Consider the following 245,227-nt stretch of genomic DNA (forward strand, 5'->3'; position numbering starts at 1 on the left):
GGTGGCTGGCAGCCAGGATGCACCCAATGTCACCTCCTCAACAGTGTCACCATGTATTACTCTCCTACAATTCAGGCATTGAGTTGGTATATACTTGCTCAGGGTTCTCAGATGAATTACAAGCCTCTACTTCAGCTTTAGGGCTATAGCAGGCTCTAGGATTGAACTGTGGGAGGGTGGGGGTGGGGCCAAAGAGAAGAAACCAGAAAACTGGAGAGGGAAAGAGGGAGGAAGGGAGAGAGAGAACCAGCAGTGTAACTATGTCTTAGTTGTTACCGTTCTATTTCTGTGAAGACACTATAACCAAGGCAACTTTTATAAAAGAAAGCATTTAACTGGGGGCTTGCTTACAGTTTTAGAGGTTCAGTCCATTATCATTATGGTAGGAAGTATGCCACTGGTACAGTACCTGAGAACTACATCTTGATCCCTTTGTTAGATTATCTTAGAAGGCAACTGATGAGAGACAAGAGCCAGAAAGACAGGCTTGGTCTGCCCTTGAGTGGGGCCACATTTATTCACAGCACTTATCACATTTTTTATTCACAGCACTTATCACATTCTTTATTCACAGAGCTTCTTATCACCTACACATGTGGATGGCCAAAGAGCCTATGGAGGGAGATGGGGGGTAGCTCCTTATAGGGCTGGAGATTACTTCTATTGTCTGCAAGGGAAGCTGGGAAGTGTAGTCCTTCAGCAGGAAAGTATTACTCCTCTCTTCCAAGATGGCTGCTCAGTAGTATTTCATCCACACTCTAAAAGAACAAGGGAAGAATAGAGGGTACCCCACCCCTCACCTGTCTGATCTCATAACCATACCATGTGACAAAGAAGCCTGGGGAATGTGGTTTGTTTTTCTAAGAAAGAAAGTAGAACCCTTGTACCTAGCATCTTCAGTCTATGGACATACAGTGTCAAGTATCCAATAAGAGAAGCAGCAAAGGTTGAAGCCAAATGAAGACCCATACTATCAGATGTCTTTGTGCCTGTCAATGTCACAGGCTCCCCTCTCCCATCCTGTTTCTTTCTTCTTTCATTGTGTGAGACAAAAGGACATTTAAACTTACTAAATAGCTCACGGTAGCCTGGAACTTGCCGTGTTCCTCCTGCCTTGGCTCCCTGAACTCCGGGATTCCAGCTGGATAGAAACATAAGTTTTAGTGGATGAAATAAAATATGTTTATTCAGATTTTTCATGTTATTGAACATCTAAATGGTTTGCAGTTTGGGATATAAAAGAGATATCTCTCTCCGTGTGTGTGTGTGTGTGTGTGTGTGTGTGTGTGTGTGCGCGTGTGTGTGTGTGTTTTAAATTTTCCCTCTCAGAACAGTTATAGGAGGTGAAGTTAATGGACACCATCAGAAAAAGTGCCAAGGCTGTTGGTCAGTCTTGGGGATTGGTATCTAAAATGCCTGGCTCACTTTCTCTCCAGCTGGAGGTGTAAGACCAGCTCTAGTTGTACTCCCTTCCCTGAATGTGGACCCTTCCACAAGATAGGTAAGGCTGAGTGAGAGTCTGTCTCTAGAAACAAAATAAACAGAATTGTGCTTTGGGGCTGAGTTCAAATCAACAGCAGAATAGCAAACTAGGGGTCTGGGATCCATTCCATACACTACAAAAATAACAAACAGAAAGAATACAGTCCATGAGAATATTTTTAAAAGGCTTATAATGAACTGAAAGGTCCGGGACTCCCCAGAAAGGAGGTCCACTTAAGTTACAGGATAGCACGCACCCAAAGGACACACGAGAGACCGTCTTGCTGTAAAGCACATGAGGTGGTTTATTAAATCAGAGCTCTGGGCCAGCCCATATCCCCATATCTCACATAGGGGATAGAGGGACTGACCTCGTGGCTCAGGGGTCTAGAGCTTATATATGGGTAGGGTGGGGAAAAAGCGAACTTTCGCGCGGGTGCACAGGATTGGTTCTTTTACTTTTTTTGAACACTAGTAGGCCGTACCATGGGGGCAGGGTGTAGTTCCTCCCTTGGCCAGTCAGTTTCTGGGATGTTCTTAACAGGCCTTTGTCCTGTAACTCCCCCTCCTCTGTAACTAATTAGATGGACCCAAACCTGCTGGCAGGTACTTTTCTGCCCAAGGTCTAAGGCGAAAAATTTACACATATTTCATAAAATGGCCTTTATAATTTTTCACTCTACAGAACAACAAAGAAACTGAAACACATGAAATTTCAACTAGAAAACTATGAAAATGCTGGAAACTCAGGTTCACAAGTTGATGTTCCTGTTCATGTAAAGTTAATTCATTGATTCTTCCTCACGTTACTCTGTTTCTTTCACACTTTCTACCACAAACACACATCAACTTGTTTGTGTTTATTACTACTTTATTAGCATATTACGACCTAGTATTGCAGACCTTATTTTGCTAGACTTGCTGCACCCTCTGGCCTCTGTTCTCGGTGCAGCTGAGGTGGAAGTGGCACTGTGAATAAGGCCCTGCTGTGAAGTGTGGCCCAGCCTCCTTGGTGTTGACTGTGCTGCCCTGCCTTTCTAGGCAGAGAACTTTGGCCTGTGCCACATGGGGCAATGACTCTTCCCTGTGGACCACTCCTTCCTCATTTCTCCAGCGAAAGCTCTTGGCACCTTTCTAGGGCCAAAGTGCATTGAGAGGCATCTATTGCTAACCAGGACCCAGTGGCCTCACTGTGGATCAGGAGGGACAAGACCAACAAGGGCTCCAAGGGGCAGTGAAACTCCAAAGGCTAGGTGCCCTAGCCCTAGGACCTCCATCCCTTCAGGAATGTGTCAATCATGTGAACAGATATACTCCGATGCTTTGACCAATATGCCTCTGAGTGAGTGGAAGTGGCTGCCTTCAAGAACCTACCTACTTCCTATCTTCTCTCTGGGCTGGTTCCCAACCTTGTTCCATGCAAAAGGAGGCTCAATTATCTCTCAGGTTGCTTGCCTATCACGTCTCTCTTTCTAAAACTGCTCTCGTATTTTTCCGCACATGGGGCGGGATCACTCTACAGATTGTTCGGTTTTTCTGCTTTGCTTCTTAAAAAAAACCTCCCAAGTAGCAGGTGTGCTGGGAATGAGTATTCTATAATCCATTCAGCTTTATAGATTTACCATACCAGTAGAAATAAGTCATTATTCCTTTGCACAGGAACAATGTTCCTTTGTATCTCTCCTTTCTTGAAGGGTATTTTTAGAACATATTTCCGCCAGTGTTCTACTATTTCCCACCCTGAATATGATTCCTAGGGCCTAAGGAAACCTTGGGCTCTGAAGTCAGGCCAAGGCCACACCCACGTGAGCTTTGGAGCCCTTCTTCCCAGGATAAGGCCGGAACTTGCCACTTCCTTTAAGTCCTGTCTGGCTCCAGAGCCTTAGGCTTCGCAGCTGAGAAAAGGCCACTCTGTGTTCCACTCCCTAGGAACAGAGGTGAGGATTTTCGCAGCCTGCAGACAAGATGGAGGTGATACATAGGTGCGAACCTATAAGCAGAGGGAACGGCTGCAGAATCCTCAAATTCTGGTAGAAGCTTCCTGTGAAGTGTTGGGAGTGGAGACCATCAAACTTCGCGCTATTCAGCATCTCTGTTTCTAAACAAGGTGCAAAAATAAAACTCAAGAGTTGTGAAACTAAAAGCACTTGTAAAGTGTTTGGAATTTGGAAGAATTTTCCATAGCACATCTCTGTAGCTTGCAGCGTGGTCCGCCTTAAAGGAAGACTCTCCCTTTTAGACCACGCCTTTGCCAGGACCGCCTCTATCCAACGCCCACAGCAGGGCCCCTCAGTAACTCAGCTCCGCCCAGAGCAGTGCTTTCTGAGCCAGGACCTTTAGGTCTTGACTCCGCCCTGGAACCGCCTAGGCACGAAACACAAAAGCATGACCCCGCCCCCAGCCCTAAGCCCCGCCCCGTCCGCCTTGCCCACAGACCGTCAAGTCAGTCCACCTAAAACTCCGCCCTAGACCGTGGTCCTTCCTCAAACTGCCCTTCTAGAGGCCGGGGGCCCTAGTCCGGTCCCATACGACGCCCCCGAACCAACCAGCTTTTGACTCCACCCCTCGCAGATGAAATCTCGAGTTGATGCTATGCTTACTGCTGCGAGCTATGCCTGGGAAAAAGGGGCCTGGTCTCTGATGGGGGCGAAACACCCACGCTTGAGAAGCTAACTCACGCTTCCAAGGGAGCCCGAAAGAGAGGTACAAGAAGGGGGCGCTAAAGGATAGATGGCTCGGAGGCAGACGCTCTTGGCTAAGGGATAAGCCAGTAGCTAGCCGATCAGCGCTGGACTCTACCTTGCTTGGTATGGCATCACCTCGCCATATGTTGGTAAAGGCTCTCGTCTCAGTCCCAGAAAATGCAGTCGTGGTTCCGCCAACCTTGTCACGTTCTCTGCTGCTTCAAGGCCCCTTACTGGATAGAAATTGAAGCCCAGCTCTGCCCTCCTGTCTAGCCCCGTCTTGTCCACTGTCGCACACCCACGAATAACATAAGACCGACACAGCGCATGGGGCCATACTGGACTGGAGCAATGGGTGGTAGGAGGAACAGAGGCAAGCACTCAGCTTAACAGAAAACTCACAAATTTGTGCACAGAGCAAGGTTCAGTATTCTGGTGTTGAGTATTTTAACCAACTGTAAAAGTTGCAAACATTGAGGCAAGCTAGAAAGACTGAAAAAGGTAACGAGAAAGGGGCCCCTCCCCAGCTGAAAGTCAAGAATTCCAGTGCAACTGACATTTGCTGCGAAGACTGGCTACGTAGAGGCAATATACTTCTTTTATGCCGAAATACTTTCAAATAGCAATATTAAAATACCAATAGGCCATGCTTAAACCCCGAGTCTATATGACCTTAGAATACAGGGTTACTTCTTTCCCATTTACAAGCCTGAAAATTATTGAGAGTTTCACAAACAAAAGTTTACAGTTAAAGCTCCATGCAACCCTTGGGACCCAGGATTTTACTTTATCAACCTCAATCCTATCCAAAGCACATCAGGAGCCACTCTATGACCACATTTATATTTCTTAGCAACCCCATGAGATGTAACTTCAGATGACATCAACATTTTTGGTTTGGTTCGGTTTGGGACACAGGGTTTCTCTGTCCTGGAACTTGCTCTGTATACCAGGCTGGTCTCAAACTCCACCTACCTCTGCCTCCAGTGCTAGTTCGGGGATTAAAGGTGTGTGCCACCATTTCCAGTCATCCAGCATCTTATGTGGCTACTGTAAAGATACTTAACGGAGACTCTCTTGAGAAACCCACATTCCTGCTTGGGTGTGTACAATTGTATTCCCTATCTGCTTATTACCCACCCCTCTACCATGTGTAGACCTGTGTTAAATTCTCTTCTTAATTAATTCCAACTTTCCTTCATTCTGACGCACCCTGAAATCTCCTGGAGTGTAGTCAAGAAGTCCAGTTTCAAAAGCTCAGCATGGAGCTGTGCCCTCAGCTCACACTGCTGACAAAACCCAAATAGAAGCACTCTGTCAAAACCCTAATCAGATGAGCCTGAGTATGATACATGCCCATAATCTCAACACTGGAGAGCCTGAGGCAGAAGGATGGCTGCGTTTCTAGCCAGCCTGAACTACATGGTGAATTGCAGGCCACCTGGTGGAGTACATATAAGAAGATAAAAATGCTAGCCACACAAACCTGAAGAGTTAACTTTGATACCTGGAACCCATGTAAGAAGCTGCATTCTATGGCAGGCATCTGTAATCCTAGTACTCCTATGGGTGAGATGGTAGGCAGAAACAGGAGAATTCTCCTTCAGGAGGCCGGCTCCTTTTCAAGAGTCAGCCAGCCTATAGTACTGGTCTCAGACTCCACCTGCCTCTGCCTCCTGAGTGCTGAGAACTAAAGGCATGAGCCACCATTTCTAGGCATCCAACATCTCATATGACTACTGTAAAGATACTTAAGAGAGACTCTCTTATACATCTTATACTGGTATCAAATGTAACAGTACATTTGATAGCAGTACAAGAGCATTGATTGATACCAGATTTTGCCTCAACAGTGTTCTAGGAATAAGTTCAAGGTCAAAAACAAACAGACCATCACTCCACAAGTGTGACTAAAGGATAAACTTTACCCACGGTTGTGTTGGAGACAGGACCTGCACTTGGTTTTTATTCTCTTTTTGTTTTGTTTTGTTTTTTGTTGTTTTGTTTTTCGAGACAGGGTTTTTCTGTGTAGCCCTGGCTGTCCTGGAACTCACGCTGTAGACCAGGCTGGCCTCAAACTCAGAAATCCACCTGCCTCTGCCTCCCAAGTGCTGGGATTAAAGGCGTGCGCCACAACCGCCCAGCTAGAACTTTATTTTCTTAAAACCCAGACATTCAGAAGAAAGTCACTGTATCCAGTGAAATCACCATGCTCTTGCTTTTAAATTCTGAAGTAGGTAGTACATAAGAAAGATTGCGTAATTCTTTTTCCAATTTACAATCCTAATTCTCAAGTGAGTGTAATTTTTTTGTCATTGTAAAAAAATGATTTGTGAGCTTTGTCTTAATCCTTAGTAATATAATAATTATAAAAATCCGGGAGTACTGAGAATGAACTCAAATGCCTCCAGTTGTGGTGGCCTTTTTTAAAAAATATATTTATTTATTTTATGTATATGAGCACACTGTAGCTGTCTTCAGACACACCAGAAAAGGGCATCAGATCCCATTACAGATGGTTGTGAGCCACCATGTGGGTACTGGGAATTGAACTCAGGACCTTTGGAAGAGCAGTTGGTGCTCTTAACCACTGAGACATCTCTCCAGCCCGTGGCCTTTGTTTTTTATCCTCAAAAACGACTAGTAGAATAAAGGGACTATTGGCTTTGCTTCCCTTTGCGATAACTGGTTATTTCTGTTTGTTTGTTCTTGGTTTTTAAAACAGGGTCTCCAGTTGCCCAAGCTGACAACGTAAACCAGAGTTACCTTTTAGGTTTTTTCTCTGCCAAGTAAAGAACTAAAAGGCAGTGGGGAGTGGGGATGGGGATGGGAGGGGATGAGGGGCATACCTCTTTAATGCTAGTACTCGGTAGACACAGGCAGGCAGATTTCTAATAGAGGCCAACCTACTGTATAGAGTGAGTTCCACCACTACAGAGAAACCCTGTCTTTTGGGGGAGGAAAGGGAAAGAATTAAAAGGCACAAGTAGGGGGCTGGAGAGGTGGCTCAGTGGTTAAGAGCACTAACTACTCTTAAGGAGGTCCTGAGTTCAATTCCCAGCAACCTCATGGTGGCTCACAACCATTTGTAATGGGATCAGATGCCCTCCTCTGATATGTCTGAAGACAGTGACAGGGTACTCATACATTAAATAAATAAAATCTTTTTTTTAAAAAAGGCACAAGGGCCGGGCAGTGGTGGCGCACACCTTTAATCCCAGCACTTGGGAGGCAGAAGCAGGCGGATTTCACTGGTACCAAGGAAGTGGGCCAGAGAAGTCACCATGGAGATTGAGACAGAGGAGAGTGGAAAAAGAGAGAAGAGTGTATGCAGAGGGAGGGAGGGAAGAGAGACAAGAGGGAGGGGAGGAGAGTGAAGAAGGAAGAAGAGGAAGAGGAAGAAGAGGAGGAAGAGTGGAGAGACCAAATTATCTGGGTAAAGGGCAGCCCAGCGCTGGACTGGAAAGTTCAGGATAGCAGCATGGTGTGCCAGGTAGGGACTGAGGGATGCTGGGAGAACCTGGAAGCTAGATGTGCTTTGCTATGTAAAATATGCACTTCAGCCCTTGTTCTTGGGTCTAAAACCCTGTATAGGGCACATAGAAAGACCCTCTGCAGATCTAAGGGGTCTTCAGGAGCCCTTTTTTGAAGTCCCTTTGAAGGTCGGGTGGTTGGTTGTTTGAGACAGGAGCTCACTATATAGCCCAGGCTGAGTTGGAGCTCACTGTGTAGATTAAGTTAACCTCCAAACTCACCGAGATCTGCCTGCCTCTGGGTCCTGGAATGAGGTCTGGACTACTGGTACCATACCCAGTAACACAGGCAGAGAACTTCAGGCATCTTTGAGGGAGTCTTGCTCCTCTAATTTATGGTCTGTCAGTTTGAACAATGATGGGGAAGCTGACAAACCCACAACTTTTAGGCAAACATGTCCTGACCTGGCCTTGAGTTTGTCTGGACTGTTGCCCCTCCTGGTGGAGAAAAAGTCCACCAAGACCTTTCTTTTAAGCTGCTAGACTTTTGTTTCAGGTCAGGAGTGTGAAGAAGAAACCAGAAGTTTGCCATCTTGGCAGTTTTTTGTTTGTTTGTTTGTTTTGTTTTGTTTTCCCAGATAGGGTTTCTATGTGTAGTCCTGGCTGTCTTGGAACTCACTCTGTAGACCAGGCTGGCCTCAAACTCAGAAATCCTCCTGCCTCTGCCTCCCAAGTGCTGGGATTAAAGGCATGCGCCACCACTGCCTGGCAGCATTTTGTTTTTGGTGTGTGTGTGTGTGTGTGTGTGTTTGTTTTTGGGGTTTTTTTGAGACAGGGTTTTTCTCTGTAGCCTTGGTTTCCTGGAACTCTGTAGATGAGGTTGCCCCAAACTCACAAAGATCTGCCTGCCTCTTCCTCCTGAGTACTGGGATTAAAGGTGTGGGCCACTGCCACCAGGCTGAATTTTGCCATTTTTAATATTCAATAGGCTCTCTTCTCAGTCTGCCTATCAGGGAATCTGTCTAACTCCTAGTCTCACACAAAGGATGACCATGAACTTCCTGATTTATCTACCTCCACCTCAAAGTGCTGGGATTTCAGGCTGGTGGCACCATATGTCAACACATCTGAGAAAACCGAAAAAGGACCCACTCTCTCAGACAAGTAACCCATTCTCTACCTCTGGCAAAAATGTGAGTACTTTCAGCAACTATCCGTATTAGTGTCAGTATCCAGTTTGACTTGTCCTGCTAGTTTAAAGTAGTCATTAATTTTTATTTATCTTAAAAATTGAGACAGTCTGTGTAGCCTTGGCCGATCTAGAGCTCACTATGTAAACTTGGATGGTTTCAAACACATACAGCTCTTCCTGTCTCTGACACCTGAGTGCTAGGATTAAAGGACTACGCCACCATGTTGGGCAATAACGCCACCATGTTGGGCAATAATTTATCTAACCTATCTATCTATCTTATCTATTAGTGTATAGGTATTTTGTTTGCGTGCATGCATCTGTACACCAACTGTATGCAGTCCCCTGGAGACTAGAAGAGGGCATTGGAACCACTGAACTCAAGTTACAATATATTGTGAGCTGCTATGTAGGTGTGGGAACGGAACTCCGTCCTCTAGAAAGTCAGCCAGTGATCTTAAATGCTAAGCCATTTCTCCATCTTCCCCCCCCCCACGCCCTCCCACCTCTCTCTTTATTTTTTTATTTATTTTATTTTTTGGGTTTTTTTGTTTGTTTGTTTTTTGTTTTTTGAGACAGGGTTTCTCTGTGTAGCCCTGGCTATCCTGGAACTCACTCTGTAGACCAGGCTGGCTTCGAACTCAGAAATCTGCCTGCCTCTGCCTCCTAAGTGCTGGGATTAAAGGCGTGCGGCACCACTGCCCGGCCCCCCTCTCTTTTTAAATTCAAGGTTTGCATAACTCAGGCTGTCCTTGAATTCGTTCAATCCTCCCGCCTCAGCCTCCGGAGTTTAGTCCGCATGCTAGGGCTGGCTACCACAACAGTTTAGGTTGAGTCTCTCTCTCTTTTTTTTTTTTTTTTTTTTTTTTTTTTTTTTTTTTTTTTGCGTCTTCAGAGACTTGTCTTGGGAACTTTATCAACCACAACCACACACTGCCAGCCGCTGGTACGGTCTCTGTCAAGCGGAGCACGCGGCCGGTTTCCTAGCAACCGGACGCGTCCCTCCCAGCTGGCAGCTTGGGGCCTGGGCTCCCAGCGCCCAGCATGCCCTGCGGCCGGCGCGCACTACGCGTCCCACAATGCCTTACGGCCCCGCCCCACTCCCGCGGAGACCCCGCCGGGCAGCACTGCGACCCCAGCCCACCGCCTGCAGGCTGGTGGGCTGCGCAGGCCGGGCGCCATGCGAAAGGGCGAGCGCAGAGTCGCCGGAGGCTCGGGATCTGAGTCTCCGCTATTCGAGGGCCGCCGCAGCACCGAGTCCGAGGTCTACGACGATGGCACTAACACCTTCTTTTGGTAAGGGTCTCCCCGCGTCGCGGTCGGAGTTTGGGACAGACGGTTTAGGTTGGAGTCGGGGACCGTCAGGGCCCAGATCAGCCAGAGGAACGCTTCACCAGGGCTCAGCGGCCCGCAAGCCGGTGGAATCCCCCCGTGGTCGTCTGCGTATGAGATGGCGAGTGTTTTTTTCGGGTCGGGGGAGCCCCGGGATGAGCTCCGTAAGGCCTGGCCACTACATATTAGTGATTTTCAGGTTTCCTTTCTGCTAGATAGGTGATATTCCCCTGCTCCTCCCCGTAACGTTGCTCTGAACTGGCCTGATGGGTATGGCATATCTGGGTAGTAGGTTTTGCTCACTGCTACCCTTTTCAGTGACCCTGGCTTGCACAACTCAACCTCTGACAAGTTTTTGTGTCAGGCTGCCCAGTCTGCCTTTAGTGGAGTGGGTGCCTAGGAATTGCAGGTCTTTTACGTCTTTGAAGGACCATGCCACCGTCCTGGCTGACCAGGGCCATGACCTTGGACTAACTCTTCACCTTTCCTCGTTTGTGAGAAAGACAAAACTAAACGAAAGAGCACGCTTCATGAGAGGGATGGCTTTGCCTTTACTTCAGGCGGCTAAGTTTCCATCTACCTATGCCACACTGGAGTCCCATGGTGGGCCCTACAGACAAGTGGGACCCAAGTGCACAGAGACAAATGTGTTCCCAGTGGAGGGAATGTTAAGTGGAAGTAGCTCGGGGAGTACAGAGCATATCTGATCCCAGAGAAGCCTAGTCTGGAAGTGTTCAGATAATTCAGGAGAAAACGCTATCTCACAGAATCCTCCAAGGGACTCTATCATTTGCCAGCTTGTATCTCTGGCTTGCAAGTGGGAGTGGTAGCCGAGGCACTGGTGAGATACAGTTGAAAGAGCAGGAAAGTGGGTTGGGTGTGGGAGATAGCTTTGCATCTGAGCCTTATACTATTAGCACCTTCCCTGGGTTATGGACAGCTTATGCAAGGAGATCCAACCAGAACCACTTTTCACTATGATGCCTTCTAGTGACTATGAAGACATTAGAGGGAAAAGAAGCAATCCCAGCACTTGGAAGGCAGAGGTAGGTGGAGCTCTGTGAATTTGAAGCCAGCCTGGTCTATATAGTGAGTTCTAGGACAGCCAGACAGAGAGAGAGTTCTCGAAATCGAGTGTGGGGCAATTGAAGTTGTGGGTATGGTGCCAAAGCTAGTGCCAATGGACTTCTCTGACCTTTGAGGTCCTTTGGACATTGAAATGGCCTAGAAGTCAGGTTGTTGCAACCTCATAACTGATCTCAAGACTGACCCCATACCTCATTCTGCTTGACAGGACATACGTTCTCTAACCTCATAACTGACCCCACACCATCTCAATCACATCCTGGATGACAGGACAAAGGGAAATAGTGCTTATAAAATCCCTGACCCACACCTGGTTTTTGTTTTTATAAACCTTGTTATTGCCTTACTCCAGGGCCAAGAGATCTTTGTGGCAGGAGGCTGTTCCTCATTGCCTACTTACAATAAAGGACTCTAATTGGCCTTATATTGATAACAGTCCATGAATTACTCAGGTGGGTATTTAAACATCATTCTCTATCAGGTAGCTCCACCATGCCTCTTAGACAGCAGAGAGGCATCACCGTCTCCAGTACAGTTGATGGCCACTGGACAGAGAATTCTGGAGTGGGTTGTTGGCTTGCCTTTCTTGTTTTATATTTATTCATTTAGTCATTCTTCAGTATATATTTTGGGGACTTATGCTGAGTGTCATTATTATCTTAGGGAATATATCGGGAACTAAACAAGAGCTAAGATTCTGGTACATACCTGGAACTTTATTTATATAAAGTTTTATTTTGTGTGTATTGATATTCTGCCTATGTGTGTGTATAGTCCTGGCTGTCCTGGAACTCACTCTGTAGACCAGGCTGGCCTCGAACTCAGAAATCCACCTGCCTCTGCCTCCCAAGTGCTGGGATTAAAGGCGTGCGCCACCACTGCCCGGCTCCTATACAACTTTCTAACCCACTCCCACCAGCATGGAATCAGTGACAGTTTGAGAGTTGGTAGTCCACACTTGGATCATGGTGCTTCCAGTGAGCCGTTTAGGTGAGTTGGGGCAGAAATCACCAGTATGTCCTCAGTAATTCTTTATTTCTGCAGCTTCAGGTATAAATGATCAATCACTGTAGGCTAGGGCTTACCTAGATTTGTCCACATGTAGCAAGCATGATTTGATAATTCATACCTTTTTGACTCTCAGATCTGGAGGCCAAGAAAGCCAGTGTAACAGACTAAAAGCCTCTTGAAGACCTGACCTGGGACAGCCTTGTCCCTTTCTTGGCAACACCTTCATGTTTCCCTGGTTGGTTCCAGCAGGGCTGCCTTCCTACCCACTCAGCATGAGGAGCATGGTCATCTCCAGGGAGGAAAAACAACTGGGTATTTTCCACTCATAGCAAGGAACCAGTTTGTCCTCATGCCTGCCCTTGGGCAGTGACTTAAGTCCCAAAATTTACATAGGTCAACTCTCATATTGGGCTTGGTCATGGGACTCAGACCATCCCAGTGTCTGTCTATGGTAGGGAGGAATAGGAGGCACCACTGCACAAACCCAACAGACATTCTGGAAGGAAAGATGACCGCCTCTGTGTGCCCGTGTGTGCGAGTGTGCCTGAGTGCGTGTGTGTGTGCGCGTGTTGTGACTTAGACAAGGAGCAACAAGGTAGAGCTCACTCTTGAGCAATCACTGACACGCTCTGAAGTCTTCCTGCTCTGAGTCTGTTTGGCTGATTCCCTCCCTCCTGTCTCCCCTTTCCCAGATCAGGAGAGGCCGGGTTTTGGCAACTGTGGGAATAATAAGGTGAATATTGACCTCAGGGGAAAGGTGCTATTTATTGTTCAGATATTCCTAGTATATGGAGAAGAAATAAAAACAGTGCTCCCTTTCAAGATCATAGACAGGCAGGGATGCCGTCAGCTTACTGGCTACTTCAGAAACTATGAGAAGGTCCAAGTACTAGGAAAAAATAACAGTACAGAAAACCAAGGAGCTGAAGTAATTTCTAAGATCTTCGGGAAGGAACTGGGGATTATACCTTAGTGGTGTACACTTGTCTAATGTGGAAGGCCAGAGGCCCAGTTCCCCTCTCTCTGGAGGGGAAATTGGGGAAAGCCTTGCACGTTTACCGTATTAAATGTGACCATATCTACCTGTGCTGTAGGCAGTACAACCCCTCTGCTACCCATGGGAATGGTCAGTGAGCTTGGGAGTGCAGGTCAGTGCCTCTCCTGTGCTGGGTGACTAGGTAGGTATTCACTCAAGTGCTCGGTGATCCTCTCTGCTCTGACACTCCCTGTGTGTTTTGGATCCAGGCGTGCCCACACCTTAACTGTGCTGTTCATCCTCACCTGTGCACTCGGCTATGTGACCCTCCTAGAGGAAACCCCTCAGGATACAGCCTACAACACTAAGAGGTAACTGCTTATGTTTGGAGGGTGTGTTGTCCTGTGTTGCTCAACCCAGGCTCTCCCTTTTCTCTGTATGTCTAAGTGACTGGCCTCTACCTTCCCTTGAAGCTGTGTAGTATTTCTTGCCCAGGATCGTGGGACTGTGTCAGCTTTGAGTGGTAGGGATGATTTGAGTTAGTCTTCAGAGTGACTCCTAGCTGGTATGCAGAAGCCTTGTGAGAGTGCCCACATCATCAGCTCACCTTCAGTGTGGTAGACTCCAGGACATAAGGGTTCTCAGATATAAGCCACCAGCAATGAACCCTGTAATGGCACTTGAAACCTAGTGAAGTTTCAGGCGACTTTGTTTGCTTTCCCCCAGGCTCGGGGAATCCCCATGGTCTTAACACTTCTAGGCTAAAATTTTGTTTTTGAAAAATGGGAGTCTTAGTGATTTGCTATAAGAATTGAATGGGGTAACTGAGTCTGGAGTGAACATGTGGATATAGTCGTGTCCCCTCCCCAGTATCAGTGGGCCTCATGAGAGTGGCCACATCATCACACCAGCAGCTCACCCTCATTGTGGTGGACTCCAGGCCATAAGGATTCTCAGATTTTCTGGGATATAGAGCCACCAGCAATGAACCTTATAATGGCACTTATGTCCTTGAGTACAACTGAGTGCTTCTGCTAAAACGTTGCTGTCAGGCTGCTGGACCCTACAGGTCCCTTCGCTCATTTCCCAGCTGTCCCCAGCACATTGTCTGTGAAATGCTTCACTGTTCAGTGATTCCAGCTCATAGTCAGCCTCTCAGGAGTGTTTGCTGTTTGTGTTTCTGTCTCTGTCTGTCTCTGTCTGTCTGTGTCTCTGTCTCTGTCTCTGTCTCTCTCTCTCTCTCTTTTTCTCTTTCTCTGAGCTTAGGATAGCTTGCTCCCAGGCCCTCTAGCCCTTCTGTAGTCCATCATCTCTGGCCTGGCCTATGCTGGTGCTTCCTGCTCAGGTACACACCTGTCTGTTCCTCCCTCCTTTCTTGGGAAGGCTTCTACCAGACTCTAAGTCTCAGGCTAGGTCTGTAAGTTCAGCATGCTCTTAAGGAGATGATTGAATACTAAGAGAGGAACTTGTGCTTCCTGGGCCACTGGGTCAGGTCTGCTTTGTCCTTCCTGCCCTGGTGCCAACAGAGGGGTCATCTGCAGATATTGGCCCTTAGGGTATGGAGGCAGTATAGTCTCATTTGTTCCTATGTCTGCTCAGAGGGAATTTTCAAGTAGAACTAGGTCTTAGCCAGGTATGATTGCTCACACATGTAAACCTAGCACTTGGGAAACTGAGGCAGGAGGATCAGGAGTTCAAGGCCAGTCTTGGCTACATGGTGAGTTCAAGACCAGCCTGTGTTACATGAGACCCTGTTTCAGAAAAACAAAGAGCACATGGTGGTGCACATCTTTCTAGCACTGGGAAGCAGAAAGGCAGATCTCTCTGAATTTGAAGCCAGCCTCCTCTCTATAGAGAGTTCTAGGCCATTTTTTGAGACCCTGTCTCAAAAGAAAAGAAAGGAAAGGGAGGGAAAGGAAAGGAAAAGAAAACAAACAAACAAACAACAACAAAACCACAAAACTGTGTCTGCTGTCTTCCTCTGAATTCATCTGTGTGTACCTGGGAATAGAGAGTCAGTAGCATCTGTAAAGCATAGTAAGAAGCCCAAAGAGATGGAACACCTCAGGAGGTACTCTCCAGGGTCTGGATATATCATTCAGGAGCCTAGGGTTTAATCCTTAGCACCACATCCTGCACTCTATATGAGTTTCTCTATATGAGAAGTTTAGCTAAAGATGCCCAGGTCTGATTGATGTCACTGGACAAGAGTTGTTTCAAGGAAGAGTAGTCCTTCCTCTGAAGAGCAGGAACATGCAAAGGTACCCTGGAGTGGTCACCAGTCACCTGCCAGAGCAGTTACAAAGCTGTTGTCCATCCAGTCTGTTGGTCCTGTTGTCAATACTAGGTGACCCAGACCCTGGAGAGTCCAAGAGCTCAGACCCCCAAGTATAAGGAGGGTAGCACTGTGGACCTGTGTGGACACAGCCCTTCTTCATCTAGCACAGACCTCCCCCAGGGAACACTGGACATCTGTTTCTCATATTCTTTGTCTCCCTCTTTCCTCCCTAAGAACATGAAGGGAATGAACTACCTTTCTGGCCTCTAATTCTTCTGGTAGAACCTGGAATCTGCCATTTGCTTCTCCCTGGGACTATGGGAGTTTTCTTATGCACTTAAAAGCAGGCTTAGTGACAAGCATGTTACCTACTGAGCCATCTCACCAGCTTTATAGAAAATATTTTATAATTTTTGTGGTGTTTGTTCATGTGGTAGGTTTTCATCACATTTGTTTTATGTTTGCATGTATCTGTGTGTTCAAGCATGTACAAAGCACACATGCACAAGGATCAGAACAGCCTGTGGAGTTGATTTTCTCTTACTCTCACGCAAATCCTAGGGATTGAACTCAAGTTATCAGGCTTAGTGACAAGCATGCTACCTGCTGGGCCATCTCACCAGCCTTATTATAGAAAATAGTTTTTAGTTTTTGTGTTGTTGCGGATGGAACTCAGACCCTTACATATCCCGAGCAAGCACTGTACAGACAACCCCAAGACTTACTTATTTTTCATTTAAAAAATTAGTTTTATTCTATGTATGTATGTATTGGGATACATAAGAAGTGTCCTCAGAGAGCTACAAATAGTTGTGAATCACAGTATAGGTGCTGGAATTGGGATCTGGGTTTTTTCTAAAAACAGTAAATGCTCTTAACCACTGAGGAGTCTCTCCGGCTCCCCAGGATTTATTTTAACATACTTCTTAAGACTTACTTAACTTTTATGTGCATATATGTATGCCTATGAGTTACTGTACTATGTACATATAAATGCCCATGCGTATCAGAGGACATTGGATCCCCTGGATTTGGAGTTAGAGTCAGTTATGAGCCTTCTGATATGGGTGCTGGGAACTGAGCTCAGGTCCTCTACACTAGCAGCTAATGCTCTTAACCAGTGTGCCATCTCTCCTGCCCCCTTTGTAAAGTCTTTCATTTGAGCTCCCCTATCATTGCTCCTCGTCTTTGAGATGTGGGATGTGTTTCACTATATTGCCAGGCTTGTCCTGAAACTCACTATATGGACCAGGCTGGTCTGGAACTCACAAATCCACTCACCTCTGCCTCCAAATGTTGTGATTATATCATGCTTTACCATACCCAGCTGCCAGTTTGTTCTTGAACTCCAGGGCTCAAATAATCCTTTTGTCTCAGCCTTTTGAATAGCCAGGACTCTCAACAGAGACTACTACACAGCTTTTTTTTTTTCTTCTCAAATTAACCTATTGGTCTACAGTTTGATGCATTTCTAATAAAGTCCCAGCTTGGTAAGTTTGAGATGCACATACCCATGTGCCTGCTGACTCAGGAAGCCTTGAGTCTCACACCATGTGCTCTGATTGCCCAGGAGTCCTGTGCTATGTTACCTTTGGTGCCTGGCTTCTTCCCCACACCAGGGATGTATATCTTTGTAGACTGTCAGTCTGTCAGTACTATTGGTAAGCTGTCCCACACAGATGGCTCATGGTTTATCATCTGGTGTGGTAACCTGGGGCACTTTAGGCTCTCTCACCTTCTCAGTTAGTGAACTGTCCAATCCATTTACAATTTAAAAATTTTTACAAATATAAAAGCTAAGCATGGTGAGATGACATACTTGTAATCTCAGCACTGAGTTGTTTGAAGCAGGAGAATCCTAAATTTGAGGCCAGTCTGGGCTGTATAGCAAGATTCTGCCTCCTTTCTCTTTTTGTTTTGTAAAACCACATTTTTTAAAAAGGCAAACACAATGAACAGGAAGCAACACAGTAAAATCTGATGGTTCACATGCACTCACAGATACTCTGGAGGCTAGGAGGAGATCGCTTGATCTGAGAGTAGCCCAGACAGCATAATAATACCTATTCTCAAGAAAATAAGGTAAAGACTGTGTAGGAGCAAGCGAGATGGCTTAGCTGTACTTTATGTCCTTGCAGGGGAACCAAGTTCAGATCTTAGTAGCAATGACTGGTGGCCATAATGTCTGTATCTCCAGCTCCAGAGGATCTGCCACCTTGTTGCACCTACACTTAATGTGCACATTCTTGTGTGTGTGTGTGTATACACACACACACACATATACACATAAAATATAATTAAAAGTAATAAAAATAAGTCTTGGGGAAAAGAAAACCTGAGAAGATACTTTACCAAGAAAGAAAAAGGAGAGAAACAGCATATAAAATGTACACTGCTGACATCCCAGGGCTTCTCAGACTGAGAACCTCAAGATTCCCTCACACACCTCCGGCAGGACTGAACTGTAAAGGCGATAAGGATTTGAAACTACAGCAGGTCATTCATTACTGATTGAGATTGATCGACCTCTCTCTCTCTCTCAATTTTATTTTATGTACGGGTGTTTTATCTGTGTTTGTGTGTCTGGTGCTCATGACAGAACCCCTGGAGATAGAGATGAAGATAGAGATGATTGTAAGCTGTCTTGTGGGTGCTGGAAACCAGACCTAGGTACTCTGTATGAGTATCCAGTGCTCTTAACTACTGGGCCACCAAACTCCACTAAACTCACATGTGGTCCAGCATCAGGCTTCTACAGGTGGGGTCAATGGTAGAACATTTGTTTTGCACTGTCTAGTCCCAGCTTTCATTCCAAGTGACACACACACACACACACACACTAACTATCTTAGGTAATGTAATGGCTGGGACCCTAAGAAGGCATACTGACAAGAGAATCAATTTATAGATGCACTGAGCCTCCTGAAGTGCAAGGAGATGGATTCTCTAAGAACAGAGGCAGAGGCTACAAGAGCCCATGGACTGGCTGATAGCTGAGCCCATGGGTACCTGTACAGTTGCTGCTGTGGCTTTGATTATGTGACAGATGCCAGAAACCAGTCGAGTTTTTAGGTCACCAAAGGACAGAGGTTAGAACTGCCCCCCACTGTGGAACATCAGAAACAAACTCAAGATTTAGCTCAGTGCAGCACCAACAGAAATTTAGTTACAAACAGAAATGTATGTTATCTGTAACACTTCAGCCTCCCGTATCCACTAGCTTCCTCTATGAGGATTCAGCCAATTTTTGAACCCTTTTGAAAGGGGTCTGGAGAGATGGCTCGGTGTGTAAGAGCACTAACTGCTCTTCCAAAGGATCTAGCTTTGATTCCCAGCACCTATATGACAGCTCACAACTGTCTGTAACTCCAGTTCTTCCTTCTGGGCTCTGTAGACTCTGCACACATGAAGTGCAGATATTCATGCAGGCCAAACACCTATACACATGAATGAATAAATAAATACAGTTTTCTTTTCTTTTTTTAAGATTTTATTTATTTTATGTGAGTACACTGTCACTCTCTTCAGATACACCAGAAGAAGGCATCAGATCCCAATGCAGATGGCTGTGAGCCATCATGTAATTGCTGGGAATTGAACTCAGGACTTCTGGAAGAGCAGTCAGTGCTCTTAACCACTGAACCATCTCTCCAGCCCAATACAGTTCTTTAGAAAGAAAACATTGAAAATGAACTACATCTATTGAACTTGTACAGACCTTTTCCTTGTTATTGTCTATCATGTACTAAACCAGCTCTGTGTATAGCAGCCACATTCCTTATAGCTAGCATATGAATTTAGAGATGTTTTTAAGAATTGAGAGATATATGTGGCTATACGCAGATAGCACTGTATGTAAAAGATCTGAGTGTTCACACATTTCATTATCTGGAGGATCCTGAAGCCAGCACTCCACAGATACCAGAGTAATGTATAGATATAGGTTGTCGAAGTCAAGTGTTTGCCACTTTCTGAACTCAGAGCCTAAAGCCAGCCTTACTTACGGTAGTGGCAATAGGTATACCCAACAACCAATCTTGGCTTCCGGTGTTCTTCAGTGAGAGACCCAGACTCCTTAGAGTCATTCTAAGGACAGGACTAGGGAGGTGGAGGGGGTGGAAAGGCCCAAAATGGGCCTAGAAGTTCTGGTTTGTCTGAAACTCAGAAAAGGCCATTAGTATTCTCAAGTCATGTCCCAGTAATGGCCTAAGGCAGTGCTGGGCAACAAAATGAGTAAAGTGGTATTGGAGCATTACCCAGAGTATGAAATCTCATATCCACAGCAAAGTAAGTTGATTAAATCAGTAAACGGCAACAGGCATGCTTCCTGTTCAGAAGAATCTCATGAACTGCAGGCTCTGCCCAAAGAGGCTTTAAGCCCTGCACCTTTTCTGATCCTCCAAGCTCAACAAGGGGATGGAGGATTGCTCTGCAATGGAAAAGGGGCTTTGCTCAGGGTAGGCATAGTGTCTTAAGAATCAGATCAGATTAACAGTGGGAACTGTAGTTGGTGAATGAGGGGCCTTGCTCGCCAAGCCCACAGCCATAGTCTTACTATGAGGAAAGCAACAGAGAACTCTTCAAATAGGCTGACCAGTTCTGCTCACACCCACCTGGATCACCAGAAACAGGCGCTGTCACCACCTGTGAAGACCCACCATCGTGTGGCCTACACGGATATCTGGGGCAGAGGGGAATTTTTTGTTGTTGTTGTTGTTGTTGGTTTTGTTTTTGTTTTTTGAGACGGGGTTTCTCTGTATAGCCCTGGCTGTCCTGGAACTCACTCTGTAGACCAGGCTCGCCTCGAACTCAGAAATCTGCCTGCCTCTGCCTCCCAAGTGCTGGGATTAAAGGCGTGCGCTGCCACCACCCGGCAGCAGAGGGGAACTTTAGAGGGAACTGATCAATTAGGATAAAGTGTGAACTTTATTTGCTTAAAAGTTTATATTTAAGGCATTTGTTTTTCTTTCACAGTACCTCTGCTCCAATGCTATATTTTCAGGTCCTTAAGAACTTAAGTACTTCTTACAACCCATCCTTGTAAATCATCATTCACACAAGCCTTATGTCCATGGTCAAGGTCTCATACCACCCAGCCTACATAGCTATGTGGTGCTTTGCACCACAGGGACTGTACTTTAGGCACACTAATGGTCTCAGGTAAACAGAACAGTGGCATCACTTTGTCTTGATCTTTATTTCTATTCTTTTGGGAATGGGAACTATTTAACCTAATAGGATAGCAATCTACACTGGAAGGCAACTAATTTGGGCTGTGTCTTGTGTGAGGTATCGCTTCAGGGAGCCCTTTCCAGGTTCCTTTCCCGCCTCCTGTCTTGCTAGTGCTTCTTTGAAAGAGCTATGATCCCTCTCCTCAGAGCTGAGCAGTGAGTGCTCTGTTCCTCCTGGCAGCAGTGGTGTAGAGCCAGGTTGGAAACTAATCCATAAAGTCTCCTGTGCCTTGGAGGGCTGCAGATGTTCTGCTAAGATTAGGGGTGGCTCTCATCTTGGCTGCTCAGGGCAGGCAAGCAATACTCCGTTTTCTTGGCTTGTTCTGACCACTGCCATGAGATAGGATGTCAAGATGCTAAAGACACTCAGCAAGGGCAGGGCAGAGTGAGACTGGTATTGCTGTGGACACTGGCCCGAGCCGGTCCTTAGCAGGGATTGTGGCCTCACAGAAGACACTGAGCAAGTGCAGAGCAGAGTGAGACTAGTATTGCTGTGGACACTGGCCCGAGCCGGTCCTTAGCAGGGACTGTGGCCTCACAGGCACAGCCCTGGCTTTGTGTGGTCCATGCTTCTACACCCTGTGCCCTGTTTTTAATGTTTGGTCGACATGTAGGTATCATGCTTTGCATCTTGCACCTTCAAGAGCACACTGGTGTTGGAGGTGGTGACCAACAGGGCAATTCTGGGAACACCCATTAGGCCTGTACTATGAGATAGCCATTAAATCCTGATGTTTTTCAGAGGCTTTATGAGGTCTAATCCTGTGTTTGAGTGAGTCAGTGGTGACATTCTAAATGACATGGACATCTGAGAGTGGTGCTGCTTGCAGGCTGTTGAGGTGGAGTGAGCCGTTGAGGATCAGCCTCCCGCCAAGAAGCTGCCAGACGGAGTTGTGGGCTATTTCCAGCATGGCAGGGACTAGACTATCACGGGTGTCCACTGGGGTTCCTGTTGCCTCCCACCTCTGCCTGAAAGAAGCCTGCACACACTGAGTGGTTGTTTGTTCTTTATTTGCAGAGGTATTGTGGCCAGTATTTTGGTTTTCTTATGCTTTGGAGTCACACAAGCTAAAGACGGGCCATTTTCCAGACCTCATCCAGGTAACTCACCATTTCTTTCCCATGTGTGGCACGTCGTGCTTCTGTGCTGAGCAGCTGCTGTGTCTGTGCTGCTGGATGTGACTGTCCTGTCCCCTCTGCCAACTCCTCCTGTGGCTGCTACCCCACGGCATGGAGAGCTGACTGTACCTCCTCCACTCGTCTCTTCCCTGTCCTGTGGCTTTCTCACCTTCCTGCAGATCAGGGTGCCCTGGGATCATATAGGAGGGGCTGGAGACCTGGGAGTAACTCTTGAGTACAGTCTCCACTGCCCCCGCCCCAAGTTCTGACAAATCTATGATATCAGATTGCTCCCTGTGAACCTCAGCTGGAGGACACAGGCCACCCACCTGCCTGCTCAGTTGGCCAGAGCTCAGGTGAGGAGGCTCTTGAGACTACAAGTTAGTTGGTGTTACTTCTTAAGGGCCTTGGCATATACTGAAAAACATGTTTTGTTTTGTTTTTTCCTGCTTCAATAGGAGTATAAACTGTGAAATTACAGAAACTATTTTTAGGCATTTTAAAAAATAAACACTTAAATTTGTATGTGTTGTGTATATTTATTTATTTACTTATTTTTGAGGGTCTTACTGTTGCTCAGGCTATCCTCAAATTCTTAGATTCAAGGAATTCTCTTGCCTCCCTTCCTGGATACTGGGACCACAAGTAAGTGCCCAATATTGCTGGGGTTTGTTTATTTTGTTGTTGTTGTTGTTTTTGTATTGTTTTGTAAAGTAGGCAGTCTTGAGATTTTCCCTTATGTACCTGTATACTTACTTGATTGTTTAACCACCCACTGTAGGAGCAAGAGATAAGGGAGCCTTGAGCTCGTTAGCCTTCAGGAACGGGGAATGTCCACCAGGGGTGAATTAGTTCTGAGGCTGTGAACATGATTCCCCTGTGGTCCTGAAGCTCTGAGCTGGGTCCTTGAGGACCCGAGCAGGCTGTATGGCTTGTGATTGACACTAGATTCCTGAGTGGCCTCTGAGCCTCAGTGGGCCTCCACCCTCTGAACCCATTTAGCCTTGCCACACACGGATTTGAACCAGAGCCACAGGAAAGGGAAATAATTTAAAAGTGCCCAATTCATTTTACAGCAAGTGTTTAATTGTGGTGTGTGTGTGTGTGTGTGTGTGTGTGTGTGTGTGTCTGTGTGTGTGTGTGTGTGTGTGTGCGTTTGAGACAGGGGTCTTCTGTGCAGCCTTAGCTGTCCTAGAACTATCTCTGTAGACCAGACTGGCCTTGAACTCACAGAGATCCTCCTGTTCTCTCAGTGCTGGGATTAAAGGTGTGCCACTACCACCCAGCTTGTGATTTTTTTTTTTTAAGATTTTTTTTTTATTTATTTTATGTATATGGGTACACTGTAGCTGTCTTCAGACACACCAGAAGAGGGCATCGGATCCCATTACAGATGGTTGTAAGCCACCATGTGGTTTCTGGGAATTGAACTTAGGACCTCTGTAAGAGCAGTCAGTGCTCTTAACCACTGAGCCATCTCTCCAGCCCCTATGTATGATGTTTTAAGATGCCATTTTTGAAGTAAGCTTCTTCCTAATGATGATTTGTCCTACAGTGGGAAAAATCAACAGGACCTGTAGAGTTATATTTGGAGTTGACATTCTCTATTATGTAATTTAATTATTATTGCACACACACACACACACACATATATATATTTGGTTTATACTGGAAAGGAAAGGTGCATAATTTTAGGTGTTAAAGTTGTACAGTTTGCTTTGTTACAATAAAACTGCATGTGTACAGGGACAGGGGCTGGCTAATTGCTTAGGTCTTATCCTGTGTTTGGAGAAAGAGAGCTATAAGCCCATATAGTAAGGCATCTTCCTCTCAAGAGACTCTTGAAGTGTCTCCAAGACACACAGGTTCTCTAGTCCAGGGGCACAAGCCCTATATCATGGCAAACAAAAATCACCATGTCTGAAAGGTTTTAGAGCTTTAGGAGGTTCCCACAGAACTCTGATCTAAGTGACTACAGTTCCAGCTCCTGGTACTAGAATGTTGTTCCTCTCCCTCCTTTCCTCCTTTTTAAAAATAAATAAATAAATAAATAAAAATAAAATAGGGTCTCACTGTGTAGCTCTGGCTGTCTAGAACTATGTTGACCAGGCTGGTCTCTGTCTCTGCCTTTCTTTCTAGTGTAGTTGCTTTACATAAGCTCCAGGCTTCTTCACCATTCTGTGGTATTCATGTAGGAAATCTGTCCTCAGCCATCTCCCACTTCACTTTTTGTTGATATACTGAGCATGGAACCCGGGGCCTCCAGAGCAAGCTCAGTGCACTGTGAGGGACTGCTCCCACAGCATCTGCCCCAGGGAGGAGGGCTCCCTGCCCTAAAGATGCAGTCAGGCTACCTCAACCGGGGCCATTATCTGCCTGGCCTCATTAGAGCAGCAAACTGAGGCTTCAGTTGACCTGTCTGGGAAGTTGCTTTATTTGGAAACTATAATTGGCTGTGATTCCAAGTGAATAACTTGAAACAGGTTCTTTTGAAACAAGTCTCTCCGTTCACTTTTTTTGCTTTTGTTTTGTCTATTTGTGGTACTAGGAGCTGAACCCTGGGCCTCATTCGTCCTATACAAATGTGCCCCACTGAGCTACAACTCCACCCCCTTCCCAAAAGCTAGGGTTCAGCACCATCCCCAGTACTGCTAGGGTCAGGTTCATCCCCAGTACTGCTGGGGTCAGCGCCATCCCCAGTACTGCTGGGGTCAGTGTCATCTCCAGTACTGCTGGGGTCAGTGTCATCCCCAGCACTGCTAGGGTCAGCGCCATCCCCAGTACTGCTAGGGTCAGTGTCATTCCCAGTACTGCTGGGGTCAGTGTCATCCCCAGTACTGCTAGGGTCAGTGTCATCCCCAGTACTGCTGGGGTCAGTGTCATCCCCAGTACTGCTGGGGTCAGTGTCATCCCCAGTACTGCTGGGGTCAGTGTCATCCCCAGTACTGCTGGGGTCAGCGCCATCCCCAGTACTGCTGGGGTCAGCACCATCCCCAGTGCCTCTAGGGTTCAGTGCCATCCCCAGTACTGCTGAGCTGCCTTTGATCCTTTCTCACATTTAATGTTGGGGTAGACAAGGGGCACTGACATCAAAACAACCAACACAAGAAGTCGGGGTTTGGGGGTGGGGAGTGTAGAAACAGCTGGATATTCAGGATGGGTCTAAAGGAGGCAAGGCTCAGATGGGTCTGCTTCTGACTTGGGCTCTTCTTGGAAAGAAGATGGGAAACAGCAGTAGCTAAAGAGGTGGTGATGGCAGCATTAGGACTGATGGCATAAAGGTTCCTGTTGAGGAGGTGTGGCCTTAGGTATCTGTTCTTCTTACATACACACACACTTCAGGAGTGGAGGTCATCTTGCTACTCTCAGCTGGTGAAGGTTTTCACACAGGCTGTTCCCCCAGTTCAAGTGTGAAGAACATTCATAACCACCATCTGTATCTGGAGTAACATGAACAAATTCCATCAAGAGCTTCCTACATCATGTTTCCTGTCTGTTAGGGTCAGTCATTTTCAATCAAGTAGATCAAGTCACACATGGAACCTCTCTGGTTCCTCAGTACTATAGTGTGATCAGAATTGCAAGATTTTCATCCCTGAAAAAGGTGTCCCGCAGAGCAGTGCGGGTCGGCCGCACTGGTACATCTGAGAGCTGGGTGCTCAGCACTGCTTTACCAGCATCATGGGCCGTCTGTGCCTCCACATCGAGGTCAGACCTCAGGCTCGAGTAGAGGAAAGCATTTCACACTTCCTAGGGAAGCTCTCTGTAATTTCATTTAGTCCTTGCTTATAAAGATTCTATAAAGGACACCTAAGCATCCCTTTAAAAAAAATACTGTCTATGATCAGGAGCCTCTTGGGGCTGGGTGGGGCCTGGCGCCCCAGAGCAGAGCCCCTGACGTTGCTGTTATCTTGTTGTAGCTTACTGGCGGTTTTGGCTGTGTGTTAGTGTGGTCTACGAGTTGTTTCTCATCTTCATCCTTTTCCAGGTAAGCAGCTTTTCTTGGTTGATAAAACAGGAATAGATAATAGAGGAGGCTTAACTCCCCAGGCCCCAGAGTGCTGGCAAGAAGCTGGACCAGCACAGGCAGACACAAATTGTCTCACCTCCAGGCAGGGTGTCTTAGTGTGGGTGCAGGCATAGGCTGCTGCCATATTTATGTGCAAGCCGGGACAGACACAAGGAAGACAGCTCATCTGGTTACAAGACAGGTGAAGTGCAGTCCATCAGCTCTGCCCCTGGCCTGTAGCTGGGCAGCTACGGCTTTAGGAACTTTGGTCTACCTGGGACCCAAGGAGCCAGTGGGATTTGCTACTCTGCGGTGGGGTGGGATGGGAGTAGAGTCTTACATTCTGTGTTCACTAATGGTCCACTCTGCTTCAGTCACTGAATCCTGAGCTCCATGAGTGAGTGGCCAGGTTTTTTATAGTGCTAAATCCACCATCTGGGGCAGTTATGCAGGGCAGAGTCCCTGTATGTATACAAAACATCCTAGCAGACCCAGAACAGTTCTATATCTAGAAAACTCACTCATTTCTTTGATAGTCTCTCTGTTCTACTCTCTAGTTACCTGCCATCTGTCAAGACTTGTCTCAGAACACCCCTGAATGGGCCTTGTGAACCCTTGATAACCCATATCATCTCTGAGGTCCCCCCAGCTATGTCGTCAGCACAGTGCCTCTTTCTATGGCTGAGAAACATCTCAGGACCCGAGAGGCATTTGATTTCCCATTGTGCTGCTGTGAAACAAGCAGCTCCCAGCACCCCTGACAGGGCTTGTGGGACACAAAGTTCTATTTCTCACCTATAGTGGTCTCACTGGTCACATCACACAGTGCTTTTAATGTTTGAGGAGCTGCCATATTGCCATCCAGCATGGCTGTGCCATCTTGCATTCCACCAGCGCTGACCTAGAATTCCTGCTGCTTTGTACTCTGTCTTTCAGTTCTGTGGGGTGTGTGTGTGTGTGTGTGTGTGTGTGTGTGTGTGTGTGTGTGTGTGTGCGCGCGCGCGCGCGCGCGCTCAGAGGTGGAATTCCTGGTGGAGAATGGAATTATACCCTAATGGGTATAAGATGGCATCTCTTGTTTTGTGGTTTTCATAATGTGCATTTCAAACTTCCATTGTTAAATTGTTCCCAAGTATATTCTTTGTTAATAGGGTGTAGAAGTAGTTGACTTTTGTGTTGATGGGTGCCCTGTGGCCTTACTGAACTTAAGCAGCGCTAGTACTTGTGTAGGGTTGGTTGTTGTCCTGTCATCTGTACCACCCTTCCTTGCAGCCTGCTCCTTCTATTTCCTATTCTTGTCTAGCTAGCCTTCTGGAGACTGATCACAAGCATGGACCTCCTTAACTGGTTCTCAGCCTTATGGTCGTATCCAGCCTTTCTGTAAGGTGCAGTCTGAGCTCTGACTTTTCTCAGAAGCCTTCACCAAGTGGAAGTAGTTCAGGTATAGCTGGTTTATTGTTTTCGTTATTAGATTTTAGGCCATTTGATTTTGTCAAATGCACTTTCTGCATTAAGTAAGATGATTGTGTGAATTTTTCCTTTATTGGTGATGGTATTTACACCAAGTAATTTTTAAAATGTGGTTCATTTGAGATGTTCTGTTGGTTTGGTTTGGTTTTGAGACAGGGTCTTGTATAGCCAAGGCTGACCCTGAGCTTGTAGTACATTTACGTCCCCCTGCGTCTACTTCCCCAGGGGCTGCGGTCAGAGGTGTGTACTGGCATGCCTGGCAGGATTTTCTTCTTGGAAGCTACGGGCATTCCCAAGAGGAGGAGGTGGTGTCTAGCCCTGTCTGTAGTCTGGATCCAGCCTCCTAGTCTTCTGTCGAGGATCTTTGCATCCATATTCATGAGATACGTTGATTTCCTTGAACTGTTATTTTTTCTGCCTTTGACATCGGAGTTATTTGAATTTGTCTGATGTATTTCTTAGGAGTTGACTGGATTTAAGCTATAAGCTGTCTGTCAATGGGGCTTCTCCCTGGTAAGACAAACCTTGATCGTGGCGAGGCTCCTAGGGCCTCCTTCATGCGGTACCTTTTACTGTCTATTTCTGTCAGTTCTCTGGAAGGAAGCTTCTATGCACTATCCATGTCGGGGTAGGAACCAGGACTTGGGCTCCACTACCTCAGGGTTGTGTGTCTGTGTGTTATGGAATTCCTCTTGAGGAAAGCCTGTCTCTTTCCAACCATGTGTTAGGTATCTAATAATTTGTTGTGATCAGCATGACTCAAAGTTACTTTGTTCAAGTTGTACTCAAATATTGCTTTATGTTTTTGCTGAAGTTCTTTAGGCCTTGGCCACTCTCCTTTAGTTTCTGTCTCTGGAATCAGCCTTTTCCCTGGGGCCCTGTTCGGTTCTTGAAGGATGGATGCTAGTCTTAAGAGACTGCAGCCTGGGAACTGGATTTGCTGGTCAGGTGTCCAGGTACTCGGCTACAGAGTATGTAACCCATTACCGTGATCACATCGGTTCTAGTACTCTATCTTGAAAGACCTCCTGCAATGTATCGACTTCCCTTCTGCCCCTTCCCCGGTGCCCTCTATAAGAGCCCCATGGCATCATGGGGTTTCTGCATGGTAATCAGAAGCAGCATTTGTTTTGCAGGTATTCTGAAACTAGGAACAAGTAGGTACCCTTGATTCTAAACTTCTGTCAAGCCTAGAACTTACCTTTTCCGACTTCATTTGAGGCCTTGGGGCTTTAGCTGGAAGATGGTTCCAGGAACATTCCTGCCTCAGCATGTCCTCAAGTACTGTTAGTTCCCAGGACACATGCCACTAACAAGATGGCCATCTGACTTTCAGACCAGGGGCTAGACTCCCAGCCAGCTAGCCTGTTCCTTCTCTGGTCCTGTCCTGCTTACTTCTGTCCTCTCTGCTAGACCTCTTTCTCATGGTCTCTAGGCCTTTGAGGCCTCTCTTTGTCCTGGCTTGAAGTTTGCTCCAAGGGCCCCCTCCTCTTTTTTGTCCAGAAATGCTTTGTCCACCAAAGGGACAGAACTCTTACCAGCTGCTCCATCCAGAAAGATGGGCTTGTGCTTGACAGAGTCCTTGGACATGGCCCTGGACTTTATAGGAAGGGCAGCAGTGCAGAGCTGCCTCTTCTGGATAGGAATCTAGTCCAATACCCACTGGGAGAGAGTATTGTAGGGGTCTGGCATTTATGTCCTGTTGGCTCACTGGAGCTCAAGGCACCCTCAGCTCTCCAGCCCTAGCTGGTGGAAGAGCTGCTGTCCTTGTAACATACACACTACAGACCACTCCATCCAGGCTTCCTTGCTAAGCTTCACCACACTAATGGCTCTGCTTTGCAGACAGTCCAGGATGGCCGGCAGTTTCTGAAGTATGTGGATCCTAGGCTGGGAGTCCCATTGCCAGAGAGGGACTACGGGGGCAACTGCCTCATCTATGATGCTGACAACAAGACTGACCCCTTCCACAACATCTGGGTAGGGGTGTTCTCAACTGCAGGGCTTCAGCAGCCCAGGGCTGCCCTTGGTTTTATGGGATCAGGCAGGGTGCCCTGCAAGACGTCCATGCTCCTGCACAGTGGGTGTATGGCCTTGTTCATGTTAGATAAGAATCCACCAGAAGGGCATCCTGGTCTCTGTTGCCAGTGTGGTCATCTGAAGGTGTCCACATAACAACATACTTGCCAGGCTCTGACTTGGCATCAGCCTAGAGGGTTGTTTGTAAAGGGGAGGGGAATGACATTGGGCCTCTGCATAGCATGAGGTAGTATGGTCCCTGGAGACTTGCCCAAGATACCACAGGGGAGGAGACTGCCTGATGGAGGGGCTGCCTGAGATGGGGGCTGGGCCTCAGGGTCGCATCCTTGTTACCTACAGGACAAGCTGGATGGCTTTGTTCCTGCACACTTCATTGGCTGGTATCTGAAGGTAGGGTAACCTAGCTGACTGACACCCTGGTTCTGTCTAGTTCCCTTTTTCTCCATGTTCCAGGCCATTTGGGTCCACAGTTGACCTAAGTGGTAGGTAGGTGAGCCCTGGTGAGGAAGCACTGTGCCATCCTGGAGAATATGTATAATATACCAGAAACTTGCAGTTTTCTCAGGAGGACTTAAGTGCTAGTGCTGACCCTGCTCTTCAGATCTACGCCCTGTTCCTAGCACTGTGGCCAGTTAGGAAGAGGGAATGAGGGAAATGGCAAGGCAGGAAGCCTAGGCCAGCCTGGGCCCCAGGGCACCCCCACAATAGTGCTGCCTGTCCATCCCAACCTCCTGTTAGAGCTCAGTGTCAAGTCTCCGGGCCCCTCCATGTTGGCTGGAAACCTTCAAATTGGAAATACAGCTGCCCATCTGCTACATTTACTGGGGACCTGCTGGGGCTGGGGGCAGACGGCAGGGATTGTGTGTTTGAGGGGTGTTGTCTGTAGGAAAAGTGTGGCACAGCCTGATGGGAGCTGTCTGGCCCCTCACAGACCCTCATGATCCGTGACTGGTGGATGTGCATGATCATCAGTGTGATGTTCGAGTTCCTGGAGTATAGCCTGGAGCATCAGCTGCCCAACTTCAGCGAGTGCTGGTGGGACCATGTAGGTGCAGCGGGCAAGGCACAGCCTGGGTGGGCCCGGGCTGTCATCTCAGGCCCTGTGGTTAATTCCTCTCCTTTCCTGACCCAGTGGATCATGGACGTACTCATCTGCAACGGGCTGGGCATCTACTGTGGCATGAAGACCCTCGAGTGGCTGTCCTTGAAGACATATAAGTGGCAGGGCCTCTGGAACATTCCAACCTACAAGTACATCTTGGGAGTTATAGAAGGGAACCACAAAGCATTGGGCCCCCCAAGGACAAGGCCTTGCTACTTGGGAGGGTGGCAAGCAGGACATTAGAGTGGTAGAGAGTCGACTATTTTCCTCCGTCTCACTCCCTGGCTTGCTTCTCTTAAGAGACTATGGGCCTGATCTCTCCATCTCTCACACAGCCTAGGTTGTCCTTAGACTTGCTCTGTAGTCTAGGATGACTCTTGCCCCCATCTCCAAACTCCCAGGAGTCCTAATGTGTACCTCCATACCCAGTTTCTCTGCTACTTACAAGATTTAAGAAAAAGAAATTGTACCCGGAATGGTGGTGTATACTACAGAGTCCACTGCTTGGGAAGCTGAGGCAAGAGAATTCCTTGAGAACAAAAGTTCAAGTTTAGTCTAGGCAATCCAGTAAGACTTGTTTGTCTTAAATAGAAAAATAATAACACAAGTTAAAAAAAAAAAAAAAGGAAAAAGAAAAAAAAAAAAACCACAGCCAGGCAGTGGTGGCGCACGCCTTTAATCCCAGGAGGCAGAGGCAGGCAGATTTCTGAGTTCAAGACCAGCTGGTCTACAGAGTGAGTTCCAGGACATCCAGGGCTACACAGAGAAACCCTGTATGTAACTAGCCTTAGTTACATAAGATCGTATTTCAATAAATGAAAATAAAAACTAGCCAGGCATAGTAGAACACACCTCTAATCCCAGATAGGCAGCTAGATCTTTATGAATTGGAGCCCAGCCTCGTCTACCTAGCAAGTTGTCCCAACAAAAAGCAGGGTTTATCCCAGGGCCTGGGAGGCAGAGGTAGATCTCTTGAGTTCCAAGACAGCCTGGTCTATATAGCAAGTTCCAGAACACTCAGAGCTACACAATAGAGAGACCATGTATCAGAACAACAACAAAAAAAAAAAAGAAAGAAAAAAAAAAAACAACAAAAAAGCCCAACAACAACAAAAACAAAACAGAGAAAGGGTTAGAGGAGCTATTCAAGGTAGTCCCAGCATTAGAAAGAGGATTAAGACCCAGGCCCATGGCATCACCGAAGAGGAAAAACCTGGGTACAGTAAGGTACAAGGCTCCCCTCCTGTCTGGGTGATTCACCCATGTGTATATGCCCCTCTGAGTAGCTATGTGGGATTTTGAACAGGGCAGAGCCTGTGTCTGCTGAGGAAGGCAGTACACACTAACTCATAGGTTCTGGCTGTAGCTCTGTGACCTGAATAAAGCTGGTTGACTGGCCATTGCCCTCAGGCTGCTGGCTCTCTGGTTCCCAGGGGCAAGATGAAGAGGATTGCCTTTCAGTTCACGCCTTACAGCTGGGTACGTTTTGAGTGGAAGCCAGCCTCCAGCCTGCACCGCTGGCTGGCCGTGTGTGGCATCATCCTGGTGGTAAGTCCCAGCAGCCTGGTGACTGGGTATCTATGTAACACCAATGGTTAGTTCTAAAACTGATGAACTGACCTTCTCCCATCCCCTAGTTCCTGCTTGCAGAGCTGAACACCTTCTACCTGAAGTTTGTGCTATGGATGCCCCCTGAACACTACCTGGTCCTCCTGCGGCTGGTCTTCTTCGTGAACGTGGGTGGTGTGGCCATGCGTGAGATCTACGACTTCATGGATGAATTGTGAGGGCTGCCATAAGGCCTAGGGGGTGGGATGCCAGAGCCTGGGAGCCCCAAGGGCATTTGGGGTGCTGGACAAGCCAGGCAGCTGCTGCCTCTCTGCAGGAAGCCCCACAGGAAGCTAGGCCAGCAGGCCTGGCTGGTGGCAGCCATCACAGTCACAGAGCTGCTCATCGTGGTGAAGTATGACCCGCACACACTCACGCTGTCACTGCCCTTCTACATCTCCCAGTGCTGGACTCTTGGCTCCATCCTCGTGCTTACATGGACTGTCTGGCGCTTCTTCCTGCGGTGAGTGGGGGTGGGAACCCAGGCCTTCAGGCTTTACCTCGAGTGGTGTCTGTCCCCTCTGGTTGAATCCAGACAAGGCTCTATCCATTCCCTACCCTTGCCTTGCCTTGTGGCTCTTTCTGCCTTGGCCCTTGTACTCTCTGTGGCTCTGCCTGGCAGATCCAGGTTCTTGAGGTTCAAGGTGACCTGCCCTGCCTGTAGCTGACACTATAGCTTGACATCTACTTAGCTATTCCTAGAATTATAGCACATGTAGCCTCTTGCAGAACAAAGGTATCCAGGTGTCTATGGGGCCTATGCTGGGGGCTGCTAAAAGAACAGGTAGTGAGGTGGCTCTGCTGCCCCACAGAGACATCACCATGAGGTACAAGGAGACCCGGCGACAGAAGCAGCAGAGTCACCAGGCCAGAGCTGTCAACAACGGGGAAGGGCACCCAGGGCCGGATGATGACCTGCCAGGGACTGGAACTGCAGAGGAAGAGAGGTCCACCAATGATGGTGTACCTGCTGAGGAGGGGACCTCAGTTGCTTCATGAGTCTCTCCCTGGTCACTGGCCTTGTGCCATAGGGCTGTCCCATTTCTCCCATCCTCATGCTCCATGCTTCAGAGGAGGTGGGGGGGCCATCCACACTCCATAAGGGGCACCTGAGTGTACATGTTTGTGTGCAGGTAGGTGTATGCACATATTGGCTCCTGACACTTCTCTGGAGGTGTGAGCTAAATGGTCTGGAACTTGCTCTAGAGCAAAAGTCCTGCCCTATCCCTCTACCTGGTCAACCAAGGCCCTGGCCCATGGTCTCCCTTGTGCTCAGTCTCAGCACAGGCTAGGAGAGGTATCTCAGTACTCTTTCTCCATACTCTATGGGGTCTCTATGAGACCCTGTGGCCCCACCCAACTTACAGCAGCATAAGTGAAGGATATAATACCAAGATGGCTGCAAAGTGGTGGGTCTGGAGTCAGTACTGAGCCATTTCCTTTGGAGCCTTCCTTTAACCAGGACTATAAGCTGAAGGGTGTGTACATGGAGGTCACAGATTGGCCTCTTGCTGGGCATGAAGTCAGAGTCCAACTTGGAGACCTGTACCCTGGGTGCTACGGTGTTGTCACCATGGCTCCCTGAGTTTATAGTTGTCCCCTTGAGCAAATGGAACAAATAAAGTGATGATGAAGGTGCATAGCCTCTGGCTGCCCTCTGCCCCATGCTCCAGACGCCTTACAGAGGAGGGGACTGTGCGCGTGCGTGCGTGCGTGCGTGCGTGCGTGTGTGCATGCATGCGTGTGCATAGCCTCTGGCTGCCCTCTCTGCCCCGTGCCCCAGATGCCTTACAGAGGAAGGGACTGCCCCCACCCTGACCCCTGAAGGTGTGTGTGTATGTATGTGTGTAGGATACAGTTCTCATAAGGCTTTGAGGGCTTGTGGGACACAGCTCTCCTAGGGCAGGCATAGCTGTGCACAGAACAGGTCCTGGGCAGCTACCCCTATCTGCCACATTGTTTTTCACTGGGTGTGGGATTGGCGATCACTGAAGAATGACCATGGGAGCAGACTGGGAGCCTTGCTTTATAGTTATAGCCATTGGGAATGCAGTAGCAAACCACCTGTTTCCTGACAAGTTCAGGTTTCCCACAAACACAAATGTGCAAGTCATGCCTCTCAGCTTACTGAGGCAATGTGTTTCTTTGGATTTTTTAGCCAGGATTTTGCTGCATAGTCCAGACTAGCCCTGGCCTCAAGTTCTTGACAATCCTGCTTTAGCCTCCCAAATTCTGGTTTGTGCCACTATGTTTAACTAAAAAGTTCTTTTAAAATTTTTTAATTTTTTTCTTAATTATGTCTGTACATGGGTGCAGATGTCCATGGAGGCCAATAGAGGAGGCCGTCAGATCCCTTGGAGCTGGAGGTAGAGGTAGTTGTTAGTCCCCATCCACTCCCAATACCACATTGTTTTCCTCCGACTGTCTGGCTGCTATGACCACTGCTGTAGTGACCAAGGCAGCGCAGGTGTCTCTGACATGCTGATTCAGCTTGTTGTTACGTGTATATGGTAGTGCAATTGCTGGGCCATACCATAGCTCCATTTTGAAGTCTTTGAGGAACCCCATACTCCTTTCCCACATGGTACTATTTGCATATTTCTACCAACAGTACATTTGCTCGTTTCTCCGTGTCCTCAAACTTGCAGCTGTCTTCCTGCATCTGCTTCCCGAGTGGTGGAATTATAAGACTGAGCAACCATCTTTAACTCTGACCAGTATTTGTTCTTTTTGGGTTTGTTTCTTCAAGTCAGGGTTTCTTTGTGTAACTGCCCTGGCTTTCCTGGAACTCATTCTGTAGACCATGCTGGCTTCGAACTCAGAGATTGACTGCCTCTGCCTCTGCCTCTGCCTCCCAAAGCGTGCGCCGCTGCCACCACCTGATTTTTTTTTAACTACTTAAAGATTTATTTACTTGATGAGTATGAGAAGTGTTTTGCCTGGATGCATTTGTGTGCACCACGAGTGCCTGAGGCCAGATGTCTTTGGGTCTCCTGGCACTGGAAGAGGAATGGTTGAGAGCTGGCATGGGAATGCTGGGAACGCATTCTGTGGATCCCCTGCAGGAACAGCAAATGCTCCTGTCACGTAACCACCTCGACAGCCCTTGCACGTGGCATCTCATGAGGTAAGGTGACATCTTCCTGTTTTTGATTTGCATTTCCCAGGTGACCAAAGGCAATGGTCACCTTCCTGGTCACCTTTTTCCTTCCTGGCTTTGTTTTAAAGCTCTGTCTGTAAAGATGTATTGCTTATTTTCAATCAGGTTACTTAGGAATCCTGGTTAAAACAACAAAAGTCGGTTGTTGTAGAAATTTTTAAGCCCAATCTGGGGTTTCTACCCTGCCTTTGACCATTTAGTTTCTGGATAAAAGACACACAACTTTTATTATTTATAATAAGCATTAAACAGCACAAGTGCTGAGCAGATATCTACCCTCTATGTTATTAAAATCTATTTTCTATCAATAACTCCAAGTTATTATTTACTATGTTTCTTTCACCTGGGCTGCTCTTAACTCCAATTAACCAGGCTTTGAGGCCATGTTTTCTTGGCTCCTGACCTATGGCTGCTTTTTCTTCTTCCTCACCTTCTTCTCCCTCATGGTCCTCTCCTGACCCCCAAGGCCCAGAAACCCTAAAAGCTGCTTGTGTCTCTTCTGCCCAGCTACTGGCTGTCACCATCTTTATTTACCAATCAGAAATAGCTTGGGGGCAAGGTCACATAGCATCACTTGAGACTACATTGAGACTTTCTTGTCTCTGGGGCCACCAAGTCTTGGGGTCCCTCACTTAGCATTCTGTAATACCCTGCAAAAGACCAGATCTCAACTCAGTGATTTATGCCTGTGATTCCAGCACTCCAAGTGATTTAGGCAGGACTACTCTAACTTCAAGGCCACCCTCAGTTACTGTGGAATACCTGGCCTCTCAGTCAGTATTGTAAATGTTAACTGTTACAGTTGACACACATGACAATGGCACACATGTACAAATAAGTGTAATCTTAGCTGAGCATGACAGCACATGCTTCTCATCCCAACATTCAGCAGAAGGAGGGAGGCTGATCTCTTAAGGCAAACCAGGGCTATACAGAGAACCTCTCCCCTCCAACCCCAAGACAGGGTTTCTCTGTGTAGCCCTGGCTGTCCCGGAACTCACTCTGTAAACCAGGCTGGCCTCGAACTCCGAAATCTGCCTGTCTCTGCCTCCCAAGTGCTGGGATTAAAGGTGTGCGCCACCACTGCCTGGCCAAGAACCTATCTTTAAGAGAAATAATAAATGACCTTTTTCTGACTGACTTTCTGCAGAAGAGAGTCTGCCCCATGGCTATGTGCACCAATAAACACAGTCCCTTCTGCTAAGGGAAAATATATATATATATATATATATATATATATATATATATATATATATATATATATGGACTAGAGTAATGACTAAGCAGTTAGGATCTGGTTTCTATTCCCAGCACCACACGGCTGTAACAGTTCCAGAGGACTGGACAGTCGTCTGCTTTAATGAGTAGGAACATACTGCACAGACAAGTGTTTGCAGAACACCCATACACAGAAAAATACATTTGCCTTTAATCCCAGTATTTGAGAGACAAAGAACAGGCAGGACTCTGGATTCAAGGGCAGCCTGGTCTACTTGGCAGGTCTATGTTCAGCTGAGGCTACAGGGTGAGACCCTGTCTCAAAAGTAAGATAAAAGAATTAATATAAATAAATCTTAAGCTCAAAAAAAAAAAAAATAAGTATCACAGCCAGTCTCTTGTAGAATTTTGACTGACCACTCTTCTCTCATTAAGTGCTTTTAGTCATGGAAATTATTTTGGCAATTTCACTTTGGAGATTTCAACCTTTTATAGTTTGGGAGTTTTAGACTTTATAGAGATTTTGATTTTTTGTGGTCTGTTTTGTTTTCAACCTTTTTGTATTAGGAAGAACTTTACCTCTGAGTCTTACCTGAGTCCTCCTGGGATTTCAGGTATGGGAATGTATCTTTCAAAGTCATGCTTGACTGTTGCAAGCCAGTGTCCTCCTCACTCACATTCCTCAGTGTGAGCAGGAGGAAGATTTCAGCTCTGAAAGCCACTTTTCGGCCTGCCTTGGAGCAGGGTGTAGTGGTGCACAGCGGGAACCCCTCTGCACTGTCTGAAGTCCCAGTACTTCAGCAGTAGGAAGGCTGGCCAAGGCTACAGTAGCAAGACCCTGGTTTTTAAAAAGGCCATCTTTGAGACCAAATAAGGATCCACTGTCAGGCTGAGCATGTGCATGAACTGCCCCATACACAGGAAGTAGTGACAGCATTGTGGGTCCATAGCAGAGCTGCACCAGCCCACAAAGAATGACAAGGACCTTTCTTGCCAACAACATGTTTTAATAGTTACAAAGCGTCTTAAAATTCTCTACTGAAGTTAGATCACAATGCTTATTGCCAGTCAACACTAGGACGCCCAGAGCCAGAGGTCCTGCTGGCTGCCCCAGGGCTGGATTGACGCGTGTCCAGAGGTGCACACCTCAGGAAATGATCCTCAGGGACGGCCTTCCCTCCTCCAGGGCCCGAAGCTGGTCTTCCACCTCATCTGCCCAGTAAATGTCATACAGGCTGTACACAGCAAGCAGGAAAACGTGAGTTGCCCCTGTTTACTCATCCACGCCCACCTTCCTGACAACCCTCTGAGCCCCAGCAGGCCCTGTACCACCACCTTCACCAACTACATCCACTTACACAAGCTGCTGAAGGGCACAGCTGGGCTGTTTGAGGCTCTCCAGCAGTTGCAGGACACCTGAGTCCCCCATGCAGTTGTTACTGAGGTCCAGTTCCCTCAAGCTGCGGTTGGCCAGAAGGACAGTGGCAAGGCTGCTGCAGCCACTATCTGTCACATCACAGTCTCCCAGCCTGGGTAGAGAGGGCAAAGCTGTTCCCCACATCTGAGATTTGGCAGGAAGGCAGCCCGTCTATACTTCAACTGTAGCTAAGCTTCTACCACCCATACCAATCAGAGGGAACCCGAGGAAGCCAGAGGTACTAGGGAGTACAAGGTACATGTAGTGAGGTGACAACAAGAAGCTGCTATGGATTGGCTCCTTGAGGTGTACCTCAGATTTGCAGAACATCATATGTAGGTGATTGTAGCAGGCCCTAAGTCTCATGGCCCTAAGACCCACACTCCTTTCCAGAGTATCCCACAACCAAGATGCTATTTTCTGGACAAGAGAGACTACAGGGCTATTATCCCTGTAGTGGCCTGGTCCACTCTTCAACTAGTATCCAGTCCAGGATGACCAAGAGTCAAGAAGGCAAGGCTGAGATAAATGGTAAAAGACAAAACATTAAGAGCGAAATGATGCTGGGCAGTGGTGGCGCACACCTTTAATCCCAGCACTTGGGAGACAGAAGCAGGCAGATCTCTGTGAGCTCAAGGCCAGCCTGGTCTACAAAAGCTAGTCCAGGACAGCCAGGGCTCTGTTATACCAAGAAACCCTATCTTGGAAAACCAAAAAAGGAACGAAGGAAGGAAAACTACCCTGCTCCCCCCCCCCCCAAAAAAAAATAGGCAGACACATGGGGGGTGTGGGACAGCAGAGATCTCCCTGGAACCAGAAAGAAACAGGAGAAATAAGTCCTCCAGGTTCTCCATCTAGCTCACTGACCAGGATACACAAGAGCACTAGACACTCATCTAATACAGAAGCTAAACTGTGACTAAGGAAATGAAGGAACCCAGGCTGCGTAGTAAAGCCATATCCCTAGCACTCAGAAGGCAGAGGCATATATCTCTTGAGTTTGAGGCCAGCCTGTTCACAGTGAGTACCAGGGCTACATAGACCCCATTTCAAAGGGGAGGGGAACCCTAGGACATCTTTACCTGGGGCTTCTCACAGAAGGTGGCCCCATGTGGCTCCATAGGACATGGAGCTATGCCTACCTCTGCAGCACACTCACCAAAGCACACGCAGCACTGTGTCTGGCTGGCCCAGGGCCTTGCAAAGCTCCAGGACTCCCAAGTCTCCCAGCGGATTGCTGCTCATTTGCAGCTCCAGCAGAGAACGGTTCTTGGTCAACACCGAGCAGAAGTAGGGACAAGAGGCAGCTGTGAGGCTACAGGTCTTTACCCTGTGGGAACAGAAAGGCTGGAGCCAGTTCCTCCAAGTAGCCCTTCCCTTGGAGGTCCATTAAGGGATGCAGGTGGCTCACCCACGCTCTTCTCCATCCCACCCACATCTGTTTCTCTGCACCTCAATCTAGCACTGACCTCTTCCTGGCACCATCTTCCAGGGTCCACCAGCATCTCCCAAACCTCTCTTTACCCTAGCCTTTCTGTATTTTCTGTCCCAGATACTCCTTAGCCCCACCTCGGGCCCTCACCACAGTGACTCTAGCTGACAGCTAGGCTCTAAGAGGCTCTCACACAGCAGCCGGGCACCCTCATCCTTCAGCTCATTGCCAGCTAGGCTGAGTTCCTTCAAGCTCTGCTTGGTCCTGAGGACACGGCACAGGTCCTTGCAGCCCTCGGCAGTGACATCACACTCCCAGAGCCTGTGGGATAACAACATTATTCAAGAATGTCCCTCAGTCATCACCATGTCCTCTATCCCTATGAAAAGAGACTAGGAATCAACTCACCACAGAGTCCTGAGCCTACAGCTGGGAAGCAACAGTCCTGAGCACAGTGCTGCAATGCCTGCATTACCCAGCTTGTTGCTGCCCAAGTCCAGTTCTTGCAGTGAGGCTTTGGAAGCCACGACATCACACAGATCCTTGCAGTTGGCTGACGTGATACCACAATTCTCCAGCCTAGAGACATAGGACATGGTAAGAGGAGCACTGGTGCCTGACCCTACCCCTTAGCCTCTGTGACCTAGTACGTACTTGAGTGACTCCAGTTCACAGGCAGAGTCCTTCAGGCCCTGGCACAGAATATGGACACCAGCCTCATGGAAGTCATTGTTGCTCAATTGTAGCTCCTTAAAGTCTGGCTTCACCCTGAGCACTGAAGCCAGGGGCTCGCAGCTGGTAGCTGTGAGGTTACAGTATTCCAACCTGGGGGCAGGCAGGGGTCTCAGGCACATGAAAAGGATTAAGGATAGGTCTAGAAATGCATGTGGGGGAGACATAAGGAGTGCTGGTATCTCATTTCCCATTGCCTCCTTAGGCCTTATCTGGTTGGTCAGGCACAGTGAGTACCTAGAGCTGCCAGGCTCATTTGGACGCCAACATTGCTCAGGAACCCTTCAGTGAAAAGAGCCCTACCAACATTCTGAGGCTCTCCCAGACCCAGGAGATACAAACAAGTTCCTATTGGAGAAGTGTCCAGCTCATCTAGGATCCCACTCTACAGAATCTAGCCAGACCCCACCAGCATCAGCTCCTAATCTCAGGCTAGGTCAGCTACCAGCCCTTAGCAAAGGGGAGGCCCTGCAATCCTAGGAATTCCCTCCAGAGTTCTCATCTACTGTGCTAATGGGAGGCTTACTGATGGCTGGCTGGGCTGGGTCAGGGGCTGCAAAGAGCTCAGGGACCCTGGTAAGGTATACACTCACTGAAGCTTCTCAAGGCGGCACTCGGGGTCCCGAAGTCCTTCACAAAGCAGCTTCAGGCCTGCATCCCCCAGAGGGTTGTCATTGAGATGTAGCTCACGCAGGGTAGACAAAGAGCGCAGCACATTGGGCAAGACCCCACAGCCAGTGTCCGTCAAGCCGCAGTTCTGAAGGCTGAAGCACATGCCACCAGCAGCAGTCATAAACAGATCTGTCACAGCTTGCAGGGTTAAGGCACTGCTTTTCCTCTAGATGGGGCTCCAGGCCAAAGGAGGAGACCAGTGTGGTTCAGCCACATTTTTCTAGGGACTGGGACCTGGAACAAAGCCATAATGTGGCCTGTCCCAGCGCTGCACTCTTCACTGGTGTCCTGGTTAAAGATGGGGTGCCCAGCACCACAAGCTGTCCCTACCTCCCCAACCTCTCAGTGGCTTTCTACATCACAGCTGCCTATTTGTCTAAGTTCTGCCCTGGATAGTCTGGGCTGAGCCCTGGACTTACCTCAGCTTCTGAATCTTACAAGAGGAATTCTGCAGGCCCTGCAGCACCAGACCCACACCAGCGTCACCCAGCTGATTGGTGCGTAGGCTGAGCTCTGTCAGGTCAGGGTTGGCCTGGATCGCTGAGCTGATGTCTTTGCACCGCACTTCAGTGAGGCCACAGTCTTCCAGCCTGCAAACAGAACCCCTGAGTCAGCATGGTGCTGGCCTCAGACCCGACCATCAGTCTCACAAAGCAGCTGGTATGACCCATCTAGAGCCAAGAAATTCAAATACGGATTCTAACTACAATGCTTAAACTTCAAACAGCCTCCAAGTCAGCCTGGGCTACACAGTGGAAGAAAGCTGTCTCAAAAGAAACCAAGAGCTAGAACTCCCTGCCTAGCTTGTACAAAGCTCCAGCACTGAGAGGTGGGGTGGGGAGGGAAGGAATGGATGTTGATAGTAAGTAAGCAGAGGAACTCCTCAGACCTGGTCAGAGCTGCAGCAGCATGAGTACATGAGGAACCATAGCAACGGATGCTATGTCATGGCCACATGGGGCCACTGTACATCCAGAACACCATGTGACAGACCACACCCATAGTATGTCCATACTCCAAAAAGCACATGACCACCATGAAAAGCCCTCAGACTAATCAAAGGAACACGTGCAGGGTATCTAGACTCAAAACTCAAGTCACAAGAAGAGGGACTCTGCAGAAGGGTCTAATGAGATGATCAGTAAAGCCATGTGGAATCCTACGTGATCAGAATGGGGAAAGTCACAGGGCAAATCTGGGAATCTATATCTGCCTAGAAGTGCCAGACTGCATGAGGATATGGGATATGACCGTGGGAAGCTGATGGAGGGCTGAGGATGCCTGAATAACCTTCTGACCCTGCTACAAACCTAAAACTATCTCAGGAACGATGAAGAGGAAGCAGGCATCTATGTCTGTCCTGTGAATCTGCGTCACTAAGCACTGTAACAGCCTAGTGAGGCAGGCAAGTAGCAACTCTTTTTCTCAGCCAGAATGAAAAGCTGAGTAATAAGGGTTGGAACTGCTGGATGCAAGGCGCCACCACCTGCAGCTGCAGACACCTCCACATCAAGCCTGCCCACCCTACCTGAGCCTGTAGAGGTTCACATCTGCTTCTCATACCTGGTGATACATGCTAGCCAAGCTCTCCGTTCTACTACCTACCTACCTACCTACCTACCTACATGAGCTACACAACTAGTAGTCAGTTGTTGCTATTTTTAAACTTGTGTATCTCAGACTAACTTTAAACTACTATGTACCAGAAAATGACCTTGGGCTTCTGATCCTCCTGCATCCACCTTCCCAATACTGGGATTATAAGATTGAACCACCATGCCCGGTTTATATTGTGATGGAAATCAATTGCCCAATTCCAGGCCAGTAAGAGCTATAGAGTAAGACCCTATCTAAAAACAAACATACAAAAATGTTGAAAACTCAAGAGTAACGTGAAGATTATGCAAAACATCTTCATGTCTATGAATAGAGTGCTTTTGGAACACAACAAGTTCCTGACAGGTGGTCCCAAGATGCAAGAACCACCCACCTCCGAGACAACAAAGTACTGCCCTCCCAGCCAGACTCAGCTGTCCCCACAAGGTCCCCAAGGCTACTTCTACCTGACCACTTGGTATTGCTGGATCAGAGGAAGGAGCTCTGTCCACCGGGCATCACTCAGCTGCTCACACTGGATGTCAAGACTCATGGTGGGTGCACAATGTAATCTAGGCATAAAAAAGAAGGAAGAGGTCTTGAGAAAATTTCATACCTTGACAGGCTAGAATTTGTAAGAAGATGAGTCCAAACGCCAAGAGAGTTTTTTTTTTTTTTTTCAATAGAGGCCCAGCCTCTCCCCAGCAAATGTGTCTACGCATTGAGTCTCCAGAAGTAAACAAGGTATCAGGGAGAGGCTAACTACATAGTACCACTAAGAGGAGCAGAACCTGAGTGCCTAGAACTATGTGACAGCCACCACCTAGCCTCTGATGGAACCCAGCCACCCAGCACCCCTTTCCTGCTGCAGACAGCACCAAGATACCAACTCTGGCCGGGAAATCTGCTTATTTGTGGGAGCCTGGCTATGGTCTGAAAACCCCAGCAAGGGAGTTTCCTGCTCATTCAGCCTACTTCTTACTCTGAGAACAAGTTGGGCTAGCACCATACTCTACTGTTGGCAAATCGTCTTACAAAGTCCAGAGAGCATGAAGCCTGGACACAAGCAGCCACCTTAAGGGTACAGCAGGAAGGCGCAGGACTCTGGGGGAAAGGCGGGTATTCAGAGGCAGCTACTATAGCATTTGCTTCCATGACTTCCTTTTGAGCCTAGGAACTCAGGTAAGGCCAGGACCAACTTCTTCACAACCCTCAGCCAGCTCAGGCCCAGCCTGCAAAGGACCCAGGTGCTCCATCACACTAGGAACGCTGGGACAAACAGGTCACAAGCTCTGACAAGAATAGGCCCAGAGCCTGAATAAACATGACAGGCACTGGCTATGGAAGGATATTTCTGAGGCCTGGGAACAGATACCCATGTCTCCACATTCCTGAGCAACTATCTGTCAGGTAAGCCAGCCTGAACACCATGTGGGTATCCTGGAGGGCTCCTTGGAAGAAGTGATTGGTGCTGTGATGCTAGCACAGTCCTTGGAGGGAGAGGAGTACTAGGTTCTGCTTAAGAGAAACAAATCACTTCAGCTGCTTTCTATAATAAGTTATGACAATGACAACAGTTCTGTGTGAAGTGTCTGGCACAGCATGGCCTTGCTAAGGGAGTTGTCCCTCCCTTCCCAGGGCTAGGAGGATACCCCCTTAATGCTAACCAGGGGGAAAGATTCACTTTACACATATTGACACAAGGGCTAGTGACAGGGACAACTGAGGCAAGGGCATACATAACTCACTGTGGTCATACAGCTAGGGCATGGAGAAACCAGTTATCCCCACCCACAATTTGCCAATGAGTAAAACCAGCACCGCCTGGATCAGATTTGTCATCCAAACCCAGTCATCACTTGGGCACTACCTCTGGGGTAGGGCGGCTGGAGTACTTCTAGTCACAGGGGCAGCCCCCAGGTCCACAAGTCCTGCTCTCTTCTGCACTACAGAGTACCGGGTCCCAGAATATCTATCTGCCTTTGGGGAAAGCACAGGACTGGACTTTATGGGAGGCAGGGTGCCAGCCAGTTCTGACTGTGATATCTGAGGTCAGGGGCAAGGGATGTGAAAGTAACCAGGCAGCTGCCTCTTCTCCCACACTCTTCCCCTTGTTTGGCCTTGGGCCCAGGCCCTCAGAATGCACAAAAGTGACCAGGCTGGAGGTCCCAACAGCCGGGCTTAGAGGCATTATTCAGACCTCTGCTTAGATGTGATAGGGGATTGCTAGCTAGCTGCTCCTAGCTGTAGTTCTGCTGGGTTAATCCTAGGATCTGAAGACACCCTCTTTGGGCCTTAAAGTGAGCGAACAGGCCGCTGGTGACGGAGCTATGAGCTCAGCCTTCAGGTACTGAGAAAAGCTCAGAGGCACAAGTGTGTCACCCTTAGAAGGAACAGGCCTCAGAAGCTCGCTGGGCCCATGATCCCGCCCCTGCCCCCGCCCTATTTTTTGATCCCTCAAACCTTCTGGTCCAGACGCTCCGCCACGTATTAAGAAGACCAGGAAGGGACCCGAAAAAAACCTTCAAAGGCAGCCGGGCGCCCCAAAACATGGGCCAAGCTCACCTGGTGCCGCTGCTAAAGGTCCCAGACGCTCCGGTTTCTTCCGCCCAGGGCGGGGCCTAGAGACTTTGGCCGGTTCTCATTCTCTGGCCCCAACTAGCCTTTCACTTTGCCTTCTGGAGACCGCCCACCAGGTCTGTCCCTCCCACATGCAGGCTGCACTTTGGGAACAGAACTTGATAAACCTGAGTCACTTCTTTGGGCCTGACTAAAAATATTAAAATGATCCACAGCTGCCGCGAAATGGGTGCAGCTGTGATGAGAGCGTCTGGTATGACCAGCAGCACACACCCATCTGTCCTACAAGCCACCAAGGTTTTCATGGATAGAACAGTGTTCAGAACATCCTTTCTGGCCCTCGGGATGTGGCTAGGGGTGGTAACATACCACCTCTGATGCATGAGGCTCTCAACACCCCCAAAATGCAACCCTTTCGTCACTATTTAAGCATTTCTGATATTTTTCTTCAGATAATGCTTCATCAGCATATATGTCTGGGCATCGTACCGAGGGAGGCCAGAAGAGGGTATCAGATGTCGGGGAATAGCCACCATTCAGATGCTGGGAACTAAACGGTGCTCTGGAAGAGCATCAGTGCTCTTAACTGCTAAGCCATCGCTCCAGCACACGTTTAAACTTTGTAACATACTCCCAAGTTACAGGATTTGCTTTTGGTTTCTGTATTTTTGAAACAAGGTCTTGATGTGTAGCCCAGAAGGGCCTTGAACTTGCAGATTTGCTTCCTGAGTGCTGGGATTCTAGCACTGTGGAAGAAGTCAGCATCGAGAGTTTATCATTCAGGAGCGCCCTGCTCTCTTGCACAGCCAGCCATACACACACTTGTCAAGGAACTGGCATTCATCCACCCAAGTATTTGTTAAATACGTGTCATGTGCCAGGTGCTGTTCTGTGTCCCTCCCAGGACTTTAAAATAACATAAGTAAGGGAGATTCTAGCAGGCCAGCATAGGAAACCAGGAATTGTGTTCCTGAAAAGACCTGGGACAGGGAGCCCTGAAGGGAGAAAAGGAGGGAAAGAGGCAGGCAAGAAGATAGGATGGAACTCAGCTTCATAAGCCCTGCCCAGTGGCTTCATCTTCATTGCTGCAGGAGCCATCCTCAGGGCACCAAGATACCAACAACTGGCCAGTGAAGTAGGGGAAAGATAAAGCCTGCCTAATTAGAAGGAAAACTTTGGCCAGGCCAGCCTTTATTTGTTGCTAATGTGAAGGAGAATTCCTGAAGAGAAGCTGTAGAATTTCATTGCTGTGGAGAAATTGAAATGGTGCAGTTCCAGAGGCTACTTTATCCTGGGCTAGTTCTAGCCCTCTACGACAGCTGTTTCTTGCCCACCTCTGTGTGGGAACTAACATCTTGTGACTGATAGAAACCTTTTAGAATTTGGGGGGTGGAGCAGGGGTCGTGATGAGGGTTCTCTGTGTAACAGCCCTGGCTGTCTGGAACATCTATCTTAGACTAGGATGGCCTACAACTCAGAAAAGCCTACCTTCCTCTTCCCTCTGAGTGCTGGTATGAAAGGCATGTGTCACCACACCCAGCTTCCTTTTGGAATCTTTTTTTTTTTTTTTTTTTTTTTTTGGTTTTTCGAGACAGGGTTTCTCTGTGTAGCCTTGGCTGTCCTGGAACTCACTCTGTAGACCAGGCTGGCCTCGAACTCAGAAATCCACCTGCCTCTGCCTCCCAAGTGCTGGGATTAAAGGCGTGCGCCACCACCGCCCAGCTTCCTTTTGGAATCTTAACCCAGCAGACCAGTAGCTTCCACTAACCAAAAGCTAATAATGTCATCAGATAGCATCTTGGATTTACAGAAAAGCTTCCTCCATTTTGTTGTACCTATTTCTCTGATGTACCCACCAATGTACTTTAACTTGCCTTGATTTATGATTTTCTTCTAAAAAACTACAAAATTTCATGAGCCTGCTTCCATGTTGGAACATAGAATCTGGAGTAACCTAAATCTGTGTTCTCAGGCTGTGTTCACTAACAGTGGCTCCAGAATAAACTGTTTCTTAGTCCTTTTAAGGTGAGAACTGTAGTTTTTGCATGGATACGCAGTACCTATAGACAAATGTCAGGGGCTACCAACTTAGGATCCTGGGTTCAGGCAACCCACAAGGCTGGCAGGTACAATGTGTTTCTAGCATCTCACCAGGACCTCAGGACAAACTAGAGACAGCAAGCACCTGTCTTAGTTTCTATAGAGACCATGCCCAAGGAAGAAGGTTGAGACGTGAGAGAAAGGGGGACCAAGGGCTTCCTGGGTGCTGAGTTTGCACTAGCTTTATTGGATGCTACATGGGAAAACTAACTTGGGTGGGTGGGTCCCTGTGTAGTCGTGAGGCAATGGATAGAAAGGGCAAAAAGTGTTCATCTTTTAGGCTCCAAAAGGATCCACCCACAGACACTTGATTTTTAATTTCTCGAACTGTAAAGACACAGCAGATATGAAACTGTCTTTTTTTTTTTTTTTTTTTTTACAACTGTTAAATTTTGAGGGGGGAGAGTGGTATTTAGGGTGGGTTTTTTTTGTTTGTTTGTTTGTTTGTTTTCTTGTTTTGTTTTTTGCTTTTTCTTTCAAGACAAGGAACTCACTGTGTAGCTCTGGCTGTCCTGTAACTCACAATGAAGACCAGACAGGCCTCAAACTTATAGAGATCCACCTGCCTCTGCCTCCTGAGTGCTGGGACTAAAGGCATGCACCACTATACATGGCTCTGTCACAATTTTTTTTTAAAGCTGTGGTCTTGTAACAGGCCATGGGCTGGCTTTAATCCTAGCACTCTACTCCAGGGGCCCCCACAGGTGGATCTCTGTGAGTTCAAGGACAGCATGGGCTACACAGTGAGAACAAAAACAAACAAAAAGATATGGCCTTGCTATGTAGTCCAGGCTCACACTGAACCCCGTACCAAAGCTGGCCTCATCCTCCACGCTGAGCTAACCTCCAACCACAGTGGCTGAACTTTTACATTACCAGCACTTCATCCAGAAGGACCAGGATGAGTTCAAAACTAGTTAGTGCTACATAGTGAGTTTCAGGCTACGCTGGGCTACAATGTGAAATTGTGTCTTTAAAAAGAAAACAAAACCGGGCAGTGGTGGCGCACGCCTTTAATCCCAGCACTTGGGAGGCAGTGGCAGGTGGATTTCTGAGTTCGAGGCCAGCCTGGTCTACAGAGTGAGTCCAGGCCAACCAGGACTACACAGAGAAACCCTGTCTCGAAAAAAAAAACAACCCCCCCCCAAAAAAGAAAGAAAACAAAATCACATACACAAAGGTCAGTCTACTGAGCAAGGTGATGTCACAAAAATACATTTATATTAAAAAGGATACAATGTAACTTTCCTTTGTGCATAATTACCTGTTTATGTGACTATGGTGGGCTGTTTTCAGACTTCACTATCCTGTAAGGAGGATCAGGTCGTTCTAAGGTCCTTCTTACACATTGCCAAAATGATATAAATTGCTGCAGAAATCTGTCTGCGATATCCAACAATGCAAAGCGACTGCCGCAAGGTGCGGTACCAGTTACATGCCCTACCACGGGAGCTGCTTCCATTTCCCCTAGAGTTTGGGAGGTCTAGGGCTAGCCTGGCTGCCCTTTCAAGCTGTGAGTACGCAATTCTCTGAAGACCTGGACGATCGAGCGATCCTCCACTTCAGATCTCGCTCTATCGAGGCCCTCCACCAGTTTCTCAAATCCCGAGGTGCTTTAGGGGTGCCAAGGGCCGCTTAGTTCAGGGGAAATTCTGACTAGGCAGGTTCTTGCTTAAGGAGCCTAAAGGAGAGACTACGCATGCGTAGACTCACGCATGCAGGACCACCACCCTCCCCCCCCCCCATAGCCCACCGCCGGAGGTACGTAGTGAGATGGCGTCATCTAAGTGCGCAGACACCGCTGCGTTCGTCCCTCCCCCAGCACTGCCCCACCCGGGAACGCCCGTCTCGCCTCCAGCTCTTCACCGCCTGAGCTGGGTACTGACATCTCAGTGACCACGAGCTGACATAGCACGTGAAACTGACCTCACGAAGACCGAGGCCGGAGACCCGGAGTGTGACGGCGACCTCCGGACTGGAGTGGAAGAAGCGCAGCGAGGCCTACGGGGCGTGTCCTCGCCGTGGGGGCGGGGTTTGTTGTGGAGGCGAGGCCTACGCCTGGTACTATGGCTGACTGAAGGGATGCTTGGTACCCGCCTGACCACCACCCGGGAGTCCAGCCGGGGTAATAGTCCCGCGGGAGGTCCACCCGGTTATATAGCGGTGGTGCTCTAGGGGTCTTGATGCCCCCATTGTTAGAAACTGATGGGTACTGTTGCTCGATTCTTGGGCCTGCTTTTGACCTACGTGATAAATGTGTTTCTGGCTCTTGATGGCCTGAAACACTCTTTGTAGCCCATGCCAGCCTCCCTGGGCTCTGGGATTTCTGTGCCTTGCTTACTTGACTTATTTCCATTTGAACAAACCCTCACTATGTGGCCACCACACCTGGTTTCTGGGTTATTTTATTATTTTTTGTTTGTGTGTGAAGTGTACTTGTTATACCTGTTGAGAGTGTAGGAGGAAGACATCCAGTGACCTGCCTTATCACATTCCACCCTGTTCCCTTCAGACAGGGTCTCTCATTGTCTTACTTTTCTACTGCTGTGCAATACCATGTCCAAGGCAACTTATAAAAGAAAGATTTTCATTTTATTTTGTGTGTTGCAGAAGGTGAGTTCCTAATCATCATCGTGAAGGGAATGACAACAGGGAGCCAGGCAGGCCTGACTCGAGTAGTCGCTGAGAGTTCATACTCTCATCTATAAGTAGGCCTGAGAGACCTAACAGCCAACCTTCAACAAGGCCATACATTCTAATCTTCCCAAAGAGTTCCACCAATTTGGGATCGAGGATTCAAACAAGAGCCTTTAGGGTTCATTCTTATCTAAACTACCATAAACCAGCAAGGCTCAACAATCTGCATTCTCTGCTCCTCATCCCTCTAATGTTAAAAGTGCAGAGGTGTTGAGTGACCAGGCAGCCCCCTCAGATCCACATTCCATCCTGTCGTACACCCCCAGCAAAAGTAAAGCTTTCTATTATAATACTAAAAGGACCTATCTACTTTGAAGGAGGTAGAAACTGATTTTAAATTTTTTTGCCTTACAAAAAAATCATTCATGATAGTCAAATTGAAAACACATAAACAAACTAGTGTCCGCCTACAATCCTGCGCTCTGGATGAAAACACTGCCATTTTGATTACTGTTACTAGCATTTCTTGTAGACCAGGATGGTCTTAAGAAATGCACTGTGCCTACAAATGTGATGTCACAGGACCTTACAGCAGGAAAAGATTCTGAGAGACGACTTTGGAAGAAGCAGGCGATAGCTCACTTGGTAAAGCCACTTGTTAAGTCCAACAGGTTAGTTCTGTTCTGGAAGCCGCCCACATAATGGGGTAAAAAAACTGACCGCTGAATTATCCTCTGACCTCCCCTCAGACTGTGGCATGCCCACATACATACACATTCATACACGAAGAAATAAATGTTAAAGAGGAATTAAAAAGAAACAAATGAAACTAAAGTCAGTATGTCCAAAGTGTCCTTTCAGAATATAATCAGTATTTTTTAAATTTAATTGAACATAATTGTTCACATTCTTTCATTCTCAATACTTGAGGCCCTATGGTTACATTGCTCATGGAACAGTTGAGGTGAGCTGTATTTCCAATGTTCAAAGTTTCATGGGATTTTTTTCTTAGTATGTGTGCATAAATGTTTGTTTTTTTAAATTTTATACCTTCTATTACATTCTCATAATTTGAGGAAGTAGACATGTGTGGACAGCTATAACTGGTAGAATACAGGGCCTGGAGAGATGCCTCAGGGGTTAAGGGCACTGGTTGCTCTTCCAAAGGACCTGAGTTTGATTCCCAGCAACCACATGGTGATTCACAACCATCTATAACGGGATCTGATGCCCTGTTCTGTCACACAAACATATATGCAAATATATATAAATAAATATTTAAAAACAAAGCATACAAACAAAAACAGGTAGACTTCAGGACTGAAACTCAAGGTGCTGCTTCTGTGCTCTTTACTGTTAATGAAGCCAGTTCACAAGCAGGGCCAGCTGCGAAGGGCTCTGGCGCCCTCTAGTGGATCCAAGCTGGCAACATTCAAGAAAGAAGAGTCCTGCTGAACAAGAAACAGAACATCCAGGAGCAGTCGGGCGGTGGTGGCGCGGGTGGCGCACGCCTTTAATCCCAGCACTTGGGAGGCAGAGGCAGGCGGATCTCTGAGTTCGAGGCCAGCCTGATCTACAGAGTGAGTTCCAGGACAGCCAAGGCTATACAGAGAAACCCTGTCTCAAAAAAAACAAGCAAACAAACAAACAAACATCCAGGAGGTTCACAGGCTGGACTCAAACTGGACAAACTCAAACTCACAGAAATTCACCTGCCTCTGACCCCTAAGTATTGGGATTAAATGTGTGTATCACCACCACCTTAAAAAAAAAAAAATGTATGTATTTCAGTTGGGAATAATACACATGCTAAATCTTAGAGAACACAAGTACCACAAGTACAACTAATAAAAGTAGGAGCTGGAGCTGGAGAGATGGTTCAGCTGCTAAGAGGACTCAACCCTCAGTTACCCACTGAGGGCAGCTCACAACCATCTGTACCTGCAGCTCAGGTGTCCCATACCCTCTTCTGATTTCCAAGGACACCTGCACACACACAAATGTAAATAAAAATAAGGGGCTAGAGAGATGGCTCAGTAGTTAGAAGTACTTACTGATTTTCTAGAGAATTCAGGTTGGTTCCCAGAACCAGACATGGAACATGGAAACATGTCTGGGAACCATGGAACATGGAAACATGTCTGGCCTCAATCAGACACCTATACCCACATGCACAGACCCACATACATAGACATACTTACAAATAATAGAAGTCTGTTAAAGTTAAGAGCCAGAGAGATGGCTCAATGGTTAAGAGTTCTTTCTGCTCTTCCAAAGGATCCGGGTTTGATGGTGGGTCACAATCATCTGTAATTCCAGTCCCATGACTCAGACCCTTTTGACCTCAGACACCAAGCATATATGAGGTGTACAGACATATATAACAAGCATGCAAAACACACACAGACAACATAATAAGTCTAAAATATTTTTTGAAAACAAAGTTAAGAGCTGGAGACATGGCTTAGTGGTTAAGAGCACTGACTGCTCTTCCAGAGGTCCTGAGTTCAATTCCCAGCAACCACATGGTGGCTCACAACCATCTGTAAGGGAATCTGATGCCCTCTTTTGGTATGTCTGAAGACAGCTACAGTGTACTCATATACATGAAATAAATAATTCTTAAAAAAAAAAAAAAAAAAAAAAAAACAAGCAGGGCAGTGGTGTCCCACGCCTTTAATCCCAGCACTTGGGAGGCAGAGGCAGGCAGATTTCTGAATTCGAGGCCAGCCTGGTCTAGAGTGAGTTCCAGGACAGCCAGGGCTACACAGAGAAACCCTGTCTCAAAAAACAAAAACAAACAAACAAAAAAAGTTAAAGTTAAATCTTTTTATAAAAGGAAAAATAAAGTATCAACCATAGTCTCATTATTCCATAGGATACCACCTTCTTCCTCCTCTGCTTCCTCTTCCTTTCTTCTTTTTCTTTATTATTTCCCTTCTTCCTCTTCTTCTTTTCTTTTCTTCCTCCCTCCTCCTCCTTTCCTTCTTTTTGAGACATACCCTGGCTACCCTACAACTCATTATGTAGACCAGGCTGACCCCCAACTGACGAGATCCACCTGCCTCTGCCTCTTGCATGCTGGGACTAAAGGTGTACACACCTGTATCCAGCTCCATGGGATAGGTTCTTATGTTTTGCTGCATTTGGCCAAACATGCTGGTGCATACCTTTAATCTTAGGTCTGGGAAACAAGAAGCAAGCAGATCTCTGTGAATTCAAGGCAATCCAAGCCAAGTACTGGTATTAAAAGTGTGTGCCACTAATGTCACCTTTTGTGGTGATAGGGACTGAACCTAGCCTCATACATGCAAGGCAAGCACTCTGCCAACTGAACCATACCCTCAGCCATTTTTGCTCATTTTAATTGTCTTGGTCAGAAGATCCCTACCATAGAGACTTACCCCATTTTCATGTAACACGTAGAAATGGGTGAGATGTTCAAGGGTATGCATGTGGGAGAGCCCACGAGTGTGGGGGTGTGGGTGTATGTGGACATGTTGCATGTGCATACGGAGGCCTGAGGTTGTCGGGAATCATCCTCCACTGCCCTTCCACCTCCTTTACTGGAGACAGGATCTCTCAGTCAAATCCAGAGATCTTGGATATAGCTAGTCCATCTTGCCTTGTGAATCCCGTCTCTGCCTTCTGAGGCAGGAACCGACAGGAATTGCCATGCCCACCTATAATTCAGGTTGAGTTTCTGGAGATCCAAACCCCAGTCCTCACACTTGAGCAGCCAAGGTTTTAACTGATGAGCCATCTCTCTGCCCCCCAAAAGAAACCTGATCCTAACTATTGTTACAAGGTGATTTGTATGCTCAGGTCTTCAACCCACATGGATTTGAGCTTGGAATGAATAGCTGAAAGTAGAAATGCAAGAATACAATTCTTCAGTGATACACCCGACTTTGCTATTGCCTTAATATAAACCAGGCATATTCTAGAAAAATGAAGTCATCTCTTTCTAACCAATATGCATACTTGGCCTTTGACCCTGATCACAGGGAGCCAATGGCCTTGCTGCTGCTGTCCAGACCACCCCCTATCACTGAGTACCCTATAGCTTATACCCTGTGCAATCCTTGATCTGTCTTTGTTTCTGCAACACTTTGGAACCTGTCTGTAGACTCTAGGACCAGACTCTTCCACAACAAAGGGGAAACAGAGAAATTAGAGACAGACAGCAGGAACAGACTGCAATAAAATGACAGACCTAAAAGTAAACATCTCAATAATTACATTAAATGAAAACAGACTCGGCATACATTAGTCAAAAGAAAGATTGGCAGGGTGTTTCCAAAACTGTATATATTGACTGAGCATGATGGCACACACCTGCACTCCTAGTGCCCAATAGGCTGAGGCAAAATGACAGCAAGGTCAAGGGCATGGGTAACAGCTGGTGGGAGGGTCAATGAGCAGGGTTCCATCCCTGGCGATGATTTGTGCAGCTCAGGAGTTGCCACCTGATGCCTTCTAAGACACGGCTGGATCTCAAGATTCTGTTGCCTAAGGAAGACCCCATGCCGTAAAATGAGGCCACCAGCATATCCTGGCCAGGGTCTGTACCTCTCCTACTTTTTTTCCAGCTTGGTCACCTTACCCTTCTAAACTAGACAGCAATGCAATGTCCTATGGTCACCCCAAGAAGGAAGAATTTAGCCAATGCCATCATTGAACATCATCTATGTTCTAGCAAAACTGTCTGAAGTTCAGATATCTTAGAAAATAGCTAAGAACTAGAGTCAGAGCCAGACAGCAAAGGGTGAAATGCTGAGCTGAGTGAAATTCCCTCAGACCACCTGTTGCTGCCAGGGCATGTATTACTTCTATGGCTCCTCAGAAAGAGAAGTACACTGTCTTGACCCTGAGGACATGGGTCTTGGTTTCCAGGTTTCTGCCATTCCTGCAAGGTTACCTTGATAAGGAAGAACCTGATGCTGAAGCTTGCGCCACCCCAGTTCAGGGATAGTACCACCTGATGGAAGGGAGAAATAGAAGTTTCAAACTGAACCCTAGCCCACTCTTCAACCAAGGGAGGCAAAGTCCAGTTTCAGGAGGACTGACCTCTCCTGAGGGCCAATATGATCTCCCTCATCCCCACACCCTGGTCCGGTCCTCCCATGATCACACTAGACCTGCCATGCAGGATTATTATTCTCCCTACATATTTCTCCACACGTCTGCTGAGGCTCCTGAGAGGTATGGTCTCTTTGGCTAGAGATCCAGAAAGCCAAAAACCAAAGGAAACACAAGACTTTTGTATCCCTGTGAGGAGCAACATGAGTAGACAGGTCCAGCCAGGAGCCCGGGTCTCTCACTAACTGGGAAGGTAAACAAGAACATGGCTAATTATCTGTCCTGGACACCGTCGTCAACACCTACTATAGTTCTACCTGAGATCCCTCCCAGGCCCACACTTCTCATTTTGTGAAAAGCTTTTTCCCCAAGTACATCCCACGTTAGGATAAGAAACTGAGGGGAGGGGCTCCTCAGAACAGGTCTGAAGTATAGTAATGACCTCTGGGAGTCAGGAGGTGGAGAAGGGCTGTGAATGGGAGGAGATTCCAGAGAGAGGGTACAAGGGAAACCTTATCTGTCGGTGACAGGATTGGGGTGGGTGGGGGTTGTCATTGCCAATTGAGCTGCTGATTCTTATGAATCACATTCAGAACTCGTGTAGGGTTAACACTGTAAGGGTTGGGGAAATCTAGCTACTTTTTTCCCCAGCCCATTCTTGGGGGTTGGGGGAAGGCAGGAGAATGCCCCTTCCTCCTAAGCCCTTTGTGTGTGTTGAGCTTTTGTTTCTCTTCAGTGCTGGCAGGGGAGGGTGGGAACTGGTGGTGACCGAGTTCCCTGTTCAAACCTTTATTGGGTACAAGATTGAATGTTTGGTTTTAGGTTTTATTTTTCTTATGAATGTCCAGATATGTGTTTCTCCCTGCCCTCCCAGACTGTGGCCAGTTGGAAGTGTCTCGTTTTTGTTCATCTTTCATTTCTGGTGCAGGGACTGAGACCCTGCCACATCTATGCTCTGCATCCACGCCTCTTTTGGACATTAAAGGTCGATTGATGCAAAAAAAAAAAAAAAAAAAAAAAAAAAAAAAAAAAAAGGATAAGAAACTGAGCTCTACCTTTTCAAGAAAAAGACATTTAGAACATTAAGTGTCAGGACTGGGGAAGATCAGGAGCAGGGACAGCAGAATCCCAAGAGGTGTCATGAACAAACCAGGTCAGCCTGGCTTTTCCTCCCAGGAACCAGGCATAGAGTAGGTAATGTCACAGATATAGCCCCACACTGACAGAGATAATTCAAGGTAGCCCCAACCCTGCATCTTCCCTGGTTATCCAAATTTTAGGAGGTTTACAAATGGAAGATGAAACAAGAACATACACATGTAAAACAGACAAATAGATTTAAAAAAAAAACCAGAAGAAGGAGAAACAGGTCCTCTGGAAGGCCAACATTAAAACTGAGCTTCAGCCAGGCATGGTAGGTGGTACATGCCTTTCATCCCAGCACTCAGGAGGAGGAGGAGGCAGATGGATTTCTGTGAGTTTAGGAACAGCCTAGTCTACATAGACATGTGGCTTCCAGGACAGCCAGAACTACACAGTGAGATGGTGTGTCAATAAATGGATGGATGGATGGATGGGTGGATGGATGGATGGATGGATGGATGGCAGTGTTTCTCCCAGCCTGATTAAGGGTAAAGAGTGTATGATGCACGAATTTAGCAGGCCAAGCATTCTTAGGAAGCACAGCAGAGGGACTCAAAGCCACGTCCTGTGTCAGGAGCCCAAAAGCCTAGAGGAAAAGATAGGGAGAGGCCAGGAGCATGAGTCCCCTCATGAATAGAGATGTCAGAAGGGATGGGCGTCCTGAGCAAAATGTAGGGGTCTAGAAGGAGGGGTGATGCTGCCAAAGGGACTTTTCTTATAGAAAATAACCACACCCCTGTGATGGTTACTACTAGGCATCAAGACCTAAAAAGGAGGTGGCAGACAAGGAGAATGATATTGGCAAACAAATAATGACACATGGTGAGAAGCACTCTCTGTGACTTATGCTCTAACAGAGAGGGCACCAGGAATAGGGACTCCTGAACCTCCACATGCAAGCAAAGACCTCTAAAGTGAAGCAAAGGTGCAAGGATAAAGGGCACGAACTGCCTGCTATAAGAAAAAAGTACTCCTGAGGGGAGACTAGAAATGGGGTGGGGGAGATGGAGGGCAGAGACTCCAGCAGTATGGAACCAGGTGTACAGCTCCTCTGTCAAAAACAGACTAGCCCTCCTCCTTGGAAGTCACTGGTTTCTTACAGGACCAAACTGATGACAACCACATGGCCCAAAAGGCTCTACCCTCTGGATCAAACCTGTGAGACTACAGTCCAAAGGCGGAAACCCTGTGCACAAAAAAAAAAAAAAATAAATCAATCAGGATGGAACCAAACTTTCATCCACTGGATGCCTGAGGTTTACCCTCAAAATGTAGAAACAGCAGTGTCCTGAGAGACTTGCTGCGTGCTTGGGGCACGATCCTAACTCAACCTAGGTTTCCTTACCAGGGGCCATCATAGTACCAGTGGGCATGGACATTTTCCCTAAGGCAGCAGCTTTACTTAGTACTATGACCTCTCCTATGGCCCACACAGGGCCCTGTGACATAGCGCACACTGTATGGCCATTGCTGTTTCTGGGGTCTGATCTCTAGTCTCCCCTTAGCAGAGCTTCCTTTACAGGAAACGGCTCATCCCCCCACTTAGTCTGGTACCTTCACTTGCGGGCCAGCTCTGTCACTGTGTAGATGGGACACAGAAGTGAGGATTAACTGTGGTCACTGAGGTGCAGTTAGGAGCTGGGGCTTCTAATGGAAAGGGTGTGGGGGTCCTAGCTCCCAGTCTTACCTGGACCTGACCCATTCATGGTTCACTTGGCAGTGCTGCAGCGTGCCATCCCCAGAGAAGCACATGGCAGGCTACTGAAACACCCAATGCACACTACTGGTCCTCAAGCCTGGACTTTGAAAGTGTCATGTTACTACTCCAGCTTAGCAGAGACAGGTCTCCAGGTGCCTGAAGCCCGTAAGAGAACAAGACCAGCAGGCAGATCCCAAGGTGGCTGCTCCCCTCTTCAACCCACTTTCCAGACCTCCTTCCAGAGGCTGCCCACAGCAGGGGGACCCTGTCCTCTGGCCAGAACTCTGGTATCATGGCAAAGTACAGAGGCTATACAATTTCCCTGGGGCCTCTGGCAGCCTCCCAGGGGACCTCAGCCCTCTTGGGTAATGTCCTCCCAGAATGATTTTGATTCCTAAAAGCAGGAGCCACTGCCTAGGCATAGTCCTCAATAAGGAAGATGCATTTTGGATACTGTTCCAGCAGCCAGTTAGTAAGTAGCACACTATCCAAGGTAAGTAGACAGCCTCTCATGGTACAAAATAGCTAGGCTGGGTGACAGCCACACTAATTAGTGACAATGATTTATAGCCATAGCGCCTTCCCTTCTCTACGTATTCTGAGCCACTAGACTGTCTGTTATAGATGGTCTCAGGGCTGTCAAAGGATCCCCTCATGTCCCTCTCAGCAGAGAACCCTCTCTGCTTGAACAAACACAGGTGATACATCCTGCTAGTTATTCTGCAGCTCTCGCCATCTATGGCCAAAATCTAAGCGACAGCCAGGAACCTATCCATGGCCTCCCCTGATCCTGAGCCCAAGGGGCAGCCATAAACCTCCATCCCTGTCCCTTACCAGATACATGGGCTCAAATGGCTGCTTACAGCTTATCCATCATAGTCTTTTCTTGAAGGCTACCCGGCCCTTTAGAAACCAGGACATAGTAGAGCAGCAAGTCCAGCTGGGACTTGTGTGGGTGCTCTTACTCCCTTCTCTGACTCCTGGGACACCTGCCACTGTTTTCAAAGTATGGCTCCTCCACTCCAGAATAAGCTCTGCTTGTAGGCTATAGACTCTCAAGATTCTACAAGTGAGGTTCCAGCCACCGCCTTTTGGCTTCTAGTTTATTATGAAAATGATGTAAAAAAAAAAAAAAAGTATACAGTGAATGAAGGGACCTGCCTCATCCACAAAGGCACTGGGCTGGACCTAGAATAGAGGTTTATAGCCAATTGTGGGCAGGAGAGCCTGAGTAATCTGTTCTTCCATGAGGACAGTGCAGAGACCAACTGTTCAGGGCTCCTGCCATCACAGCAATGAAGTGACGATAGGCAGAGACTTTCCTTGCTTCACAGTGCCAGTTGCCCAGCCCAGGGATGTGACTGTCCTAGGAACTCCCCTGCCTCCCAAGAAGGCCCAGGAAAGCCCATATCCAAGAGATGAACTAGGCTCTAAAAGTAACCCTCCTGCTGTCCTAACCACAACACAGGCCAAAGTTTGAGCAAGACCCAGCCAGGACGGGAGAACCAGAGAAACTCTTGAGTCTTGGAAGGCCCCTTCAGGGCAGCTACAAACCTGATAACAGCCTCATGGAATCACCTCTCTACCGAGGACCCACGGTTATGCTCAGGCCATTGGTCCCAACCTGAACAGGTGATATCCTCTGTGTGATGCCGACTGTATCTGTAGACCTCCTCAAGTTCCCCTGAAGCTCTGGGATATCTATATCCCAGAGGATGAGGTTGTGGTCATGACCACGAGGGGGGGGGGGGGGGCGCGCGGAGACCAGCCCTCAAGGTACATAGAAGTCATTCCTCAAGTATCTAGTACAGACCTTGGCTAGCCAAGGGCCACACTCAAACCAACCACACTGTCTATCTCTCTAACCTGAGTGAGCCAGCCATGAAGGGTGGACCAGCCAAGTGTGGTTAGTTGAGCAGGGTACAAGGTATTGTCTAAGTCCTAAGCCCATCCTCCACCCCACAGATAAGAGTTGAGGGTACTTTTCTGGCAGTATCTCTTTTTGACGAGGAGATGTAGTAGCCTCAACAAGATAGACCACCTGCCTGTCACAGGCAGGACATGAACAACAAACAACCTTTCCCAGGGCCCAGCCCAGAGTCCAACTGTGTACCCTTAAAATTTTCCAAAAGCCTCTCTGTAGGACTTGCTGCTTCAGGCTGGACAAATACTGAAGTACCATCAGGCCTCTGTTATGGAGTGAGGGATAAAGTGTGTCATGCTTCCCAGGTTAGCTCCAGTTTCCTTTCCCAGGGCAGGCATGTCTAGGCCCCAAGAGCTCTGCCCCTGTGTTTTCCACCTTACTGCTTCCAACAAGAACACTAAGCTTACAATCACCACCACCCTTACAATCACAGCCCAGAATGTACTCAGCCTGTTAAAACTCCTAGACAGGGCCAAAGACAACTCCTAGTGTAGCAGACCCTATCTCCAACCCACCTTGGGTTCATGACCAACAAGGCTCCAACAGAGTCACTGAAGCTTCAGATTATGATACCTTGGGAGCCTCAAATACACATGGACAAGGGAAGCCGAACATCTGGCTGCATTGGAAGAGAGCAGTGTACTGCTCAACCACTCAGCAGCAGGCTCTACATCATGTCTACTGGAGCCTCCTTACATTCCAAATGTCCCGAAGAGAGGGACTTCACCCAATTCCACTTGAGTCTGGAGAGGGTAAAGGGTACCCACCATGGGCCCCAGTGGCCGGGATGAGAACCAGGATAAGCGGACAGACCCTCCTGTGGCCATGACTACTGCCAGAATGAGGGTTAGGCACGGCACACCCTTTGGGAGCAGTGAGCAGCTATCTGACCTGTATGTCTCTCAAGACCATACAGGTGACTTGGATAACATCTGTATACCTCAGAGAGGTGGGAGGAACCAGTGAGAATGTTTCTACCTCTCAGGGAGTTGAGATTGCCATGTCCTAGGTACCAGTGGGACAGAGGCCTGAGGCTACACAGAAAACATTGGGGCCTTATTTCCAGAGTCCTAGGACCTCCAACACAGGTCAGACGGCTGCAGGATGTTGGGGCAGGGTAGATCCCATACTGTCATTCTTGGGGCTGTATTTCATGGATCCCAGAATGCAGGAAATGTGTTTCCTGCTGGAGATAAGGGATGCCCTCTTATTCTCAAAGCCCTCCTCCTCCCATTAGTTAAAGCACAATAGGTCACTTTTCGTATCACCTGACTATTCTTGTGTTGCCTATAACTTTCTGCAGGAAACACAAGAAGACAGTTGGGGCAAGCAGAAGGAAGGGCTGCACAGTTCAATGTCCCAGCCTCCCCTGCCTCTTCTAGAAACAGGAACAAGGCAGATGATGGATCCCAGGTTCCCAGTATCTTCTGTGAGGCCACAGGCACTACACCTCCTACTCCAGCCAGAGACAAGTCAAGACCGTCAAATAATTTACTGTGATTCAATATGTGCCCTCATAGGCGCCTGGAGGGAACTGAGAGGGGTGGAGGACTTGGGTGCCAGTGACAACAGGGACAGTTCATGACAGTCTGTTCAAATTGTCCATGCGAAGGTCTTGGTCACATCTGTCCACCATCCCTGGCCTGGCCTGGCTCCAGCATCGTTTCCTTCCTTCCCTCCTCTTTCCTTCCTTCCGTCAGCACCTCCTCCCTGCATCCGGCACCTCCACGTCCTGAGCCTGTGCCGGGGCGGGCACAAAGGACATGACTGACTGCAGGCAGGGGGATTGGCAGAATTGGGGGAGCAGGGACATCAAAGTGGATACGAAGTTCATCTGGCTAGCTGAGGTCACTGCCCCAGATGTCTCGCTGGTCCCTGCCTCACCTGGTGTCAGGACAGCACACACTTGCAGCTCATGCAGCCAGGACCACTCTCATCAGGTGGGTTCAGTTTCCGCAGTTTATGCTGCCGAATCTCACGTACTAGCGTGTAGAAGGCGTCCTCCACACCCTGGAACAAAGAGACTGGATCAGAGAGGGCGCTGAGGAGACACAGGGTGCTGTCTGGGTAATAGACTCCCTGTCTGGATAAGGAAACACCCTAACCTTCCTTAGCCACCAAAGCAACACAAATAGGGAGCTGGGCTCTGGCCATCTAAAAGGCCCAGCCGCTCTCCTTAAGTGTGTTCACTCCTGAACATCACTGAGAGTCAGAGCCACTTAACTCAGGACTCTCCCAGACCCCAGTACGTCTCAAGTTGAACAACCTAACAACACTGAAGGACTTAAAACTAGCAAGTATCCATAGGACACTGGGGACAAAAAGAACTAGGCCCCTGGGTCACCGCTCCGGCCTGGCTCAGGGCAGCTCTCTCCATGGACCCCATCCTGCCCTGGAGCTGTGTGAACCCAGAACTGCAGGGCATAAGCCCAGACCCTGGCCCTTGCCTCCCTCACAGCCCTGCGGTCTGGGAGACTTACAGCATGAGGGCCGCTGGGTCACATGGGTCCCGGAGCTGGAGCCAGAGCCAGAGCGGCTGCCCTGTGTTGAGGGAGAGGGGCGATGAGCTCTGCTCCCTGGCTGGGGGGGTGGGGGACGGTGAATCCTTGACTAGCTGTGGAGAGGGGAACAGGCAACAGGCTCACCTGCCGGGTCTTGGCTGATGTTTCAATGTAGGGGATGCCGTAGCTTCGAGCAAGGTCCTGGGCCTGCCGAGACTCAACAGTGCGAGCGGCCAGGTCACACTTGTTGCCCACCAGCACCATTGGCACATCATCTGAATCTTTCACCCGCTTGATCTGCTCCCTGGAGGGGGATGGGGTGTATATGAGCCAGCTAGCAGGCTGCAGGCATGACTGTGTCCAGGACATTCAAAAAAAGACATAAAGCCTCAGTGTGCACACAGAACCTTCCTCATGTATGCCATGGGTTCATGAGCTAGCGATAGGTGGCTCACCTGTACTGATGGATGTCTTCAAAGGACTTGGTGTTGTTGATGGCAAATACACAGAGGAAGCCTTCCCCTGTGCGCATGTACTGGTCCCGCATGGCACTATACTCTTCTTGACCTGCTGTGTCTAAGATGTCCAGTAGACACGTCTCCCCATCAATGACCACCTGTTTCCGGTAGGAGTCCTGCAAAAAGAACACAGCTTAGGGGGTCCTACCTCTCCTCAGACAGATTCCATAGAGCCAGCCTACCCTCGCACCTCTCACACCCTGATGGATCAGGTAGGAGTCAGACCCATACTACCTACAAGACCTGGCTATTTGGGTCTGTCCCGACATTTACCCATGACCACTGCCAGAGCCCACCTCTGGCAGGTAGCCAGACAGAGCTCACCTCTATAGTGGGATCATACTCGTCCACAAAGTGGTTCTGGATCAGCTGGATGGTCAGGGCACTTTTTCCCACGCCTCCAGCGCCCACCACCACAAGCTTGTATTCTGTCATCGCTTCTACAGGGGCTGCCAATCCAGGAGCTCCTGCCCCACCTGCCAATGAGAAGCACACTTAGCCAGGCCCTTGCCACTTGAAACTGCCTGACCCAAGGGCTCTCTCCAGCACTAAGCAGGCAGGCCAGCCAATGGCCCAGTCGATCACCTGTGGCACCTCCAGCTCGAAAAGGGAGGACCACCCCCACCCCCAGCACTTAAAGGCTGTGTGAGGAAGCAGGGAGAGGCCCCCAAGGCAGGGCTGACAGCTGAGAGCTTCTCCCAACCACGCACCCAAATTAGAAGTCGCTAGGTAGGCAGAAACCCTCAACTGGAGGCGCCTGAGGGCTGAGGCCACCCCCCAAAAAACAGGTCCTGCCACGGCGGCCTCAGCGTGCCCAGGCAGGCCAATGCCAACCTACAACCGGCTCTGGCCCGCCGGCATGTGGGTGCAACCTACAACTATTTACTGAGCGCCTACTGCATGCCAGGCGCGGTCCCGGCAGCGGGGGGAGGGTAGCTGGAGAAGGACCCTGCCCTCCACTAAGACAAACCTTCCACAAGGGGCCAAGGAGCTTTCACAGAGAGGAGGGGAAAAAAAAAAAAAAGCGGCTGAGGGTGTGGGAAGCAGGTGACTGCAGGAACGCGAGGGGTAGCTGGGAGCAGAAGGCCCTGGTTGGGGCCCAACGAGGGTGTCCTTGTGGCCCCGAGGCCCGAGCGTGATGGCCGCGGGGCGCAGAGTCTCCGGAGGCCCGGGCGGCGCCTCGCTGGGAGGACGGCCACAGGCAGAGCGAGCCCGGCCGCAGAGGCGGGCAGCCTGACGCTAGGCACGCTGTCGGGCCGAGAGGAGCAAGGAAGCACCGATCACCTGCGCCCCGCGCCCCACCCCGTGCCCGCACTCACCGATTGCTGGCGCGACTGCCCCCGGGGCCGGGGCCGGGGCAGGGCGGGGGCGCGGACGGGCGCCGGCTGGGCCCGCGCATGAGCTCCGTCCGCGGCGGGTGCGGCTCGGGCTGCGGGCGCCGGGAGCGGACGGCGGGGACTTGGCCGGGCCCGCGCTCGCCCCGCCCCGCTCCGCCCCACACCCGTCCGTCAACTCGAGGCGGCCGGTGATTGGTTAAACTCCTCCCCACCGCGACCTGTTGTGGTTGGCTGAGCAACCCATCCGTCTGAAGCCGCAGCTAGGCGGGGCTTCCTGGAGCAGCGGGGAGGGCAGTGTCGGAACTTGGGTGCTGCACTCAACAGTGATGTCTAGTTCCTAGGTGCAGAAGACAGAGACGGAGACGGTGCTTACGAGCCTGGGATTCCTCCAGAGAGAAACTGGTGCACGCTCGGGTTGCGACGAGGGCCTTCCACAGAGCCTCCACCCTGCAGCCTCACAAAAAGCCCAAAGGCCCACGAGCGGAAAGGGCATTCCGACCCGGTCTTGGCGTCGGGGACAGTCAGCACCACGGACGCGGAATACCAAAGGAAGACAGAGTTCGCCGGAACCCCTAGCTGCCTGTTCTCGTAGGCAGCGTCGGCCCATCACACCGCGCTTTGGAGAAGACCCCCTACCTCTCTCAAACTCGAGGTCCCAATACTGCGTCCTCTTGAAGATCGACCCCGAAAGTCAGAAAAGTTGGTATTGGGGCGAAATGAAGTGTTCCACCCACTCAAGCAAGTAGGGTACATCTGTGTCAGACGCAAATGACATGTTTTCAACAGTTTTTGACATTTCAAAGAAACGAGTAAGCACGTCCTCAGAAAACCGACAGGGCTTTACTCAGGTGGTGCAGGCCTGGGGTTGCACGCTCACCCCGGTCGCCGCCCGGGGTGTGAGCTTGGCTTGTTCTATTCATCTAGCAGGCAGATAACCGAGAGCTGGCCAGAAGCCTCTCAGGGGCGGCTCTCTGAACCACTGTGAGTGTCTTCACTTGAGTTCAGCCGTCCGGCTTGTCTCTCTTACTCTAGGGAGCTCCTCCACCGGATCTGCCGCGTGTCCCGGCAACCGTTGCTAGGGGGCGGGGCTCATCTTGCCGCAGCCCCGGATGCCCGCGGCTCACGAATATTTGGGTATTCAAATGAGCCCCGCCCCCGTTGCCATGGCGCCAGGTCCGCAACCCCACCGCGGTGATAAAAATAATAAATAAATAAAAAAAAGCCCTCACTTGAGAGAGCGACCGCCGCGGTGGAGGGGCCTAGGGCTGCGCCCCAAGTCTTGGGCACCCTGGCCCACCCCTCAGGTGAGAGCCTGGCACCGCCTTTCCATGTCCTTTGCGCTAGGGGGAACCTGGGCCGAGGAGTGCGGCCCACATCTTGTGGGACAAGGCATACAGGACAGAGTAAGCAATAAATCATGGAGTGCAGTGGAAGGGGATCACTCTTACTAGAAAAATGTATCTGGGAAAGACAGGAAGTACAGGAGTTAGGGGTCGGGCAAACCTGGATGGAGGCCACGGAGGATAACCAAAGAAGAAAGAATACTTAATGTTCTGAATAGAGTTCTCACTCTAGCCATTGTCTCTTGAATATAAGATCTGGGGCCAAACACTTCTGTATCTTTAAGGAGAAACAGTTTATGGGTTTCCTACCAGAGGTGTAGAGACACCTGAAATAACTCTAAAAGTATGGGAAGGAGTGCAGGAGAGGGGGCCACAGAAGATAATTGACAAGAGCATTCCCAGGATCGCCCTTTAGGAGTAGAAGTAGGATTTGGGTCACGTCTTCCTTTGCATTGGGTGACCTAGAGGGACCCTGGCTGGATCCTCACTGTATGAGCTTCATCCTCCATTAGAATGGTCACAGGGAGTTCAGGACCAGGCCTCCACCTAACTGCCCCCATTCTTGTACCTGCTTGCTTCTGCTGCTGTGACCTTGGCCAGCTCAGATGCCACGGAGCACAGTGACCTAACCAAGAAGCTAATCTAATTCTCGTTTACAGGTATTGCATGTAGACATATGTGGCCCCCTTGCCCGGATGTTTGACCTACAGCAGGAGCCAGCTACCTTCAGGTACTTAGAGGAATGTGTGGTTGGAGGTAATGTCTGCTATCTTGATCCTAAACCTAGACTCAAGAGATCATTAATGAAGGAAGATCCACATGGGCTGGGCAGTCAGCCCAGGGAACTGTCAGTAACCACTTGCTGCTGGTCACTACAGGCATCTTGTTCGTATCCCTAGCCTGACAGCCTCTGTGTGTGTGTGTGTGTGTGTGTGTGTGTGTGTGTGTGTGTGTGTGTGTGTGAGAGAGAGAGAGAGAGAGAGAGAGAGAGAGAGAGAGAGAGAGAGAGAGAGAGTACAAGTGCCCTTAGAGGCCAGAAAAGGGCATCTGAAGCCTTGGTTAGAGGCATTTGTGAGCCTCCTAACATGGATGCTAGGAATCATAGGTCCTCTGCAAAAGGAGCAAGTGCTCTTAACCACTGAGCTAGCTTTCCAGACCCAACTCATAGCCTTTGTGAGGCCCCAGATAGCAAAGCTTGGAGCCACACTCATTGTGTGGACACTGTGGGAAACAAATATAGAACCAGGGGCCAAGGAGATAGCTCAGACAACAAATTGATTGTTTTATAATCATGAAGACCTGAGCTTGATCCCCAAAATTATCATACAAAATGCCAGGCATGGTAGTGTAGGCTTATAATCCCAGCACTGTGGAGACAAAGCTTAGCCTACTTGGTGAGTCCCAGGCTAGTGAGAAACGTTATCTCAAAAGTAGAAGATGGCACCCAAAGTTGTTCTCTGGTCTCCACATACATACACATGCACACACACACTAATACATACACACACAAATTGTAAAATGGGTAAATACATCTTTTTTTAAAAATACAGAAGCAAAGGGACAGTATCAGCCTAAGCAAAAAAAAAAAAAAATTGAGCTGAAACTAGGGCCAGGGATCTGTGCTATCCAGTTATCTAGACCATTGACATTGCCCCCGACCCCTCAGGCCAGGCTAAATCAGGCTGGGAAATGGAAAGCTCATGGAAGATTAGAGTTGATCTAGTGGCTTTGTGGGCCATTGCTGTGAACTAGAACTTTGTAAAGGAGACTTGGCCCTCTGCTTCTCTTAACAGGTTGGACGTGGATGGACCCAGCCTGGGATGGATCCCAGGGGTCTCGACCAGGCACAGCTAGTATCCGGGTACGGGAGCTGAGCTGGCAGGGCCTAAACAATCCCCACCCACAAAACAAGAGACTGGGCAGCCATGGGGATATCCATAGGGAGCGGCGGGTGGAGGAGCACCTATCCCCTGCTCGACTGGTAAGTGATTAGGGCCTGAGGCTCCGACATGGGTCTTCATGAAGTAACATCGGGTACCCTTTCTGTTGATATCTAGCTTTCTCTCCACTAGGTACCCCCTGCCTTTCTACCCTTAGGGTCCCTGTCAGCAACCCCAAGTGACAGCAGACACAAGCATCCCCAGACATTGAGATCACAGATGGCACTGTTGGGCCAGTATTCTATTGGCTGAGGCCTGTGCTCAAGCCAACAAGAAGTCCTTTACTCAAGAGCTAATATTGCAACAGGGAGGACAAAGAGGTGGCATAGTGGGATGTTGGAAGGGCAGCTGGTGATGGTCCATGGCCCCCTACCAAGGCTAGAGTTCCTCTGTCTCCTCTGTCCCTGCCTCAGGCAGGGTCTGTCCTTGGTACACTGACTACATTGGCAGCAGGTAAAAGCTTTCCTCCAAACCCAGTGTGAGAGCCCATTGTTGTACCCCATTCCTGAGTCCTAAAGTTTTGTAGAGTCCACCTGGGTAACTCTGATGCTCTCAGTACTTACAGTTTGCAACTTACTCATGGTTGGCCACCATGAAGAAGAGAAACTTGAGGGATGGTATCACCCAGGATCTCCTCAGAGTAACTGGTTGGCCTGCTAGGCCAGAACCTGCAGGTGCTCCCCATGGTATCCACTGATGCCATAGCAGGTGCAGCCCGGGGTCCTAAGAGACCATCTACAAGAACAGACAGACCAGCAGGGCTCCCATGCCTTGACTTCCAGCATGAGTGTTTTTGTATGTCCTCTGGTCCAGGTATGCTGTGGCTGGATGCTGCTTAGAAGGCCTCTGGGGTCCAACTGCATTGTTGGGTCTGTTCTGAAGGTCTCATCTAGAGACTGGCACCCCAAGTGCAGGCCCTTCCCTGGCAGCACTGCTTCCCTGGTAGTCAAACAGTTACAGTCTCTGCTCATGTCATGCCCACCAGCCAAACTCTTATGGAAAGCCCAACCCGGATGAGTCAGGGGAGCATCTCCACCTGCTCCAGTAGGCACCTTTACAGAGTCCTCAGCCAAGAGCATGGAGAGAGAGCCTGGAGTGACACCTGATGATTTCTGCAGCAGGCCCTGGCCCAGGTAGATGACCTCCAACTGGTGAGGGTGCTGGAGATGTGTGTGGACACCCGTAAGAACAGCCTGGGGAACTTCGGTGAGAGCCGCTGGTCACACCCATGCCCCTGGGACTGTCACAGCTAGACCTTTCAATGAGCCAATTGTATTTCCTGGTTGTAAATGAAAAGCTAGCAAACACCTTGGGCAGCACGTCTCTTTCCTTAAGATAGGACCTTAGAACTAAGATCCATCCATACTCAGCTTAGAAGTTTTAGCCCGGGGGTCTATATTCTTAAATGACTTTTCAGAGGGACCACACCAAACACCAGCACCAGTATGGCAAAATAGCAAAGGTACTATGCTCCATGCAAAGCACTCCCAGAGCGCGTTTGGGAATGATCTGGAATGTATAGATACAGTGTACAAATGTTATATGGATCCCTCATGAACCCTTTCCCCAGACTCCCCTTCTACAATTACCACAGGGATCTTACCATTCTCTTTTACTCAAGCTTTGCTTGAGTGTGTGTGTGTGTGTGCGCGCGCACACACACACACACACACACACACACACCCACCCACACACCTACCTCTGAAAACCATGTTTTTTAATCTGTTTGAGATACGGTTCCTCTTGCTCATTAATGCTTTAGTGCCCACTTCCTATGGAGAACATTATCTTAAGTACTCTCAGTATAAAGATCCAAGTCTGAAAAGGATACTGATAGAGTGCTCTCATCTATCCACAGACCTTGTTCAAATTTCACCAAAACCATCCCAACAGGAAAGATTCTTGCTGTTCAGGATGCTTGTGCATTTTGTTTGCTTTTCTCTGATTACAAGTAAAGTTAAACACTCCCCATCCTGGTTAACTTGGTTTTCAATTTTGCATATAAATGTTTGACAGCTCCATGTAGGATCTCTGTGCACCTGTGAGATCAAGGAATGCCTGCTCTTCCTTGGGGCCTTATAGGCTGCCCTACACTCCTCTTTTCATCTTTCAGAGATTCTGTCTCAGAGGGTCAGGGTCCTACCCTAAGAAGCTTTGAAAATGGGAGTCTTCTGGAGCATTAGGCAGTGCAGGACATTGACAGGGCATTCCTGAGACTTGTTACCTAATTTGCTGCATACTAAAAGATCTCTCTCAGAGTGGGGGAATGCTTCAGGCCCTGGGAGTCAATGAGGGGAGATGCTCAGGGTTCACCTCACCCATGCCACCCTGGCTCCACTTCTAGCCAAGTCCTTGCTAGTGTGTGTACCTTCTGCACCATTTACCTGTGTTAGCCTATACATGGGTGAAAGGGCATGCAGTCCTACACGGTGAAGGAGAGAAGGTTCAGAATACCCTAAGAGGACCCACAGAGTCAGTCCCACTATGAGCCAGAATAGGCCATGGGCCTGTGAATAGCCCCTCAGATGTTGATGCCTTTTGGGAGTATGGGGAGCAGAAGCCACTGCAAAGACATGGGCAGGGTTGTTGGGGCCAAGCCAACCTCTTTTTTCTATGGTCCACAGGATTGCACCTCCCTAACCTGATCCAACTGAAGCTGAACCACAGCTGCCTGGGCTCCCTCAGGTGAGACCCTGGTCTAGGGCAAGCAAGGGCTGGGCCTGGAACTCAGCGATGGATGGCAGGCTGCCCCTATTCTCAAGACTCTGTTCTACCCTGTTGACCCTTGGAGGGTGAAGGCTACTGTCAAATGGTTTTAGAGACATTACTCAGATGTGGGCTTTGTGGAAGGGTGAGAGGAGAGACTCTAGGGTAAGACCCTTTATGGGTAGGTCCCAGGTATCCTGCCTTCCAATTGTCTTGGTGTCTCTGGTTCCTATTTCTAGCACCCTACAGTGAGGCAAGTACCTCTTATCACCCTCCTATGGAAGCACCTGTCACTTGTAAGTGATAGGAAAACCAAAGCTGGGGTCTTGTTCAAGGTGGTCATACTAGGTCCTGCAGCTGGTAGGCCAAGTGTGTTCCCTGACTTCCTGAAAAGTGAGGGGTTTCTGGCAGACAGCCTCAAATCAGTCTAGACTTAGAACTTCCAGAGATCCCTTACCTCATTGCAACCCAGCCATTAACTATACCCTAATGGCCTAATGATAGAGGGAAATGGCTGACATCTCTAGGAAAAAGAGAAGGTAGGCGCTGCCTCCAAGCTGACCCTCTACTTGAAGCTAGACCCAACAGAACACATATCTCCTGAACAGGGACTGAAATATTAAGAAAGTTTAGTGTTCTTAGAGTTCTCAAGAACTAGCTTAAAATATTGCATTCAAAATGCTAGGCCACCTTGTGGTTCTGTCTCACTGGACTAGAAAGAACAAAGCCAAGAGTACAGCAGACTGGCAGACTGGCAGTTTGAATAAAGGTGTTTGTGAAGATGCTGCTGGCCAGAGCCTTGAAGTGTAAGGAGGAAAATTCCAGTCAAAATTCTAGAAAGAGGCTGGGATGTAGTTCAGTTGGTAGAGTGCTTGTCATTCATACATGAGCTCCTGGATTCAATCCACAGCACACACACACACACACACACACACACACACACACACACACACACTGCTCTGGCTCTCTCCTCTTGCTCTCATTTTCTCTCAAGTTTTTTACTATCTGAACTGGACTCCAAGTGTAGCATCCAGTTGTTTCCAGTTGATCTCTTTATACTGCTGTTTAACAAATAAAGCATTAAACAGAATTCAACAAAACAATGAAGATGTATAAATGCAGGCAAAGATCTGAGAGCTGATGCCTCTGCACCATGGAGCCACATGGTGCTGGAGCCCAGCAGCCCTTTCTAGAGAAGACACAGGACTGGAGTCACATGGTATCAGAATACCAGGTGGCTCTTCCTTCAGATTAACAGAGAAGTTTTCTAGGTCTGGGTGAACAAATTATTTCAAAGAACAATAAAGGTCTATAAAAAGAAAGCACCTAAAATAAAATGAAGGATGCCAGGTATGGTAACAAACACCTTTAATCCCAGTACTCGGAAAGCTGAGACAGTGTCATTTCTGTAAGCTCAAGGCCAACACGATGTACAAAGTGAATTTCAGGCCACCCAGGGCTGCACAGTGAGACCCTGACTCTAAAAAACAAACAAGCAATAGAAACCATGACACAGAAGTAAAGGTGGTTCACAACTAAGAAATATGAAGCTGGGTGTAGTGGTGCAGGCCTGTGATCTCACACTAAGTATCAAAGTTGAAGGTTAGCTTCAGCTCCATAGATAGTGAGTTCAAGGCCAACCTGGAACACATGTGACTCTGTCTCAAAATGACAAAAAAGAAACATAACAAAATCATTCTAAAGGAAATATATTCAGATTGCAAATGCTTTGAAAACACCCTCAGCAATTTGATCACGGCAAAGAAAAACAGTGTCATTTTGGTTTCTTTCAGTTATCCAATCCTGCACCTAAGCTCATTGGTGTTTACCAACCTGGAATGACTGAAAATTAACAGATATTTATAACAGGAAACAGATTGAATAATAGCATCCCCTAAAGTGCTATTTTAACTTAGATGACTGCAAAGATGAGCATTAAATATTAAAATCTCAGGTAGTGTTATAAGGGCTAGGAAATAATTTTATGGTGGCTGTCATCTCACCTGAAGATGAGATAATTTAGCCCCTGAAAATAACTACCGACATACATGCAAATGTTCTAAATGCATGGGCTAGAACTGACACAGAAAGACTTCATGCTGTCAGAGCTTGGACAGGCATCTGGTGCTCAGTGCCACTGTGTGTGAAACCCCACTCACATTCTGATGCTTCACAGATAATTTGTTAAAATAAATTTGGATGGTCAAGCAGTGGTGGTGCACGCCTTTAATCCCAGCACTTGGGAGGCAGAAACAGGCAGGATGGTGAGTTTGAGGCCAGCCTGGTCTACAGAGATAATTTTAGGATAGCCAAGACCACACAGAGAAAACTATTGTCTCAAAAAAACAACCAAACAAAACAAAATTGCACGCCTTTTACATTCCTTCAGTGCTTGTCATTCTCTCCCTGCAAAGAGATGCCAGGACTCAATTCCTACACCATGTGCTAATTTAGGCATGGATTGTCTTCTCTTGTTAATTCCTAGGAATTATCTTTTATATTCTGGTGCAAAGTTGTCTGCAAAGCAATGTCATTCCCAATAAACTCCAGTCTGGTCTATCATTTGTGAGGACCACGTGTATATGCAAAGAACTCTGGATCATTAGCTGGTCTCCTCTTACCTCAGTACTGGGTTATCTATGTAAGTTCACAGTCTGTACTACACTCTCCTCTACTACCCTTACTCCAGACTAACCTTGATAGTCCTGAGTCATTGTGGCTCTGGTTAGTTGGGATGAGGTCATGTTGGAACAATGTAGGCCCTATCAGTGAAATGAGAAAAAGTCAACACATATACTGAAACTATCAATGGGAAGATAAAGTTGGCAGTCATGCTGTGAAACCAGGACTTCAAACATGACCTAGGAGGTGCCTTCATCTACAAAGGGGGCTATTTTCCCTGTGAAGTATAAGTAATATCCTCAGAAACCGTTCCCACACCCCTGGTAAGACCTAGGCAATATCCTCAGCACCCGTTTCCATGTGCCTGGTAAGACCCAGCCCAGTTTCTTCCACCAACTGTTACCTAAGAGATGGGAATTATAGTCCTAGTGGACCAACTAGCTCCACCACCAACCTCGTGCCCCTGGACCAGGTGATACTCAGAATCACGTTCCTAAAACCAGAGCCACATGGCCCACACATACTGACTACAGTGGCTGTGCTTGTATATACTATCTTATTTCTGTTTTCTTTTTTTTTTCTTTCTGTGTAATTATTACAAATGTGAGGAAATACTATATTACCAGGTGTAGTGGTTCACACCAGTAATCTCAATACTTAGGAGGCAGAGGAAGGGATATTGTGATGAGTTTGTTCCCAGACTGGGCTACAGAGTGACTTCTGACCCAACTTGGCAAAGAATGAGATGCTATTCCAAAAGCTGAAAGGAATGATAGGAGAGAGGACAAAGAGGGTTTTTGTTATTTTGTTTGTTTGTTTGTTTGTAGACATCATTTCTCTGTGTAGCTCACCTTTTCAGTCATCTAAGTTAAAATAGCACTTTAGGGGATGCTATTATTCATATGGAATTCAAGGCAGCCTAGGATACGTGAGACTCTTCTGCCTACTCTCTAGGGTTAAAAGAAAAAAACTGAGAAGAAACACTGTTGGTTTCCTGAGTAGGTCATGTCTTTTTGTGTATCTGAACTCCCCAAAGTTCACACGTGGAGTTAGTTCAGCATTACACTATCAGTGCCTCATAGTCTTGCCTCCTGATTGCTAGCCCTTTTGCTATTTTTTTTTTTCTTGCTTTATAGTACTTGTCAGGGCCTAGTAGCCAGAATCCCCTTAAACAGTAGCAATGAGCCAGGCGGTGGTGGCGCACGCCTTTAATCCCAGCACTTAGGAGGCAGAGGCAGGCGGATTTCTGAGTTTGAGGCCAGCCTGGTCTACAGAGTGAGTTCCAGGACAGCTAGGGCTACACAGAAAAAACCTTGTCTTGAAAAACCAAAAAAAAAAAAAAAAAAACCAGTAGCAATGATAGTAGCAGGCATCCTGAGCTTATTCCTGGTTTTGACTGGCATGTGTCCATTGTCTCCATCAAGGATGATGTAACTGACATTTCTCCCTTAGTCTTATTATTGTTGTGTTCTCCCTTAATGAATTTTAATGGTGGTAAGTCACCCTTGCACCCCAATGTCAATACTACTGGATTATATTTTCATTTTTCATTATTTATATACTTATGGGTATTTTGCCTGTATGAATGTCTATATACCAAGTGTATGCCTAGGGCATGAGGAGAGCAAAAGAGGTCTTTGAGTTCCCTGACACTGGGGCTTCAGATAGGTGTGATCTGCTATGTGGGTGTTGGCACCTCATGTCCTCTGGAAGAACAGCTAGTTCTCTTACCCTCTGAGCGTTTCTCTCTCTCTCTCTCTCTCTCTCTCTCTCTCTCTCTCTCTCTCTCTAGCCCTGCCCTCCAACTTTGGTGGTACTGCACCTGCCAGATTTAGGCATGTGATACCATAGGCTAGCCTTGAATTTTGCTTAGCCTAGGCTATATTTAGACTCAATAGGTTCCTTTGCCTCAGCCTCTTAAGTACTGATATACGCCTCAATCCCCAGTTTTATAACATACTTTTAAACATGGCTCAACCAGAAGAGTACTACTATCAAATCAGGTTTTTGTTGCTCATGGTGGTGGTGGTAGTAGTGGTAGGGGCAAGGTATGTGTATGTGCACACACATATATGCAGGTGTCACTGCCTATGCATATTCATGTGGAGGCCAGAGGTCAACATTGTCTTCCACTATCACACATTATTTTTTAAGACAGTGTCTCTCATTAAACGCAGAGCTTGATGTTTCGGTGAGGTGAGCTGGCCAGTGAGCCCCTGGGATGAGCCTACCTCCACCTCTTGCTTCCCAGTGCTTAGACTGTGTGTGTATGCCACTATATGTGTGTATGCTTAAGTGGGTGCAGGTCCTCATTCTTGCACATAAGGCACTTTACCCACTTTGCCATCATCTGTTTCTGTCAGTAACCACCTTGTCAAGGTTTAAAGCTGTTAGTGCATGCTTCATAATGGTCTTTTATCCTCTTCCATTGCTGCCATGGCCACCTTGATTCTCTTTTCAAAAGCATTGTATGTGCATTGTCTCTCTTAACTTAATCCTTCATTAGTCTTGCCAGTTAGAAAATCAAGTCTGGGCTGTTAACCTTTTCTGCTTGTTACAGCTCAGCCTTCTCCTGACCTCATCCTGCCCTCTTGGCTTTGTTATTGTTTCTTCTCCTTGAGCTGAGGGCTTGCTGCAGTTCTAATCCTCCAGCTTTTTTCTTTATTCAAACAGTCTCAAGTCCCAGCCTAAAACTCACTATATAGCTAAGACTGGCCTCAAATTATTTTTTGTTATTTTATTTATCATTATCTATTTATGGTTATGGTTCTTTTACCTGCATGTATGTCAGTGTGCCATATGCATGACTGCTACTCTCAGAGGCCAGAAGAGGGTGTCAGATCCCCTGGAAATGGAGTTTTAGATAGTTGTGAACTGTCATGTTGATGCTGGGAATTGAACTCTGATCCACTAGAGAAACAGCCAGCGCTCTTAAGCACCAATCCATCATCTATCTCTCCAGCACCTGGTCTTGAATTCTTCATCTTCCTGTCTCTGCTTCTACATCCCAATTACCGAGAATACGGGTGTGAGCCACAGTGCCTGGCTTGGTTTGTCTGGTTTTTGGCTTTTTGAAACAGGGTTTCTCTGGTTATCCTGACTGTCCTGGAATTCTTTCTCTCTGTAGATTGGCTATCCTTGAGAGACCCACCTATATCTGCCTCCAGAGCGGTAGGATTAAAGGCATGAGCCACCACACCCAGCTTGTTTTATTTAAAATAATGGGTGGTTGGGGGGGGGTTTCACTAGGTGGCCCAGGCTAGCTTTGAACTGAGGTCATGATGTTGTCCCCTTCAGCTTTCTGAACTGCATGCAATACAGGTATACCACCATACCAGGCTATTTTAACTTTTTAAAACCTAGACTTTTTTTTCATATCTGTTACAAGACTCTACAAATGCAAAAGGAAAAAGCTTTACTTTTTGCCATCAACTCTTAAAATTTTTAAGTTTTCCTATTATTACAAGGTATGGCAAAATCTAATTATTTCCTAATACTCCTCTACAACAATAAGAATCCATCTTTAGCTGGATATGTGGCCCACCCAACCCCCTCCCCCCCAAAATGGAAGTTGCCTGACTCCTTGAAGCTCAGCAGTCGTGTAACTCTTTTTCTGGGCTCCAGGTTGCAAGAAGAAGTGGGTAAGCTCTGAAAAGGGATGGGTGAAAACAACTCAGCTTCTCAGGTACAAGCAAACTGAAAGCCTTCCCTCAGGAAACCAATGTGAGCTAAGACTGGCGTGATAAAACTAAAACTCCGTCTGTGACAGAGTTTAAAAGATAGACAGTGCAGCAGTTAAGAACACTCACTGCTCTCCCAGAGGACCTGGATTTGGTTCCCAGCAGTCATGTCAGGTAGCTAACAACCACCTTTAACCAGCTCCAGGTAGTGGTCTAACCTTCTTCTGACCTGCCAGGATATCCTCATACACAAGGCACATAAGTAAAAATCAATCTTGTGTTTAAAGGCTCACAAAGGAAGGACAGAACCAGTTCCAACAAGTTGTCTTCTAGTGTCCACATGGATGCTATGGTGTCATATATACATGAGTAGAAGACACACACACAGAAGAGAGAGAGATGGGCAGGGAGGGAGGGAGGGAGGGAGGGAGGGAGGGAGACAGATAGATAGCTGGTGTGGTGGTACACCCCTGTATTAAGAGACAGAGAGGAAAGAGACAGAAACAAAGGAAGGAAGAAAGAAAGAATAAACTACTATAAAAATAAGAGTCACAGAGATGATGCAGCGAGGAGGCCTAACTCACAGAATCTGAGATCTTGACAGAAGTAAACTGTGATGATAGAACACAGAAAATGCAAAGACTACAGGAAACATGTCATAAAGTAAAGAGGCTTTGGATAGAAAAAATCAAAACATAACTGACTCCAGGATAATCAAGAAAAAAAATCAAATAGCTTTTTTTTTTTTTTCTGAGACAGGGTTTCTTTGTAGAGCCATGGCTATCCTGGAACTCACTCTGTAGACCAGGGTGGCTTTGAACTCACCTTGCTTGCCTGTGCCTCCTGAATATTGGGACTAAAGGTATATACCACCACCCCCAGCTTTAAATTGCTTTTAAGAAGGGGAAATGGGGCTTTCCTCAAAATCCCATGAAACATTCAAAGGCAGAAGAAGATGGAGCATCGCCCTCAGTGGCAGCAGGTGGACAACATTGCCAAGACAAGCTCACCCAAGTAGCCATACCAGCAGAAGCAGCAGGGGTCTGTGAGAACCAAGAAATGAAGAGTCTCTGGATAAGACTATCTGCACAGGCTCACTAGAAACAAATTCTATCCAAGGGATAATTAAATAGTCATTTGATTGCTGGTGTGGTGATACACACCTGTGCTAATAAGCTGAAACATGAAAACTGCCTCAAGTTCCTGGCCAGCCTGAGCTACAGACAGAACATTTCGAAAGGGGGGCTGGAAAGACGGCCTAGCAGTTTAAAGCACACACTGCTCTTCAGATGACCTAGATTCAGTTCCAGTGCCCACATCAAGTGGCTTGGCACCACCTACTACTCTAACCCTAAGGGATCTGATATCTTCTTTTGCCCTCTATGAGCACCCACACAAATGTGTGTATACACACACACACACACACACACACACACACACACACACACATTTTAAAAAGAAAAAAAATGGTGATTTAAGGCAACTGACTGAGTAAATGATGAGTCTTTACAACTGAAGGACAAAAACTAAGAGTAAGAGTACAGTAACAGCGGAAAGCAAACCCCAGACAGGCTCCATGGCAGACGAGTCATTACCAAAAGGACTTAGAGCCCTGAGAATCAGAGGTAGTTCATGAAGCCTGAGGTCAGGAGGCAATTTTACTACCAGGCAAAGAGCAGTTCAGTGTTACAGGAAGAGCATCACAGCAAGAGAGAGCAAGGACAGATCCTTAGACACAGAATCTGTGTACATTTCAGGGAAAAGAGGCTCCATGGGTATAGTAGGCCAGCGTGGGAGGGAGCGCCACAGGTAGCAGGTAGAGCTGGGCCAAGGCAGCAGCTTAAAGGCAGTTCCTCAGGCCAATCTGGTATGTCTCAGGCTGGCCCCTGACCCTTCTAAACAAGTTGTGGGTACTGAGCACCCAGCATGTTTGTGAAGTGTTGGCTCCAAGGACCTCTGTGCCCACAGACATAAGCTCTCCAGGACATATTTTAACTACGCCCAGGATGCTACAGCAGGGAAAGGTGGGGAGGAGAGATCTCTAGAGCCTATCAGCTGGACGCTACCACAAGCAAGTCACAGCTATCCCTGCACCCGCATGCAGCCAGAGTGGGTGGTAGCATGGCATTGGCTTCTGTTAGCCAAAGACAACCCCATGACAGCACTGGTCACTTACAGTAGTTACTTTTTATTGTTGCTGCTGTGGCTAAATACCTGGTGAGAAGCAACTTAAAGGAGAGGTTTATTTGGTTCATGATTTAGGGGCTACATCATCAAGGCAGGGGAGGCATGGCAGCAGGAGCAGCTCATATCCATGGAAGTGGAAGCTTGCTCACATCTGAGCAAATTAAAAAGCAGAAAATGGAGTTCCAGAAATCAGCTGGCGTTCTCCCTTCCCCCGTTTTATTTTCTTCAGGATCCCTGCCCATGAGGAGATGCCACCCACATTCAGGGTGGATCTTCCCTCCTCAGTTAAATCTTTCTGGAAATGCCTTCACAGACACATGCTCCCAATGTGTCTCCTAAGTGATTCTAATTCCAGTCAGGTTGACATTGAAGATTAACCATCACACCACTCTGCCTGCCTTCTGCAGAGACCTGGGCACTTCTCTGGGCCACCTGCAGGTGCTGTGGCTGGCTCGCTGTGGCCTGACTGACTTGGATGGCATTGGCTCCTTCTTGGCACTGAAGGTAAGTCTGTAGTGTAGCACTTGGGGGCAAGGAATGGAGATTAGGTCAGACCCCAGCTGAGATCCCCCATGTGGTCCTTAGGAACTTTATGTCTCCTACAACAACATCTCGGACTTGAGCCCACTGTGCCTGCTGGAGCAACTGGAGGTGCTAGACCTTGAGGGCAACAATGTGGAGGACCTGGGGCAGATGCGGTACCTGCAGCTGTGCCCACGCTTGGCCACGCTCACACTGGAGGGGAATCTGGTGTGCTTAAAGCCAGACCCTGGCCCTTCCAACAAGGTGTGTATGCAGCACACCCAGTCAGCATGTATTTGGGAGGGGCCCCACAGAATGGGGACCTCTAGGCCCACATGTACCTTCTGGCTTGTTCTCTGTGAGCTCCATCTCTTCTGTTGCTGGAGGCCTAAACAGCCTAATTCTGTTTTGAAATATCAGGTATATGCAAGCTCCTTTACAGCAGGTGAATCCACATGCACCCCACGAATGCCACACATGCTCCACGTTCACTGTCTGCCTCAATAACTGCTGCTTGTTGACCCATGATCAGCTGCACATGCTAGAGGGCTTCCTTGAACCTTGGCTGTGGGCCTCAGGGGTGAGGGTACACATTCTGAGAGGATGAAAGTCCAGTCCCAGCAGGCCTTAGGCTCTAGTAGGATAAGGCAGTATCACTATTCTATCTCCTTTGTCCTGCACCATAGCAGTCTGGAAGAGGGAGTCCCAGGAAACAGTTGACCTACGGGGCCCACTAGACTCAAGTCTACTGCCCCCTACTCTCTCCTCATAGGCACCCCAGGACTACAACTACAGAGCAGAGGTAAAGAAGCTCATCCCTCAGCTCCATATCCTAGATGAAGTACCCACCACATGTACCAACTTACCTGCTCCCCAGAAGCTGAGCCAGGACTGGCTGATGGTGAAGGAAGCCATTAAGGAAGGCAGCGTGCTTGACATTCTCCTCCCTCGGCTGGGTAGGCCAGACACTTACTACAGATGTCAATACTATGCCCCAACCCCTGACTCAAGAAGAGACTTCTACCAGCCCTCCTGGAAGACAGGCCTCCACCAGTTCACCAAGAGGACAGGATTCCTTGAACCCCAAGAAAAAAGACCTCCACTAGTTCCCTAGGCCTTTCAGAGATGGGTGATTGCACTTTATTTCCTTTCCCAGCCTTATCTCCCCAGATCCACGCACACTGGTCCCAGGTCAAGAGATTCCCATGAGCAGCAACAGTTGGCTTCCCCTGTCCTATGTTGAGGGAGAGGAGGGTCTGATGCTGTGGATCTTTCTAGAAGGAAAAAGGAACTATCAAAGGCCAGTCCTGGGTCACACAGCTTCTTGAATGACAGGGTTGTGCTCTGTGGTCTGAGTTTGAAGCATGCTGGCTAGCATGAGCCCAATCATCTCTGGTTCTAACCCTGGACAGATTACCCCCATGGAGCCACCATTCGGAAACTTGACCCAACCTTGCCTGTGCCTGAGACTCAGCCATGGGCCTTATCCCTGCTGGTCCCTGGGGGCCCCTTGCCTGAAGGTTTGCTTTCTGAGAACCCAGCCACAGAAGACCATGCCAGCAACCTCACCCATGGTAACTGAACCTATATGTCGCAGTGCTGACCCTGCAGTACCTTGACTCCAAACCATAGCCAAACCCTCTTCTTCAGGTCCTGGTCAAGTTCTCTGTGGGAACCCCACCAAAGGCCTTCGGGAACGAAGAAACCAGTATCAGGTATGCCTTTCCCACACTCCAAAGTAGGCGAGGACTATAGCCCTCCTTCCCAAAGTAGACCATCACCTATTGCCCTCACCCCACAATATACCATCACCCAGAGACCTTCTCCTGAATCAGACTATGACCCAGAGCTTGCCCCACCATATATCAGTGTCCAGGACTACTGGCATACCCATGCTCTGGCCCTCCCATTCCAGGGTCAGGGTCCCCATACCAGCCCTTTCCCTCTCTAGGAATGGGCACCCCTGGAACAGCTGCCCCCACATAGGCCAGATCTGGCCATCAGACCCTCCACCCCAAGGCCTGACCCTGCAGAAAGCTGTGACCTGTCCATGACTGGGCTTCGGGCCTGGAGGGAGCCTAGCCTGCGGTTGGTGCCCCTCTCCCTGTCAGCCCTACCACCTTTTATCCTGTCTGGTGTGGGGGGCATCTGGGATGGAAGCTTCCACGGCTGAGCAGCCACTGGTCCCCCAGGATAGCCACAGGAGCCTCAGGCCAGTGGTCCATCCCAGTGTGATGGTCATTTGGGTCTGGGTCTGAGACAGACATGGTTGCAGCTCTCCCTTTTCCCCACCTCAGTCCTCTTCTCCAAAGACAGCTGGAGTTCCAGCAGGAAAGACCTGCTCAGGTCCAAGCCCAGGACTCACAGAAGGCTTCTGTAGAACAGGAAGACCAGACTGGACCCAAAACTTCCCTAACCCCACCACGCCTGGTCTCAGGTACTACCCTGATGCCTAAGAGTAGCCTAATCCCTCACCTGGGTATGGCTATCCCCACCTCAGAGCAGCCTAATGTAGTCCAGCCCCTTCCTCTGCCAGGCTCTCAGGGGAGCTGCATAAGACAATCCTTTTCTTAGCAAAGCGGGGAGAATGGGTTTCAAAACCTAGAGGGTTCTAGCCCAAGTCTTCCTCCACACCATGACCCCTCAAGGGCACCCGAGCTAATAAACAAGAGAGGGAGGCATTCCACAAAGAAGGATACAGGGCAAGTCCAGAGGCAAGCATCTGTTGAGAGCCTCATGGTACCCAAGGGTATCCAGAAACAGACAACAATTCTCAGGAGAAACTGGTAGGAATCCAGGGGTAGGAAAGTGCCTAACAGAACCATCAGGAGACCAAGGCACAGAAAGTTAGGAACATCCAGTGGCTTCAACCCAGGCAGGACTGACCTGGGTTGGCATAGAGATACAGAATTAAGCCAGGCAGAACCCTTTCCAAGAGAACCAGAGTGACTGCAGATGAGGAGACCCCTGCCTAGCAAGCCTTAAAAAGGTACCTTGTAGACACGGACAAAAAGACGTACAAAGGTTGTCAATGACCATCTCTGAAGGACCAAACAACCACACTTTTGCCCCTCTGTAGACTGCCTGGTACTTGGGGCAGTGGTCAGGAGAAAATTAACAACGGCCACCCCATGGACAAGAACTGCACAGGTTAAAGGACTGTAGGAGAGTGACCAGCAGAAGGGTTGACTGGAACAGTGCCTGGATCTCCTGCTATAGATGTTAGACCTAAAAGGCACTGAGCGACCCTAGCCACCTACCTCACACTATTACAGAAGCTTAAGAACTAGGCCTCAGGGATGAACCATACTAGAGGAGGATGAAGTTTAGATGACCCTGAGCCAGAGCCCAGGCCTCATGGCACTTTGTTGGCCTTAGAACAGTGGTTTTCTACCTCCCTAATACTGCAACATAGGTCCTCATGTTTGGTGACCCCCAACCCAACATTATTTTCATTACAACTCCATCCATAGTGGTAATTAGCTACTGTTATGAATCATAATATAAATATGTATATGTAGGATATTTGGTATGCAACCCCTGTGGAGGTCAAACCCATAGGTTGAGAATCATTGCCCTAGAACTAGCCACCGGACTGAAGCCATATTTTCTCTGGGAAGCAGATGAAGCAGGGTAAAGGGAGGTAGCCTAGTGGGAAAGGGATGCTGCCCGCCTGTAGGTACCACAAAGGACTTTGAAACCCTCTCTACCTGTGGTTGCACTGCCCCTAGCCTGCCACCGTCTCCGGGCTGCAAGGTTATGGATGGGCATCAACTAACCATCTTGTCTGACAGGTTCTCTCTGACATGCTGTTTTCTTCCTTGCTTTCTAGAATTTTCCAGGACATCAGGCTTTCACTTGATCCCTTCTCCCCCAAAGTACCCAATGCCACCTGAGTCAGGCATCAGCTCCTTGGGGAGATCCGCAGACCTGCCCTTCAGAGGACGTAGGCTTAGAGTCCTGGGCAGCTTGGGGCCTAGCCTGGGTGAGGGGTCTGTCCTGGGTGAGAGATTGGCTGCAGTGACTGCCTTGAGAGCCCTGGAGGTATCCTCAGGCCCCAGCCATCGAGCCCAGGGGTGTCCAGACCCAAAGCCAGCACTAGGTCCAGCAGCTTGCCCTTCAGGGCTCCACTGCCTTCATCACCTGAACCCTATCCCTCCAGCCCATTCTCTCCCTTAGTGTAACCCTCCCTGGCTGACATCTCTTGGCCTAGGTGAGGCCACAGTGAAGTGGGTGGAGCTGGGGCTGGACTCTTCAAATATCCCAGGACTCTGGGTCATCTATATGGCCCAAATTCTGAGCCTGCTTATCCTAGGGTTCAAAATGGCATGACCATCCTGGGAAGATTTGCAGGTTTCCTTATGTGGGGCAGTTCCTCTTGGGACACCATATTCCCTCTGTAAAAGCCAAGCGAATAATTTTCAACTCTCAGGTATGCAGAAATGTGCTTTACTTTGTAAGTAATGGTTGGTTCAATAAATTATGAAGCTGGCACTGCCTGCCTGGGCTGGCTGACCTACAACCGCCGACACAATTCCTCAGTGATGGGAGGGTAGCAGAGGAATCGGAAGCCATATCTGCTTTCAGCTGTGTTCTGTACTGACAGGGCTACCATGGGGCAACTCAGGTCCACGGTTTTCCGGCATACCTGCAGAAAACACTGGGGCCTAAGAGCTATGTGGATTAGCAGATCAAAGAGTCTTGGGCCACAGCCTCACACTCACCTGGACCTTGCGCTCCTGCCTACCCAGTGAGTCCTCAACAAGACACATTCTTGAGGGACACTCTGGGATCACCGGCAGGAGCTCTGATGTCTCAGTCTTCACACCTTCCTGCTGTGCAAGAACTTCCCCAGGGGGAAGAAGCTTTCGGGTACTTAAGAGTGGCAAGATATCCCGGGTCTCTGTGGGGCGAAGAGGTCGTGAGGCCTTCAGTCCACTAGTGTTGGAGAGCCTTTGCTGACGAACACCTGGCCTGGAGATATAGGAAAGACCTGAGGAGTATCCTAGTCAATTCCAGGCAAAAGTGGGCATAATGCAAGATGGTATGAGCCAGGGTAGTAGTCCTGTCCAAGGTGACGCCTAGGGAAATAAGAGACTGGTTTTGGAAAACAGAATCAGGTGCTTCCGCCTACCCTGGCTTCTTGCGCTTGGCCCCATTATCCTTTTTCCGACCCTTCTGTGGTGATGGAGGTCGGCACTGCTGTTCACCGGGGTCAACATTGGGCTCAGACTCTGAGAGCGGGAAGCGGTCAATGGACCAGTCAGTGTTGTCAGTGAAGATCTTTGAGCCCAGAGTCACGCAGGGTGCAGTTTGATGTTCACTGAGGACCTACAAGGCCATCAGGCCATGTCGTTAACTCTAACCAGGTGAGGCCAACCAGCTCCCCAACTCCTTGGCTGGGGTCAGCACTGACCTGGCCCTGGGGGTTGACTAGCACCGTCACACAGCCTCGGCTAGATTGGAATTGGAAGGGGTCCTGGCCTGAGGACACTGGCAGCTGCTTCTTGGTCCGGCTGGTTCCTTCGCCCCATACCTAGGGAAAGGCCAGGTACTAAGTGAGGAACAGCGTGGACTGGGACAAGGCATTGTGGGCTAGCAGGCAGCAGGGCTCACCGTGATGTGGTGCTGCGGGGCTAGCAGAGTACCAGGTGGGAAGCGGTACATGCACACAGGGAAGTCCCTCACAAGCTGCTGCAGAACAAAGCCACCCAGGTCAATGGTCTCTGCCTGTGACTGGTTGATGATGCGGATGAACTTCTCTCGGTGGCTGACGGCAGCAATCTTCAAGCAGCAGCCAAATGGGCTGGAGCCAGAAAGGGATGCTGAGTAGGGAAGAGGGGATCCATCCACCCAGTAAGCCACCCCTCATACAGTCCTTCCCACAGTTCCTGGTGTACTCATGGCTGGGCAGCCCTCACTTCAACTGTGGTCTTGTATATGGGTGGTGAAGGTCTGTATAGGATTCCAAAACAGTCTTGCTACACGAGGGTGAGCGGCTTTTATGGAGATCTAGAAAAAGAAGTCCTTTATGAGGGTGAAGAACATGAGAGAGAGAGTCCAGTGGGATGTTCCCTGGGAGGTCAGACCAGGGGTCTGCATAATGGGAAAACAGCCACTGGGTTCAGATCCTGGGCAGAAGACATGCCTAGAACTCTGGGCAGAGATGAGAGGTTGCTAAGGAGTGAAAAGGAGATGCTCCCAACTCCACCTTCTGTGTATCCGTTGGAGCTCCTAGTGCATTCCTGTGTCTGCTCAGAAGAAGCTAAATTTGTTCCCTGGGGTGGGTGGCCAGTCATCTTCTTTGCCCCAGAATGTAGAGCCATCTGGCTGCTGGTGGTGTCAGACTCAGTACTTTCCAAGCTACTGGTGTCTACCAAAGGCAAGGCGCTCCACTCCAGGATCTTGACAGGCTTCTCTGTGTGCTTGATGGCGCCTTCCGAGTCCCAGGCATCCACTTCGGAGGCCGGGGGCTGGGGCAGCCTGGGACCATGATGTGTTCAGAGGTTGCTTTGGCTCCTAGAACCAAGGCCCATGCCCCCACCCCAGCCAGCCTCCCCAGTGCAATGGGAAGCCTGGTTTGTGTTCTAGAAACTCAGGAGTCAGACTCAGCAATGGTAAATTAATAAAGCTGATGATGACCTTGGGGCTCCTCCCCTTGTTCTGAACCTACTCAACATACTACATATCATAGCTGAGGCTTAGGAGTTCCAGGACTTAGCTGGGGGCACTTAAGGATACAGTGAGAACTAGTCCACTTCTGTCAAGCCAAGTCCTCCCTTCCCCTGACCCCTGGGGATTCCAACGCAGTTACTTTTGATCCGAATAGAAACTCATGTTGGAGAAGAGGTTGGGATATCGGTGGGCAATGCTGTTCCAATCTACATCCTCCAACCGGAAACCCTGGCAGGAAATAAGAGGTTTGTGGCTCTCCCATCTTGTAGGGCTTCAGAGGCCTTATCATACATACATGTGGAATGCCTCCTGTGGCAAGCATTGCTCACCTCCCCAGCCGTGGAAGCTTCAGCATACTCAGTGGAGTCACTGGGATCTCTTAGAACCTCTGCAGTGACCACCTGCAAGAAGGAACCCCAGACTAGCTGGCAGGGAGCTTGAGAGAGGTTATCCTTCCCTCACAGGGCCTCTCCTTTTGACCTTAACAGCACTGTGTGTGTGTACTAAATGAGGATTGCTCCTTGCGGAGGCATCTCAAGGGAGACAGGTTTCTCAGGCAGGCCGGGAGGGAGCCCCAACAAAGACACCTGCCTACAGAAGCATGCTGACTGCTCAAGGAGTGTTGGGGAGGCGTGCCTGAGAGGCATCATTAGGTCAGGAGCACAAACTCACCTCCACACTGCCAGTCTGAGACCTCAGCATGCGCCCCACCCAAGAGGAACGGGCTAGCTGTAGAAGGCATGATTTTTGAAAGGTCTGAAGCTCAGCCTCCATTTGCTGCATTGCACAGAGGTTCTGCTGCAGTTTCTCCTCTAACTGCTGTTTCTCCTGATGAAGAGTTCCTGCCAGTGAGAGAGGCCTCCAGCAGCCCCACCTTTCAGACCAACCCTAGGTGGGTAGCTACAGCCTGCCACGTCATTGCCCAGTTCCCAGACCCCACCCCCTCACCTGCTGAGCTTGTTCCTTCTGTGTTTTCAGCTCCTGGGTAAGCTTCTGGACCTGGTTCTGCAGGAATTTGTCTTGTCTTTTGGAGTTCCTGGTAGGAGGGGCAACCTTAGCAGTCTGTGTCAAGCAAGGGTTCCCGAGAGGAGGTTAGTAGTGAAGGAGGTTCACAGGCACCAAACCCTGAAGGCACATACTATAACAGGCCAGTGCAGATTAAACCCTAACAGGTCTGGGCAGGGGTCTACGTGCTAGGGAGTAGGTCTACATTTCCAGCACACTTATTCAAGGGTATGGCAGGCGTCAAGTCATACAAGGAGTAAAGTTAGAAGCAATCAGGTAGAGGAGGGCTCAGTGGTTGAGGTTGGGGTCAGACAGAAACTGGGAGCTACAGCAGGGTTGGGCTGAGGGTTTCACCACTGACCGCTCAGAGGGAATCCCTGCCACCTCCTGCAAGATGTAGCAGTATCGGGCATTCTGGCCATTCTGAACAGCCCACCGAAGTGCCTGGATCTCTAGTTCTCTCTGTTCCCATAACAGCCTCAGGGTACGTGGGTCCAGGGTTTCAGGGGCTAACCTGCAATTCCAGTCCCCTGTGGTTTCATCAGGCTGGCCCGTTGGCTGGCCCAACCCAGGAGGCTGCCCCACCCCCTGCCTCCTTACTGCTGCTTGACGGAGTAGCCCATTGGTGTGCATGTGTAGAGCTTAGTGCTCTGACAACAGGAAGGAGCCACTCTGTCCACAGGTGTGCCAACTGGAGACCCTACGTCACTGCTGTCTGGCTGTACACCTGCTGGAGCTGGGGATACCTGCTTATCTTCAGACTCCTGGGAAGACTTAGGGGCCATGCTCGATGTTGGTCAGGAGCTGGGAAAGAAGGAAACAGAATAGAGTCTGTCCTGTGTCCCAGGTATGGGAACCTCATGGGGACTCTTGTGTGCCAGAGAGGTCCAGTTAGCACTTGGCAGTTCTTTCTGAGAAGGCCTACAGGGAACTACTCAATAGGACATAGGACTGCTGCTCATATAAGTGTCCTCATCTCTGTTTCAGACTAAGACAGCAGGTCACTTCCTGGGTAGCATATCCTCAGTATATACATATATTCCTTACTGTCCCTTCTTTTCCCCCTTAACCTCAGCCTAGAGCTAAGATCAGAGGTGCTAACCTTTGGCCTGAAACTCTTATTCATGTCCCTCCCAGCTCAGGAACTCACCACCACACTCACCTGAAGCCCAAACCCACAGAAGGCCTAGGGAAGGAAGCATTCTATACTGTTGCCATGGATTTCTGTACCTGGGGGGAGGGGGGGGTATCTGTTACCAGAAGCCTCCAGGGAGTCACAGGAGGTCAGGGCCATGAGTGTACTCTATGCCAATATGGCTTGGATCTATAAGCTATATTACTACCCACCCAGCTAAGGAGGCCCAGGGAACTATACAGATCCCTGGAACCTGTCCCTAGCCAGAGGTGATAGGCTGGTACTGCCAAACAATGGTGTTCTGAGTAAATTCAGTGTGTATGTGTGTGTGTGAGAGAGGGGGGAGGGAGGAGGAAGGGGGAGAAAAAGAGAGAGAGAAAGAGAGAGAGAGAGAGAGAGAGAGAGAGAGAGAGAGAGAGAGAGATGTAGGTGTATATAAATGGTCCTAGGGAGGTGAGCTGATTAGGGGGCAATCAAGGATGGTGATAAGAGACTTGGAGTGGCTGTGCTAACTCTAGCCAACAAGTGAAGCTGTGTCTGATAGCCATCTACCTAACCCTTGGAAGCCTTATCTTCCTGTGTCTATCTCCACACCTCTGGGCTCTCCCCAAGGGTGGTTCCACTAATGAACCCTGAAGGACATTGTTTCTGCCTCAGAACGGAAGCGAGGCCCAGAAGGTTCCTTCCACAGCCTCATACTTCTATCTGCTTTCTTATGGCCACAAGGGCTTGGGAACCGCCTCCCACAGTTCTGTGATTGGGACAGAGCACATAGAGCTGGTTGGTCTGCCATGATTTAGCCCACAGAGGGCAGCAGCAGGGAAGACGTAGAAGCTGGGGCCCGCTTCAGGGAGAGGACTTCTGTGAAGGACACTGGGTCCATTGGGGGGAGGGGAGAGGATGGAGCTTTAAACAAAGACCCCAGGGTCTTTGTCCCAGTCAGCCTCAGGGACGATCCCCTCCCACACCAGGGTGCAGGGCCCACTAGACCAGTTGGCCCCTAAACTCCACATCCCTCCTGGAGCAGCCGATGGAACGAGTGGGGCAGGGGGCATTCATGGCCTTTCTTCCCGGTGTCCTCAGCCACAGATTCCTAAGGGAGCAGGGCTGAAGAGGCCTAGCCTACGGGGCTGGTGAAGGGAGGGCGACTGTTGAGCTCGGGTGCACGTCAGGGTTGCAGGATTCTAGTCAGGAGCCCTCTCTGAAATCTGCTGAGGAAGTCAGCTCAGAAGCTGAACACACCACACCCGAGCCAATCAGCCCAGAGCGAAGGCAGCAGCAGACGCGCTTCCGCATTGATCGACAGAGGTGAGCATCTCGGGCGACTCCGTCCTGCCACCTACTCAGGGCCCCGCCCACACCTGGTTGCCTCCGGGGCGGGACCGAATAACGAGCCAATGGGGCGTGGTGGGAGGAAGGCTGCCAATGGGAGTGGGTATGGGGCGGGAGACACACGCCTCCGAGCTAATGGAGTGCTGTGGGGCGGGGCTTGGAGGCCAGGAGCCAATGAGGCCGTGAGGTTGGGCGCGCCGCGGCGCTGGGACAGCAGGTTGAGGCGGCACCGAAGCGCCTAAGTCCCGGAGGCCGGCAAGTACCCAGGTGAGCTCTGCCGGGTTCTCGAGACTCCTGAGCACTGGGCGCGGCATCAGGGAGCCGTCTTCGACCGAGGAGAAGCGGATCTGGGTGAAGGGACGCGTGGTGGCTGTGCTGCACCTGCGTCTGTCCGCTGCGGAGTGGGACGTCTGGATCCCGCGCTGCCGGGGATCAGTCGTGAGGCGGGCTGTGCCTCCCCCACTCCAGTGGGGCGGGACCACCAGAACCCAGAGCACTGGCTGGACGGGAGGGACTGCGGAGGCGGACCGGGGACTGGCGTGGGGCAGAGGGAACTCCTTAGGTCTGAGATCGGTTCGGGGATGGAGGTCTGTCTGAGTTGTGACTCTCAGCTTCTCCCGGGCCCAAGACTGTTCCCTCTCTGGGGGGCGTTTCCATGACTGTGGACGGCGTTGTATTTGCATATAGTCGCTACTAGGTGCCTGGGGACGGCCGCCCGCGTGAAAAAGGTCGTGGCTTTTGAGCCAGGTGACCGGGGCACAGGAAAACCTGGACCTGGTTAATGATTCGCCCCGTTCCTGGAGTGGGGTGGGTGGGGCAAGAGGAGACTGGTGAAGGAGGGGACGCCTCAAAATGCTCTTGAGGGCCAAACTAGTTCCCTAGCCACTCCAGGAATGTGTGGCCTGCGGGTGGGGCTGGGCACAGGAGGGCAGGGCTGAAGGGGCACAGTCCTGAGCCAGTTGTTGTGGCAAGCCAAGAGAAGAGGAAGGCCAGGCTATGGTGGAGGTAGACCTGGCCTGATCTTATAGCCTGTGCCCTCCCCACAGGACAGGGATGGTCTTGGAGCTTGTGGCCATGGAGCTGAAGGTATGGGTGGATGGCATCCAGCGGGTGGTCTGTGGGGTCTCAGAACAGACCACCTGCCAAGAAGTGGTCATTGCGCTAGCCCAGGCTATAGGTGAGTTCCCTGGGGACAAAGAAACAAAACTGGTGGGGCTGTGGGCCAGCAGCATCTTCCCTTCCATGGAGGGTGGGGTTGACTCCCCTTTGATTGCTTTATTCTTCAAGCCAGTAGATAGAGGGGGGACATAGGCTGAACCTGTCTCTCCTCCACAGGCCAGACAGGTCGATTTGTCCTTGTGCAGCGTCTTAGGGAGAAGGAACGACAGCTGCTGCCACAGGAGTGTCCAGTGGGAGCCCAGGCCACCTGTGGACAGTTTGCCAATGATGTCCAGTTTGTCCTGAGGCGGACAGGGCCCAGCTTATCTGGGAGGCCCTCCTCAGACAACTATCCACCCCCAGAACGATGCCCGGTTCGTGCCAGCCTTCCCCCAAAGCCATGGGCAGTACCAGGCCATGAGCCACGCAAAGCACTGACCTTCAACCTTGGATGTCCCAAGCTGGTCTCCAGCCCATCTATCCCTGAGCCTACAGCCCTGGTAGGACCTACACCAGACTGCTTTGCAGATCTGCAAGGCCTAGAACTCAGGATACAGAGGAATACTGAGGAGTTGGGCCATGAGGCCTTTTGGGAGCAAGAACTGCAAAGAGAACAAGCCAGGGAGCGTGAGGGACAGGCACGCCTGCAAGCACTGAGTGCAGCTACTGCTGAGCATGCTGCCCAGCTGGAGGCCCTAGATGCCCAAGCCTGTGCCCTGGAGGCAGAGCTTCGACTGGCTGCTGAGGCCCCTGGTCCTCCTTCAGCTACAGCATCTGCTGCTGAGCGCCTACGCCAGGACCTAGCCATCCAGGAGCGGCATAGTCTGGAGATGCAGGGCACCTTGGCCTTGGTGAGCCAGGCTCTGGAGGCTGCTGAGCACGCTCTTCAGGTGAGCCCAGATCTAGACCCCTGTCAGCTCTACCTGCTACACAGCCAGTCTCAACTCTCCACCTGCTGCACAGGCAGTTTGGGGAACTGATAGAGAATCAGAGCATGCTATAAATGGAGAAGAAGGTCGTGGCCTTGTTCCTGAAGGTCCTCTGTATCCCCAGGCCCAGGCTCAGGAGCTGGAAGAGCTGAACAGGGAACTCCGCCAGTGCAACCTACAACAGTTCATCCAGCAGACAGGGGCTGCATTGCCACCACCTCCACAGCTGGATAGAGCCATCCCTAGCACACAGGTCAGAGTAGTTCTGGAAAGAGATGATGGTGGGGGCTACCCTAGATCGTAGCTGACCTGCTTTCCCCACAGGACCTTCTGCCTCCAACTAGAGAAGAACCCCTCCAGGGAGTCCCCCAGAGCCACATCCTAGTGTCCAGCCTGAGTCCTGAAGGTATGTTTCTCTCCCTACCCCCCCCCCCCCATCCCCTATCCATGGAAAGGGCCCAGCTCTGGTCTCAGCCCATTCAGCCTGTGTCTTTCTCACAGTTCTCCCCATGAGGCAGAGCTCCTGGAGGTAGCAGTTCCTGCCCAAATAGGGATCCTGAAGACAGATGAGCCAGCACAGCTGGGATGAGCCACCCGGATTGTAGGAGAGTGTGATCGTAGGATTCTTTCCCTAAAGCTATGATGTCCTGTGGTTTCTGCTTCCGTGGGGCAGAGTGCTGGCAACTGTTACCCTAGTCTCTCTCAAATCTCCCAAGTCCCCTAAAGAAGTAATAAATGGGCACAGTTCAGAACTTACCAGGCCCCAAAGGCTTGGAGAGAAGTGTGGACGGCGTGTTCATCGTGTGTGTGTGTGTGTCTGTGTGTGTGTGTGTGTGTGTGCCTGTTATGTACTCCAGTGTATGTGTGCTGCCTTCGTTGCCCTGACAACCTTAATAAATTACCTTTCAAAGAGCATGCTTAAGTGTGTCCTCAAGTTGTACTACTGGGGACTGTTTGCAGTTCAGAACCTGAGGTCCACATGGTGGCTACTGCTGGGTTCTTAAGAAAGCACTATAGTTCCCTGGGCCCCATGCTATGAGTGTTCCTGGGGGTATTTATTTGTAACCCCTTAGCCTGGTGAGGCCTGCCAGCTCAGCCCTGACCTGGGTTTTTTTTTTTTTACCTGGACCCTTCTTCCCTGACTTTCCTTGTTTGGCCCGTGTGCCACCAGCATCAGGAACTGAGGATGCCTGGACAAGCTAGACCTGCCAGTCAGGTTTGCTGAGAACTTGTGGGGGTGAGTCCTGGACTCCTAGGTCAAGTTTGTGACTTCTGGGTTGGCTAGGCCCAGGGAATTTTCCCTAGAAAACTTTGTTAGCCCCAAGGTAGATATGGGCATTGAATGGGTAGGGCTATCCCTCTCTTCTTAGGGTGAGTGTGAAGCCTGATTGTTAGCCTTCAGCTTTGACATTGGGGCAAGGATGCTTCCACAGCCCAGCTTACTACTACTCTGGTTCTTGAGCTGATAGTGGCCTCTTCCAAAATCTTGGTTATCCAGGCAGGCCATATGTTCCTAGCTCCTGGGGCTGGAGATTATTGTGAGGATCAGAACCACGGGTGACAAGATGGGTACACCATAGATTATGAGTGTCTTTACACCATATTAACAAGGACACTTGGGACTGGCTCAGCTTTCTCTCCAGCTGGCTCCTGAGCTAGGTTCAGTGTTTCCCATGTCTTCTGGGTCAGACGGAAAGGGGACATGAACATACTGCAAGGGAGGAGCAAGGAAACCATCCATGTAAGTTAAAGAGAGCTGCTCAGTGGTCAAGGCCACCAGCTTACTCCTGTGAGGTACAAGTAAGACCTCTTTCTTTCTTTCTTTCTTTCTTTCTTTCTTTCTTTCTTTCTTTCTTTTCCTATGTGGCCCTGGCTATTCTGTAACTCATAATATAAACCGGGCTGAATCCACCTGCCCTTGCCTCCAGTGCTGTGTTAAAGGCATGTACTGCCACTGCCCAGCAGACCACATTCTTGCCTGGAGCAGGAAACAGGGAAGGGGAGAGGCTAGGCTGCAGAGGGAGGCTCCAGATCTGGTGTCAGCAGGCCAGAATGCTCCCGTCTGCATTCCAGCCTGAGCCTGCTATAGCCTAGACCTGCCTAACCTGTGGCCCCAGACAGGTAGGGTCAAGCAAAAGGTCACAGAATAGATCCTAGAGTGCCAAAGCCACTAGGGATGTATCCTTGGTGGGAAGACTGGGGTCTGAGGAACCTGATCCTCCCCTCCTGAAGCCTACCCACACGCAGGAGAGTTGAATAGACTTCTTGGCTCTGGTTCTAAACCCATTATGGTTCATCTCCCAAAGCTAAGCACAGACTAGTGGATGCAGTACCCAGAGACTACCCTACCCAGAGCTAGGCAGGGCTAAGCTGTATCCTCCTCATTTGAATCTGTCACATGTTTCCTAGCAAACACACACCACATGTTCCCTGGTCCTGAAAAGTGCTTGTTTCTCCTGAGGCCCCTGCCTAGGCCAGATCCAGTCTGCAGTATGCTGTTCCTGATGGCACTGAAGAATCTTCCAGGCCCTCTTCTTCAGGTGGCCACTATGCTTTGAGGGGAAAGGCTGGCCGAGCTCTGCTCCTCTATGGCTGTTTTCAAGTGGATAGACTCTCATACTCCAAACAGTTGCTAGACTGCTTTGAACCACCAAGCAGACCTTTGAATTAATGAAGAGTTTACTTTGGACTTTTGTAACTTTGCTTTGGAAACAATGGTGTGATGATGTATGCTGAAGCACAGAATGGAAGAGCTGCCCACAAATGTCTGGTCCCTGACAGGGCAGGACCTGGCTGAGTGATGCCAGGACCTTACCAGCTGTCAGCGTGGAGTAGCCTTGTCTGGGCAATCCAGCCAGAGGTCAGGGCCAGGCTCTGCTAGACTCCCACCTAGTCTCAGTGGCCTTGTTCATTCCCAGCAGAGAAGTGGAAGTAACCCTAGTTCAGAGGATCTCCCCAGTAAGTAGCTCTCCAACAGTAAGAGTGAGTGTTACAGTTTCTCAACCCAGAGGCCACATAATCCTCCCCATGTGCAGAGCACTCCGGGTTTGATACCAATGCCAGTCTAGAAAGGTCTGGACTAAGCCTGCCCCTCCTTCTTCAGGGACTGGACTGGTTACAGATGTCTTGGCTCTGTAGCCTACAGCTTCCCTGGGTATCTTTCCACTTTCAGGAAGACTTGAGAGCACCTAGCAGGAGTGCCCCTGGGAAAGGCCTGTCCCAGGAGCCCACAGGGTACTGACTCCCTCACTGAAAGTGGCAAAAACAGGCAGAAGCATTCAAGCTGCCATTGTCTTCCTGGAGGTGGCCCTCAGGAGGGGGGTCCTGTAAGCTCTGGCCCTGTTGTCTGAAGTTCACACCTGTGCTTGCCCAGAGAGTCTCTTGGCTTGATGATTTCAACAGTAGCTCTTCTGGAGACTGCACAGCCTGGAACCCGAATACACATAAGAAGAAAGTTCCCTCCAAGAGGGTATCTGGCCCAAGCTCCGTCCCACAGGTGCAGGGCAGAGAAGTCCCCAGCCCAAGGTGTTTCAGCTGGGCTCCCACACGCAGGCCTGTCTGTAGGTACAGTCTTCAGGTGGCCCTCTACCCTGTCTCTCTGAACCCAGGTGCCCTTCCTCCGCCCCAGAGTGGCCATCTGCCCGCCGCCCAGACTCGGGTCACTGAAGGGCCAGAGGTTCGCGCTGCCCAGGGACAGATCAGCCGCTGTCACACGCACAGTGGGTCCGGAGCAACGCAGTGTGCGGTGGGCAGTGGCTGTCCTGAGCCTGGAGGGACTGCCCCGGCGGGTGGGCAAGTGGAGTAGTCCCCCCTCTCCGCCCCCGCCCTCATCCCTCTCTAACTTGGACAACAGAGCCACTCCTCTCTTGTCCCGCCCAATCCCCATATCCCCCTGAGAAAAGCAGCCTCGGAGGTGCTCCCCCATCCGCCAACCTTGTAACCCTTCTATTTCACCTGCGACCCCGGCACAGGGCCATAGCCAGCTCTTGGATCAACTTCAGTGGCAGCAGTGGCCACACTGACACCCAAGGCGGGCCCCAATCGGGTCCAGTTGCCCCGCCCCATATGCAAATAATCTATCTTGCAGCCAATAGCCAGTCTAGTAGGACCCACCCTGCAGGGCTGCAGCCAGTGAACACGAGGGGGAGGCATCATGCCCCGCCTGCCGCCGAACAACCCTTCGCGGGCGAGGCTGGCGCGTTCCTTTCTGCACGTCGGCTTGGGGAGGGGCCGCCACCTGCTGGGCGGGGCTTGCAGGGCGGCCTCGCTGGACAGTGTCTCCCTGTGAATGGGCCTTGGTACAATCCAAGGCATGTCCTTCCCTCGAGGGGTGGTACGGCCGGCCTCGGCTCTCTGCATCTGGGCCTGGAGTTGGCACTGCTCTCTGATAGTGGTGTGCCTCACTGGCCCAGAGCAATGAGACAGCTGGACAAGGCAGGCCCTTTGAGGCAAAGCAGCAGCTCCGCCTCCCAGACTGATGTTTAGGGCGGCCGGTTTTTCCCCTACCCAGTCAAAGGACTGCTTCTCACAACTCTCCAGGCACACGTAGTCCTGGCAGTGACCCAGGGGTGGCCTGGAAGGCCAGGGACATCATGCCCTCGGGAGGCACGTACACCCCTGCCTTTCTCCAGACCCTGTAGATCCTCAAAGATATGTGTGTTCATCTGGCTATGAGAAGGGGGTTCTGTCTCTGTCTGACTTGCCTTGAGATCCCAGGGATCTGGCCCTGGAGACACCTTTCTCTACGGTGAGATTTGCCGTTGCAGCGCCATGTAAGCGACCTAGTCTGGAGGGAAAGTTCTGCCAAGCTCTGGGCTCTCAAAAGGGCTTGTCCCTATCTTTTGAAAAGTAGGCGAAAGTGCCAGGGCCAGTTAGTGGACTTCTAGGAGGAAATCCAGAGCAATGGGATGGAGGTGCAGCCAGAAAAGACCTCCTTCCCTACACACCTCCCTCACCCAGGGTTATTCCTGTGGAAGAATCATAAGGCATTTAGCTCGGTTTTCATTTTTTTGTTCGTTCGTTTGTTTGTTTGTTTGTTTGTTTTGTTTTGTTTTGTTTTTTACAGACAGGGTTTCTCTGTATAGTCCTGGCTGTCCTGGAACTCACTCTGTAGACCAGGCTGGCCTTGAACTCAGAAGTCTGCCTGCCTCTGCCTCCCAAGTGCTGGGACTAAAGGCATGTGCCACCATTTAGCTCATAATCGCTCAATAAGATGCAGCAGCTGCTCTTTTGCTTCTGAGGCAGAGATCATCTTTTTCCCTTTCCTGTTTACCTCAACCAGTCTTCCACACCATCCTCAAGAGCTATCCTCCCAGGGAAACAACCTTTCCTTGTTCCAGGCAACCTCAAAGATCGGTCATCTTTGTCCACCACAGATACCCTGGTCCTTGGCTCAGGGGCCAGCCTCCTCAGCTCAGCCTCCTGCCCCTCAATCCTCTCCCCTGCTTTTGTCTTCCCTGCTTCTTTGGCCTCCATATATCCTGAATCTTATAAAGTCTGGGCTGGAGCCAGCCAACTGCCAGAAACCCAGCCAAGGCAGCTAAGAACTGAGACCCTACCATGGATGTATCTGACCCAGCCCAGGCCTCAAAGGCTTGGAGCCAGAGGACAAATTCATATGTAGAATGTTGAGCATTGTGGCCATCTAGGGATGTAGTAGCACAGAGAAGCCAGGAGCTGACTCAGTTTCCACAGAGGTCAGAAATTGAAGAATCAAGCTGGAAGTCCTGATGGACCCTTGTTAGAACAGCAGAGAGATTTATACCCCTGTAACCTTGATTAGAGGAAGGAACAGGCAGATATGATGCAAGTTTCAGACCAACCTTCTGGGGGGCGGGGAGAAGGCTTGGATCCTGTGGCTCCTGCTGGAACTCCTAGGAGTTATTAGGAATTCTGAGAAGATTCACAGCTTGAGGATAAGGCCTAGGTTCAGCGGAAAGCTGTCAGGGATTAGGGAGAGATGGGAGAAGCTTAGTTCCTTCTTGCATTTGCCAGGATGTTTCCCACCTGTGTCTCAGAACCCCATCTGAAATGTCGTCTATCTCACCTTGTGTGGTGGGTATATGGTACTGTACAAATGTTTGTCTAAACCCTATTGTGGACTATAATTGTGACTTTGCAAAAGAAGTATAGGTGGGGGTTGTCTTTGCAGCTGATTAAGAGAAAGATTTTTTTCCCCTCTTATTATTTTTAGACAGAATTTCATTGTACCTGGCTGGCCTGGAACTCACCATATAGGTTAGCAGTCTACAAACTCACAGAGAACTACTTGTCTTTGTCTCCCAAGTGCCAGAATTAAAAGTGTATAGCTGGGCTGGGGCTGAGGGGACCAGTTGAGCTTACACACTTCTCTTCAGAGGACCTGGATTTAATTCCCAGTACTCAGAGTGGCTCAGAATTATAACTCTAATTTTAGGGGATACAATACACTCTTCTGGCTTCTGTGGGGATCCAGCACATACAGGGTACACAGATAAACTTGAAGGCAAACACACATACACACACACACACAGAGAGAGAGAGAGAGAGAGAGAGAGAGAGAGAGAGAGAGAGAGAGAGAGAGAGAGAGGTTTTGTTCCAGCATGCAAGGCTGAGAATGGATATTTGAGGTCATTATGAATTAACTGGTAGCCTTAAATCCAATGACAGTGTCCTTATAAGTGGCTATAGAGAGAACACAGGCACAGAAAAAAAAGTCCACAAGGAAATACAATGTTGCCAAAGTCAAGGGAAGACTGGAGACTGGAGTCCCCAACTGAGAATGGTAGGGAAAATTCCTTCATACCTATGTAGAAAGCGTGACCCTGTTGGCCTGGCTTAAAAAATTTGGACATCTGGTGCCTAGAACTGCAAAAAAAAAAATGAATTGTGTTCCTTTAAGCCACCCAATTTGTAGTCAGAGAATACAACTGCCTTGCCTGCACCCCCTTAACTCCCTTGTTCTTACCCAAATCCCCTTCATCACTACACTTACTTCAGCTTCCTCTGGGAATCCCTTGACTGGTCAGCATTCTTCTTATCCCATTTTGGTTTTTGGTTTTGTTTTGTTTTTCCCATTTTAGTTTTGTGAGACAAGGTTTCTCTGTGAAACAGCTCTGGCTGTCCTGGAACTATCATTGTAGACCAGGCTGGCCTGGAAACTCACAGAGATCTGCCTGCCTCTGCCACCTGAGTACTGGGATTAAAGGTGTGTGCCACCACTGTCTGGCGCTGTTTGGCATTCTTACTGCTAGGTATCAGGTAGGGCAGAAGATAATGTCAGGGCTCAGTGTTGACCCAGCTCTGTATTGCTCGATGTTCAGATGACAGGGGAAGGAGCTAAATCCTCTGGAAGAGGCTGGAGAGAATAAAGGGAACACACAACCTAGTTACACCCTTCTATAAATGCCAAGAACACGTATGTCATTTCTATGCCTGTCTTTTCCTGCATGCAATAGGACCAGTGTGTGCCAGCATACATTAGAAATGCAGTAGGCACCTCCTGGTGCTGGCCTATGTGAGCAGGTTGTATTCCTATGTGTATACTAGCATGAATGTGTAAGAAATGGCCAGTAGGGAACACCATTAGCATGCATAAGTCATAGCATTGATGTGAGGGTGGGGTATATACAATAGAGACTGTACTGGTCATCAATGTGTATGGGGAGAGAAGTTGTTTTATATCACCAGAGGTTTTTGGGGTTGGGGTGGGGGATGCATCAGCAGGTGGGATGCAGAGATATGTGTCTATGTTCTCAAGGCATGATTTCTTTGAAGAATGCTAGGCATGATTGATCCATGCCTGTGTTACTTGCACTTTATAGGTAGAGGCAGAAGAATTGGGAATTCAAGGCTATCCTTGGCTACACAGCATGTTTAAGGCCAGCTTGGACTACAAGAGACCCTGTGTCAAAACAACAACAACGGAAAAAAAGGTACTACCAATGCTGGGTTGGCCTGGCTTAGCAACGGGCAGCTCCCTGCCAGCACCTTTCCTCCCACACTCAGATAAGCAGGGGCTGATGTGGCTGTCGAGGTCGTGGACTGCTCAAAGATGCGGAGGAAGAGTTTTTCATGTGTCACTGTGGTTGCATTCGTTTATTATAAAGTTTTTCTTTTACAGCAGCTTCCTCCCACCACAAAGGCAGCTGCAATGAAGGTAGGCAGAGGGGCTGGCTTTTGTCTAGGGGCTTCAGATTCTTTAAGGGCTGCTAGTCTTTCTCCTTCCCAGGAGATTCAGTGGGTGTTTACAGGTACTCCCTATCTGATGGTTTTCACCAGGTAGGCAGTGTTTGTGCAGATGGACCAACATGAGTGGAGATCCAAGCTGGGAGAGAAGAAGACGTATTTGTTTCAGAGTGAAGGTGTTCTCCCAGCCCCCCCCCCCTTTTTAATCATGTTGAACACAAAATGAAGCTTTCTCCCTGTATTTACCCAACCAGTATTCACAGTGGTCTCTGCAGCAAGCATGATCAATATCCATCCCTATCTTACAGCAAAGGACACTAAGACACAAAGAGGATGAGAAACTCACCTAAAGCTACACAACTGAGGGTCAGAAGTCCCGGAGTCTAGATCCTCCTCCATCTGGATACAGCTGGATGGCCCACAGAAAGGGAAGAACAGGACATGTTCCAAGGGAACTGGCTCTGACACTGTCCTTTTTTCTTTACATCTAAGCAGTAGCAATATTTTTAAAGTTTTTTAGTTATGTGTTTGTATGTGGGTATAGACACAAGAGTAGGTGCCCTCAGAGGCCAGAGGCATTGAATCTCTTGCAGCTGGGGTTAAAGAGGGTTGTGAGCCACCATGTGGATGCTGGGGATTGAACTCTGGCTCTCTGGAAGAGCAGTAACCACCTCGCTGGACCCACCACTAGGAATATTGATTATTGATATTTTTTCTTCTTCTTAAAAAAAAAAAAAAAGGTTTATTATGTATACCGAGTTCTGTCTACAGGCCGAAGAGGGCATCAGATCTCATTATAGATGGTTGTCAGCCACCATGTGGTTGCTGGAATTGAACTCAGGATCTCTGGAAGAGCAGCCAATTTTCTTAACCTCTGAACCATCTTTCCAGCTGTGATATGTCTCCTTTTTAAACTCCTTTGAATTGCCTCTTCTTAGCTACTTCTGCTTATTTGTCCCTTCCCAGCAAATTTACTGAACAGTTACTATGCTGGCCTTTCCTGTTCAGTCTCCCTAGTTTCTCTATACTTCCTGCAGACAACCTTAGCCCCTTGGCTGGGCTGATATTATCAGAGTCTCAGTAGGTTCTATCTTATCCCCAGCACCATCTTTTTTGAGTTAAGAGTCTCATGCAGTCTAGACTTTGAACTCCCCATGTATTCAAGGATAACCTTCTATATACCTATACTTCCAAATCTAGTTTATTTTGTACTAGAGATGAACCCATGGCTAGTCAAGCACCCCTCCAACCTAGCCATCCTTCCTGCTCCCAAGTCCTTTCTTTCCTTTGAGACAAAGAGGGTCTCTTTGTAGCCCTGGCTGTTCTGGAATTTACTATGTGTACCAGTCTAGCCTTGAACTCACAGAGGTCCACCTGTCTCATTCTGATATTAAAGGTTGTGCTACCATGTTTGGCACCAGATCCCTTCTTGATGTATGTGCTTGTTTCTCCTTTCCTTGTTTTCTTCAAAGAAAAACCCTCACCCTTGAGTTTCTTTACAGAATCTGGACTTTTTAGCACCAGATCCCAGGTTCCAATGCTGGTCCCCACAATTTATCTCCAAAGCAGCCTTTTGTTCTGCTGCTCTCTGGGGGATAACTCTAGCTTTCTCCCTTCTAAGTAGACTCCTATCTTCTCATCTTCATAGTCTTCCTCCCCCCCCCCCCCACATCCACTTCCTGAGTAAATCCACAGTCTATCTTCTATTCCTATCAAAGGCATCCCTTCTGAGCCACAGTGGCCCCTGGACCTCAAAATGGACAGTTGAGTCCAGTGAGGCAGTATTATTCAGTACCTCAGTGCCCTCTGAGTCCCTCCGCCTCTAGGTCAGCCTCAGTTTTGAGGTCTGAGTTTCCCTGAGCTCCGTGGTCCTCATCGACACTGGCCAGTCCTCCTCTCGTATTTCTGCCCCTAATCCTCTTGTGCGCCATACTTCCTCCCCTCTCACCAGGGCCTTATGGATGCTAGGCAAGAAAGTGTTCTACTGCCAGGCAGCACCTCAAGTTCCATTCCTTCTATTACTTATCTATGCCATACAATTAAGTTCTCCACAGTGTTCATAATTTACTGTGCCTCCCCTTGCCGGACTGAAGGGAACGAAGGAGACCGCATTTACAGGGTCCATCATGATTAACATGCATACTCCTGGAAGAGAACCAGAAGCCCCAAGGGACATCCAGAAGCTTTCCTCTAGCAATTCCTGCAGCCAGGAGGAGGCGCTCACGGGAGGGAGGGACAGTTGTGGACCAAGACGGTCGGGGGCGTGGTCCTGGTGCCGCTCCCATTCATCCGGGCGGCGGATGCGGAGTCGGACTGTACCAACTGCACTGAGGTGAGGACCACTGTCTGGTCTAGTGCACCTCTGAGAGCTCGGACAGCACATGCTCTGCAAGACACTGATCTGCTCTGGCAGTACTCGTGGGTTAGTCAGTGTTCTAAGAGGAAGGGGACGTTCTAACGTCTCGACATCCTCCGCCGCGGGTTCCTCCCCGTTTTGGCCTTAGTAGTTTCCATCAACGGGCAGGGCGGAAAGTTCCGGAAGAGTGTGGGTGCACTTCCGGGTCGAGGAGCTCGCGGCGGCGGCGGCAGTGGCGGCGGCTGACCGGCCTACTTGCCGTCGTGTTTGGACAGAGGCGGGATCGTCTAGGAGCGTCCGGGAGGCGCGAGGTTCCCGGGTAAGTGCGGTAGCCGCTGCGGCCCGGTGTCCCTGCCGCGTCCGGCCCCGCGGGCCACCTACGGTAGCCGTGCGCTTTGTCTACGGCCTTCCGGGCGGGCTAGGCCTACGTCGCGCTGGTCGTGGGTCGGTCCGGAGGACGGACGGAGCTGAGGCCTCGAGCCGAATCCCCGGACGTCCGGCTGCGACCCGGAGGCCCATGGGCGTGGTGCCGGCCACCTGTCTGGTCGTGCGGGAACCTGGACTGGTGCATAAGAAAAGTGTGACCCCTAGCTACGTTGTTTTCTGTCCTGATGGTCTTCGCCCTGGCCAGCACCATCTGAACTTGCCCAAATTGTGGTTGGTGTCGCGATTATCATATTCCTTAGTTCGAGGAGCTCTCGCAGCATTCTCGAGTAGGCGCCGCTGTTGGGGCTTTACAGTCATAGTTCAGAGAGGTGAAGTCACTTGTCAATGTTACATCGCTGCAGAGTGGCAGAGCCAGCATTGCTCTTTCAAACCTATGTCCTCTGAGTTGGATTTTTGAGTCCCGTGTTGCCCCATCGTGTCTTGAAAGTACTGTGCAACAGAAAACAGTAACGTGTCTGGTGAATGTCATTTTGGCCACTGGTTGGAAGCACGGTTGGAGTTTGAGATTGACTTTCAGCTCAGCATTCCTTCCTTCACCATAGACCACTCTGTACTTATTCCTCTGGAAGAATGCTGAGTGAAAACGGCGACGTTTGGCATCGCTCAGCACCGAAAGAAGCCGAGACTTGTGTGATGGGGTTCACAGAGTTAGTTATAGCTCCTCTTTTCTGAAAACTGGGACCATGCTCTGTGTCCGACCACAGGAGCGAGGTCCCCGACATGAATGGGCCAAAGCTCTATCTCAGTCTGCTTTATATCAGAGATGGTGTTTCAGCAGGAGTCTGTGGCCAGGACTCCTTTCCAACAAATTCACCAAATATCAGGTAGAAGAAAGATAGTTTATCAGCGCTCTGCTCCCTTTACTGTTCCCAGGCAGGAGCAACATGTGACAATTGACATTCCTTAACTTACGCCCTCAGTGTTTAGAGAACAGTAGCTCTTCTTCTGGCCTTTGACCTCTTGGAGAAGGGTTGCACCCTTCCCTGTGGCTTTGAGCACATAGCCTGTGTGTTCTTGGGGCTGATGGAGACAAGTGAGCATGTACCTGTAGGCTCTAGGAGTGGGGACCCTGATCTTGAGTCCTACTTTTCAGCTTTCTTATGCTATCTTTTTCTGTTTTGTTTTTCTCTGATTGAGGACGTTAGACTTGGTAGGAAGCATATAGTACCACAGGATAGGCTAGTAATAGTAAGTTCTTGACTGAATTTTCTGTGAAAGGTGCTTCCTCTGGAAGTAACTGGGTAAAGGTAAGCCGCACCGAGGGGTAAAGAGCAAGTATATGAATGGGTTCTTATTTGGGAAGCCAGAGTCTGAGAGCTTAGTACAGAAAGAAGGTCATGTCCATGTCTAGTGGCATTTATGACATACCCCTTGCACCCTCCCTCCCTCCTCCTCCTCCTCCTCTTCCTCCTCCCTCTTCTTTTCTCTCTCCTCTCTCTTTTTTTAATTTAATTTTATTTTTTTCGAGACAGGTTTTCTCTGTGTAGCCCTGGCTGTCCTGGAACTCACTCTGTAGACCAGGCTGGCCTTGAACTCAGAAATCCACCTGCCTCTGCCACCCAAGTGTTGAGATTACAGGCATACGGCCACCACTGCCCCTCCCCTCCCCTCCCCGTCTCCCCCTACTCCCCCTCCGTCTCTCTTGTTTTTTGAATCCTGGTTTCTCTGTATAGCCCTGGCTGTCCTGGAACTTGTTCTGTAGACCAGGCTGGCCTCAAAGTCAAAAACAGGAAGTCTTTTATACAGGTATTCCACATTGTTCTTACAGTAGCTTGCAAAGGAGGACTAGCAGGTGTCCCAGCTGACAAGTCAGGAGAGGGACAGCCTAGCATCTTCTGCTTTTCAGCCTGGACCACAGGAATGCCATAGACCCCAGGAACTTCATTTGAGGTTTATAATCTGATGGTGGCTAGCTGAGCAGTAGCCAGTGGGCCAGTACTGGCCAAGAGTGACATGCCCACTTAGTGGCAGGCAAATGGGCAACTGTCCACTGGAGTCCTTGTGATGACCGGCTCTCGGGTGAAAAGTGCTGCTCTGGGTCAACTCGGATATCTGTTTGGTTCATTTTTGTACTAGGACTCTTCAGGAATGCTTGGGTGAAACATTGCTAGTCCTCAGGCATTAAGATCCTGCTTTGCATATGATTCTAGAAACCAGTCAGTGTCTCTTATGAAGATATATTTTATGTTTTGTATTTGCACATGGCATTTTGACTAGGGTCCTGTGTGTATTGTGTCTCACAGCTCAAATTCTACATGTGTGGCAGAGCTTAGGTCACCAGGAAGGTTCCCTATTAGGAATGGCACCTTTCAGAGGGGGCTCTGTAGCCAGGGAAGGTTAGAGCTATTTGTTCTGGTCTCTTTCACAGGAGAACGCCAATGTGTAGCCATGGATGGCGACATGGATGAGCTTGTGGCTCACAGCCCTGGGCCAGATGGACCTCCACAACTTGGCTCCTCAGAACTAGCCAGTGATGCTGGTAAGCACCCCCATCCCCACCCCACTGCTGGCAGGGTGTCTGCAAAGGAATAGCACCCAATGCTTTCTCCAGGTTACTAGCTCATCTTGGGAACTGAAACGTCAGCTTTCACTTTCAACCTTAAAAAAATACTAAGTTATAGAAGTATAGTACATTCAGTCTTTTTGTTTGCTTCTTTTGTTTTGTCTTATTTTTGAGATGGTGTTTCACTGTGTGGTTCACTGTCCTTGAACTTCTTGACTCATGTGATCAGCCCAACTCAACCCCCGAAATTGCTGGTAGCTAAGACTACAGTCACACGTCATTGTGTTTGATCTTTTTGTGAGAAGGGAGTATTAGGGATGGAACCTAAAGCCTTGTGCATGCTTAGTAAGACTCTACTGTTGGGCTCTAGTTTTTTGGAACAGGGTCTTGCTGTGTAGCATAGGCTGGCTTCTTAACTGCAGTCCTCCTGACTAAACCTCCAGGCTGAAGGGATTACATGGTTTTCATTTCTTTGTTTTTGTTTTCACTGGGTTCCATGTATCCTAGGATGGCCCTTTAACTTGCTGTGCAGCTGAGAATGATCTTGAGCATCTGATCCTTTTGCCTTTACCTCTCAAAGTGCTGGGATTACAGATGTGCACCACTCTACCTAGTTCTGTGTGGTGCTGTGACGTGGACCTGGGCTTGAGCATGCTAGGCATGCATGCTCTAGTAGCTGAGCTGTGTTTCAAGCCACTTGGTCTTATTTTTAATGCTAGCACATAAATATAGAGTAAGATGACTCATTTTCCCCATTTTATGTCTCTAGCCACCCCAACCCCTCTACTCCCACTCCCACCCCCCACTGTAGTAGCCTGGTAGTACACCTGCATATTACTAGAGCAGTCTTGTCTCTCTGCTTTGACACTGCCCTTTGCGGTCTGTGTTTTTCACCTTGTGATCTAGAAGAAAGCAGCAATGGACACAGTGGAGACTCTGAAGATGGTTCAGGCAGTGAGCAGGATGAGGACACAGATGGGGAGGAAACAGAGGGTCTGTCTGAAGAGGAAGACCCAGAAGATAGATCTGGTAAGAGCTGAAGACTGAACCTAGGGCTTTGAACTAAGCAAGTGCCCTATCGTGGAGCTAAATCCCCAACCCCTGGTGATTTAGTCATTGGCTCCATCTTCTCTGAAAGCCTGTGGTAGCTCTTGACACCTGACTTCTAGGATGATCTGTTTTTTTCCTGGGGGCTCGGGTGTGAGAAGCTAGTGTGATCACTTAGCCAAGTATCCCTGTTCACTTAGCTCAGGGCATCTATGGACAGAGAGGCTTCAGGTGAGGTTCTTGGCTCCTCAGAGTGGGTACTGTGTGAGTGTGCCCTTGCAGGTAGGTAGGAAGGCATGTCTCAAGAGGAGCTGGGATTCTGGCTAGAGGCTAGTGTCCTGAGTATATCTTGGTTCTGCTTAAGGCCAGTCCTTGAGCATGTACTCATTTCCATACTTACTAAAAGTATGACATTTTCATTCATTCAAGGTTCTGAAGATTCAGAAGATGGAGTAGAAATGGCAACGGCAGCAGTGGAGACTCAAGGGAAGCTCGAAGCTGTCAGTGCACCCAGTTCTGATGATGATGCAGAGAGCTGCCCCATTTGCCTCAATGCATTTAGAGACCAGGCTGTGGGCACCCCAGAGACCTGTGCCCATTATTTCTGCCTAGACTGCATCATCGAATGGTCTAGGGTGAGTTGGCTTTTCACTGGGCTACTCCTACCCCTTATGACTAGGCCTTCTCCACATCAAAGCTGAACACAGGGTTGAGTCCTGGGTCTTTAGCACTGTGGAGAAGACTTACTGTGGGGGATGTGTCTCTGGGTGACAGAACTTCAGAGAGGATGACTTTGGCTTTTCTGAGTGAGGATCAGGACACAAATTCTGAGGCAGCCCCACATACTAAGTGTGAAACAGCCTCTGTAGATACTGAAATGGTATAAGTGTGATTACTCAGTTCTGATGGCAAGTAATGAAGAGACAAACTTGCATCCTGCTGCCTACCTTGCGGTGAACTACCTTGCAGGAGAATTGCCTGGTCCTTGTCCCACTGGCAGAGTTGTATGTGTATACAGGTATTTGGTGTGTGCCTGTGTTTACAATGTAGAGGCTAAAGGATGTCACATATCCTATTTTGTTGCTTTCCAGATTATTCCTTTGAGACAGGGTATTTTAGAAATTCTCTCATTCTCCATGGCATTAGCATTAAGAGATGCATGTATAATCTTGCCCAGGTTTTTGTGTGGATGTTGAGATCTGAGCTTGGGTCCTTATGCTTCTATAACAAATTCTCATATCCATTGAGCCATCCCTATTCTTTAAAAAAAAAAAAAATTCTTATTGCCTGCTTTTCTGTCTATCCCCAATGATACTGGCAGTGTGGTGACAGATCTCAGCAAGGTTATAGGAGTTATGCCTCTGATATTCCCTTCCTTCTCCCCCAAGTAGCTTAGAAGTGTCTCTGTAATTTACTATAAGTGGCATGTAGATAGCAAATGTCTCTCCTGTGTCCACAGTTCTATCAGGTTAGCTTATTGTGGTGTTGTGTCAAACTTCTTAGTTCTGTTGTGAGTCTGGCAGAGTAGATTCAGATTGTTATTTCATTCTTTAAGTTGAACAGCAAGAGGTTGAATGTGATGACACATGCCTGTAATCACAACATTTAGGAGAGAAAGACAGGTGCATCTGAGTTCAAGACCACCCTGGTCTATATAACAAGTTCCAGGCCAGCCAAGACTACATAGTTAGAACCTATCTCAATTATTAGTTGAAGAGCAAGGCAGTCTGTTTGCTGTATAAGATATTTATTGGTAAGGGAAGGCATTTGAAAATAAGCTTATTAGTAAAAATCTTACAAATTATCAGTTCAGATGTTGAATTCTATGAGATAGCTAGATACTGGGATAATAACGGTGAAAAATCTAGACTTAAAAAATAAATCAGGGCTGGGTAGTGGTGGCGCATGCCTTTAATCCCAGCACTTAGAAGGCAGAGGCAAGCAGATCTCTGAGTTTGAGCTAGCCTGGTCTACAGATCCAGTTCCAGAATGGCCAGAACTATACAGAGAACCTCTTCAAAAAACCAAAGATGAGTAGATGGTTAAATAAATAATAATCAATCAGGGGCACTGGAGAGATGGCTCAGCAGTTAAGAGCACTGGCTGATCTTTCAGAGGACCCAAATTCAGTTCCCAGCACCCACATGGCTGCTCATAACCGTTTGTAACTTCAACTCCAGGGACTTGACACCTTCACATAGACATATGTAGGCAAAACACCAGTGTACATAAAATAAAAATAAATCATAAAAATTAGAAAAATAAAATCAGGGTCAAGGAGATGGCTCAGCAGTAAAGGATCTTGCATCAAGCATGACAACCTAAGTTTGATCCTTAGCGGCCACTTGGTAGGAGAGCACTCACTGCCTTCCACAAGTTTTTCTCTGGTCTTATCTTTTAGGTCAGTCAGTTGGGCTGGCCAGCAGAGAGAACACTTACAAGCCAAGCTTGAGGACTTGAGTTCCATCCAGAACCCCATGTGGTATGAGGAGAGAGGAGAGTCAGACACATTGTTTTCTGGTTTCTTTACATGTGCTACAGCACACATATCCTTCTCTGCCACACATAAGTAAATAAGAGTAAAAATAAACAAACACATTGCTGGGCATTTAATGCACAGCGTAATTCCTAGCACTTAGGAAGATTGCCATGGGTGTGAAGCTGGCTTGGTTACCTGGTAAGTTCTAGGCCAGGCTGGGCTACAGAATGACATCCTGTCTCGAACTCTTTCACCAAAAAGAGAGAGGGAGGGAGAGAGAGGAAAATTATTATTGAGTCAGACAAACCAGGGAAGATATAGTGCCTTGATTCTCATCCAGCCGTAGTGGCAGGACATGAAAAAGAGGTGGCAGACCTGGATGGCCCTCAGTTTATACGTTTATCAGAATTGAGTGGAGTACACAGCTAAAGAGAGTATGTTTTATTGTACTTCAGGAAAGGTAATTTGAGCTGAATAGACAAGGAAAAAAAATCTTTGTAACATGCATCTGATTAGCACACACACTGAGAACAAATGCTGAAGTGTACTAGAGATGGTCAAGGTCCCGTGAGCAGTTCACAGAGGTCAGAGAATTCTGGGACAGCAGTAAACAGGCTGAAACGCTGTCCACTCCGTCTTTTCCTTCCCCCTCCCTTTCCTCCTCACTAACACAACACCTGTATGGAGCTTACATCCAGCCTGTTGACTTTCTCCCTCAGTAGCATGACCACTTCAAGTTCTTTTCACCCAGTTGTAGCATCTTAGTATAGGACCTTAGCCAAGGCCAAGGCTATCAGTACAGATTTCAGTGTAAAAGGAATTACTATTTTTGGTTTTTCTAAACAGGGTTTCTCTGTGTGTAGCCCTGGCTGTCCTGGAATTCTCTGTAGACCTAGTTGTCCTCAAACTCAAAGAGATCCACTTGCCTCTGCCTCCTGCCACCTGCCTCCCAAGCACTGTGATTAAAGGTGTGAACCACCACTGCCTGGCTAATAAAAATAACATTTTAATTTGTTTCTTCAGACATACTCTGTAAATCAGGCTAGCCTCAAATTCACAGTCCTCCTGCCTCTGCCTCCCAAATGCTGGGATAATGGGCAGGTGCTACCACATTCAGCTTAAAATTGTTGCTTGTTAGGTAAATTCTTTATTTTGAAGATAGTGATGATAAGTGATTGTAATAAGTAATTGATGAGTAATGAAGGGGATTATGCCGGATTCTGATCCAGTCTTTCTTTCTTACAGAATGCCAACTCCTGTCCAGTTGATCGAACAGTATTTAAATGTATTTGTATTCGAGCCCAGTTTAATGGTAAAATCTTAAAGAAGGTAAGTGTAGATGCTGGCCTGCCCCTGCTTGTATTCTTGTAGGAAGGAGCATGATGCCCAGTGGTGACTTGCTTTCCTCGTGAGTTGGTTGTCAGTTCAATTAGGTTTAAAAACGAGTGACTTAGGCATCTTTTTCCGCCCTGAGCAAAGCCTAGGGCTAGGACTGTCCATGTTTTCTGGAGCATAGAGTATGGAGTCATGGAGATGTTAGGGGTTTCTGGGCCTCTGTTCCTCACCTTTTCTTACTAGAAAGCTTCTCTCTGGCCTGTCTCCTTATGAACTGCAGTCTTGGCATCTGGGAGGTTACAGTAGGGTGGGACAAAGGGCCATGTGAACTGAAGTTTGGAAAGTACTGTTGGGGCTGGAATGAGAGGTGTTTTTCCAGGCTGGGGAGGCAGAGGCAGGCGGATTTCTGAGTTGGAGGCCAGCCTGGTCTGCAGAGTGAGTTTCAGGAAACCCTATCTCAAAAAACAAATAAAACAAAACAACAACAACAAAGTTGTCATGTGCTCTTCCCACCCATGTCTGGCATTCACAGCACTGGTGAATCTGTACCATGAAGTATTCCTTACATCACAGGCTCACGCTCCTTATATATAAGTCGTTTGTTGCTTGTTTGGTTTTTTTTTTTTTTTTTTTTTTTTTTTTTTGTTGTTGTTGTTTTTTGTTTTTTTGAGACAGGTCCTATCTGTGTAGTCCTGGCTGTTCTGAACTCGCTATAGACCAGGCTGGCTTCCAACTCAACAGAGATCCACCTGCCTCTATCTCCCAAGTGCTGTGACTAAAAACCTGCACCACCACTCCAGGACCCTGGTGCAGTTCTTGCTTTTACTTTTTCTCTAGTTAGTGGAGACAACATGAAGGTCACCATATGTCTTAGGGTTTCTGTTGCTTTAAGAAAACACTATGACCAAAAAGCAAGCTGGGGAGGAAAGGGTTTATTTGGCTTACGCTTATACATTGCTGTTTGTTATTGAAGGAAGTCAGGACAGGAACTGAAACAGGATAGGAACCTGGAGGCAACAATGATGGGAATGCTGTTGAGGCTGTGGAGGGGTGCTTGCCTACTGACGGGGTCCTGTTCTCTCTTTCTCTCTCTCTCTCTCTCTCTCTCTTTCTCTTTCTTTCTCTTTCTCTCTTGTTTTGTTTTGTTTTTTTAGAGATGGGGTTTCTCAGCCCTGGCTGTCCTGGAACTCAGATTTCTAGAGTTTGCTGGCCTCAAACTCAAAAAAAATCTGCCTGCCTCTGCGTCCAGAGTACTGGGATTAAACACATGTACTACCATGCCCAGCCTTCAATCTGCTTTTTTAGAGAACCCAATACCACCAGCAGAGATGTGATCCACCCACAATGGGCTGAGCCCTCCCCCGTTAATCTCTTTTTTTGTTTGTTTGTTTTTCGAGACAGGGTTTCTCTGTGTAGTCCTGGCTGTCCTGGAACTCACTCTGTAGATCAGGCTAGCCTGATCAGAAATCCGACTGTCTCTGCCTCCCTAGTGCTGGGATTAAAGGCTTGCGCCACCACCGCCCATCCCCCGTTAATCTCTTAAGAAAATGCCTTACAGCTGGGTCTTATGGAGTCATTTTCTCAGTCTTTCAGATGGCTCTAGCTTGTGTCAGGTTGACATAAGACTAGCCAGCATACTATATATTTGTTTATGGCTGTGGGTCCATAGAGCCTGTATTAGGGTTTGTTTGTTGTGATAATATAATATCATGACCAAAAGTAACTTGGAGCAAGAAGAGTTTCTTTTGCTTACATTTTTCAAACACAGTTCATCATCAGAGGAAGTCAGGGTAGCATCGTGAAGATAGGAGCAATGCAGAAGCCATGGAGGAGTGCTGCTTATTGGGTTGCTCTCTGTGGCTTTCTCAACCTGCTTATAGTACCACAGGACTGTCAGCCCAAAGGTGACACCATCCACAACGAGCTGGCTAGAAAATACCACCCTGCTTACCCATAGGCCAGTCTGATAGGAGTATTTTCCTAACTGAGATTTCCTCTTCTGAAATGATGCTAACTTAAGTCCCAGTTGGCATTCTAGCCAGCACACGGCCCGAGTAGATCTTAGGTCAGTAGATTTACTGTAGATTAGATATATGTTGTCCTATGAATTGATCACTCAGATTTTGAGGGTATGTTCATTGATCAGTATTTCTGTCTTCAGATTCCAGTGGAAAACACTAGAGCTTGTGAGGCTGAGGAGGCTGAGGAGGAAGACCCGACCTTTTGTGAGGTGTGTGGCAGGAGTGATCGTGAGGACCGGCTCCTACTGTGTGATGGCTGCGATGCTGGGTAAGGGTAGTAGTGCCTTGTACCTACCTTGCAGGTTAAGTTTGTCATGGTCAGGAGAGCAGGACTCCGTTGTGGAGTACGGCCCTGTGAATCATAGACAGTGACACTGATAATTCTCCTGGCTTCTTTGTCTATATTTCCTTGAGGCTGCGCAAAGGCCATGCAGTTTATCAAGGCCAAGGACAGAAGGCAGGAGAGTAGACTCACCGTATGAGAGAGAGCAGGCCAGCTGAGGGGTGTCTTTCTAGACTGCATCATCTTGGCTGCCTGAATTTTTTTTACCATTATTATTATTGTTACTACATGTGGGTATATACATGCAAGTACAGGTGTTTGTGCAAGCCAGAGGCTTTGGGTTACTCTGGAGCTGGAATTACAGAGGGGTGTGAGTTCCCTGAGTGTGAGCCTTGTACCCTGCAAGAGTGAAATGGCTTTAACTGGGAGCCATCTCTAGCTCTCTCCTTTTACCTTTTGATATACTTGAAGTCACTTGGTGCTTGTGACCCTGTATTCTGGGACACTGCTTATCTTGGCTCACTGGTTGGTCTCTAAGATGGAACTGCCCTCCCTAGCCTCTTGCTGGGTCTTTGGCTATTGGTTAGAAAGATTTTTCTGCCATAAAATTGTGGCCGGTTTCAGAAATATTCTCCAAATGGTGAGCCTGGTAAATCTAGGATGTTTCCTAGGACAGAAAATAGCAGTTTCACCGTGTGTACAGAGGCTTTTGACTCTACATGCTGGAAGCTGGGAGCTGTTTTCTGCACTTGCCCTTGCTTTCCTGTCACTGGGGTTCTTCCGTACTACCATTTGTGCCAGGTCCACTGGCTGGACTTTGGTGTGCAGTTTGTACCCAGGAGCTGACTTATCATCTCAAGGCACAGGAATCACCTGTGCCCTTCCACGCCTGTGGAAATTGAGTTGGTATAGTGACTACCAGCTTGTCTTGCAGGCTCTGGCCAGTTCACCTGCCTGCTGCTGCCCTTGCTCCAACACTTGGACCTAGCTGCCCTTGGTGCTGATACTCCGTAGGCTTGGGAAAATCTGTTGGAATCCATGTTTTGCCACCTTGTCTCTACTTTACTGATTGAACAGGAGTCTATAGGCATCCAGGGCCTCTTCTCTCTGATTTATTTTGAGACAAGAGTTTGACTGAATAGTTCTGTGAGATGGGGACCCTGATCCTCTCTGTTGCCTGACCAGGAATTTCTCTATCTTCATGAAGTTTTTGTTTTGTTTTATCAAGAATTATACTTGTAAATTTCATATTGATTTATATATTTCACTTAACAGATGCAACAGTATAAACATAAAAGTCCTGGTAGATCTAAGATATTAAAATTAACACATATTAGTGGTTCTTGTACGTCTAAGCACCTAAATACTGTTGACTTTTACATTTTTCTATAAGTTCATAGTTGTCTTTCAACTCACAAGTCTAAAATTTCTCATTCATTTTGAAATGGAATCACAAGGCTTTCTATAGATGTTTAGGGGAGCATGGGTTGCACATATTGGTATTTTGTGAAATAAGTACAGGTTGTCTTTGAGTTTTAAGTCATTGTGACTGAACATTAAAGGTCGGTGTTCACAGGAAAACATGAGAGAAGATCTTAGGATAGAATTTACTTGAGTTTCTTTATGACTTTTCAAATTTTGTGCTGGTATATGATATAAAGTGGATTACATTTCATGTGACATTCCAGCGAGGATCACACACCTGATTGTAGAGGGTTTTCAGTTCCTTCCACTGATGTAATAGTTTATAATCATCCATCGCTCCTAGGCACTCATGTGTATCCATTCATATACTTTGTTTTGTGGGGTTTTTGGTTTTGCTTTTTTTTTTTTTTTTTTTTTTTTTTTTTTTTTTTCTTCGGTTTTTCGAGACTGGGTTTCTCTGTGTAGCCCTGGCTGTCCTGGAACTCACTCTGTAGACCAGGCTGGCCTTGAACTCAGAAATCCGCCTGCCTCTGCCTCCCAAGTGCTGAGTTAAAGAAAGGTGCATGCTTGCCCGGCTCCAGGCTTATAATACAAATTCCAAGTTTTTATTTATTTATTTATTTATTTATTTTTAGAAAAAGAAGAAAGATAGAAAGTGTTAGCACAGCTCTTCACAAAGTTTATTCCTGGGAATCTTGATGGGAAGAATTTAAAAATGAGACCCGAGACAGAACATATAGCTCACACCTTTAATCCCAACACTATTAGTTCAAAGCCAGCCTATCCTACATAGTGAGTTCCAGGCTAGCTAAGGTACATAGTAAGACCCTGACTGAAAAAGAAAACAAAACAAAGGTTATGGACAGAGAAAAGCCTAGAATAAGTTAGAGACTGGGTGCAGGGCTTCTTGGGGTGCTCTCTTCAGGAACCTCTTCTTCGTCCCTTTGACATTCTTCATGCCCTGTTCTGGGTGGGCTTGAATGAGATTTATGGCATGCTATGACTGAAGCATGGCCAGTTGGACTGAAATGTGATTGGACAGGACAATAAGATGATCTCTCTGCCAGCATGGGGCAAGACTTTTGCTAAGCAAGTGTTCTCTCCCCAGCACCTTAGAACACTCTCTGTAAGGAAAGGTTATTACTTAGTCATCTATTGTCGGACACAGTGGGTCAAAGAGGAGATTAGAGTTTCTGTGGCTCACATTGGGATTAGAGGCAGGGACTATTTTTAGACCTAGGGCCCGTAATGTGTGGAAGTGATTCATCCATTGGCGGGATACATTGCAAACTAGACATATTTAGTCTTTGCAATGTGGTTTCTTGTGAGACTTGAGGTCCAAGGCTAAGACTGGCACTGAACTGTTGTTCCCATAGGTACCACATGGAATGTTTGGACCCTCCTCTCCAGGAGGTACCTGTGGATGAATGGTTCTGCCCAGAATGTGCGGTCCCTGGTGTTGATCCCACTTATGGTAATGTGCTATCCTTTCCCGCAGAGCGCTTGGGTTTTTCCTATTGTCAGTTTTAGAGAAGGACCTTGGAGAAAATCTAGATTTATGTGGGGAGAACTGTCATCAGACAGAGGACTTTCTTTGAATTCCTTGGTAGGAGCTGGAGGAGTTTAACCTTTAAAGACCATGAAAGGTTGTCAGTTTGGGGCTTTCAGTTCTTAAGGCTAACTGGGAAAAGCTTGTGGTGTAGTGTATGTGACCCAGCAGCCCACTGCTCTTTTCCAAGATGCAGCTCCTGTGAGTGATGAGGAGGTCTCCTTGCTATTGGCTGATGTAGTGCCTACTACCAGCAGGCTTCGGCCTCGAGTAGGCAGGACCCGGGCCATCGCTAGGACACGGCAAAGTGAGAGAGTGAGGGCAACTGTGAACCGGAACCGGATCTCCTCTGCAAGAAGGGTCCAGGTAAGTGGCCAGCTCTAAGCTGGGTCTAAACAGGGTGGACTCAGGGTTTGGTAACTGAACTGAAGAGATGCCACTGGCCGTAAAGGGCCCGTAGCATACATGCAGTCTCTGGCAAGAGAGCAGGTGAGTCTGTTGAAGGCACTGTGTTTCATCTATGTGCCAACGGGGCCAGTGGGACTCTTTGATGGATGGGATGATAATTTGTGAAATATCCTCTACTGTGAAAAAGGCCACTTACTGGCTCTTTACCCCTTCCAGGCACAAGAGGTTATATCTTTCTCATGCCTGGCTCCTGGCACTCAGTGTTAGATGACTATGGCCAATGTTCTGGGAGCTGAGGGAGCATAAAAGTTCTTTCTGTTAAAAGTTATTCTCATGGTCAGTATAGTGACATCATTCAAGTTCCAAATGGGTTGAAGGACTGGGAACTATCTTCTGTCCTGTGCCCTGACTCTGTAACCTCCAATTTTGAGTCTCAGCTCTTGCTTGCCATCCCTCTTTGACTTTGTGCCCTGGATGCAGGATAGTGTTGGGGGCTGCTATTTCTCATTCGCTTCTTTTGTTTTCTATCTGCTGGCTCACTCCCTGTTCCCTGCGAGGCCCTCATCATCACATTCCTGGCTTCCACATGTCCACTTGCTTCCTGCTTGGAGCTCCATTTGCTCCTTGATAGCAGCTGAACCCTCTAGTCCATTCTTGCCCTGATCTTCTCTTCTAGAACTTTGCAAGGAACCACTGTCCTTGTGATCATGTTGTCCACTCTTGGTAGGCATGGAGGGAGTTGGTTGCAGTCTCAAACTATTCTGGCTTCTCCAGTCAGTTTGCGCCATATTCAGGGGTCTGAAAGGGAGTCTTCACTGACAGGATCTACTCACATGGCCCAGCTCAGTGTCCCATCCATGGAAAGGGTGGTCACCCACTGAGTGGTGCTGTCCCTTGTATGCAGCATGTACCAAGGTACCTCATGTCTTCTCTGCTGGATGAAACTATTGAGGCTGTCGCCACTGGGCTGAGCACTGCTGTATACCAGCGTCCCTTGACACCTCGTGCCCCTGCAAAACGGAAAAGGAAGGCAGGTAAGCTGGCATAATGGGCTTCCCTCCCACCATCAGCTTTTTCTGGAGTGCAGATATGTGGTCATTTCTGATTATTCCTACAAGTTTCTTAGCCACAAGAATAGTCCACTCATCTCATTTGTGCACTCTGTACTGTCAAGCTCATCTAAACCTCGTTAGAGACTATGAGAGAGAAAGAAGCACATCTGGACTGTTTGGTGCAGATGTGTTACCATTTCCTGATTGAGACAATATTTGCTGTTGACATGGCTGCTGCATTTCCTAAGTGTATAAATACCTGGAGCTAGTGTAAACTATAAGCAAATACTGTTGACACATTATAGAAAGGACCTAGAACCCTGAGACCACCTCTGTATCCTGATCTTACATTACTGACCCAACCCTCTCCTTCAGATTAGTGTTTGATGCACCTAGTAGATGCAACTCAGTATGGATTTAGTGATTCCTCTCTCCCCAGGTGGGTCATAATTAATCTGTAGCCTCTTAAAAATATATTTTATTGGGCTCACAAAATGGCTTAGCAGATAAAGGATCTCTGGAATCCACTGATAGAACTGTCTGTACAAATTGTTCTTGATAGGCTGCATATGTGGTGTGCACACATACAAATAAACTTTTTTGTTTGTTTGTTTGTTTTGGTTTTTCAAGACAGGGTTTCTCTGTGTAGCCCTGGCTGTCCTGGAACTCACTCTGTAGACCAGGCTGGCCTCGAACTCAGAAAGCCACCTGCCAATGCCTCCCAAGTGCTGGGATTAAAGGCGTGTGCCACCACTGCCTGGCACAAATTTAAAAAAAATTTTTTTTAATTTACTTTATTGACATCAGTGCACAGTAAAGTGGATGCACCCACTGTAATACATAGTTAAAGGTTTGACATGCAGCTCTCACAATGTGATTTTTTTCACCATTATCTATCAGTCTGGGTTCCCACAGGATCCAGTGGAAGTCTCTGGTCTTGCTTCATTTGCTACCACAGAGTCTTTAGGACCTGTGCTGATGTGTATTTTTCCATTACCAAAGAGTCTGTTAATGTGCCAGTTTGTTGGCTTCTTACATGATGATCATTTGGGTTATTTCCGGATTGCATCTCCTAAGGAGAAGCCAGCTGTGGTGGCACATGCCTTTGGTCCCAGCATGTAGGAAACAGAGGCAGGTGGATTTCTAGGAATTTGAAGGCAACCTGGTCTACATAGTGAAACCTCGTCTCAAAACCTAAAAAAACAAACAAAATGAGTAAAACTACAGAAAAATAAGTGATTCCCAATCCCTGCCCCTTAGCTTAGGAACTATTGACAACCAATGGCTTCTGAGGGAAGGAAAATCAGTTTTCTTTAAAGGCATGGCCTCTAGGAGACCAACTGCTCTAGTGCATAGCCCCATATCCATGCAGCACAAATTAGATGTGGTGGTTTATTTATTTATTTATTTATTTTTAAATATTTTATTTATGTAAGCGAGTACACTGTAGCTATCTTCAGACACACCAGAAGAGGGCATCAGATCCCATTACAGATGATTGTGAGCCACCATGTGGTTGTTGGGAATTGAACTCAGGACCTCTGGAAGAGCAGTCAGTGCTCTTAACCACTGAGCCATCTCTCCAGCCCATGGTGGTTTATTTAAAAAAGAAGAAACCATGAAGTTGGGAGGGAGTGGGAGATGAGAATTGGATCTGAGAGGGGTGGATGTTAATTTTATCAAAATGTTGTATGCATGTATGAAATTCTTTAAAAATAATAAATAACATTTAAGAAGAATAAAGCTGCTGGAAACTACCTTCAAGCAGTCAGTTCATTTTGTGAGCAGATGTTTTCTTAATTTTTTTTTTTTTTTTTTTTTTTTTTTTTGTAATATGGAGAAGGGAAGAGATTGGATCATCAGCTTGATCTTATGTCTAACTTTAGAAAAAGTGTCAAATTTTCCAACTCCAAACACCATCATGTGTGTACTCTGCATTCTCAGCAGCACGCATGGTTCAGTCTGCACAGCAGAGGGTATATGTGTTAGGAGCCGTAAGGTGATCTGCTAAAGCTCTGAGGTCTAGATGCTAAGGGCTTGCACATGCTACTGCTGTAGTAGGTTTGTGTGGGTGTGTGTATCTGTACAATCCTCTTCAGAAAGCCCTTTCTTTCACCAAAAGCAGAGTTTAGAAGCCAGAGCTGAGATCTGTGTTCTGAGTAAGCAATTGGTCATTGTCTAGGTCATAGCCCCTCATAAGGTCTCACACCTGCAGCTGAGGTTTAAGGTCAGGCTTTCACTTCTTATATTGTACATCTGTGTTTTCTGCTCTTTGTCTCATAACCTGCTTCTCAGTGCTGATTGTTAACACATTTGCTTCATCAGATTGTAGAAAATTGCTACTGTCGTTTGATCAGATGTTGGAGTCTGTTTGACCCCATTAAGGACAGTCAGTCAGGGACCCCACACCTCCTTGAAAGACTTATTTTATATGAATGAGTGTTTTACCTGCCTATATGTTTGTATGCATGTTAGTGCCTACAGCGGCCAGAAGAAGATGTTAGACAGAACTAGAGTTACAGACAGTTGTGAACGCCATGTGGATTCTGGGAACCTAACATGATCCTCTGCCAGAGCAGCCAGTGCTCTTTAGCACTGAGCTGTCTCTCCAGCTCCAGTTCTAGTTCTGTTTCCGTAAACTTGTTTCCTTCTCCCCTCCCTTTTCCTCCTTTCTTTTCTCCCTTTTTAAAAATTAATTTTAATTTATGTACATTGGAGTTTTGCCTGCATGTGTGAGGGATCAGATCCCCTGGAACAGAAGTTATAGATGGTTCTGAGCTGCCATGTGGGTACTAGGAGTGAATCTGGGACCTGTGGAAGAGCAGCCAGTGCTCTTAACTTCTGAGAGAGCCATCTCTCCAGCCCCTCTCCCTTTTTAAAAAAAAGAAAATTTTCTCTTTGTGGCCCAGGCTAGACTTGAATTCATCTAATAATCTACCTGCCTCAGATTCCCGCAGGCTAGGGTACTTTAGAGTGTGTGACACATGCTTGGAATCCCCAGTACTTTGAAGGTAGAAGCAGGAGGGTCAGGATAAGGAGCACAAGTTCATCCTCAGCTACATTGTGAATTTGAGTCTATCCTGGGCTACAAACAAGACCCTCTCTAACTAAAAATGTGAGTGCTTATTTGAATTAAGATCCAAGTCAAATTCATGTTAGGCTGTGTGTGTTAGTACCCTTCTCTTTGCTCTTCCTGGTATTTGGTCCATGTAAAAAAGCAACTTTCACTTGGCTGTTACCTACAGGTTGTATGCTTGAGCTGTATGCCAGAAATTTTATTGCATTACTCTAAATGGTACAGTTTAAATTTTATGATTTTTTTTATCTTGAGTTTCCCACTTAATATTTTCAGTTATGGTTGATCATGGATTATAGGAGCCATAGGAAGGGCAACCAAGGAGCCAGGGGCACTGTGCTTTCTGCTTCCTGGGGGTCTCTGCAGAAGATATCTGCCCTAGTTTTGTTATCACATATAGCAGTGTAGTTTGCAGGGTCAGCAGGAACTCAAAAATAATGGAGCTGCTAATTACCTGGTGTTCCCTTCACCCACGCTATATTCTGCTGAATTCAGTCCTAGCTTTTCAGAATCCTAGAATGAAGAGTCATGGCAGTATATTTGAGGGTGGCTTAGACAAAGGACAGGTCCTTTAGCAGGTGATTTCTGTTTTAAAGTGTGTATCTCCAGAAGGGTTCAGAATGCTTGTTTGTCTTCCAGTCTCTGGGGGAGCTCTCTGTTTGGACCATAAGTGCTCATGTTATAGCCATTGTTGTCTTCAGCTCTTGGTTTTTATGTGTTTTGTTTTTGAATTTACATAATGGGTGTAAAAATCTAACTACTCAGAGAGGTTGAACCCCATCTTTTCATTGCTATTTGAATCATCCCCTTCCCTACAGGAACACATTACTTTAAAATGTTACAGGTTTATTTCTTTGATTAAAAATTCTAAGCCAGGCTGGAGAGATGGCTCAGGTGTTAAGAGCACTGACTGTTCTTCCTGAGGTCCTGAGTTCAATTCCCAGCAATGACCTGGCTCACAACCATTTGTAATGGGATCTGATGTCTTCTTCTGGTGTGTCTGAAGAAAGAGACTACACTCACATACATAAAATAAATAATAAACCTTTTTTAAAAATCCAAACCAAGGCAGTGCTTGTAGCCCAGACTGTAAAGAAGTTGTTATGTGTCTGTAATCCCAGTGTTCCCTGGTAAAGGCAAGAGGCTCAAGAGTTCAAGGTCATTTTCTCCACTACACACTTGAGAGTCTCTCAAAAAATGGTGGGTGATATCTTAGCAAGTAGAGACTCTTGCAAAAGCTTAATGCTCTGATTACAATCTCCGGATCATATGGTGGAAGGAAAGAGCCAATTCCTGCAAGTCATCCTCTGACTTCTCCAACATATGCACACATACAAAAATAAATTAATTTTAAGAATTAAAAGGAAAGTGCTGGAAAGGCGGAGTACAGTTAGAGCACTTGTTGCTCCGGCAGAGGACCTAGGATTGGTTCCCTGAACCCACATGGCTCATGATTGTTTGTTACTCCAGTTCCAGGGGCTCCAGCGCCCTCTTCTGAATGCCTGGGTATTGCACCTGTGTGTGCAGATGTACACAAAGTAGGTACAGGCAGGTAAAAGAAAAGAAAACATTTAAAAAAAAATTTTAGGTGAGGCGTGTGCTCACATCTGTAATCCTTGAGAAGCTGAAGTAGAAGAATTTCCATGAGTTCCAGACCGGCTACAGATGTAGACAATTAAGCAAAACTAAATAGGGGCTAGAGAGATGGCTTTGTGATTAATTAAGATCACTGACTGGGGGCTGGAGAGATGGCTCAGAGGTTAAGAGCACTGACTGCTCTTCCAGAGGACCTGAGTTCAATTCCCAGCAACCACATGGTGGCTCAGAACCATCTGTAATGGGATCCTTTGCCCTCTTCTGGTGTGTCTGAAGACAGAGACAGTGTACTCATATACATGAAATAAATATATCTATAAAAAAAAAGATCACTGACTGGTCTACCGGAAAACTCAGGTTCAATCTCCATCACCCACATGGCAGCTCACAACTGTTTGTAACTTCATTTCCAAGGGGCTGACACTCTCACATGGACATGCATATAGGCAAAACAATGCACATAAAATGAAATCTTGATAGAGTAAAAAGCAAGAAGTCCTTTTTTTAAAAAAGTAAATAAAATTAAAAGTAGCACTGGGTGGTGGTCTCACAGGCCTGCAATCTCAGCACTTGGGAGACAGAGGCAGGTGGATCTGAGTTTGAGGCCAGCCTGGTCTATAGAGTGAATTCCAGGATAGCCACAGCTACACAGAGGAACTCTGTCTCAAATAAAACAAAAATTAGGCAAGCCAGGCATACAGCACTTGTGAAGCAGAGGTAGAAAGATCAAGAGTTCAAGTTCATCCATAACTATATCCTATGCCATCATGGGTTACATAAGACCAAACTCTTGTCTCAAGATCAGGAGCTGAAGAAATGGCTCAGTTAAAGAGAAGTATTTGCTGCTGTTCCAAGAGGACCTGAGTTCAGTTCCCAGTAGTCACATTGAACAGCTCACAGCTACCTATAACTCAAGTGCCAGGGCATCTGATGCCCACTTCTGTCCTCCAAGGCTACCTGCATGCATCACACACACACACATACATATAAAAAATAAACTCTGTGTGTGTGTGTGTGTGTGTGTGTGTGTGTGTGTGTGTGTGTGTGTGTTATGTAAAATTCAAGCCAGCGCCCAGTCCTGAGGTGCCTAGATCCTCTCCTAGCTTTCTGAGCTTTGTTCCAACAGAGGACCTGGTCACCCTAGTCAGAAAAGGCCCTGCAATACTGAATCACAGACATTCAGTGTTGTCTTTTTAGGGAGACGAAAGAAAGTGCTGGGAAGAAAGAAAACCCGGTCCAGGTCATCTGTGAAAAGTAAGAGTGGGGGTACGAGAGCCAAGAAACGGCAGCACCGTGTGAGGAAGACAAAAGGGAGGAAGCTGAAGGTGAGGATGTAGCAGAAGTGTCCAGATGAGCCAGTCTTGCTCCCAGTATGGCTCTGCTGCAGGAGGTGTCAACGTGGCTGTTTTTCTGCTGCTCTGTAGTGCAGCTCAGAGGTGGGTGGGTATGCTTCTAGGTCCTTTGGAGTAGGGTATGTTAAGAATTATATGTGATAAACCCTGAAACAGAGGCAGAGAGGGAGGGCCAGCAGGCCTCAGAGGGCTGAGTCACCTTATGGTCACTGGTTGGTTAAGTCAAAGGGCTTTCAATCCTCCAGGAGCAGGTGTAGGTAGGCTGAGTTGAAGCCCTCAGGGCAGATAGTCACTGTCCGTCTTAGGGAGCCTCCTGTGTGTTGGAAGGCTGTGTCCAGTGTATCCATCTCAAGTACTCTGTTCTCACTCGGCCCTGCTGCCATGAGGCACATCTGGTACTTACTGACCCAGGATGTTGGTGGGGGAGGGAACACACACCACACCTTGACCATGTGTGCTTGTTACCCATTGCCTGATCAATGTTTTAGTATATGTTTGTAATATAAAGATGTGTTTAAATATTTAATAGTTAGTTTAATATTTAATAGTTAGCCGGGCGGTGGTGGCGCACGCCTTTAATCCCAGCACTTGGGAGGCAGAGGCAGGCGGATTTCTGAGTTCGAGGCCAGCCTGGTCTACAGAGTGAGTTCCAGGACAGCCAGGGCTACACAGAGAAACCCTGTCTCGAAAAACCAAAAAAAAAATTTTAGTAGTTAGAACATTTGTTCAGGATGGTCAGAGCAGATTCTTGGGGCTGTGATTAAATTTATGAGCAAATGAGTAGGTGATAATGTTCTTGGATTCAGTGGTCATTAGCATTCACTTTGTGCCCTGAGGCCTAAGGGCCTGGCAATGTTGGTTCTTCCTAGTTTCTAGAAAGTTCTAGGCCATTCTAGATTCCATCCTGAGCTCACTTTGTCCCTCTGCAATTACTGTGGTTCCTTTTTTCCCCCTAGTGGAACATCTGGGGCCATGGCCCATGGTGAAAGTGTGGAGAGATACAATACAAATACACTCCCTGGGGAGAGGTCTCAGCTGAGGGTATTGTCTCTGTTTCATCCTTACTCAGAATCTAGAGGAAGTGGCATGTGGTTCCTTGATTTTAGTATCTTGGGAATGATTACAGTCGTATAACGTTAAAAGTCCACAACTGTTCCTCATGTGGCTGTTTAAGTGCAATGTGCCAGTCATTAATTTAATTTTTTTTCCTGCCACTTTGGTTCAGAATGAAGTCACAGCTCGTTCTCGCATTGCACGGACACTAGGCCTCCGCAGGCCTGTCCGTGGCACCAGCATGCCGTCAGTGTACAAGCCAGTGGACCCCTCTCTTGGGCTGATGAGGGCAGATATTGGAGCAGCTTCTCTGTCACTGTTTGGAGATCCCTATGAGCTGGACCCCTTTGACAGGTAATTGCAATGGTGATTGTCCCAGTGCCCCAGCTCATCCTCAGATTTGGTTAGACTGCATGTGGCACTGTATCAGTGTCACAGGTCTTCGGTGTCAGTGTCCCCTTGGCATGTGTCCCCTCCAGCAATGAAGAACAGTCTGCAGATCCGCCTTCCCCTCTGAGTGCCAAGAGGAGAGTGCTGTCCCGTTCAGCTCTGCAGTCTCACCAGCCTGTGGCCAGACCTGTCGCCATGGGGCTCTCTAGGTATGTGGCATTTGGGGTGGGTAAGGGCCCTGGCTAAGTGATGTATCCTTTCCATGTGGCCCTTGGTGATGTGGCTGGGCAGCTACTCTGGGTGTGATGTGCTTGAGTTGAGGTTGGCTGAGTGCTAAGTTGGAGCTAGTTAATTGTCTCAGGGTCAAGTAGCACGTCTGTAGCCACACTGGCCTTAGTCTCTAAAAGGGAAAGGGTTCTTGGGCGAGGCAGCAGTCCTGGTCCACAGTGACCAACAGGTAGAGATAACTTCACTGCCACCTCATGCCTAGTGGTAGAATGGGGCATACTTACATTAGAGGTGATCTCCTCATACACCTGATCCCCATGATAGGGCTGATGATGGGAATACAGAGGAGCCAAGCTAGCAGAACCACTCTCTGGTCTGTCTACAGGAGGCAGCTCCCTGCTGTGGCCCCAGAGCCCAGCGTGGAGGAGGCCCCCGTTCCTGACCTGTTGGGGAGCATCTTATCTGGCCAGAGCCTCCTGATGATGAGCAGTGCTGATGTTGTCATACACCGGGATGGCTCTCTCAGTGCCAAGAGGGCAGGTGAGCACCCATGGGGTTGCTGTCCTTCCTTATGGATTTGGAAATGTAAAATCACAGTCCTAGAAATGGATGAGTTGGAAAGGTTCTCAGACTTTGTCCTGAGTTGGAAGCAACACTGCTAAGAATATAACCAGTGTGAGTTCTGCCAGGGTCTTCCAAGGCCTGTGTAGTTAAGTGAGTATGCCATTTCTAGGACAGTTCAGATGCTTAGTGCACAGTGCCTCCATCTGCAGCTTCTCATCTGTCACACTGGATGGGACACATTTGAACCATGGTCATGTCTGAAAAGAGAAAGACTACATGCCAGGGGGGAATATATGGTCCCACAGGTAGGCAGTGGGACAGCTGACCTGTAACATTCCCATTGTGGAGGGACAATTAGTGTCCACTCTGAAAACAGAGTAGTTTCAGTGTCTGTTACTGATCATACTTCACAAGTCATTGAACTTGTTAAAGGAGGTGGGAAGGGTTTCTATCTGACTTTTGTTTTTTAGCTCCTGTTTCTCTTCAGCGAAATTCTGTGACTCAATCCAGAGAAGAGTCCAGGCTCAGAGACAACCTGCAGCCTGGGACACTACCCTCAGAGAGCGTATCCAGTGGACTCATGGGAGACAGACGACCAAACTCAGGGCTGAGCTGTGGGGACAGAACAGCTCTGCACTGTCTCCCTGCCCGCATGGTGCAGACACCTGTGAGGTCAGACTCATCACTGATGCCTCATTCAGGTCTATCTGGGAACCTTTCAGATGAGAGCAGGCCTAGCCGGAAACACAGTAACACCCCCCGACTCAATGGCTCCAATGTGCGGGTTGGTTCTGCCTCAACTAAGGTCATGACTCATTCTAGCTTTCCATCTAAGAATACAGCTCCTGGGCATCCTCAGAAAACAGACCCCAGGAGACCTGATTTCTCCAAGCTACCCAGGATACCAAAGATCCACAGGGATGGCAATAATAGCACACAGGACCGGGCCCCAGCCAGCGGCCAGATTGTTGAGCTCCCTAGCACTTGCATCAGCCGCCTGACTGGCAGGGAGGGTCCTGGTCAGCCAGGGCGAGGCCGAGTTGACAATGAGCCCAGCAGCAGGGCTCCCCAGGAGACTGGCTCACACACAAGTGGCTCTCGACCTCCTGCACCCAGCTCCCAAGGCAGCCTAGCCCCTCTAGGGCCCTCACGAGGAAAAAGCATTGGGTCTGGCTTTGAAAGCTTCAGGATCAACATCCCCGGGAACACTGCACACTGCAGCCAGCTGTCTAGCCCTGGATTCTGCAACACATTCCGTCCAGTAGATAGCAAGGTGCAGAGGAAAGAGAACCCTTCACCCCTCTTCTCAATCAAGAAGCCAAAACAACTCAAAAGTGAAATCTATGACCCTTTTGATCCCACTGGCTCAGACTCTAGCCCTCCTAGCAGCAGCCCAGAGAGTCTTGGTCCAGGCCTCCTGCCCTCCGAGATCACGAGAACTATCTCCATCAACAGCCCAAAGGCTCCAGCCTTCCAGACTGTGCGCTGTGTTACCTCCTACAGGGTAGAAAGCATCTTTGGAACAGAGATGGAATCTGAGCCCCAGACCCCTGGTGAGTCTGTATCTGGCATGCTGGAGTTACTCGGCAAAGGACCTGCTGAGGGAGCCTCTGATTTGGAGCAAGAAGGACTAGGGGAAATAGAGCCTACAGAGATTCAGGGCTCTGCAGCTCGAACACAGAGGCCATCCCCATCAGACCCTTGGGATGATGAGGATGAAGTGTCCTGTACACCCTTCTTTGGTTCTGAGGAACGGACAGTGACATGTGTGACTGTTGAGGAACCAAGTGTCCCACCAAGCCCAGATGCTCCACAGATAACTACCCACAGAATTGTGGAGGTCAGGGCCTCATCCCGTTCCCGCTCCACCTCCAGCTCCCGAAGCAGGAAGAAAACGAAGAAGAAGAAGAAAAAGGTTTCCAGAGAGCACCAGAGGACACGCTCCAGCACTCGCTCTGGTTCCAGGGACAGGACTTCACGCTCTGTATCTCCAGTTGCTGAGGAACACACCAAGAGGCACAGAGCCAAGACTAAGAGCCGGAGGTCTTCTAGTGACCGCGCCAGCAGCCAGGACAGAGCAAAAAGGAGGAAGGACAGAGACGACAGAGACAGGGAGCATAGGCGGGGTCCTTGGGGTCATGGCAGGAGCTGGAGGAAGTCCAGGTCCCGGTCAGGGAGTCCTGGCAGTTCTTCCTGTGAGCGCCATGAGAGTAGGAGACGGAAGAGGCGGCATTCGGGGTCCAGGTCTCGTGGCAGGGACTGCTCACCGCACAGCAGCCTGGAGAGGGACCGGAGACACAAACATCGGGAGAGGAGCCGAGAGCGGATGGACAAGAAGGAGAGTGTGACTCGGTCCCGGGAGAGGAGGAGGTGGCGGTCTCGATCACCCAGCTTGGAACATAGGTCACGAAGGCCACATTCCCGTGAGAAGCGTCCCCATTCCCCAGAGAAGAAGGGACCTGTGAGAGAGGTTTCCCCAGTCCCTGTTCCACAGGGAGAGCCAAGGCAGGATGGAGACCACTCTGCCAAGCCTCTAGTCTCAGAAGTAAGTGTCCTGCCAGAGGTAGTAAGTGTCTTGCCAGAGGTGGTTGTGGCTGACCCGAACCCTCCAGAAGTCCCTCCTGTCCTGGCAGAGCCACTTGCATGTGTGCCTGAGGACCTCGACTATGGTGATTCTGTGGAGGCAGGCCATGTCTTTGAGGATTTTTCAAATGAAACCATCTTCATCCAGCTTGATGACATGAGCTCACCTCCTTCCCCTGAGAGTACAGACTCCTCCCCTGAGCGAGACTTCCCACCAAATCCCATACTGCCCCCAGCCAGCCTTCCACAACACAGTACTTTACCTACCATCCAGAGGGAGGTGTTACCAGTTCACAGTGAAGATATCTCAAAGTCTGCACCCCAGGCATTGGGCCCTTCAGACCAGTGCCTGCTCAGGCAGGACACTGTAGAGACCACTGCTACAACTCTTAGCACCCCAGGTGTGGTGCCCATGGGAAAGGACAGTCCTTTGTTGAGTGGGAGAGGATGTGAAGCAGTCAGGCCCAAGGATGCTGTGGCCCAGGCCCCACTGCTACGATCCAGAACCCTGGTGAAAAGAGTCACCTGGAACCTACAAGAAGCTGAGGGCAGCACCCCAACCCTGGACAGAGATCCAAGTGAGTTTGTCCTGCCCCTGGCTGGGACCCCGGTGGTGGTTGCCCTTGTGGGTCAGGGGTATAGAGCAGGCATGAGGCGGGGGGGGGGGGGGGGGGGGGGGGGGGCGGCCTCCCTAGGAGCCTCTCCTGACAATTTGGGGCCCCTACTCAAGTCCAGCTTCTTACAGACATATCTGCAGCTTGGCCTTGATTCCCACTGCTGGTTTTCTGAAAATGTTTTGGCCAGGGTTGACCACAAGGCATCCACACTTCCTGTCTGTTGGGTCCTCAGGGACACCACTTCAGAGGCCCCAGAGGCCCCAGGAAGGAGACTGGGATGCAGAGGACAGGGCCCTCATAGGATTTCAGCAGGCACCATTCTCCGAGCTGCCCCCTCCCATCCACGTGCTCCAGGAGTCTGGGTTACCTGATGCAGATCCCTCTCAGGTGGGTGCTGGGCTAGAGTGGCATGGTCCTTGTTCTGGGCTTTTTGGGCTGCCCTGCCTAAGGCTAGACCTCATGGTACTACTTCCTTTCTATACAGCCCCCTGGTGCTCCCAGGGCAGAAGGGCTTCCAGCTGTTGGGACTCTACACTCAGCAGGAGGTATTCTTGCCCAGGTTTACAGCCCCAACATGCCACCACCCCTGGCTCAGCCCTCAAGCATCCTGCCCTATGCATTGGTCAGCCAGCCCTCAGTCCAGTTGATCCTGCAGGGGACCCTTCCTCTAGCAGGCTGTGGTACAGCACAGAGCCTGGCCCCAGTGCCCACTATGCCAGCTACAGCCTCAGAGCTAGCTGTTGCAACCACCAACAACTCAGAAGAAAAGGCCGCCACTCCTAAAACAGCTGCTGAGAAGACCAAAAAGGAGGAGGTGAGTGCTGTTGCCTGTCCTCCCACAGCTCCTGTCTTATTTGGGCCTGGTTTTAGGTATCGTATTCAGGCCTGTGGGGTTGGTTAGGGTGGTAAGAGCAGCCAGCCTATTGCCTTTAGTGTTCTTTGCCAGATGAACATCCCAGAGCTCCTGGCTTCTCATAAAAGAGCCCACAGGTCAGTTTTGGCCATCTTGCCACAGGGTCACACATGTCCTCCTCACTCCTAGTACATGAAGAAGCTGCACATGCAGGAACGGGCTGTGGAGGAGGTGAAACTGGCCATTAAACCCTTCTACCAGAAGAGAGAAGTGACCAAGGAGGAGTACAAGGACATACTGCGCAAAGCCGTACAGAAGGTAGGCATGCCTTTTTGGCAACCCTGAGGTTGCAAAGGATACATTGTGACACAGAATAGGTAAATCTGTGTCAGAGAGCTGCCATTTGTAGTTTGCATGAAGCCTGGGTCTGTAAGTGTGGAGTCAGCCAGCTGAGCCAAGTGGCTGAAGCCTTAGATAAGTCCTGTCTCCTACAAACTGCCTCTCAGACAATGCTCATAAAACTAAAATAATGGATGAGGAATGTCAGGTGTCCTCAACCCACCCAGTTTCTTTGGATCTTCCGAGGAACTAAGTCTCTGAGAGATGGGCAGATCTTCCTATAGGAACAAGTTTTAGCTTCCTTCTGACCTCTGACAAAGGACTATGAACCTCAGCAGCTCTGTGAAGTGTGGTTATAGATGTCTGTGTAGGGTGGGCATACAGGTACCCTTAACAAGACCAAGGACACGACTTGAGATGGCCAGGGCAAGGAAGGCTGGCTGAGTTGATCTTTGTGACAGATTGAGAGAGCACTCAGGGTGATGTGTCCTTTCTTCAGATCTGCCACAGCAAGAGTGGCGAAATCAACCCTGTGAAGGTGGCCAACCTGGTGAAGGCCTATGTGGACAAATACAGGCATATGCGCAGGCACAAGAAGACTGACGCTGGAGAGGAGCCACCCACTCAGGGTGCTGAGACCTGAGGCTAGCCACTGTATGAGGAGGCGTCCCCAGCAGGAAAGCAATGGGGCCACCAGCACTCCTGCCTCCAAGGTTCTCATGATACCTGTCTGCACCTGTCTTGCTTACAATTGAAAACTGGACTTTTTTATATGTATATTATAGATACACTGTTTCCATTGTGTTCTAATTTATCAAAAATGGCTTCTCTTTAGAAACTTTTCTATGGACTGCTGCTTAGAAGGTAAAGCATTTTTGGTTTCGGAAAGCCTAATGGCTCAGTGGGAAGCTTCTTTAGCTGCCAGCTGCCAGCACTCACTCATGAGGGTCCCTGCTGTAGCAATTCTCTCACTCTAGTTACTTTGTGCCCTGTCAGGAGACAGGACATGGTGCTGTGGGTCTCAGAGGCTTAAGCACACACTCCCACCTTCCCAAATACACCTGGCACCACGAGCATGCTCCCGATTCCTGTCTTAAGAGCATTTGTACCCAGTAAGAGGTGTTGGTAACCCAACCAGTTCTTTATTGTAAAGATGAGTGCTGCAAAGGAGGCCTAGTGTGTAGCAAGTGGGGGTTGCCTCCTTTGAGGGGACTGCACAAGGTCCACTAGAGATAACAGAGCAGGGCGGCACTGATTCTGAACTATTTATTGGGAGCTGGGGTTCTGAATCAAGCCCACTGACCCAGGTCCATGAGGAAGTGTTCAATGTCGTCGTAGAGACTGTTGGTGCTAGACAAGCACAGGCCAAGACTGCTGCTGTCCAGGGAAGATGCACCCTCACGCTGCACGCCTTCCAGGTGTGCCTTGCATAGCCATGGCTCCAGCTGTGGAAAGGACATCTGTTAGGGCTCTTAACCAGCAGCCCACACATCTTCACTTGACCAACCCAGGCTCTACCTTCACCAGGATCAGGCTCTTCTCCTTGGGCCTCCCTGCTGACAAGTCTTGTCCAAAACCCAGGTAGATGGTGTAGTGTGGTGATCCTTGCCGCCTCCGAGCCCGGAACTCCTCCAGTTCTGTTAAGGAGATAGCTCTGGTGAGCAGGTTAAGAAAGGCTCCAGGCCTCAAAGGACAGCACCCCAGACAGACACCTCACTGACCCCGGAAGAAAGTGCTGAAATCGAAGATGGGGGTATGGCAGTTGCGCTCCAGCAGCTGGGCTGGGGTGGAGGGGTTGGTGGAGCCCATAGGGCTGCCCACCTCCCAGTACACCTTGCACTTGCCCATACGCAGGGCCCACAGTGATGGTCCCCGAAGCTCCAGCTGCAGGCCTGGAGACACGTGCTGGAGAAGAGTCTCTGTGTAGTGCAGCTGCTTCTGATCCGGGAGCTGAGCAGGGCTGGGGAAAACCACCGGCTGGGGCTCCGAGGTTCTCACTGCTGAGCCCATGGGGCTGTACAGGAACACGCATCTGGGGTGCCTCACTATCGCCTGTAGCACTGTGCGGCCTTTGTACATGATGGTCACATCCAGGGACCCAAGGTTGCACTCTGTGTGTAGACCAAGCTGTGAGTGTGGGTGGGGCATTTTGTCCCACCCCCCCTACCAAGGACCCGTTCCCCTCCAGCTGAGGTACAGGGGTGATGGGTCAGTGGAGCAGTGTTCTGCCTGGGAGTCTAGGTGTGAGGTAGGGAAGAGCCGTGCTAGCACCTCGGCTGTACCCACACCAACAGGTCCCCTGGGCCTCACCGCTGTTCAGAGCTGGGTGTTGAAGCCTGGGGCTAGGGACAGCTTCCACCTGCCATGCTGCATAGGGTTCCTCAGGAACATGTTCTTGCTCCTGGCCTGAGGACAAGTTGGAGCTGCCTGTCCATTGTACCCCAGCTTCCCACCCCTGTCATTTTAGCATCCTGCTCTTTCCTCCCAGCAAGGGTTCTGTGGTCCTCCCTCTCATCCAGCCTTGGGCAGATAGGGGTTCTCTAGCTTGGCCCCAGCTCTGTGACAGTTCCTGTCTCTCACCAGGTGCCTGTGGTGGCATGGAGTCTGCCCCAGACTCAGACTCCAGTATGTGGCTGTATTGCAGAACCTGAAGCAAGACGTCCCCAGCATCACTAGAAAGCAGAGGGCTTGGGGTTTGGAGCCCAGCATTTCCTCTTGCCAGGAATGATCCTTGCGACACACCCTGCAAGAGAAAGCATAGTGGTAGGCAGCTACCAATCCCCCACACCTAGAAAGAATGAACCAGACTGTACCTGTGTGGGTAGGGCGTTGCCGAGGGTCACTTCTTCCCTATTTTCCACAGCTGGGCCTACTGAAGGAAAGGGGAAGGGGAGATTTGGATCTGAGTCTGATGTGCAATTTGGTTATGATGCCTGAGCAGTTCCAAAAGTTTTCTATTTCTCATACCTTCTGTTCCCAAATCACCAGGTACCTCACTCAGCCCAAGGCTCTGACTTAGGAGGAAGTACACACACACACACACACACACACACACACACACACACACACCTTGGAAGGAGAGGAACTGAATCTACAACTAGTTTCAAAAACCACAAATCTTAATTAACCATTGAAGCCACCAAAACAACAGAGGCCATGTACCTCCCTGGCCCATCCCTATTTGTGGCACTGCTCACCAGTAGATCCAAGCTCCAGGCTAAGTTCATACACCTTGTGTGGATCAGCCGGGTCTCCTGAATTGTCTTGAAGCAAGATAAAGCGCCCTGTGCTTCGGAGTGCACATCGGAAGTTGGTCTTCCAGCCTCTTCGTTCAGCAGCCTCAGCCTCTGGGGGTGGTAAGTTAACTCCCCTAGGTGGCCATCTCCCTCGGGCCACAGCCCAAGCCTGAAGGAAAGGAGAGAGCATGGGTTGAGGCTGGATTTCCCCAGGAGTTCTGGCAAGTTATAAAGAAGGCAGGACTGGGTACCACCTTGAAGATCCGTGCATCTGCTTCATCCAGATCCCTACGACCGAAATGCTTCCAGGGCACACGGAAGACTGTGTGAGCTTCGTTCAGCCATCGCAGCCCCTCATACTGGCCGCTACTGACCTCACCCAATAGCCAATCTCCGAACAGCACTCGCTGGGGCCCCCTGCAGGCAGGGCAGCCACGCTAAGATTAGGGTTAATGCAAGGAATACAGGATCCAATACAACTAGGGTAGGCATGCTCTTACCTCACTTCCGCCATTGCTCCTACACGGCCGGTCTGGGGAAATCAATGTAGGTGCTACTACTCTGTGATGACTTGTAATCAGGCACTGGAGCAGTCGGTTATTACAAATAAGGTAAGGGTCCCTTGGGTGTCTCTATGGTTTTAGGTTGTAGCCACAGATGGTGTGACCAAGTTTCGTAAATGTGTTTTAAATGTTTACGGGTGTTGGTAACAGGTGGGAATCTAAGTTTCACAAGTGTGACCCAGGTATTAGGATGTTGAGGGTCACAGATGAGGTTTGAGAACTTGTAGCCACCTAGGTTCCGAACCTAAGTGTAGATTCCTCCGCCAAGGTGGCTGTAGATGTGACTACAGATGTAGCGGGAGCGCAACACGTGATGTCACAGGTGTTGATCCAGCGTCCGGGCCTGGACGGGCTGTCACAGGCTGGACCCTGCAGAGACACGGTGAGCAAAAGGGGCGGGCCCAGGCGAGTAAAATGAAACTGCATCTCAGGAAAATGAAACCTAAACAGTCTAAGCGGAGCGTGGTAGCTGCCGGCTTCCCACCGCCTCAATCCCTACCGGAGCTGTCCTCGATCTCCACCCGACCCTTACTCAGATCCCAACCCCTGCAGATCCAATTGCAAATTCTGCCGGGGCGTCTGCCCTCCCATTTCCCCGAATCTCTCTTCACTGTCCTTTACCGATCGCTCACTACTCTGTGGAGGGAACAAGAATTTCCCCTGTGGCACTAGCTCACCTCCCTCCCCGAGTGGCCCAAGGGTCCCACGTACCTGGTACCGGAGCCGCCGGGACGGTTTTATCTCAATGAGGAGGAGGCGGCAGTGCTTTTATACTACTTTGGTCAGGGGCGGGGGCGAAGCGCAGGAGGGTGTGGCCTAAGGGCTGCAGACATCACTGGGGTGTCCCAAGTCTGTAGCACTCCGCCCTCGGATTCAGTCTCCCAGGCCTTTCATAGATTCAATGAGAGAGGCTAACCCTACTTTGGACAGAGCGGCCAAGTCTTGGAGGACAGTAGAAGTGGCAGGTAGAGGTCTATCTGCCGGCTCAGCCCCTGGTGGAAGTGTGGGAAAGGGCTTTCCCCAGTACCTCCTCAGGAAAGCGTAGTGGGAGAAGGCAGGGATACCCACAACAACCAGCAGGTTTTGTTTGTTTGTTTTGTTTAGCTCGCAGAAAAGTCTTAGAAAGTGGAGTCTAAAGAGAGGCTACGGTACAATTTGGCTTAACACTGAGAATGGTACAGATAAGAATATACCATCTGGGGAGAGGTTGAAGCAGAAGGATTGGGGCCAACCTGCGTGATAGAGTAAGACTCTGGGAGCAGGAGGGACAGCTCAGTAGCTAAGAGCCCTGGCTGCCCTTCCAGAAGTCCTCAGCTCATTCCCACCAACCATATGGTGGCTCACAACCATTTTTATTGGGATCTGATGCTCTCTTCTGGCACACAGGTGTGAATGCAGATAGAGCATATATGTAAAGTAAATACATAAAATAAATAAATAAACGTAAAATAAATTATATATATACATATGTATATGTATATATACACACATAAATCATATATATATATATATATATAATGTAAATCATATATTTTTTTCCTAGGGTTGTGCCAGCCTTTGTTAGAGAAGTTTCTTACTGCAGTGGGTAGATTCTTTTAACTGGCCCAAGAGCAAAGAATATCTCTATCACCACTCCAAGGCTCAGGGGACATCTCCCAAGGTGGGGCACAAAGAACGAATGCCAAGAATGGAGAGATGTACAGCAAAACATGTCTCTGAACAAGGCATAGCCATTCCACCCGTGAACTCACTGCACACGACCACCACAAAAGTGGTCCTGGTAACATTTTATCATAGGTGTGGGCAGAGCCCAGTGCCCTCCCCTGCTATTAGCAATTTACCTTTAGGGAAGGGGGTATCATTTATTCAGTGATAAATTATCCTTGTTCCAGCTGGGTCAAGAAGCTAGAAACTAAGAAAGAGCTCAGCAGTTAGGGGCACTGACTGCTCTTCCTAGAGGACTGGGATTCAAACCCCAGCACCCACATGACAGCTAACAACTATAACTCCAAAATTTGACACTCTCACAGAGATATACATATAGATCATACACTGATACACATAAAATAAAAGTAAATTTTAAAAAACACCAAAACATACCAAAAGTTTTAAATAGAAACTAGTTAAACTCAGAGGGATACTGAGAAGACAGGAACGTTAGGAAGGAGACTTGTTAAGACTTCCAACAAGGGGGAAAGAACATGACAACAGAGACTAGGGCATGACAATCACCATGTGAAAGGAAAGCCAAAAGATACATTGTATAAATGCATAAAACTGCCAATTTAAACATATTCAAATACTGGAAGGAAATAAAAAGCTTTTGGAAAGGAATTCGGGGTCACTTTTCATTAAAAAATGGGCCATGACCGCTTTTCAGGAAGAAGCCCAGATTGTGGAGTTACACCAGCCGGTGTAACTTCTGTAACCAAGATTTCCCTCCACTCGCTGACATGACCTGTAGGTCCCTATTTCTCATGTCTAAACTTCCTGTGTGGGGCAGAGTGCCCTGTTCATTGCCAAAGCAGCCTTCCTTTTTTTTCTTTTTTTTTCTCTTTTCTTTTCTTTCTTTTTTTCCCCCTTCTTCAGAAAGACTTTCTCTGCATAGCTTTGCCTTCCCTCGAATTCACTATGGAGACTAAATTAACCTCAAACTCAAAGAGAACCGCCTGCCTCTACCTTCCAAATGCTGGGATTATGTGAGCCACCACTCCCAGCCAGACCTTTGAAATGGGCTGTGACCCTCAGGAAGGTCCCAAAGACCACCTCTCCCAAATGAATGTGCTTGTGGAGTGGACGGTTCTGGCTCCTTCCCCTCCCTCAAGCAAAGCTATCCATCTTGGGCAAGGAGCTGGAGATCTCGAGCGAGGACCTCCCTCCTGCCCCTTGGCTACAGTGGGAACTTTCCAGCAGTTAGGCACCCGGAAGCCCAGCCCGCAGCTGGCAGCTGGCCGCTCACATCCTTGGCACTCTGGTTCCCACACACCAGCCTTAAGACTCCGGAACTCGAAAGTGCTACTTTAATTAGCGGAGGAAAGGGGAGTGGCTTGGGGTGGAGAGTCGGGGTGCTGAGCTAGATGTAAGTGTTGTCAGCATCGGCGCCAAGGCGGAGACTCCTCTTCTGCTTAGGGTCATCATCATCGCTGCCCTCGCTTCCCGAGGCACTGGCGCTGTCCACGTCAGCGGTGGGCTCGTTGAGGACCACCACGTCAGCCTCGGCCCCGATGTCCTTACCGAACCACACAGCCTTGTAGCCGCCATCCCCCTCCGGCCGCCGCTCCTTAGTCAGGATAGACCTCACGGCTGAAGGACTGTCCCCAGCCTGGACTGTCTTAGGAGACCCGGAAGCTTTGGGCCTAGGGCTAGGAGGCGTGGAGCTGGGGGGCGTGGGACTGGAGGACATGGGGCTAGGAGGCCGGAGGGGCGGTTGGGAAGGCTCAGGGCCCGGCTCTGGCTTCCGGTTGGAGGTGGGCGACCACTTGGCCTTTTGGTCTGGGAGGAAGGTCAGGTTGTCATAGCCACTTGGCTGTGGCTCCTAATGGTGGAGTAAGGGCAAAGACATCAGCAGCGGTGATATGACCCCCACTAGTGCCTTCTGAACCCTTCTCCCACCGATTGGCTCCCACTCTTCCCCTGCCCCCTCCCCCACCACTTGGTGTCAGAACACCCATCCCAGAGTTACCTCTGTTTCCTTCCTCTTTAAAGCCCTGTTTTCCCCAGCTGTTTGCACTCTTCCCTCCATGTCCCTTTTCTGGGACTCCTCAGCCCTTGAGTTAGTCCCCTTTCTACTGTACCTAGCCCAGTACCCAAGCAGAGGCCTTTACCGAAGCCTTCCCAGAGCAGCAAGTGAGCCGATGTCGGTAGTGCTTATGGACAAGGATCACCAAGCAGATGAGGGCCACCAACAGCAGTGCACCTAGCACCCCACCCAACACTGCCATGTCCACCGTGGAAAATCTCTGGCCGTCACCCAGTTCACCTCCTCCTGTTGTCAAAGAGACCATGGGCACTTACTGTTGGAACACTCACAAGAACTTCTCTTCCCAACCTAGGCCAGACTGAGGTACCATAAAAACAAGACAGGCCTCTCCTGGTCCACCATCAAGAGTTGAGGTTCTGAGAATGGGTGCTCCTAACTCCACCAGGGAGCCTGCCTGGGGATACCAAGGCCCCTGGTAACATGGCTACCAGCCTCTGATTCACCAGGATGGCCTTCAAGGGCACACTGTAAACAGTTGTAGTGAACTTTGTCTTATGTGGCTTCAACTACAACTTTGAACACATGCTGTACTTAGACCCATGCAGGGCTCAGGGACACTTATGGAAGTTGACCATGTAAAGCTGCCTCTGGTGATGGTTCCAGTGGGACAGCTAGCAGTGCCTGGCCCCTTGTGACCATGCACACTCAAAGGTTTAGTGGGTACAACAAAGACCTGTGGAAACTCTTTGTGAGTGTTCGTGTGTGTGTGTGTGTGTGTGTGTGTGTGTGTGTGCGCGCGTGCGCGCACATGCACGTGTGTGTGTGTGTGTGTGTGTGTGTGTGTGTGTGTGTGTGTGTGTGAAGTTTGTGTAGTGTGTGTATTTGTGTTGGTGCTGCATGTCATGGTGCATCTTGTGGTCAGAGGAATAACTTGCAGAAGTCAGTTTTCTGCATGTGGGGATCTAGGGATCTAATTCAGGTTATCAGGCAAGATGCTGAGCCATCTTGCCAGTCCCTATTTTGCTTTGTAAGTTGGGGTCTCTCACTGGCCTACAGCTGGCCTTGTAGCTGGCTAAACTCTCTGGCCAGTGATCCCCAGGATTTCCTGTCTCTGACTTCCCAATCCTGTCATCTCCCCAGCCCTGGATTTTTTTAGTTGTTTTGTTTGTTTGTCTTTGTTTTAGCAGCGCTGCCTCAGTATGTTGCCCAGGCTAGCCCTGAATTCCTAGGTTTAAGTGATCCTCCTACCTGTCTCCAGTATCACAGGCATGTATCACTACATCCAGTCATAATTTTTTTTAGACTCCCCCCCACTCTCTTTCTCTCTCCTTCTCTGTAGCTGTGGCTAGACTAAAATTCCTACATAGACCAAGCTGGACCAGACTGGACTGAACTCACAGAGATCTGCCTTTCACTATCTCCCTAGTGCTGGGATTAAAGGGATTTGTTGACACACTCTGACAGCCATAATGTATTCACTTTTATCTCATATATCCCTGCTTATTGGAGTACTGCTCTTACTTAACCTGAGACCCTAAATACAAAATTTCCTGGGAATTATCGGACTCACTGGCTCCAAAATCTGCTTCTGTATCGGCATACCTTCTTCAGTTCACACCCATTATGACCTCTTGGGGCCATCTGTCTAGAGCTAGACACAGACTCCTTAAAGGTAGTCAGTGTGGCCAGGCCAGGTTAGCCTGCGTAGACCCTTTTCTAGAGCACATCCTAGAACTCCTGTCTGAGTTGAGGGTGTCAGTGACCCCAGGGCAATGTGTTGGACTACCTGAGATGGGCCCAGTGGCTGTCGGCTGAGAGGTTCCTGGCTTGGGGGTCTGTGTTGAACTGCCACTAGGTGTGGCTGGCTGGGAAGAGGTGCTGGCCCCTGGAACAGGGACCATTGGCTGAGAGGTTCCTGGTTTGGGGGTCTGTGTTGGGTCGCTTCTGGATGTGCTTGGCATGAGGGAGGTACTTGTTCTGGAAGTAGGGGCTGTTGGCTGGGAGGTCCCTGGTTTGGGCGTCTGTGTTGAGGCCCCACCAGGAGTGGCTGTCTGGGGAGAGGTGCTGATTCCAAGAGTAGAGGACCCCCCAGGTATGGATGAGGCAGAAGAGGGTGGGCTTAGAGTTGTGCCTGCAGGTGGGAATGGGCCAGCACTTCCCCCAGAGCTGGTTGTGGCAGGTCCTTGAGAGGTCCCAGAGGTCGTGGGGGCTTCCAAAGTGGTGTTACTTGAAGGCCCAGTTGTTCCTCCAGCTTCTGGGGGTATGGGGGGCTCTGGTGGTGGCATGTACAGAACTTGGGTTTGCCTCTGTCCAGATATGCCTGTCCCAAAGGAGGAGCCACCCTGCTTGGGGAGGCCTGGGGGTCTCACCTGTGGTGGGCGGCTCCCGCTCTGACACCTGGATCTCAACAGCAGCAGTGGCTGTGTCCTTAGTCACAGAATTGCTAGCTTCTACCTGGGTCAGGAAAGGGACTTGTTCCTCTTGGGTCCCTCTTTACCCCACACCTTTGGTCCCCTTATCCCCACTCCACCTCTACACGGATGGTTCGCGCTTCCTCCATGGTCACAGTGGTCAGTATGATGTCCTTATTCATCATGAATTCTGTGGAGTTGGTGACTCGATACGTGACAGCTGAGTTGAGGTCCTAGATGAGACTACAGTGAGACCTAGGCCTGGTACCCTACTGTCCACCCCAGGCAGTCTACACAGAGAGAGGAGGCCAGAGGGTCCAGGTATACGTATAGGGTTCATAGGTGAACAGGAAGGAACTGCGTACCGGGAAACCTTGGTACTGAGCCTGGATCCTCAGGATCTCCGAAGGGAAGGTCCTGTCCTTCACTGCTGTGCCAGCCTCAGAACCCAGTGTCACTGTGCCATAGTACAGGCTCAGTGAGAACTGGAGTGGGCTCCCAGAGGCATTGCGAGCCTCCACAATGGCCTGGGTCACTGAGTACCGAGCCTTGTCAGCCTGTTCAGCCTGAGGAGTCAGGGGAAGCAGGGGAAGGTGTTGGGATTTAATGGAGCTGAGACTACAGCTGGAGACACAGCTGGGGACACAGGAGACCCATCTGCCATCCAGTACTGGACCCACCTTGACCAGCAGAGTGAAGGTCGTGGGGCTGGGGATACTTTTGGCCATCGTGAGGTTGCCATCGTTTGCATTGATGATAAATGTGTCATCCGTGTTTCCTGGGAGAATTTGGGGTGGAGGTTGGTGCCTGGTCCCTCTGTTGTGGGGTCCAGGTGCTGTGGGGCTAAGCCTTCACTCACCTGATATAATGCTGTAAATGATACGCTCGTTAATGGCCTGATCTCCGTCCACAGCATAGATGGGACCAGGAGTCAAGATGAGTGGGGATGGCTGTAGGGATAGGGGCATCTTGGGGTTTAATAGTCCCAGTTCTTACTCTCTTGTTGTCCCTCAAGATCTGAAACATGAATTGGAGCCTGGAGGGAGGGGCAGTGCCTGTTTGGGACAGAGCTGCAGCCACAGAAGGACTCAGTGGCAACACGAACTTAAGAAGGAAGGCTTGCAGCCTCAGTGCATGCCTCTCTGCACAGCGGAGACTGTGGTGTCTTTGGCGAGCCCCACCTGCCCAGTGGCCCCGCTGGCCTCAGAGGAGACTGTCAGCTGGGCAAGGACTTAGCAGTGTCTTACTAGCATCAGCCCGGCTCCTGAAGTCCTCACATCCCATAGGATCCACACTCCTCACTCATCTTTGTCTGTATGCCCCACCCCCTCCTGGCTGAGAAGGATAGTTAATGATTGATTGATGATTAATTGATTGATTGATTGCTCGTTCATGTTTGTTTCACAAATCACAGAATTGTCTGCAAGCCTCTCCGGGAGCACAGGACCATGGCTGGATCCCTATCCTGGACGTTTTCTGACTTGGCTCTAGATCCAAGTCTGACCCTGGGCCTTCTTACTCCCCATTACCAGTTTGTGTCCCGTGGGGACAACCGCATGGTACTGGGCCTGGATGCAGACATAGCCATCTGTAAAGGAGCACGGCAGGAACCAGGGGGTCCGTAGGTCAGCTGGCAGCACGTTCAAGACCAAGGTGGCATTGGCCTTGTGGCTAGGAGCTGCATTTTCCTCCCAAGTATCCTGTAGTAACAGCCAGTCCCTGGTAGGTCAGGCCCAGCTTGGACAGGACCTAAAACATCCAGGACTTAGGAAGATGGCATTTGCTTACCCGTGCCAGCAGCTTGAAGGTCATGTTCTGATTCTTGTAGAAATCCAGTGTCTGGTCCAACTTCAGAGCAGGGTTGGTTACGCTCACCAGGGAGAAGAACTTGCTGGCATCCTGTGGAGGGGAAGGAGGTGGGACTCTGGAAGGTGGAGGAACTGAGGCCTGAAGGCATCAGAAAGGGTGGGGGTGGGGTGTCAATAATGAGTGGGGATGGGGAAGCACTGACAGGGGTCACTTCCTGCAGAGTGTAGACTAGGATGTCATCTTTGTCAGCATCTGTAGCCTTCAGCTCTGTCTCGGGGATGACGATTGTATTCACTCTGGTGTCCTGGGGATGGAGAGGAGGAGGTTGGTCCAGCCATGCTGTGGCTTCTCTATATAAATCTCCCTGATGTTGCCCCTCAGACACTCTGTGTCCCCCTGCCTTCTCCATACTCAAGATGGCACCGGTTCAGACTGGACTCACCTCTGATACATTATAGTTCTTGATTGTAAAGGGGAATATCGGCTCATTGTCATTGACATCCAGGACAGCCACAGACACTCTGATCTGTGTCACCTGCAGCAAAGTCACCAAAGTCAGCTCCTGGCTGAGGAGCAATGCGCTGATGCTCCACCATTCCTTCCTTCCTCTTCTTATCCATTCATTTATTCATTCATTCAGTCATTCATTCATTCATTCAGTCAGTCAGTCAGTCAGTCAGCCAGTCTTTCCCTTTCATGCCACAGACACTGGTGGCATCAACAATATGGTGGCCTGTGAGCTCTTGTTCTGGGAGGAACTCAGACTGTAAAAACAAGCTTCAGAGTGTAGCTGCACCTGTGTGATGGGATGTGCTGAAGAGAAATAATGACAATCCTGGGGACACAACCAGCAAAATATCAAAGGGAGAAAGACAGCATCTCACGGCTTCAAAAGCAGATCTCCAAGAGGATAGTGGAGAAAGGGGCCTTCAGGTTAAAATCAAACAGCTCTCTCCCACAAGAGAGCCCTTCCTGAGACCCAGGGAGACATGAACACAGCCGGTGCTGAGGACAGAGAGGGAAAGCTGCTCTTCTCAGGGGTGACAGATGTCAGGCCATGGTTCTCTCTGTCTTTCTGTTTCTGTCTCTGTCTCTCTCTCTCTCTGTGTGTATCTCTCTCTGTCTCTGTCTCTCTGTCTCTCTGTCTCTCTGTCTCTCTGTCTCTCTCTCTCTCTCTCTCTGTGTGTGTGTGTGTGTGTGTGTGTGTGTGTGTGTGTGTGTGTGTGTGTGTGAAATATATTTGTGTGTTGAAGGTGGAGCCCAAGGCTTCAATCATACTAGACAGGCACTCTACCACTAAACTATACTTGAAAAATAAGTTTTATTTTGTTTTGTTTTAAATTATTATTATCCATTAGGGACATAGGCCATGATGCCTGTCACGGTGCAGGGCAGAAGTGCAGAACTGTGAGAGCTGCTCCTGGTGGAGCAGGGGTGTGGCCTGTTATCTCTTCGAGCTTTCTTTAGTAAAAGGCTTGTGGTGGAGGCTGAGGGATACGGTGTATGGGATAGGGTAGGCGGACAGTATAAAGTAGGAGGGTTAGGCATCAAAATGAATTTGCACACCAGCTCAGTGTCTGTATACCCTAGCCTTGCCCACCCAGATGTGCATTTAGCTTTGGCTTCCAGTAAAAACTGGAAGTTTCTGTGTAGGCTGCTCAGGGTTGTGGTTATGACTCTCTAGGGAGTCACTCCATGGGGAAGGGATGGGGGGGGGCAAGAACAGCAAATGGATCTGCAAAAGGGTCAGAAAGGAGAGCTGTTGACCAAGGCCCCATGGGACTAGAGGTAGGAAGAGTAGGTCTGACTCTAACTGAGGCACAGCCAACAATGCCAACAGTGTACCTTGGGTGGGGTAACATCAAAAGTGGCCTAAGTGTCTAGCAGATGAAGGTGTCACCCAGGTGAGGGGTGAGGGGCAGACTTAGGGTCTCATAGATGGCTCTAAGTTAGCTGGGTTTGAGTCTGGAGCTCAGGGCAGAGTCTAGGCTGAAAGGAGTATGGGAGTGGCCAGGAGAGAGCTGATGTTCACACTCCCTGGGGTAAGGTCATGGAAGAGAGGTCTCAGGGTACTCTGACAGAAGGCAAGGGTGGTCAAGTAATGAGGTTAACTTACCAGAGTGTCTCCTCTCTTACACTCCAGGACTGCCACCAGCAATGAGGTTTCCTGAGGATGAACCAGGGGACCTATGAGTCACTTGCCACATAGAGAACTATGCTGCTCTAGGATAGGAGAGTACGGCTAGGAGAGCAGGCACCCTCCAGTACCTGTCATCTGTGGGAAATCCTAGGGATAGGGGACACTTGGCAACTTTGTTTCCTTATGGCCTTCCCCTCAGTACCAACCAACCAACCAACCTGGTACTGAGGCCTGAAAGGCTCCTCACTACCAGGGGGATATAGATCCCTCAGCCCCTCCTTCCCAGAATCTTCCCCGGGTTAGGGGAGTGGATGCCCATGTATGTCCCCATGAAGGCATATTCTATCCAGCCTACAGCCTGTACCTCATAATCCGGAGTCATATTGAGAAACAGCTGATTGTCCACAAGCTTAAAGGCGTAAGGAGGGCTGGATAAGGATCCCAAGGTCAGCTGGAGGTCTTCTGGGACAACAATGTCCACCAATGGCCCAGGAACATCATGGTTCTCCTCGATTTTAACTAAGGTCTGGTTCACAGTGCAGACTAGAAAATTGCAAAGGAAAAGTTGGTTCCTCCCACCCCAGCTCTGCCACCCACCTGCCCTGCCCCTGCCCCACACATACCCTGGGCCAAGGTCCCCAGAGGTTGGCCAAACAGCCCTGTAAGCAATGTCAACAGCAGGGGAGGCCAGAGGAGGGCCGGAGCCCCCATGGTGGCAGCTGTCACCTGGAAGAAGGGTCCAGCCTGCTTGGTTCCAGGGCTGGTACAGTTCCTGCCTTGGCGACCTTCGCCCCTGCCAGGCACCGCCTCATTTTATGACCCTTTACAGATGGCCTCTACCAAGGGGGATCCCGCTGGCCGGCACTAACAGGGGACATGAGGTCATATCTCAGCATGGACTTCCAGGAAGTTAGCTGGGGACTCAACCCACAGGCAGTACACATAAGGTGTAAGAAACTTGAGAACAACTAGGAGTGAAGAATAGGCGTGGGAAGCCAGGGCAAGACTCTGGAGCTCTAAGGAGGCTGAGTCAGGGCTGGGGGCTGAAGCAGGCCTGGGGGATGGAACCATAAGTCTGGGGAGCAGGGCACGGTTGTGGGGAGCTGGGAGCAAGAACAGGGATGTGGGCTGAGCCATTAGTCTTGGGTCTACTGTAGCCCACATCAGCAGGACCGTCATCTTGTCTCTTTCTCTTCAGTGTTCTTTAGCAAAATTCCTGGAGCTACATTGGGTTGCCTCCCAACTCTCTTCCACACCCAAAGGAAAAGGCTGTGTCCCAGCATGCTCCTGCTGTCTGAGGAACACAGCAGTTCCTCCAGGGTAGGGCCTGGCAGAGCCTTGCTGGGTGATAGGATGCAAATAGAACTTGTCAGCCACAGCTAGAAGCTGGGGGTTGGGAGGCCAGTATCTGATGGAAGACAGGAGTCCTGGTGAGGACAGGCCTCCATTACACCTGCTTCTATCTTTCTTGGTTCCTCTCCTCTCCCCTACAAGTTCTCAGAGATGGAAAGAAGCCCCTAGGTGGGGTCAGGAGGGTTGTAGGGGTGTTCTGTTGGAAGGGCCTACACAGCCCTCACCACTCTGGGCCTTTACAGGGCTGTTTTAGATGCCTGAAAACCTTCCTGAGGCTCCAGGCTTCTGTTAGGACCGAGCACTGTCTCACAGCCCTTCTGTGGTCCCACAGCTGCCTACTGAGAGATGACATCACCATCCAAGCCTCAGGGCCGGGCCATGACCATACAGACATGTAGAGCCAAGATGTATTCAGGTCCTCCCACTCATAAGTAACCCCTATTGGTCCGCCTGAGCCTTCCCTCACCACTTCATTTACCCTGACCATACAGCTGGACCAGGGTAGGGAATGCCTGACCCCTGGAAAATTTGCTAAATAAACCACAGGGCAGGGTGGGACTCTCAGGAATTCAGCTGGGAAAAGAGGGGTTCAGCTGATACCAGAGATAAGAAATGCCCTAGCTGGCTTCCCAGGTTTAAAGGGCACCTGGGTGTGGTCCTGGCCACTGAATGAGATGGATGGATCTGTCCTCGTCTGCCAGGCTCACAGAGCAGAGGCTACCTTGATTTTATCAGACATCACACACCATGAGCCAAAAGACCAGGGTCTAAATTCCTTCTTTATTGATGCCAAGGACAATCAATCCCTACTCCAGCCAGGCTCCTGGAGACTCTCCTTCCTCCCTCATCTGGGTTTCCTGGTTGTTTCAGTCCACTCAGAACGGTGGATAGCAGGCCTTGGTCCAGGAGGCAGCCAGAGAGACAGGGACTCATCCAGAGACAGCCTGGGCAGAAGCCTGTGGAGGGAGATAGCTGGTGAGGGGACTAGTGACTGACCATCAGAGTGCAGGCACCTCCATGGCTAGGGGGTACTTTAGGAATCCAGCTGAGGCTGGAGTGCTCACCAATCCTGTAGGGCCTGAGTGTTCGACCACAGCAAACAGAGCTGATCCTCTAAGGGCTTGGACCGGACCTGGTTGTTCTCTGGGATGTTTTCTGTGTCCTGCTCACTGCCCCCCACCCCCAAGCCCAAAGTAGAATTAGTGGTGTACTGAGATGTGGCAGGCCTGTCCCATACCAGCAAGTCTGGAAATTTTTTACCTAGCGCTGGCTCACCTGCGCTTCCCCACCAGACCCTGCAGCAGGCGCTGCAGCCTGGCACTGTCCTGCAAGCGGCTGAGCTCACTGGTGAACGTCCCATCTGAGTGTCTTGGGGTCCTGGGGAGGGGTGGAGCCATATGAGTCAGAAATGGAAGTGTGGGCGTGGCCGGAATGAAGCGGGATTCCGAACCCTGCTCACCTGGGAGGTGCAGGGAGCGCGGAGGAACTGGAGAGCAGCAGCAGCAGCAGCAGTAGCAGCGGCGTGGGCAGCAGAGGCTCCATGGTCGGTCTTTGGGTGTGATAAATGCTGCAACTTCAGCCTGAGCCCCGCGCCACCGCTTTATAGCTGCCCGAACCGCAGGCGGGGGGCTACGGCACCGCCCCGGCTCCGCGCGGCCGGCCGCGCCCCATCGATTGCGGGAAGGTCAGGGCCGCCCCCCCAGCTGTCGTCCGGCCATCTCCTGTCCCTACCGCCGTGTTGGCGCCCCTCAGCTGGCTGGGCGCGGGGGGGGGGGCGGGGGGAGTAGAGGGATAGTGCTACCAAGTAGCGAAATGGACATCTCCATCTGGGACCAGAGATAGGGAACAGAGTGCCGGCAGGGGGTGGCAGTTCAGGACATACAGAGGGATCCGCACTGTGAGGTCTCAACTCATGTAGCCTAGATCAAGACCCTACCGCAGTCTTGTCTGGAAGGGGCTGTAGGTGTCTTGAGGAGCCTAGGAGGAGCAGATGGACTGACGACTGAGGGGAAAGGGAGACCAGTGTCCTAGCGCTCCCGAAGAACCCAGAGCAGGGTGGACGAATTCAGAGAGCCGCTTTAAGGGCAGCCCAGCACCCGAAATGACAAATAGGTTTGCAAAACATCTTCTTCCCTGGAGTCCGGACCTTAGGGGTAGAACACTTGTCTAGCATGCACCAAGACCTGAGTGCAACCAAGTACAGAAACTCAAACCAAAAAGATAATTCTTAAAATCAAATTACAAACCCACCAAGCGAACTGTTAGGAGCTAGCCCTTGGATAAAAACCACATGGTTTTTGTTACTGGAAATTGTTTTTTGGAGACAGTATTTAGCTCAGGCTGCCTTTGATCTTACTATACAGCTCAAGTTGGCCTGGAACCCTCAACTGTCTTGCTTTACTTTCTCAAAAGCAGAGATTGCAAGCCTGAGCCACCAAGACCAACTCTGCTTGCATTTTGGGAGGAGGGGTTTGGCAGCTTGGGAGGTCTTTGCTTTGCATTTTTGAGACAAGGACTTGTGTACCCCAGGCTGGCCTGGAATTTGGAATTTGTTACATAGCTTAGGGTAACCTTGAACTTCACACCTTTCTGCCAGTACCTCTGGGATACTGGTATTACAGGAATGTGCCAACATGCCTAGTTTCACCTGGTGCTAGGAAGGGCACTTGGGGCTCACACATGCTACGCTAGTACAGTCAAGTGAGCTCCCCATGCCCAACCCGCTACATGAGGTTTTAAAAGCAATTAGAAGGCACGTTCTAGAGCAGTTTTCAGTTTACAGAAAAACTGAACTGAGAGCATGGGATTCAGTTCCCTTTCCCCTCACATCCGCCTCCGGGAAACTCTCTGAACTCACTGGGTAGAGCAGAACTCACAGAGGTCTTGAACTCCCAGAGCTGTCTGCCTCCCAAGTGCTGGGATTAATGGCTTGTATCACCACCAACACAGCAGCATCATAAAGCCCTGTGGTTGTCACCAGGGGCCACTTTGGGGTTGTCATTCTATTGGTTTGAACGATCCAGTTCCATAGTATCAAACACAGTGGGGTCACAGCCCTGAACGGTCCCTGTGGAACTTCATACCTTCTGCCTGCAGACTCCTGGTCTCTTCACTGATCTGGTGGTGCTGCCTTTTCTGGTGTCAGTTTTGGAAGCATAGTTTGCATTCTTTTCCCAATGGCCTCTACATTTCAGAAATTACATTTACCTGTGTGTGATTGGGTGGGTGGGTGGGGGGAGCGGTGCATGATAGTCAGAGGGCAGCCTGTGGGGCTTGGCTTTCTCCTCTCTTGTGGGTTCCAGGGATCAAACTCAGGTGGGCAGGTTTGGCAGCATGGGCCTTTACCCACTGAGCCATCTTGCCAGCCCCTCACTGGCTTCTTTCATTTGGCAATAATCCTTTACATCTGCTTTGAATCTTTTCATGGCTCAGTAGCTCAGTTCTTTCTGAGGCTTAGCAATGTTCCATTGTTTGAATGGACCAGGGTGTTTATCCATTCACCCAGTGAAGGACATTTGCGTTGTTTCCAAGTGCAGGCAACTATAAATAAAGCTGCTATAAAATGTGTGTGTGCATGTGTGCATGCATGTGTGTGTGGGGGGGGGTTAGAGCCACAGACACAGCTCAGTGGTAGAGTGTTTGCCTAGTATGCATGAGGCCCAGGTTCAATACTCAGGACTACAAGGGGCTGGGGGGGAACATATGTCAGCCCTGACCAATGGAACCATAGAAGTGACACTAAAATCAAATCCCTGAGTAAATAAGCAGAAGGGAGAAGACAGGTGGTTAGTGAGCAGTGACCTACAAGGACGGTGGCAGGCAGGAGGCAGTCCTCCGCCAGCCAAGCAACCTGGTGTGCACAGAGCCTCATCAGGAAGATGGATGGTCAGGTCAGGTCAGGTCAGGGGGAGGTACTAGGGCCATGGCGGCTGCCCTGCAGCAGCTCCTATACACTGAGGTCAGAGGAGGATTGGATAGCTGGTTGAGGTTGTGTTTGGAAAGGGCTTAAGAAAGACTCTGAGGGGGGCTGGAGAGGTGGCTCAGCAGTTAAGAGCACTGACTGCTCTTCCCGGGGTCCTGAGTTCAATTCCCAATAACTACATGGTGGCTCACAACCATCTGTAATGGGATCCAGTGCTCTTTTCTGGTGTGTCTGAAGACGGCAACAGTGCATTCACATATATAAAAAGAAAGGAAGGAAGACTTTGAGAGCTGGTGTCATTTGCTTCTAATCCCAGAACTTAAAAGGGAGAAGAAGCAGGAGGACCTCTATGAATTTGAGGGCAGCCTGGTCTATATAGAGAATTCCAGGCCAACCAGGGCTACAGGAAGTGACCCTGTCACAAACAAACAAACAAATAAACAAGATGGCCCCTGAGAGATTGCTTTGTCAATGCATCAGAAGCCAGGAGCAAAGCAAAAACTCATGTGTTCTAGTTGCATGATAGCCACTAGTGATGGATTGCAATGAGTAAGATTTTATAAAGTGGGCACGGTGGTTTACCCCTATATTCCTGGGAAGCTGAGGCAGGAAGGATGTGAGTTTGAGGCCAAGCCTGAACTATGCCGTAGTTTTTGACAACTTAACACAATCCTACATACACCTAGGAATGAAGGAAGCGCCTCCATCAGTTGGCCTGTGGACATGTCTGTGGAGCATTTTCCTGATTGCTGCCTGATGTGGGAGAGCCCAGACTTTATCTGATAATGTAAAGGTCAAGTTAAGTGTTGCGTGCCTTGTGGGAGACTTCCTATGGATGAGCTGTCAAGGCTCTGCCAAGGTTCTTGGTCCTAGGTCTGGTCTTGAATTAAGCCACAGCCTCCTGCAGGTCCTGCCTGAGAATGTCAGGTTCAGTCCACACTGAGCCAGAATACATTCTAGGCCATGTTGTTGGAGATACAAAAGTTCAGTCATGCTGGGGACGGTCAGTGCCAATGATCTGAATGGAACAGAGCCCTCACACTGGCCGGCAGTGTCTGGCAATGTGCAGGGTCACACAGCCTTGAAGCAGAACTCACAGGTGTGTCACTTCCAGGTGTTTAAAAACATGCTCTTGGCCTGAAAACTAGGGGTTCAAGTGGATTCTCTTACCAAGCGCTGCTGCCAGCCTCTCCCACAGATAAAGATGAGCACTGCTCAGGTGGGTTTATGAAGCTTCACAGTTCCTAGTCACCACTCAGTGCCCTTCCTGAGGCCAGCAATCACAGGGATGCTTTCTGTCTGCCTTTACCCCCCTGTTCACTTCAAAACACCATGGAGCTGGGGAGTGTGGGGAGGACCAAACCCTGGCACAGGAAGTGCACCAGTCCTGGGACCACAGAACTTGTGCCCCCAGCTATCAGGAAGGTCACACCTGTGTCTTCCACATCCATGCATTTCCCCAATGCTTACACAGTGTGCAGAATTCATATGCACAAGGATACCTTGCAAGGCTGGCCAGAGCCTGTTTGCCTGTGACTAACGGTTAAGCACATTGCTCTTTAGGGACAAACACATGACACTGGTCTCATTCTTTGGTCACCATGATGGTGACCAATAAGGTAGACAGGCAGCTGTGGAGCTTTTGTCTTCCTCTGTCTGCTTACCTTAGACAGGGGGACAAAGGTGATCACTGTCCATCATTTTTCCCAGGTGCTCCAGAGGCACATAGATCAAGTCATGTGCCCCTGAGCAAGTAATGAAATGGGGCTTGGGCTCCCGAAACAGGACTGTGTGCTCAACAGTGCTCTCTTTGACAGCTGATTTTTTTCTGGAAACATTTTGCCAATTTAGATTACTAAATTCTTTGATTCAGGCCTGCCAATGTGAAGGTGACTTCTGTAGTGGGACTTTTGGTTTCTTTAAAAACCCAGTTATATATTTTTTTCCACACCCTGCTCCCCCCAGTTATGTTATATGACTATGCTTTTGTTTTAATCTCAAGCGTAGGATATGAGGCTGCTTCAGATTGTCTACAGCAGCTGACTATGATTTGTCTCATGCTCTGGCAGGGGCATGATTCTGCCAGCTGATGATATTTTACTTTTGGAATTCTGGGAGCTCTTGAGAGGGTGTTAAGATGCCAGAGCCCTGAGAGAGGTGGAGGCCACTACTCCTGGTTCCTGTTGCTGAGCAGAGACGAGAAGAGAAGAAGAAATTGGATATCCTGACAAGGAAGACTGAACTTGCCCCAAGGAACTCAATGCCCCTAGTGAGCAGGAAGTAGTCTGAAGAAGTCTACTCCCCGTTTCCCCTCCAACCATTCTCTCTCACCCAGTGTTGGGGGGGTTGGAAGGGATATGGGTGGTAAACATAAGGATCCAACAAAGTCTCCAGAAAGTACAGTTAAAGACATCTGTGGCTTCCCATCTATCAGTTCTACAAGGAGTCTTCCAACCTGCATTTATAATGTCCTTGGTCTTCCTATCTGCTTCATAATGATGGCTGGAACTCACCAGGCTGTGAGCATGGCCTGTCTCAGTTTGGATAAATTACAACTCCAGGAGGTTATAGCATTATAGACTGCACGTGTGCACAAGTGTGTATGGTGCACAAGTATATATGCATGTTTTACGTGTGTGTGAACACATGGGTGAGTGTGAATACACCTGGGTACCTGTACACATGGAGATTCAAGGGGGATGTCAAGAATTGCCCTCCATCACACTTCCGACTCTTTCATTGAGGCAGGGTTCCTGCTCAATCCCACAGCTTGCCTCTGTGCCTAGTCTCACTAGCCAGCTTGCTCTGGCAATCTCCTGTCCCTGTTTTACATGGCTGGAATCACAGCCAATCTCCATGTATTTACGTGGTTTCTGGGACTCTGAAGTCAAGTCTGGTCCTCAGATATGTGCAGCACCACTTTAAGAACATAACCATCTCCCCCACCTCCTCCATCTCAGGCCTCTCCTCAGTCCCCACCTGTCCCCCGCCTCCCTGCATATTTCCATCATTTATTTTGTTGTCCTGATGAGTAAGAAGATGTTTTGAGTGCTAGAGAGTTGGCTCAGTGGTTAAGAGCACTGGCTGCTCTTTTAGAGGTCCTGAGTTCAATTCCCAGCAACCACATGGTGGCTCACAACCATCTGTAATATGATCTGATGCCCTCTTCTGGCATGAAAGTGCACATGCAGATAGAGCAGTCATACACATAACATAAATCTTTAAAATAATGTTTCGAATTGTCCCTTGCATCCCCCGTGTTGGGGATGGAACTCAGGGCCAGGGCGTCAGACAGACTAGACAACTACTCTGCCAGCAAGTCGAATTCCCAGATCTTAGTATTTTCAGATGGGGTCTCCTTGGGCAGCCCACACTGCCCTCAAACTTGTAATCCTCCTGCCTTAGCCTCTTGAATGCTTGGACTTGCAGGTATGAACCACTACAGCTGCTTTAGGTGGTAGATTTTTGCAAAAAAAATTTTTTTCTGATTCAGTTGACATGTTCAAGAAATAAAATAGGACTGGAGCTCCTGTGGCCTTTTCTTTGTTCTATTAGTGTTGTATTGATTGTGTCTCAGCTCTGAACCCTTGTAGACTTGAGATAACTCCTCCTGGGTCATGGTGCATAATCCTTAACACTGCAGTGGGATTTCACTGGCTTTTTGCTGAGAAGTTCTTTTAAAGACTTGTTTATTTTTATTTTACATGTGTGTTTTGCTTGTGTGCATGTATATGCACCACATGTGTTCAGGTACCTTCAGAAGCCAGAAGAGGGCACTGGACCCCCTGAGATGGGAGTTACAGACAGTTGTGAGCTGCCATGTGAGTGCTGGGAGCAGAGTCCCTGTCCTCTGGAAGAGCAGCCAGTGGTTTACTGCTGAGCCAGCTCTCCAGTCCTTGCTGAGAATTTCTAATCTACATTTGAAAGGAGATTTAAATTTTTTTAATTTATTCATGTATTTTATGTATATGAGAATCTGAATGCACCCTGTCTACATGCACACCTGTGTGCCAGAAAAGGGAATTGGATCCTCTTACAGATGGTTGTGAGCCACCATGTGGTTGCTGAGAATTGAATTTAGGACCTCTGGAAGAAGAACCAATGGCCTTAACAGCTAATCCCTTAATCTCCACCCCTTAATAGGGTATTTTTAAAAAGAGTTTTCTTTCTTGTGATGCTGTTGCTGTTGGGTTTTGAGAGTTCTTTGCATATTTTATAAAGAACTCATGTTGAAATTTTTATATGTACAAGATGCTTGCTGGATATATAGCTTGCTAATATTGTCTTCCATCCTGTGACTAAGAGTTTTCAATGTTGACAAAATTCAAGTTACTTGTTTTGTCATTTGTCTAATCCTAGGTCACAAAGATTTTCTCACATCTTTTCTTCTATATTTTTTTTTTCCCCAAAAGCAGGGTTTCTCTGTGTAGTCCTGGCTGTAGACAAGGTTAGCCTGGAACTCATAGAGATCCACTTGCTTTTGCCTCCTGAATGCTGGGATTAGATGGGTCGTGGGCACGCACGACCGATGCCCCTATAGTTTTTAGCTTTGAGATTTACATTTTAATCTAATTTCAGTCTAGGAATGTAGCTGAGTCTGTAGAGTGCCTGCCTAGTATGCTCAAAAGTCCCCGGGGTTCAATCTCCAGCACCATGGTACAGACAATTGTAATCCAGGCCTCAGGAAGTAAAGGCCAGAAGACCACAAATTCAAGGTCATCCTCACCTACATAATTGATTTTGAGGTCAGCCTGACCTGGGAGATGGCTTAGTCAGTAAAGTGTTTGTCAGTACTTTATATGAATCTGAGTTCAATCCCAAGAATCCACAGACAAAAACAAGGCCCAGAAGCACATATTTGTAATTCCAGTTAGGAAGACCCTGTGCTTGCTGCCCAGACAGTCTAGCCTACCCAGTAAACTCCAGGTCCAGTAAACATCCTTCCTCAAAAAATAAGACAGAGAGCAATTAGGAAGACATCTAATGCTGACCTCTAACCTCCATGTGTATGCACACACCCACACACATCCAATTAATCTGAGATCTTTTTTTTTTTTTATTTTTTTTATTTTTATTTTTATTTTTTTTTGAGACAGGGTTTCTCTGTATAGCCCTGGCTGTCCTGGAACTCATTCTGTAGACCAGGCTGGCCTTGAACTCAGAAATCTGCCTGCCTCTGCCTCCCAAGTGCTGGGATTAAAGATGTGCGCCACCACTGCCCGACCCTGAAATCTTTTATTGTTGTTTTTGTTTGTAGAGGGTATCCTGGAGTCCAGCTTCAGACTAGCTATATATCCAAAAATGACCTGGAATTCCTAATCCTCTTAGACATACTGTCCTCGTGCTGGAATTACAAGTGTGTACTAACAGTTTCTTGCCTTGTTTTAAAAACAGGATCTCATTTTGCAGTCCAGACTAGACTTAAACCCATATTAGTCTCCTGCCTCAGTCTCCTCAGTTTGCTGTCACCCCCTATCTAACAAGTGTTGGGTCTGGGGATCACTGCACAAACCACTCAAGCACTGATCTCAGTCAAATAGGGATAGTTTATTGAATACCGCACCCCAAGACTGACCAATCAGGCCTTGACATTGAGTTAAGACCCTATAGGGATTTTAAGCCTAAAATCCACAAACATCTGTGCCAAGTTATTTCACAAATCAGTATTTAGAGATAGGGGATTTCCTTAGAAGTGTGTTTTGTTGTACATGTAACCTGTTCTCATTGGTTGGCATATTCAACTGTGGCAGGGGACTTGACTTACCTAACATGTATGTCTTATCTTTCCAACCAGGAAGTTATTACCTCCATACATGTCTCTTTCTGCCAAGCAGGATGTCAGTTCCCAAGGAGGTCTTGGGAACTTAAGCTTTACTAGACCCCTACTCAAAATGGAAGGCTAATTCCAAATAGCTTCTTACACTGGTACAGGAGTCTCTCTTATGTTGGGGTCTATCCCAGGGACAGCTTATAAAGGCAAGAAACCTTAAAAGCTCATATGCAGGTGCAGGAAGTGCTTCTGAGTGGTTGGTTCACGTCCAAACTTACTGTGACCAACCATACAAAGCAGCTCCAATCGATTCTGTTGTGATCGGTTTCCAAGATCATCAAAGCACAGGACATTCTAGTAACAGCAGTAACAGCATATGAGAAAGTTTCTGTAGGACATTAGTTGTTACACACACAAATGCACAAAATGGTGGCCTAGACAGGTAACAGTCACCTAGGTCTTAATGTTTTACCTAGGCCTTAACATTTTATCTAGGACTTAATACAAGTTGTATGTGGGCAAAGTTGTTTGTTTTTAAAATTTTTATTATTATTGGTATGTGTGGGTGTATGTGTAGGTGAGTGCACTTGAGCACACAGGCATGTGGGCATGTGCAGGGCAAGGAGGGGACAACGACACACATGCACATTGGTGCACACACGACTGTGAATGCACGAATACCACAAGCCTCACAGAATATCATAGATTCTGGGGCTCAAACTCGTGTCCTGTATTGGGTCACTGGTGCCGAGAGTAAGGCTTCAGCAGGGAGGAAAGTCTACCTGTTCCCTGTATCAGCCTGCTAAGGATGGGTTGGTGGGATTTAGGTACCTTAGTCAGGGCATATTCGGATGCCCATAGCACGAGCATCTGTGTGTGTTCTTCGAGGGCTGTTCCAGTTCCCCTCAAATATTTTGTATTTAACTCCCCTTTTCCTGAAAGTACCCCCTGAGACATGCCATACAGCTCCAGGAGCTCTTAGTCTCCTGTCAGGAAGTTGAGGAGACAGGATGTACATCAGTCAGGGAGTGATTTAGTCCACTGTAGTGAAAGTTCTGGAATGTTGGTGAATGTTGGGGGTACTTTTGCTTTAAAAAACACAGAAATACAAGAAACCGTCTTTTGTTCTAATCCCGGGTGTGGGATGTGGGCTGCTTTGGGCCGTCCGCAGCAGCTGACTATGACTTGCCTCGTGCTCTAGCAGAGGTGTGGTTTCGCCAGTTGCAGATAGTTTCTGTGATTGTGTGATGTCTGGAATTCTGGGAACTTTTCAGAGGGTATATAAACTTTTCTAGGGCCCCAAGAGGCGAGGTGGTGTTATTGATGGTTGTTGGGTGTGTGTGTGTGTGTATGTGTGTGTGTGATATGCTGTTAGTAGTCATGCTCAAAGAAGAAACAAAGGGATATCTTCCTCTCCTTCTCCCCCTCCCCCTCCCCCTACCTTCCCCCCCCCCATACTTCTTTCTCTCCTGTCTAGTGATAGGGGGTGACATGGGGAATTGGAGATAAAGGGTGGGAAAGAGAAGAACCCACAAAGTAGTAAAGACCAGCTACAGTTAAAGATAGCCCTTTATTCGCAGGATTCCAGGAAATATCTCTCAGCATTATTAAACCCATGTACAAAAATTCTTTCATTAGCATAGTCCCTAAGTACTTCCACTTCTTACTCCCAATCTTCCAGGGGCTGTCCTTACTGCTGTCTCTTCTCCTGTCCTGATTCTACAGTGTCATCTCTACCTGTGACATCCTGTTCCAGCCTAGGTTCCTATAGTCCAGGGCTGGCACACAGTGAAAAGTGTGGCCTCCAGATGTGGCTTGGGGAAAGAGCCCCCAACTGAGAGCTCTCTCAGCTCCAAGTCCTTTCAGGTATCACTGGTATCACTGGTAGTCAGCCGTCCACAACAGTTTCAAAGGCAAGGAAGCTGAGGGTCAAGGGGGTCCTAAAAGATGGGAAGTGGGGTAACCACTCAGCTATCCACAGAGGATGGTTAAGGGCTGAGCCAGAGATGGTGGTCCCCTCTCTTTAATTCCAGCACTCCGGAGGCAAAAGAGAGGCTGAAGGATCTGAGTTCAGTGCTAGCCTGCTGCTCTACAGAGCAAGTTCTAGGACATCTAGAGTTACACAGGAAACCCTGCCTCCAAAAGTCAACAACAACAACAACAATAAACTAAAATAATAACTAAGAGAAAACGTTAAGACTGGGCCTTGGAGGTGCCAAGTATCAATTTCACCATAGTCTGCTTAAGCAATGACTGATGGAGACTTGGGAAGAGAGATGGTAAGAAATGTAGGGCCTGGATCCCAAGAGTTGCTGCATATCTGCCCATGCGTGGGTGTCATATGGAGAGTGAGCTTGATGTGCCAGGGTGTTCAGTATTGTTGAGCCCAAAACCGTTAGAGAAAGAGGCGAGGGACCCTAAGCCTGTTCTAGAACCAGAGTTGATGGTTTCCTACGTGGGAAGGACCCCAGTGCAAGAGTATAGATAGGTCCCGCCACATCCTCCAAGGTATCTTGGAGAGACAGGATGGCTGGCTCTGATGAATCCGGTCCAGACTACCTGCTTTCCACATAGGTTTCCGGAAGCACAAACTAGCCCGGATCAGGGGAAACACCAGCCGCTGCTCAGCCTTTTTATGCCAGTCACTTCGCTCGTTTCTCTCGAATTGAAGCATTTCTCCCTCTGCCAATTTCCTAGAATGCAGAATTCAAGCCGGGCGGGGCGTGGCTGGGCTGGAAGCTCTGGGGCGGGATTCCGGATAGCCCCTACATGCAAATCCCGGGGCTCAGCGCACAGCGGAGCGCGCGTTCAGCTGGAGCACCATGGGGAACAGCAGTGCTACTGACGACGGTGGGCTGTTGGCCGGGCGTGGGCCAGAGCCTCTGGGGACTGGCGCCGGGCTTGGGGCCGGGGGCGCGGCGGCGCTAGTGGGGGGCGTGTTGCTCATCGGCGTGGTGTTGGCGGGGAACTCGCTGGTGTGCGTGAGCGTGGCCTCCGAGCGCACCCTGCAGACACCCACCAACTACTTCATCGTGAGCCTGGCGGCTGCCGACCTCCTCCTCGCAGTGCTGGTGCTGCCTCTCTTTGTCTACTCCGAGGTGAGCCTCGGTGCCCTCTTTCCCTAGCTCCACCGCTCCCTCAGCGACCTAGAGTCAGGATGTTTGCAGGGACGCCAGGTCTCCCCACTCCTGACTACCCACTCTCTCCCGCTCTTCAGAATCTTTCGCCTACTTTTCCTCTGTCCGTCCCCTACCATCCTTCAGATCCCTTCCTACTCTGTCTGAGACCTGCCGACCCAGAGTGTCCCTAAAACCAAGGATCGCAGAAAATTGTCTTCCCTATTTAAAGCCCTGGCTCCCACTGCAAAAATACTGCATCCCCAGCCCCCGCCGAAAACCAGCTAGACAGACAGGCGAGTGTGTCGACACACATCACTGCCGATGCCCACTGCCTTTGGGAACACACACACACACACACACACACACACACACACTCGCCAGCCTGTGCTCACTCACCCTTCGGAAGAAACCTGCCAGGAACTTGGAGCAATGAGAGGTGCAGGCAGAGAGGCCTGGGCAGGATACTGAACCTGAGGGGCCGCTAAAGGGAGTGGGTTCAGGACCTTTTGGAGATTTCTGGAACAGAGGCACCCAGATCAGGTCTGGCTTTTAGGTGGGTCTGTTGTGGTTATTAGCAACTCTTCATCTGCCCGAGGTTTGGCCAGAGAAAAGCTGTTTATGATACGGTTAGGAACATAGTGGTCTGGACTGGGGGAGGGAGAGGAGGGATGCACGGTGTTTCTAGGGAAAACCCTGAGTTCTGGAGCTAGAGCAGAGGCCAGTGACCACACTTGACCCCAGGTCGTCCCCAAGGCACAGACGTCACTGTGATGATTCTTAAGCTCCTAATCTAATCGTCCCAAATCAGTGTGAAGGGATTTGGGGATGGGTAATTTGAGATGGCTGTATGCTCCTTTGCCCTTGAAAAAGAATACTCCGTGGGGCAGATTCACAGAGAGCCCCATGAGGTCTTTGTACTTTTAGGACACATTTGTCCTCAGGACAATTGTCATGTGTCCAGCAAGTAAAGAGACTTATTCAAAGTTCCACAGCAGTTCGTGCAAGCAGGGTAACTTGAGTCTTAGGGCTGGGTAGAATTTGTGTTTAGGGGGCAAAGGGTCAGGCCTAAGAATTTAGGGGCTCCTGTCCCTCAGATAGTATCAATCCTCCTGGGTCTTCCCCAAGCTTCTCACTTAAACAAAGACCTAAGAGGCAGATCAAGAGGCAGGCCTGTTTGCCCCCTCTGTCTCCGTTTACACACATGTCTCCAACACATCTCAGGCTCATGTTGGGCTTATATGCCCCCCTCCCACTAATACACCGCCCTCCATTCCCCTCAACAAGAGTGGGGGTCAGGAAGTCCGCGGCTGAAAGTTCAGGTCTCGTGTTTCATTTCTGCAACTTCTGCGTGACCAGGTCCAGGGTGGCGTGTGGCTGCTGAGCCCCCGCCTCTGTGACACCCTCATGGCCATGGACGTGATGCTGTGCACTGCCTCCATCTTCAACCTGTGCGCCATCAGCGTGGACAGGTGGGTACCCGGACCACCCCTTTTCCATTCCCATCTCCCCGTCAGCCGCCCCACTCGGTGGCCCCACCGCTCCTGTGCTCTTCTAGGTTCGTGGCCGTGACCGTGCCGTTGCGCTACAACCAGCAGGGTCAGTGCCAGCTGCTGCTCATCGCCGCCACGTGGCTGCTGTCTGCCGCGGTGGCTGCGCCCGTGCTGTGCGGCCTCAATGATGTGCCCGGCCGCGATCCAGCCGTGTGCTGCCTGGAGGACCGCGACTACGTGGTCTACTCGTCCATTTGCTCCTTCTTCCTGCCCTGTCCGCTCATGCTACTGCTTTACTGGGCCACTTTCCGCGGCCTGCGGCGCTGGGAGGCAGCCCGGCACACCAAGCTTCACAGCCGTGCGCCGCGCCGACCCAGCGGCCCCGGCCCCCCGGTGTCAGACCCTACTCAGGGCCCCTTCTTCCCAGACTGTCCACCTCCTTCACCCAGCCTCCGGACGAGCCCCAGCGACTCCAGCAGGCCGGAGTTAGACCTCTCTCAGAGACCCTGCAGCCCCGAGTGTCTGCACCCCGAGGTAGCGCTCCCGCAGCCGCCTGCGCTGCCGTCTTCCGGCAGTACGAGAAGTGCCAAGATCACTGGAAGGGAGCGCAAGGCAATGAGAGTCCTGCCGGTGGTAGTCGGTGGGTTCCTGCCCTGGGACAAGAGCTGAGAGAGGGAGGAGTGCCCGGAGCCGAGGCGAGAGGGGGGGAAAGGGTCCAGGTTGGAAGGGTGAAAGGTGGGGGATCCCGGGTGAGGGACCTCGAGTGCGGGTGTACAGGCTCACGCCGCCCACCCCCAGGGGCCTTCCTGATGTGTTGGACGCCTTTCTTCGTGGTGCACATCACGCGGGCGCTGTGTCCGGCTTGTTTCGTGTCCCCACGCCTGGTCAGTGCCGTCACCTGGCTAGGCTATGTCAACAGCGCCCTGAACCCCGTCATCTACACCATCTTCAACGCCGAGTTTCGAAGTGTCTTCCGCAAGACTCTCCATCTCCCCTGCTGAAAGGACCACTAGTGTCTTGAGGTCAAGGAGGTCCAAGCCTGTGTGCTGAGTGCGCCTGCGCGTATTCTTTCCATCTGATTAAACGAAATCTTTTTTAACCATTTATGAAGACTGGGGGTTGGGAAAAAGCAAGAAAAAGAGGAAGATCTTTTGTCTGGATGATGGTCCCTGGCTACTTCTGCCTTTGAGGATGCTGCTGTCTCAGCTCCAAGAGGCAGGGGGCTTCGGAAGTCTCTGCCCCAGGAAAGTAGGGGAACTATATCTGCCTTAGCTTTCCCTCACCATGAAAAGTGACCAAGTGTCCTCCTGGGAGAGGAGCTAGAGGAATTTCCTGAGGCTGCTGGGTCTCCAGGATCCTGTCTAGGCCAACTCTTGCTCCTTGGAGAGCTAGGGAGGGAGGGCGAGCTCTGCTGTCATTGAAGGGCGGGGGCGGGGTGGGGGGTGTCCCATTTTGGAAGCTTTCTGAGTACCACACACATAGCTTTCTATCAGGCTTTCTCCAAAAGGTACCTGATACTCGGTACTGACCAAGTCCCATTAAGGTGCCCTCTGGAAGGGAGCCCTACACTCAGGCCCACCCAGGCCATCTTTACCCCTGTATGACCAGCATCTGGGTATCTATGTGACCAGGTGGCAAGGTCAGGACTGCTGCAGGAGGAAGCTTGGGGTATGTGGGAGGGTGGTTTTAACTAGAGGGTGGGAGTGTGGTTCTAGGTTGGGGTCCCACATCAAAGGCAGCTCACACAAAGTGTCACACTGTGTTCTCAATATTGAGGAATAATGAGCTGTGAGTTCTGCAGCAATAAGCACCACCGCCACCCCCCCCACACACACACACACAAGTTTTATACTAGTCCTGGTTGAACAGGGGCAATTCCCTCCTGGGAATCTCGATGCTCATGCCCCTGCTGTGGCCTCTGCTGATCTCCCAGGACTGACATGCATCAGGGGGCCAACGGGGTCTCTGGTTTATGTCTGTCCACACAGAGTCTAATATTAGTGGAATTGGGGCTCCCTTAATTTTTGCCCCTGGAGACCAAATGTGCCTTTGCTGACTTCCACTGAATTGAAAAGTTCTATAGATACAAAGGTAAGGCTGAAACTCGTGTGAGCAAGACAGAAGTCTCTGGAAGCTTGACACAGCTTGGGGAACTGAGCCCTAAGTGCTCTTGCCCCCAGACCCTCTTTCTTCCTTAGAGGGAAGCAATAAATTGGATCAATGCCAGGTGGCATGTGTCACTCATCCATTGCTCTTGGGGAGTCATTTCCCCAAAACCCATCCTGGTGTTCTGGGACCCTCACATAGTGCCATTCTTTGGGGGTAGATGCCATGGATGCCCCCTGCAGGCTGTCCCATGAGTGGCTGGGCTGGGCATTTCTTTGATGATTTTGCCACATTTTGATCTTTTTTTCCTGCTGCTGCCAGTGTGTAAACTGAGCTGTGCCGGGTAACCTCAGCTAACTGCATGGTTTGGGTGGCTGGTTAGAGTTGAGGGCTACTCAGCCACCAGAACACACCTCTGGCAACAATGGCTCCTACTCAAAGGGTTAGAGAGGCCCCAGGCTTGATTCCAGCAGAATGAAACAGGATTGTCATGGAGACCTTATTCAGTAGAAAGGCCTCAAATGCCTGACTCCCTGTTAAGCCATGGTGAGAAGGCAGGGACCCCATAGACTTGGGATCTCCTTACTCACATGTATGCCCCTCCTTCAACTACCCTGGGATTCACCTTGAGGGAATCTCAGGGCTGGGTGCAGGACCTTTGGGCAGAAGGAAGAACCATTCTCAGCCCAGTGTGGGGTACAGTGAGGATTTTCTTACACATATGGAAGTGTGAAGCTGGAAGAGACTTCTAACTTACAGGATGTTTTAGAAGTCTGTGTGTTCACCCTAAACTTGACCTTGAGGCTCCCCTGCACTATGCAAGGGATATGCAGGGTCTCCAGAGACCACTTCTACTAGAGAAATACAAGTTGGAAACTCAGGGGTTGCAGGCTGGCCTGCACTAAGTGCTGGCCACAATGGCAGTGAAGGTAGGTCAACAAGAGGATTGCTGGAGGCAATATCCCCACAGTAGAGCACACGGCTGGGTAGAGCCCATACTCACCCAATCAGAACGCAGCAAAAACCTTCTGGTCATTGGAATATAAAGTGTGCTTGACAACATCCAGGAATGGGGTGGGAGCTTTATTTACATCTTTATTAACAGATAAAACAGGTATGTACACGTGGCATAGGGCACCCCATGGGTAGTAGGACACTCATGATCCAGGGATGAAAGCACCATGGCAGGCCTAGGGCCCTGGGCTGTGGCAGAGTGCCCCATTCTGAAAGCCGCCAGCATTCCTTGGTCTCTGGCAGGAGTTTGTTTCCAAGGGCACAGTCTGTTAATAACTTGTCCGGCAAGTTTTCATGGCCCCTCTTCTCAGCAGCCCCCACAGTCATCAGAGGGCCTAAGCCTGCGAAGGCTTCACAGCAGAGCTCAGGGAGAAGCCTGCCTCAAACAGCAACTTTTTCTATCACACTTTCTTCAACATGGACATCATCAGCTTGGACAGTGACAGATGCTGACTGGCCACATACATGCTGATGGTCTTTCCAGTCCTGGAAGAAAAGACAGCCATGGTAGCAGGAAGGACAACAGGGACCCACTGTGGTACAGAGCAGCGTATCACCTGAGGATGGGCTAGGGGTGGGGTGCTTAGTTGAGCCCTGGATTTCACACTAAGGCTGTTCGTAGGCTGTCAGTCAGAGAATGTTCCCATCAGGGTCCGTGTGTCAACCACTAAGGCTGCAGAAAGCAAATAACAAGAGGTGCGCACATAACAAGACTGAATAGGTTCATGTCCCTGGAGACCCGGTCTCTCTATCATGTAGCCATGGCTGGCCTGGAATTAACTAGTAGATCAGGTTGGCCTCAAACTCATGCCTCTGCCTCCTGAGGGCTTGGATTAGAGGTGTGTGCCATCATACTCAGCTGTTGTTAGAATTTAAATGAAAAGTTGGGTACAGTGGCTCATGCCTGTAATCCTAGCACGTGGGGAATGAGAGAGTTGCCATGAATTTGAGAACAGCCTAGGTTAACAGTAAAACAAATTTACATGTGATATTGCTACTCACAGTGATATTCATGGCTGTGAGGGAGATCCTACCTGCATATAGAGGCACACATGCACACAGACATGCCCAGGATCTGCATACAGAGGCACACATGCACACAGATATGCCCAGGAGAGCAGAGACAAGCACATCCTGAAGGTGAGTGGTAACCAAGAGAGGCCTGCCTTATTTTCATAATAAAAAATTGCCCCAGCCAGGTAGTGGTGGCACATGCCTTTAATCCCAGCACTCAGGAGGAGAGGCAGGATTTCTAAGTTTGAGGCTATCCTGGTCTACAGAGTGAGTTCCAGGATAGCCAGGACTATACAGAGAAACTAAACAAACTTCACAAAATTGCCCCAAAGTTATAAAATCCATGTCACTGTGGCAGTGTGGGTCAGGAAACTATGAGTATCAGGCCCAGATAAGCACTAGACCCTGGCAGCCATATGCAGGGCTAGATTCTTCTCCTATAACTTGTATAAACTGGTGTGGGGCCTTGGAGCTGTGGACCCTGGACAGGTCCCTTAGCTAGATGACAAAATCCAAGGTACATGCAAGTGTCCACCCCAACCAATGAACAGGCCTCCGTCCAGGTCTTTGATTAAAAATGCAAATATCCAAGACTGATTCTTGAAACCTCAAATTCTGGGGTTGGAGAGATGTCTCAGCAGTTAAGAGCACTGGCTGCTCTTCTAGAGGTCCTGGATTCAATTCCCAGCACCCATATGGTGGCTCATAACTATCTATAATGGTATCTCATGCCCTCTTCTGGGGTACAGATGTACATGCAGACAGAACACTCATACATAAATAAGTTTTTTTAAAAAGCCTCAAATTTTGCATCAAAACCAAAGCACAAATAAACAAACTTTTCTATCTTAAGCTTCATTGTTTGAAAAGCCAGAACTGAAAATCAGTCTTGGTAACAGAAAAATAGCTCAGTGGCTAAGAGCACTCACAGAGAACTAGACTGTTCCCAGAACCCACTTGGTGGCTACAACTGCCTGCAGCACCAGTTCCAGGGATTCAAGACTCTCCTCTGACCTCCATGGGCACCACCCACACCTACCCTCCCCACAATATGTGAATTTGAGGTTGGCTTGGTCTATACAGTGAGTTCAAGGCCAGCCAGCACTACATAGTGAAAGGAGTTAGAGAGATGGTTGGGCGGTGGTAGTGAAGTGTGCTCTTGTGACATCATGAAAATCAGAGTTTGGATCATATGTAATAGCCCACAACCCCAGCTTCAAGAGAAGCAGAGACAGGAGATGGACAGCTGGGCTTGCTGGCTTCCAGTTAACCAAGGAAGAATTCAGGGAGAGACTGTCTCAAAGGAATGGGTAGATACTAAGAAACACACCTGATGCCTTCTTCAGTCTCTCAGCAGTACACACATGTACACACACACACACACACACACACACACTTTTTGTTGCTGTTCTTTTTGAGACAGGGTCTCTAGATAGCTTTGGCTGGCCTGGGACTTGCTATGTAGATCAGGCTGGCCTTGAACTCATAGAGATCAGCTTCCTAAATGCTGGGATTAAAGATGTGTGTCACCATACTTGGCACCAACAACATATACTTTTAAAACAATGACTTTAAAAAAAAAAAATCCCATTAAGAGTCTCACCGGGCAGTGGTGGTGCATGCCTTTAATCCCAGCACTTGGGAGGCAGAGGCAGGCGGATTTCTGAGTTTGAGGCCAGCCTGGTCTACAGAGTGAGTTCCAGGACAGAAACCCGGTTTCAAAAAACCAAAAAAAAAAAAAAAAAAAAAAAGAAAAGAAAAAGTCTCTATGTGACTGAAAATGATCCTGGCTCGAAGATGCAAACAGTGATGTCTTTGGCTTGCTTGAAAATATTCAGCCCTGCTCTTACTCTCTTACTCTCTCTCTCTTACCCTCTTGCCTCTCTGTCCCCTCCCCCAACCTTCCTCTCTCTCCACGTGGTCATGGCCGGCCTCTACTTCTCTTCTCTCTTACCTTTCCACCTTCTTCTCCCCACCTTTGCCCTATCTCCTAAATAAACCTCCTCCCCCTTGGAAAAAAAAAAAAGAAAAAGAAAAAGAAAAAGAAAATATTCAGCCCTGGCCATGAGAGCAGGTGCGGATGCTTGACAAGACTTTCTCAGAGCAGCCTACGCTTACGGACATGTAGATTCTCCAAAGCAGTGAAGCAGAAAGGCCTGGCACGATGATGGGAAACAGACACAACCCTTCTAGGATCCCTGGCAGAGACAAGCCCTGTTATGTGGGTAACAAGTAGCACGCATGTGGTTGAGCATGCAAACTATTCTTAACTCTCCCAGCTGACAGCTTCAGGTTCACACTGCAGGGAGGTACACAGCTCATGTGCAAACTCTGCAGATTTAGACACATCCTTTCCTATATATGTCAACCCATATAATTAAAACCTTAAAGTGAACATCCCTTTTTCAAATGTTGTTAGTTCAGGGATGGTGGGAAAAGCCTCTAACCGCAGCACTTGGAGTGCTGTGGCAAGAAGTCACCAGTTAAAGACCAGCTTAAGATACATAGTAAACTCTATATCAAAAAAAGGCCAGTCTTGGGCTGGAGAGATGGCTCAGCAGTTAAGAGCACTGACTGTTCTCCCAAAGGCCCTGATTTCAATTCCCAGCAACCACATGGTGGCTCACAACCATCTGTAATGGGATCTGATACCCTCTTCTGGAGTGTCTGAAGACAGCTACAGTGTACTCACATATTTAAAAAAAAAAAAAAAAAAAAAAAAAAAGGCCAGCCTGGGATACATAGTAAACCCCTATCAAAAAGAAAAGGGGGGAGGGGTCATGGAGATCAGTTAGAACAATAGGTCACTTGCTGTCTAGCCTGATGATCTGAATTCAATCTCCAGGACCCACATGTGGAAGGCGAGGACCACCTCCTTCAGGTTATCATCTGATATCCATGCATGTACCTTGGCACCCCCACTGGCATGCTAAATAAGTAAGCAAATACATAAATAATGTAATTAAAAGCAAACAAACTAAATGAGTGTGTATAGCTCATTGATATAGTACTTGCTTGGCCTAAGATCAAACCCCAGTACAACAACAAAACAACAAACGGTGGCCAAAGTAGCTAGCTGCAATAGGACATGTGCTGGGTGGTTTCTTCAACATGAAATGTCTACAACAAGCAAATGCACTTAAGGAAAGCGGATTATCCCCACCAGGGCCTGGGGGGAAATGAGGGTGGCAGGGGTGGGCGGGTGCTCCAGGGATTCTTTTGAGAGATGTTTCAAAATGCACTGGATTATTGTACCCCTCTAAAGTTACTAAAATTCACTGACTATATGAATATAAAGCAGGTGAATTTTATGGTATATAAATCAGAACCAACTAAAATGTTCTGACACACAGTTCACATGGGGTTTGAAGGAAATAAACACTGTGCAAGTTAAAAGCAAAAACACGCTGTGAGTGTGAGTGTCATCTAGCTCAAAAAGAGGACAGAGAGAGCTACCTCTTCAGGTGCCCAGTTGACACAGGTGAGGAAAACTACAAACTCCACTTGTTTAAAGTGGCCTCTGGCTTCTGCTCCTTCAGATCCCAGCTACTGTTCCCTTTGAAGCCAACATCAGAATTTTGGATAGTGACATTCACTTTTTTAAAAAGACTTATTATTTTCACTTATGTGTATGGGTGTTTTGCCTGCATGAATGTCTGTGTACCATGTTTGTGCCTAGTGTTCATGGAGGGGAGAAGAGGGCACCAGATCCCCTAGTACTCGAGTTAGGATGGTTGTGAGCCATCATGTGGGTGCTGGGAACTGAACCCAGGTCTTCTGCAAGAACAACAGTACTGAGTCAACTCTCCAGTCCTCTACACTCATTATATAGCAATTCAAATGAAGAGCTAACATGTGACTTTATCCCAGCACTTGGGAGGCAGAGGCAGCAGGATCTCTGAGTTTGAAGTCAGCCTGGTCTATAGAATGAATTCTAGGACAGCCAGGGCCATACAGAGAAATGCTATCCCTTCAATCAAAACCAAAACAAAAGAGAAAGCTGGCGTGTTTGTCTTTATTGATGGAGGACATCAGAGGATGGCTGACCTAGCATAGTGGCTCTGAGAAATAGAATCTCGCCAAGATTATTCCTAGAATCAAAGCTCCCAGAACAGGAAGTGAAGGGTGAGACAGAAGTCTGCACTGTGACAAGGTCTCTACTGAGCCTTGTGCCTACACTTCAGGACGCTTCAGACTGAGACAGACTTCTGAGTTACTGGTGCGCTATGGTCTCACAGCCTTGCTCTCGTCCCAGCATCCCCAAGTACCAGTAGAACAACTTGGCTGACCATTTCTCAGTGCAAAAGTTTGTTAGTGGAGTTCAGAAGACAAACTCCTAGCCAGGTGTGGTAGCCATGCCTTTAATCCTAGCACTCGGGAGGCAGAGATAGGTGGGTCTCTGTGAGTTTGAGGCCAGCTTGATCTACAAAGTAAGTTCTAGGACAGCCAGGCTACACAGAGAAACCCTGTCCCCCTTCAAAAACAACCAACACCCCCCCAAAAAAGAGAAGACAAACTTCTGATTTTGCTCCCCAAATCTCTGGCCCTTTGGAGACAAGTGCAGCTCTAGAGATGTCCTGAGAACACAGGCCACACCACCCCTCTAAACCCCGGAGGCAATGGCTCCCGAGGATTCCCCAGGGCAGACAGGACTGACTGCCAGGTTCCATCAGGGTGGAACACTGCATTTTCCTTGTGACATGTGCAGCTCTAAGGTACCTGTAGACCTCAAGCTAGGGGGCACATGTCCACTTCAGGAGCTGCCCTTCGGGCCTGTTTTCCCATATCCACACTTCTGTTAGCTAGCCAGGTTTCAGCAAGCCACCAGGTGAGGGTCTTGTGGGAGGTTGTCAGCAGATACAGCTTGAACCTGCAGTGGCTACTGAGCTAGCTCTACAAAGGAACTCTTAAAACTCCTACATTTTTAAAACTTGGACTAGGTGAAAAAGAAGCAACCAAATCAGTAAGGCACAAGGAACAGAAATGACTACTTGGAGAGTGTTGGGAGACCAAAGTGGCTGCCACAACCCAGACTTGGCTTCATGTACTTCCTAGGATAACCATGGGCTGAAGATTTTGGGAGAAATAAAAATAATGAGGTACCTAGCTGTTCCAAGGTGCTCTCAGGAAGGGCAGAGGTTTAAGTACATGATGTTCTAAGTGTTCAGCTGACAGCCCACTAGTGCCCCAGGGCGGTATGGATGCAGCCCAACACGATAAACTTACTTAAAACATCATGAGAGTTTTGGTTTTATCCCCCCCACTCCCCCTAATTACTTGATTATGTAGTTCCTGCGTGTGCACTTTGTAGATGACAATGTCATGTCACAATATCAAACGATTAGACATTCAAACGACTCTCTTTAATGCTAGGGGTGGCAGCAAGCTTCAAATCCAAGCACCAGAGAAAAGGAGCCAACAGGAGGCTCAAGGGCAGCCTGGGCTACATAAAACACTGTCTCAAAAAAGTGGGGGGTGGGGGGGGAGTGCTGGGGGACTGGAGATTGGCTCAGGTGGCAGAGTGCCTGCCTGATTTAAGGTTATTCTCGACTATATATGGAGTTCTACAGCAGCCTGAAATATATGAGACCCTGTCTCAAAGACAAAAAGGGCCAGGCAGTGATGGCGTACGCCTTTAATGCCACCACTCAGGAGGCAGAGGCAGGTGGATCTCTGAGTTTGAGGCCAGCCTGGTCTACAGAGTAAATTCCAGGACAGCCAGAACTATGCAGAGAAACCTTGTCTCAAAAAACAAACAAAACAAAATTAAAAAGAAGAAAAGAAAAAAGGAAAAATGCTTCTTGGCCGACTAAGAGCCAATGATTAATATAAACAACGACACTGGGCAACCATTCCTGCAATGCTCTGTGGGGCCTGCTGGGCTAGGACCTGGTGAGAGGCCCTCAGAACATGGACTCCTTACCAGTAAACTTTGCCCAGTGAAGGCCTTACCATGGGCACATAGGTGTTCATGTGCTTTCATCTCACAGATCCAGCTGGGAGCCTGGAGAAATGGGAAGGGAGAACCCAGACCCAGTAAGGTAGGTGTGTGTGTGTGTGTGTGTGTGTGTGTGTGTGTGTGTGTGTGTGTGTAGGAGACTACTGAGCATTCTGAGGGGAATCTGTCCTTCTGCAGAAGATTCAGCAGGCAGCTCCAAGCAGCCACTGCTCTGAACAGTACCCAGACCATAACCCTGAAGCCAGTGTTCTGGCCCGCAGGTGCTTAGAGTAGTCTAGGCACCTATCCAGGACACCAGAGCGGGGAAAGGCTGAGGTGATACAAGCAATGTGAGCAGTCACGCTACCTTGCGCTGGCAGAACGTAGAGCAGTAGTTAACTTTGTGGCAGCCGGTACACTCACTCATGGCCTCCCGGCCGCAGTTGACACATGACTGCTGCAAGAAGGACAAACAAGCGTCAGCATCACAGCAGGCGCTCGGCTCCATGGCAGCCACCCATGACCAACAGAAACACTAGGTACAGCTGTGGATTGTGTCCATCCCAGGGTCAGCTGTACAGAACTGGCTTCCCTTTATCTGAGTCTACTCTGTACAATGAAACAGAATATTAGCCATGAGGGTATAGAAAGTCCAACTTGGGAAAAGTTCTCAATCCTTCAGCACACTTCCTGAGTGCTTGAGGTCCCAGCCTGTAGAAAAGTGGGGGACCAGCACTGCGACCTCTCTGCGATGCCTTGAGTGCATCAGCTCTACTATGGAGTCTGGGTCTAGTATACTCAGTGGTCTTAGTATCCCCAAGGTTTCCTCCATGCCACTCTTCAGAGTCACTCTATTGAAAGAGCACTAATTGCCCAATGTTTCCTGTACTTTTTCTTTAAGCCACATTAGTGGAGGATGGTTAATGAACTGAAGGACTGAAGTTGGGAAGGGCATCCATTAGGGTACTGGGTCACACAGGCCAAAGGGATCCATGCTGGTAGGCAATGGGCAACAGCCTGCTGTGACCAATATGTACAACACATACAATATACAGATGTGACTGCTGGGCTCACAGTGTTACTCAGTCCACTCTGATCACTGCTCTTGCAGGTATGCTGGAAACACAATAGTTACTTGTAGGCTCTTGTTCTAAATGTTAGCTTCCTACTGTGGTCTTCACCGTGACTACCGTCTTTTTATCTATGAAACATCAGCTACCTCATTCCCTTCAGAAAGCATTAACTGCAGACGGATCCTGGGCACTGAATTAGCTGCCAGACTCTGTCTCCATGTTAAATGACAAAAAACTGAAAGAAAAAAAAAAAAAAAAAAAAAAAAAAAAAAAAAACCAACCCATAACCATGTAGACAGAATTGGTAGGCCAGAGTCAGGAAGGCACTGTGGGGAAGTGGAGGTCCGGACACACAGGAGCTAGGAAGCCAGCACTGGCTATAACCAGAGATCTCAAAACATCAGTGTGTTCATCCTGCTAGAAATAAGTGACCAGACAGATCAAGAGGGCAGGAGACAAACTGGTTGGTTAACTCCTAACTCCTGTCCAGGAGAGCTCCCAGGTGTACTTGCTCAGTGACCAGGTCTGCAGAGAGAGAGACAGCAAACAACAGCAGGCATCCTAGTCCAGGCTGCAAGGCCTGCCACTGAATTCAGGATGCAGTGAGATAGGATGGGACCTTCCTGCTGAAGCCTCTGTCAGGTCCACTGTGAGAAGAGCCAGTCTGAGCATGTCCAACAGATGACCTGCCAGACTTCAGAGCTGTAGAGAAGAGGGGAGCAGCCTGGCCTATGTAGCTGGGGGAGATACCCCTCCCCTTCTTGTGCTGGGGTAGCTAGCCTGTGTGCCCCAGACAGCCCTGAGCACAAAAATGGCAGCAATAATGAAACTCACTGTGGAGCTGGCAGTTGTATTCAGAGGCAGGACAAGAGGGCTATGATTGACACGTTCCCGGAGGACCGCCTGTGACGGTTACAGGGACCCTATGCTGCAGCTTTTCTGAAAAAATTGGAAGAGGGCCCCAAGATCAGTCTCTTCTTTCAGAGACAACATTCCACCATGCTAGCAGAGAGACAGCAGTAACAGCTGTCCGTGCTGCCAAAGCAACCTCAAAAAGGCCCGCTGAGCTTCCTAGAAACCTACAGAGAGTCTTGGAGCCACAGAGTGGCTTTCCATGCTGACTGAGCCACAACAGAAGAGGATCACCACTGGGATCTCCAGTAAAGAGGCCACAGAACTCCCTCTGGGGCGTTTGGTCTGAAGAGCCTGGTGTGAGCCTGAAGCCTGTAGAGAACCACTCCCCAGCAGCATGGAGAACCAACAGGCAGGGAGTCCTTGGCATCAGCTTCAGAAAGAAAGGGTACTCAGACCTGGGCCCCAGAGGGAGGGCTGGTGAACTGTCTATTGGCACAGCACCCAGGCCGGCTTCAGTGTCAACTTGGCAGGAATATGAACGACGAACGGCTATGCCACCCACTGCTTTAGGCACCACTGATTTCTAAACTGTACAAACTGTATGGCATAGGTAACTGAGCAATGCCTCACAGAAAACCCAAACATTAACCCCCAATCTCTCAAGGATGTATTCATCATCAGATCTGCAAATGCTCTGTAAGTCCTAACTTGAACTTGGGACCTGCTGATGATGGGGGTAGTTCAATGCCTTGTCCCTAGATAACTAGTTGGAGCTAGCCTGGAACTCACATTGTACACCAGGCTTGCCTCGAACTCAGAAATCCACCTGTCTCTTTGTTCCTGACTTCTTTAAAGGCTTTCACATTTTTATTACATTTATTTATGTGTGGGCGTTTGAACATACATGACATGGTACACATGTGAAGGTCAGAGAATAACTTGCAGGAGTTGGTTCTCACCTTCCAGCATGTTCCTAGGATCAAACTCAGGTCATCAGGCCTGGCAGCCAGTGCCTTTACACTGAACCATCTCTCTGGCCCTCTTCAGCACCTTTAAGAAATGAATAGTTTGGACCTATTTTCAGTGTGAGATGCACCTAGAGCTCACCAGAGAACGGCAGATATGCAGGAGGCGCTAGGGCCCGTCTTCCCTAGCTGCCTGCTTATCTACATATTCTCAGTCCATCCTGGGGTTGAAAGGTCACAGGGAGTCTACTGTGAGACTGAGTCCAGAGATCAAAAAGGAAGGACTACTGAGCCATGGGGCCTGTATTCGATAAGGCTTATATCCTGAACCAACAGGATGTGAGAATTCAGAGAGGGAGCCACACTACACACTATGTGTGTACCTCCCTGAAGGACCGGCCAATGAGAAGTTCCGTGCCAGAGAAATGCATCAAATAATAAACACCATTTTGCAGCAAATCTGCACAGCAGCTATTTTTGCCTTTTGTCCAGGCTGAGGCCTGACTTTGCTTGTTTCAGTTTTGCTATCCTAGGTCTCCTATACTTTGTCACGAAATAAGGATCTTTGTCTCTCATACCTTGACCCCAAGATCATACGACTCAGTACTATGCCATATTATAGCCTGGAGAAAGAGAAACCACTTCCCTCCAGTACAAGTCTTTGAGACTTTTGTGTACCTTCAGATCTCTAGGCAGCCCTGCTTCTGCTCGGGTCCTCTCAGGTGCATCTGTTCACAGAACCCCAGCAGGGCTACTCCATCTGGCCTTTTCTGTTTCTGAAGGACCCCACTCCCTAGGGCAAGAGAAGCAAAGATCCTACCAAGTAAAGATCCCAATCCTGCCTCTCTCACAAGCAGTTTATAATCCATCTTCAGCATGTCTAAAGCTTGTATTCCGTCTGTGTGTGTGCTGGTGACACTGCAGGTGAAATGGGTAGAAGACAGACATGTAGCTCCTGCCACAGTCTTGTCTTTCCAGTCTATTAAAAGCATTTAAGGATAGGCAAGCAGTGGTGGCACACACCTTTAATCCCAGTACTGTACTCTGGAGACAGAGGCAGGTGGATCTCAGCGTTTGAGTCCAGCCTGGTTTACAAAGCAGGTTCCAGGACGCCAGAGTTACACAGAGAAACTCTGACTCAAAAAAACAAAACCAAAAAGCATATAAGGCACCTTGGAATTCAGTACATTTAGACAGTCCCAGTACCTGGGTGGCAGATGCAGGGGGATTGCAAGTTCTAGGCCAATCTTGGCCAAGATTGAAAGAAAACAAGCAACCAAGAAAAACCAGCAGCCAAGAAAGAAAGGTGTGTGTGTACACCTGTGTAAGAGCTCCGATGCCACCAAGTGGGAGTAGAATGAAACGAGAGTGAGGAGCAGCCTTTGTGGTCTTGGTCACAGCTGCCATCATAGGCTGCTCTGTCCCTCTCTGCATCAGAAAGCACTGGGGTGACTGCAGAACGGTGTCTCGTCTAAATGCTGCCGATGGACAAGTTGCAGGTAGAATGGTGACTCAGGAGGAGCATTCCCAATGGTCCTCAGAGGACATGGGAAAGGAGGGATGCACATCCCCTCCCTGAACACCTACTTCAGTGCAGTATGATGTCTGACTGGGGTGGAGGACATTCTTCCTTTCAGAGCCATTCAGGCAGAATTCCAAAGACCCCTTGTCCAGCCCCATGGCCTGTCCCTTTAAGACAGTAGCTCTACTTCTATAGGTGTGGCCTCCACAGGTTTCACAGAGAATGACAGGGAAGCAATGACTGGCTGGTATCTGGGCACTGGAAGAACCTGGCCTACATACACACCTAAAGCCTGAGAATTGAAAGCAGGAAAGCTAGAGGCTGGAGAGCTGGAGGCTGGAGAGCTGGGGGCTGGAGAGCTGGGGGCTGGAGAGCTGGGGGCTAGAGAGCTGGCTCATCAGTTAAGAGCACAGGTTGCTCTTCCTAAAGACGAGTTCAATTCCCAGCACCCCATGGCAGCTCACAACTGTCTGTAACTCCTGTTCCAAGGGATCCAACACCCTTACACAGACATACATGCAGGCAGAACACCAATATACATAACATGAAAATAGATAAGTCATTAAAATATAAAAAAACAAACAAACAAAAAACATGTGCTAGAGAGATGTCTCAGTGGTTAAGAGCACTATTCTTCCAGAGGTCCTGAGTTCAATTCCCAGCAACCACATGGTGACTCACAACCATCTGTAATGGGATCCGATGCCCTCTTCTGGTGTGTCTGAAGACAGTTACAGTATACTCATACACATAAAATAAATAGATAAATAAATCTTTACAAAAAACCAAAAACAAACCTAAGCTGTTAGAAAGAGTACAACAGTTGTGTGTTATGTGCAGTGCTGTGTGCTCTGTGTGCTGTGTATGTGGTACGTGTTGGCTGAAACAAGAAACAACTGGCTTACACTATGTGGTCCAGGCTAGAGGCTCTTGTAGATGGATGAATGAATGAGTCAGTGGGCAGAAGACTAGGGGCTGTTCCTACAATGGTTCACCACTTCAGGTACTAGCCATGAAAAGGGAGCCTTGAATATCCTCCCTCAGAACCACTGATAGAGCATGTTCTAAGGAGCTGAGACTCAACACAAAAAATAGAATAGGTGTGAGGGTCTCCTAGTCAAGCCACTGAAGAAGACAAAAGTGTCAAATCCACAGATTCATCACAAAGCAGGACTGACAGCAGGCAGGCCGAGGGGTTGGATTAATAGTATCTGATTGGAGGCCAAGAGCAAGTGAAACCACCATGGATCTCTTGTTCAGCTGCCTAATAAACACCAAATTGAAACCTTGGAAAGGGCCATGGTCAGCTAAGCTGGCTGTGGGGAAAAAGCCATGGTAGCCTGTCTGGCTTGAACTTGCTATGTAGCCCAGGCTTGCATGAACTTATTCCCTGTTGGGATCAGAAGTGTGTGCACCATCACCATGCCTAATCTTTTGTCTGTGTCTTTCTATCCTCTGATCAGGAGTGTTCCTGTGAATGAATTAACTCCTGTGAAATAACTGTCTTTCTACCCGGCCCCCTGGGATAGCTCCTTCTTGAGTCTATGTGGTCAGCATGTCCAAGGTGTCCCACTGTTGTATAGACAGGTCCCCTCAAGCAGCTTCCTGGGGACTCAGGGATGAGCAGTGGCATCTCTGGTCAGCAGCCAGGAAGACAATAGTGGAAGGCCATGCTCCTGCTCTGGGACTGTCTCACTCAAGTGAATGTTAGGTTCAAGCAGGAGAAGGCAAGAACAGCTCTCCCCTGTCATAGTCTGGACAGACGAGCCCCTCTTGTACCTGTACCTTTGAACTGCTCAGCAAGCAGGCAAGGGCTCTTGGATGCAGTGGTTAATTTAAGACCCTGCGGCTACTCAGCCAGCTTGGTTTTTGTTGGACACAGTGTTCTTGACAGGCAAGGGCATCTGCTTTTCCGCCCTGTTTATTTAGTCTCTGTACATGTAATCACACACACACACACACACACACACACACACACACACACACACACTCCTGTAACAACTTGCTTCAGCTAGGCTAAATTTAATCTCTTTTAAAATTCCAAATAAAACGTGAAAGCTGGCCAACTCAGGATGCCTCCAGCCTTGTTAGGTCAACTCCTGCACTACCTCCTGAAAGCCCCTCAATAAGGCTTCTCAGCTGGCCCTGCTGTATAACCCCAAGTGGAAAGGGCCCCACCATGAACTTTCCACTGCAGCACAAGCATCGTTTGCTCTCTGAACCTCCACTTCCTATCCTGGGATCAAGCAGGACTGATTGCAAGTCAAACTGCGATGGCAAGGGATTGTTTTCTCAGAGTGCAAACTTAGTAATGCCAGTTGGTGTGTTTAAGTTTTAATTGGTGTGTTTAGGTTTTATTTGGTGTGTTTAGGTTCCAGTTGGTGTGTTTAGGTTTTATTTGGTGTGTTTAGGTTCCAGTTGGTGTGTTTAGGTTTTAGTTGGTGTGTTTAGGTTCCAGTTGGTGTGTTTAGGTTCCAGTTGGTGTGTTTAGGTTTTAGTTGGTGTGTTTAGGTTCCAGTTGGTGTGTTTAGGTTCCAGTTGGTGTGTTTAGGTTTCAGTTGGTGTGTTTAGGTTCCAGTTGGTGTGTTTAGGTTCCAGTTGGTATATTTAGATGTTAGTGTTTCAGCCAATCTCAAGAACATCCACACTTTTTCAATAGGTAAAAAGAAGATAACTGAGCTGTTGACCACAATTTCCTCCCCTCCCACTTTGTTCTCTCAGGGACCCATGTATAGAGCCTTCCTATAGGATTTCGACTCCATGTCTACTGAGATGACAGAAGGGTTAGTCCTCAAAAGATTTGAGTTCTAATTTAGCACCCTCCAATGCACAAGAGCTCACTGCTGTGGCTAGCACATTTATCAAAGCCATCATCATGTATGCTAGGCTGGGTACCCAGGAGCCAGATGGTGACAGGGTTCTTTACTTCCCTCTGGTCTGTTCCCACCAGCCACATGACTCTGGTCACACACCAGCAGTCAAGGCCTGTTCCTAGCATCACCAGATTCAGTACAAGAACAGCTACCGTGGCCAACTGATTATCAGTGGGTTCTTTTTGTTAATATATTTTTATTATTGGTTTGTTTCTATGAGACAGGGTCTCACAATGTAGCACTGGCCTTCCTGGAATTCCCTATGTAGACTAGACTGGCCTGGAACTCACAGAACTCCACCTACCTCTGCCTCCTGAGTGCTGGGATTAAAGGCATGCTCCACTATACCCAGCTTATTAATATATTTTTTAAATCCTATAATTATTCTATGTGTATGAGTGTTTCACTTTCATGTCTATATGATCACTAAATGTGTGTAGTACCCATGGAACTCTTCGGATGGAAGGAAAGCCTGAAGAGTTAAATAGTGTCAGATTATTGTGACCTGATGATGTTGCAGAATACAGAAATAACCCAAGGAAGTAAGCCATTACCAAGAACATAGCAATGTTCATCGAAACAGAGTACAAACTGCAGCACAAGATGAACCCCACTGAACTTAAGCCGGATAAGGTGACACAGTCCTAAAAACCAACACTAAGTAGACTGAGGCAGAAGGATCATGAGATGGCCAATCAGAGCTAAATAGGAAGATTCTGCCTCAAAAAACACACCAGGCTCGGTGGCTTATGCCTATAATCCCAGTACTTGGAGGTTAGGGGGAGAGGGATCTCAAGTTTAAGGACAGCCTCATTTACATAGCAAGTTGAAGGCTAGCCTGGGCTACATGAGACCTTGTCTCAAAACACAAAGGTGGATGTGGTGGTGTACACTTTTAATCTCAGCATTAAACACACTCAGCATGCAGGCAGAGGCAGGTGGATCTCTGTGAGTTCCAGGGTAGCCAGGACTATACAGACAGACTCTGTCTTAAAAACAAAACAAACAAAAAATCCACATAAAATAAACAAACATAGCTAAAGTCCCACAGAAAACAGTCTCCAGAGCCACACTAGAATGAAGTCAACTGCCACAAGAAACACAGGAAATCCTCAACTACCCGAGAATCCCACATATTTCTAAGTGATCTAGATTAAGTGTGAAAGCAGACCTGTATCAAGTCATCAGCTGCCTCTCAGCAGATCTCTGGTGGGGAAAGGAAAGTCTTCTTCACAACTGCTGCTTGAATAACTGAAGGAAAATGAGCCTCAAGACCCACAAGTGCTGTGCTGAGTGAAGGAAACAAGACAGGAAGGGGACACCGCCGGGCTCTGCACTGGGCGGCCGCCCTCACCAGCGTGGCTGCTGACGTTTGCCCACGCTCTAACAGGTCACGGGCATTTTACTGTAGTGAATTTTACTTTGATTAAAAAACATCCGAAGTGCACAGGAAACGTTAATAGTCATTTGTCTTTGGATGCACCGGGCCCGGGTGTTGAGAAGTTAAGGGAAAACAGTGGCCGCAAGGTCACAACACCTTCCATGGCCCACGGGAGGCAGGGCACTGGAAACAGCAAATGGAAAACAGTGTGTGTTTATGTATCAGATCCACACCAACTAACACTTTCTAAAGTTAAAATATGAGACATATTTTACTACATAAAAATAGCCTGAATGGAGAAACATCTATGATACCATGCATTCAAAAATAATGGTTGGTGTATACAAAAATGTCTTCCCTGCTGAAGTATGCCAATCTCACTCAAATGTTTCATTAGTGTCTGCTACCCTATTTGTATTATTTTCCAGAGCTCCTTTCTCAGGGCCAGTGGACCAACAATCTTCGTAGGCCAGCATAGGAATCACATGCTACCCCAGGGCCGGGAGAGGGTGATGGGCACATGTCTGAGCTCACATTACCTCTTTCCTCTCTGCATCAACCTGCATTCTCGCCTGGGTCACAGCAGCTTCCCTGCAAGAGCTCGCCTGCTTGGCTTGTTCAAACAGTGTCTTCAGCTGCTGGGCTGTGTTGAGTAGGGAGTTGACCATTTCTTCCAGGTACAGCCAGCTCCGATGTTCTGACATCTCCAGCCCACTGACCACAGTGGGAGGGACAGCTTTGGTGGGGGTGGAGGGTGGCACGGCCAAGGCAGGCAGCGATGTCAGGACTAGAATGTAGAATGATGGATAAACAGAGATTAGTGACGTCCAAGCTTAGGTGCAGCCTCGGGTGTGAGGAGATGCACTGGAGATGAACAATGTCCCGACTCTTGCTCATGTTCCCACACACTGTCAGCCAAAAGCCTTCCCTGAGGGCTGATTACTTCTAACCTAAGGGCTACAATATAAGCTCACAGACAAGAGAAAGAAATGGCAAGCAAGACACTCACCCAGAGAAGGGGGAAGTCATGAAACACAGAACCAAATAGCCACAGGACAAGCACACTGAGGGCAGGGAACAGAGACATTCAGCCAGCACCACACCTAGGAAAATGAAGGCTTATCTGGAAAATCTTTCTGGGGTCTGCAGTCAATATAGAGGTAACTAAGGACATTGAGAGTCATGATTCTCACGGCTGGAGAAGAAAGCCACCAAGACAGACAGACCAGAACACACTGTGATTTTAGACTCTGTGCAGGTAGGTCTAGAATAGAGGTGCATGTGGGGGGTACAAAGTGCTTTCTACTTTAGTCTACTGAGAAGTTTGGGAATAGACACACCATTAATACCCAGTGTGACAGGGCTTCTGTGGGATGGTGTTTTATTGCACAAAGCCTCTTTCCAATCCCCTGTAAACTGGATAAAGCACCCAGTCATCACAAAAGCCAGTACTCATCAGTTACAACCTCTATGACGTAGGCCAGATACACCAGTGACTCTGAAAGGAGAGGGGATTTAATACTTGGGATGAGGGCTAGTAAGGTTGCTCAGTGAGTAAAGCACTTACAGCACAAGCATAAAAACCTGAGACTGAATCCCAGGAACTCAGGTAAAATCTAGATGTCATAGTGCACATCTGCAATCCAGCATGCCTCTGAGCTTCGAGGTGAGACTGAGGAGACAGGAGAGACTGCCCAGGCTCTGAATGACAGCTAGCCTGATATTGGCAGTGGAAAAACAAGAGGCCTGTATCAAACAAGGTGGAAGGGAAAGACTGATACCCAGGTCAGTCTCTGATCTCCACATATGCATGCTATAGTGTACCAAGGCATCATAAATCCACACTCACACACACAAATGTGCATAAAAACACACATGCTGGGTATGGTGGTGCATGCCTTTAACCTCAGCACTCAAAAGACAGAGGGAAGTAGATCTCTGTGAGCACAAAGTCAGAATACATAGTGAGTTCCAACCAGAGCTATATAGTAAGGTCCCCATATCAAAACAACAAAAAGAAACACTACACACACACACACACACACACACACACACGGGGGGGGGGGGTGAGGAGAAAGAGAGAGAGAGAGACAGAGAGACTAATGACTAATAAAAAACTTGAGATGAACCTCAAGTATCTAGTTAAGGCAGAAAGAAAGTCCCTGTAGTGATGATCAAGTCAACACAGAGACCATCTATAGGGCTCCTGCTGCCTCATACATGGCTCTAAGTCGGGCGGGGGTTGGGGGAGGAACAGAAATCAGGAAAGCAGCCATTAGAACTGACTATAATGGGAAACCCTATATCCAACCTAGTGGGTAGTGGGAAGAGGCACCATAGACCTTTGTGGTCTCAGAACCCCCCCCCATGAGACTTTCCTACCCTCACTCAATTGTCAGGGTTACCCTCAGCAAGGAGACAGGCCTCAGAAGACACAGGATACCAGGCAGCCCCATCACAGGTCTGCACTATCACTGACAACAACCCATTCCACAGGGGCCAACATCACTGGATCAAGGTAGGGGACATGCTACACAACAACTGTGGGTAACCTCCAAAAGGCAGGTGAAATATTACCTGCACCCTCCCCTGCTGATGGGCATTTGGTTTTCACTTGTCAAGTTCTTCAGCACTGAGGAACTTGTTTCCGAGAGCTAAAAACAAATTAAGATAAAGTCTTCCCTTTCCCTTCCCAAGTGTCAAGGGGACAGAGTTCAGAAAGAAAGTCATGGCTCACCCTGCCACTGAGGACCACCAGTCACTGGCTCATGGTTGACTAATAAATGCTGACTTAATTCCTGAGTTTTATACCATCTTTTTGTGTGTGTAGGAAACAAAATAAAACACTGAAGCATGTTGGGTAATGCCTGCAACTACTCTTAAATAGTTGGGGGTGGGGAGGAAGTTTTGTTGTTTTTTTTTTTTTTTTTTTTTTTTTTGGTTTTTCGAGACAGGGTTTCTCTGTGTAGCCCTGGCTGTCCTGGAACTCACTCTGTAGACCAGGCTGGCCTCGAACTCAGAAATCCGCCTGCCTCTGCCTCCTAAGTGCTGGGATTAAAGGTGTACGCCACCACCCGCCCGGCGGGGAGGAAGTTCTTTGTATTATATTTACAACTTTTTTGCATATTTAAGATTTTCAAAAACTTATTTTAATGTTATTAAATATCTGTGGTCTCTTGCAAGCTGAATGCCAAGATGAGCAGTAGAGAACATATCCTCCTAGGGCAGGATGGGACCCAGCCCGCAGCAGAGATGGAGAGGAGTTGACACGGGTTGGAAGAAGCAGGGTCTGCATGAGCCTGTGGGATGGAAGAGGTCAGGCAGATAAAATCGAAGACTTTATCTTAACTGTTTTTAGCTCTTGGAAGCAAGTTCCTCAATGCTGAAGAACTTGACAAGTGTAAAACCAAATGCCCATCAGCAGGGGAGGGTGCAGGTAATATTTTATCCATAGTATGTACCTTTAAAAAGTATACTGACACAGAAATTTGCTCAAGTGTGCCACTAAGTGAAAACCCAAAGTCAAGGTGCCCATGTAGAGAGGGTCATCTCAGCTCTCAGCTATGGGGACACAGATACTGGCACAGTCCCTCACACCAGACACAGCTTGCTCCAATTCCATGGCTCGTCAAGGCAAGGAGATAGTCTGCTCACACATTTCTGTTGGGGTGGACCTGACAATACCAACAATAGGTCATTTCAGTCTCTATGGAAGCAGCCTGATACAAACAAAAGAAACCTTATATATAAGTGAACAGCATAGTTGTGTGTAATAAAACTTTATTTGCCAATACAGGCAGAAGGCTGGACCTTGTCAGCCCTAACCCAGCACTCCAAGAGAAAAAAAAGACATGTCAGCACAAGCCCTATTTCATTCACAAAAAGCAGTTCTGAGACTGGGGCACTGGGTCAGAGGCAGGGCACCCGCCTAGCATTTATGAGATGCTACTGGGTTCCATCCCCAGCACTACAGAGGATAAAAATCAAACAAAACCATAATTTTGAGAACTATAGCTTACATGCACATAAATTCTTTTATACTCACCAATTTTGGGATGTGATGTTGGCAATGCAGCTTCTGGAAATGGGGCGATCTGGCAGCTGTCCTGATAGCCAGGGTAGTGGGGTTCAGGGTGGCCAACCCTACAGGGGGGCTGCACACCTGCCTCTTGCACTGTGAGAGAGAGGCAGACAGCCTCAGTGTAGCAGATGTAGTTCCAAGTCCCTACAGCTGCATACTCAATCCAGAGATCCCGGCCCTGGTGGCTGCTGAGTGACCTGAGTATATACTTTCAATTGATGACACGCTGGGATTCAGGTGATTGAAGAAATAAAATTTATCACAAAGATATCATGTGCTTTGTTAACATGACTCTTAGAATATTTAAAGTGACACATGACTAGGATTGTTTCTGGTGGCTGCTGTCAGTCTACAGCAACATCAGCAAATGCTACCTACCTCCAGCTCTGTATGTTGGTCACAGTGCTATTTCCTAAATACCCACCCGGCTCCTATCAAGACATAGTCCTGATCAAAGTCTCTGTTGAGGAGCCAGGCAACAGAGACTGTCATAGGGATTGGGGACATATCAGGCAGATCCTAAGACAACTTACCTGTGGCTCCTGCAAAGACATCACCTTGGGCTGGGCTCTCAGAGATGACAGCAGTGGCCTCTACAGTGGATGCTCGGTCAAAGGTTAGTGCCCCAGAGGTAGTGATCTGTCCTGAGGGTGTCACAGTGACTGGAAAGGCAAAAAAGACATTTTACTCATAGCCACATCAGGCCCTGGGCCAGAAGCTCTTTGCAAAGGTGCAGGCTTCAGAGAGATCCCAGGAGCAGACACAGGGACATACCCCACACGTGGTATGACATCAGGAAGTCAGTCACCTTGGCTCCTAGGGGAAAGAGCCAGAAAGGGCGGGACTCAGTCCTCTATCCACACTGCCAAGTCTGACTAGGGGCCCAGGGAACTGTGCACTCCAGCCAGAAAATAAAATGTAAGTGAACTTTAAAATACTTTGCAGTTTGAATCAAAGGAGACTTTTCATTGTCAGACCATCTCAGAAATGAGAGTCCCTGAGCTGGGCTAAGGTAGAAAGACTGGATGACAACTCAGCAAAGCACTGCTCTGCTGCGCTGGCACTCACAGGTGGTGGCTGCCGTGGCAGGAAGCAGCGTGATGTTCTTGGGGGAATCCTTCTTAACTGGAGTTGTGGGCAGCTCGTTTTCTTTCTTGCGCCTTTTATAAGGGACGAAGAGCCTGACAGGGCCACTCTGGGGGAGAAAGGTAAAGCTGACCAACATTCGGAGGACACTGCCTACTTCCCACTCCTTATCAATTTGTGACTCTATTACTACTGCAGAGAGCAAAGCCCACAGGAGCCCACAAAACGGCAGAGAAGACATTTTCTGAAGAAATACATGAACAGCATGGCTGCTGGGCAAGAACACAACCTCGACATCTGGAGTGTGAGATTCGTAGAAGAAAGGAAGTGGGTGCAAGTAAAGGAGAACAAGGAAGACCACAGGCTAAAATCAAAGTCATCAGCAGTGGAAGAGTCATGCAGAGCCATCTGTAACACAAGGAAGCAGCACTGGGACGCAAGCAGCATAGTGTAGGCCTGTAATCTCAACAACCAAGGCAGAGACGGGATGGCTGCCATGTTCAAGTCCAGCCTGGGTTACAATGTGACAACACCCCCCCCCCCAAAAAAAAAAAAAAAAGAAAAGAAAAAAGAAAAAGCTCAGGGGCTCAGGGGTTAGGCCTAGTGGCACAGGCCTTTAATTCTAGCACTCGGAAGATTCTAGTGGATCTCTATGAGTTCAAGACCAACCTCACCTACATAGTGAGACCCTGTTCTGAAAATAAAAACAAACAAAAAGCTCAGGGGTGTATGACAGCACTTGCCACCAAACCTGCCAAGACCAAAAACCTGAGTTTGATCCCTGTCTCCTTCCCACATCAATCCTTAATTGAGATTCCCTCTTCTAGGTTTATTAACAAAAGAAATACCCAGCACACACCTCCACCTGGTGAGCGCTGATATTACAAGTGTGGGAAATTTATTTGATGCAGGGGGTTGAACCCAGTGGCTTTGTGCATGCTGGGCAAACATTCTTCCAACTGAGCTATCTCCTCCCCTCCCCTCCTTCCTGTGGTTCTGGCATCTGGACATGCACCTCTCCCTAAAACAGCTGCTGCTTGCTACTGTGCCACGTGGGCTGGGCTGCTTTCTCATCTCCATCTTAGTTTAGTTGAGAACCAGACTTTACAGGCGACACACTATGGCAGGAATGGGTATTGACACCCAGTATCCCTGGCTTTTTGCTTTTTTTTTTTCCCCACTTGGGGTCCACGTTGTCTCCTGCAGGGTGTAATGGCCTCTGAGAATTCAATCCAAGCCCACAGTGTGAGCCTGGCAATGTCAGACTTGTCTTTTTCTATTTTTTCTGAAATACAGGCTCCTAATGTAGCCCTGGTTGGCCTGAAACTCACTATGCAGACTGACCTCTAATCCATAGAAATCCTCCTGCCTCTGCCTCCGAGTACTGGAATTAAAGGCATGTGCTACCATACCTAACTTTGAGACTTCTTTTTCAAAACTGCTATGGCTATTTCATCCCCTTCACACTTTTATATAAACTTTAGAATCAATCTCTCTGTACCTAGAGAATCCTGTTAATCCTGACGACACTGGGCCGGTCGGTTTGGGAAGTTAGCTCCCTCACCATGCTGAGCCTCGCTCGTGAGGTGGTGTGACTTGCCACATCCAGGCTTTTGCTGATGGCCTTCATCAGCACTCTCTAGTTTTCACAACACAAAGCTCACCATGTTTTATGAGATTCATACCTAGAGACTTGCGCTTTACAACACTGTCAATGGTTCTGTGTTGTGTCGTGTCCTGAAGCCCTTGAAAGACATCCCTGCATGCTACTGTGATACCTCAGGATCTCTGACCATCCCCCACTCATTTCGGGGGTTTTGTTTGTTTGTTTGATTGATTGATTGATTGATTGATTGATTAGGTTTTTGCTGTTTTTTGAGACAGGATTTTTCTGTGTAGTGCTGACTATCCTGGAACTTGTTCTGTAGAACAGGCTAGCCTCGAACTCACAGAGATGCACTTACCTCTGTCTCCGGAGCGCTAAATTAAAGGCACAAGCCAACACTGGCCCCCATTTTTGTTTTGGGTTTTTTTTTTAAATGATGATAAAAATTATATTATTTTCATAAGGTTTTTACAGTAGAATTATATTAAAATTAAATAAGTTTGGCGTGATGGAAAGCCCTTTAATCCCAGAATTTGGGAACCATAGGCAGGCAGATCTCAGAGTTCAAGGCCAGCTTGGTCTAAATACTGAGTTCCAGGATAGCCAGGGATACACAGTAAGAGTCTGTCTCAAAAACAAGCAAATAAAGATTTAAGTATACTTGGTATTTACAGCCAAGAACATAGCATCTCTCCAGTTACAATTTCTGTCTGCCCCATACTCACATGCATATGGACAGTACTAACTGAACTCACTGAGCTATGAAAGAAAAAATAGGAAATGAAGGTGAAAGGGGAACACGCCGAGGAGGGAGCAGGGAAGTAGGAGGGGGAGTCAGAGGTGTCTATGATCAAGATATATTTGTATGAATGTATGAAACTGTCAAATAGTCTAAAAATAGTAAGACAGGGTTTCTCTGTATAGCCTTGGGAGTCCTAGAATTTGCTCTATAGACCAGGCTGGCCTTGAACTCATAGAGATCTGCCTGCCTCCCAAGTGCTAGGATTAAAGGAATTCTTAAAATGTTCTCTCTGGAGCTGCAGATGGTTCAGAGGTTTAGAGCACAGCTGCTCTTGCAGAGGACGTGTGTTTGATCCCAGCACACACAAGGTGGATCCTAGCACCCAGAAGGTGGCTCACAACCATCCATAGTTTTAGTTCAACAAGATCTGATGCCCTCTTCTGCTCATAAACATAAAACAAAATATTTTTTAAAATTCTCTAATTTTTAAAAATAGGATCTCATTAAAAAGACTTGGCTAGGTGCTAGAGAGATGGCTCAGTGGATAAGAGCACTGACTGCTCTTCCAGAGGTCCTGAGTTCAATTTCCAGCAACCACATAATGGCTCACAACCATCTGTAATGGGAACTGATGCCCTCTTCTGGTGTGTCTGAGGACAGTGATAGTGTACTTATATAAAATAAATAAATAAATAAATAAATAAATAAATAAATAAATGTTTCAGATGCTTACGCCAGGCCCAGTGTCACTCTCCCTGCTGCCTACCAATTCAGATGTAGAACTCTCAGCTACCTCTCCAGCACCATGTCTGTCTGCATGCCACCATGTTTCCCACCAAGACAATAATGGACTAAACCTTTGAACTATAAACTAGCTCCAAGTAAACGTTTTTCCTTTATAAGACTGCCACGATTATGGTGGCTCTTTGCAGCAACAGGAACCCTAAATAAGAGACACTCCATATCCTAAGTGTTGGGATCCAGCCATATGCTACCATGCCTGGCTTAAATTTTTATTTTGATCAAATAGTAACTTACCAGATTATTAATAAAACTAAAGCAAGGTAATCATAACTAGGCAGCTTCTACATTATATTTAAGACATTTAAAAATAATTGGCAATACTAAAGAGAGTGGAAACAAAAGTATCTGTTCATGTTAGCATCTCATTTTTAAAAGCTACATAGTAATATTTAGCAAAATTAATAAGATCATGCTCCTTGAATCAGTTATGAATTTAAATGAGAAGCTATTTCAAGAACATTAGAAGATCCACCCATGATAAAGTAGGGGCTTTTGTTCCCTGTATTTGGGGCTCTTCCCATGCTGAGTACATGCTCTATCACAGAGCTATACCCCCCTCTTTTTCTTTTCTCTCCTTGCCTTTATTTTCATAAGGCAAGATTTCATGGTATAGCCCTGGCTGTCCTTGAACTCAGAGAGATCCATCTACCTCTGCCTCCTGAGTGCTGGGACTAAAGGCATGCGCCACCACGACCAGCTTCTCTTTAACTTTTCATTTCAAGACTTTCACTAAGTTGCCCAGGCTGGCTTAGAACTCACCCTAAGTCAGGAAGGTCTTGAATTACTAATCTTGTTGCTTTAGCCTCCCTAGTAGCTGGAGTGATAACTTTATGCTACAGGCCTGGCTAGTAAAATAAAATAGCCTTCCCATTTTAATGTCCTGGATTTCCCTACAGTCACCTTCTACCCAGTGAAGGCAGCAGCCTTCAGAGACAACAGAACTTTTGAAAAGGAGGGACAGAGCCTCTGCAGGTAGGAGGCACACGACACCTAATGACTTACTAGAGTCATGTCATCACAACAGGCAGCACAGGTACAGGAGGCAGCATGAGGGTTCAAAATACCATCCTGAAATAGAGAAGGAGCTACAGATATAAATTATATAGGTACAAATATAGAACTATATAGGTATAGTATACAGACATAAATATAGAAATTAGGAAGTTGTTCAATGCTATATTACACCCACCACCAAGGTAACAATCTAAGCATAAAATACAATCACTTCTGGAAAGTTCTTGTCTGCACAATGCTCCACTGCCAAGCAGGCTCGAGTCTCTCTTCCTAGGAACGAGACTCCACAGACACTGAATAGCCACAGTCAGGAGCTGACTTGGAGCAAAAATCAAGTCTTTTTCCTTGGGTTAGAAAGTGGGTGTAGTGGTTAAGAACATGTATTACTCTTAGAGAGGACCAAGGTTCAATTCTAAGTACCCATATGGCAGCTCACACTGTCCATAATTCCAGTCCCAGGGACTTTGACATCACAGGTACCATGCACGTGGCACACATACACACATGCAGACAAAACACTCATAAAATAATAAACCTAAAGAAAAAAGTTTCCTTCCTTACACTGAAATTGGAGCAAAAGGAAGGCAGGTGTGGCTGGGCCCTGCCACTGACTCTCTCTACCTCTCTTCCCATGTGTCTGAGGTGTCCCTCTTCTGTGCCAATATCACCCCATCTGCTCCCCATGGTAATTCTCTGAGTCAATGCAAGCACACACCCAGGACAAGAACATCTAGAGGGCAGCTCAACTGCTCTGGCCATACTGTGAGTACTCGTCATCAGACCCTGCCTTGTGCCATTTTCTGGACACTTCCCACTGCTCACCCTAAGGCTGGTGTGGGCCTAGCACATACCTGGATGAGGCACTGCAGGGGTCTGCCCGCATAGCGGATGCTTCTCTTCCAGTCCTTACTGCTGGCTCTTCCTGCCATGGCTTCAAACTCAGTTGGGCTGTACCAATTTTCTCCCTGCTTGATACACCGCCCCCGGCCACCTGGAATGAAAGGGGCTGGCCCTTAGAATTCATCAAGGCCTGTTGCTGGCTTGTCTGATGACATCACTTCCTTCCATTGCCTTTTTTTTTTCCTCTGCCCTGCATGGCCTCTAATCACCCAATATACTGCCTGGCAAGTCATCTCAAATCCACTGTCCACGGTCACTGCAAGCTGCACTGGGTCTCCAGTGAGCATCAGCCCACTTCAGGGATCTTCTGTCATCTGAGTGGTCTGAGCTGGCTCCAGGGATGCAGGGCTGACAGTCACTCACACATCCGTCTCCTCAACGGTATTTGCACATGACAGGCTTCCTTGGCCCCAGTTTACTAAGAGGGTTGTACAAAAGAACAGTCGTAACATGGAATGATTATAGTCAAGTTGCTGCCTCACCTGAGCCGAGCCTACTCTTGTAGAGCGTGCCACTGATGTTCCGACAGCGCACAGGCAACTCGCTGTCATACACCGAAGGGTCCCAGTTGTACTTGGTACCACCTTTCTCCTGGCCAGGTGCTAGTGGGGTAGGAGGAGACTGAGGACCTGGGCAAAAAGAAGCTATGAGGATGAGAGCACAGAATGACCGGAAAAGCTCTTGATGCTGCACCCCCAACTATCAAGCCTCTCACAGGTACATAAGAATAGCACTAAAGGGTAGTGCCAACCCTTCAATGGGCAACATTCCTTCTCTGCCTGGAAAAATTTGCTTTTTCTATAGAACTCTATTTATTTTTTAAATTAATACACACACACACACACACACACACACACACAAAGCCTGGGGTCAGGTGCTGCAGATACCTGGGGTAAGAGGTGCTGCTGGGCCCTTCAGCCCAGTGGTCTCCACAATGCTCCCATCTGTGTGCACAACTATTAGTGTGGCTTTCTCAGTGTTCAGGCTGTCCCCGATCTGCAGGGCTGTCCTACCAGACTAGAAGGAAAGGGACTCTTGTCAGCTCTAGGATAGCCTGAGGTGCACTACTTGCCCCAGTGGAATGTGGCCTTACTGCAAGACTCTAGTCACTTATCAGCAAGAGGATGTGCACCTAGCTAGGCCCATGAATCCTCCTCGTAGTCAACCCCAAGGCACCAAGGCTAGAACCAAGAAGACACAAAGGCTATTATTAAGTGTGTGCACATCTGTCAAAGCTGAAGCATACTGTGTGTTCATATGCACAGCTGCTTTCTGGACACCAAACAAGTCTGCCTTGTCTAAGAAAAGTTTCTGAAGTTGCATATAGAAAGCACCACGGTGTGACAGACACAAAAGGTCTCTGATTTTGGACATGGGTGCTACTAAAAGTATCGAAGATGCTGATAACCTACAGGAGTGAACACGAGGAAAGGACTAATGGACTGTAAGCCTCGGAGAAAGGGACAGGGCCGCCAGATACAGTCATTCTTCATGTGTCTATGGAGCTCAACAGAAACCAGGCACTGAGAAGATGCTTTGCTTGGGCTAAGAGCAGCCTGAGCCTGGTAGAACACAAGCAGCAAGGCCAGCAGGAGCCTAAGAAGTCCTCATAGCTCTCTACCTTTCTAGATTCATACTGCACCTTTCACGGTAAAGCCCTAGCTAAAACTGAGTCTCCTGCCTTGCCCGAGAGCACAGGGAGGAACATAGGTCCCCTATGACTCCAGGAACTATGGGTGTTCACTCACATCTAAATCCTGAAAGGGTCTTGAGAATGAGGATGACCCTTGTGGTCAGTGGAGAGACGTCAAGAGCTCTAAAGAGAGTTGCCAGGCACCCTAAACTACACCCAATAGCTTACCAGGACATGTCCTGATATCGATGCCGCATTTGCCACTGATGTTGTGAAGACATTATCTGCAGAGGACCCCACGTTGGCCACCGTCACTGTGGTCACTTCTACAAAAGAATGGAACAGAATGGAACTTCACACACAGTGAAAACAGAGAGCACAAAAAGGCAAAGGTCTTACTGTGAGCCCTAAAGCACCCATGTCCACCCAGACGTTTTAATACTTCTGTTAATGCTCAGCTGACATCTCTAGTCCAGTCTAAAATACTTCTTCTCCCAGAAAAGGAGAATCTCTACCCTTCCCCACCAAGGCCTATCACATGCAGCAAAAATGTCCACCATAACCCCCCACTCCCACTCCACCACTGGCCTTTCTCCCTTTGCAAAGCTGCAAGTCCCATAGGTCTAGGACACCTCCTTGTCGATCAAGACATGGCAGACTCCAGTCCAGCCTCATCCCTCTCCACTGCCATAGCTCAGGCCATCCTACAGTCTTGTGTCCACTGTCTGAGGTCTCCATGACATCCTTCCCCAGAAACTCTTCCTCCTGAAAAACACGTCAGCCTGCCACAGCCACTCCTGCAACATGAACTTGACTCCTCGGGTCAAACAGGTCTACCAGCAGAACCTTCACAGAATAGTTCCACAAAGACCTGTCATGTCCCTGAGGCTTCCTGCCACAGTGTCACTAGGTGAGGTTCTTCTGTATCCTGCTGCCTGCTACTATGTATCCTTTGCAGTTGGCCTTCCCAATCTCTACAACAGTTGTCTGCCACCCAGCATTCTAAAATGCCCAATACCCAGGGAAGCCTTTGGCATAAGGGAAATACCCAAAGATGCCAACTGGAGTCCTGCCAGCCCCATTAATCCAGCCCTGACCAACCTGCACTCCTTGTACCTGTTTAGCTCCTGTCCATTACCAATCCATACATGGGCACACCTGACTTAGGGACTCAGCTGGCGCTGGGCTACCTGGATATTATCTGACTTCAAAAACTTACAACAAGAAATTAGAAATCTTCTGATACATAAATATACAACTAAAATTCTAAGACATACATATATACACATATACACACCCACCATAGATGCAATTCTCTTTTGTCACCATAGACAACATCATACTTCTTTCCTGAACTCAGAAGAATATATGCAAAAAAGGATAAAAACTCTATGGCCCCAAATCCCAATTATCAACCCAGAATCCATGGATGAAAATGGAGCATTAAAAACTCCAGGAAAAGCCAGACAGCAAAAGCATACGTCTTTAATCCCAGCACTCAGGAGGCAGAGGCAGGCAGACCTGAGTTCTAGCCCAGCCTGGTCTACAGAGGGAGTTCTAGGATAACCAGGGTTAACACAGAGAGACTCTGCCTTGAAAGAGAGAAAAAAAAGAAAGGAAAAAGAAAGAAAGAAAGAGAGAGAGAGAGAGAGAGAGAGAGAGAGAGAGAGAGAGAGAAAGAAAGAAAGTGAGAAGCAAGCTCCAGGAAAGGGACGAGAAATGGCTCAACAGTTAAGAGTACTGTCTGCTCTTCCAAAGGTCCTGGGTTCAATTCCCAGCACCCACACAGTGGCTCACAACTCCCTATAGCTCCAGTTCCAAAGGGACTGAAGCCTTTTGTTGATTTCAGGGAGATCAAGCAAACAAGTGGTACACAGATACACATGCAGGCAAAGCAGCCACACACATTAAATAAATTAACTTAAAAAACAAAAGAACCCTGGGAAGAGACTAGGCTGGCTCAGAAATTTCCAGCATGCTGTTCTCTCAGAGGACCCAAGCACCCATGCTAGGTTCTCACAACCATGTTTAGCTCCACAAGGAATTGCAGACACCTGCAATCACATACATACACATAAAAATAAATATATGCCTTTTTTAAAAAGCTCTAGGAAGCTTCCCTCACTCCTGTAACTGGATCTGGACTTCAGGTAGATAGGGCAGAAAACAAGCAGAAGCAAGGCTTCTCCACCACTGCACTCCAGTCCTACCAGTCTGAACAAACACCCACCCAGAGTTAAGCTTCAGCTCTGAATAAAACCCCAATGCCAAACCTGCAGCTTTACACTGGAAATAACAAAACAAGAAGCATGGCAAAATGATGGTCTTCCAAGGATTCGAATATACAAGCATAAAGCATTCAGAGTTCCAATTGGTAAGGAGTTCAACACTCAGGAAGGTCGAAGGGTGGGGGATGTGGTGTGGTATCACCTGTACAGGGTGTACCGCTCAGCTCAAGGCTCCATTTGTCATAAAACATGAGAATCGGGGTGCTCCATGTGTGAGGAAACAAACAAAATGGAAAGCTAAGTGATGGAGGAGGAGGGAATATCTGCATAGGAAAAGACTTAGAGGATGCAGCACGGAGACTACATAAAGCCAAGCTCATTTCTGCATGTTACCTTTGAAAGGCTGCCTGACTTGGAAGATTCTCCTGCCCCTCTCAGGTCACACTTGAACTGGCCATTGAGACAGACAGGTCAACCAGCAGTAATGCTGCTGACCATACCTGGAGCACCTCCAGAACAGAACTCACTTCTGACCCATCTGTGCTATCAGCTCCCAGGAAGTAGCAGGGGAGGACAAGGCAGGTAGTAGGTACTGAGAAAGTTCCAAAGGGTAAAAAAAGACAAAGAGCAGAGAGGCACACTCACACCAGGGAAACAAGTCTATATACAGTGCAGAGCCAGGCTAGTGGAGTGAGAGTGGTGTGGGGTGTGTGTGTATGTGTGTGTGTGTGTGTGTGTGAGAGAGAGAGAGAGAGAGAGAGAGAGAGAGAGAGAGAGAGAGAGAGACAGAGAGACAGAGAGAGAGACAGAGAGAGAGACAGAGAGAGAGACAGAGAGAGAGAGAGAGAGAGAGAGAGAGAGAGAGAGGAGCAGGGCAGGGACAGAGCAAGTATGCAAGGCATTGTGCAGTGCATGGGCAGGTACAGAGTAGGTGTTCAGGGCATTGTAAAGTGCACAGGCAGGTGTGAAATGCACGGGTGGTGCAGAGCATGTGTCAGGTGCAAGGGCAGGTATATGGTGCACGGACAGGGGCAGGGCAGGTGTGCAGATCACTGTGAGGTGCACAAGCAAGGCAGGTGCTGAGCAGTTGTGCAGGACAGGTGGAAGAGAGCCTTTCCAGTGAGACAGATGTGCATGACAGATGCATAAAGCATATGGGAAGCGGCCTGTGCGTGGTGCATGTGTGGGCTTGTACTCGGAAACCCGGTGAGGCGCGAGGCCGGCGGGCGCACTTGCCTGCGAAGGCGGCGGCGGCGGCGGCCTCATCGGGGCTGGACAGAGCCTCGGTACTCATATCCATGTGCCCAGATTCGGCCGCCATCACCGCCACAGCCGTGACCCGCCGCGTCTCGCGCTCCGCCTCGGAGTCTGCGTCCTCCTCCGAGTCCTCGTCTCTGCTTAACACCGGCTCCTCCGCCTCGCTTTCCGCTGCGGCCGCGGCGGCCGCCGCCACAGCGGCAGCGGCCGCCACCGCTGCCGCCTCGGCCAGGCCCAGCTGTTTTGCCGCCGAGTCCGAGTCCTCCATACGGACTCCGCCGAGTCCGCCCGAAGGCGCTGTCCGGGACCGCCCGAAGCGCCAGGCACCGAGCCCGAAGCGGGGCCCGAAGAGGCCGCCCGAGTTGGGCCGAGGCCGCCCGAAGCCACCGCCCGAGCAGCGACCGAAGAGGCAGTCTGACGCCCGCCGAACCGAGCCGAAGCTGCCCGCAGAGCCGAGCCGAGGTCCCGAGTGTAGAACCGAGGAGCTCCGAAGTTTTCCGAAGTGCAGAATCGAGTTAGTACGAATGGTCCCGAAGCTTCACGAAAACTTACGAGCGTTTCTTCCTCGCTGTCTAAGAAACTGATCTGATTGTGGTCACTGACCGATAGAGCTGGCCGGCTTTGGGTAGTTCCTCACCGGCTTCCAACGAAGTCTGGGTTCACAGACAGACTCTGGCGCCACTAGATTTTTCCAACCCCCTCTGGCGGCGGCGGAAGCCGAACCCACACGAGGCCTAGCCGAACTCCGCCGAATGCCTCCGAGCAGAGTTCTCCGGAGCCTCAGTGCCCGCCTCCTTCTATCCGAAAGCTCCCGAGTGTTGCCGGACGGGAGACTCGGGCCTCGGCCGCGATCGGACGCTCGCTGCAGCGCGCGGCAGGAGGAGCGAAGATGGCGGGAGGGTGCGGCCAAGAGGCTGCTGGGATTGTGGCGGACCCAGCGGCAAAATGGCGGCCGTGCGGCCAGGTGAGGCGGGCGGGGCTGTGCGATCGCCCGGACAGTGCGGTCATGCTGTCACGATGAGAGGCTGTTTGGGCTGGCTCCGCAACTCCTCTGATTGTCACCTTGTTATTCCGGAACCTAGTGGCTTAAGCCCACTAGTCCAGATTTCTGCGCCGGAGTTGGAAGCGGGAGGGGGGTGATGTCTTCCGGTTGGACGTGGGGGCACTTCGGGTATTCTGGCGGCTGTCCCAAAGCTGGTCTCAATGACATACCTGAGGCACACACTGAGAGATCCCCGTCCCGCTATCCCTCCGTATAAAGCCATATCACACCTTCTGTGACCCGGAGTCCACCTGTGGATTACCCAGAGTACACTATGGTGGCATACGAACTACACATGCATGGCATACCTATGGCTCATGGCATACCCGCTGCTTACCCTTAATACACCCTTGGCACACCGGACTAGCACATTGAGAATACCCAGGACAACTATATTCAGCTCACCCCTTGCATACCCATAATACACTCGTGTACCCCTGTTGATCACCCCAGATGTAAGGATAAGTAAGAATTAAGTTTGTAGAGGGGAAAAACGATTCAGTTGACCTCAAACAGCTAAAGCAGGCTTGTGCCATAAACGTGGCTATTAAATTCTGGCCATATGATGATCAGGGCACAGGATCCAGTCACTCAATGACCACAGTTTGTTCAAGACAATAAACTATATGCTTTAGGCTGGGGTTTTTGTAGCTAAGGGTAGGGAAAGGGTACTTGTTAAGTCCATTCTAGATATGTTAGCTGTTTTCCTTAGACAAACTGGTTTTGGAATTTCAGGGTCTTTTGTCTCTTTTTGTACCCGTGGGGTGTCTGGAATAGGGATCATCTGCTTTTCTTCTGGATTCTGGTGTCTGAAGTCAAGGTCAGCTGCTTTTCTTCTTCAGTCCTCAAAGACCTGCTTTTCTGGAACTTTGAGCTAAATTTTCGGTCCCTTGGCTTTGATGGGATTTTTTTTTTTTTTAACCAGGTATAGCTGTGATGTTCACCCGAGGGTGATGTTCACCTTGTCACCTGCAGCTTACCACACATTCATTCATAGCATGCCTCTGACATGCTCTGAGATACACTCAAGATATTCATAGCATACATTCAGTTCATCCCAGGTACACCTATAGTTCTCCTCAGCACCTCCATAGCATACCTGAGGTATACCTTAGGTATGCCCATGGCATACCTGATACACACTAGACACAACCATGGCATAATGTCAGCTTACCCTGGGTAAGTATACACACACACACACACACACACACACACACACACACACACACACACACACCTGTGGCTTGCTTGAGTCCCGGGCAGCCAGAAGGTGCTGTAGCCAATATTTCACCATCGCTGAGTCCCAGGCTAAATGAGGAGGTCTGGGCCCAGATGATATGGGGAGGCAGGGCCAAATGCCAGCAGTGTGGGTCAGAAGCTGGTCTTAGCCAGCTCGGACTAGTGCTTGTCCATCCATCCATCCATTTTCCCAAATCTTCCTTAATGGTACCGTATGCTTTGTTTAATAGTTACCACAAACTTGGGAGTACTATTGTTGTGTGCATGTTTATAGTAAAAATGGAATGGGGGGGGTGGTGGAATGGACTTGAATTAAGTCACATAAAACACCCAGTTTCTAGTCTGGGCTTTTGACTGTCTCCAGTAATCCAGCAATTAAGAGGCTGAGTCAGGAAGATGGCTATGAGTTCCAGGGCAAACAGGTCAGAACTAAACAGTGAGACCTTACTCAAAATTGAAACAAACAAACAAACAAACAAACAAAAACCAGTATAATCTTTGCATTTGGGAGACTGGGGCAGGATTATAAATTCAAGATCAGCCTAGGCTGCATAAGAGATCCTTGTCCTGAAAGGGAAAAAAGAGAGAAAGAGAAGCCCTACCAGAAGAGGGGTAGGTATAACCTTTGTCACCCAAAAAATATTTATTCTTTTACTTCCACAATGAATTTCTGCCTTGTATCGGTTGATAGTCACACAGTGACTTCCAAAAGTCACTGATAAAAAAAGTGTTAAATCCCAAACGTCATCCAAGCAGTGGTGGCACATGCCTTTAATCCCAGCACTTGGGAGGCAGAGGCAGGCGGATTTCTGAGTTTGAGGCCAGCCTGGTCTACAGAGTGAGTTCCAGGACAGCCAGGGCTACACAGAGAAACCCTGTCTCAAAAACAACAAAACAAAACAAAACAAAAAATCCTAAACATCAGATAGCAGTTCAGCCAAAGTGAGCTCCTGTAGGCTCAAAAATGTTACAATTATTTTAAGTAATTAGTTATTTAAATATGCCATTTAGCTACATGTGGTAGAGCACATCTTTAATCCCAGTCTGAAGCCAGCCTGGTCTACATAGTGAATTTCAGAAAAGCCAGAGTTACATAGTGAGACCCTGTCTTAGAAAACAAACTAACTAGCTAGCTAGCTAATATTATGCCAGTTGAGGGTTTTTTGTTTCTTTCTTTCTTTTATTCTTTAATTTTTTTTTTTTACAGTCCAGTCTTTATCCCCCTCCCAGTCCACTGATTGTTCCACATCTCATACCTACTCCCCTCCCCACAAGAGGATTCCCCCCCACCCCACCCCACCAGATCTCCCCACTCCCTGGAGCCTCAAGTCTCTGGAGGGTTAGGTGCATCTTCTCTCACAGAGTCTAGACCCATTTGAGAGTGTTTATACAGTAGTTCTAAAATGTTTCATTGTGTGTCTATGGAGGGGAACAGTTAAGTTCATCGTGCTCACAGAAGCCTGAGGAAGGCATTAGATTTCCTGGAGCTGGAGTCAGACATTTGTGGCTGCCTGATGTAGGTGCTGGGAAGCAAACTTTGGTTCTTCCATAAGAACAGTGTTTGCTTTTACTGAGTGAACTCTCTCTCTCTCTCTCCTGCACCCTATACGGTATTTTCCCCCAGGTCTCACTCTTTAATAGTAAGCAACCAGCAGATAAATTTTAAATACTTCTGCCACTTTTGGGAGGATATGTGACAGTGTTGGGAATTGAACCTAGGACCTTTGCATGCTAGACAAGTGTTTTGTCTTTTACGTATATCCCAGCCCTGATCCTAACTATTATTAAAGGATCCAAAAGGAGGCTAGAGAGATGGCTCAGCTGTTAAGAGCACTGGCTGCTCTTCTAGAGGTCTCAGGTTTGATTCCCAGTATCCACATGGCAACTCATAACCATCTGTAACTCCAATCCCAGGGAATTTAACACCCTTTGCTGGCACTTCATGCACGAGGTGCACAGACATACCTTCAGTCAAACCGTCTATGCAGATAAAACTAAAGGGGGAAAAATATTTTTTTTTTCAAGACAGGGTTTCTCTGTGTAGCCATGGCTGTTCTGGAACTCACTCTGAAGACCAGGCTGGCCTCGAACTCAGAAATCTGCCTGCCTCTGCCTCCCAAGTGCTGTGATTAAAAGTGTGCACCACCACCGCCCGGCGGAAAATTTTTTTTAATTAAAAAAGGATTCAAAAGGAAGAAAACCCCAATGAAGGTAAAACCAACTCAAATATTGGCGGGTATCTAGATAGCCTAGTTTAGCTGGGGCCTGGAAAAGAACAGATCAGGTTTACTAGAGCACCCTGGAGAAATATAATGCCTCTCCAGCCATGCTCACCTGGCTTCCTGCTCCCACATGTGTGCCTGCTGGGAGGCTGTCCAAAGGCTGTTACTAATGTCCTGTGTTTACCAGTTTATGACTTGCCCATGCAAGAGTCCACAACTCCAGAGTAAGCAGCTTCAAGCTGGCCTTCAAAGTTAAGTGACCCATAGAAAGTCAGCAAGGCATCACTTCCTTCTCTGCTGAAACTCTAGGGAGCGCAGGGAACAAGCCGACAGAAGACTACAGAGCTTGGATAAAGTGCTGCTGCACTGGCTCTGCTCAGAAGTCAGACTCTTTTACAGGAGGCTTTGGCCAAATTCTGGGTTTGTGTGGTGTGTGCACAGCATGAATGTGCAGCTGATGTGAGCCTCCAGGCAGGCAGTCTGACCCAGGTCACATCCCATGCAGCGAGGGGCCAGGCAGATTTTCAAGTACAAAACTTCAGTCCCAGAGACACAAGGGAGGCTCTATTACACCCTAGAGCTGTCTCTCACAAGATGAGGGAAATAACACCTGCATGGAGCAGGAGATGGTCTGAGAGTCTGCATAGCTACATGGCTGCTTCAGAAAGTACTTCCCCTCCCAGACAGTTATTTTTGGAAGTTAAGTAAAATTTCAGCAGAAAACAATGTCCTAGAAGGGATGGATACAGAGGCAATTCAAGAACTTAGCTGCAGCCATAGGTCACTTTCCTTTATAAACATGGAGTCAGAGAACTAACATCCGCCATGTTGCTGTTGGTATCTTACTGGTTATCCTTTGTCTTCCAGGGAGAGGCTCCTTCAAGGTGGTATCCTGCTACTGCTTCCCAAGGCCTTGACCAAGCACAGCCCCTTCAGGGCTGTACCACACTGAGTCACAGACCTGGCACCGTCAGCTTTTTGCCTTTTTGTGCCTTTCATGGCCCCCACCCCCATTTTTTTCTTAAATCTGACTAGTAACTTGTAAGAAGGAAAGGTGTTCTATGGTGTACTGGCTCTGTCACCCACCAGCTCAGCCCTGTTCCTCTCACAGGCCTGGCAAATTAAGGGGATGGCCACTTGCCTGCTACCAACCAACCCAACATAGCAGTAGGCAAAACCCCCTTACTTTGAATGGCCACGTGATATACTTTCTCTAAAGAAAATGCAAGGTTCCTCTTTGTAACTTGTGACATGTATCAGAATAAAGAACTCCCTCTGTCCTGCCTGTATCTGCTGAGGACTGGGGTGTGTAGGCCTTGCCTTACCAGGGTGGGAGGGGCCCAGCATCACTCCTGTGACCGCCAGGTGCCCTCAGGTGAGCACTCCAGGAGCTCATGTAGCAGTAGAAGTTCCAAGTTGGCAGGAGCCAGAGGCTGGGTTCCACGTCCATCTGTAGGTGCCCTTCTGTCAGGATGTTCCCAGACCTGCTCATGTGCAGCTGTGAGTGGCAGAATGCCACCTGGGTAGGTGTAGCCCGCCGGTGAGCTCCGGGATCCTTGACAATTTCCCAGCTCTCGTCAGTTCCTCTTCAGATGCTGTTTCACCTCAGTGGGCTGTACTATGCCCTGCACTTCCTAGCTACACTCCTGATGATTGTGTACAAAAGTAAGTGCTGAGTGCCGGGCCTATCAAAGGAATTGTGCCCCTAATGAGCTGATCTGAGTTCTGGCTATGTGTGTTCCTAGGTCAGGTTTTCAGCTATCCTTGTAACTGTCTGGTCCTGGATCTGGTTCTCTTGCTTCTGATGGGAATTCTCGAAGTAGCTCAGCTATACCTAGGTGAGTTTTCTGTGTAACCATAAAATGCTTGTGGTTCCATAGGTGTTCTTTCCAACTTTCTGAACCTTTAAGTGTTAATCATTTTATAGCATGGGTCTTAGAGACACTCATTCAGGCAGTATCACCTTATGTTGTCATTAAGTATTAACTATTTGTTCAGAAGCCTTGCTCCAAGACTAATTAACATTGGTGACATCCTCCTGTCTAGAAGGATGTGTATACCACAGCCGCACTTAGACCAGAAGCCCAGCCTAAAGCTAGAGCTCCAGAACACTCCTCTGGACTTCCCTCTTCCCTGTTGGGAGAATGTCTGGCAGAGAGGAAGTCTGGAGTTTTTGCCAGGTCCCTTGCAAGGACCATATCTATCTATCTATCTATCTATCTATCTATCTATCTATCTATCTATCTAATGACAGAGTCTAAGGCTGGCCTTGAACTCCTGATCCTTCTGCCTCTTCCTCCTGAGTGCTGTGATTATAGGCATGCCATGCGTCATCATGTCCAATTGTTGTACGTTGGTAGGATCAAACCCAGGGCTCCTGCATGCTAGGCAAGCATCATAGCAACTGAACTACAACCCCACCTCCTCCTTTTTTTTTCCCCCAAATCACACAGTTCACTTAGATCAGGGTTAGGGTTAGAACATGTAAGTTCGTCCAGTGGACAAGGAAGTCTTCCTTCCATAGCTGGCTGCAGTGACAAGCACAGGTCTAGGTCTCTAGCTCTGCCCTTACTCTTTTCTATACTCAGTCACAGACATACGTAAAGGAGGTGCCACATCCATGTCCATTGCACTGTCAGACTCTGGTCCTCTTTTAATAGGATCTGGTACATCTCCCCCACCCTCACTCTATTGGGAGTAGAATGTCCTCTCTGGTGAGTTTGGACAGAGCCACAGTGTCTACCGCCATGCACTGTGCTGGCACTTGCACAGCTTGCTCAGTAGGCAGGGCTCCCATGGTCCTCAGAAACATGCTGCAGCAGCGATGATGAGTCAGGCCAACCCCTTATAGTCCCCTGCAGGGACTGTCAGCATTGGACCCTCTAAGCACTTAGTACTCAGCAGGCCCGTGAGTACCCCTATCCACTAGAGTCAGCCTCATCAGACACCCAGGGGAAGGGTCAGCAGACCTTCAGACACACCTCCAGCAGCTGGAGTCAGCAGACCCTCTGGCATCCCTGGCAGCTAGTCAGCTACTGGCAGCTCCAAGTTGGCATTTTCCATGACTGACCCACTTGTTTGTAAAGTGGGCAGTTTTGTTTTTCATAAGTATTCATGAAATTTTCCAGAACCAGCCTGCCTTAGCCCAGACTGAAATATTTTTAGGTATTTTAAACAAAATCCCTTTGATCCCACTTGGAGTTAGAAAAAGGTGGTAAATGCCCACAGTTTTCAAACCAAACTGTTTGTGCCTTAAGAGTACAGAATCTGAGCTTTCCCTGTTGTTACTCTGACATGGAGTGGCCCCACTGGGCAGCGTTCACAAATCCCATGAATTCTTTGACCCTTGGCAAGCACAATGCCTGGTGCTGGGCAGTTGGTGAGCTGTCCTGCAGCCCCCGCCTCACTTCATGTCTGCTTTCTTCTCCAGGCACAAAAGGCAACCTGACGGAGGCTGAAGTGCCACTGGCTGCCAGCCTGGCATTCACAGCAGTCAGTGGCCTCCTTTCTGTTCACTTCCTACTCTGGCAGACCTTGGTACTGTGGATGGACTCGGTCCTCAGCACCGTTCTCCTGGTGCTGCATGGGCTGGAGGCTGGCCTGCAAGTGGTGGTCATTGCTGACTTCATCAGGTAGACGGACCAGGATAACCTGCACAGCAGTGCTCCTCAGCCTCCAGCCAGTTCTTTGCCCAGTTAAGGAGGGTATCTTTTTTATTGATCATCTATAGATTGTTTGTACATCTTTTTTAGTTAGCGGGGTACAAGAGCCAGGGAGGGACAAACTGTTAGAATCTTGAAGATGGCCATCATGAACAGTAGTCTAGTGAATCCCGGAGATGTCTACTCATGTCCTGTGGCTGGGGTGCTGGCTATAGCGGGACCACCAGTGATCCCCAGGCCAGTGGAACATAAAGCCTTTCAGGAAGTCATCAGCTGGGGCCAGCCCTGCAGCTCCACCTTGTCTCAGCCGCAGAAATACAGCATCCTGGCAGGAGTACTTGGCTGTGCTGGTCTACCACCATGTGTTTTCTCACACACCGATTACTGACTTCTGTGCTTCCCTGGCCCTGGGTCTTGTTCTGAAAGCCTGTTGTACTTAGTTGCCAGACCTTGGTCCAGGGCTGGGATCCCTCTGGAGCTGCAAGGTGGCAGGCCTTGTGTTCCAGTGTCCCTCCAGTTTGGCTCCACATCAGGCCAGCCCTGAATGAAACTGCTTGGTTTCCAAAAGGAAACAAAAGCAAATGTATTCCAGGTATGGTGGCATGCAAACCTTTACTCCCAGCACCCAAGAGGCAAAGATCGCTTTGTAAGTCCAAAGCCAGCCTGCCTGGTCTATATAGTGATGTGCAGGTCACCCAGGGTTACACGGTGAGAACTTAGAACTTGTCTTTAAAAAAAAAAAAAAAAAAAAGTATACGGAGAGCTGGGTATTATGGCCATCTCAGCCACTGTCATGAGTAGGGGTTGGGGTCTGGGGAGGTTCTAGGGAGTCACAGTCCACCAAACTGCAGCCTTTATAGAGTATCAAGTGAGTTTCGTCTCATCTCCTGTTTTTCCTTTCCTAGCCCATTTTTTCTCAAAAAGCATTTAAGTAGTATTTTTTTTTACAGTTTCTTTCATTCTGTTATGTGCTTTCTGTTTATGATGCTATGTTCAAATATCTAGTTTCTCTTTTAAAAAATAAATAAGTAGTTATGCTGCCATGACTTTGTCTTCATTATAACCACCTACCTTCCCAGGGTCCAGTATGGAAGAGCCCTCTCCCCTGACCCACATTTCCCCTTCTCAGCCCTATCCCAGGACTTGCTCTGTAACTTCTGCCTGGCTTCTCTCTACCCTGGTAACTAGCCAGAAGCCTCCCTGTGAAGTGTGTTGAAGGTGGTAGGTTTCTGGGCCATCTAGAGCCTTCTTTGGGACCAGGGGACCTTCTATACCCATGGGTCCTTGGCTGGTTTCCTTTAACTCATGTCTCCCAGAGAGCACGGTGAATACCAGAGTGGCCTGGAGACATGCCCTACCTATGTCACAGGCAGGCTTGGGAGGAACCAATGTCTAGAAAGCCTGTGAGCACTTCCCTCCACAATGTCCCTGTGGCTTGGGCAAGTATAGCCTGGGTAGGCAGAATGGGCTAAGGCCAGTGGGTCTGGAGGCCTCAGCCACTCCCGATAGATAAGTCAGGACGTCTGTTGGGAAGGAAGCTTGTGACTTGCACACATGATAAGCCAGAGTTCCAAGTTTTTAACACCCCTGTTGTTACTGGCCACATGGCAGTGGTACTTCTCATGACTCAGAGTGGACATCAGTTACCACCACCAGCTTGGACTGCCTTACAACAAAGTTTATGAGGACCCGAAGACCGACCAGTAGCGGCACAAAGGAGCCCCACCTGAGCTGCATTACATGTTCTCCACCCTTTACCCATCCCCAGCTCAGCCAGGAATGTCAGGGCACACACACGCACCTGCCCCTCCCATTACACAGCTGACCACTTGACCCCTGCTTGCTGGCCAGGGCGAGGTCACAAACAGAGCAAGATTAGACCAGTTCTGTGAAATCAGCAAGAGCTGTAAACCAGGAAACCTCTCTGGGGTTCATCAGGGGCTGGGCTTGGAGTCCACTTCTGCTACCCATCTGTCCAACTCACCTATGGTGTCCCAAAGTGTGTCAAGTGGGCAACAGATTAGGTCAGACAGTGCTGCTGGCCCTCTAGGGCAGAGCACCCAATACCCTAGGAAGTGCTACCCAGGACAAACATTTCAAGGCCCTGCCCTTCTGAGACTGGGACCCTGACTTCCTGACAGCACCCATTTCCTCTGCCCTGACTCCAGGAACAATAGCCGGAGCCTTAGTGTCCCTGTTCACATAAGGGCAGTATCTTGGCGAGCAGGCCATAGCTTTGTTTATTTCCTCCTAGCCAGCTAGTTGGCTGCTCTAAATTCACCCAACCCCGCCCCAAGCTGTCAAATAGCAAGGTGGGCAGGGTAGCCTGGGGAGTCAACATGGTGGAGACAGGTACCCTCTCTAGAGATAGCTCATCCCTCAAGAGATGCTCTAGTGGGCAGGGACTTTAGGAGCTCCTGTATGTGAAGGGAGAGACCCCCACCAGGAGCTGAAAGCTCCCAAACTCAAAAAGCTTTGAAGCCAATGCCCCAGGACTAAACCACTAAAGAGCTCTACCTACCCCAGTGCCACTTAGGGGTGGAGGGTACCTGATAGCGGCTTGATTGAGACTTCCCCAAGGCTGCAGCCCTCATAGGCTTCATCTAGGACTGTCCCTGCAGGCAGGCCCATGTCCCCATCTGCTACCGCAGCTTGGCCAGTTAGAGCAGCTGGGGCCGCACCCTGCACTCCAGGGCCAGCTCCAAAGCCCCAGGTGCTTTGGGGACCGCTGGGAGGGCAGTAGGAGGCAGGCGAGGGAGGCAGAATTGTGCTGTGTTGGTGGTGGGGAGAATGGTGCCCCAGGCCCGCCCCCTTCCTTCAGCCTCCCTGGTGCCCACTCCCGGGTGACTCGGTAACCTGTCGCTCAGGTTCCTCCTCTCACAGCCCCGCCCCTGCCTATCCGGCCCAGCAGAGGTCCCGCCTGTCCGGGGAGAGGGAGCTCCACTGCCGCTGAGGCTCTGACAGACAGCCTGCGGACAAGCTGACCGAGGGGCCTAGCCAAGCACAGGCGCTGAGGGACGGAGCGCAGGTGAGTACTTCAGCCAGTGAATTTGCCAATCTGGGTCTCAGTTTCCCAGAATGGACCTGGGATGTGGAGCTCTCGATCGGGACTCTGGGTCTGGGCGCTTGGTTTGGAAGGCAACCCAGCAAGGGGAGCTGAAAGCACCTGAGTGTGAGGTTTGGGATGGCGCGGATAGCTGGACTCACTCGGGACAGCTAAGCCTTGGTTTGGGGAGCTGCGGGTGTGGCATGGGACGTAGGAACTTTGGGGAGAAGCTGGGCCTGACCCTTCCTTGGGCTTTTAGCACAAGAACCTCTCGGCTGGAGCCTGGTCGGTCCAGCGGGCGGCGGCCAGTGGTTCAGGATATTTTTAAGCCAGTATGACTCACTCGCCCTGGTCCCGGCCCCCTCCCAGCCCTGGGGCGGATGAGGGGAACCTGGCAGTTGACAAGAGAGGTGGTGAGGAAGGGAGGGCCTTCATCCAGCAGACTGGACCTCCTTCAGGATCAGACCTGGCATACCACCCAGTGTTTGGAAGGTTGGCCTTTCCTGGCTGTTTGAGCCCAAAAGAAACCCAGAGCCGGGGAAAACATCAGGCTTAGTCAGTCTTCAGGTCAAAGTTGAAGTGTGGCGTCTCAGGGGATGAGGGTGGGAGCTGGGAGTAGATGTGGGGGTTGGGGATCAGCTGGTGGGAAGGCCTATGGACATCCATAGCTTGGCTGCCCAAGGTCTCTGGAACTGACAAGTCTGTGGTACTACATGAAACTATCCCTGGAGACAGCAAAGGGAAAAGCATAGCCACAGACCACCTCTGCTGAATCCCCTTTGCAGCCTTCCTTGGCTGTTGAGGAGACAAGGCACTTACTTCTGAGCCTCTCCTACCCTAGACTCTCAGTGGTCCTATCTGTGCATGGACCTCTCCTGGAGCTCTCTATTATCCAGAACTGGTTAACCCATCGCTCCCTCCCAGGCAGATCTCTTCAGATTCACCTATCCCTTCCCACCTATAGCTTTCTGGTTCATCTCAGCCTCTGTTGCTCCCACTCACGATTCCTGAACTTTGTCCCCATTTAGGACCCAGCCAGGACCTAAGGGACTCCCCCTTCTCATTCTAGGACCACACCCAGTTCCCACAAGGACAGCCAAGAGCCCAGGTGACTAAGCCGACCCCTCCCCAAGGTCACTCAGCATGTAGAGCTGGAATTTGAACTTAGAGTCAGTTCTTCCGCCCTCCTTGCCCTGCTAGGGCCTCCTCCTGTTCCACTGCTTAACCTACCAAACACTCTAACATGCTGGGCCTCCCTTCAACCCGGAAAGTGGCTACAGCAGAACCGAAGGTCAGCCTGAGCCCCCAGGCCTTTTGGGCCTGGGTGTTTCATCTTCATCGCCAATGGCTTATATGATTTCCTGCCTCCCTACCCCACTTCAGCTATAGAAGCCTCCAGGGAGGGAGCCTTTTGCAGGATAGAGGTAGCCCCAGTCTTATCCCTCCTACCTAGTCAAAGGTCCTGGCCTAGATTTCCCCAAGGGCAGGGCTGCGTGTCCAAGCCTGTTCAGAGTCTATGTGCCTTCAGGCTTGGGTCTCTAGCAGTTTGTTTTGTCCTGGTGTGTGTATGCCTGGCCCCACGTGCCTGGTGCCCTTGGCTGAGCTAGCCAGGAATCCCATTAAGCAAACACTAGGGCTCACCTACTGAGGTCATGAGCATTCCGGACATTCTCCATGGATAGGTGGACCTAGAAATCTGGCCCAGCCTCTTCTCATAAGCTAGGACCTGAGCTGGGGGTAGGGGTGCAGCAAGAAAGCAGGTCAAGGTAATAGCCAAGGCCTACAGTCCTCACCTCCTGGCAGCCCACCCCTCAAGACCTGGTCAAACCAGAAAATACTAGAATACTACAAGCCTACTCCTGAGCCCTCATACCAGCACCCTGGCAGATTCAAATGCTAAAGCTGGGAAGGATGGTGGCCTTGCTAGAAATATCAAACAAAGGTAGACTGTATGTGGGTCCAGGACCTCAGGAAGAGCTGGCCATAGAACTCCAGCAGGACAGCTAGAAATGTTATCTACCTGTCTTTCCAGTGGCATAAAAGCAGCCTATCACTGAAGGTCTCCCTATATCTCTCATTTAATGTCAGGCTGGCCCAGACCCCCAGATTCTGTTGTGTCCAGAGAAGGGCTCAGATCTAGCCTATAAGGAAAGTTTGCTCACATTCATGGTCATGCCTCAATTTCCCCAAAATGTAACCAGGGAAGGTCAGAGCTGGGAGAATCCTACTCCTGAAGAGGCCTTATATATGGTCACCTGGGTTTGTACTAGGGGGGCTATTCATCCCCAAAATACCTACTCTCTCCAGAGTCTCCCAAGAGGGAGATCAGGGCTGGTTTCTTTGCTGGATCTGGAGGAGCTGGTCTCTGTGGGCATGTCCACACACATATGCTGGGGTCCCTAGTAGTAAAGCCTAGGTTAAGGTTGGAGTAGTGGGGTTCATCCATACTTTGTGCCTCCTAGGTCTCCAGCCTTACCCTGTCCTGCTGGCCTCTCTCACTGCCTCAGGGTTTTTGAATGTCATCTCTCAGAGTATTCCCCACCTAGCCCCTCCATCAGAGCCTCCCTGACAGCTTCTGGGAGCACCCTTGCAGAAAATCAAAGGTCTGAGGCCAGATGGGTCTCCATTGCTACCAGCAACAGCATGGGTCTGGAGGACTCTGCTTTCTAGAGATCCCCTGAGAAGTCTGACCCAGCACCGAAAGTTCTAGACCCTGGAACAGAAAGAAATGAGAGAAGAGACCCAGGCCTAGCCTGGTCAAGAGAAAGTGTCAGCTGAGCTCTTCTGTCTTTAGGTCTGCCCTCCCTGACACTGGCTGCCACTGGGAACATCATGAGCCAGTCAGCATCCATGAGCTGCTGCCCAGGAGCTGCCAAGTAAGTGTTGTCCTACCGCTCCTCAAGTCCCCAGGGAGGGGTGCGACATGAGCCCTGCCCTCACCTGCCTCTCCTGCTGCAGTGGCAGTCTAGGCCGGTCTGATGGTGTGCCCAGGATGAGTGCAAAGGACCTGTTTGGTGAGTGCAATTTAAGGATGGTGTGGACTTAAGGAGGATAAACATGACCATGGTGGTCTCATCCCTGCTTGCCCCGGGGCTGAGCTCTAGCCTGGGTAGTTCTAAGTGCTCAGAGGGGGCCTTTGGACCTTAATTCACTGAGAACTTTGGATATCTATCTGCAAGGCTCCTGGCTACTAAACGTTCTCCACTCTGCTGTAAGGGGAGAGGCCTTTACGAATAATTCAGGGAGCATTAATATTGATTCTACTGTGCAGCCCTGCAATCTGATCAAGTAGGTGGGGTCAGATGGGACCCAGCTGCCAGGTATCTGCTCCAGTAGACCAGGCTACTTCTGCTTGGCTATGCCCCTCCCCAACCATACACTTAATTTGTGTTTCCGGATGCTGGTTACTAGATGCTAGAAGTTGGAGGCCTGGAAAGCAAGAACTCCAGAGAGGAGGCGTGGTCCAATGGCAGCTTGTAGGATAGGAAAGCCTTGGCCTGGGCTCCTTCCCTAGGAGAGTGGGCAGCCTCCATTAGATAAGACCAAATTTCCTGCCCCTCATCTAATCGGATCCTCAGTGAGAGGCTGCCCCTCCCATTCTGAATAGGTCTCTTGACTTCGGAAGTTTCAGGACCCCAGTGGGGCCTGTGATGGGGCCAAGCTAGAGGGTCTCTTGTGGAAACTCCCTGTCCCCACAGAAGCTTCCCAGCATTCAGGGGTTCAAAAAGTAGTACCTCTCATCTCAACTCTGTTTCCTCTGTGGCCCTTGGGGGTCAAGTCCCACTAGACTGGGTCTTACTCTTTGGGGTGCATGACATCTGTGTCTCCATCCAGAGCAGAGGAAGAAGTACTCCAACTCCAACGTCATCATGCACGAGACCTCACAGTACCATGTCCAGGTGAGAACCAGGAAATACCTGCTGTATTTTCAGTGACAGGTGGAGAAACTGGGGCTCAGGGAGAAGTGGGAAGGGAAAGCAAAGGAATGCCCTGAGCTGGTCCTAGACCCAACCATAGTGGATAAATGGCCTCCTCAGGGCTGAGGGAATTCATAGCCATAGCAGGGCCTGCTTGGAACTTTCTCTGTAAGTTGGTAACCATGGACCATACCACCCAGGGTGCTAAGACATCACCTATGTCACTATGCAGCTCAAAAAAAAGACCATGGAAGGAAGTTGTCATCTTGGCCCCAAAACAAGGAACTGGACTGGGAGGGACATGATGGAACAAAGACGCTCTTTATTGAGAGCTACGGGAGCCTGGATGGCACAGCTGAATCTAGACATAACCCATGCCCTTTGACCAGCTGCCAGCTTGAGTGGCCCTTCTCCTAGTCACTTCTAACTTGTACTGAGAATTCAAGAACTATGCTTTAATGGCTTTCCTGGGACTGGGAGCTAGCTGGGTTCCTAAGCATAAACTGAGCTTGTAAGATAGTGGTGACAGAGAAGTAGAAAGAGGAGCCCCCAAGCAGCCAGCACTGGCAGTGGATCTCATGTATTGCTGGCTCTCTTTCATCTCCTCACCCTATAAGACTCTTACCCTAGAAGTGAGGTGAGGCAGGCTTCTATCCTTAGAACCTTATCTCCTTGTCTATAGAATGGACCAAAAGAGCCATCAGGAATCCCCATGGCTCCTCAACCCTGCTATCTTAGGTGATCAAGGTTCTGACCACCCACCTGGGCCAATGGGCCACAATCTAGTGACCACAGCCACTCAATGCCCAAGGACAGGGCATGGAGGCACAGAAGGATCAGCAATGACCTCTTCCTTTACAATGTGCCACCTTTCTCTGAAGTGGAACTTTGTCCTCCTTGGTGAGGAACTACGTGAGGCATCCAGCCTGGCTCCTGGACTTTGGTCCATCCTGCTTGACGCTGCCCCACTGTTTCAGGGACCTTTCCTTCCTGTTCAGGGGCCAGCAAGGCAAGGGTTTCTTTCATATTTCTCTATTGCTCTCTGATGAAAAGATTGAGGCCCAGAGAAAGAGGCTAAGAAACAATGGGGGCACTGGAGCTGCGCTTGCTTCTTCTGACTTTTTCCTGACTTTTTATATAATAAATAAATGGACAGCACTGTTCTGATACCATCAGAGTGGAGCATAGAACAGTTCCATCTCTCCTAGGTGACTTTTGGAGCCCCTTGTGTCCAAAGCCACCCCACCCTAATCCCTAGCAGTGCTGATGTGTCATCCATCCCCAACACTTGTCTTTTCGAGACATTTACCTGAATGGGAGGTCCCATGGCTCACAACCCCCTTTGTCTCTTGCTTCATAAGCTTGTTTTAAGAAAACCATGTTGAGAGGATGGAAGGACTTTACACCATCCTCATCTCTGTCACAGTCCAATCCAGGCTTTCTTCCACTATTGCCCAGCCTCCGGTGTACAGGGTTACCCGGCTCTATAGAAGCATTTTGTGCATATTGTTAGACATGTAGATTAGAAATAGCTTCCTCTATGCTGGGCGTAGTAGCACATGTCTTTAATCCCAGCACTCAGGAGGCAGAGGCAGAGGCAGGCAGATTTCTGTGAGTTCAAGACCTGCCTGATTTACTTAGAGAGTTCCAGTACAGAGACACCACCCCCCCCCCATCTTAAAAAAGTAAGCTGATATTGGTGACTCACTCCATTAATCCCAGTGCTCAGGAGGCAGAGGAGCTATGAGTTTGAAGCCATTCTGGTCTACAGAGTGAGTTTTGTGACACCCAGAACTATACAGAGAGACCCTGTCTCAAAACAGACCAAAACTAAAAAGCAAAAAGCAAACCTTCCTCCAGTTGGTAATTTGTTAGCTAATGTATGTCAAATCTTTTGATAAGCATATATATTTGATTTGGATACATTTAGCTATATACCCATCTTTCATTTCTGGTTACTTTTTAATCTGCAAGTGAGAGGACTAAGCCTACCATTGGAGATTTCTGTGTTTTCATGGTAGCATAGCCTTTTGCATCCAGACACATGATCAACTTTATTTTATTTGTTTTATTTTTGAGACCCTGTCTCTAATTAATTAAGTAAGCATGTTGCTAGCATTTGATTGGCATTGAGTCCAATCTTTCAAGCTATTATCAGTTTAGGGAGAATTGGCATCTTCACAATATTTTGTGTTCCCATCCACAAACATGTGATGTTTCTCCATTTATGAGGATTTTTAAATTTTTTTTGCTGGGCAGTGGTGGCGAATGCCTTTAATCCCAGCACTTGGGAAGCAGAGGCAGGTGAAGTTCAAGGCCAGCCTGGTCTACAAAGTGAGTTTCAGGATAGCCAGGACTACACAGAGAAACCCTGTCTCAAAACAAAACAAAACAAAACAAAAAAAAGATTTTTTTAAATTTTTTTAACAGTGTTTTCTGATGTTCACGTTGGTGGTCATATTTATGTTTAAATTATTCTTTAGCTTACAAATGGTTCTGTGAGAGGTTTACCCAGTACAATGGTTAGCATGTCATGTTCACCACATAAATAGGTGTGTGGTTTTGATGTTGCCTTGGCTTTGGTTTTGGTTTGGGACAGGGTTTCACTATGTAACCCTGAGTGACCTGGAACTTGCCATTTAGACTTGGGTGGTTTCCATAGAATCCAGCACCTTCCTCTGCTTTCGCTGTGTCAGGGCTGAAGGTGTGTACCACCACACCTGGCACAAATGGCACTTTTTTGTTGTTGTTGTCTTATTTTGCTTTGCTTTTAACTTTTTCTGGTGTTGTTTTAAAGTTTTTAGATTTATTTATGTTATAGTATGTATGACATACTATAGTTTTACCATGTATGTATGTATGTATGTATGTATGTATGTGCAGCACATGTGCGTCTGGTACCCATGGAGGACATTAAATTCCCTAGAGCTATAGTTACTGACAGTTGTGAGCTGTCACATGGGTCCTGGGATCAGAACCAGGGTCCTCTGCAAGAATGAAAAGTGCTCTCAACCACTGAGCCATCTCTCCAGCCCCTTTTCATTTCTTGAAATAATAATATAATTACATCATTTCCCCCTTCCCTTTCCTTCCTCAGAATTCTCCCATGTATCCCTTCTAGCTCTCTTTCAAATTCATGGCCTCTTTTGTCATTAATTGTTGTTACATATGTATACATGCATGCATATACATATATATTCCTGACTATACAACTTGCTCAGTCTATACAGTGTTACTGGTGTGTCTCTTTTCAGGGCTGACCACTTGGTATAGGATAACCTCTTAGTGTTCTGTGCCTTAGGGAAGATTGTCTCTTCAGCCCTCAGTATTCCTCACTTGCCTAAAGGCCTTTGCATAGGATTGATAGTGAGGCAATGTGGGGTTTTCCCCGTTCACTTTGGCATGTTTACTGCTGGCCTTGTTCAGCTCCTGCTTGGCAGTCATGTTGGTGAGACATGATGGGTACAGCTTCTGACACTCCTAGGAGACACAGTCTCACAGCAGACTCCTGACCCTCTTGCTCTCACACAATTCTTTATGCCCCTTCTGCTGCAATGCTCTCTGAGCTTTAGGTGTGGGAGCTGTTTTGTAGATTTACCTTTGGGACTGGGATCCACAGCTCTCCATTTTGATTGGTTGTGGTTTTCTGTGACGGTCTCCTTTTATTGCAAAGGAAAGTTTCCTTGTTGAAGGATGAGAACTGCACTTATCTGTGGATATAAGGACAAATATTTAAAATATAATTAGGGATTATGCTGGTGTAATAAAGTGGCAGTTGTAGTTTCTTCTCCAAGATCCGTGACTTCACTAGTCCTGGGTAGCTGGCTAGGTTTTCACTACTTGGCATGACTTCCCTCTGGCTAATAGAATCTTAGCCCAAGTAGACAGCTGTGGTGACCACCAAGGTATGTGCACCATAGACTGTGTTTTTTTAAACTTCATCTTCTAATTATCTGCTGATTACATAAACTAAACAATAGAGCTTTAATCTGGTTGTCAAATGTCCTGAGACTTTGGTGAATTTAATGATTTCCTTGTAGACCAGACTTTCTTCACAGACAATTATAGTGTTTGAAAAGAAATATCTGGTGCTGGAGTGACAGCTGAGAACTGAAGAGCATCTGCTGCTCTTTCAGAGGACCAGAATTTAGTTCCTAGCACCCACACTGGGCTACTCGGAAATATTTGTAAATTCAGATCAAGAGGATCTTAGGCCCCTTTCTGGCCTCTGTGAGCACCTATGTACACATATATACACACACATACACACACACAGAGAGAGAGAGAGAGAGAGAGAGAGAGAGAGAAGTTTTTGTTTTTTAAAGAAGCTAGGTATGGTGGCATTCAACTTTAATCTTACCCCTGAAAGGGGAGAGGCAGGTGGATCTCTATGAGTTTGAGGCCAGCCTGGTCTACATAGAGAATTCCAAACAGGTGGGGCTGCATTTGAGACTCAGTCTCAAAAAGTAAATCAAGACATCCATGAATGAATAGATGAATAATTAATTAAATAAAAGGCCATTCTTCTTTGGCCATTTGTTTTTCTTGCCTCCATTCTCTGGCTAAGACAACCAGTATGGTGCTGAATGAAGTAAGAGTAGCTGCCTTGCCTGGCGGTGGTGGCGCATGCCTTTAATCCCAGCACTTGGGAGGCAGAGGCAGGCGGATTTCTGAGTTCGAGAGTTCGAGGCTAGCCTGGTCTACAGAGTGAGTTCCAGGACAACCAGGACTACACAGAGAAACCCTGTCTCGAAAAAAAAAAAAAAAAAAAAGTAGCCTGCCTTACATCCAACTATACAAAAAATATTTTATAGATTTATGTATCACATGCTTTTGGAGACATTGCTTTTAATTTTTTTTTTTTTATCATAAAGGGTGTCTGGCAAATGTTTTGTCAAAAGCTATTGAGATCTGTTCACTACTGTTAATATAAAGAACCATACTGAGCCAAGTGGTGGTGGCCCACGCCTTTAATTCCAGAACTCCAGAAGCAGTGGCAGGCAGATCTCTGAATTTGAGGCCAGCCTGGTCTATAGAGTGAGTTCCAGGACAGCCAGGGCTACACAGAGAAACCTTGTCTCAACCCCCCACACCCCCAAAAAAATCTTTTAAAATGGTTTTGGACTAGCGAGATGGCAGAGTGGTTAAAAGCACTTGCTGCTCTTGTAGAGGACCTGAGTTCAATTCCCAGCACCCACATGATGGCTCACAGCCACCTACAACATCAGTTCCAAGAGATCTAATGCCCTCTCCTCTCCTCCATGGGTGGCTGCATGGACATATGAAGCACACACACATACACAGGAAAACACACAAATGGATGGATGGATGGGTGGATGGGTGGATGGATGGAGGGATAATAAATAAATAAATAAATAAATAAATAAATAAATACTGTTTTTTCAGATAGGCCCAGGCTGTCCTGGACCTAGCTGTGTAGACAAGGCTGGCGCCAAGCATACAGAGATCTGCCTTTCTCTACCTCCTGCGTAGAGACTAAGAGTACACCACCATAGATTTTAGTGGAGCTTGGGTTGTGGTTTAGTGGTACGATACTTGCCTAGCATTCAGGAAGTCCTGGACTCAATCAGTCAGTACTGCAGAAATTAAAAAAAAAAAATAAAAAAAGATACTTTGTATGTGTTCATAGGGTTATTTGCTAACATTTAATTGAAGACTTTTTAAAACTTTGTATTATTATTTACATGTATGTACATGTGTCTGTGTGTGTGTCCAAGGAGGTCAGAGAGGAAGCTGGGGTTCCAGACGGTCCGCCTGCTGCAGGTGCTGGCAGTTGTGCTCTGTCCTCTGCAAGGACAATATGTACTCTTAACCGCTGAACTATTTCTCCAGCACCGAAGACTTTTTAAAAACAGATGTCTGTTAGAGATACTGACCTCAATTCTCTATATAATAACCATGGCAGACTTGCACATCAGGGTTATGTTGACCTAAGAAGTGGAGAAGTTATCCTCTGCCCTTTATTTTCAAAGAAAGTTTGTGTAGTGTGTTGCTTCTTACAAAAATATTTGTTAGGATTTACTACTGAAGCCTTCCAAGTGCAAGATTTCCTATGGGGGGCGTTGTTTGGTTTTTGTTTTTGTTGTTTTTTGTTGTTTTTTGTTGGTCTTTTCAAGACAGGGTTTTTCTGTAGCATTGTCTTGTCCTGGAACTCAGAGATTCATCTGCCTCTGCCCCCTGAAGGTTGGAATTAAAGGTGTGCCCCATCATGGCTGGCCTGCAAGATTTCCTTTGTAGAGAAGTTTAATTCTCATGTCCGTGTGATTTTTAGTAATGTCCCTTCTTCCCTTTGGGTTTTTGAAAAAAACAGTGGGTATTTTTGTTTGTGTGTTTGTTTGTTTGATTTTTGATTACTGTTGTAGTTGTTTATTTGTTGTTTTGTTTTTGTAGCAGTCTTTCAAGTTAGTCCTACCTAGCTTAGAACTTGCTATGTAGACCAGGCTGGCTTTGAACTTGCGCTGCCCCTCCTGCTTCCACATGCCTCTGCCTCCCAGAGTGCTGTGATTGTAGGAACACACCACCCACCATGTCCTGCTCAGACATGACAGTTACTGTTGCCTCTATTCATCCACCCTTGCTAAGGGGTTAACTTTGGGCTTTATTGAATGTTTTAATTGAGTTTTCTGTGCTTATTGTTGACTAGTTTGTGGATTTTTGCCCCTAGTTTCCTTCCATTCCTTTGGGTCTTGTTTTATGGTGCTTTGTTTGTATTGTTTGCTTAGCTTCCTTGCTGGTGATGGGACCCAGGGCCTTGTGCTAGGCAAGATCCTGCCACTAAACCACACCCCCAGCAGGTGTTTCTAGCTTGTTAAGGTAAAGGCTTAGATAATTGATCTTGAGTAGTTTTCTTTCTTTATCACTTTTTCTTTCTTTCTTTCTTTTTTTTTTTTTTTTTTTTTTTTTTTTTTTTTTTTTTTGGATTTTCGAGACAGGGTTTCTCTGTGTAGCCCTGGCTGTCCTGGAACTCACTCTGTAGACCAGGCTGGCCTCGAACTCAGAAATCCGCCTGCCTCTGCCTCCCAAGTGCTGGGATTAAAGGCGTGCGCCACCACCGCCCGGCTCTTTATCACTTTTTAAAGTTTTTTTTTTTTTTTAATTTAATGTATTAGTGCTCTGCGGCATATACATTGACAGGAGTCCAAAAGAGAACATCGGATCTCATTACAGATGGTTGTGAGCCACCATGTAGATGCTGGGAATTGAACTCAGGACCTCTGGTAGAGCAGCCAGTGCTGTTAACCACTGAGCCATCCTTCCAGCCCCAAGTCCCTGTTTTTACTGTTTTGTTTGGTTATGCCTAATAAATTTGTTGAAAGCTAGAGATTTATTGAAGCATTAATGATATGTAAGTTTTTTATTCAACTCCAAATATGTTTTGATCTTCTTACATTTTCTTTGTGACTTCATTTTTGGTTTTTTTTTTTTTTTTTCCATTTCTTTTATTTTTGAGACAAGGTCTTACTATGTATCCCTGGCTGACCTGGAACTCATAGAACATACAGACCTACCTCCCTCTGCCTTCTCAGTACTGGGACTAAAGGTATGAGCCACTACCATTTACCTGGCTGTGACTTCATTTTTGACCCATAAGTCATTTTTTTCTATATGCCATTCACTCATCCATTCATTTATTTGTGTTTTTGAGGCAGGGTTTCACTCTCTAGCCCAGGCTGGCCTGGAAGGCCTGATCTTCCTGCTTCCATCTCCCAAGCTTAAGCATTCATCACCATGCACAGCTTTGAGAATTCTTTTAAGTTTTAATTAATTTGTTTGTTTTTGAGACAGGGCTCCATAGAGCACAGACTAGCTAGCCTTGAACACTGTGTAGACGAAGAGGACTTTGAACTCCAGGTTCTTCTGTGTCATATCTTCCAAGTGTTGAGATTACAGCCTTGTACCACCACACCCTGCTGAAGATTTTTGTATTGATCTCTGCTCTAATTCTATTAAGGTCAAAAAACTGCGCTTTCAAGTCTTGCAGCCTTTCCCGAGGCTCCTTTGGTCGCCTAGCAGCATGACTTTGTTTGGTTAGTTGTGAGGCGCTTTGTTACAGTGTTTACCTGCCCGCTACAAATGGAAGACTTGTCTCCCATCCTGCTGCGTTCCTGCCTACTCACTGTTGGGCCTGTTTGCTGCCAGCAAGCTAAGCCATACTAAATCTTGCATCTGTGCAGGTTACCTACAGTAGTTTTGCCAGGGGCAGATTCATACAGATGCTTTTCTAGGTGTCACTAGTTTGTCAGTAAAGAGGCTGGGTAGGAGCTGGATGAGAACACCCTCTCCTCTGTGTCTGAACACACAAGTGTAGCTCACAGGGTCTTTGGGCAATGGATAGGAGAATATGTGAAAAAGTCTATAGTCATTTCATTCCTGAAACAATAAGAGTGTCAATTTCCACTTTTTATTCAGTCAGATTTCATGCAATTCACTTTGTTAAAAAGTTACATTAGAGCCCTGCGGTGGTGGCGCACGCCTTTAATCCCAGCACTTGGGAGGCAGAGGCAGGCGGATTTCTGAGTTCGAGGCCAGCCTGGTCTACCGAGTGAGTTCCAGGATACCCAAGGCTATACAGAGAAACCCTGTCTCGAAAAAAAAAAAAAACCAAAAAAAAAAAAAAAAAGTTACATTAGTGAGGTGGGAAAGACTGGTTAGATTATTCCCTGCTCTCACAAAGAACTCAAGTTTGTAAAGTTACACCAGGGACTGGGAGATGGCTCAGAGTTAAGGGTGCTTGCTCTTACAGAGGACTTGGGTTCAATTCCGAGCACCTACATAGTGGTTCCTTTAGTTCCAGGGGATCTGATGCCCTCTTCTGACCTCCATGGGCACCAGGTACTAGTACACACACATATGTAGGCAAACACTTATGCACTATGTATGTATGTGTGTGTGTGTGTGTGTGTGTGTGTGTGTGTGTATTTACATCAGGGTGTTGTGTCACATGTCACATGCCTGTAACCACAGCAGCACTTGGAAGACAGAGATAGGAGGATCACTACAAGTTCAAAAGCAGCCTGGGCCACTTGTCAAATTCCAAGCTAGCCAGAGCTAAATAGCAACACTCTGTCAAAACAAATAAGCAAAAAGAGATCATTTCTCATTTGGAACCAGGATTGTGTTTTTCATTTTCTCTTAATAAAGGTCCATTCACTCTGCTGAAAGAAAGAAAGAAAGAAAGAAAGAAAGAAAGAAAGAAAGAAAGAAAGAAAGAAAGAAAGAAAAGCAGAGCAGAGCAGAGCAGAGCAGAGCAGAGCAGAGCAGAGCAGGAGCAGGAGCAGGAGCAGGAGCAGGAGCAGGAGCAGGAGCAGGAGCAGGAGCAGGAGCAGGAGCAGGAGCAGGAGCAGGAGCAGGAGCAGGAGCAGGAGCAGGAGCAGGAGCAGGAGCAGGAGCAGGAGCAGGAGCAGGAGCAGGAGCAGGAGCAGGAGCAGGAGCAGGAGCAGGAGCAGGAGCAGGAGCAGGAGCAGGAGCAGGAGCAGGAGCAGGAGCAGGAGCAGGAGCAGGAGCAGGAGCAGGAGCAGGAGCAGGAGCAGGAGCAGGAGCAGGAGCAGGAGCAGAGCAGAGCAGAGCCTGGCATGGTGTCGCACACCTTTAATGTCTGCAGAAACAGGTGTATCTCAGAGTTCAATGCCTCATCTACAGACCAAGTTCTAGAACATCTGGAGCTACATAGTAAGACTCTGTCTTTAAAACCAAATAAAGCCGGGCAGTGGTGGAGCATGCCTTTAATCCCAGTACTTGGGAGGCAGAGGTGGATTTCTGAGTTCGAGGCCAGCCTCGTCTACAGAGTGAGTTCCAGGACAGCCAGGACTACACAGAGAAACCCTGTCTCGAAAAAAATTAAAAATAAAATAAAATAAAATGTTAGTTACACATCCTCTTAATCCCAGCACTTGGGAGGCAGAAGCAAGTGGATCTCTAAATAAATAAATAAGCAAATAAATAGATAAATGAATAGAATAAAATAAAATGCTGGGTGTGTACCCACTTGCCTCTCATTCCAATGCTTGGTAGGTCAGGGCAAAAGTGAGACCCTATCTCAAAATAAATAAATAAAATAATAAAATAAAAAAATAAAAAAGTTACTTATAACCCAGTGTGGTGGCACACACTTGTAATCCCAACGCCAAGGAACTTTGGGCAAGACAGTTGCAAATTCAAGGGCCTGGGCCATATATTGAGACATCGTCTCAAAAATCTATTACAGGGCTGGAGAAATGGCTCAGCAGTTAAGAATACTGACTGCTCCTCCAGAAGTCCAGAATTCAATTTCCAGCAACCACATGGTGGCTCACAATCTTCTATAATGGGATCTGATGCCCTCTTCTGTCATGCAGGCACACATGCAAAAAACAGCACTCATATACATAAATAAACCATTTTTTAAAAACTAAAAAGGTTGCTAAAACTAAAAGGTTGCTTATTCTTCTGTAGACTTGGTACTCTTGTCCTCCTTCAGTTATTTTGTTAGGTGTTATTTTTTAATCTTGGTTTGCTTTGGATTCGATTGGTTTGTAAATGGTTTGATTGTTTGGGGGAAGAGTGTTTGGGGGAATTATTTTTTCTTTTCTTTTTTTTTTTTTTTTTTTGGTTTTTTCAAGACAGGGTTTCTCTGTGTAGTCCTAGCTGTCCTGGACTCACTCTGTAGACCAGGCTGGCCTCGAACTCAGAAATCCACCTGCCCCTGCCTCCCAAGTGCTGGGATTAAAGGTGCGTTATTTTTTTTTAAGACAGGGTTTCTCTGTATAGCTCTGACTGTCCTGGAACTTGCTCTGTAGACCAGGCTGGCCTCGAACTCAGAAATCCACCTGCCCCTGCCTCCCAAGTGCTGGGATTAAAGGTGCGTTATTTTTTTTTAAGACAGGGTTTCTCTGTATAGCTCTGGCTGTCCTGGAACTTGCTCTGTAGACCAGGCTGGCCTCGAACTCACAGAGACCCACCTGCCTCTGCCTCCCAAGTGCTGGGATTAAAAGAGTTCACTACCACTGCCCAACTGCATGTTACTCTCTTTATGTATATAAACAAAACTGGCCAAGGGCTGGAGAGATGGCTTTTACAGACAACCCAAGTTTGGTTCTCAGCACCCACATCAGGCAGTTCACAACTCCCCTTACCTCCAGCTCCAGGGGCTCTAATGCCCTCTTCTGGACTCCCCTGACAGCAGGCACACACATGTTATACACACACATACATGTAGGCAAAACAATCATACACATAAAATAAAAATAAATCAAAGGAAATAAAAAGAAAACTGCCAAAATCAAGGAGAGCTAAACCCTAGGAAGCTGAGTAGAAGGCTTACTAGAAGTTTGAGGGCATTCTGAACTGCATAGCGAATTACAGGACAACCTGGGCTACAGAGTGGAACCTCCTCTCAGAAAAGGGATGAGGAGGGGCTTGGGATGTGGCTCAGTGTGGAAAGTATTTACCTAGTGTGCACAAAGCCTTGGATTTGATCCTCAGTACCACAGACCCACACAGACATGGCAGCACAAGCTTGCTGTCTCGAGAGAATCAGGAATACAAGGTAATACTCAGCCACATAGCAAGTTTCAGTTTGAGACCAGCCTAAGCTTCATATATATATGAAACAGGATCTCACTGTGGGTGGCCTGAAACTTGCTATGTGGATCAGGCTGGCCACAGCATCACAGAGACTTATCTACCTGCCTCTGCTTCCTGAGTGCTAGGATTAAAAGCATGTACCGCCATACCCAGCCAAGTCTGGAAATGGCTTAGTTGTATTATTTCACATGTATGAGTGTTTTACCTGCATGTATGTGTCTGTATGCTACATGTGTGACTTGTGGCTGTAGAGGTCTGAAGACAGCGTCAGATCCCCTGGAACTGGAGTTACAAAGGATTGTGGGCATTCATGTGGGTGCTGAGATCTGAAGTCTGATCTGAAAGAGCAGCTACTGTTCTTAACCACTGACCCATCTCTCCTGTCCCAGTCTAAAAGTTTCTGAGGGCTTTAGTCAGCAATCATAAGCCACAAAGACACACCAGAGCAGAAAGGCGACTTCTCCCTCCTGAGGTATAGCTATGGCCCCTCAGGATCCCCAGTTGGCTGAGGCTCCCAACCTGCCTTCTCCTGTGCCCAGAGTCTAAGAAATAGAAGAGCTGTGCCTGGCAGTGACCTCTGACCTTTCCCTTAGCACCTGGCCACATTCATCATGGACAAGAGTGAGGCTATTGCCTCAGTGGATGACGCCATCCGGAAGCTGGTGCAGCTGAGCTCCAAGGAGAAGGTCTGGGCCCAGGAAGTTCTGCTGCAGGTGAACGACAAGTCACTGCGACTGCTGGATGTTGAGTCTCAGGTACTGGATGACAACAGCAGCTGCAGGGAGCTGATGGACAGAGGCAGGTCCAGATGTCCAGTCCATCCAGATGTGTGTGGCATGCTGGTCTGTGGAAGGGGATGGAGCCAAGGGCAGTCAGGGAAAGCTGGACCCAGCTGAGAGTCTGGGCCACTTTTGGCTACCTAGACTGGCTTAGCTCTGCACCTGCTGAGCACCCTAGCAGGTGCAGAGCAACCAGGGCACTGTTCTCTGCAAGAGCCTTGCTGGGTGTATCAAGCAAGACTTGGTTGTGTCCTAGGGCTTATCCCCAATTAGTGTCTATGTCCCTGTCCATGGGCCAAGTGTGGGCTGTGTTCCTGTTTTATACCTGTGAATTACACATGTGTTCCTATCTGGGGAGCATATTCCACATACCATGGCCAGAAGTATCCATTGCTAGGGTGTCAGTCTGTTTCTCAACCACATATGGCCATTATTTATCATGATGGTAACCTACGTTCATATCCAAAGGCCTGTCAGGCAAGGATGACCCACCCACCATATACCCTCCCACAGGAGGAACTGGAGAACTTTCCGCTGCCCACTGTACAGCACAGCCAGACAGTGCTAAACCAGTTGCGCTACCCCTCCGTGCTGCTGCTAGTGTGCCAGGACTCAGACCAGAACAAGCCCGACATCCATTTCTTTCACTGTGACGAGGTGGAGGTAAGGCAGACAGCCAGGGGTGGGCAAGAGGCCAGTTGGCCAAACTGACTCGACACCCCTATGTCCCCAGGCGGAACTTGTGCAGGAAGACATTGAGAGTGCCCTGGCTGACTACCGGCTGGGGAAGAAGATGCGGCCACAGACCCTAAAGTAGGGCCCCAGGGGTGTAGAAAGTGAGGGATGGTGCCCTTTTGCTTGGGGCACAGTAGCCTGGGTTGTGAGGGCAGCAGGGTGGCAGCACCCAGCAGGAGGGCCATGGCCAGGCTGATCTATGTCTTCCTCTGCCCTCTAGGGGACACCAGGAGAAGATCCGCCAGCGGCAGTCTATCTTACCCCCTCCACAGAACCCAGCCCCCATTCCCTTCCAGCGACAGCCTGGAGATTCTCCTCAGGCCAAAAACCGTGTGGGCCTGCCATTGCCAGTGCCATTCAGTGAACCAGGTAGGCTGAGGGATGGGTGGGGGTTCCACTTGGGGTTAATGGAGAGCCCTTCAGCAACTGCTTTGTACGCCCCACCCCCCAAACAGGCTATCGCCGTAGGGAATCCCAGGACGAGGAGCCCAGGGCTGTGCTGGCTCAGAGAATAGAGAAGGAGACGGTGGGTGCCCAGCCTTCCAAGACTCTTCTCCATCCTTGCCTGCTTCCTGTTGGCACTCTGGGTCTGGCTCATCGTTGCCAGAGTGTCCTCACAGTAGGTGAGGATGATAACGGCTGACCCTTGGTCCCTCTTCTAACCTCAGCAAATCCTTAACTGTACCCTGGATGACATTGAATGGTTCGTGGCCCGGCTGCAGAAGGCAGCTGAGGCTTTCAAGCAGTTGAACCAGCGGAAAAAGGGGAAGAAGAAGAACAAGAAGGGACCGGCAGGTACTGACCAGAGTGATAGGGAAGGGGCTGGAGAAATGGTGGGCACACACTAAGCTGGAGGGAAGGGTCTGGAAGGGGACAGCATCCAACAGCAGGCAGGTCCCAGCAGGCATTCAGCGGGGAGGGGTCCAAGGCTCACAACTTTCCACGTTTTGCCAGAGGGTGTCCTCACACTTCGGGCAAGGCCCCCCTCAGAGGGAGAATTTGTTGACTGTTTCCAGAAAACCAAGCTGGCCATCAACCTGCTGGTGAGTCAGCCCTGCCCTGTGCTGGGAGTGCGGGTGAGGTGTCACACAGGCCCACACATGCACATGCCATCTGTCACCTGCTTGTTCTTCCCGCCCCCAGGCGAAGCTGCAGAAGCACATCCAAAACCCCAGTGCAGCTGAGCTGGTGCACTTCCTCTTCGGGCCTCTGGATCTGGTGACTGGGGCTGGGACAGGGTGGGGTCAGAGGCAACAGTTATACAGCATGGGTTTGGGGTGGAGGAAACAAGGGCCCACCTTAGCATACTCAAGCTCTGTCTGGGTTCCCAGGAGGCCACAATCCCTCCCTGAGGACCAGCCTGTAGAGCTGTGGTGGGTAGTGGTAGGCTGGGTCTGATGAATTTGGTGGGCTGAACCCCCCCCCCAACTGAAACTCACTTTTGTCTAGATCATCAACACCTGTGGCGGCCCAGACATAGCACGCTCTGTCTCCAGCCCTTTGCTGTCCACTGATGCTGTGAGCTTCTTGCGTGGCCACCTGGTCCCCAAAGAGATGACACTGTGGGAAGCATTGGGGGAAACCTGGATGAGGCCTCGGTATGGAGAAGGGGCAAGATATGAACTAAACAGAGGTCTCAGGTGGGTTGGTCCCAGCAGGGCATGTAACTGACCTTCTGGACTGCTAACCACAGCTCTGAGTGGCCCCGGGAGCCACAGGTGCCACTCTATGTGCCCAAGTTCCGAAGCGGCTGGGAACCACCCCTGGATGTCCTACAGGAGGCTCCCTGGGAGGTAGAGGGACTGGCATCTGTGCCCAGTGATCAGGTCAGAACCCCAGCCCAACCCATTGTCCACCCCTCCCCAGAGCTCACCTCCCCAGCTTCTACCCTCACGGCTTCTACAGTAGCAATAGACTCTACCCCAACCGCTGCAATGCTGAGCCACCTTGGCTTACCACTGCCTGGGCATTTGGCCCTTTGTCCTCAATGATGCTAGGTCACAGCACATTCATCAAGCTGTGTCCCTTGTACCAAGACTGATCATAGTCATTCTAGCCCATCCTGAACCCCACATCAAACCCAGGCTCCCTGTTTTCCCCACAGCTGACCCCCAAGAGCCGACTATCTGTAAGACATTCCCCGAAGCACAGCCTCTCTTCTGAGCCCCAAGTCCCCGAGGACATTGCACCACCAGGCAGCTCCTCACATGCTAACAGGTAAGTCCCCACATCGTGAGTGCCACTCACTGTTGCATGTGTGCTATCTCCACACAGTGCTAAATGCCCCATTCTGGTGTGAAATATTTTCCAAACAAGAATCCAATTTTCTTCTTGGTTTTTGGTTTGGTTTGGTTTGGTTTTTTTTTTTTTTTTTTTTTTTTTTTTTTTTTTTTTTGAGACAGGGTTTCTCTGTGTAGTCCTGGCTGTCCTGGAACTCACTCTGTAGACCAGGCTGGCCTCAAACTCAGAAATCCGCCTGCCTCTGCCTCCCAAGTGCTGAGATTAAAGGTGTGCGCCACCACTGCCCGGCTTTCTTCTTGTTTTTAATATAAATTTAATTCTGATTGAAAATAGTTTTTCATACAATACATCCTGATCATGGTTCCCCTCAGCTAACTCCTGCCAGATCCCCCCACCCACCCATATCCACAGCTTTTATTTTTCTCTCTCATAACAACAACAAAACATAGCAAACAAGAATAGGACAAAACAAGTAGAAAAAAAGAGAAAAAGAAAAGGCACAAAAAAGTATGAAAAAATCCATTAAGATACAAAACCAGAAACCATAATACATAAGCAGAGACCTGTGATGTAAAAGCAATGCCGAGACAAAGCATTACCTGACCAAAACCTCAAAAAAATACCACTCAGCTCACTTTGTGTTAGCCACCAGTTTTCATCTTAACTTTGTTTTTTTTTTTTAAGATTTATTTGTATTTTATGTGTTTTGCTTGCATGCATGTCTGTGTGAGGGTGTAGGATCCCCTGGAACTGGAGTTACAGACATTTGTGAACTTCCATGTGGGTGCTGGGAATTGCACCTGGGTCCTCTGGAAGAGCAGCCAGGGCTTTTAACCTTTGAGTCACCTCTCCAGCCCCTCTTCTTAGCTTTGTAACATATAACTGAAGGAAACTTTTCAAGTCACAATTGCTTTCAAAATCTTAATTTATATCAGTTCTTTCTTTCTCTCTCTCTTTTGCTCTTTCACTCTTTCTTTCTTTGGTTTTTGAGGCAGGGTTTCTCTGTGTAGCACTGGCTGTCCTGGAACTCACTCTGTAAGGCAAGCTGGCCTTGAACTCAGAGATCTACCTGTCTCTGCCTCCTGAGGGCTGAGATTAAAAGGCATGGGCCACTGGTGCCTGGCTACAGCCTGGCTACATTAGTTCTTTCTATACTTTCTTGTTTCATAATCAATGTTAGAAAGGGATGAAACTTGGATGTGGAGGCCCACACCTTTGGTCCCAGAACTCGGGAGACAGAGAGGCAGGTAGATCTCTGTGAGTCTCAGGCAGCCAACGGCTGCATAGTGAGACCCTGTCAAAATTTTAATTAATTAAAATCAGGTTAGAAACTCACTTAACCAAAAAAAAAAAGAAAGAACAGGAAACAAACTTACTGAACAGGAGCAGCTCTACCAAGCACCGCCCACTGTGGTGCTGCTGGGGACTCAGACGGAGGGGCTCCGATTATCGCCACTGTGCATCCTACATCTCACAGTGAATAAAACAGAAGCCCAAGAATTTGGGGTACCCCTCTTATCTCCCCCTCCTCTGGTTCTTACTCCTACCCAGGGTCTACCTGGTGGTCCTAGCACTCCTTTTCAAGGGCTAGAAACAAGAATGCCCAGCAAGTGTACCCCTTTCCTTGGGCTTCTTTAGCTTGGTATCCAGTGTCCCTACTAGGACCACATGTATGGATCACTCTCAACCTATCAATACACTGGGCACAGACCTGAATTCCCCCGTCCCTTCTCCCTCTCCAGTGCACCTGAATAGGTCATTGCCCTGTATCAGGGCCACACTGACCAGAAAGGTGACCTGGCTGTGGGGAAACCAGTAGCCAGAGCTCACTCCTGCTCTAGGGATGCAACAGGGCTTCCAGAAAGGACACATAGTATCTCTAAGGGGCTGTAACTGAAAATATACTAGCCCTGTGGTCAACTGGGAACCTGTAACCCTGTCACTCCCTAGGCACACCTCTTGCTCTAGTCCCTCTGAGGAGCAGGGCAAGAGACTCCCCCAAGATAGTTTGAGCTGGGCCAGCCTCTTGGAGTCTGTTCTGCCCCCCTCCTGCCTGCCAGAGTGTCACAGTTTCCATTCCCAGCTGATAAGCACAGCCTCTCTTCACTGCAACCTGGGCAGCAGAACAGGAGGCAGCCGCAGCTGGGAAGCAGGAAGAAACTCCTGTCCAGCCCTGGGCCTCAACTCTTCCTGGTCCTGCAGGGGCTACCAACCGACACCAGCCATGACCAAGTATGTGAAGATCCTCTATGATTTCACAGCACGAAACGCCAACGAGCTGTCTGTGCTCAAGGATGAAGTCCTAGAGGTAAGGACTCGGGCTAGAGAGGGGTAATGGGGCATGCTCTGAGACCAGGGTCTGTAGTCCACCCATCTTCCCAGGGTGCTTGACCTGGCTTTCCTACTGGGCTTCCAGTGGCCTCTCTGACCCCCACCACAGTCTGGCTGAGCCACTGAGATGCCTTCTGATGTCTGGGGGATCCCTGAAGGCCTACCATGGTGGGTAGCCTTTCAGTAGAAGCCAGCAAGGGCTTGTCATTCATGCCCACCCAAAAACACTACCCTGGACCAATTTATTTGTGCCTAAGCTGAATTCAGGCCACCTACTGAGGGACAGAAAGTGGAGCAGGCTGGGGGAAGCTCTGCATCAGAACCAGGTTAAGAGGTACCCTATTGCCAGGACTGGGGAGGCCAGGCAGGTACTGGGTGGTAGCTCATCAGGTCAAGACATGCCAAGATGATGAAGAGCGGGGCTTGAGATACCTGGACGATGCTTTGCCCCTCTGTAAAGGGTTTGGCAAGTGGCCCCAGCATCCGACTCTTGCAGTACTTTATGTTTGCACGAGGTGTTGGCGAGTCTCACAGACGTTTGGACACTTGGCAGGTGCTGGAGGATGGCCGGCAGTGGTGGAAGCTACGAAATCGCAGTGGCCAGGCAGGCTATGTACCCTGCAACATCCTGGCTGAGGCTCGGCAGGAGGATGTGGGTGCCCCCTTGGAACAGGTGATCGCCTGCCACGGCTCCATTCTGTCTACAGCACAGTCAGAGCCCCTAAGGTCAGGGGTGCAGCTGGTCTCAATGTGATATTTGAACCTGATCCCTGGAAACCTGCTGCCCCCAAGCTGGGCCCAGGGCTGTGTGGGTTCCTGGGGTCTTACTCAAGGGAAGAAAGGGCTGGCCCACCCATCTGGGGTCCTGGGTAAGTTCTAATATAATAGCCCCTCACCTTACCCCTCACCTCTTCCTCACCTCTTGCAGTCTGGCCAGAAATACTGGGGTCCAGCCAGCCCCACCCACAAACTGCCCCCAATTTTCGCAGGGAACAAAGAAGGTGAGTAGATCCACTTTGGGGTCAGAAGTGCAGGGAGGTGTGGGGGCGGGGCGTGGGGGCGGGATGAGGGGAGGCAGAGAACCGGTCCGAATGGCAGGGCTGAGAGCGTGCGCCCCGCAGAGCTAATCCACCATATGGACGAGGTCAATGACGAGCTCATGAAAAAGATCAGCAACATCAAGGCACAGCCGCAGCGCAACTTCCGCGTGGAGCGCAGCCAGCCAGTGAACCTGCCACTTACCTTCGAGTCAGGTCCGGAGGAGGTCCGCGCCTGGCTGGAAGCCAAGGCGTTCAGTGGCAGGTGAGCCCCGTGTGCACAGCCGCTGGGGCGGGGCCTGGAGGACAGTACCCCGCCCACGGCCGCGCCCTCACACCCACCTGCCCCTAGGATCGTGGAGAATCTGGGCATCTTGACTGGACCCCAGCTCTTCTCCCTCAACAAGGAGGAGCTGAAAAAGGTGTGCGGGGAAGAGGGCAATCGCGTGTACAGCCAGCTCACCGTTCAGAAGGCCTTCCTGGAGGTGAGCAGCTCCTGCCTGCTTCTGAGTTCCTTCCTAGGCATGGCACCTGCGCTTGGGGTCACTGGAAAAACAGAAAACAGCCGGGCCCTGCCCGTACACCCTATTCTCCAACCTCCCGGCTGAGGTCCAATCTCTTTTTCCTAGAAACAACAAAGTGGGTCGGAGCTGGAGAAGCTTATGAGCAAGATCAGGAGGGCCGAGGACAGCTATACCAACCCACACACTTCACCAGAGGCAGAGGGTTCGCTGCACCTGTAGTGGGCCCGACCCGAATGCATGGAGTATTATTTTTATATGTGTATTATTTTATACCAAGGACACAGAGGGGCTGGGTGAAACTGGCTTACCTGCCTCCAGGCAGAGTCCTGGGCATGAGCCTAGTTATACCTGTAAGTGGCTTCTTTACCACCCAACCCATACTCTCCTCTCAAAACCAAGGCCAGCCTCTGCCAAACCTGTACCTGGCAGTGCCAGTCCCTTCTCAACTGCTGCCAAGGCCCCAGGACTCTCCAGGTGGGCAAGGCCTCTTCCCCTGGTCTTCTCAATGCACATGGAGATTCCTGTTCCATAGGGTGCTGGGCCCCAACTCCACAGCTCTCCCTTGTGTTGCTTGCTTCAACATTCATGTTCCCCTGCATCCTCTGTTCCCTAACTGCAGGATGGGCCTGAGCTCTCAGCTGGCCAGCTTGTTGTCCTTGCCTACAGATTTGCCCACTCCCTTCACACTGCTAGCACCCCAGGAACAACCTGGTCAGGGGCTCCAGGGCAGGAGGCCTTGGGTGGCCTGCTGGTATAGAGTGTGCCGTATTCTTTCTTCCTTGAGATCTAAGAATGCACCAGACATAGGTTCTGACTTCAAACGTTCCATCCCACCCAAAGAGCCTGTGATAACAGATGCCCCTGGCTATTTCCACCAGTCTTTGTGCTGGTGGCTGGTGAGACCCAGAGATGAGAGTGGGGCCTCCAAGGCTATGTCAATAAACCAGCTGTCTCCTAGCAACTTACGTATCTGTTTCTTGTGGTAGAAGTGCTCTGACACCAATCCCCAAACTGCCTCTTCTCCTGGGATAATGCATTGGCCTTGAACTCTGAATCATCCCGCCTATGCCTCCTGTGCTGGGATCCCACGTGTAGATCACAAAGCCTGGTCATGCCCTTCAAAGAGCTGTCCAATAGAGAGAAACCGGTCCACGGGTAGTGTTTTGGCCATGCCAGGGGACACCTCTCGCCTCCACACCCATCAAAAATGGCCCTAAAGACATCTCTGGGAGGGACTCCAGAGGGTGTCTAGACAGCCCAAAGCCTTCCAACCAGCTGGCTTTCAAGGGGTCCATTCTGAGTAGATGCAGAGTTCAGCAGGCCTAAGGGCATGAGTCAGAGGGAGGTAGAGGCACAATTTAGAAGACTGTTCCAAGATGAGGGAGGTGTCAAAAAGAGAGCTGGGACCTGAAAGACCTCACTGACAAGTTTGAGAGATACCCAGGTATCTAATCTTTAAGGGTATCTGCCTGACTGGCCAGAGACTCTCCTATGACAGGCCTTTAGTGCCATCTGCTGGTAGCTCTTTATGCATCTTTGGGTGACTGTAAGATACCTTGTGTCTCTGGTATGGGGACTGTCCTGCCTTCCAAATTGCTAGTGAATCAAATCCTGGCAAGGATCATCTGACTCCTCAATGTACTGTGAAGGGACTGAGGTGCAGAGACTATGCTCCTCAGGTAATCCACCGCCCTGCCAGACTTGGCCTCAGGTCTCAGAGGCTCCAGCCCCTCAGCTCAGACAAGCCCCAGGAGACCCAGACTTTCCAGAAGTCTTATCTCCAAGATGGTTGTCGACACCCTTAGGGGACCTAGAACCTGTGTCTGCTTCTTCATCTAACCCTACTAGCTTCTTCATCTAACCCTACAGTTGGCTCTGGCCTCTGAATTCTTGGAAGTTGTCCCTACTTCTCTCAAGGGCCTTCCACCACCTCTAGGTCCTTTTTAAAAAGGAGAGATCTCGGTGTGATGGTATACACATTTAATCCTAGAAATCAGGAAGCAGAGGCAGGAGGAGGATCTATGTAAATTGGAAGTTGGGTCTACACAGCAAGTTCCAGCCCAGCCAGAGTTACATAGTTTCAAAAACAAACAGCCGGGCAGTGTTGGCGCACACCTTTAATCCCAGCACTTGGGAGGGAGAGGCGGGTGGATTTCTGAGTTCAAGGCCAGCCTAGGCTACAGAGTGAGTTCCAGGACAGCCTGGGCTACACAGAGAAACCTTGTCTCGAAAAATAAATAAAAAACAAAACAAAGTAAAAAAATCTTTACTTTAAAATATTTTTTTAGATTTTCTTGTTTTTATTTTATGTATATGAATGTTTGCCTGTACATGTTTGTATGTAGACCATATATATCACATGTGTGCCTGGTGCCCACAAAGGCCAAACAGATTCTCTGGAACCAGAGTTCCAGCCCCGGTCCTCTGCAGCAGTAACCGTTCCTAAAGGCCGAGACAGCTCCCCTTTTTAATTCTGTGAGGCACAATCTCACATAGCACACACCGACCTTGCTTTTGATGTGGCTGAGGATGGCCTTGAATCCTTAATGCCTCCACCTCTCGAGTGCTGGGATTATAGGTATGTACCCAGTTTTATGTGTTACTGGGGATAGAGGGGAAAATTCTGCCAACAGAGCTACGTCCTGAAGCCTCAGAACCTTTCAAAGAGAATAGCAGAGGATCACCCATCACAGGCACCTAATGAAGACATGGAAGTGTTACAGCCCCAGAGCGAGCCAGCCTGGGACCTTCCCTATTTACTCTCCTCTGTTGAGTGTCACTATCTGTGGCCTGCAAATGAGAGATAACAAACAAGAACGATGCACCAAGCACTATCCTTAGCATTGGGTGACCTCAGGCAAGCTTGAAGATGCAGGTCCAGACTAAAGAACGGGACACAAAGAGAATAAAGAATGGGTCACCTGGGCTGGGGTTCAAGTGCAACTTTCTTAATTGTACCACACCTCACCCTGATCTCTACCCAGCACGTCAGCAGGAGAGAGGGGAAGCTTGGGCACCACCTGTGGGACCCTGGCTGAAGAGCGTCTGTCCATACGTTGGGTAGATTTGCCCTGGACAAGAAGGAAGAATGAACTTAAAATCCCCAAACCCAGAGTTGGTTTCCAAGCTACTTAGCCAATAAGCTCTTCGTGTGTGGGACTGCTGTGGCTACTGCTCCGTGCCTAGCTCCACCACCAGCAGATATTTTCGTGAACAAGGCCCATCTCTGTCTGGGGACAAGCATGTCTTTGTGGCCTGCCAACCTCCTGACCACCCACAGCAGGCCATGGATGCCTGTGGCTACTCAAGCCATTCAAAACACAGGGCTTCCCATACCACTCAGAAAGGGCTTTCCCTTCTTTCTTTAAAAAGGATATAAAATAATTGTCTTCTCAAGGTATTTGGAGGAAAGACAGAGATGATGAGATGTCCCTTCTACCTGGATGACCCAGCACAAGATGCACATGTTACCTGAGGATAGTGATGCTTAGCCAAAGTGGCACTACAAGTCCCACGAAGGGACCCTTAGCGTGGGGGAATGCCAAGAAAATGCTTTGTGTGTGGAGAAACAGAAAGGATCTAGCCTGGCCCTAAAAGTGAGGGTTCCCCTGAAAGTATTGGATACAACATGACAGGCAAAACTGGCAAATGTCTGGGAGAAAGCATGGAGACGATCTATAATCAAAGAATTTGTGCTCAAACAAGAAGCCATGAATTTGAGTTCAAAGATACAGTGTCTGTGTGTGTGTGTGTGTGTGTGTGTGTGTGTGTGTGTGTGCTGCTATGGGGCACAGAGCGGAGAGGACTGATGGCCAAGCTACACAGCTCTGAGCATACAAAGCATAGAGTCCCTTGCCAGGCATAGTGATTCGTGCCTGTAATTTTACCATTTGGAATTCGAAAGCAGGAGGATTACCATGAGTTTGAGCCCAGCATGGGCTTATGGTGTTACCCTGTCCCAAAGAATAGCCCAAACCAAACTTCTTTTGTTGATCACTGCTCCCCCAAGTGCTGTCAAGAGACACATTACACACTGCACTCAGTCTTAAATGCACAACTCACTGTGGATGGTATTAGGGACACAGCTGCTTACAGACTTTCTTCAGGGTTTGAGATAAATGGAGTAGCAGGGGATGGGGAGAAGCTTGGGGGCTAGCTCAAGGAGGACCTTTGGATACGTGGTTAGGACTAGGCATATAGGAGACATGTACAATGGGCACATAACTAAGGTGACAGAAAGCCCTGCTCAGCTCTCCACCTACAGGTCCTGAGCAAGAACTTTCTGAGGGGCTGGAGAGATGGCTCAATGGTTAAGAGAACTGGCTGCTCCCTAGAGGAGCTGGGTTCAGTCTCCAGCACCCATGTGGCAGCTCACAACTACCCCCAAATGAAATAATATAATATACAAAAAACTTTCTGTAACTTCCCAAATAAGACATTTGAAACCTCATCTTCCTGCTATGAGTCTCTGCTTTGAGTACAACAAAGATGTGGTGTGTGTGTGTGTGTTAGAGAGATGGCTCAGTGGTTAAGAATATTGTTGCTCTTACAGAGGACCTAGGTTTGATTTTCAGTACCCACACAATGGGTGGCTTTCAACTACCTGTAACCCGTTTCAATGAGTGCATAAGGCGTAGACATGGTGCACATATATGCATGTAGGCAAAACATTCATATACAAAGCAAAATAAACAAAACTTTTAAAGTAAAATAAAATATCTTTTTGAAAGAAAGAAAGAAGGCTGAGCAAGGCGTGAGGAATAAGCCAAAAAGCAGCACTCCTCCATGATGGCTTCTTCTTTAGTTCCTGCCTTAGTGTGGTGGTCTGAATAAAAATGGCCCCCGTAGGTCCATAGGGAGTGGCACTAACTGAAGGTGTGCCTTTGTTGGAGGAAGTGCATGACTAGGGGGTGGGTTTTGAGGTGTCAGATGCTCAAGCCTGGCCAGTGGGTCATTGTCACTTCCTACTGCCTGTGGGATTCAGATATAGAACTCTCAGCTCCTTCTTTAGGCACCATGTCTGCCTGCAGGCCACCATGCTTCCCACCATGACCATGACGGACTAAACCTCTGAGACTGTAGGCCAGCCCCACTTAAGTGTTTCCTGTTATAAGAGTTGCCACGGTTATGGTATCTCTTCACAACAATAAAACTAAGACACTTAGCCACCCTGATCATGGATTGTAACCTAGATGCCAAATGAGGCCTTTCCTCCCAAAATTGTTTTGGGTCATGGTGTTTTATCACAGCAATTAGAAACCGAAGACACTACCCAGGACTTGACCACTGAGCTAGATCCCCAGATCTGTCCACCATATTTCCAAGCTAGTCCTCTCACTGAAACTGGGGCTCATTTTTTTAGCTCTCCTGGGGAGCGAGACCTTGTGCTCCCCACCTCTGTGCATCCCCAGTTGTGTAAGTACAGATATGCCATGGCCATAGATGCCGCACCCAGTTTTTTATGTGGATGCTGAGGATCTGAACTCAGGTCCTCAAGGTTTTGGTGAGCTCTGAAAACCAAACCCAAGGCATCCTGCATGCCATCTGAGTTACATCCTCAGCCCAGTCCTTATTTTCCTTCTCTTTCTCTCCTCTATGTCAAGCCTTCTCATTCTTCTTCTCAGGATGGGGGCCCCTGTGCATTTTTGCAGGTAGACAACATCTTGGGCTCTCGAGGCTAGATCCCTTCCCACTACCAGGGCAATCTTTTCATGTGCTGATACTGTTCATGCCTTACATGACCTCTGAGTTGACCTGTGTGGTAAGGTCCCAGCTATTCATCTAGCAGCCAGGGTTCAAATTCAAGGTGCCTCGGAGGAGACAGTACTTATGCCGGCTGAGCAGGGCATATTGCAGCAACTGTGATCAGAGGTCCTTGGTTCTCCCTCCCTTGCACCTTCCTCCTTAACATAGCTCCATGCTTCTTATAGCCCCAGGCTGTGGTTATACCTCTTCCTCCTAGTAAGAGAGGGCAGAAATGAGGACAGATTCCTACGCTGGACCCCCGAGAGATCAAGTTAGATACTCAAATGGGCCCACTCAGCTAGAGTTCATTTTGGGCCTGTGGGGACCTCACTTGCACCACCAGTCAGACCAGCTCTGTGGCAGGAAGAGGAAGATGGTCTTGCACAAAAGAAACCAGAAGTCTCCAGTTTCTCTGTATGCTTGCAAGGAATGCAACTTCAAAACAACCATTTAATTCTCCCATCTGTTCTACTTCCTCCTTACTGGAGTTTTTAGGGTCAAAGCTGGGCTTGGCCACTGGGCCTAAATACACCAGTTAAAGAGATAGCAGTGGTTTAAAAAGCAGAGAGAGGAGATTTAATTCACTGTGGCTACATTAAGAATCATAAGTGCCGGGCGGTGGTGGCACACGCCTTTAATCCCAGCACTTGGGAGGCAGAGGCAGGTGGATTTCTGAGTTCGAGGCCAGCCTGGTCTACAGAGTGAGCTCCAGGACAGCCAGGGCTATACAGAGAAACCCTGTCTCGAAAAACCAAAAAAAAAAAAAAAAAAAAAAAAAAAAAAGAATCATAAGTAAGGCAGACCAGTGACCCCTTACCTCTATCTTCTTGGAATTTGTAATGCCCAAAATTTACCTGTAAACTGCACCTGCCCAAGGCCCAGATAACTTCCTGGAATCCTGGGAGTTGTAGTTCTTGGAACATAATAAAGCTTTGTGAGAAAGTAGGGTGGCCTATATGTTGTCATAAAACCCCCCTGCAACACATACTTTGGGGCCATTCTGCTGGGAAATCCCAGGGAATGGTTCTGATCACAGTCCATCTCTTGGTCAATATTTAATATATAATAAAGCTTCCTTTTCAGGCTGGAGAGATGGCTCAGAGCACTGTCTGCTCTTCCAGAGGTCCCGAGTTCAATTCCCAGCAACCACATGGTGGCTCATAACCATCTATAATGAGATCTGGTGCCTTCTTCTGGCCTGTAGGCATGCATACAGGCAGACTGCTGTATAAATAATAAATAAGTAAAAAAAAAAAAAATTTTTTTTAAGCTTGCTTTAAATGTGACCCAAAATAGTGGAAGTGGTTTTTCTCTGGTGAATCTCAGGGTTAGCAAACTGACTTGAGGTTTAGGTTCAAACTGTGGTCTGAGACATGTCAGAACTGTGTGAAGAGCTAGAGAGATGGCTCAGCTGCACTGACTGCTCTGCCGAAGGTCCTGAGTTCAATTCCCAGCAACCACATGGTGCCTCACAACCATCTGTAATGGGATCAGAACTGTGTGAAATTTCTTCCTGGGGGGCAAAGAGCTTCCTCCCTTCTGACTAACACCAGGGCTTCAGAAGTTCACTTTGGTTCCCATACGCCATGTGGTAGCTAGTCTATGTCAACTTGACACAGGGTATATTGGAGAGGAGGGAGCCTCGAGTGAGAAAATGTCTCCATAAGACGGGGCTGTGAGCACGCCTGTAGAGAGCCTTTTCTTAATTAGTGATTGATGGGGGAGGGCGTGCGACCGAAACAGGAAGGATGTGCCTATCTTGCAGGTTAAGGGTTCTGTTTGCAGTTAAGGTAGTTAAGAATAAGTTCCTGTTTGTCCTGTGTTAAGTCCTTGCAAGCTTAGATTTCTATTTGTAAATAAGAGTAAGTTCCTGTTTCTTAGAGCTGATGTAACCCACTTACAACCCCATTCACAGACTTAAACCTTGCCTTTGTTCTGTCCCTTTCATTGTAACTTTCTAACAACACATAACAGCCAACTCTCCTGCCTCAGGTGAACACCTGATCTCTCCTATAAAAGGGACTTCTAGAGGCCAGTAGGGGCTACTCTTTCAAATCCTAACTTAGCATGAGAGCCAGCTGGCCAGTCCTGGGTACATCCCAAAATACGGCTTGCTTTAACTGTACAACCGTAGATTTTGTCTTTTCTCCTCATGATTCTGAAGTTTGACATGGGCCCAGCTTGTTGGGGTGATGCCACCCCTGGTCTGGTTGTCCCAGGTTCTATAAGAAAGCAATCCTATTAGACCCAGAGGAGCAAGCCAGTGAGCAGCGCTCCTGCATGGCTTCTGCATCAGCGGCCTCCTCCAGGTTCCTGCCCTGCTTGAGTTCCTGTCCTGACTTCCTTCCGGATGAACAGTGTTGTGGAAGTGTAAGCCAAATAAACCCTCTCCTCCTCAGCTTGCTTTTGGTCATGGTGTTGTATCACAGCAATAGTAACCCTGACTAAGATATCCCAAAATGGGATTCCTCCACAATCCTTTTAAGGTTTTGGTTGTGTTTTGTTTTGTTTTTTTTGTTTTTTTTGTTTTTTTTGTTTTTTTTTTTTTGTATTTGTTTTTGTTTTGTTGTTTTGAAACAAGGTCTGTTTTTTTTTTTTTTTTTTTTTTTGGTTTTTTTTTTTTTTTTTTTTTTTGGTTTTTCAAGACAGGATTTCTCTGTATAGTCCTGGCTGTCCTGGAACTCACTCTGTAGACCAGGCTGGCCTCGAACTCAGAAATCTGCCTGTCTCTGCCTCCCAAGTGCTGGGATTAAAGTCGTGCGCCACCACCGCCCAGCGAAACAAGGTCTATTGTAACTCTGGCTGTCATGGGATTCTCTAGACCAAGCTGGTGTGAAACTCTGGGATCTACCTACTTCTGCTTCTTGAGCTGGGACCAATGGCTGTAGTATCAATCCAGCCAGAATTCTTAATTCTTTGGAGCACAATGTTTCAATACTATTATAAGTGCCTGTACCTCCTTATAATATCATCTTATCCTGCCAGGATAATTATGCCCTTCTCTCTTCTACTGGGCCCATCTAAGCCTACTCTGGCTTACCAAAGAAATACTACCTTGTCCCTAGGTAGCCTTAGGGCCAGGTGGTGGTAGACCATGGCTTTAATCTCAGAGGCAGAAGCCTGTGAATCTCTGTGAGTTCAAGGCCAGCCTGGTGTACAGATTGAGTTCCAGGACTGCCAGGGTTATACAGAGAAACCCTGTCTCAAAAAGACATCAACAACATAAGACCAAGGTAGCCTTAGTGACTTCACAAACCACACGAGAGCTTGTGCATATATGTGATTATGTGCTGAGAAGCTCCTGGATTGGTGCATGTATAGTAAACATCATGTCATATAACCTGGATTTTTTTCAATATGTATTTATTTGTGTATATAACTCTCTTGCCTGCATCTATGCTTGTGTGCAGCCTGGTGCTCTTAGAAGTCAGAAGAGGGCATCAGATTCCCTGGGATGGGAGCTACAGATGGTTGTAAGCTGCCATGTGGGTGCCGGAAATCAAAACCTGGTCCTCTACAATAAGTGCTCTTAACCACTGAGCCATCTCTCCAGCCTCCTTACTTAGTTTTTTTTTTATTAAACTTTTATTACAGACAGAGAGCTCACCAGAGATGACAGTTTATAGCCAATTGAAAGCCTTTATTGGAGTTGGGTAGGGTGATATACACCCTTAATTTCAGCACTCAGGAGGCAGAGTCAGGTAGATCTCTGAGTTCAAGGCTAGCCTGGTCTGGCTTCTTAACGCTGACTCAGACTTCTGGTGGCCTCTGCACAGGGTTGTTAGTCACTGGGTTGTTAGTCATGCCCCTGACATGCCGAAGCCTTCTTTAAGGTGGAAGGTACAGAGATAAGTCATTATCCTGAATGCTTCCTCCTGAGTCACTCTGGGTTTCAGAAACCAACTAATTGTTTTTTAAAAAAAAAAATCTAAGACCAGGACTGAAACTACCACTGAGGCAAGGGTTTATTGTACCACTGAGGGTACAATAAACACAAGGGGGAAGTTACTCAGGGTGGCAAGGTTCAACCTGAGACATACTTTCTGTTCTGTTTGTCTGTGTACTCAGAAAAGCTGACAAGAGAACATTTGGTTTTCCTCCTAACTCAGCTGGTGACTGTGTCTTCTCCTCTGGTCAAATTTGATTGGCTAGTCTGAAGAGTTTGAACACAGGAAATGAAGGAGGAAAGGGAAAAGGGTCCCTTGCTCCAGACCATCAAATTCCTGGAATGGTGTGGAGGGCCTTGTATAAACAAAGGTTTTACAGGGTGGAGGGATTAAAACTAAAATGTTTGCATAAAAAATCTTTCAAGGGGTGGGGATCCTGCGACTCACCATTCTTTGCTCCTTAATTGGCACTGGGATGGGCAGCCAATCCTAGCCTGTTGAGACTTCCACAGCTTTTGTCCTAAAACTATAGTTCCAGGTTAAAATGGAAACATTGAGTAAGCCCTGTTGTTCTGCTGGCTTTCATCCAGTGTGAGAGGTCACCCACTCAGCTGTTCATTCTTGTTAGTGTTGCCACAGATCACACCTCTGGCACATGGACACCATGGTAACTGGTACCTACTGGGTGTGCAAGTTGTTTCAGGAATCTGGAGGCCACTTTTGTCTAACTCAGATAGGATGAAATCTCCACCCTTTGTCACAGACTTGGTGACCTTGAATGGCAGAGTGTCACACTCCGCCCTAGAAGGCCTTTAACCTGATAGAAGAGAAAAAGGTTAGTGAAATTGATGATATACTGGATTTACTAATAAACAGGCTTAACAAGTATTAAGTCACACAAAACAGAATTTACCTTAAAAAAAAAATGCTGCCTCCAATATGACTGGAAGATAGCAGTGTACTGACCAGGCTAGTTAGAAACTGTAGGAGAGCCATATTGTGCCATAGTTGAAGTTTAGGGTTGCTGAGAGAGTTTCTGCTAATGTTTGTTCACCAAGACTGACCTCCAATTAGGCTCCATCCCCATAACAATAAGAGACAACCCTGACTTACCACCAACCAGTAGGCATCCCCTTATCTAAGAACATGCCCCTAAGGGGCAGCTCAAGGGGGTGGGGGCAGTCTAGGCTCAAAACCATCATTAAGTCTGCCATTAAGTCCCCAGAGCTCTTATTAGGAAATCATAATCCTGCCAAGTGGGCAAGATGGACCTGGGTAACAACTACTGGAAAAGAACAACATAGGTGTACTTAAGAATAATTCTGGCAATATCTTTGCCATGTAACTCTCCCATCTGCCAAGTGTCCAGACTTGTAGTCTCCTGTCTGTTCAAAGGGTGACCTGGAGCCTGAACCTGAAGGAGACTTAAGGATGGATTATGTGGACTGTATAAGCCCAAGGCCTATATAAGTTGTTAAAAATTTCTGTTCCAAAGGCTGGGCCTGGTGGGGTAGCACTTGGGAGGCAGATCCCTTAGCAGGTGGATCCCTGTGAATTTGAGGCCAGCCTGGTCTACATAGTGAGTTCAGGATGGCCATAGTGAAACTCTGTCTCAAAAAAACAAACCAAAGTGACCTTTCTCTCCCAGGCCGGTTCCTTTTGTGCGTCAGCCAGAACCAGTCACTTGCTATTATTAAAGAACTCTTTTATTGTTAATTATTCTCTGTGTGGAGTGATTTCTCACTAGGAAGGCACATTCATTCTATAACAACAACCTTCAGAGCACACTCATAACTGGAGTTTTCAGGCTTAAAGCTCCTGTTCCGACAACCCTAATTAATAAGCTAGGTTCTACCATCACCCCAACATGCAGATCAAAGGAAGCGAACAGAATGCTGAGAAGAGGGACATGTGCTCTGTGTGACCACACTAGGAAGAGAGACACACAAAGGGCACAGTGACCCAAAGTCTGTCTTCCAGGCACTGAAGAGCTTCAGGTTTAAGCAGAAGGGGAAAAATGGGGCAAGATACACTCCTAATTATGCAGTCCTGGTCTGTGTGTGGTCCTGCCCATCACTCTCAGCTCTAGATGGGAAGGTGGTCTGAACAAGTCCTTTACTTAAGGGGATACTGTGGCTCTCCATCACTTCAGCTCCAAGGTGCAGCCTGGCCTTCAAGGATATTGCTTTCAACTGGTTCCTGTCTTGGCAGGTTTCACTCTTCCTGGACTCCAAGGTTGTCATGATCAATGAGTAATAAAGAAACATCACTATCACCACTTACACACACACACACACACACACACACACACACACACACACAGAGCTGAGATCAAGGTAGGCTGTATGCTCTGATGGAGATATACCAGCTGCTTGGAAACTCAGCACATTTAGTATTCACAGGCAAAGAGAGAAGCAGGTTAATCTCTGTAGGGGTCCTGTGAGGGAACAGTCTAGAGCCCCAGTCATCAGGGGAAAAAGAAATTATAATTAGCTAAGCAGTGGTGGTGCACGCCTTTAATCCCAGCACTTGGGAGGCAGAGGCAGGCAGATTTCTGAGTTTTAGGCCAGCCTGATCTACAGAGTGAGTTCCAGGACAGCCCTGGCTACACAAGAAACCCTGTCTCGAAAAACCAAGGAAAAAAAAAAAAAAGAAACTATAATTAATACTTTCTGTATACCTATCAACATCTATACTCAGACCATAGGAAGGCCTTGCCACTCCCTAAGCCTGATCCAAGGATGGCCTTATGTCTGAGGTCTGAGGCACAAGTGTGCTTGACGTGACTATGCTCATGTCAACAATATTCATTCATACAAGGTGCACTCACTCCTCAGACTGCGGGTTTAGCAATGACTTATCTCTGTCTTGAAGAGGATGAGATGGGCTAGACAGAGACTCCTGAGTGACAGAGGTAAGCAGGTGACTGAGGTAAAGGAGACAGACATTTACTCTTCATCTCAAATCTACTACCAACATAAAACAGCTCTAGCCTCAGAGAATAAAAGAGAATCTACTTCCCACCACAATGATAATGGACTGATCCTCTGAAACTGTAAGCCAGCCCAATTAAATGTTTTCTTTTATAAAAGTTGCCTTGGCCATGTCTCTTCACAGCAATGAAACCCAAACTAAGATAAATATATAGACACATTCACACCTTCTCGCTTGTGCTTAACTCTATCTCTCCGCTTTATATAGTTCAGGACTCACCTAGGGAATGGTGCTGCCCATAGAGGGCTCTGTCCATCTCTACCTCTTTTGTGCTGTGGTATTTATAAGGATGCTATAGATGCCAACTCAGGTCTATATGCTTGCATATCAAGCACTTTATTACCTGAGCCGTCTCCATAGTCCCAATACAGTACAATTAAAGTTCCTTCCCAGGCCAGGTATGGTGGCCTGGAATCCCAAGCACATGGGTGGCAGAGGCAGGTGAATCTCTGTGAGTTTGAGGCTAGTCTGGTCTACGTATCGAGTCCAGATATGCAGAGAAACCATATCTCAAAACAAAACAAAATAAAATTCCTTCCTAGGACAGGCATGGTGGCACATGTCTTTAGTCCCAGCATGCTTAGAGACAGATCTTTGTGAGTTCAAGCCCAGCTTGGCCAATATAATGAATTCCAGGACAACCAAGGCTATTAAAAAGACCCTGTAAAAAAAAAAAAAAAAAAAAAAAAAAAAAAAAAAAAAAAAAAAAAAAAAAAAGACCCTGTCTCTAAATAAAATAAAATAAAATTTCTTCCCTGTCTCAAAATAAAATAAAATAAAATTCCTTCCAAACAACACTGTCCTTTCCCCATTCACCAGTTATTAATGACAGGTGTAGAGTCAAAACTTATGAGAAATCAGGATTACATAGATTTCTATGGACATAACTAAATCACAGCCTTTAACAGCCAGAAAGAGAAAAAGAAGTACAGCAAGAGCCATTTTATAACACTGCTGTCTACTTCCCATTGGCAATTTAAGTAGTGTTCTTTCTGTCCAGTTTCAGCACCAGATGACCACACCCTGGTATGAGTCAAGAGGCCTATCGTAGACATGAGGAAGAGCACAGTAGAGGCATCTGCCAGGGTCCACACTGAACAAGGCTAGCAAAACTGAACCGGCCATGAGAGGAGAGAGGTGGCGGGGTTTGGGGGGGCTCGGGAGGAATGAAGTGGGAGGCAAGAGAAGAGCCATGGGTCAAGAGGTCAAGGGAGGGCCAGGAGACCAAGAGGGCAAAAAAGCCTGCTACAAAACAGCTAACGTTATATAGGATGAGAAGCTGGGGAAGGGAAGCCCAGCCCTAGAAGGGACAGGGTTAGGGTAGGGAGGAGGGAGAGGTACTGGGAGGAGTCACAGGTACTGAGTGAGATTTGTCCCAGGTTTCCTTGAGACCGAACAAGTAGGGCTTAGTATTGTTTACTCCAGCTACGCTGGCTGTAGTACAGATCCCCTGAAGACTGTTCATTGTTTTTAAACTTTTTTACCTTTAATTTTTATTATATTCACTTATTTATAGAAATAATGATGATGACTATTATTGTTGTTGTTGTTTTGTTTTTTGAGTCAAGGTTTTTCGCTATAGCCCTGGCTGTCCTGAAACTCACTCTAGAGACCAGGCTGGCCTCAAACTCAGAGATTCACCTGCCTCCGCCTCCTGAGTACTAGGATTAAAACCACTTGGCACCACACCCAGCTTATTTATTTTGCATGTGCAGGTGGTGAGAGGAGATCTTTGCTGTGGTGTACACGTGGCAGTCAGAGGACAGCTGAAGGAATTAATTTTGTCCTTCCACCGTGTGGATCCAGGGGACTGATTTTAGGTCCTCAGACTTTGTGACTTTATACCAAGTCATCTTGCCATCTAACCCATCTCAAAGGCCATTGTGTGTGTGTGTGTGTGTGTGTGTGTGTGTGTGTGTGTGTGTACACGCATGTTTGTGCCATGGTGCAAATGTAGAGGTTAAAAGAAAACTTGCAGCTGGGCATGGTGGCATATGCCTTTAAACCAAGGACTCAAAAGGCAGAGCCAGGCAAAGTTCTAGGCCAGCCTGGTCTACAGAAGGAGTTCCAGGACAGCCAGGGCTACACAGAGAAACCCTGTCTCTAAAAACAAAAACAAACCAAAAAGACAGATGCAGGACTCCATTAGGGAGCTCTCCCAGCCCCACCCAGGCTGCCTGTAAATAAACTCTTTCTTCTCCATAGTCATCCTTTTGGTGACTGGCACTGTGTAGCAGGCGGTGTGGCCTGCCAAGGGACAGGATCTATGCCAGGCAATGTGCTAAGAACCAAGGAGGCGTCCCTTCATTGCTTTAGCAGTTCACGTGGTCAGAAGTGTCACCTTTGTAAACCCAGATGTGCTACCAGCTCCAGCAACTTCTAGGCTTACAGGAGTGTCAAGATTCCTTCCCAGCAGGCTGTGCAAGGGAGGAACAATATTAGTGGTTCCTTGGATAAGCAAAAAGGTCAGGTCCAAAGTCCTGAGGTGCTTCTCTCCTCTACCCAGTCCAACTCTGACCAGGCAAGTTTCTGAGGGACAAGGCAGACTCGCTCAGCAAGATCCCTCTTCCCTTTCTGACACAGCACCTATCTCCCTCTGCAAAAGGGAACTGAGGGCCAAGTGTGGTAGCCAAACAAATTTACCCACACACTTGGGAAGTGGAAGCAGGGCTATATATCAGGAGTTCACAGTCATTCTCAGCTACATAACAAGTTTGAGGCTAGCCTGAACTACCTGAGAACCTGTTTCAAAAAAAGGGGAGGGTGAAGCCAGGAGGTGGTGGTGCACGGGATCTCTGAGTTCAAGGCCAGCCTAGTATACAGAACAAGTTCCAAGACAGTCAGGGTTACATGGAAAAACTCTGTCTTGAACTCACCACCACCACTAAAACAGGGGGTGGGAAAGATGAGTGGGAACTGAGCTAGACACACCAAGCTCTGCTTGCTCCAAACTGACAGGAGAGCATGCTGAGGCTCCTTTGGCTGCAAGGTGAAGGGTGTGGGCCTGCAGCACACAGAGAGTAGCCAGTGGACCTCCAAACAAGCCTGTGCTTCTGCTGGACTCAGGGTTCCCCTCCCTTGTATTGGGGCGTCTACATTCTGTTTCTAGGACACACATAGAGACACCGTAAGTGAGGCGCTTGTGAGCAGGAGCCTCCTCACTTCTTGGGCCTTGTGCTGTTGGCTATCTACTCCAAACTCAGTCCCAACCCTGTGCACCCCTCAGCCTTTGTTGTCCAACTTCTGCTGGAGCAATGTGAACAAACATCTACTAACCCCAGAGAAGACACTGAGAACAGACCCCCAAAAATGATCCTACCCAAATAGAAACTGGAGAACCCATGAGTTGATAGGAATCACTACAGATTGTGGGTGGAGACCCACTTTTAGTTAACCTTCCACTTCTTGTCTACGTAAGCACCTCCCAGATCATCTACTTCTGGGAAGAGCAAGGGAGGGAGAGCACAGTTGAACTCTCCAGTGCAGGTTTGATAACCACCACCTTTCTAATGTTAATGGAGCCAGTCCCCTGAGAATACAGATTGGGTAATCACAAATGCTATGGTTTCCCGGTGACAACTTCTCCTTCCTCCAGCCCCTTTATTGTTTCTGCCCCTTTAAGAATTCACAGTTTTGCCGGGCAGTGGTGGCGCACGCCTTTAATCCTAGCACTTGGGAGGCAGAGGCAGCTGGATTTCTGAGTTCGAGGCCAGCCTGGTCTACAGAGTGAGCTCCAGGACAGCCAGGGCTATACAGAGAAACCCTGTCTCGAAAAACAAAAAAAAAAAAAAAGAATTCACAGTTTTACCTGTTCTTTGCACCTTGTGTGGATTGAGTTACACACACACACACACACACACACACACACCAGTTTTTTGTTGTTTTGTTTTTTAATGCTGTATGATTGTATGTGTTGAGGGGTGGGGGAGGTGCACAAAAGGTACACACAAAGGCCAGAGAGTGCATTGTACTCCTTGGAGCTGGAATTCCAGGCAGTTGTGAGTTGCCTGACCCTCACATGGGTGCTGGAAACTAAACTCTGGCCCTCTACAAGTGCAGTGGGGGCTCTTAGCTACCCTGTCTCCTGCCCCCGTTTTCACTTCTTTAAGTGGGCTCACACGGCTTTAAGATGCTTTTTCTAATACTGGGCCATGGTGGTGCATGCCTTTAATCCCAGCACTCGGGAAGTAGAAGCAGCTAAATCTCTAAGTTCTAAACCAGCCTGGTCTACACAGGGATTTCCAAGACAGTCAGCTATACTGAGAAACCATGCCTTGAAAACAAACAAACAAACAAATAACAACAAGAAGTATTTCTAAATCTGTGAGAGGGCTGGTGTACACAATGAAACCTTCCCAGAGGGTGGGCAGGGCCTCTGAAGGTTCATTGCTGTCTGTTCCAAGTTAGTGTCAATCGATCTTAGGAGTCAATAGCTAAAGGGGAAAAACCCGTGCAGTGGCACACACCTTTAATCCCAGCATTTGGGAGGCAGAGGCAGGCGGATCTCTGAGTTTGAGGCCAGTTTGGTCTACAGAGTTCCAGACAACCATGGATACACAGAGAAATCTTGTCTTAACCCCTGCTCCCCACACCCTCCAAAAAACAACGAGCAAACAAAAGGTTCAATAAAGCACAGAGGATCCTTTTTTTTTTTTTTTTTTAATCAATTGCAGTACAATGTGTGGGGGAAGATGAGACACTACGTTATTTAGCTCTCTATAATACATAATTGTTCCCCGAGAGCTATCCTGCATTCTCAGGCTGGGGCGCTGTGCATCTTTCTGTCTTTGAGGGATCTGGCAGGGTGGGCTATTGTTGCTCTGAGGTTATGCTCTGGCCTCTTGCAACCACTGAGATTCCATGTGTTTGACAAGCTCTGGTCCAGCACGCCATGAGGCTTACCATGAGCCACACAAGACTACTAAAAGCACCCCAGGCTGAGCCAACAATCTCTAAGCCCAGGGGAGAGGAACACTGAACACTTAGGGGAGATAACTGCCCACCCCTAGGACAAGATCAACCCTTTCACCTGGGTCCCAGCTCCTTACCTGTCTACATTACCTCTTGTCCAGAGACTTCTAGAGTCTGCCAGGAACCTGACCTCAACGTTCACCCAAATTTAGATAATCTGCACATTAATATGGAACCAGTAAGTCCTCGCCCTGACATATGGACTCTGGGTATGCTGAGTGTCACTTCGGGCACCCTCCTAGAAAAGTTGCTGGGATAGACCCACACCCCACTAAATCTTCCTCCACAGCAGCAGGCACAGCAGGAATCACCTGCACACCTTTGGTGAACTCCCAGGCTTCACTTGACTTCCTGTCAACACCCCCAAGACTCTAAGTCAACACAAGGCTCCACACTTTTCCTCTCAGGAGCCCTACACGGTCTTTCACCTCCTCTTGAGTTCTTCAGCACCATACAAAGCTGATTTACATGCTAATCTAAGTCATTCAAACCCAGTAGAGCCTTTCCTACCTGCAAAGATCTTGTTCCACCACAGGGCTCTGCAGAGTGACTAAAGCCACAGACAAGGTCCCTGCTGAGTCAACTGCTTTCTCAGGTCTCTAATGAGTATAGTCACATTTGTCCTGGTGAACTGGGCATTGCACGCCACCTCTCCCATGCCCAATTTGGTCAGTAATATTCCTCCTGCCCACTTTGTCCTCTAATTCTTGGTATTCACAGGACCTCAGTCAGCAATGATCAAGTGTCCTTAGTGTCTTTTTTTTTTAAAGATTTATTTTATGCATATGAGTACACTGTCGCTGTCTTCAGACACACCAAAAGAGGCCATTAGAGATGGTTATGACTCACCATGTGGTTGCTGGGAGTTGA

At 48.6% G+C, this 245,227-nt stretch overlaps 14 protein-coding genes and 1 long non-coding RNA gene across 54 annotated transcripts; 8 read left to right on the forward strand and 7 right to left on the reverse strand.

Moving 5' to 3' along the window:
• The first annotated feature begins 9,834 nt into the window (after positions 1–9,834).
• Ptdss2 (phosphatidylserine synthase 2) lies at positions 9,835–33,731 on the forward strand. Of its 4 annotated transcripts, XM_034520533.2 has the most exons (12): positions 9,835–10,127; positions 13,506–13,607; positions 21,764–21,846; positions 25,785–25,852; positions 29,189–29,323; positions 29,723–29,773; positions 30,315–30,428; positions 30,516–30,634; positions 31,919–32,033; positions 32,123–32,268; positions 32,371–32,556; positions 32,906–33,731. In XM_034520533.2, the coding sequence occupies exons 1-12, from the start codon at positions 10,012–10,014 to the stop codon at positions 33,090–33,092; spliced, it is 1,422 nt and encodes a 473-aa protein (XP_034376424.1). In that variant the 5' UTR covers positions 9,835–10,011; the 3' UTR covers positions 33,093–33,731. The 4 variants fall into 4 exon arrangements, 3 of the variants coding, with proteins under 3 accessions (XP_034376424.1, XP_076769359.1, XP_076769354.1); XM_076913239.1 differs by lacking the exons at positions 9,835–10,127; positions 13,506–13,607; positions 25,785–25,852 and having other exon boundaries at positions 21,768–21,846; XR_013103965.1 differs by lacking the exons at positions 25,785–25,852; positions 30,315–30,428; positions 30,516–30,634; ... (2 more) ...; positions 32,371–32,556; positions 32,906–33,731 and having other exon boundaries at positions 9,886–10,127.
• A 3,726-nt stretch (positions 33,732–37,457) lies between these two features.
• Rnh1 (ribonuclease/angiogenin inhibitor 1) lies at positions 37,458–49,032 on the reverse strand. Of its 3 annotated transcripts, none has more exons than XM_034499593.2 (10): positions 48,927–49,032; positions 42,788–42,892; positions 41,144–41,314; positions 40,646–40,816; positions 39,975–40,145; positions 39,729–39,899; positions 39,471–39,641; positions 39,048–39,218; positions 37,830–38,000; positions 37,458–37,706 (listed from the first exon to the last, which is right to left on the reverse strand). In XM_034499593.2, the coding sequence occupies exons 2-10, from the start codon at positions 42,871–42,873 to the stop codon at positions 37,619–37,621; spliced, it is 1,371 nt and encodes a 456-aa protein (XP_034355484.1). In that variant the 5' UTR covers positions 42,874–42,892; positions 48,927–49,032; the 3' UTR covers positions 37,458–37,618. The 3 variants fall into 3 exon arrangements, with proteins under 3 accessions (XP_034355484.1, XP_034355478.1, XP_034355471.1); XM_034499587.2 differs by lacking the exon at positions 48,927–49,032 and adding an exon at positions 44,886–45,030; XM_034499580.2 differs by lacking the exon at positions 48,927–49,032 and adding an exon at positions 44,784–44,940.
• Positions 49,033–60,962: 11,930 nt separating this feature from the next.
• Hras (HRas proto-oncogene, GTPase) lies at positions 60,963–63,954 on the reverse strand. Of its 4 annotated transcripts, XR_013103984.1 has the most exons (7): positions 63,824–63,954; positions 62,829–62,980; positions 62,442–62,620; positions 62,131–62,290; positions 61,966–62,026; positions 61,370–61,495; positions 60,963–61,223 (listed from the first exon to the last, which is right to left on the reverse strand). XR_013103984.1 is itself a non-coding variant. In XM_034499617.2 (6 exons), exons 2-5 carry the CDS (start codon positions 62,937–62,939, stop codon positions 61,376–61,378), a joined length of 570 nt encoding a protein of 189 aa, XP_034355508.1. In that variant the 5' UTR covers positions 62,940–62,980; positions 63,824–63,954; the 3' UTR covers positions 60,963–61,223; positions 61,370–61,375. The 4 variants fall into 4 exon arrangements, 3 of the variants coding, with proteins under 3 accessions (XP_034355508.1, XP_034355518.1, XP_034355498.1); XM_034499617.2 differs by lacking the exon at positions 61,966–62,026; XM_034499627.2 differs by having other exon boundaries at positions 60,963–61,495.
• Positions 63,955–64,038: 84 nt separating this feature from the next.
• Lrrc56 (leucine rich repeat containing 56) lies at positions 64,039–83,329 on the forward strand. Of its 11 annotated transcripts, none has more exons than XM_034513786.2 (13): positions 64,039–64,650; positions 65,844–65,914; positions 66,978–67,165; positions 68,243–68,330; positions 69,749–69,809; positions 78,727–78,823; positions 78,905–79,105; positions 79,614–79,797; positions 80,254–80,415; positions 80,492–80,556; positions 80,793–80,929; positions 81,139–81,278; positions 82,674–83,329. In XM_034513786.2, the coding sequence occupies exons 3-13, from the start codon at positions 66,989–66,991 to the stop codon at positions 83,018–83,020; spliced, it is 1,659 nt and encodes a 552-aa protein (XP_034369677.1). In that variant the 5' UTR covers positions 64,039–64,650; positions 65,844–65,914; positions 66,978–66,988; the 3' UTR covers positions 83,021–83,329. The 11 variants fall into 11 exon arrangements, with proteins under 11 accessions (XP_034369677.1, XP_034369684.1, XP_034369692.1 ...); XM_034513793.2 differs by having other exon boundaries at positions 64,103–64,540; positions 82,674–83,315; XM_076913212.1 differs by lacking the exon at positions 64,039–64,650 and adding an exon at positions 64,990–65,145 and having other exon boundaries at positions 68,185–68,330.
• An 18-nt stretch (positions 83,330–83,347) lies between these two features.
• Positions 83,348–87,719, reverse strand: Lmntd2 (lamin tail domain containing 2). The gene is made up of 13 exons (XM_034513773.2): positions 87,122–87,719; positions 86,883–87,035; positions 86,465–86,552; positions 86,189–86,344; positions 85,846–85,917; positions 85,656–85,744; positions 85,053–85,324; positions 84,763–84,853; positions 84,458–84,647; positions 84,258–84,377; positions 83,976–84,172; positions 83,566–83,815; positions 83,348–83,489 (listed from the first exon to the last, which is right to left on the reverse strand). The coding sequence occupies exons 1-13, from the start codon at positions 87,304–87,306 to the stop codon at positions 83,358–83,360; spliced, it is 1,995 nt and encodes a 664-aa protein (XP_034369664.1). The 5' UTR covers positions 87,307–87,719; the 3' UTR covers positions 83,348–83,357.
• A 1,433-nt stretch (positions 87,720–89,152) lies between these two features.
• Rassf7 (Ras association domain family member 7) lies at positions 89,153–91,990 on the forward strand. 4 transcript variants are annotated; one of them, XM_034513817.2, is made up of 6 exons: positions 89,153–89,255; positions 90,035–90,165; positions 90,324–91,036; positions 91,200–91,328; positions 91,400–91,481; positions 91,577–91,990. In XM_034513817.2, exons 2-6 carry the CDS (start codon positions 90,042–90,044, stop codon positions 91,606–91,608), a joined length of 1,080 nt encoding a protein of 359 aa, XP_034369708.1. In that variant the 5' UTR covers positions 89,153–89,255; positions 90,035–90,041; the 3' UTR covers positions 91,609–91,990. The 4 variants fall into 4 exon arrangements, with proteins under 4 accessions (XP_034369708.1, XP_076769369.1, XP_034369720.1 ...); XM_076913254.1 differs by lacking the exon at positions 89,153–89,255 and adding an exon at positions 89,262–89,716; XM_034513829.2 differs by lacking the exon at positions 89,153–89,255 and adding an exon at positions 89,262–89,575.
• A 6,891-nt stretch (positions 91,991–98,881) lies between these two features.
• LOC143434540 (uncharacterized) lies at positions 98,882–100,663 on the forward strand. Its single transcript, XR_013104104.1, has 2 exons — positions 98,882–98,988; positions 99,177–100,663. It is a non-coding gene; the product is annotated as an uncharacterized LOC143434540 (long non-coding RNA).
• A 1,094-nt stretch (positions 100,664–101,757) lies between these two features.
• On the forward strand, positions 101,758–129,635 carry Phrf1 (PHD and ring finger domains 1). 5 transcript variants are annotated; one of them, XM_034505150.2, is made up of 18 exons: positions 101,758–101,916; positions 104,413–104,523; positions 105,454–105,576; positions 106,024–106,229; positions 109,319–109,402; positions 111,570–111,697; positions 114,514–114,611; positions 114,877–115,052; positions 115,999–116,128; positions 122,016–122,143; positions 123,396–123,577; positions 123,703–123,822; positions 124,227–124,381; positions 124,876–127,566; positions 127,793–127,992; positions 128,090–128,419; positions 128,648–128,776; positions 129,297–129,635. In XM_034505150.2, the coding sequence occupies exons 2-18, from the start codon at positions 104,433–104,435 to the stop codon at positions 129,438–129,440; spliced, it is 5,115 nt and encodes a 1,704-aa protein (XP_034361041.1). In that variant the 5' UTR covers positions 101,758–101,916; positions 104,413–104,432; the 3' UTR covers positions 129,441–129,635. The 5 variants fall into 5 exon arrangements, with proteins under 5 accessions (XP_034361041.1, XP_034361070.1, XP_034361050.1 ...); XM_034505179.2 differs by having other exon boundaries at positions 127,838–127,992; XM_034505159.2 differs by having other exon boundaries at positions 105,457–105,576.
• Positions 129,636–130,048: 413 nt separating this feature from the next.
• Positions 130,049–133,432, reverse strand: Irf7 (interferon regulatory factor 7). 3 transcript variants are annotated; one of them, XM_034509531.2, is made up of 10 exons: positions 133,308–133,432; positions 132,534–132,965; positions 132,288–132,450; positions 131,995–132,202; positions 131,611–131,666; positions 131,378–131,540; positions 131,108–131,203; positions 130,519–130,908; positions 130,316–130,434; positions 130,049–130,242 (listed from the first exon to the last, which is right to left on the reverse strand). In XM_034509531.2, the coding sequence occupies exons 2-10, from the start codon at positions 132,545–132,547 to the stop codon at positions 130,087–130,089; spliced, it is 1,365 nt and encodes a 454-aa protein (XP_034365422.1). In that variant the 5' UTR covers positions 132,548–132,965; positions 133,308–133,432; the 3' UTR covers positions 130,049–130,086. The 3 variants fall into 3 exon arrangements, with proteins under 3 accessions (XP_034365422.1, XP_034365417.1, XP_076769624.1); XM_034509526.2 differs by having other exon boundaries at positions 131,611–131,669; XM_076913509.1 differs by lacking the exon at positions 131,108–131,203 and having other exon boundaries at positions 131,611–131,669.
• A 2,162-nt stretch (positions 133,433–135,594) lies between these two features.
• On the reverse strand, positions 135,595–143,442 carry Cdhr5 (cadherin related family member 5). 2 transcript variants are annotated; one of them, XM_034519698.2, is made up of 15 exons: positions 143,280–143,442; positions 143,021–143,199; positions 142,633–142,683; positions 140,959–141,051; positions 140,719–140,820; positions 140,496–140,606; positions 140,237–140,407; positions 139,567–139,657; positions 139,388–139,485; positions 139,073–139,273; positions 138,827–138,940; positions 138,666–138,750; positions 138,083–138,568; positions 136,421–136,581; positions 135,595–136,131 (listed from the first exon to the last, which is right to left on the reverse strand). In XM_034519698.2, exons 1-15 carry the CDS (start codon positions 143,365–143,367, stop codon positions 135,670–135,672), a joined length of 2,493 nt encoding a protein of 830 aa, XP_034375589.1. In that variant the 5' UTR covers positions 143,368–143,442; the 3' UTR covers positions 135,595–135,669. The 2 variants fall into 2 exon arrangements, with proteins under 2 accessions (XP_034375589.1, XP_034375609.1); XM_034519718.2 differs by lacking the exon at positions 138,083–138,568.
• Positions 143,443–144,770: 1,328 nt separating this feature from the next.
• Sct (secretin) lies at positions 144,771–145,608 on the reverse strand. The gene is made up of 4 exons (XM_034519753.2): positions 145,469–145,608; positions 145,285–145,386; positions 145,074–145,178; positions 144,771–144,965 (listed from the first exon to the last, which is right to left on the reverse strand). Exons 1-4 carry the CDS (start codon positions 145,549–145,551, stop codon positions 144,854–144,856), a joined length of 402 nt encoding a protein of 133 aa, XP_034375644.1. The 5' UTR covers positions 145,552–145,608; the 3' UTR covers positions 144,771–144,853.
• Positions 145,609–155,248: 9,640 nt separating this feature from the next.
• Positions 155,249–159,414, forward strand: Drd4 (dopamine receptor D4). The gene is made up of 4 exons (XM_034519735.2): positions 155,249–156,799; positions 158,177–158,289; positions 158,376–158,950; positions 159,109–159,414. Exons 1-4 carry the CDS (start codon positions 156,524–156,526, stop codon positions 159,309–159,311), a joined length of 1,167 nt encoding a protein of 388 aa, XP_034375626.1. The 5' UTR covers positions 155,249–156,523; the 3' UTR covers positions 159,312–159,414.
• A 2,069-nt stretch (positions 159,415–161,483) lies between these two features.
• Deaf1 (DEAF1 transcription factor) lies at positions 161,484–192,843 on the reverse strand. Of its 11 annotated transcripts, XR_013104013.1 has the most exons (15): positions 192,382–192,814; positions 189,146–189,243; positions 188,172–188,301; positions 187,767–187,928; positions 187,236–187,375; positions 186,373–186,438; positions 182,201–182,327; positions 181,666–181,794; positions 181,097–181,225; positions 180,647–180,725; positions 177,591–177,838; positions 171,270–171,360; positions 170,290–170,394; positions 168,750–168,839; positions 161,796–161,916 (listed from the first exon to the last, which is right to left on the reverse strand). XR_013104013.1 is itself a non-coding variant. In XM_076913326.1 (13 exons), the coding sequence occupies exons 2-13, from the start codon at positions 189,534–189,536 to the stop codon at positions 161,812–161,814; spliced, it is 1,455 nt and encodes a 484-aa protein (XP_076769441.1). In that variant the 5' UTR covers positions 189,537–189,682; positions 192,382–192,522; the 3' UTR covers positions 161,484–161,811. The 11 variants fall into 11 exon arrangements, 7 of the variants coding, with proteins under 7 accessions (XP_076769441.1, XP_034351359.1, XP_034351352.1 ...); XR_013104011.1 differs by lacking the exon at positions 180,647–180,725; XM_076913326.1 differs by lacking the exons at positions 170,290–170,394; positions 171,270–171,360; positions 180,647–180,725 and adding an exon at positions 189,506–189,682 and having other exon boundaries at positions 161,484–161,916; positions 192,382–192,522.
• Positions 192,844–193,200: 357 nt separating this feature from the next.
• On the forward strand, positions 193,201–201,610 carry Tmem80 (transmembrane protein 80). Its single transcript, XM_034495504.2, has 5 exons — positions 193,201–193,366; positions 197,773–197,792; positions 198,477–198,570; positions 198,651–198,743; positions 200,336–201,610. Exons 1-5 carry the CDS (start codon positions 193,348–193,350, stop codon positions 200,539–200,541), a joined length of 432 nt encoding a protein of 143 aa, XP_034351395.1. The 5' UTR covers positions 193,201–193,347; the 3' UTR covers positions 200,542–201,610.
• A 1,832-nt stretch (positions 201,611–203,442) lies between these two features.
• Positions 203,443–227,721, forward strand: Eps8l2 (EPS8 signaling adaptor L2). 2 transcript variants are annotated; one of them, XM_034485949.2, is made up of 21 exons: positions 203,443–203,595; positions 206,408–206,489; positions 206,572–206,627; positions 207,448–207,512; positions 219,707–219,868; positions 220,406–220,555; positions 220,626–220,705; positions 220,848–220,996; positions 221,083–221,153; positions 221,296–221,422; positions 221,582–221,670; positions 221,771–221,845; positions 222,077–222,225; positions 222,321–222,453; positions 222,732–222,844; positions 225,071–225,176; positions 225,753–225,872; positions 226,128–226,200; positions 226,321–226,501; positions 226,589–226,721; positions 226,866–227,721. In XM_034485949.2, exons 2-21 carry the CDS (start codon positions 206,446–206,448, stop codon positions 226,977–226,979), a joined length of 2,190 nt encoding a protein of 729 aa, XP_034341840.1. In that variant the 5' UTR covers positions 203,443–203,595; positions 206,408–206,445; the 3' UTR covers positions 226,980–227,721. The 2 variants fall into 2 exon arrangements, with proteins under 2 accessions (XP_034341840.1, XP_076769409.1); XM_076913294.1 differs by lacking the exon at positions 203,443–203,595 and adding an exon at positions 204,703–204,721.
• Positions 227,722–245,227: the final 17,506 nt, after the last annotated feature.

The sequence above is a fragment of the Arvicanthis niloticus genome, chromosome 1 (genome assembly GCF_011762505.2).
Source record: "Arvicanthis niloticus isolate mArvNil1 chromosome 1, mArvNil1.pat.X, whole genome shotgun sequence".
In the NCBI taxonomy this organism is placed as follows: domain Eukaryota; kingdom Metazoa; phylum Chordata; class Mammalia; order Rodentia; family Muridae; genus Arvicanthis; species Arvicanthis niloticus.

What these genes read in the sequence shown, in the direction of transcription:
- Eps8l2 (XM_034485949.2), top strand. Translation starts at nt 206,446, where the DNA reads ATGAGCCAGTCAGCATCCATGAGCTGCTGCCCAGGAGCTGCCAA. An exon ending in AGTGCCATTCAGTGAACCAG is followed by an intron (nt 220,997 to 221,082) that starts GTAGGCTGAGGG and finishes CCCCCCAAACAG; the next exon opens with GCTATCGCCGTAGGGAATCC. An exon ending in TCAAGGATGAAGTCCTAGAG is followed by an intron (nt 225,177 to 225,752) that starts GTAAGGACTCGG and finishes GACACTTGGCAG; the next exon opens with GTGCTGGAGGATGGCCGGCA.
- Tmem80 (XM_034495504.2), top strand. An exon ending in CCTGATGATTGTGTACAAAA is followed by an intron (nt 198,571 to 198,650) that starts GTAAGTGCTGAG and finishes GTGTGTTCCTAG; the next exon opens with GTCAGGTTTTCAGCTATCCT. An exon ending in AGTAGCTCAGCTATACCTAG is followed by an intron (nt 198,744 to 200,335) that starts GTGAGTTTTCTG and finishes TTTCTTCTCCAG; the next exon opens with GCACAAAAGGCAACCTGACG.
- Lmntd2 (XM_034513773.2), bottom strand. Translation starts at nt 87,306, where the DNA reads ATGGCCCCTAAGTCTTCCCAGGAGTCTGAAGATAAGCAGGTATCCCCA. An exon ending in GCAGGGATTCCCTCTGAGCG is followed by an intron (nt 86,553 to 86,882) that starts GTCAGTGGTGAA and finishes CCCTCCTACCAG; the next exon opens with GAACTCCAAAAGACAAGACA. An exon ending in CCCCGCAGCACCACATCACG is followed by an intron (nt 84,378 to 84,457) that starts GTGAGCCCTGCT and finishes GCCTTTCCCTAG; the next exon opens with GTATGGGGCGAAGGAACCAG.
- Irf7 (XM_034509526.2), bottom strand. An exon ending in ACACCCAGCTCTGAACAGCG is followed by an intron (nt 130,909 to 131,107) that starts GTGAGGCCCAGG and finishes GTCTACACACAG; the next exon opens with AGTGCAACCTTGGGTCCCTG. An exon ending in TTTCAGCACTTTCTTCCGGG is followed by an intron (nt 130,435 to 130,518) that starts GTCAGTGAGGTG and finishes TCTCCTTAACAG; the next exon opens with AACTGGAGGAGTTCCGGGCT.
- Sct (XM_034519753.2), bottom strand. Translation starts at nt 145,551, where the DNA reads ATGGAGCCTCTGCTGCCCACGCCGCTGCTACTGCTGCTGCTGCTGCTG. An exon ending in GCGCTCCCTGCACCTCCCAG is followed by an intron (nt 145,387 to 145,468) that starts GTGAGCAGGGTT and finishes ACCCCTCCCCAG; the next exon opens with GACCCCAAGACACTCAGATG. An exon ending in ACTCAGGCCCTACAGGATTG is followed by an intron (nt 144,966 to 145,073) that starts GTGAGCACTCCA and finishes CTCCCTCCACAG; the next exon opens with GCTTCTGCCCAGGCTGTCTC.
- Deaf1 (XM_034495455.2), bottom strand. Translation starts at nt 192,670, where the DNA reads ATGGAGGACTCGGACTCGGCGGCAAAACAGCTGGGCCTGGCCGAGGCG. An exon ending in AACATCACATCCCAAAATTG is followed by an intron (nt 177,839 to 181,096) that starts GTGAGTATAAAA and finishes TCTACATTCTAG; the next exon opens with TCCTGACATCGCTGCCTGCC. An exon ending in CTACGTTCTGCCAGCGCAAG is followed by an intron (nt 161,917 to 168,749) that starts GTAGCGTGACTG and finishes CTTTTCTTCCAG; the next exon opens with GACTGGAAAGACCATCAGCA.
- Rassf7 (XM_034513817.2), top strand. Translation starts at nt 90,042, where the DNA reads ATGGTCTTGGAGCTTGTGGCCATGGAGCTGAAGGTATGGGTGGATGGC. An exon ending in TGCGCTAGCCCAGGCTATAG is followed by an intron (nt 90,166 to 90,323) that starts GTGAGTTCCCTG and finishes TCTCCTCCACAG; the next exon opens with GCCAGACAGGTCGATTTGTC. An exon ending in GTCCAGCCTGAGTCCTGAAG is followed by an intron (nt 91,482 to 91,576) that starts GTATGTTTCTCT and finishes TCTTTCTCACAG; the next exon opens with TTCTCCCCATGAGGCAGAGC.
- Drd4 (XM_034519735.2), top strand. Translation starts at nt 156,524, where the DNA reads ATGGGGAACAGCAGTGCTACTGACGACGGTGGGCTGTTGGCCGGGCGT. An exon ending in CTCTCTTTGTCTACTCCGAG is followed by an intron (nt 156,800 to 158,176) that starts GTGAGCCTCGGT and finishes CTGCGTGACCAG; the next exon opens with GTCCAGGGTGGCGTGTGGCT. An exon ending in AGTCCTGCCGGTGGTAGTCG is followed by an intron (nt 158,951 to 159,108) that starts GTGGGTTCCTGC and finishes GCCCACCCCCAG; the next exon opens with GGGCCTTCCTGATGTGTTGG.
- Rnh1 (XM_034499580.2), bottom strand. Translation starts at nt 44,872, where the DNA reads ATGTTTTGGGGCGCCCGGCTGCCTTTGAAGGTTTTTTTCGGGTCCCTT. An exon ending in TGCCGCCTTGAGAAGCTTCA is followed by an intron (nt 40,146 to 40,645) that starts GTGAGTGTATAC and finishes GCCTGCCCCCAG; the next exon opens with GTTGGAATACTGTAACCTCA. An exon ending in TGTGAACTGGAGTCACTCAA is followed by an intron (nt 39,900 to 39,974) that starts GTACGTACTAGG and finishes CTATGTCTCTAG; the next exon opens with GCTGGAGAATTGTGGTATCA.
- Ptdss2 (XM_034520533.2), top strand. Translation starts at nt 10,012, where the DNA reads ATGCGAAAGGGCGAGCGCAGAGTCGCCGGAGGCTCGGGATCTGAGTCT. An exon ending in TGGAACATTCCAACCTACAA is followed by an intron (nt 30,635 to 31,918) that starts GTACATCTTGGG and finishes TCTGGTTCCCAG; the next exon opens with GGGCAAGATGAAGAGGATTG. An exon ending in TACGACTTCATGGATGAATT is followed by an intron (nt 32,269 to 32,370) that starts GTGAGGGCTGCC and finishes GCCTCTCTGCAG; the next exon opens with GAAGCCCCACAGGAAGCTAG.
- Lrrc56 (XM_034513786.2), top strand. Translation starts at nt 66,989, where the DNA reads ATGGACCCAGCCTGGGATGGATCCCAGGGGTCTCGACCAGGCACAGCT. An exon ending in ACCTATCCCCTGCTCGACTG is followed by an intron (nt 67,166 to 68,242) that starts GTAAGTGATTAG and finishes TGATTTCTGCAG; the next exon opens with CAGGCCCTGGCCCAGGTAGA. An exon ending in TGGAGGGAGCCTAGCCTGCG is followed by an intron (nt 80,930 to 81,138) that starts GTTGGTGCCCCT and finishes TCCCCACCTCAG; the next exon opens with TCCTCTTCTCCAAAGACAGC.
- Hras (XM_034499617.2), bottom strand. Translation starts at nt 62,939, where the DNA reads ATGACAGAATACAAGCTTGTGGTGGTGGGCGCTGGAGGCGTGGGAAAA. An exon ending in GAAGACATCCATCAGTACAG is followed by an intron (nt 62,291 to 62,441) that starts GTGAGCCACCTA and finishes ATCCCCCTCCAG; the next exon opens with GGAGCAGATCAAGCGGGTGA. An exon ending in CATCAGCCAAGACCCGGCAG is followed by an intron (nt 61,496 to 62,130) that starts GTGAGCCTGTTG and finishes TCTTTGTTCCAG; the next exon opens with GGTGTGGAGGACGCCTTCTA.
- Cdhr5 (XM_034519698.2), bottom strand. Translation starts at nt 143,367, where the DNA reads ATGGGGGCTCCGGCCCTCCTCTGGCCTCCCCTGCTGTTGACATTGCTT. An exon ending in CTCTGCAGGAAGTGACCCCT is followed by an intron (nt 140,607 to 140,718) that starts GTCAGTGCTTCC and finishes TCCCCTCCACAG; the next exon opens with GATGCCAGCAAGTTCTTCTC. An exon ending in CTCAGTACCAAGGTTTCCCG is followed by an intron (nt 138,941 to 139,072) that starts GTACGCAGTTCC and finishes AGTCTCATCTAG; the next exon opens with GACCTCAACTCAGCTGTCAC.
- Phrf1 (XM_034505150.2), top strand. Translation starts at nt 104,433, where the DNA reads ATGGATGGCGACATGGATGAGCTTGTGGCTCACAGCCCTGGGCCAGAT. An exon ending in AGACCCAGAAGATAGATCTG is followed by an intron (nt 105,577 to 106,023) that starts GTAAGAGCTGAA and finishes CATTCATTCAAG; the next exon opens with GTTCTGAAGATTCAGAAGAT. An exon ending in AAAACGGAAAAGGAAGGCAG is followed by an intron (nt 116,129 to 122,015) that starts GTAAGCTGGCAT and finishes TTGTCTTTTTAG; the next exon opens with GGAGACGAAAGAAAGTGCTG.